General features: G+C 36.3%; 15 protein-coding genes and 3 non-coding genes across 26 annotated transcripts in view; 14 read left to right on the top strand and 4 right to left on the bottom strand.

Moving 5' to 3' along the window:
• The window catches only part of plscr3b (phospholipid scramblase 3b), a 22,125-nt gene extending 15,637 nt beyond the window's left edge, over window positions 1-6,488 (top strand). The window contains exons 7-9 of the mRNA XM_056461415.1: window positions 2,633-2,794; window positions 3,063-3,227; window positions 5,138-6,488. Coding sequence (XP_056317390.1) covers window positions 2,633-2,794; window positions 3,063-3,227; window positions 5,138-5,197 — 387 coding nt within the window. The 3' untranslated portion in view covers window positions 5,198-6,488. The remainder of the gene's footprint in view (window positions 1-2,632; window positions 2,795-3,062; window positions 3,228-5,137) is intronic.
• A 1,969-nt stretch (window positions 6,489-8,457) lies between these two features.
• On the top strand, window positions 8,458-19,008 carry si:dkey-62k3.6 (phospholipid scramblase 2). Of its 4 annotated transcripts, XM_056461410.1 has the most exons (13): window positions 8,459-8,641; window positions 9,451-9,570; window positions 9,721-9,804; window positions 10,080-10,205; window positions 10,647-10,751; window positions 10,845-11,003; window positions 12,208-12,372; window positions 14,447-14,511; window positions 14,595-14,637; window positions 14,770-14,969; window positions 16,502-16,663; window positions 18,013-18,174; window positions 18,377-19,008. In XM_056461410.1, the coding sequence occupies exons 2-13, from the start codon at window positions 9,483-9,485 to the stop codon at window positions 18,437-18,439; spliced, it is 1,422 nt and encodes a 473-aa protein (XP_056317385.1). In that variant the 5' UTR covers window positions 8,459-8,641; window positions 9,451-9,482; the 3' UTR covers window positions 18,440-19,008. The 4 variants fall into 4 exon arrangements, with proteins under 4 accessions (XP_056317386.1, XP_056317385.1, XP_056317389.1 ...); XM_056461411.1 differs by lacking the exon at window positions 9,451-9,570 and having other exon boundaries at window positions 8,458-8,641; XM_056461414.1 differs by lacking the exon at window positions 12,208-12,372 and having other exon boundaries at window positions 8,462-8,641.
• Window positions 19,009-20,901: 1,893 nt separating this feature from the next.
• Window positions 20,902-41,939, bottom strand: tnk1 (tyrosine kinase, non-receptor, 1). Its single transcript, XM_056461409.1, has 14 exons — window positions 41,696-41,939; window positions 37,482-37,664; window positions 37,010-37,080; window positions 36,728-36,910; window positions 36,483-36,626; window positions 34,871-35,145; window positions 32,566-32,692; window positions 32,322-32,468; window positions 30,086-30,180; window positions 28,795-29,004; window positions 28,625-28,689; window positions 25,653-26,125; window positions 22,975-23,070; window positions 20,902-21,799 (listed from the first exon to the last, which is right to left on the bottom strand). The coding sequence occupies exons 2-14, from the start codon at window positions 37,639-37,641 to the stop codon at window positions 21,644-21,646; spliced, it is 2,202 nt and encodes a 733-aa protein (XP_056317384.1). The 5' UTR covers window positions 37,642-37,664; window positions 41,696-41,939; the 3' UTR covers window positions 20,902-21,643.
• Window positions 41,940-48,019: 6,080 nt separating this feature from the next.
• senp3b (SUMO specific peptidase 3b) lies at window positions 48,020-59,218 on the top strand. Its single transcript, XM_056461408.1, has 11 exons — window positions 48,020-48,174; window positions 51,015-51,770; window positions 53,089-53,238; window positions 53,465-53,576; window positions 54,069-54,216; window positions 54,311-54,358; window positions 56,481-56,558; window positions 56,759-56,896; window positions 57,041-57,124; window positions 57,258-57,308; window positions 58,726-59,218. Exons 2-11 carry the CDS (start codon window positions 51,053-51,055, stop codon window positions 58,834-58,836), a joined length of 1,638 nt encoding a protein of 545 aa, XP_056317383.1. The 5' UTR covers window positions 48,020-48,174; window positions 51,015-51,052; the 3' UTR covers window positions 58,837-59,218.
• An 806-nt stretch (window positions 59,219-60,024) lies between these two features.
• Window positions 60,025-66,887, top strand: eif4a1a (eukaryotic translation initiation factor 4A1A). The gene is made up of 11 exons (XM_056461407.1): window positions 60,025-60,084; window positions 61,434-61,482; window positions 61,905-62,037; window positions 62,324-62,463; window positions 62,780-62,948; window positions 63,060-63,169; window positions 63,448-63,591; window positions 63,878-64,015; window positions 64,869-64,958; window positions 65,439-65,518; window positions 65,594-66,887. Exons 1-11 carry the CDS (start codon window positions 60,062-60,064, stop codon window positions 65,736-65,738), a joined length of 1,221 nt encoding a protein of 406 aa, XP_056317382.1. The 5' UTR covers window positions 60,025-60,061; the 3' UTR covers window positions 65,739-66,887.
• Window positions 63,658-63,797, top strand: LOC130233050 (small nucleolar RNA SNORD10). The gene has a single exon (XR_008838190.1). It is a non-coding gene; the product is annotated as a small nucleolar RNA SNORD10 (small nucleolar RNA).
• Window positions 66,888-79,809: 12,922 nt separating the features above from the next.
• sox19b (SRY-box transcription factor 19b) lies at window positions 79,810-83,194 on the top strand. The gene is made up of 2 exons (XM_056461406.1): window positions 79,810-80,711; window positions 81,516-83,194. The coding sequence occupies exons 1-2, from the start codon at window positions 80,077-80,079 to the stop codon at window positions 81,760-81,762; spliced, it is 882 nt and encodes a 293-aa protein (XP_056317381.1). The 5' UTR covers window positions 79,810-80,076; the 3' UTR covers window positions 81,763-83,194.
• Window positions 83,195-99,294: 16,100 nt separating this feature from the next.
• mpdu1b (mannose-P-dolichol utilization defect 1b) lies at window positions 99,295-105,945 on the bottom strand. The gene is made up of 7 exons (XM_056461400.1): window positions 105,789-105,945; window positions 104,781-104,846; window positions 104,565-104,697; window positions 104,325-104,410; window positions 102,888-103,006; window positions 102,683-102,793; window positions 99,295-100,669 (listed from the first exon to the last, which is right to left on the bottom strand). The coding sequence occupies exons 1-7, from the start codon at window positions 105,910-105,912 to the stop codon at window positions 100,538-100,540; spliced, it is 771 nt and encodes a 256-aa protein (XP_056317375.1). The 5' UTR covers window positions 105,913-105,945; the 3' UTR covers window positions 99,295-100,537.
• Window positions 105,946-111,351: 5,406 nt separating this feature from the next.
• mblac1 (metallo-beta-lactamase domain containing 1) lies at window positions 111,352-114,743 on the top strand. Its single transcript, XM_056461403.1, has 2 exons — window positions 111,352-111,856; window positions 114,247-114,743. Exons 1-2 carry the CDS (start codon window positions 111,452-111,454, stop codon window positions 114,484-114,486), a joined length of 645 nt encoding a protein of 214 aa, XP_056317378.1. The 5' UTR covers window positions 111,352-111,451; the 3' UTR covers window positions 114,487-114,743.
• Window positions 114,744-118,071: 3,328 nt separating this feature from the next.
• On the top strand, window positions 118,072-122,952 carry tm4sf21b (transmembrane 4 L six family member 21b). Its single transcript, XM_056461405.1, has 5 exons — window positions 118,072-118,512; window positions 118,681-118,746; window positions 121,145-121,281; window positions 122,256-122,442; window positions 122,590-122,952. Exons 1-5 carry the CDS (start codon window positions 118,321-118,323, stop codon window positions 122,596-122,598), a joined length of 591 nt encoding a protein of 196 aa, XP_056317380.1. The 5' UTR covers window positions 118,072-118,320; the 3' UTR covers window positions 122,599-122,952.
• Window positions 122,953-128,504: 5,552 nt separating this feature from the next.
• On the top strand, window positions 128,505-131,229 carry LOC130231906 (lysophosphatidic acid receptor 6). The gene has a single exon (XM_056461399.1). The coding sequence runs from the start codon at window positions 128,572-128,574 to the stop codon at window positions 129,562-129,564; it is 993 nt and encodes a 330-aa protein (XP_056317374.1). The 5' UTR covers window positions 128,505-128,571; the 3' UTR covers window positions 129,565-131,229.
• Window positions 131,230-138,297: 7,068 nt separating this feature from the next.
• On the top strand, window positions 138,298-143,660 carry her8a (hairy-related 8a). Of its 2 annotated transcripts, none has more exons than XM_056461402.1 (4): window positions 138,298-138,644; window positions 139,916-140,011; window positions 140,390-140,456; window positions 142,714-143,660. In XM_056461402.1, the coding sequence occupies exons 1-4, from the start codon at window positions 138,582-138,584 to the stop codon at window positions 143,139-143,141; spliced, it is 654 nt and encodes a 217-aa protein (XP_056317377.1). In that variant the 5' UTR covers window positions 138,298-138,581; the 3' UTR covers window positions 143,142-143,660. The 2 variants fall into 2 exon arrangements, with proteins under 2 accessions (XP_056317377.1, XP_056317376.1); XM_056461401.1 differs by having other exon boundaries at window positions 138,299-138,644; window positions 140,390-140,468.
• Window positions 143,661-150,925: 7,265 nt separating this feature from the next.
• gal3st4 (galactose-3-O-sulfotransferase 4) lies at window positions 150,926-179,445 on the top strand. 2 transcript variants are annotated; one of them, XM_056461398.1, is made up of 4 exons: window positions 150,926-151,216; window positions 168,509-168,619; window positions 170,701-171,010; window positions 174,181-179,445. In XM_056461398.1, the coding sequence occupies exons 2-4, from the start codon at window positions 168,513-168,515 to the stop codon at window positions 175,162-175,164; spliced, it is 1,401 nt and encodes a 466-aa protein (XP_056317373.1). In that variant the 5' UTR covers window positions 150,926-151,216; window positions 168,509-168,512; the 3' UTR covers window positions 175,165-179,445. The 2 variants fall into 2 exon arrangements, with proteins under 2 accessions (XP_056317373.1, XP_056317372.1); XM_056461397.1 differs by lacking the exon at window positions 150,926-151,216 and adding an exon at window positions 165,455-165,777.
• A 2,566-nt stretch (window positions 179,446-182,011) lies between these two features.
• On the top strand, window positions 182,012-211,830 carry trappc14 (trafficking protein particle complex subunit 14). The gene is made up of 10 exons (XM_056461395.1): window positions 182,012-182,719; window positions 187,072-187,167; window positions 190,235-190,364; window positions 190,653-190,739; window positions 192,978-193,098; window positions 195,140-195,287; window positions 195,434-195,668; window positions 199,029-199,165; window positions 200,864-201,063; window positions 208,596-211,830. Exons 1-10 carry the CDS (start codon window positions 182,240-182,242, stop codon window positions 208,747-208,749), a joined length of 1,788 nt encoding a protein of 595 aa, XP_056317370.1. The 5' UTR covers window positions 182,012-182,239; the 3' UTR covers window positions 208,750-211,830.
• Window positions 211,831-212,359: 529 nt separating this feature from the next.
• Window positions 212,360-253,592, bottom strand: zanl (zonadhesin, like). Of its 3 annotated transcripts, XM_056461392.1 has the most exons (85): window positions 253,499-253,592; window positions 252,823-252,848; window positions 251,307-251,450; window positions 250,885-251,150; window positions 250,590-250,674; window positions 250,348-250,500; window positions 250,087-250,251; window positions 249,899-249,999; window positions 249,686-249,764; window positions 248,869-249,591; window positions 248,593-248,786; window positions 248,360-248,504; window positions 248,023-248,267; window positions 247,767-247,915; window positions 247,554-247,682; window positions 247,335-247,473; window positions 247,109-247,250; window positions 246,819-247,015; window positions 246,562-246,700; window positions 246,349-246,465; window positions 246,068-246,192; window positions 245,770-245,915; window positions 245,453-245,596; window positions 245,246-245,353; window positions 244,918-245,087; window positions 244,490-244,692; window positions 244,214-244,355; window positions 243,774-243,967; window positions 243,541-243,685; window positions 242,923-243,167; window positions 242,634-242,782; window positions 242,421-242,549; window positions 242,202-242,340; window positions 241,976-242,117; window positions 241,654-241,850; window positions 241,398-241,536; window positions 241,105-241,221; window positions 240,784-240,908; window positions 240,335-240,480; window positions 240,002-240,145; window positions 239,795-239,902; window positions 239,467-239,636; window positions 238,844-239,046; window positions 238,567-238,708; window positions 238,143-238,336; window positions 237,911-238,055; window positions 237,574-237,818; window positions 237,324-237,472; window positions 237,111-237,239; window positions 236,892-237,030; window positions 236,666-236,807; window positions 236,326-236,522; window positions 236,085-236,223; window positions 235,844-235,960; window positions 235,509-235,633; window positions 235,054-235,199; window positions 234,720-234,863; window positions 234,513-234,620; window positions 234,188-234,357; window positions 233,591-233,793; window positions 232,053-232,194; window positions 231,679-231,926; window positions 231,407-231,584; window positions 231,192-231,300; window positions 231,003-231,097; window positions 229,571-229,747; window positions 229,074-229,276; window positions 228,761-228,905; window positions 227,655-227,896; window positions 227,017-227,181; window positions 226,665-226,792; window positions 224,565-224,836; window positions 224,101-224,309; window positions 222,008-222,152; window positions 221,546-221,793; window positions 220,924-221,053; window positions 220,641-220,842; window positions 218,856-219,017; window positions 218,577-218,707; window positions 216,399-216,601; window positions 216,170-216,305; window positions 213,118-213,261; window positions 212,929-213,019; window positions 212,777-212,829; window positions 212,360-212,687 (listed from the first exon to the last, which is right to left on the bottom strand). In XM_056461392.1, exons 1-85 carry the CDS (start codon window positions 253,570-253,572, stop codon window positions 212,608-212,610), a joined length of 13,614 nt encoding a protein of 4,537 aa, XP_056317367.1. In that variant the 5' UTR covers window positions 253,573-253,592; the 3' UTR covers window positions 212,360-212,607. The 3 variants fall into 3 exon arrangements, with proteins under 3 accessions (XP_056317367.1, XP_056317369.1, XP_056317368.1); XM_056461394.1 differs by lacking the exons at window positions 235,054-235,199; window positions 235,509-235,633; window positions 235,844-235,960; ... (12 more) ...; window positions 239,795-239,902; window positions 240,002-240,145; XM_056461393.1 differs by lacking the exons at window positions 238,844-239,046; window positions 239,467-239,636; window positions 239,795-239,902; ... (12 more) ...; window positions 243,774-243,967; window positions 244,214-244,355.
• Window positions 253,593-268,226: 14,634 nt separating this feature from the next.
• zgc:77439 (uncharacterized protein LOC378987 homolog) lies at window positions 268,227-275,876 on the top strand. 2 transcript variants are annotated; one of them, XM_056461391.1, is made up of 8 exons: window positions 268,227-268,311; window positions 269,957-270,210; window positions 271,102-271,240; window positions 271,491-271,633; window positions 271,879-271,931; window positions 272,417-272,541; window positions 274,867-275,181; window positions 275,278-275,876. In XM_056461391.1, exons 2-8 carry the CDS (start codon window positions 269,996-269,998, stop codon window positions 275,635-275,637), a joined length of 1,350 nt encoding a protein of 449 aa, XP_056317366.1. In that variant the 5' UTR covers window positions 268,227-268,311; window positions 269,957-269,995; the 3' UTR covers window positions 275,638-275,876. The 2 variants fall into 2 exon arrangements, with proteins under 2 accessions (XP_056317366.1, XP_056317365.1); XM_056461390.1 differs by lacking the exon at window positions 268,227-268,311 and adding an exon at window positions 269,770-269,877.
• trnas-uga (transfer RNA serine (anticodon UGA)) lies at window positions 268,569-268,650 on the top strand. Its single transcript has one exon. It is a non-coding gene; the product is annotated as a tRNA-Ser (tRNA).
• A 524-nt stretch (window positions 275,877-276,400) lies between the features above and the next one.
• On the bottom strand, window positions 276,401-276,474 carry trnat-agu (transfer RNA threonine (anticodon AGU)). Its single transcript has one exon. It is a non-coding gene; the product is annotated as a tRNA-Thr (tRNA).
• Window positions 276,475-287,500: the final 11,026 nt, after the last annotated feature.

The following is a 287,500-nucleotide window of genomic DNA, read 5'->3' as shown; positions in this document are numbered from 1 at the left end:
TTGTTTTTTTGCCCTTTTCTGTAAATATTGTAAATATTCTGTTAAAACATTTCTAATCATAATAGTTTTAATAACTCATTTCTAATAACTGATTTATTTTATCTTTGCCATGATGACAGTAAATAATATTTGACTAGATATTTTTCAAGACACTTCTATACAGCTTAAAGTGACATTTAAAGGCTTAACTAGGTTAATTAGTTTAACTAGGCAGGTTAGGGTAATTAGGAAAGTTATTGCATAACGATGGTTTGTTCTGTAGACTAATCGAAAAAAAAATAGCTTAACTGGACTAATAATTTTGACCTTAAAATATTTTTTAAAAAATTAATAACTGCTTTTATTCTAGCCGAAATAAAACGAATAAGCCAGAGAAAAAAGAAAAAATATTATCAGACATACTGTGAAAATTACCTTGCTCTGTTAAACACCATTTGGGAAATATTTAAAAAAAGAAAAATAAATTCAAAGGGGGGCTAATAATTCTGACTTCAACTGTATATTTTTTTTTAAACAGCTTAATAATGATTGTATTGTTTCTTATATGATGGGTAATGGGCGCTACCGTTGTTGCTGGAAGGGATACAGCCGAGATCGGAAGTTAACAAGAAGCATTTATTAAATTATTCATTCATTTATTAGCATCTACAGATACCTCAACCCTAAACCCAACCCTCAAGGTAATGTAAAAATATTATTGGTTATACAGTGCCACAAAAATCATGTTATATTGACGCGAGTATCCTCAGCTGTATCTCATCTAGACTTCTCCCTGCAGCGCTGTGAAGTCTAGATGGGAAAAGCAAAGTGAATAAAGTTCATAAAACTACTATTGAGCTATTAAATATGGGAGAAGGAGAATTTTGCAGCCACTCAAACAGTGAGTACCTTAGATTTTTTTCAAAATCTGAGGTCAATTTTCCATTGTTGTTATGATATTGACTATTAATCAAGCTATAACCATTTAATATCATCTTATTATTTGAACATATCTTATTAATATACAAGCACAACTGTGGCCTGTTTTTTCCAATCATTAGATGTCATGGAAATTCAGCTTTTTAAGTAAGGGAATTTTGTTATTTGGCTTGAAGTGGGAACCCTGACTAATATACAACTTTTAAATTGATCAAATATCATGCATTTTACCATGATTCACAAAAGACATGGTGTAAAACACAACTATTTAGTACACTTTTGGTGGAGAGTGCTGGTGCTGAGCTTACGCTACAAAACAAACAAACAAACAAAAAAAAAAAGACCTGACACCGAAAAAGCTTAACATGCAGGTGGAGGAGGTTGATGATATCGCTAGACATGTTGACAGAGGAAGTTTCAGTTAGTTAGAAAACAGCAGAAGATGATCTTTGGCCGACTGGAGGAAGTGAAAGCCATGAGGCTACAAAACATCAAAAAAGAAAAGCGGATTCTGTTACTAGAAAACCAAGGCGGATCTGAAGCCATTCAATTCAAATCTTGTCATGCAACAGTTAGAGCAAGAATGATTTGATGACCGACATCTTTATTTTAGTTTTGTGCCACTATCCTTCAAACCAACTTTTACAGGTTTGATAGCAAGGGGTTTCTGACCAATAAAATATTTAAGTTTAGTATGATCACTCATTCATTAATATAAGGTATGCAGGTCAGAATGAGTATGATTCTTCATTTACAAATGTATCTGTTATGCTGAATGATAATGGATTATTTCACCCTTATTTTTCATTTTCATGTTATTTGTAACATTAAAACAGATGCTTTACTTGCATTTAATACACTTTCTTAGTGTCTAAAATCACACACCAAAGTGAGATGTCTTTTATTTGACCCATTTGGTTATATTAGTTAAAGCAAAAATGTAAAAATCTGTTTAATACAGTTCTGATTTGACCATGTGTTGTTGACTTTTACCTTGTGACCGCATGCCTTAAGGAAGTGCTGACATGAATGTGTAACTTACGAGTTATAAATGGCACAAAGTCTTTAGGGACCTTCAAGAGTCAGTTAGTAGTCACTCGCTCTCTCTTTAGTTTACGTATGTAGTTCTGATGCACACCTTGCATCAGTTAGCCTTTTAAGAATGAAGTTAGGTTTAAATGATTTATTTTCTGCAACATTGCAATGATTGATTCAATCTTTCTATTAATCCAAATAATTCTGAAACAATATCTACAATGGTTTACAATATTAAATGCAACTATTTTGAATATTGATAATAAATGATAATTAGAATGATTTCTAGAGTAAATAATAATAAACGAAAGCAATTTTCCGCTCTTCGGTCTTTGAACTTTCAGCAGTGAGATTTAAACCACACTGAACTGAACTGAACTAAACTCTGAAAACTGGACTTTACTAGAACTTATGTTAAGCTGCTTTGACAATCTACATTGTAAAAGTGCTATAGAAATCAACAACAACACAAGCAAACATTGTATTTTAACTGTATTTTGGATTTAATAAATGTTGTCTCTCTGAGCATAAGATACATGTTTTTATTTGAAATACTTCTCTCTAAAATGTTTTTACCAACCCCAAAGCTTTGAACACAAGTATCATTTTGGCAATGGACACATTTATACTTATGCATATAAGCAGCAGCAGTGTCTTCCTTCTAAAACTTCTCCTTTAGATGGAGATTCAGGCCCCTCCGGGAACCACCATAGGCTATGTGAAGCAGGACTGGCACCCCTGTTACCCAAAATTCTCCATCCAGGGACCCAACAAGGAGACTGTGATGAAGCTTGAAGGGCCCTGCATGGCCTGCAACTGCTGTGGAGATGTAAACTTTGAGGTAAAGTTATTAAAATTAAAATTAAATGTTGTTTCTCTTGCCATATACAAAACTCAAAGGCAATATTATAACAAGACTTTCAGAACTGGCAGGCCTATGTTCTCTTTGTGGATTTGTATTATTATTATTAGTGTTGTCTGATGATTATTCATGATTAATTACGTCCAAAACAAAAGTGTATACTGTTCCAAGCATGTATAGTGTGTTTATGTAAAAACATACACAAACAATACATCATTAATGAATGATTAAATTGTATTTTTTTAAGCTTAAAGGCAAGGATGGCACTGGGAAGCCTATTGGTCGGATCTCTAAACAGTGGAGTGGCCTGTTGAAGGAAGTGTTTACCGACGCCGACAACTTTGGTATTCAGTTCCCTCTGGATATGGATGTTAAGATGAAGGCTGTACTCATGGGCACTTGCTTCCTTATTGTGAGTATTAAGCTAATGGCACAATTAATTATCCATACCATAGACCAGTGCTTCTCAATCCAGCTCTGAAGATTTTTTTTAAGTCTCCCTAATAAAACACAACTGACTTAATTCATCAGTTTGTTATTCAAATACTGTGAATTCAGATGCACTGCTCGGCTCACATACAGTTTTTCACATCCTACATAGAAGGGAAGTAATTTTAGATAAGGTCGGTTTCAGATTCTACTCTGTATTGTTGGGGTACTACAGGACCTGGTTTCGGATCCACTGGATTATATGATAATACTTGATAATGGCTTTGAGGGCATTACATTACACACGAGACTACATCTCATTGACCATTTTGAGGTCAACAAATCAAATTACTCCCTTTCCTGTATTGATAGCTGGATCTGAAACCAAATGGGTTTTTTAAGCATCAAAACAATAAATGTGTAGTACAGGTTTAAAACGCGTCCTGGTACATTACAAAATGATGATCAATTTATTTATCTTTGTTTGTTCATTCTTGAGCAAGAAATTGGGACTGTCATATATGTTACTATGATTTAACGTAGACAGCCATTAAATTGTAATTCAATAAAATGATAGTTAAAATGTTTATAAAAGTAAACCTTTAAAGACTATTAAAAGGTCACAATGCAACAAAATAATAATTTTAAATCTTTATACTTTGCCGCTTTCCTTCAAAAACGTACTAATTTGACAGTAAGTATAATAAAATGTTAGTATGATCACTTCTTTGCATATATGTATATTATAAATGTGTATATACACTCACCGGCTACTTGGGTACACCTGTCCAACTGCTCGTTAATGCATAATCAGCATAATCATTATAATCAGCTAATTACATGGCAGCAACTCAATGCATTTATGCATGTAGACATGGTCAAGATGATCTGCTGCAGTTCAAACCAAGCATCAGAATGAGGAAGAAAGCTAATTTAAGTGACTTTGAAAGTGGCATGGTTGTTGGTGCCAGACAGGGCTAGTCTGAGTATTTTAGAAACAGCTGATCTACTGGGATTTTCATGCACAACCATCTCTAGTGTTTACAGAGAATGGTCCGAAAAAGAGAAAATATCCAGTGAGTGGCAGTTCTGTGGGCGCAAATGCCTTGTTGATTGCAGAGGTCTGAGAATGGCCAGACTTGTTCAAGCTGATAGAAAGGCAACAGTAACTCAAATAATCCCTCATTACAACTGAGGTATGCAGAAGAGCATCTGTGAATGCACAACACATCCAAATTGCATCATAAAACGCAAATCATCTCAGACTGGTTTCTTGGACATGACAATGAGTTCACTGTACTCAAATGGCCTCCACAGTCACCAGACCTCAATCCAATAGAGCACCTTTTGGATGTGGTGGAACGGAAGATCATGGATGTCCAGCTGACAAATCTGTAGCAACTGTGTTATGCTATCATGTCAATATGAACCAAAATCTCTGAGGAATATTTCCAGTACCTTGTTGAATCTATGCCACGAAGGATTAAGACAGTTCTGAAGGCAAAAGTGGGTCCAACCCAGTACTAGTAAAGTAGGTGTACCTAATAAAGTGGCCAGTAAGTGTATGTATGCATTCTTATTACTATTATTATTTTTTTACACAAATAAATCTGTGACACTGAATAATGATGGAACATTGTTTCACCAATCTTTTCACATTTTATTCACTTTTTTATTTGAAAGCCATTTTATTAATTAAACACACATACAGTGCTTCTTTAAATTTAAAGTACTGATTATTAATTAAAACATGCATAAAATGAGGTTTGGTTTAAGTTACTACATGCAAGAATTATGCTTAGTTTACCGTTAACAATGCATGTATAATTCTAATGAGAACACTGTAAAATGGTCATTTCTGACTCTACAATTGTTGTTCTGTTTTTCTTTCAGGATTTCATGTTCTTTGAGAAAGTTGGAGACACAAACCAGCGCAACACTGTGTTCTCTTAAAGCTCCTGACACGTTACTCACAAATCAGCTTATTTTCTAACTAACCCATCATTCTGGAGAATTTTCAGGTTTGTTTTATAAACTGATAAAATTCCTACGTCCACCAGATTTTGTTAATTTTCTACATTGGCCCCCAAAGCCTATCATCAGCTACCACTGCACTGAAACCAGAGTGGTTTGAGGGCCATTTTATATGGTTTGAGGGTCACCTTGAGGGTCATTTTATAGTGTTCATGTGACCAGAAATGTTTGCGTTGACAAGCATGATGTCATCATGAATAACTGTCCACTGGTGCCTTTTACACACTCACTGCCTTCTCAGTACTTACAAACCACTGTTCCAGCAGTACAAGCAGATGCATTTGTACACCTTTGTTACTAAAACCGTCGTACACCGTAAGATGCAACCTTGTGGATGTTTTTTCTAAACCTCTTGCATAAAGTACATATATATATATTTTTGTCTTTATGGAAATTCTGTTTTATTGTGGTAAATGTATAGCCTTTCGTTACAACAGCCAAATATATGATGAAGAGGTCACATAACTAGTTACTGTATTAATTTACTGACTCCGGCAACAGCTGAGAGAAGGAAAATAGCAAGTAGATTTATGTTTTGTGTGTGTTTGTAGGCTTATTTTTGTATTAATAGTTTTCTCAGTGAGTGAAGAAAATAGTGTCCTACAGAGGGCGCTTGATACAGCACATATCTAAAAAATATCTAAACCTGAACTTCTATTGACAAACTATATAAAGAATATGCATATATGATCTATAATTTTCAAGAGTGAACTTGGGTGACCAGTAAGAGGTAAATCTAAGATGCTCCTAAATATATTTGCCTGCTATTTTATGCCACATTTTGACATTGTAGTCTTGGCTGGTTGTGTAGAAACTAGCATTGTACCAAAAGGGGAATATATGTAGCCATGTTTAAAAACATTTTTGTTTATTGTCTGTTTAGATGATCAATAGAGATGCATGCATATATGTTGTCTTGTTAATGTGACTGTATTTATTTCCATAATAGGCAAAACGAGTAGTAACTTTTTACATAATAAATGTGTAATCTTATGTCGGTGGTTTGCGAGATCTATATTATTACTGCATTTACACTCAGAAATACAACACATCTACTTTTCATTTGAAAGATTTTACACTCTGGATTTATAATAAAAGTCATGTCTGGAGTTGAGTTAAATTTTAAAGTTAAGAAAGTTATTTTTATTTAGTCATTAGAATGTTTGTAATTGCAAAACTCCAAAGTACATTAAAATTTTATCCAAACAAACCCAGTGTTGTGCTGAATTGTATGCTTTAACTGAAATAAACACGCTAACGATGTCTTGTTGCAATCTATTTAATAACATTACAGACGTAACGGAAAAAAAAATTTAAATACGTAACCAGACACCTCAACAATCAATGTTTTTATTATGAATGTGCTATTTTGAGTAAAAAATGAACTCCAGTGGTCACGAAACCAGCAGGTTACTATAATAGCAAAAGCAAGAACAAAACTAGGTAATTACAACTGGAGAACTGGTAATGGGGACACCAGTATCAAAAAATTGTGCCTGAATTACATAATTTTAACTTGATTTCCATTAAAATAACTAAGAATTTCAAGTAATATGAACTTAATTTCTACAAGTTTGTTTAAAAGGCACCTATGGTGAATATCATCTTTTGTAAGCTGTTTGGACAGGACTGTGTGTAAGTATAGTGTGTCCACTGTCATATTGGGGTGATAAAAAGACAATTACGTTAAAATAGGATCCAAATTCCTCCCATTTTGAGGCCCACCGCAACATGATGTAGAAGTGTGGTTTCCCCGCCCACCGAATTGATTGACAGCTGCGTATTAACACGTCTCAGTAGTAAGAGTATAATCATATCAACAAGACAGGACTTGCGCAAAGCAACTGGAGTTAAAAGATCTGTTCAGTTCGTTGTGATCATCAATAATCATCAAATGTGATCAAGAATGTGTTTTACAAGTTTAAAACGGTGCATTTTACCGTCTTTATCACCACAGCCACGTGTCAGTACAATTATGAAAGTCCATAGAGCTGTGTATATTAACGTGTATCCTGTCACAATTGCCCTGCAAAAACAGTGCAAAGTTAAACGCACGTGCTATGTGTGTATGTGAGTGAACTTTGTAACGACATTGTGTGTGACTCATCGTTGCAGAAAGGCTTGAATTAACATCACAACAAATACATCAAATAATCATTGGGTAAACTCTTACTGTAGTATTTCTCACAAATGTTACGTGAGATCTGCTTCCTTCATGTCTGCCACCATGCTGATTTTCTGACGTTGCCAAGGTGGAAATTGAAGCACACTCTGACAGGCACGTGGGAACGGTGGGCAGAGCGAACTAGCATTAAAGTCCCAGGCCGCAAAAACAAGAGCAGAGCAGAAGAGAGCAGTAAATTCAATACTCTGAACATAAAATAATAAATAAATAATCTTATGGGGGTTTTGGGCTGAAACTTTACAGACGCATTCTGGAGACACAAAAGACTTAAAAGGGGTTAAAATCGGTGCCCTTTAATACAAATTTGTTTACTGTAGTATTTACTGCATCACAGAATCATGTTTATTTTTGCACATATTGGTGTAAAACTCCTAATGAATAATCTGAAATGAAAGACTGCAAACCAAAACTAACACTGCTTGCATTCACAGTAATTTCAATAATAAACAATAGTTTTGCCACTCTCACAAGTGTTACACGAAAATGCACATTCCTTATGGTTTGCATCAATACACAAACACAAAGACCGGCATTCACAGGTTCAGCAGCCCTGACATTTTTCATTCAGTTTTATTATAAGTTTAACATAATAGACATTAATTATGCTCTAAAACTTGACAATAGCTGGCACCATTATGTCAACAAGATCCACTCACTGCTGTACAACCTGTTTGCCCACATTACAGCCACTTTTTCACATCTTCATCTTTAACAGAAATCTGGGTCTAGGTATCAAATTTGACCATCAGCTTAGATCACACTGACATTTTACAGCAGCACTTACACTGTATCATACTTTACAGTAGATGCTATTAATGTAGTGTTGCATTTTGTAGGTGTGAACATTTTGGTCTGGATCATATTTTATCTGCTAAGACTAGTAGGATGGGTAAGGGTAATGTAAAGAAAAAAAAAAGGACGAAAAAAAAGTATTCCTCTTTTCTTTGGTTGTTGATCTGAATGTGAAAGAAAGGGGGAGGGGAAACTCTTCGACTGAAACTATAAATACATGTTAAAGATAACAGCACAATCACAGATGCCAGCACTCATTCAATGCAAGCTTAATACTTTTTATTTCTGATTCCTGCAATCTATTCCAACGCAAAGGAACACTCCTTTAAAAAGGGCTCATTTGTGGAGCAGCTCAAGTGCTAAAACCTTCTTCAGAGTTTTAATAGGTAAGTGTAAAATAAAGTACTATAATTATTTGCTGCTTTCATTTTGGGGAGTCAAATTAAACCTTCAAATCATTTAAACTTGGATTTCATAAACCTGGCTTAAAGCATGCTAAATATATTATGAAAGGTTAAATATAAAAAGCATTACTATAATTTAAGTTAAATGATCAAACATGCTTTCATGGCTTACTGATCAACTAACTTTTACAGTAATGTGTTTGCCGCTTTGTTTTCGCATATTATTTAACTCAATCGCTATTGTGATTGTGCTGCATTTCTAAAAAAAACCTGTCATCGACTGTCAGTTTTATTTGATTAAATATTGTTACAGACAGTAATTTATTTAGTTTACAGTCATAGTTTTATTGTGTTATTTATTATATTTAAATTAGCAGGCAATATGCATCGGTTTTGTAGTGATCAGTTTGTCAGAGCAGATAATTTTTCATTGTAAAAAATAGATCACAAAAGAGACAGAAATGGAATGCATAGTAACATGTTTTACCACATTCTATGGAAAAGTTACAACATTGTAAAACCTTGCTTTATCTTTCATTGTCTCATGCTTAAGCCTTTCTTTTTTTTTACCCGTATAAATGCTTCACTGAACAGAAGTGAACAATGGGTTCTATGTTGAGAGAAAACGTAGGCCATGTGACCAAAATGTTCTCAAACACTTCGCAAACTCCTGCCGATTTAATCTTTGTAAAGACAGTGATATAAAACCTAGAAAATGATATTCAATGATCCAGAACACAAGATGATTAATACTAGAACAATATTGTTTATCAAATATTGTTTCAAATTAGGCCGTTCACCTGAAAACCAGCAAAAAAATCCCATGTCTCAGCCAGAAGAACCAGCACCGGCTTCTCCAGCCACAGAACTTGAGCCAGACAACCAACAACCTCCAATTCAGTCTGATTCAAGTAATCCAGCAACAGCAACACCAGTAAAAACAGTAGCTCGAACTAAAAAATACCATGTTACATACAGTTTTTCTCTCTTTATTTAATCATGTCTTAAAGTAGGTTGTCCACATCAAAATAACCTTCTAAATCTTTTGTCTCAATCTGAAGTCCCTGCTCCAGAGACTCAACCACCTCCAATGGAAATACAGTCTGAACCAATTTATGAAATTATTGAGGATCAGATCTATGATGGTAAGAGTATATTCAATGCATTTGATATATACAAAGACACGAAAAAAGTGTTGTGCAATATTTTTGTATATGCAAGGAGCGCAATGTATACGCAGTGTTATGTAATATTTTGATTTCCACAAGTCATAGGGAAATTAAGCTTTCATGATATTTAAGATAATGAAAATATTTTGCACACAGTAAAAGAAATGACTGATCATTCAGTTTCAACAGATACTCAATCAAGAGAAATGTCAGGTTACTAAACTAACTAGAATGTTTTTACTCTCCTTAAGAGCCTACACCAGATCTCCCATCTGCAGGAGCCCAAACTAAGGATCAAACACCTCGAGTTCAGACAGTCTTGAATCAGACAAGTCCAGTCAATGTAGTAGTGCCTTACCCGATTCAGCCATCTGGAGGTAAACAAATTTCCTAAATCAATGACTCAGAATACATACGCACAAAAAATCATACTACAGTTCTAACTAGGCAATTATAGCTATAGTTCACCCAAAACTTAAAATTCTGTTATCATTTACTCATCCATCAATTGTTACAAACCTGTTAAGACTTTCTTTATTCTGTTGAACACAAAGGAAGAAATTTTGAAGTTTGTTGGCGACCTGTAACCATTGATTTAAATAATATTTGTTTTTCCTACTATGGAAGTCAATGGTTACCTTTCAGCTTTTAGTTTCAGCTTTCTTCAAAATATCTTCTTTTGTGTATTTGTGAAACTTATAGAGTTTTGGAAACACTTGAGGGTCAGTAAACAGTGAGTAAATTTCACTTTTGGAAAAACTATTCCTTTCAATGCTCCAAGGGTTTCATGTTCTTTATTCATATTTACTTTAAATAAGGCTATCCAGTACAAAACAACTTTCAAACTGTAACGTCCCAGCCAGCAAGTCCTGCACCAACTCCTCTACCTGCAGGGCCTCAGCCACAGAATCAAACCTTTCCAGGTCAGAAAGCCTTGACTCAGTGTTCACAAAGTGATCGAGAACCATACCAATTTAGGCCAATTTTACTTGTTTTAATCTTTTGTTTGAAACTAGGTTACACGAGGGTTCAGCGCAACTATCCTGTTGGAGGAGTACCTGGAGGGGCTACTCTACCTGCAGGCCTCCAGTCAAATAATCAGCCACCAGTTCAACTAGTCCTAATTCAGGATGGTGCAAGTAATCCAGCAACTCAGCGGGTTCAGCCATATCCAGGTAAACACTGAATGAATCTTCACTCGACTTTTCATCTGCTTGTTAATGCGAATATCTAATTAGCCAATCATGTGGTCACAACTCAATGCATTAAGTTCATCTAGAAGTGGTCAAGAACTCCTACAGAAGTTCTTCTGAGCATCAGAATGGCGAGGAATGGTGATTTAGGATATTTCTGATGTAGTTAGATGGTCTGATTGAAGTATTTCAGAAGAAGCTGATCTACTGGGATGTTCATGTACAGTGATCTCTAGGGCTAACAACAGATGGTGTGAAAAGTATTAAGTGTGCTGCAATTCTGCAGGAACAAATGACTTGTTGATGGCAAAAGTTGGAGAATTAGGTTGATTAGTTTGCACTGACAGATCTACAACTTAAATTGCTACATGCATCAAACCTTGAAGTAGATCATTGGCGCCGATAGCCTTGTGGGTAGAGTGTCGACATGTTGTGCCATTGTGCTTTGGGTGGCCTGAGATTGAGTCCTCGCTCATGGAGCTTTCCTGGTCCCATCCCCCCTCTCACTCCTCAACCTCGTTTCCTGTTACCGTCCTGTCATAATAAAAAGCCAGAAACAAAAACAAAAAGACAAAAAAAAGACGTTAGGCTACAGTTCATATGCACTGGCAAAAATTGAATAATGGTATACTGGAGAAAGTTTGTCTCAAATTGATTTTTAATTTCTTCTGCAACTTTGAGATGGTTAGGGTGAGAATTTGCAAATGTGGATTGAAATCCTGCCTTTTAGGCTGTAGATGAGTATGTTTTCTTATTACACTTTGTGGCCCTTATTATACATTTAGTGACATTATTAAATGAGTATTCTTGTTGACCATGTCTATCACTTCATGAAATCAATTTAATCATCATGTGGGATGGTCACTAAATGTCCACAACTCATATCATCTCAAACTGGTTTCTTGAAAATGACAATGTGTTCTGGAATAGGACATATGTACTCAAATAGCCTCTACAGTCACAAGATCTTGGTTCAATAGAAGATCTTTATCATATGCTGGATTAAAATCTCTTAGTAAAGTTTCTAGCAACCTACTGAAATAAAGGCTCTGCTTTCTATAAACAGTAAAATTCAATATTTTCCAATCATTTTGTTTAATCGGTTGTCTGCTCATTTAGTAATCAGAACACAAGCACATCGATTTCAATTATTTCACAAACAAACATCAACTTTTTCTTTTACTAGGCTATCCCATTAAAAATAGTCTTTCAAATCCCTCGCTTCAACCAAATGGTCCTGCTTCAACTTCTCCAGATCCAACACTCCAGCGACAAAATCAGCCACCACCAGCTCAACTAATCATAAACCAGTGTGATCTAAATAATCCAACGCAAGTCCAAGCATATCCAGGTAAAGTTGGAAAAACAATTGGCTTCACAAGATTAACATTAAATCTAAACGTTATGAATCATGTTAAAAACTCAGATTTAACAAAAAATGTTCTTTCATAAATCAGACAATTAAGTGTATCATGACTTTTGAGCTAAGTTAAAGGTGAAGCATGTAGTTTAGATGCTATTAGTGACAGGGTTGGGCCTGGTCAATACCTATGGGAGACCTCCAGCGAGAAGGTTGATCCCAGAAGTAGAGTTTGTGAGATCAGCAGGGATGCTTATCCTGCAGTCTTGTCTCTGGGGATGCTAATCCCTGAAGTAAACTGAAGGACAACTTATACTGTAACAAACAACATCCTTCACATGAAATGATCAACAAAAGTTCTGACCCTATTTTGGTCATTAAAAATCAATCATGCCTTCGAATAATCCACATGCACTGAACTCATTTAAGTGTGTTTAATAGATGACAAGTAACCTGACCATTCATAGTGCCCAAAAGTTAGATTAATATGACAAAAGGGTTCCACCACAGTGTGCTTTTGTACCTTAATTTCTGGCTGTGAATGTAACATGTCAGCCATGGTCCCACAATGGCAACTCACAAAATATCTGCTACAGTATAGCCACACACCTATACTTGCTATTGGTTGAGCTGGAAAGTAATTAACATATAATCGATAAAGTGAGGGGGAAACGATAATGTAACGGCCAGTTCACACCACACAGATGAACTCCAACAAACAATTCTGTTGTAGTTTGTTGGGTCAAGGTTTTACCGGTTGACATCTGTTGCCATTGGTTTGAGTTTGTTTACACCCGACTGAACAAGTTCAATCAGTGTTTGTTGGATTGTGGAATGTTTTGATATGAACTTCCATCAAATGGCAACAAAGTCAGACATAATCTGACCAGGGACTAAATAAGATTCAGGTAAATGTCTTTTTAAACTTGAGAAGGATAACTTAATTAACTATTTATTTTTGTGTGTGGCAATTGTTGGGGCAATTGTTACATTACAGTAATTTTTACATTCACACCATTCTAAATACAATGGTCAACTTGTTTGTTTGTGTTTGTCTATGTATTGTGAATTGGTCTTTAGTAATTAAAAATCATTTATGCATCTAAATAATCCCCATGCATGGAGTAATTTTCAGGTAGCTTGATTGACAGGTGACCTAAGTTAACCAATCACAGTGCAGACTATGTTAGTTGATTAACATCTTACAATACAGTTGAAAAAATTGTGAAAAACTATATGATTTTTAATGCAAACACAAGGTACCCAGGCAAGCTGGGATTTGGGAATGCACAAAATCCATATACTTTTCTGAGACAGCAGAATATAAAATGCCTTATGAAAAATGCCAATGTTTATCCTTGTTTTAGCGCATAGTTTTTTCTGCATTTCTGGCATGTTTTCAAACTTTCAGGCATGGTTTGACACAGGTAAAACAATTCGGCTCAGACTGTCTGTAGCCATACCCCAATCTCACTCTATAGGTTAAACTAAAAAGTGATTGACAGATTAATGTTTTGATTGGTGCCAGGAGGCTTTGTGTTTATAGTAGTCAATGATTAAAACAAACTTAGTCGAGTGTATTATTACATTGTAACATTGAAAACTGAGGCAACACAGTGGCGTAGTGGGCAGCGCTGTCGCCTCACAGCAAGAAGGTTGCTGGTTCGAGCCTCAGCTGGGTCAGTTGGCATTTCTGTGTGGAGTTTGCATGTTGGTGTGGGTTTCCTCTGGATGCTCCGGTTTGTTCCACAGTCCGAAGACATATGCTGTAGGTGAATTGGGTAAGCTAAATTGTCCGTAGTGTATGCTTGTATGTCCTGGTCCTTGAGGTTGGGGGTTGAGCTTTGGGCTAACAACCCACCTTATAAACACTAGATGTTACGAAACACCAATATGGTGCGGCTAAACATCAACTTTGATATAAATGGCCCTGTAAGTTCGTAAGTAACATTGAAAACTTATCATACATCACCTTTAAGTACTGTGTTGAATAGTTTGGAGTTATTTAGAGTAATTGCTGTAAAGACAATGATGCTTTTGCCTTCCTCTTTATAAATGTGCCCAGCGCCTGCAGCTCCACCAGTGATTTTAACTTATGGAATACCACCTGGCCTTGAGTATCTCACTCAGGTGAGCATCTGTCTTTTTTCTTAATGCGTTTATTAGGATTAGTGTAATGACTGTTCATGATGTGTCATTTTTGTGCATTACAGGTTGACCAGGTCCTTGTTCGCCAAAAAATTCAGTGTATAAAAAGTAAGTCTTATTCTATTAGTTCTTTGACTGTTTTCTGGTTTCTTTCTTCACACCTTGGTCATTTATGATCTATAGCTTTACCTGTGTATCGTATATATCAAATCGACAACCTCTGATCATATTTGTCTGCAGTACTCACTTGCTATCAGCCTAGCAACCATTATGAGATCAAAAACAGCATTGGGCAAGACGTTTACCGTGTCAAAGAAGAGAGCGATTGCTTTGCACGCAGTGTCTTGGGTCCAATTCACAATTTTAAATTGCGAATTGAAAACAGTACGGGCCAAGAAGTCATCCGGATGGAAAAACCAATGCAATGCTTCTTACAAGAGGTAATATTAACATTCAAGATTAATTTAGCATTTATATAAAATGTCTGTACATAACTGCTTGATAAAGGTTTAGCATAAATATGTTTAGCTTTAATTTAGCATAATAGGGATAGTTTAATATCAGGTACTACAATGCACTGCAAGGAAGGGATGTGTTAGTACATAAACTATGATGAGAAATTTAATATTTATGGAGTCCCAGGTTTGTTTTGAAAAGGAAAAAGACAGTAAAAGGTTAAACTGCTATGAAACTATTCGAATACAAGTTAAAATAATGTAATAAAAATACCACTTTGCATAACCAGTTGTTTTGTATGGGTAAAAATCAATGTAGGTTAATGAGACAAGAAGGCTCAACACATTTAGGTTGCAATGGCCGCATCCTCTCATAGGTGAAAAATAAGATTCATACAATTCAAACAGCTTACGAGCACTTATTTTTCCCAGAACTGCATCTCACAGTTGCTCACAGAATTTATTTCTTTCAAATTTTGAATTTACTCTTTCATTCATTTTCCTTTAGCTTAGTCCCATTAAATCACAGCGGAATGAACCGCCAACTTATCCAGCATATGTTTTACACAGTGGAAACCCTTCCAGCTGCAACCAAGAACTGGGAAACATCCAAACACACTCATTCACACAGATACACTAAGGCCAATTTAGTTTATTAAATTCATCTATAGCATATGTCTTTGGACTGTGGGAGAAACCAGAGCACTCGGTGGAAACCCACGCCAACATAGGGAGAACATGCCAACTCCACACAAAAATGCCAACTGGCCCAGCCGAGACTCGAACCAGCAACCTTCTTGCTGTGAGGCAACAGTGCTAATCACTGAGCCACTTCTGAACTGTCACACCTTCTGAATTTATATCTTGTCTATATATTTTTTTATCTCAGAATTGCGATGTTATTGTAAGTCACAATTGTAATACACAGACCTGAGAATGCTAAAACTGACATCTGTGATATAAGGCCGGTTATTATTTGTTTATTCCACAGCCTTTCTCTTTTGAACAGTCAGAAGGTAAGAATAGTAATATTAGTTTTAGTTTTTAAATTGAAACTAATCCTGCTATAAAGAAAGGCATGCTAGGATTTAGTTGTTGGGTTATGAGTGCATGTTTGTTGCCAAAAATAACAGAGAAGCAGCTGTGCAGTGATATGAGCTAATTCTTTTTATGGGAGGGTGTTCAACTAAATTAGCATGGCGTTCTATTTTAAACTGTGTGATTAAAAGGTTCTCATGAGCAGACTGCTGTGTCCTTTTGAGTTCAATATGTTATAATATAGAATGAGATTTTTTGCAGAAACCAAAAAATGTGCTGTTATTTTAGATGTGCACCTTAATCAGTTAGAGTGGAGACTTGTTTTGGATTGTTACAGAGAAATTGGGAAACTGCCCTAAATGTGGATTTCCTCTCAGTGCTCATGAACTTGACACCCCACGGTGCCTAAAATAACCAATAGGTTGTCTGTCTACCTGTTGCACACATTTTTTCCCTTTATTTTTCATTTCCTTCCTCAGATTGCGATACAGGCTCCCCCTGGAATAACTATAGGCTATGTGAAACAAGAATGGTCCTTTTTGAACCCAAAATTCTCTGTCATAGGCCCCAATAATGAGGTACAGCTGGCAATCCATGGGCCCTTCCTTCCCTTTGACTGCTGTAGTGAAGTAATCTTTGAGGTAACTTTCATTTCAGACAAGATATTATTGGTATTAAAGTTTTAGTTCAATCAAAAAGGAAAATTATGTTACTAATTTCTCAGACTCTTGTTGTTGAAAACCTGAGACCTTCTTTCATCTTAGAAACACAAGAGCTCCTTCATCCTCTATAGACAGCAATGGATCAGACCAAAAACACTCTCAAAACATTCTATGTGCTTTAGTGGTTCAAAGTGAATAATATGAAGCTATCAGATGACTTTTGTGTGCAGAGCCTCAGAGTCATAAAGGATTATATATGTGCATTACACACTTTATTAGGTACACCTGTCCAACCGCTTGTTAATGCAAATTTCTATTCAGCCAAGAACATGGCAGCACCTCAATGCATTTAGGCATGTAGACAAGGTTAAGACAATCTGCTGCAGTTCACACCGAGAATCAGAATGGAGAAGAAAGGTGATTTAAGTGACTTTAAACATGGCATGGATAAATGTGCCAGACAAGCTGGTCTAAGTATTACAGAAACTGCTGATTTACTGGGATTTTCACGCACGACCATCTCTAGGGTTTACAGAGAGAATGGTCTGAAAAAAAGAAAATATATAGTGAGCAGCAGTTCTGTGGGCACAAATACCTTGTTGATGCCGAAGGTCAGAGGAGAACAGATTATAGAAAGGCAACAGTAACTCAAATAACCATAGTTCTTGGCACACTTTGGGCCTATTAGTACAAATTGAGCATCATGTCATAGCACAGCCTACCTGAGTATTGTTGCTGACCATGTCCATCCCTTTATAACCACAGTGTACCCATCTTTTGTTGGCTACTTTCAGCAGGATAACAGGCCATGTCATAAAGCCCGAATCATCTCAGACTGGTATCTTGAACATGACAATGAGTTCACTGTACTCAAATGTCCTCCACAGTCACCAGAGCTCAATCCAATAGAGCACCTTTGGGATGTGGTGGTACGAGAGATTAGCATCATGGATGTGCAGCCGACAAATCTGCAGCAACTGTTTAAGTTTATCATGTCAATATGGACTAAAATCTCTGAGGAATATTTCCAGTACCTTGTTGAATCTATGCCATGAAACATTAAGGCAGTTTCGAAGGCAAAAGTTGTGGCCGGTGGGTGTATATGTGTGCAGAAAAGTATTCTCGTAGCTTCATACCATTAGGAATATTGCTGTCTATGGAGGATGAGAGAGTTCTCAGATTTTATCTTAAATAACTTAATATGTATTCTTAAGATGAATAAAGGTCTCAGGAGATTTGAATAACATGAGAGTGAGTAATTAAAGACATAACATTTGAAGATTACACACCACTGTGTGTTTTGCAATACTAAACATGTCTTCTTTTAGGTAAAAAGCCTGTTGGATGGGCAGACGATTGGTCGAATCATAAAAGAGCAAAGTAATTTCATATCAACTTTCTTTGCTGATGACAGCAACTTTCGCATTGAGTTCCCACTGGACTTGGATGTTAAAATAAAGGCTGTACTTCTGGGTGCTTGCTTCCTTATTGTGAGTATGAGGCCAGTGTTTTTTGTGACTGTCAAGAATTCGAAGTGTAGAATATATGTATGTATGCTAGAAGTGTTCATTTAGTACTAATGTTTGTTTATTTTTGGAAATTAAATGCACTGTGTACTAAACATGAAAATTCATCAGTGAACTAACAGTAGTAATGAAGTGGTAATCTCTCTTTATTCTTTTCTTCTCATAGGACATCATATTCTACAACAAAAATGGAACTTTATTATTCAAATTATTGCGGGGACTTATATAAACCACAAGCTAAGTTTCAAAAATTAACTGCCCTTTGAGATACTACAAAAAACTTTATTTTTAAAGTTTTTTTCTATATACTTATTTTATTTTAGGTTTTTTTTTGACCTTTTAATGTATAGGACAGTAGAATGGATACTGGAGTGTGTGGGGAGCAAAGAGAAGGGAAGGATTGGTCAAGGACCTCGTGGCGGGAATCAAACTCAGGCGACGTGAGCGTCTCAGTGCTATATGTTGACACACTAACCACTACTGGCAAATATTTTTGTAAAATAATTAGTACAATAATACAAAAAAGTTGTGGTTCATGTTAGTATGAGCCTTAGTGGAGAGATCTGCAGAATAGACAGAAGAAATGTCTAACACATAAAGTTTCTGTCTGTATAACCTAAATAGCTTAATGTTGCAATAGTGCAAATATTGTTTACAATATGTATGTGTTGTGGCTTGAATAAAATGTGAATAATGTACTGTATGTAAAACATCATGAAATTTAGCATCTGAGTAAAAACATAAGAACTGTTCCATATGTATGTTGAATATATGGTTAAATATTGCTAGACTGAAGGATTGTTACTTATTACACCGTCCAATGAATTGTTTTACATTAAAGGAAAAATTCATCAAGAATAAACATTCTGTCATTATTTACTCATCCTCCACTTGTTTGTTTCTTCTGTTGAACACAAATATTTTGTTGTATTTGGTGTAAATATTTGGATTTAGGGAAGAATGTTGGTATTATTTTTTTCTAGTCAGAGTAAACATTGAGGAAATTTTCATTTTTGGGTGAACTATCTCTTTAATGGCTAACTTTAAGTTGTGTGTGTGAAAAGTCCCTTCTCTGTCATGATCCATTTTAAGTCTATGGAGCCAGGAATGCGTGGGATGTTCAGCCGTTTGAGATATTAAGGACTGAAACCCAAAGCTTCCATCTGCAGATGACTGATAAGGCAACTTTTATTGTAATAGAAAAACCCACAGATAAATGGGCCTCATTGCTCATGGGGCCTTCTGTCATTTCCCTTCCTGTCAATACAGTGAATATACATATGCGTTGTTACAGAAATATTAGACGTGTTTTCCATGGTGTTTTTGTTTACACAACACTATTTATCAAATACTGAGTATGTCATTTGGTTTCATGTGTCTCTTGAAAATGTCAGTTTCTGTTGCAGTATTTTAGAGTTAGTATTTAGCTCGCATGTTCATATTTACAGAAGCTCTTCGGACAGAACTGACAATAGTGCTGCTGCTTCATTTTAGACATACGAATAAACTAGTTTTGTGGGTTTATTTGAGTTGGTTTGTATCATTGGATTGCATTTTGTTGAACATTTTGTAAAGGTATAAAGAACTAACATTCGGGTGATTACTTGTTTAAAAATGTGACGTTAGGTTTGTTTTTGCACCATTCTTTTGGATTTGTCACTTGTTACACATCTTTATACTGAATAATAACGTTACAAAGTTCTAGGGCCTCAGTGTATATCATAAATTTTACTTTTATCACATTTTGTAAAATAAATACATGAAAAACAACAAAGATTGTAGGAAAACTGTAGAATATTAAATTATTATTAGGCCTACCTGTCGTAGAGATCCAAAATAGGCTCAACATCTCTGTGAAACTCCTCGATGTCGTCGAGTTTTGAAAAGAAAACTCCTTGGATTTTCCAACAGTAACGTTAGACTAACATACATATAAAAAGTAGACTTGAATTAAAACTACTTGAATGACTGTATTCTCTTTATCCTGTGTTACTGTGACACGTTGTGGTTGTTTTGGGTACAGCACACCTAATCTGTACTTCAGCAACTCTTCGGGCATTTTCAGTTTCGACCAGGTTTCGACACTTTTTACGTCGCAATCACGTAGCATAGTGAATATGTCGTAACGTTTGTCTTTTTTGTTGTTGTTGTTGTTGTTGTCCTAAATGAGCGAATCTAACTACCACGTACATTTGTCTTATCGCGAATCATTAGTGTGAGTGAGCACACAAAGAATTTACCTTGGTACTATTTTAAATCTGCTGGGTCGATACCTGCCGCGGAGTAGCCAAGTATCTATGTGATGCATCATATTCATAAACAGAGAAAAGTAGTCCGACAAGAATATTCCTCCGCAACTCTGGAGTTTATAACAGTGAGGCGCCAAAAGTTGCACAAAGCAGATTTATTAATAAATAAGGAATGTGATATTTAATGTCACTCCTTCTTACATGCATAGTTTAAACGTCCTTTGAAATCCTTTAAAATACTTTAGTGATGTATTTCTGAAGATGTTCTCATTTGAATGTAAATGTTTGTCACGTCTTAGGGACATTCTACCAGAAGCACATTATCTGTGCCTGAAACAGAAACATAAATACAGTGAATAAAAAGTATTTAATCCCCAAAAAAATCTAAAATGGACTGATGGTTGATTTCTATGAGTTGTTCTGTAAAGGAATATGTCATTCATTTGGTTTTCAGGGTTTTTTTTTCTTTATTAAAACACTTTACAAATATACAAACCCTGTCAGTGTCCTTGTCCTCAGCCCAACTGAACATACAGCTTAAATAGTTTTGTTATGCTAAAAACTGTTATTTAGAAGTAAGAAAAATCAGAAATAGCAAAGTTTAAGGTGTTATTCACATCAATTGATTAACAACATGAATTAAATAAATTCTACAAATAAATACTACAAATATATAATACAAATACATTTACAATTGTCCCCATGTTTAGTTGAAATCAAATCTTTATATTAAAGACGCATTTTAATATAAATAACCTAGAATGCTTTAAATTGTAATAACTGCAAAAAATATATATACAATATAAAAAGTCATATTTTATTTTATTGAACATGTTTCTAATACGCCACATATATTTACAAATTCATCATCATATACATTTCACTGATTTTACACAGATAAACATTTAAACAAACCTAGAAAAATTGTAAACTAACAATAAAGTCACAATGGCACCTGGAATGACGCTAAAACATTCTGGATTTAATACGAATGATTATGATGTCTTTCCAAACAGATTTAAAACAACAACTGATACCACAAATGCATTCATCAAGCACATAATACAGAGTCACATTGATAGCTTCACAGTGTATGTGAATGGGGGGGGTGACCTCTTGATAATTGTCCTCTTGATCAGTGATATGACAAAAACACTAAATCCTCAATAATTATGCACAAGGCTTTAAACTCTTTCTCCTCGTCTATCCAGGACCCTGTCTCTTTCTTTGGCCATTCGGATGACGTAGCGGCTTGCTATTTGCAGGTCCCAGTTGTATCGTGAGAGGACTTTCTGACATTCTTCACGAGTACACTGATTCATGTAATACAGCTGGTCTGTCTGATGATATCAGGAAAATATTTTTAAAATCACACCAAGTAATGCAATCTAAGACATTATTTATTTTGAATGAGCAAGCCGGCATTTTAAAAGTGAAAGTGAGGCTGTGGTGGGTAGAAACCCAGAATTATCTCCTGGAGTCACACAGGAAAAGTGTCCGCAATGGTGTATTGTTGTGTACCTGGCTGTATATCTTATCAGCAAAGAGAAAGTGACACATAATTATTGTTTCACTGCCTTCCGAGTGACCCGAAGGTCCGTTCTGAATGGCTAGTGAAAATAAAAAGGGATATCAGAGCTCATTTTCAGCTAAGTTAAGGGAAATGGCACTAGTTAGCTAACGTTTTCTTTCCCAAACACACGTTTTAGATGCCATTAATCAAACTCAAGTTAATGAACCAATTCTTTCACTATATTAGACTTGCCATGATACTGAATTTCAGTACTGAAATTAAAAAAAAACTTACATTTCCTGCTAACATTTAAGTGCTGTTAAGCTTGTTCTTAAACAGCTGATTTGCCATAGTATTCACCAGTGCTCAACAGAAATCACTGTGACTGGCCGATGATATTGCAATGTTTACAGTGCTGATCCTATAGACCAATTACCATGTTTGTAAACATTGAGGATGCACACGCAGGGAGGTGGCAGAAAGAAACCGGGAGCGCTAGCATTTACAGCGAGGGAATGACATCCGATGCGGTACAGAGTTTGTTGTTGTCTTCGAAATAAGATATATTGATTACATATTATGCGTATTATAACAGCTAGTTACCCAGTGATAATCACAGTGATTCGGCAAAATTAACGTTAACGTGAGTGGCGTGTTTGATTCGGCATAGCGTGAGCTTACCTGATATGACCTGAGAACTGCAGAGTCCAGCATTTCTAATTAGGTCTTCACTTCATTCAGCTCCCTTTTAGCCAAAGACGTCTGCAGTTAGCATTAAAGCAGTGTGGTGTATGGTAAAAGTTAAGTTTTCTATTTTTCGAATTTGGCATTCTACCGCACAACACGACATCTTTACTATTGCAACCTGTGTTTTATTTTGCAACCAGGGACCCGTGTGACGTAGGTTGGTAATTGGTCTATACTTCTGGGTTTGTTCCCACCGCAGCCTCGCTTTCGTTTTTCAAAATGGCAGCCGCGTGAAATAAGCATATCGTCTCTTACCTTGAGCTGCTGTTCCGCTTTTGCAGGATTCCAATCACAGCGATGCAGAGCTTTCTGAACCTCCTCATTGGTTACTCCATGTACCGCCGCCTGCACCTGACAACCAATCAGAATTAAAAATGTTAGTAACACTACTCAAGATAAACTCTATTCTTATTGTCTATTTTACTTATTTAATTCACCATCATTATTGGTTTATGCTTTAGTTTTATATGATCTGTCAGAAATCATTCTAATATGCTGACTTGCTACTCAAGGAACAGTTCTTCTTATTATTATCATCAGTGTTGAAAACAGTTGTGCTGCTTTGTGTTTGTGTACATTTTTATAATGTTAAATTCATTTAATGTGTCCTCGCTACAAAAAATATCAAGCTCTTAAAAAGATAGTTCACCCAAAAGTGAAAGTTACTCATCCGTTACTTGTTCCAAACCTGTTTAAGTTTCTTTCTTCTATTAGACACTAATGAAGATATTATCAAGAATGCTGAAGAACTGTAACCATTGACTTCCATAGTATTTGTTTTTTCATACTATGGAAGTCAATGGTTACAGGTTTTCAGCAATCTTCAAAATATCTTATTTCAAGAGTTGCCACTTAGATTTGCTTAGCATTTATAGCAGGTTTGGCATGCCGTCCCGTTAGAGAGCCCTGAGCTCGGAGATATTTGAGCCCAAGGCTCCCCCTCGGTCAAATAAGCATATCTGGAGATCCGAGATCAGGTAGGTCTCGAGAGCTCCCCCTTGGAAAAGGGAGGAAAAGGAGGAGATGGGGTGGAAGGGGGGATTCTTCCAAAACGAAGATAGAGCAGTAGGGAAAAACGATCCATTTATTGTAAACTAGGATCACTCTGGACGGATTATTACTGATTACAGATGAGCAGCCAGTCGTGCTCAATCATATCACATATTATATGCTCCTCTCGAAATTAGTTTATGAAACTTTACTTTGTGTTCAACAGTAGAATGAAACTCATAAAAGGTCTGCATCACTTAAGGGTGCATAAATAGTGAGTAAATATTATTTTTTGGGTGAACTATCCCTTTAAATTCAGAGCTAAAATGGTGGGATGACAGAAGGGTTATTTTAGTTATTTAAAAGAAAACATTTAAAATAAAATAACCATCAGCAATAAAAAAACAATTATAAACACTACAGACACTTTGAAAACCCAAAGCAAAAAAAAAAAAAAAAAAAAAAAAAAAAAATCACACAACAAAACTTTAAGTAAAATGTAAATATAATACATAAAAATAAAGCTAATTCAAACTATAAGTAAAAAAGTACAATAATTACTCTATAGTTACAAAAACAAACACTTTTTTTGGTAGTTTTTGTAAGTATATATTGTGTGTATCTGTCCTTTTATAAATATTATATTTACTAATACTAAAATAATTTTTTACAATATTGTCTTTTAAGAGATGCTTTAACATAGAATTTGTCTCATATTTAAAGTAGTTTGCATCACTCATCATCTTTAAAAGGTTAATACTGTAAAAAATATTTCAGCAAATAATCCAACTTTGCTAAATATTAAAAGTCCTGTGAAGTGTTTTGAAATGTGCATTGTTTTATTCATTAGCTATGTTTCCATCCAAATATGTGAATTAACTTAATATCTTAATATTGCAAAACTGGAATATTGCATAAGACGTGCGAATAAAGCAGCGTTTCCATCCAAGTATTCAAAGAGAACAAAATCGTCACTTCCTGATTAACTGGCGGCAAAAATCAACAGTAAAAACTGAATTTTCTGCAGTAGGAGAAGCTGCATGAATCTTTTCTTCATTTAATAATTGACTTGCGCCTCAGAAGACAAATGCAGACATGTTATGATCGTGTGGTGGCATTTGAAGGTGCAAAAAGCTGAGCACAGACACTCTTGACAGTTCTGGAGATAATTCATAATATAATAACACTTATACTGCAATGGTTAAGGCGTTTTAGAATGACCAAAACAACATTTCAGATATTTTATAATGTGCTCAGCCTGTTGGTTTGTCCATTCACACACATTTTTATCACCATAGGATCTCTTATAACAAAATCACATGACCCTTTTTAATGCGCATACTAGAATTTGTTCGACGTATCGAATAAAAAGTTTATCCTACTTATTAATTTTATGAGCATTTTCGAAATGTATGCACATCTTGGTGTTTCTATCAACCGTTTTTTATGTGCATGTCCAAAATGCGCATAAAAATAGGTGGATGAAAACGTAGCTAATGTTTGACGTAATCACAACTGAAACACAAAGAGAGGGCAGGACATAGAGTAGCTAGCAATTGCGTTTCGTTTTTATCACAGCTCTGCCAGTGAGAGTGCTTGAGCTCAAGCGCATCAAATGAAAAGCAAATGAGAAGTATCTTGAAGAAGGCGGGGCATGTCAGATTCTAGAGAACATTTGATTGGTCAAGATTTGATGAGAAACTGAAGTTTGAGGTGATCTGAAAAAACATTGATCCATTTAGGCAGTGGGAAGTGACAAACGGCAAGCTTTAGATGTTTATATCAGTTTTAAATCTTCTAAAAGAGAATTTTCACTTGCTAGCTGATACATATCCTTAGAACATTTTGATACTAACATCTAAAAAACGTTATTTTAATTTCACTGGCCCTTTAGTAATGGTAACAACAAAAAAAGCTGGACATCATAGGAAGAATCATCATACCTGCGCTATTACTGCCTCCTTGTCTACTAGCGGCGGGTATCTCTCCTTTCCCTTCTCCCGCTCTCTTTCTCTCTCTTGCTCTTTCTCTCTCTCCTTGTCTTTCTCAATGGCATCGTCCAACTGAGGGCTGGACTTGGCCAGATGGGTCATCCTGGTAAGGTTACTCGTCCCCAAACCCTGCTGTTGTGTCTGCAACTGTGGCTGTGGCTGAGTTTGAGGGCTCCAGCCAGAGGGGTTTGCAGCTCTCCGATCCAGGAACATCATCATCATCTGGGGTTTGAAACTCTTGATGCTTGGCGGTGGAGGACGTGGAGGAGGGATGACCACAGCGTCACTAAACCTGCGAGGGTCCTGGATTACGTTATTATTCTGCATGACCCTGCGCTGGTCGGGTCTCTGAGCGGCATTCACTCCAACACCTCGACCTTTATCCTGTGGACCCCCGAGGACAGACTCCAGACTCCTCGACATGCCTGAAGATTGACAGAATTACATTTATAAAAAGAAAGATTAAGTGAATCTAGGCTGGTGCTCGATCAAGCCAAACATAAGAGTAAACAGAAGTGGCACACTACCACTTTAGCTCTCATAAGACAACTTAATTGGACATTGTTTCAACCTACAATGTCTTCATCAGGACCTGAAATGTGAGCTAAAATGGCAGTGTGCTGATTCCGTTTACTTCTTCCTGAATTACATTTATGTCATAATCAAGTAAATAGAAAGTAGTCATTTCTTCTAGATGTGACCCTTCTGGAGTGTTTTTTCCTCTTTCTTTCAGCTCTTCCTTGTAAGAATTGTTTCCATTATTGCTCATTTTGATGCATGTGTTTAGTTATGATTAATAGAACTTTAGCAATATGTGTTTATCAAAAAAAAGTGAACGTCTTTAATGTCAGCAATGATCAGTTTAATCAATTGTTTATTTATTTATGAATTTATTTGATTGAAAATAATCTTGTTGACCGCTAACTATTACATGTCAAGGCAGTTCACACTGGGAACGATAATTATAGAACTATTAAAAAAATAACTATAAAAATAGATGCATCAATACTAAATCTCTGAGCCAATACCGATAGCTGACTATTCAGAGTTATATCTGCTAATACCTTAAAGGAGGGGTGTCAAACTCAGTTCAAGGAGGGTCTCAGCCCTGCACATTCTAGTTCCAACCCTGCGTCAACACACTTACCTGTAGGTTTCAAACAAGCCTGAAGGACTCAATTATTTTGATCAGGTGTGTTTAATTAGGGTTAAAACTAAACTGTGCAGAGCTGTGGCACTCTGAGTTTGGAACTGAAGAACCGAGTTTGACACCTGTGCCTTAAAGCCTCATGCACTCTGGGATGTTTATTGCTTAATATTCATGCCCAAGATATTTTTATGGAGATGAGCAGAGTGAACATGCAAAATAACTCCCTGACTTTAGATGGCGCTTATTGGAAAACAGAAATACAAGCACACCAATCTCAATGGTTGGCCAATTTTTAAAAGAGCGATAATAAAAAAAACATCCTGATGCGTTTTTTTTTTTATTATGCTTTTATGCCTGGCGATGATAATAATTGTGGAACCAACATCACTACTTGCTATACACTTTTATACACATATACACTTATTTAACAACACACTTCACATGCCAATTTGCACATAACAGCTGCACATATAATGTTGTATATAGTAATAAACACGTACATACACTTGTCAATTTGTATATTTGCATTCACCACTTACTTGTATTTTTTAAAATATATTTATTATCAGTTTTTTCTCCTGTCTCTGTTAACCTGTTGCACTGTAGAAGCTCTGTCACGAAAACAAATTCCTCGTATGTGTGAACATAGCTGGCAATTAAGCTCTTTCTGATTCTGATTCTGTTTTGTGTGTCAGTGTCCACACTCACTTTAGCTGTCCTTTGTTTAGTCATGAGTAGACCCACAGGGAATCTGCACACGCAGAAATCCATAGATTTCCGCAAATTTCTAGCCCATCATTGAATCTACTTATTTATTTGTGTAAATGTGTGTAAATGTATATTTATTCAGTTTTTTAAATAATTTCATTAATATTATTTTTTACAATACAGTATGTTTTATTTACAATACAGTTTGTAAAGTAATATTTTCTGTCTTTTAGTAGATAGATTATACGAGAGATTTGCTTCATTTACAAAATAAGTAGATCCAGTTGGAATTGCATTATAAACACTAAAGTTAAAAGGTATTATTTTTATTTAACTTTAATTTCATATTTCAAGTTTTTTGTTATGATACTCCCAAAATCATTTCGCATAAATCCGCAGATCTTTTACAAAATTCTCAGCAGAAATAGAAAAAAAGTCTGCAGATTCTGTCTGGCCCTACTGTAGTCATGAGGCAATAATAGCATGTGATAATTGACCCAGTATGCATGAGCCTCTAGTTTGGTGCCATTGGTGTTTAAATTATAATTACACATTTATGAAAACAACTCAATAACTAAAAAATTTTTGAATTGCTACTAATTTATATTAACATTTACTCTACTTAAGCCAATTATTCCATAACATGTCAGCTGTCCAATTTTTTTCGACATTGTTCTACATTGTGAAATTTTAACACTGTAGACTTTACATAATGCAGTTTCATCATCAAAGACACACAAATCAAAAATTATTTCACTTAAGAGACATTTTCTTTCCACACATCACAAATTTGATGCAATTTCAATTTAAACAAATTATTAGCCAGTAAATATGTCATCTCCAATAAAAATAACTATGAGTATTAGAGTTCACACCAGCTCACAGTACCAAAATAAGCACGAGTTGCTGTTTTTTTTTTACATGTTTCTGCTACTTTAAACAAGGCAGTGCTCTTTAGAATCAAATGGATTCTCATTTGATTAAAATGATACATTATATATTATTACTTCTTTAAATGATATGTAAATATTATGAAGTTCACTGCAGTAATAATGTATGCTCTTACCTGCCATTTTCTTCAAATTGGAGCCTTCCTTCTCTTTTGCTAATGGGACCCTCCAACGTCTGTTGCTGAAAAGTTCATACGAAACAGTTAATCAAACAGCCCACTCAGAGTGACATCCAATCATTTAGCAAATTTAGCCTATATAGTTCATAACTTAATCATCAACTTACTCATCTACTCGTTCAGGGGTGCCCCAGCTGCGTCCTGGGTCAGTGTCTCCATGTCCCGTGTGGTGTAGAGTCCCTCTAACAGGAGAGGAAATCAGTGTGGGACCAGACGCAGGAGCTACTGCTGTAAGAGCCGGGGCTGTTAATGCAGGGGGAAACCAGCCGACACTCAGAGTCCTCTGGTTCTGCCCCTTCCACTCGCACATATCCAGCCTACAAGAAAAACAGACAAGGTGAATACAGAAATCAAAGTACAGCCAAGTTGAAAATTATTTTGTAATCTACAAATACATTTAGAGGAATAATTCAAAGCACCTTTCCTTTTCTAGTAATTATGGAGTGCTTGTAGCATTCAAGCTACAACCACAAAACCCACAACAGATCTTTAGGCTACGTTTTATGCTATAGTTTTTTATTAGTTTAACTAAAATGACTTAAAATCCCAAGGGGGTCAAAACCTAAAAACAGCAAACCTCCCACAGCTTTTAAACCACACAGTTCACAACATCCAGACTTTAAACTATAGCCTATATATTAGTAGCGAGCTATAATCAGAAAAGCCATGCTACATGTTAAATTCTGATTGTTTTTAGCAACATGCTAATTCATGACAGAAACATTCAAGCCAAATTCAAGCTGGAAACATGCTAATTACTGGTAAAAAACATTTTAATAAATGCTATCAGTGTGCTAATATCATGCTAACATTAAAGTTTGTTACTCATCTATTTGTGATTGTATCAAATGTCCCTAATGTTTATCTAATAGTCATTTTTGTAAATATTAAAGGCTTGTTGACACCAAATGAAAAGTTCTTTTAAAAATTAAGTTAAAGAAATTGTCTAAAGGTTAAAGAACAGCAAAGAGCATACATAAATATAACAATAACAACATAAAAGAGTCCTTAAAGCAGTGCAGTAGGCCTAAGTGATAAAACTACTGCAGCTTGCTTATAAACAATGTATTATCTATTGGTGCAGATGCTAATACAGTTATCATTATTTATCTGTATAGTTACTGTATTTGGTGTGAGAAAATCTTTCATCTGTCACCCCGGGTGTTTGCATATGGTTGAATGTGGTTATATGAAGGTAAGGGCTGAACTATGAATGGAATGCAATTAAATCAAGGAGGGGAGGGAAGTTAAAAATTACCCACTGCTTTTACTGGAGTCGCAGTCAGCAAAGATTTATTGAAACAACTTATTAAGTACTGTTAACAACACTGCCAAAGAGTACAAGGAAATAAAGCATGTTTTTTTTTTATCTTGCTAGCCTTCCACCCCCACTCTTACCCGTGGTCTATTACAGTCACTAGATCATTTGCCTGTAGAGAGAGTCTCCTGGGCTCTGCAACTTCTTTCACTGAACGAACCTCCATAGGCTGTGCCTAGAAAATACATGATAAAAAAGACAAATCAGTGGAAAAATTCTGTTTTTATCATTCATAAACTACAGTACATATACACAAATACCACACTGCGCCAATACCCAATGCCAAGATCTTTTATTTTTAAGATCCGCTTTTTGCAGTATTTACAGTATAGCACATTAAGTACAGAAGTTTGGGGTCAGTAATTTTTTGTTTTTGGAAAAAGTTATTTACAATAACAAATACAATACACACATATATTATTGCAATGTAAAATATCTGTTTTAATTGTAATATATATTTTTAAAAGTGTAATTTCAAGAGTTCGCCCTTAACTGATGATTGACTATAAAGCGTCTTTTGCATGCTGTCCCGGGAGAGAGCCCTGAGCTCGTGAGATCCTCGAGCCCTGGGCTCCCTCCCGTTGCAGGGTGAGAGGGGAGTCTGAGCTCAGGTAGGTCTTGAGAACTCCCCTGCTTGATAATGGTGAATGTAGACTATGAATTAGCTATGGAGATTGAATTCAACGCTTGTCTATGATGTTGATTTAGATTTGTCAATGTACTTATGTTACATGTTTTTGGTCTGTGAGCCCGAGGAAAACCCACGCAAACACGGGGATAACATGCAAGCTCCAATGCTGCCTTGGCCAGGTATGATCTGAGCCAGTGACATTCTTGCTATGAGGCAATGATGCTAACCATTGGGCCTCCGTGCAGCCCTGACAAGGAAAGAGGGGGATTAGGGGTGGAAGGGGGGATTCTTCAAGACGAAGATGGCTAAGGTAAGATACTCTGGTTATTTATAGTGATTTAGGTATCGTCTGATTGGTGAATCGTGCGTTAGCTAATGAGGACCAGCTGATATCAATCATAAGCACGTGCTCCTCTCGAAATTTGTTTATAAATAAACTTCACTTATTCCTGTGTTGGACAAGCAAGATTTCCTCATCATTCAACTATGCTGTTAAAATATTCTGGTTGCTGATTATTAAAGGTCACACTTTATTTTGATGGTCCGTTTGTTAAATTTAAGTTACATTGCATCAACATGCCAACTAATTCTTATGAGATTATAAGTAGACTGTTAGGTTGGGGTTAGGGTTAGTGTAAGTTGACATGTACTTGCTAAGTTTCTTATAGTCAGTTAAATGTCTGTTGAAGGAGCAGTATCAACAGATATTAAGCAGACAGTCTACTAATACTCAAATAGACCATCAAAATAAAGTGTTACCAATATAAATACTGGAAACAGCTACACTGCTCATTATTTCTCTTTATTTCAGGATTTACTATACTAAACAACATCCAGAGGAAATAGATTATTGTGACAGAGCAGGCCTCAGCTCGATCTGGTGGGGAAAACTGGGTTTGGGGGAGAACAAAATGATGGCGTACTCAATAGCACTCCAGTGCAGTGCTTTATTTACAGCGCTGGCAGGTGAAAAACAGTCCACAGTGAAGAATATAAATACAAGTGTCCAAAAACAAAATTCCAAAGAAACAATCAAGCAGAAAAATAAAAATGAAAAAATATTTACACAAAATTAAACGAGTATCCACAATATACATATAAAGGAGTTTGATTAAGGTACCACTGTAACACTCTCGCTCACTTGATTAACAAGCTAATGTCTTGGGGTTAGGCCGCTGCTTTTATAAGCTTTAAAAACTTATTTTGAATAATTATCCACTTCACAACTACTAAAAAGTATATTCTATTAGTATGAATTGCAGATGCACCAATCTGGAAATTTTGGCCAATAAAAATAACTTGGAAATTTGAAAAATATACTAATATACAAAAATCTGATATTCCACACTGCTGCCACAAACTCTTGTAAAGTGCACATCTGTTGTGCAAGCCATGTCATGTGCTGTGAAAGAAACCGATGAAAACCCTCATGGCCAGCACCAAGCATCAAACTGATCAGTTATCAGTGGAATTTGTCTGTTTTATTGTGTAAATGTATGTCAGTGTATCCAGACATTAACCATGTATTCACAATTCTCCTTTTAGAGCACTATGAATTCCGCTTGTGAATCCTTTTGTCACATTCTATGCAGTAGGAAGGTGTGCACTTTCGGATGCGGCCCTTATTTAGTACAGTAGTGTATATTAATATATTTTTTAATAAGAGGCAGAGGGGTAACACTGACCTCTGATACCATGGTGGTGAGCTGCGAAAAGGTCGGTCGGTCAGTAGAATTGCAGGCCCAACATTTGCGCATCACAGCGTACAACTCCTGCGGGCAATCAGGAGGCCTTTCCAAACGCTCACCTTCCCGCTCGACACGAAACAAGATCTGCACAAAAACACACAGTCATCTATAGATATAGTGCTGATTAAAGTGCCAGTTCACTAATATCTTGTTATTAATATTGCATTAAACCAGCATCTACCTGTCTGCCAGAAAGCCCCAACCAGGGCTCCTCACAGTAAGTGAACATTTCCCACAATGTGACACCAAACATCCAGACGTCTGAAGCATGAGAGAAAGATCCCGTACGCAAACTCTCAGGAGCACACCTGTACAAGGAACAAAAATGCTGGAATTACTATCCTGAATATAAGTGGACTATAGTGGCTAGAAGTGTGAGAAAAATAATATCTCAAAATTTCTGGAGATTTAATAAACATGACACTAAAACTACAAGTAGATGTTAATAAGGCTCTGTTTTAATGAGTGATTTACTGAATCATTCATTGCAAAAAGCTGGTTCATAGGGTTGCACAATACTGGCAAAATATGCAATATTGTTGTTGAGGATTGCAATAATCTTCATTTCCCTAGAAAATGCTGTTTTTATTAGCCATGTTTTTAAATCATTTATTTATGCAATGATATTAAACTAAACATGTGAAAAAAAAATCTGATCTAATTCATTCTAATACAGATTAAAAGGGGTGTCTAGTCTTGTGTTGTAGTCTTTAAAACACTATCAATGAGTAAAAACCTCAGCAGATTCTGAATCTGGTTGGCTGTTGTCAATTTGCACTAGTCTTGGCTCCTGCCATTCATAATTTTCAGCTCTAGGTTCACCTTTGTGCCGTTCCAGCCAATAGCACAACAGCAACTATTGGGGAGGCGGGGAAAAAGAATGAATCTTTGAATCATTGAGTCACTAGATTCATTCAAAACTGCACAAGATGTATTTTGTTGTATAAATAAGTAAATGCTCAGAAATAAATACAACAATGTTGTCACCGTGGTGAAAGGTTTTTAAAAGGTACTGTTTGAAAAAGTCTGTGCTTATTCTGACATATAAGTACATATACAGTATGTATATCTTTATGGTACCAGTATTATCTCTTTAGGACAAAAGTGTACATTTCAAAAATGTGTAACCAGTATTCCTTTACTTCTAAGAGTTTATCATTTTTGTGATCAAGATAATATTCAATAAAACAATTCTTTTGTCATTGTTCTGTTGCTTAACAATATTTGATCTTTTTTGCTTTCAAAGCTTTCGAAGATTCATTACACTGTAAATGTTTTTCAACTGGTCATTTTGTTCCAGTCTAACTGACTAACTATTGTATCTCGATCTTATCATTGAATAATTGCTTATAGATATAATATTTGTGATTTTGTGTAGCTCTAAAAGGTTTAACACAATGTGAAAGTGCTTGTTTACGAACTATCTTGTTTACGCTCGTCTGTGTTTACACTCGTTAAACATCAGTGATGTGCAGTAAACTGATGACCTTCATGGCCAGTCACAGTCATTTCCCTTGGTGAACACTATGGCAAATCAGTGGTGTTTAAGAACGGGCTCAACAGCGGTTAAATGTTAGCGGGAAATTTACTTTTTTTAATGTCAATACTAAAATTCGTGACAAGTCTAATATAGTGAAAGAATTAGTTCATATACTTGAGTTTGATAAATGGCATCTAAAACGTGTGTTTGGGAAAGAAAACGTTAGCTAACTAGTGCCATTTCCCTGAACTTAGCTGAAAATGAGGTCGGATATCCATTTTTATTTTCACTAGCCATTCAGAACGAATTTTCGGGTCACTCGGAAGGTGGTGAAATTATACATTTTTGTTACTTTCTCTTTGCTAGTAAGATATACAGCCAGGTACACAACGTTCTTGTGTGACTCCAGGCGATACTTCCGGGTTTCCTCCCACCCCAGCCTCGATTTTGCTTTTAAAATGGCAGCAGTGAAATAACATAGTCTATAGAAAGACTTGTTTTGGTAAGCTGTACAGTTGTTAGGCTTCTTAAGTTGTTTTCTTGTATTATTTATTTAGGGCTGCACGGTGATGCAGTGAGTAGCACGTTCGCCTCACAGCAAAAAGGTCGCCGGTTCGAGCCTCGGCTGGGTCAGTTGGTATTTCTATGCTGGATAAGTTGGCGATTCATTCCACTGTGGTGACCCCAGATTAATAAAGGAACTAAGCTGAAAAGAAAATGAATGAATGAATAATTGTTCCTGAATTTTTTTTTTGTTGAAGTCATTATTTGGTGCTGAGAAAACTAAATATTTGTAGCATGATATAGTTAAGTGAATGATTTAGATTGTTTTGTTTGCTGCAGGTATATTAAAATGATTTTTAAATATAAACATATGATGCTAAGTTTACTTGATAATGTTCGCTTGCACATCTGTAAAATTAAAAGTATGATATTATCATAGACATTGCGCACCCCTAATAGTGACAGCATTTCTGCCATAAATGTACTATTTCTGTTTTCTCACCATGCGAAAGGGATTCGTCTGTGTGCCGTCATGATATAGTGGTCCCTGTCATCCAGACCTCTCATGAGTCCGAAGTCTCCTATCTTTACTTGCTCTCTAGCAGCCAAGAGCACATTTCGGGCAGCGAGGTCTCTGTGGATGAAGCGTCTGGACTCCAGGTACTCCATACCAGCAGCGATCTGTGTGCTGAAGAGCCAGAGTCGAGATAGAGGATATTCACCATGGCGCAGACGCAGAGTGTCGTATAAAGAACCGAGAGGAGCCAATTCCGTTACCTGAGAAATACGAAGAGCAACTGTCATCGCGTTGGTATCAAAAGCACACAACATCACTCAACAATGTTCCGTAGATTGATCTGATTTTTTTTTTTAAACGACCACACATTTATTTGGACACAAATGCAATATGTGTATGTTTGTGTGTATGTATACCTTAAATGTTGGTCTCAATTTCAGAAAAACTGACAGTGCTTAAGCAATTAGGTCAGAAACATTCATACACACTTGTCGCAGGCTAAGTGTCGCTACCAATACGTGCTACCATAGTAGCCTGTAAGCATGATTTAAAGTCTGAATGTTGATTGAAGTGGCGCAAAAACTTTACTTTGGACAGGCGGTTAGGGCTGTACGATAATATCATAAGTCTTGTTTTGTTTAGTTTTTAGTTGACTGCTTCAGTTTGAAATAATTGTTACACGGTTTTTCGATATATTGTTTTAAATAATCACTACTGTATTAACATTTTAGAAGAAAGATAAATAAAATATCAGAAATGTTTGAGTCAAAATATGGTTGTTATCAGCAGAATCCTAGAACATATTGAGGTATCTTTTTAAAATGTGAACAACCCTAGGAGTGGTTATAAAAATACAAAATAAATAAATGTATGACATGAAATGAAAACATTAGAGAACTACATTATTAGAAAATTAGAGAAAAACAAGACTTTCAGTGACTGGGGACAGGTGGGGCACGGAACAGTTCTCTACCTCCAAAGTGGGGAACGTCAGAAAAGGTTTTAAGAAACACTGAGCTAGAGGTCAAAACTCAATTGTAATTCCCATTTGCAGCAAAAGCCATGGCCTAGCTCAGCTGTCACCATATCTAGGCTTATAAACTGTACATTATTCTAACTGAAAAATCTAAATGCAAAACTCAAAAGGAGGATTTTTTTCAGGACATTTGGTCATTTCGATCAAATCCCAAGTCACTTCCATGTCTGGAAAACAACCCTTTTCATTTCAAGGTTTTCCAGGACGCATGGGTACCCTGATGTAAATAAAAAAATTTATTTCTTTTCTATATGCATACAAAATTTTATATTCTTATATCAGTAAAAAATAATATTACAGAGTAAAATTTCTTATTTATTTTTATTATAGTTATTTCTTTATGTATTTGTTTATCATTCGTTTGTATTTATTTATTTATTTGTTTGTTTTTCCCTCATATGTTGAATATTTTAGCTGAATTCCTCGCAATATGGTCCATGGATTGTTAAAAAGGCTAGGGTAGGGTGTAACGCTGGCTAGAAAATAATGTTTACTTGCGCATTGATTTGATTCTGCAAATTGCAGATGTGAATAGAATAGTATTTTACACAAAAAGATTACCATTTTAAGGGGATGAGTAAGTACAACACCGTAGAGGTGTATAATATTGGGGTGGTCCAGAGACTGCATTGACGTCACTTCCTGAAGGAAATCGCTCACCAAGTCCACCTGTCCACTCCTCAGGGTTTTCACTGCTACCGGCAACTTAAAAGATGGAAGCAAGACAAATAAAGTACTATTTATTCCTACATTTAAGCTCCTTAAAGTACACAAACAAGTACTGATATTTAGTGTAAAGTACTCACCACTCTTCCAGTCGGTGTGTGCCATTCTGCTTTCCTAACCACTCCGAAGGAACCAGAGCCTAATCTGTCTCCAAAGAGGAGTTCCCTGTCCTGGATCAGACAAGTAAGTGCGCGCACTGGCCCCTGGCCTGAGCCAGCAGCATTAAACTGCTCATTTCCCTCAGGAGCGCGACCATTGGTGGCCTGGCAGAAAACAGACATTAGCTATATCCATGTTTCCCGCGACCTTCACAAGTAGGCAAAGTGAATAAATAAACAGATAGCGTATGTAAAATACTATACCTTCACCATCCAGGACCGTGGTCGCATGTTGGTTTTGTATCGCTTCACAGCTTCCCATAACCGTCGCTGTCCTGTTGCCAAAAAATGTACCATGAAACCACAATAAATGCAAAGCTAAAATAAAACTGAAGTTGTGACAATGTTTTGTGCTCTTTTGTGACACACATCTAAGTAAAATAGCTTCTAAAATGATTTGTCCTAATGGATTTGATTGTTGTCTTTTTATTGGTCGATCTCATGTGAGTGACAGTTTGTCCCGCCCTCGCACCAGTGAACATATCATCAGAATTTTGAAAAGTTGCAATTTATGACAAATCAATTACAATAAACTGTGATATTCCCTAAAAATATAAGAATTTATATGATTTTGATGGTGACTTTAAAAGGACTAGTTATCAGAAACATTACACAGTCTACTTCCACAGAAAAGAAACACAGTTTTTTTATTTAAAGTACAAAACTGAACACAAACCTGGTTTGCTAATGCCAATCTGCTCAAGATCTGCTTCTTTAACATAGCTCAAGTGTTCCATGCGGGTAACGTTGAGTCCATCTCGCATCCGTAGGTAGAATCTCTCCAGCTGCACGTCAGCCAGGAGCTGGTACAGCCACTGAGTATCATGATCCATCATTATTAGATGCTCACGCAGCAACTCTGAGACGGAGCAAACACAGCAATCAGATGAAGAAAAAAAGATAACCTAAGATTGACCTAAAACTGTCATTTTTACTGGTAAGCAGTTTTGTACTAGATTTCTATATGCCTAGAGTACTGTATCTTCATGTCTCTTTGGAATAGACAATACATTGCTGTTCCTTACAAAGGCCTCACTGGGTTGCCATGGATGCCTGTTGGGAATTTGCTGCAAGCCAATCAGCAATCAAATAAACAAGAGAGCAAGAGGTGTGTAGACAAGGTCCTCTAAAAGTGCCTGGTACAACCTCTGACTGTGACACTGACTGAGCATTTTGTAAACATTTTGTCAGGCATACATGGAATAAAGATCATGTTGTAAAAGAAGCATCAACAAAATACCCCAAAATACTCATAATTTGCCCCAAAGTACTTAATTTTCATTTGAAATCTTTTAACTTTGAACGACTAGGTTTTAGGCTATTTATTTATTGATATAATAACTAATATTTTTATTTATATTTCACTAAGCACAGAACCATCAGTAGGTTATTTCATTTTAACATTAATATATATCTGCTATGCTGAATGGTGATATATTATTTCACACATATTTTATTACTGTAAAAGTTATTTGAAACATTTAACTAGACATTTTACTTGGGTTTCATATGCAGTTTATTAATATTGTTGTTGTTTTATTTTTATTGTTGTATGTATGTATGTATGTATGTATGTATGTATGTATTATTATTATTATTATTCATTCATTTTCCTTCGGCTTAGTCCCTTTATTAATCAGGGGTCACCACAGCAGAATGAACCGCCAACTTATCCAGCATATGTTTAACGCAGCGGATGCCCTTCCAGCCACAACCCAGCACTGGGAAATACCCATACACTCCCATTCACACACATACACTACGGACAATTTAACTTATTCAATTCACCTACAACACATGTTTTTGGACTTGTGAGGGAAACCAGAGTACCCAGAGGAAACCCACGCAAACACGATGAGAACATGCAAACTCCACACAAAAATGCCAACTGACCCAGTAGTGATCGTGCTACCCACTGCGCCACCATGATGTCATTATTATTATTATTATGTAAAAAAATTTTGATCCAGACAACAAAATGGATCTTTGTTGAAATAAATAATTCTTTACAATTCATTTTCATTGTTAGTTTCTGTTAACTATTGTAATCAGTAAATGTAAACCAGTGGTCGGGACCCCCTGGGTGAGTGGTGGTCTCCAAAATTAACCCAAGGATAGACTTGTGCTGAAAACATTGTGCCCAGCCGCCTCATTAGGTGAGGTTAAAATTAAATGTAACAAATTAATAAATGACTATGTACATTTAATATATAGCCTATGGTTGTTAGACTGTTGCACTTTTTTATGTTGTCAATATGTTCGTGTTTATATAGGCCTATTGTTGTGAGTGCAACATTTGTATAATTATAACCACCTCAGAGGAATGTGCGGATCACGAGTCATTGGCATTGTTATTTTGGGGGTCGCGGCCTGAAAAGTTTGGGAACCCCTGATGTAAACAGATGGAACCCTTGTATTAAAGTGTGAACCTATTTTTCAGCAATCATGGTTCATATGCCCTCCATGTTGCTGATTGAAATTATTCCCTTTTGAGAAGAGATTTTTTGAAAAGAGAGACCATTTTAGAGATAAAACAGAAAAAATAAATTATTCTTTTTATATTTATACATTAAAATGCAAGCCAATTTAATCAACAATTACAAAAACACTACACACAAAAAGCACACTCCAAAAAATCGAAACTGAAAGAATGAATAATTAAAATAGCATGCATGTTAACAGGCAGAGGAAGCAAAGGAGCTAATAAACCAATCAAACCACTGTTTTTCAGCAGAAGCCAGGACCGAGGAATTTGTATGAGGTTTCAGGTATGTGTGACTAAAGGAGAATGATTAACCCATTCAATACCATTAAACTCATAAAGCAATTATGCAATGAATGATCACTGAATACCTCTGTAAAGTATTACAACTTATTTGTATTGGCAAAGAGAACGGTTTCACACCATATGCATAAGTATGTAAAGCACTGTTCCTGCAGAATTGGACTGAACCTCAAAATAAATAAACGTTTGTTTGTTTTTGTCTGTCAAGCATTTGTCCATGAACCTTCTAGTTCACTCAACATGTGTATAAAGAGACAAGTAGAAACTCTCTGCACTTCTGTGTTTACCAAACCATGACAACATCCAGATCAACTCACAGACACATGACCTTTAGTGAATAATCAGCCACCGTGAAGAAACCGCTCTAGAACTGTGGGAGCTTGTCAGAGCAGGTAATCGGAGAAAAATCAAAATAACATTCCCGACTACACACCCAAAATCCACACCCCAAATGACATGAGAAAAAGTAGACTGTCTGACACTCCAGGGTTTAAATTTAGCCTACAAAATCTCCTAAATCAGATCCTTTCATGGGTGTACGGAGCGTGCAGAAAAAGGGGAGTCTTCAGAATTAAGTCTTCAGTTTCCAACATATTTTTTTTTTGTAATTTAGTTTTTTTTATTTTGAAAGTGAGAATATACAATTTTTTACAATCAGATAGAAACAATACTTTTAACAGATATTACCCCATATATATTCCCCATCCCCCCACCCCATTATACGCACATCAGGAAACACAGAATAACTATAGTTTAGACCAAGCTGTTAGATACTTTACATTAAGTTGACATCCGTAGCATCAGATGAGGGTTAAGTGTCCAAGATTTCTTTGACGTTGCATATATAGATTTTCCATGTCGTAAGAATGTCCACTTTGGCATGGTTGATCTGTGCTGATGACAGTTCCAGATACAGTATTTCCAATAATGAATGTAACCAGTGCTTCAGTTTCCAACATATTCGATAAAGCCTTGGTTGCTTCTGTTCACATTTAATACAGTGTCCTCTGAAACCGGGAGACTGATTTATCTGACAATTCTACAGTATTGTTGTCAGCAAATAATAACATCTTATAAGAAGAAAATAGTGTCTATCTACAAAGGAGTGTACATGCAGTCTGTGCCTTGAAACAACTGACAGCTTCTGTTTGTTTGTCATGTTTTGTCAAAAGGCGTGACTCTAATCCTTTACATACTGTATAATTAAGTATAGAAATATGTCAAACATATGCAGCTGACCTGTGACCCACAAAGTTCATCGTATTTTAATATGTGGGTCATTACTCTGCAGCACTAATTATTATATCACGGTGATCTGAGAGAGTTGTTGTACTTTTTAAAATTGCCTGACTTCTTTGTTTTGTCATACAGTAAGTGTAATGTCAAGAAATAAAGAAAATGCTTGCACTGAATCTGGAAGCATCCACAGATACTCTAAGTAGGGGCGAAATCAAAAGTTACAGCCTTACTAAAAACGAAATATAGGAACTGTATTCTTGACAAAAAAAAATTTAAATGATAGTTCACCAATAAATAAAAACTCTGTCATCATTTACTCACACTTCACTTGCTCCAAACCTGTTTGAGTTTCTTTCTTTTGTTGGACACAAAGGAAGATATTCTGAAGAATGTTGAAAAGCAGCAGCCATTGACTTCTAGTACTTTTTTCCAACACTATGAATGTCGACGGCTTCTTTCCCCTACAACATTCTTTAGAATATCTAGTTGTCACACTTCAAGTAAGATGGTTCATAGGTTTACTACCACCCGAGTGTGAGAAAATGGTGAGGAATTGTTCGTTTTTGAGGTGACCTATCCTTTTGATGCAGCTTTTTCGAAGTAAACGCAGGACAACATACCTATAAACAATAATGTTGGTTTCACCTTGTGTTATAAATCAACAGTGACAGGAGATAAGAACGACCTGTGTGCCCAGGTGAGCTTTTAAAACGTAACACCGAAGCGGAAATGACGATTTAAAAAATAATAATTGGCAAATCTTTAGTTTTGACAAACAACTACTTAGACTCTCGAACACTTTTTAAATGTAAGTCAAAACATAATTCTGCAGCACAATTATTTGCAGTAAACAAAAATATACTTACAAAGAAATCGCTTTTGTACGCAGTCGAAACTTTCTTCACTCCAGGTATAAGAGGTCCATTATCAGTCGTTCATTGTCGGTACATTTCGCGCAAATTCTCACTAATCCGCAGTTATAGATTATAGTCGGTTTAATGAATCTGACCACCATTAATTTGTAGGTTATAAGAGTGTTTTTAAAACAATGACAGGTGTTATTTAGACTGCGGTTGACGTCTGTCTGTGACTTGAGTGCTCTCGCTCTTCGCTCCGCCTCCTCTCTCGTCCTCCGCCCTTTACACCAAAACTTCCCCATTTACAATAACATGCTGGATTGATGCTTCTGTTACAACATATTTATGATGACTAATGGTGTTGTTTGTCTCCACAAATTAGATAGATTTGTAGATTTTTATGTTAATTTTCTTCCCTCCGCATTTTTTATCAGCTTGATGACAAAAAAGTTACAAACAGGCTACTAAAATGTCTTTAAACAAAGCATCATTATTATTATTATTATTATTATTATTATTATTATTATTATTATTATTTTGTATTTTCACAAATGTGAAACAGGTTTACTGTAGGCTATAGGTTATTTTCATTTGCAATTTGCCCAACACAGCATATTGCTTTGGTTATATTGTCAACATCAAGGTTTTCTAAATAATTATCTTTGTAAAAAGAGATACAACATTTTAAATCTGTTGTTTATGATTATATTGTGACAACAAGAAAAGAAATAATCCAAAGCAAGCATCCTTTAAGCTTTACAGGAAATATTGTCTAATTTTCTTGTCATACATCTTAAAGAAATGTTGTAATAAAGGATGTCAACAATTAACTAAATGAAAATAATGGGTGTACAAGGAAGCTTACAATTAGTACACCCATTATGAAGAAACTCTCATAAAGTCCTTCATCGTTACAGGCACTGGAAACAGACCTTTTTCCCCCTGAGTGGCCCTTTCGGTTATGTTTCTCTGATCCGGTCTTTCCGGTTTTACTGGAAGTCTATGGACTTTCATCTTGTCACAAAGCGACACACACGCATGTATGCAAATGTGCATGCGACATCATGTTTAAGATTACCCTTAGTCAACCTATTCAAATCACTCTTTAGGGTAAAAAAGATTTTTATGAACAGCTTGCCTACTGTTTTTGTACCATATTTACCACAAATCGTATTAAAGTAGGCCTACCATGGTATAGACATCCTAAAATTAGCAAACAATTGTTTTAGGCTATTCATGTTTATTTATTGTTCTGCTTTTTTTGCGACGTGTGTTTGAATGTGAGTGTGTCCATATGATCCTCTGTAATGTATAAAACATTAATTACCTTTTAAGGGTGGACAGATAAAAAGTGAAGAAACTTATCAAAATATAATCTGGACGACACAGTGGCTAAGTGGTTAACATAGTTGCCTCACAGCAAGAAGGTCACTGGTTCAAGTCTTGGATGTTTGTGTGGGTTTCTTCTGGGTTTTCTGGTTTCCCTCACAGTCCAAAGACATGCTATATAGGTGAAATGTATAAAGTAATTGGCCATTGCATGTTAAAAGAGCATCCGCTGTGTAAAACAATTGCCAGAGTTATTGGCGGTTCATTCTGTTGTGGCCACCCCTGGTAAAGCAGGAAATAAACTAAAGGAAAAGTAAGTTAAACATAATCTGAGGCAGTGGCAATATCTCTCTGTGTGCATTAAAAAACCTCACTGAAAAAAGTCAACTTATTTTAACAACATGGAAATCAAACTACTGCTACATGAGAATATATTAAGCACAGTATTTGCGATCAATGCCATCAACCAGAGTTTGTTAGTGAAACAAACTGAAATTATCATATAAAATAACAGATAAAACATACATAATAATAATCTTTGACAGCTACGGAAATCCCAGAATGGCTGTAAATATTTTTTGTCAACTGCTTGCTGCAATTGTAAGGTAATTTATGTAAATTATTGATGTAAATGTATGTAATTATATAAATTATGTAAAGCAGACTAGAGCAATTTTCGAAGTTCCTTCCTTCGCATCATATTGTGACTCAGGCCTAGAAATATTCAGCCTGTAGCAGTGCAGTTAGCCTACGTCAGGCCTGAAACATGATAATTGACATCCTAGAAGAAGATCACAAACAAAATTAATGAGCACAGGAAATACAGTTCTGATGAAGGAAAAAAGCTATAGATTCCCTTCTAAAACAAATATGTAATGTAAGTAATTATGCTACTTCTGTTATGTAAGTAATAGTTTTAATGGTTAGAATTGATTTTAATAGAAACTGGTAATTTGCTTTCAACTGTTGCCATGTTAAAACTAAATAAAAAATCCAGGGGAATGTGTCTTAAACTAGGAAACATTAGGAAACACTAAAATTTGAAAACTTGAACTTAAAGGTCATGCAATGGTGAACCATTAGAACTTCTCTTTCTTTTTCTTTTTTCCCCACATCATAACATAAATAGAAGATGTTTGATTCAGAAAATTTTAATTATTCATATTTATTAGTAAATACATTCTTGTTTTGACTGAGTTAGCACTTTAATTTTTGAGGCTCTGCGTTTTAAATATATTTCTAAAGGACAATTTATACACTTTTTTTAACATAATGGATACTTCAAACATTTATCACATTTAGTTAGGTGCATCAACCTAAAATATTAAAAATATATATTTTGGTAATCATGGTATGGTTATCATTTTCATTCAAAACATATTTAGCAAAAAATTTGGGACATTATTAACATGAATTACTTAAAAAATATTACTCTAGTATGCTGCATGGATGTTTGAGTTTAGTTTATTTATTTATTTTAATTGACTGTAGTAACAAACATACAAAATTCAAAAAAGACTGTGACAGTAACAATGATAATAACTTAACAGATCAAGTTAAATATTATTATAAACACATAAAACAGTAAAAAAAAGGGGGAAAATTTAAATAAACATACACAACACAAATACAGTAAGAGGAGAGAAGGACTTATGTGTTCGTGATATTTCCAAAAGAATTATCATAATAATCCAAGTATCTATCACTTTTCTTGTTTTTAACCAATCTAAGAGATTTAATAAATACATCAATTTCAATGAAATGTGTGAAAAAGAATTGGAGAATTTGCTGCGAAATAGAGAATGTTTGTTTGTGAATAAAATATTTCCCATACAAAATAAAGTTAATAGTTCTCTGGTAAATCGGTTTTACATTTATAGTAACAAATAATATTTTGTTAAAAGGGGCTGGAAGAAGCAATGTAATTGGGTATATGCACAAAGACTTTTAATTTCAGTCAGCCAGCCCCAGGGCTTCCGATTAATTGTCATCCCATACAAAATCGCCATGTTTAGGATCTGATTTCTGTAAAAAACAGTGATCCTCACTGCCTGGCTGGGATACGATGTAAAGTGGGTATCAGACCAAACAAGAAGCACTGCATTAAAATGACATGAATTTGAAGAACATTACAACATTGATGCTGTAAAAGGAACCTTATGAAATTGAAAATAGTCAATAAAGCTTTCACCTGAAGTTCATCATTGGCTGAAAAACACTAGCTGTGCATATAGCTCATTACCTATATGAAGAAAAAAGCTTTTTGTGTTTTCACACTGAAAGAATATGTGAATCACAGTTTCATCTTCAGTTTTACTAAATGAACTAAATCAACCTCCATATTCTTCGCCAAAGTACTATTCACTGGATATAATTTATAAAGAATTTTAAAATGAACCTCTTTTTGTTTTATTGGGAATGCATTACTTATGAGGTAATAACCAGACTTTTTTCCAGTCTATTAATTTGATGAAAATTTGCTGTTGTATTTGATGCCATACCATCTGGCGTTAATAGATTCTTTCAAGGCATTCCCTATCCTTCTGTCTCCTTTAGACCCTTATACTACAATAGGAAAATGTTGTTTCTCGCCAACTTCTTCAAACAAACCAATACGCTCTTTATTTCTCAATGGAATTGAATCAGTTCCAAATGTTGGAACTGATGGAACTTTTTGTACATGATATCCTTTGGAAAGGCAGCACAGTGGCACAGTGGGTAGCACATTCGCCTCACAGCAAGAACCTCGGGTCAGTTGGAACCTCAGGTCAGTTGGCATTTCTCTGTGGAGTTTGCATGTTCTGTGTTGGCGTGGGTTTTCTCCGGGTGCTCCGGTTTCCCCTACAGTCCAAAAACATGTACTATAGGTGAATTGGGTAAGCTAAATTGTCAGTAGTGTTTGTGTGTGAATAAGTGTGTATGGGTATTTCCCAGTGATTGGTTGCAGCTAGAAAGGCATCTGCTGCGTAAAACATATGCTGGATAAGTTGGCAGTGAATTCTGCTGTGGCGACCCCATTTTAATAAAGGGACTTAGCAGAAAAGAAAATGAGTGAATGAAAGAATTGTTTGGAAAAAAATATGGCTTATGCCAAATAGCTTCTTAATTACAAATAAAAAAAAGTTTCATTTAGAATTATTCATCGTATCCAGTGAAAGCTCTCTTAGTAAGATATAAAAAAGATATTGTTACTAATTGTTCCCAGAGTCCCTAGTTCACTTATTTTGGCAATGCAGTTATTCTAATTTGCTTTGGAAATATTTTTCCCTTTTTAAAATTGAGAATGTTGATACAGGTGGCGTGGTGGCGCTGTGGGTAGAGCTGTCACCTCACAGCAAGAAGGTTGCCGGTTCGAGCCTCGGCTGGGTCAGTTGCCATGTGTGGAGTTTGCATGTTTTCCCTGTGTTCGCATGGGTTTCCTCCGGGTGCTCCGGTTTCCCTCACAGTCCAAAGACATACGCTATAGGGGAATTGAGTAAGCTAAATTGTCCATAGTGTATATGTGTGAATGAGAGTGTGTGGGTGTTTCCCAGTGATGGGTTGCAACTGGAAGGGCATCCGCTGCATAAAACATATTAATCAGAAAAAGAATGAGAAAAAGCTTTACTGCCATGTATGTTTACACACACGAGGAATTTGTTTTCGTGACAGAGCTTTTACAGTGCAACAGAATTACAGAGACAGGACAAATAACAGATAATAAATATATTTTAAATTATATATATTTTACATTTAATAAAATATGCTGGATAAGTCGGCATTTCTTTCATTCATTTCTTTTCAGCTTAGTCCCTTTATTAATCCGGGGTCGCCACAGCGGAATGAATGGCCAACGTATCCAGCACATGTTTTACGCAGCGGATGCCCTTCCAGCTGCAACCCATCTCTGGGAAACATCCATACACACTCATTCACACTCATACACTACGGACAATTTAGCTTACTAAATTCACCTGTACTGGACTGTGGGGGAAACCGGAGCACCCGGAGGAAACCCACGCAAACGCATGGAGAACATGCAAACTCCACACAGAAACGCCAACTGACCCAGCCGAGGCTCGAACCAGCGACCTTATTGCTGTACATAAATTTTCATTTACAAACCAAAAAACTTTTTTATAGTTTGCTTAGTGAAAAGCAGTATTACTTTGAAACTATTTCTAACTCTTTTACAAAAAAGGCTTTAAAAACACCTGAAATTTGTAAATTATATAATCGTTTTCTTTACTGTGTGATGTATATACCTCTTCTGTTTGATTTACATTTTTTGTTTTTTTCTTTTTTCAAAATGTTTTTTTTTTTCGCTTTCTTTATAATGTACTGTGATTGTATTTTCTCACTTTTTGCATAATAAAAAAAACACACTGTAAAACCCACAAAGTTAAGTTAACTCAAACCATTTGAGGAAACCGATTGCACCAAACCATTTAGGTTCAAAAACTAATCCTATTGAGTACTGTGAACTTAATCCATTTGAGTAAACGAAGCAATTTGAGCACAGTAGAACCCAATAAATGAAGAAAACTCAAACCAACTGAGTACTGTAAAGCCCAATAAGTGAAGGCAACTCAAACCGTTTGAGAAAACCGATTGCTACAAATCAATGGAGTAAAAAAAAACTAATCTGTTTTTTTACTAGTACTGTGAACTTACTCCAATTATGTTGAAGTAATGAGGTATTTAATTAACTCATTACCTTCAACACTGAGTTCAAAACTCTTTTCAAATGAGTAGAATTAGCTTTCAGTAAATTTTGAGTTAACTACACTCATTTCATTTGATAAAGTTGAATGTTGGGTTTTACAGTGCAATAAAAAAATTCCCTTAGGAACATTATACTTTTAATTTTGGAAAATTTGGCGAATAAATTTAATATTACTTTTCTTTTTAAAATAAACTAATTACATTTAAGTTCTGAGTTTAGTTTTAATGTTTTATTTTGGCAGTATCTATAACGCCATTACATGAGGCTAGTGATGTCATCAGCTGCGCGCAGGGCTGCTGTTTATGTTTCGTGCAAAGATCGCGACTGTATTCATTGATTGAGGTGGAGATCCTCGTACTGCAAAATTCGGTTTATTTGCCCAAAAATCGTGAAAATTAAAGGCAAAGCTGCTGCGTGTGTTTTATTCATACTGGTGTAAAATTGCACATAAAAGGTGAGTGGAATATATGGGTATTGCTTAAGAGGCTCCCTGTAGCTGTTAGCTAGTAAGCTAATTAGCGAATTTGCACATGCCATAGCGCGACAAATACCAACACTTTCTTATCTTATAACGTCAATGTAGTCATCGGAAAACACGGTAAACGAGTGCTAGTCTTTATTTAAGAAATGGCTACTGAAATACTTTGATTGGGCATGCTAGATATGAAGCTAAACGAGACATGTTATCCGTTCATTTCGGCGTTTGCAGTGTTTTATTATTGCACATGAATATATTTGTACATTCAACAAATCAAATTTATTTTATTCATAGTAACAGTTAAATTATTTTGAGAATGCATGTTGTCTTTTAAGTTTAATACTCGGTTTTGTGTAAATAGTGATGTTTATTTAGAGGTAATGCTTTTGAGTTAAGAGTGAACGTTACAGTATACTATTGGTTTATAGATAATATCAAAGTAGATATATACCAGAATTCATATGTAACATACTTCATTTCCCAGTCATTGTACAATACTGTAAAAGTTTGAACAGTGACATTTGTAATACTTTTGAACATGGGTCTCAAACTCAATTCCTGGAGGGCCACAGCTCTGCACATTTTGCTCTAACTGTAATCAAACACACCTGATCCAAATAATCAAGGTGTTCAAGACTGCTAGAGACTATTAAGCAGGTGGGATTTGGAGGCAGTTGGAGCTAAAATCTGCAGAGCTGTAGCCCTCCAGGAATTAAGTTTGAGACCACTGCTTTTGAAAGTCTCTTGTAACTAGCAAAGCTGCATTTATTTGATTACAAATTACAGTAAAAACTACAATATAGAAAATAATTGTTATAATTAGAAGTGATCACGTTTCTATTTTAAATATTTACAAATTTAATACACTTTTATTTAAGGAAAAAGTTCAGAAGAAACGAAAAAAAAACGAAATTAAACATGAAAGCTCAGACAAGTGGGATAATGGAGTCTGCTGCTTCAGAAGCATTAATAAACAAATTAATATCAAAGAAAAATAGCATGTCGATAATATGGGAATATTTTGGTTCCGAAGTCACAGACACCGAACAAAAACAGGTCGTTTTTAAGAACAGTCACAGTATTGTTGCCATGGCTTACAGATTATTGAGCTGACGCTTGACTACAATATTAAATCGGAAATCTAATCTCTATCACAATATCTGTCAAAAAAATCGCAATTAGATATTTTCCCCAAATTGCACAACCCTAGAGGTAATGCTTTTGAGTAAAGACTGAACAAGAACATTGCAATATACGTTACTATTTGTTTATAGATAATGTCAAAGTAGATATATGCCAGTAGATATATGCCAGAATTCATGTGCATTATGTGCATCATACACATTGAGGTAAAGCTGGGTTTATATTCACACATTCTGACTTACTCCTTTGCTAATTCAAAATAGGGAAATCATATTAGCAGTTTGCCACTATCAAAGTACAACACTGTGTACAGTCAGCTAAAAGTGCTAATGATGTTTTGAAGTCATACTGGCATGCGATTTTACACCAAAAATTCAATATAAATATAGGGACCGTGTCACAAGATGTCACTGAACGAATGTGCAAATATTAAACCAACTTTACCTCAGTATCATACATGACAGTGTAAGAGTTTGAACAGTTTAAAATTGTTAATGCTTTTGAAAGTCTCTTGTGACCAGCAAAGCTGCATTTATTTCATGTAAAACTATGCCAAAAATTGTGACAAATATTAATGTAGTTAAAAGCTTGTGTTTTCTAGTGAAAGGGTTTTCTACTTTAAATATTTTAAAAAGTAATTTAAGTTTTTAGAGAAAAGTTGAATTTTTAGTATCCATTACTCCAGTTAATTGTTGTTTTTCTGATTAAAGTTTATGTAGAATATTTTTTTAGGATTTATAGATGAATTGGAAGTTTGTAATATAGCTGAGTATTGTAATTTAAATTTATTGCAATATAATATCAATTTCTTCACTGTTTTGTGTTAGGGTTGTCGCAATACCATTACGATACTATATCAGCTGAAGTATCGTGATACCAAGTATTATTGCGATACTGTAATTCATAAATCTATGAAATAAAGAAAATTGTCAGAAATACTATATTTTATGTTATAATAGGCATACTTGAATTGAATTCATATTATTGAAAATTATTGAAAAAAGTATTTGCACATCACTTCACCAAAAGTGCATTAGTTCTTTTTGTTTATTTTGTAAATAACAGACCAAAAAAAAATACATTAAAATTCTGTGTTTCAATGTTTGTTTCAATGTTTCCTGTTTTTCATCTATTGTTTGTTTTTTTGTCCTATCAAGTAAGAATCCACAGTAATTTAAAATTTCACTCAGTGTGTCGTTCTTTTACATAGATTGTTGCGGTTGTTGTAGCTACTAAATCATATTGACAGGAACAGAAATTAACCAATTTAGATGTGCGTTCGAACTGAAGCATTAGAAATAGCCAATAGGCTGCTATAAAAGCGTGAATTCTACAGTTTTGAAACCTTAAAGGGCTCCACAGATTATTCAAGCAAAATGGTCTATTTTTCACAAACGTGTGATCATTTTAGTGACTTTTCCACTTGCAACATTATCTATTGTAGATAGACCGTTAATGGCGATACTACCGTTTACAAACTTTGTAAACTTTGCAACCCTATTTTGTGTGTTTAAAAGTAACAGAACATTAACAGTTAACTTTTGTAACACTTTTATAAGTGACAAATAGCTAAGTTTGCATAATATAGCTTTACACATCTGCATATGCAAATGATCATCACAAAAGCAACCAGAACACTAAATACACTCAAATCTACGCTTTTGTTCTTGCAGGCGTCGAGCTGGCGCAGGTAGCGGGTGTCCAGTGGACGATGAGAGACAGCGGTGGCAGCCTGTCCCAGAACCGATGGCAGGGTGAGCTCTCCTTGACTGTGAGCCAGGAGGCCAGCAGTGTCGCGGGCATGGGAGGAGGCCTAATGGACCCAAACTCCCCTCCCAATGCCACCAGCCCCATTCACCTCAAACTCGGCCACACAGAGCGAGTCTGGAGTGGAGACTACATCGAACCAGTGGAGCTCGATGAAGAAGCTGGGTTTGATGAGAATGAAGATGATATAGAGGAAGATGAGGAGGAGGATGAAGAAGAGCGAGATGAAGAAGACATCGATTCTGAATGTGCTCCATGGGAGGAGAAGGATGATTTGGAAGACTGGCAGATGCCGTTTGAGTCCCAACCGCATGTTATGCTGGCTAATACTTATCAGCAACAGGTGACTTTGACTGAAGGAGAGGCCAAATCACAAGCCAGAGACTTTCCTGAGAATCTTTTCCAGATGCGGCTTCATGGTCTCCGGCAGCAGAGGCTGAAGCGATGGCGAAGGCTGCGGTCCAGTGCAAGGTTACGCAATCGGCTTGTGCAGAACTGGAAAACCTGGAGACAGAGAGCGCAGTGGGTCGGCACTTTGGGCTATCGGCGAGCGAGGAGGTGGCGCCAGTATAGCCTTTATGCCAGCAAGAGACGAGAGAAAGGATGTGGCGACAAAGGATCATCGCTAAGAGGTTTGGTGACGACGAGTGGAAGAGAAACAGGTGAGTTTTTTTTTTTTTTTTTTTTTACCCTCGTTGTTTAGAGCAGGGGTTCCCAAACTTCTCAGCCCTCGACCCCCATAATAACGATTCCAGTGACTCGCGACTCCCACTATCCTCTTAGGTGGTTATAAACATGCAAACATTCCACACAACAGTGCACACACTCCAGTAGGAACTATATCAACATTGACAATACAAAAAAGTGCAACAGTCTGACAACCACATAAATTTAAGTCATTATTCATTTGTTTAATTTAATATTAACTGGCTTTTTATTTGTACGTTGTTTTTTATGTAACTATTAAATAATATTTTTATCTTCTGCAGGTTATAGATAAAATATGGTAACTAGTTGTAATAGTTTAATAACATGCGTAAGATTTTTGGGAATCACCATGCGGCCCCCCAACACTGGTTTAGAGCAGGGGTTTTCTGAAAAGATTAGAGAAAAACACTGATGTAGACATTTTTAAAAATTATAAAATTAAAACTAGATCTATAAGAAATAAATCTACTTTTAAAATAATTTGATTGACAAAAACATGAGTATAAATATTATTTTGATTTAAGGATCAAATACAAAAAAGGTGTTTTCAAGCCTCAAACAATAAAAGAGAAGAAGAAAATGTTCTGTTTAATTGTATTTTTCTAAATAAAAATGAATGGCTATCATACTTTTTAAATATAATTTACAGCATAACAATAGTTTAAATACAAAATAGTCTTGTCATGCATGTTTAGAACAAGAATTATTTAGTGACATATGAAAAAGGATCACTGTGCAGCCCCAAAATACAGAATTATTGTCATTTTACATATTTATACTGTTTTAAAAAACTAGGTTATCTCCATCTGTAACAAAATGCTTTTAATTGAAAGTCTAATAAAAATAGTTTGAACACTTGCAGTATTTCATATATTTAAGTAGACACTTGCTCTTAATAGGTTTCTATTTACATAAAATCATTTTTAAAACTTATATTGGTACACTAAAACCAGATCTATTACCTTAATATATCAAAGGCAGTTAATAAAAATCATAATAATATAACAGTACAGTTCTATAGTGAGTATAAAATAATAATAATACATGATAGAAGCTCAATTTTTTTAGAAAACGTTTCATAATATCAGATTTTAATTTTGGATAAATTCAGCCTATACATAACCACATGAGGTTGCCTTTAAAAATTTAGGACGAATGGCCCTTAGCATAAGAATAATTATATGTGGCTCTATCTAAAAGATTGAAAACCTCTGATTTATGTGATTAAATTATAATCAAAGCTGCATTATATTATGTTGATTCTCTCCACAGAAAATCAGTTTTCTGCTTACAATGGTTATGGGGATTCTCAGTCAGTTTCATCGTTGAGTGGAGTTCGAGAATATCTTTCAATGCCCATGAAGCCCACCATTCAGAGGATTGAGATGACCCTAACAGAAGAGCACAAGGCTTATGTCCACGGTACAAATTCTGCTTTGGTATAGAATTGCATTGTGAAGTGTGTCCAGTCATAATAGATATAATAATGATAATAAAATAGTTCTTCACATTAAATTTGCAGTCAAAGCGGCGACAGTGAGTTTTTTGACAGAAACTGGCATTTAGTTTATTTAGTTTCTGAATATTGTTGTCTGCCTGTTTAAATAGTGGATGAATTTAATATTTCATGCATTTATTTATTTCCCAGGTCTTATTGAAGATGACCTTAGAAAGTATGGAAGTCTGATTCCTGTACATGCAGATGATATCGCTGAGCAGCTGCAAAGCATCTTCAATGAGGATTTCTCTCAAATACACAGGTCTGCACACATGCATAATCTCAAACATAATGAAAAAATGTACAAACGCATGCACATCAGCAAAAAGTGCTAAATATATATTCAAAAGGCAGCACCAAAGCTCCAAATATGGCAATTCATTAAATTAAAAAGGTTGACACAAAGCGTGTAACGTTTCGAGCACACTGCTCTTCATCAGACAGTATTCATCACAATAAGTTGCTTCTTTTTGTACACTTCGGGATCACATGATCTCCCATATTATCTCACAAATAGAAAGATTGAAAGAAGATATCATTTAAAGTTGTATAATTTATAAATGTGTATTTTATACGCTTTGTGTCAACCTTTTTAGTTTAATGAATTGCCATTTTTGGAGCTTTGGTGTTGCCTTTTGAATAGATGTTTTACAATCTCAAATATAACCTTGTCAGTCTTTATGTTTACTAAATACCACATACATCCTTACAAGAAGAGCTCAAATGTCTTGTTTCTCTTATCATGTGCCCACAGGAAAATGGCTGTGCAGCATTTAATTCAGTCATACCAGAGGTCATCAGGGACTGCCATGGTGAAAGGATTTCGGGTGAATTACAAGCGTCACGTTCTCACAATGGATGACCTTAGCACCCTCTATGGACAGAACTGGCTCAATGACCAGGTCTATTTGAGTTTTGCTTGAGCACTTGGCCATTATTTAGTTTTCTTCTGTTTTTCTCATTCCTGCTTATTGTTCTTTCGTCTGATCTGTGAAGGTCATGAACATGTATGGAGACCTTGTGATGGATTCAGTGCCTGAAAAGGTTGGAAATGTTGTTTTTTCCTTGTTCAACCTTTGTAATTGCCTGATTCTGACATTCAAGCATATGTATTCATATAAATACATCCATTCCTGTTGAATAATCAAAACGTATAATAAAGTGGCCATTAAGCATTAGCACAAACCCATAAAGGAGCCAATGGCCATCAGTAATAATCTGTGTGTAATCTACTAACAACACAGGCACAAAATGGGTTAAAGCTTTAGTTCACCCAAAAAATTTAAATGTTTAACCTCCTAAAGTCTGCGTACCCGGTACTGCATCCTTGATGTAATTTACTTCCGCATTCTTTCGATTTTAAAGGTCCGTATTGGCCCAATACCCCATAAGTGGATCCGTTTTTCTCATTAGTAGAAATAGAATAACTTTTTCATAGATTATGATAGACATTTTTCTTTTTTCATATGATTACTGACATGTGCAGGAACCAACAAAATTATTTACAGCAACCTAGACCACACAGAACCTAAAAGGTACACTTTCAAATTGGAGTTTGCAAAAAAAAGCACCTCTATTTTTGAGGGGTTTATTGTAACACAGACTACATATACAATTATTTTAATCACTTTCCACAGTGTTTTTTTTTTGGGGAGGCTTTTCTTCAAAATGATACCAAACTTTTGCATTTACACTTCTGCATGTTGATTAGAGAATGCTTTTGAATTTGAGTAGGCAAAATCCAGGTGGAAAGTCCAAAATAGCACTTGACATTAAGAGGTAAATTAATTACTCACCTTTATGATGTTCCAATCCCCTGAGACACTTGTTAATCACAAATTAAGATGTTTTAGATGAAATTCGAGAGCTCTCTCATCCTCTGTAGACAGCAATAGTCCGGAGACGTTCAAAGTCCAGAAAATGAATCAAACATTGTCAAAACACCCTGTGACTTCAGTGTTTCGATTGTAATTAAAGTTCCAAGAACACGTTTGCTTGCCAGAAAACATCTTAATTCATCAATGTCTTCCAGAACAGGGTGCATGTTTACTACGGGCAGTACAACGCTTTGGTTGATGCACTGCTGACTGTAAGGCTGCATTTACACTGCAGATCTTGATGGTCAATTCCGATTTTGTGACTGTATCTGATTTTTTTGTTGACTTGCTTACATTATCTTTTAAAAGTGACTTGTATCCAATTGTCTGCATTTACAAAGCAAATGGCAAAGGTGCAATGACCAGGAAAAAAAGAGCAGGCCATTTGGCCATCCTCTTTTAATCTAGGCATTTTTAAACCAGTAGGCATCTTAATGTCATGTCCATGGCGTGGTTTATGCACCTGACCTATGTTACAGTTTTATATTAGTTTATATCGGTTACCTTTCTCTCGCAGACTTGACATCATTCGCTATGTTTTTTAATGGTGTGCGACTCGCATTGGCAGGTAAAAAAAATCTGATCTACCTGCTTACACTGCAGACACAAATTTCCACATATAAACAAGGCCTGCTTACACGTACATTGGCCATATCAGATCTGTGCCACATGGGAGAGAAAAAAATTGAGTCACTTGAACCATGCAGTGTAAATGCAGACTAATACCAATATTCCCCATAGTAAACGTGCACCCTGACAACTTGATGTGGGGAGAAGAGTTTTTACAGTTGAACAAAAACATTCTTGGAGCTTTGTATGATTAAAATTGGAGCACATAAATCACATGGAATGTTTCCATAATGTTTTTGGTTCATTTTCTAGACTTGTCTCAGACCGTTATGAAGGATCAGAGCGATGTACCTATGAATGTGTCAGGGAATTTAAATGACAATGAGTAAGAATTAATGAAAGAATCTTCATTTTTGCCTGAACTAATTGATTAAAACCTCTATATATGACCATTGCAAATACATTTAAACACTCTCCTTCTATAAATTTAGCATCAAATACATTTGTAAGTGCTGGCCACAGAAATTACTGTCCATACCTTTTCATTGCTAGTGTTTCACTTTAAGTCTTTACAGTAGTTCTTTTTAATGCAAAAAAAGTTTGCTCTGACATAGGCTGTTAGCAGATCTGGCCCTTTATGTTTAAGGGTGATGAATCAGTTTTATGATTCTATATTATGTTATAGATTGATTTATCTAGTTATGTTTCTTTTGTTTTAGGTGCACTTCTTTAACAGTTTCTTTTATGACAAGTTGAGGACCAAAGGTTATGATGGAGTGAAACGGTGGACAAAGAATGTAAGAAAAGTCTTAAAAACCCTCTTTTTATTCAGTGAGTTCATAAATTTATGATAATAGCTTATTATGAGTTGGATTATGACATAACATAATCATGTACTATCTAATAATAATTTAGTATGGGTTCATTCCTTATGGCTAATCCTTATACCAAACAGCAGCTTCATATATAGATTTTTACTAGTTCAAATATGTTTCAGGTGGACATCTTCCAGAAGGATCTGTTGCTGATTCCCATTCATCTAGAAGTGCACTGGTCTCTGGTCTCGGTTGATATTAAACGGCGCTCCATCACATACTTTGATTCACAGCGGACGCTTAATCGCCGATGCCCCAAGGTACAAGTCGAGAAAAAAATATAGTATTTTGTACTAAATTACAAGCAAAAACTTCTAGCTATGATATTTCTTTGAATTTGTGCATGTTGCCTAAAATAATAAAGTGTTTAACTAACTGAATGACCTTTTTTTTAATCTCCACAGCATATTTTTAAGTACTTGCAGGCAGAAGCAATGATAAAAGAGAAGAGAGACTTTCTCACAGGGTGGAAGGGCTTTTTTAAAATGGTTAGTCCTGGTATTACAGAGACCACAAACAGCTACTCGTGTTGCCTAAATGTTATTTTCTAATGCTGTTTTTTAAGTGGTATACAAATGTTTGGATGAAAGTTAACAGAGTCTCTCTCTTTTTATGTTACAGAATGTTGGCAGACAGAATAATGACAGTGATTGTGGTGCATTTGTCCTGCAGGTTTGTAAACACACCAGCTTCATTTATGAAGCTGTCTGAGGTTTTACGAGTGGCTCATGTGATTCAGATTGACTGACACAGTAACTGTACATTTATTTATATTTTATATAGTAAAATCCATTAGGATATATTGGTTTGTGTTTAAAATCCTGCAATCTGTATTTCACAGAGCAATAAAATGCATTAGTGCACAAGTGTTTTAGCAGTGCCAGTTGCAAAAGTTAAATTCAAAATTGACTTTTTATGAAAAGAGTCTGAACTATTTTTGAAGCAAAAAAGTATACGAAAATTAGACCGACTGTAATTAAAGGGTTAGTTCACCCAGAAATTAAAATTGTCTATAAGTACTCATCCTCATGTTGTTCTGATTTTCTGAGACCTTTGTTCATCTTCAGAACACAAATTGAGATATTTTAGGGAAAAATCAAAGAGCTCCCTTATCCATAGAGAGAAATGGTGCTGACTTCTTTAAAGTTCAGACTAATACAAAGAAAATCCTCAAAACAGACCATATACCTTCAATGGTTCAATTAGAACATTACCAAGCTACAAGAATACTTTTTTTGTGCTCATAAAACAAAAATAATGACTTTATCCCACAGTTTTAACCCAAAAATGACGAGTCAGTCAGATGAGAAAGAGCTGGAGTCAGAGATTCAAATAAATAAAGTTTACTTAAGATAGTTTGCAGAAGCCAGCTTCAACACTCTTGTAGAGTTTGTAGGTCATTCTGCTTACAATCTCAAAACAACAATTAAGCTCTCACACAACTGCGTCATACATGTAGTTGTTTTAACCTGATTGGTTAAAAATACAGGTAGACTTAGAAAAATTATTTGTATATGTGCGTACAGTTCTGAATAATATCTCAATATAAATAAAAACTTAAATAAAAATTGTCATTTAAAAAAACCAGTTTTGGCATGTGTTTGGTATTTTTCCAAGTCTTGACCATTGCTGTCTATGGAGAATGAGGGAGCAATTAGAATTCACCTAAAACATCTTCATTTGGGTTCTGAAGATGAAGAAAGGTCTCTGGGGTTTGGACTGACATGAGGATGAGTAATTATTGATAAAAGTTACATTTTTGAGTGAACTAACCCTTTAAAGCACAGGCATCAAACTCAGTTTCTGGAGGGCCGCAGCTCTGCATAGTTTAGTTCCAACCCCAATTAAACACACCTGATCAAAATAATGGAGTGCTTCAGGCTTTTTTGAAACTAACAGGTAAGTGTGTTGGAGCAGGGCTGGAACATAACTGTGCAGAGCTGTGGCCCTCCAGAAACTGAGTTTGGCACCCCTGCTTTAAAGTCTTTGAAGAAAAGAACTACAGTGTTGTTTGAGACACCTTTCTTTCAGTTCTACATTGAAGATTCACCTTCTCTTTTTCTCTTTATTTTCTCCACCTTCTTTTTAGTATTGCAAGTGTCTTGCATTAGGCCAGCCCTTCAGCTTCAGTCAACAGGACATGCCCAAGCTGAGGAGAATGATGTACAAAGAACTGTGTCATTGCAAACTCTCACTGTGATATTCGTGTCAAGACTGCACAGCCAGTGAGGGGAAAAAAGATATATTTGTCCAAAAAGCCTGAGAGACTCCACACTGAGGATATTTCATCCTCAAGTCACTTGTATTTTTGTTTTGTATAACTTTTCTGTTTGGTTTCGTATTGGAGTCCAACGCCTTGACTGAGACACCGGAGGTAATTAACAGTTGACTGCCAGGCAGGCCCTTGTGTGTTACTGCCTAAGTCAAATATTCTGTGTTGGGTTTCATTTTTTGTTCTGCGCATAAAGTTGTTGCAAATCTCCTAATCAGAAATGTCGGCATGAGAGTAACTGTGCTATAATGCAAGTAACAAATCATGTCTGCCGTTTTGTTTTTAATAAATCATCATGTGAAAATAATAATTGGTGCATTCATCAGGAATTAAATTTCTGTTCTTTTGTCACATTGTGATTAATTATGATATGTGATGTTTTGAAATAGCCTTATTTGTTATGATGGGTTACTGAATCACCACACTTTTTACTTTGTACAGTGCTCATCCTTACTCAAACGAGAAGTAATACCAATAAGCTGTTTGAAGCCTTCTATTTGTATGAACTGTTAAATGGGAACAACAGCTGTGAATCATAAATGACTCACTTTCGACATTTATGCAGAGGAAGACAAGACATTGGGTAATAAGGGAGGGTTGTCCTTTACTTTCTGGAAGTCAGCAGCAAAGTATTTGACCCAGTAACATTTTACATTTGAATGCTGTCAGAAACATTTCAACAGCATGGGACATAAATAGTAAAGGTACTCAAATAATCATGGCCATTGAAACCCATCATAAAGACAAACAGGTCTTCGTATATTGTCATTTACTTACGTTAGCATATTCTATAAAGACATTGACTCAAAATATGTTTTCGACAAAAACGTGCACTTTGTGCTATTGTATTTATGAATGTAGTAGGTTGACATCATTAATAAAATAGCTCATTACCGTTTAGAACGTATCTTTCTATGCATCACATTTCCAATGAAATTTGTTTTAAGTTCCAGTTAGGATTTTTCCCCATTTTGTGACGTCTTTGAATAGGCGCTTATGATAGGGCGGTACCAATCGATAACTGACCAATGGGAATTGTTGCTGGGCGGGACTACAGGCTGACTGAACGGGAAGACGTCCAATCAATGGACTTTGAACATCGTCACGGTTTAAGTATTTGCGCGTTTCCGCCAGTCTACAGTCCTTTGTAATAATGTCGTCTGAACATGAAGATAGGTAAGATAACGTGTTCGATGAATGTTTGTTCTAGCTGTTAGAATATTGATTATTTACAGAAAACAATCAGTGTTTATTATCGATTTAAGATGCATTGTAGAACATGGTATTTCACTAGCAGTTTAAAAGCTAGCATTATCAGCCGATTTGGCATGTTCGTGCTCGCCCTGTTCCCGCCTCGTTGAAATCGTTTAGAAAAGTGTGCTTTTATACCGGTTTCGTACGATTTTGTCGTTTTATCTTAGGCCAGCGTGTTGATGTTATTTAAAAAGTGTTTTAAGATGTTTTAGTACCGTATTTTTGATGTTCCGTTAAAATGCCGGCTCTTGTGACGCAACGTGTCTCACGCGCTACTTCAGTACATCGTGTGACCGGCGCGTCCATGCGGCACATGGCCGCCTCATTTCACTCGTTTTAAAGCTATTGCGAACATTTTTAACATTCATTGTGATGTACTCTACTCGAGAACATAGTTTCGGATTCCATCTAATAGCAAAATGGACTTTGTTGGCAGATTTAAGCCCTCAATCGAGTGGATATGTATGGCACATGGCCTTTCATGGGCGAGACAATGGAGTGTGGTCTGGGAGTATATCGTTAGGCCTAACGTCAAGGCCTATTCTTAACCAAATCTCTTCTAGCATTAAAATGTTTATACATTATAAAATTATTTATGAATTTAAACAGAGACACTGCGTCTTTGGTTAAAATATTACTTCACGTACTGTAACTTATGTATTGTAATACATGAGTGTTAATTCAATGTTATAACGTTAACAATCGGCGTGGTCAAGCTATTTTGTGACGTTTTTTGTCAGATTAGGTGTTGTAGTAATGGATTAAGGTTGAATACGTGCGAAAGAATGTGTATCGGAGAAGCCACGTTGTTAATGGCGCTCAGCGAAAATGGCTGCCTCTCGGTAGCGTAGATTTCAGAGGTTACGATATCAGTGTCTTTAAGTTATGTCGCACTTTAACTAAACGTCAATGAACATCGCAAAACGACCCGGTCGGACCTATTTTTACCAAAAGTAGTGTTAGGTGGAGTGACAGTCTCCGTCACCGTTACTTTCAGTATGTGGGAAATGACGCAATGAAAGTGAATTGAGCCTGACAGTCGCTTTGCTTTACAGTCAGCACTTTATTTGTTGAGGTAAAATCTATTCGTCGTGAAACGTTTAAGAAAAAAAAAGATATATGTATAGGTCTGTGTAGAGATGGCCACTAGATGGATTGCAAAATCTATGCAGTAATGTGTCCTTTGGAGATTTTCAGATTTTGGCACTGAGGAATTAATTTTGTGAAATGAGTCATTCCAGTGTACTAATTATTACAACCTCTTATTGCAGACCCAGAGACAATGGCCCGGAGGGGATGGAGCCAGATGGAGTCATTGAGGTTGGTGTCACTTAAGAGCCATTTCACCTAAAGTATTTATAACCACATTATTTTATGTCTAACTGTATGTATGGATGAATCAATATAGACAGTAATTAAAAACCGATATTACATATAACTAAACGGTGTCATGAATGCCTTATTTTTGGTCTGTATGTAAAATGTGGAAATTGGAGCTTCATGTTATTTTGAGTAACTAAGAGGCGGTTATAGAATTTACAGAAGCTTCAGTGGTCTATATATACTCAAGTCTTGTACTTTGCAATGAGAATCATAGAATACTCATCAAAACATTATGCAACCCTAAAATAAAGTCATAGATATTGCCACCTTTTGTACGCTTTTTATTCGGGTGCCAAAATGGGTTGTGATCTTGTGTATGTATTAATAATAATCATCTATAAATTATATTTATTTTACAGAGCAACTGGAAGGAGATTGTTGATAGTTTTGATGATATGAACCTGCGAGAGGCTCTTCTCAGAGGAATCTATGCTTATGGTTTTGAGAAACCTTCCGCCATTCAGCAGAGGGCAATCCTCCCTTGTATCAAGGGTATGTCGAATTGTAACATCTATATTTGCTTAGCACATTTACTTGAATGAAAAAGTTTAGTCACGCCCTTATCATCTGGGCAAGGCTGTGTCTGTCAGTGACACTCTGACCTATATCTGGTAAGGGCAGAGGAAATAAAGCCCATATTCATCCCAGTCATCTCAATACAGTGAGGCATAGACTGTTTCATGGTATGGGCACAAACTCCCTCGACCTACTCGAAGGCTTTAGTGAGTAACAAGCTGTGTGCAACACCAAATAATGTTAACTAATATTCTGTCTATAGGTTATGATGTCATTGCACAGGCTCAGTCTGGCACAGGAAAGACTGCCACGTTTGCCATCTCCATCCTGCAGCAGATTGATGTGGAGCTGAAGGCCACACAAGCTATGGTTCTGGCTCCTACCAGAGAGCTGGCCCAACAGGTGAGAACGCTTTCATGTTTTATATGCCTGTCCCCTGGCATCTGGGCAAAGCTGTGTCTGTCAGTGGCACAAAGCTTATATCTGTTAGGGGCAGAGAAAATGAAGGCCATATTCATCCCAGTCGGCTCAACATAGTGAGAAAAAGACTGTTTCATGCTATGGGCACAGATACTTGTCTTATTACTTATGTATATTTGTCAGCCATTTTGGTTCTTCTGCAGTGACTTGTGAGTTCAGCTAGAGTTTCAGATGCATTCAATGTTAAATGGGATTGATCTCTTATAGCTGATGCAGAACTCTCTTCTGTCCTCTTCAGATTCAGAAGGTAGTCTTGGCTCTTGGAGACTACATGGGGGCAACTTGCCATGCCTGCATTGGAGGTACCAATGTTCGTAATGATGTTCAGAAGCTTCAAGCTGATGTGCCCCACATAGTGGTCGGGACTCCTGGTCGCGTGTTTGATATGCTCAACCGCAGATATCTGTGTAAGTACTTGATTTGGTGCATCTTGATTTAAGTCTAATCCTAGAATTAATGGAGTTCTGTTAGATTTTTATATCTTAACTGGCTTTTTTTTTCTCCCTCTTTACCTTCAGCTCCTAAATATATAAAGATGTTTGCCCTGGATGAGGCAGATGAAATGTTAAGCCGTGGTTTCAAGGACCAAATCTATGAAATATTTCAGAAGTTGGCCACAGACACTCAGGTAACAGGTCTAAATTGTTTTTGTGTGCGTCCACCAAAGTTCCCTCACCTGCCAGCGCTCTGTGCTGTGATGGGTATCAAGTTCTTTGGTAGAGTGAAGTAACTGCTCTCCACAATGATTGGGCTCTTCTGTCCCTCTTCATAACTAATTAAGCAGCTGACATTTCATTTAAAAATCTGACATGCTTTACATTTTTCTTAAGTTTGTAATCCTCATGGTCTCTTAATTTATTCTGAGGCCTGAACCTAATACAGGATTTTACCTTTTTTTTTTCACAGGTGATACTTCTGTCTGCCACCATGCCTCAGGAGGTGCTGGAGGTGACTACAAAGTTCATGAGAGATCCTGTTCGTATCCTAGTTAAGAAAGAAGAGCTGACCCTTGAGGGTATTCGGCAGTTCTACATCAATGTTGAGAAGGAGGTGAGTTGAGAGGAATTTGAGCTGTCATGTCTATGGTTTGTAGTGATTGGTGACCGTTATAATGCTGTTTTGTGATGATCCCCATGCGTGTCAACTGATCCCAGACTCCCTGCAGTGCTCAATGTCTGATGAGCGTTTTGCTCAACAGTGCATTTTGAGCCTGTAGGACTCTGGGAAATTGATCTTAACTTTTTAAATCTGAAAACAGCACCACCTAGTGTGAAATCTAAACTATATAATAATAAAAAAGGAAACCTTTTACTGAACGGTTTTCTCTGTATTACAGGAGTGGAAGTTAGACACATTGTGTGATCTTTATGAAACCCTGACCATCACCCAGGCTGTAATTTTCATCAACACTCGCCGGAAGGTCGACTGGCTAACTGAGAAAATGCATGCAAGGGACTTTACCGTTTCTGCTCTGGTAAGTAAGTCACATATGAGGTTTTCTAGAATGAGGATTTACAAAACCTGGTCAAAAACACTCAAGCAGACTCCTTCAGTCGGTTTTAAAATTGACTACCCGACTGCACCAAAGTTCCCTCACCTGCCAGCGCTCTGTGCTGTGATGGGTATCAAGTTCTTTGGTAGAGTAAAGAAACTGCTCTCCACAATGATTGGGCTCTTCAGTCCCTCTTCATAACTAATTAAGCAGATGACATTTTCATATCATGATTAGGCTTTTTACCTGATACAGATACTCTACACATTATTGGGTTGGGTCGTTAATAACTGGTGGTATTCGGTTTATTTGGATCATGGTTAGGTGGGAGACCTTTTCCTTTAGTGACTTAATCTGTCTTTTGACCACATTCCTGGTTTTTGAGGGTATGGTCTATGGATTGGTTAGTGTATGGGCTTTATCTTCAGCCAATATTGCGGGTTTTTTTTTTTTTTTTTTAAGCTTATCCATATAAATGTGTAAGGAGACAACGTGGAAAATCCAGTTTGTTTCTCTTCTGACAGCTTCAAATTACACTAGTGCTGTAAGCTTTATTTTGAGTTGGACTGGTAAGCAGTGTTTTTTTTTTTTTTTTAAATCTGCAATGGTTTCAAACCCTGTTGTCCAGTGTATTTAGTGGTGTTGCCTTGAAATAGGATTTCTAAATTAATCTTGATGGCTGTAATCTGGGACCTGTTTCAAAACTTAGCTGATAAGGTCTTACATCTGTTCACTGTGATCTGTTCAACTATTTGCGTCAATGACCATTTGCATGTCATTTATGAATTCCTTTGACTTTTTAATTAATTTCTTTTCCCTTTCTGTGACTTCCTAGCACGGTGACATGGAGCAGAAGGAGAGAGACGTCATCATGAAAGAGTTTCGTTCTGGCTCCAGCCGAGTGCTAATCACCACTGACCTGCTGGTAAGCAAATCTACATGCTAAACTTTTCCATCCAAAGATCCCTCTTCCACCAGTAATCAGTGCTGTGATGGAGATCATGTTCTTTGGGAGATTATTGAAACTGCACCCACAGTGTTGGGGGTCTCAAAATCCCTTAACGCTAATATAAGCAGTTAACATTCAGTTTTCAAACTCAATGGGTCCCTTTTTAATAATAATCCCATGGGTCATGTTTAAGAAACGTAGGCGTTCATTTATACACCTACATTATCTATCCAATGTTGGTGAGTTTAGAATGTTCTAAATCATTGGTCACTTGCATCTATTCAATTGCATTGAAACTACTCAAACAGAATCTTGTATACGGATGGTTTATCACTCTAATATGTGTTCACCAGGTCCTCAAGCAACAATATGTGGAAGTTGTTTAGAAAGCCCAAGCTATGAAAAGTAGCTTGCCAAAAGTGAACCTAAAATCTCTAAATTTGTGTTTTCTTTAAGGCAAGAGGCATTGATGTACAGCAGGTTTCCCTGGTCATAAACTATGACCTTCCAACCAACAGAGAGAACTATATCCATCGGTAAGTGCTCAGTTTTTCTTTGCTTCCCTTTTTGTGTGTGTATGAGTGTGCTAAGTGTTTTTTATATTTTTGTAGAATTGGTCGTGGTGGTCGTTTCGGCAGAAAAGGAGTCGCTATCAACATGATCACTGAGGATGACAAGCGCACGCTCCGGGACATCGAGACCTTCTACAACACCACTGTGGAGGAGATGCCCATGAACGTTGCTGATCTGATCTAAGACACCTGACTTTTTCCTCCTTCCCTTTATTTTTTTTGTTTTGTTTTTCTTCTCTCCTGTCTCCTTTCCTCCCCTTCCCTCTTTAGTCTCATTCCGACCCACATCCCTGTTCACGCAACCCCTCACAAATCAAGTACTGTCAGTTCTGAGGGTGCGAACCTTTCATAAGTCCAGTGTGTTGGTCACATCACTGAATACTCCATTATTCAGACATTCAGAATATCCATATTATAAGGCTCATTTAATCTTGCCCCTTTTGAGTGGTGCCATCTACTGATCAAGAGGAGGTGTCGCAGGGCTTCTTTGCATGCGTGGTGTAAATGTTAATGCACTGACTGATATATTGGATTGGACACATGCCCTGCTTGTCTTGATAGTGTTGGTTTAACCATTTTTTGAGATGTGACTGTTTACATAGGATTTGCTTTTTTGTAACACAGGGCAAAGGATGTAAAATACAGAATAATTAATGTGTAATATGGGGGACTTGGACTTTTTATTCCAAATTGCCATTCACTGCCATATTTCTTTTAACAGAAGCATCAGCAAAAAGAAAGATGCTTTGGGTCGAAAGGAAGTTGGTTTGTGGGAGTGAACCAGATTGTAAAATTACTAAATGTGGTCAAGTCATTTTCTCCAGCGGTCCAATTCTTCTGTTACATCTCTTGTGTTGTCCTGTGTGTGTGGCTGTAGCTCTTTGATTTTTGTAAATAGGCTTTACTCTGGCGGGGTGGGCGGCTGAAGGCATTAGAAATGGGTTTGTATGATTGGTGAATGACCCACCATTGTGTTGCCTCAGAATTTTTTCTCTGCATCAAAGTCCTATTGGGGAGTGTTGCTCCTGTAACCTACCTCACCAAACTGTGTTGGCGGGGTCTAAATATGTAAGGACCAAACTGCAGTAGTAGAGTATATAGAGATCATTATGTCTTCGTATTGTTCAAAAAATGCCTGTCTTTTGTTGGGTGGGTTTGGATGTGGGGTTTACATTGGTCAGTGCTATTTTTTTAAACAAATTTATTACAAATGTGATAATTATTAACCTTTTTGAGACAGAAGCCATGTATTAAATATTTTCTACATTGGACTCTGTATAGTATTTATTTTAATGGTCTGAAATAAAGGTATTTCCCATTTTTAACATGCTAAGCTGCCTCTCAATCGTTCATTATGGGCTTCATTTGCAATAAATCAACTGTTGGATCTTGTAAAACACAAACGTCAAAGGCCTTTTTTTGTTGCTGTTTTTTTGTTCTTGGGTGTGATGCGAGAGAGGATGAATCTAATAAAGCTGATCATTTCACAAGGACTGCATGAAAATGGTGGGTACTGTAATTTGAGATGCAGTAATGTTTTAAAACTAAATACAATATGAGAAAGATGATCTGTTTTAGTCTGTGCTATGCACAGTTACCATAAAGTGAACAGTATCTAAAAGCTGAATAAATAAGCTTTCCATAATGGATTTATTGTAGGACAATTTTGGGCATGGATGCAAATAATTGAAATATTGAAAACCGCATGTAAAGTTGTCCAAATTAAACTTAATGCATACAAGTAATAAGCTTTTAGGTAGTTTATAAAATGTCTTCATGAAATATAAAGCGAAATATTCTAGTAATTTTAGCATAAAATAAGTCTATTAATTTGATTTAATACTACACGGTATTTTTGTGTTTATAAAATATACCTATGCAACATCAGTCTGATTTTGTGGTACAAGGTCAAATCTATTGACTTTGGTAACAATGCCCATACAAAAGACCTGAACCGGATGTTTAACAGAAGCTAGACTGTTCCCCCATATGGCCAAACTCACAGTAAGTTGAACAGTTGATGTAAAACTGAAATGTTTGAGGATAAAATCATTATATAAGTCTAATTTAACTTTCGTATTATGGTTAAACTTTTAAGTGAATTCGACTGTTGATTGAATTTTCAACTTGGTGCTGCCCGGAACGTCCAGCCAAATCGCCTTTTCAACGCTGTGCACATTTATTTTACCGGACCTATTTTTGGCTCAAACTATAACAGGAGCAAAGAATTTAATTGGTTTAAAACCGAATGTCTAATGAATGTCAAACTAACTTTACCGCGGTTCAGAAGCGAGTTTATTAGACACAAAATGTATAATTCTGTCACCCTGCAGCCCAAGCTGAGCAAGGCTAGGCCTGGTTATTACCTGAGGGTAGACCAACTACTCTCACCGGCCACTTTATTAGGTATACCTTACTAGTACCATGTTTGACCCGCTTTTGCTTTCAGAACTGCCTTAATCCTTCGTGGCATAGATTCAACAAGGTACTGGAAATATCCATTAGATGTTTTGGTCCATATTGACATAATAGCCTCACACAGTTGCTGCAGAGATCGAGACTTGGTGACTGTAGAGGCCCGGTGTGTACTTCTACTGCTGTAGCCCATTTGCCTCAAGGTTTGACGTGTTGTGTGTTCAGAAATGCTCTTCTGCATACCTCAGGTGTAACAAGGGGTTATTTGAGTTACTGTTGCCTTTCTATCAGCTCAAACTACTCTGGCCATTCTGCTCTGACCACTGGCATCACATCAACAAGGCATTTGCGCCCACAGAACTGCCGCTCACTGGATTTTTTCTTATTTTCTGACCATTCTCTGTAAACCCTAGAGATAGATGTGCGTGAAAATTAGCAGTTTCTGAAATACTCAGACCAGCCCGTCTGGCACCAGCAACCATGCCACGTTCAAAGCCACTTAAATGACCTTTCTGCAGTTTGAGCTGCAGCAGATCATCTTGACCATGTCTTGCTGCCATGTGATGTTTGCGATGAGAAATGTGTGTTAACTAACCGTTAAGGAAACACTAGGTTGCTTTTGGAAGTGGTGTGGTGTTAGTGAGGCCAGCAGGGGGTGCTCAGTATTAATGCCCCAGTATAATGATGGGGACTCTATAGACGAATTACCATGTTTGTGAACATTCAGGATGCGTGCGCAGGGAGGTGGCAGAAAAAAAACGGAAGTGCTAGCATTTACAGCGAGGGAATGACATCCGATGTGGTACAAAGTTTGTTGTTGTCTTAGAAATAAGATATATTGATTACACATTATATATATTATTTACATTATGCTTTCAGCGTATTATAACAGCTCGTCATCCAGTGATAAGCACAGTGATTCTGCAAAATCAACGTAAAAGTGAGCGGCGTTCATCTGACAGGTCCATTTGCGACAGCACCCTCCCAATGGATATTAAATGAGACGAATTGGCCAAGCATCCAGCCCGAAATATACAATCTCATTGAAGCGCCAGGATTTTTGACAAGAGAGAAGTTAAAGGCCTACAAGTCTTTGGATGCCAACAATTTAGTTGTGTGATCTGTGTGACTTAAACTTTTTACAGTTAAATTAATTTAATTGTTGTAACCAAATATATTACAGTTTTTAGTTACTTATTTTATAATTATATTTTAAGTTAAGTTGATCCAGTGCAGCACGGTGGTGCAGTGGGTATCGCTGTCGCCTCATAGCAAGAAGATTGCTGGTTCAAGCTTCAGCTGGGTCGGTTGGAATTTCTGTGTGGAGTTTGCATGTTGGTGTGGGTTTCCTTTGGATTTTCCCACACAAGTCCAAAAAACATGCATGCGCTATAGGTGACTTGGGTGAGCTAAATTATCTGTAGCGTATGTGTGGATGTCCTGGTCCTCCAGGTTGGGGGGTTGAGCGTTGGGCTAATTTGATGTTACGAAATACAAATTTTGATTTAAATAGCCCTGGGAATAGGTAAGTTGATCCAATTTTTTTTAATTCTGTAAATAATTATTTATTATTAAAACTTTAGTGTGCTTTTTTAGGAATATTCACATTTTATTTTGGGGATCATAACAACATTGAATGCTTGGAGACTTCATTGGTTAGTTTAACTTTTACATTTTGACATTAATCAGGCCTGCTGCATGCTGGAATATTGACTCTGACTATTTATATGGCAATATTGTACAGTGACACTGTGGAATAAGGCTCCACTACAGTTAACAGTTATTTTAATTAACTTACAATCAAAATGCAAAAGTATTCATTACTCTAAGCCAGAGATGCCAAAAAGTAGGGCCCGCGGGACAAAGTTGGCCCATTGTAGTCTTTGATTTGGCCCACCATCCCATCTGAGAGGAGAGTGAGAATGACTGAGAGGGTTTTTGTGAAAGATTTTAAAAGAGATCATCATTTATAATTTGACGTAAGCTTTTTTTGTTTGTTTGTTTTATTGCTGAGCTACCAAAGAAGCATGTTTTAATTAAATGTTGTAAATGAATCAGATTTTTTAATATGTAAGTATTGTCTTGATGGATAGAGGACTATGCAGAACTCGTCACTGAGCAAATCAGGGCTAAAATAGTTCAGCCCCATTCTGTTATAAATGAAACTGTCTTTGTTTTTACTGTAATAAGTTCATTATAGAATGTAAAAAATATGTTTTAGTTAATGTAAAGCAATGTTTTCTAGATACTTTTCAATATTATTAAATTAATTAAGAAATTATCCATGGCAACTGTATATACAGTAGGCCTCCGTGCTACTAGCCTCAATCAAGTTTGGTTTTTGGCTTTTTATAAGAAAAAGTTTGGGCACCCCTGAACTAAGCTGTTGTTAATTTCTTAGAGAATGCCTAATAACATGTTAAGTTCTAATCATTTCATTAAATGAAGTTAATAACTGATAAACACGCGGTGGGGCAGTGGCTAGCACTCTTGCATCACAGCAAGAAGGTCGCTGGTTCCAGCCTCAGCTGGGTCTGCGTGGGTTTCTTCTGGGTGCTCCAGTTTCCCCCACCGTCCAAAGACTTGCGGTGCAGGTGAATTGGTTAGACTGAATTATGCAGGTGTATGAGTGTAAATGAGAATGTATGGGTGTTTCCCAGTGATAGGTTGCAGCTGGAAGGGCATCAGCTGCGTAAAACATATGCTGGATAAGTTGGTGGTTCATTCCACTGTGGCAACCCCTCATTAATAAAGGGACTAAGCCGAAAAGAAAATGAATAAATGAAAAACTGATAAACATTAATTTGTACTAATATTAACATAGCAGCTCTAATAAATGTCTTTTTCTCTCTGTCGATTTGAATCCATTAACTAACATTTACCAAAGAGACTTTATTTTGCAGTGTTACCTATTTTTCCTTATAATCTTTTTTTGAAATTTAATTTGGTTTGTTTACATTTGTTTTCTCTGAACATGTATAAGCAATTAGGGATGTCCCGATCAGGTTTTTTTGCCACCGAGTCAGTCAATTGATTTTAGGTGTCTACCGATACAGACACCCAATCCGATACTTTACGATACATAAAAAAATGAAAAAGAGCAAAGAAACAGATCCAAGATGTTCCTTGGAGCACTTCTGTGAGGTAGCTTGAACAATCAAGTAATAAAAAACATCAATGCTTCACTTTTGGACTTTAGTGCAACATTAAATATAAAAAAAACGAATATAAAAACACACAGCGCCTCAACTTAAAATACCTGGCAAGAAATCCCAAGTTTACATATCTCACAGTTTGCTGTGGCAATGCTGTCGTCATCAACTTTATAATACCTCCAGAACGCAGACATACTCGCGCTTTCTGCTTCCAGCTGCTTCCGTGTTCCACTTTGCCAACATTTAACCAATAGTGTCTCTGCAACAAAGTGATGCCATGCTGCACACATTGCTGTGTCAGTCAAGAAAGAGGTCTAACTCTGTGCCACCACAAACTACAGATGTGTTAAAAATAATCATATATACATATATATTGGAGTCCTGATCGGGAGGTAACATCCGATTCCAATCGAGTCTGAAACAGCGTGATCAGCCCCAGTTTCCGATCATGTGATCGGATCTGGACATCCTTAATATACAATATAGCAATACACAAAGTATTTTTGTTATTATACCTATTAAAATAGCCTTTTTGTGCAGCTTAGGTCAATACCGCGATAATACCGCATACCGTGATAAATGTTTCACGAATTAATTGCAACAAGAAAATTTGATCTTGTAATAACAGTTCCTGTAATAACAAGTCATGTCCACAGGAGGGCAGACACGCACCCCATCCCCTGCATCCACTGCACAGAAACAAACATTCAGCTGCGCCCCAGACTTAGCACGCATACCAATGGGACCTGCGCTGTCATTCCAGCACACGAGGACGGACGTATTAGCAAACGCTCCTCCGTTCACACACATGCAAAAAAAACCTCATAGCAATGCGCACTCTCAGAAGGCCTGTGTCATTTCGATTCCACGGCTGCAACTTTTGATCACTTCAGCGAGATGGGCTCCAGCGACGTCCCCCGAGGCCCTCATTCACCTGTCCATCACGCAAACACCATGTTAATTCCCGCATCATGTACCCCTGTCCCACGTCCCCCTCCATTCAATTGATCGCACCCCCCATCTTTCTCTCTTTTCCGGCATTCTTCCTCCTATCAACAACCTCTCGCCTCCATCTATACACCTTATTTGAGATGTTTTGATGATGTGCGCTCAGTGTAGGTGGCCGTCCGAACACTTTCACTGTCTGCATGGAAACCCCCCTGCCACTCGCCCCCTCTCCCCTGCTGGGCGCATGATTGTGGGCTCGGGGATTATGCGAGCAGGAGGCTCGTAAAGGGCCTGCCAGGGTCTTTCTGTGCAGTGACGGATGGCTAGGAGACTGAAGCCCGCATTTACATAAGAAGGGAGAGAATAGAGGCCCCATTCACTGGGTCTGTCAGGGAGGACTCGGGGACAAACCGCACTCTCTCCAAGTTGCCCTCTTCCCCTCGCAGTCTCTCTTTTCTCCTTTATCTCCGCCATTCTCCCTTCTCCTCAAGCTTTTCCTCATCCGTCCTCCTCCTTTCTTCGGGGCCCATTGTGATTTATTGTGAACTCGGTCTCTTCATTTTTTAGGGCCACTTCATTTTTTTTTTTCTTAAGTCTATTGGGCATGCTAGCTCAAATCAAAATGTCATATTTTGCCACACATTTATTGGTTAATACCACAACAGCTGCACAGAAAAGGCAATGATAAGCTATAATCTAGCTTAATATCACAATTTGAATGCTCATTCTCAAGAAGAGGAAAAAAATCTGATGAATTTTATATAAAATATTGATTTACGTTTTTGCAACTACACCATGTACACAATTGAGTGCTTTCGATTATTAATGTGTACATTTTTTCAGCATATATAAGTACACCTCTTACAAATCTATCTACATATTTTTAATAGGAAGTTATACAATATTATATTTGTGCATATACATTAGATTAGTCAGTACTGAAGCCAAATCTGGAGCTTATCTGACAAAATAACTTATGATAACGGCCCAAAAACTAGTACAGCCAAATGTATATGTTATAGAAAATATTAAATACAATTTTTAAAAAGAGGAAAGATCAAGAGAAGCAAAAACTGGAAATACTTAGTTGAAATTTTGTAGGTTGTCATTTTTTTTTCAATATTTTGCTTGAATTTAATTGTATTATCTTTCAATTTCTAAATATGTTTGGTGACTAATATTTTAATACATATATCTGTTTACAAAATCTGTTTTGCTTATTTGCACCAAAATACGTTGCCTATATTCACCGAGAAATGGATAAAAATATTAATTTACTCAATTATGCTGAGCACTGTACTTTTATGTCAGTAAAAGTTATGTATATCTATTGAAGAATGTATGTTTTAAATGTGTTCACTGTATTATTTTGTATGTCTTTATTTTTTAGGTGTAATTTACACAACATTTTTTATTTAATTTAGTGCTTTGAATTGTACAGTTTTGGATTTTTTGTTTAATTGAACAATTTTTATAATACATTTAATATCATTTATTTGATATTGTTCTTGTGTTGTTTTTATGCTGTAATAAAATACTTCTGTTCAAAAATATTTGATTATTTTGTGTTTCAATGTCATAATAAAAACTGTAAAAAATAACCTGACTTTTAACCCAATGCGTTGGGTAAAATTTATAACCCAATGCATTGGGTTAAAATAACCCATAAGGTGCTATAATTGGGAAGGTGCTATAATAACCTAAAATTGGGTTATATGTTGGGATAATTTTAACCCAACTATTATAACTAAGTATGACCTAAGTAGTTAGCTAAAACTATCTAATTTTTTCCCCAAGAGGTAAATAACACAATATCAAAATATATAATATATTTATAATAACTGAATTACTTTTATAATTAGCATTTACAAAGAACAGAGCTATTATAATGTACTAATAGTATAATGAGTCATGCAATAATAGAAATGCAAGAAACCTTTTTTCAGCTGGATATTCCTCATTTTTATTTTAACTTAAAACTAGAATATTTTCTTCGGCTTATTCATTCATTCATTTTCTTGTCGGCTTATTCCCTTTTTTAATCTGGGGTCGCCACAGCGGAATGAACCGCCAACTTATCCAGCACATGTTTTATGCAGCGGATGCCCTTCCAGCTGCAACCCATCTCTGGGAAACACCCATACACACTTATACACTACGGACAATTTGGCCTATCCAATTTACCTGTACCGCATGGCTTTGCACTGTGGGGGAAACCCGAGTACCCGGCGGAACCCATGCGAACGCAGGGAGAACATGCAAACTCCACACAGAAACAACAACTGACCCAGCCGAGGCTCGAATCAGCGACCTTCTTGCTGTGAGGCAGCACTACCTACGGCGCCACTGCGTTGCGCTCCTTCTGCTAATTCCATTATTTATCAGGGGTTGCCACAGCAGAATGGACCGCCAATTATTCCGGATTATGTTTTACGCAGCAGATGCCCTTCCAGCCTTCCAGTAACCCAGTACTGGGAAACACCAATACATTCTCACATTCACACATTCATACACTATGGCCAATTTAGTTTATTCAATTCACCTAAAGCGCAAGTCTTTGGACTGTGGGGGAAACCTGGAGGAAACCCACGCAAACACGGTGAGAACATGCAAACTCCACACAGACATGCTAACTGACTCAGCCGGGACTCAAACCAGTGACCTTCTAGCTGTGAGGCGACAGTGCTAACCACTGAGCCACTGTGCTGCCCAAAACTAGTGTAACTAAATCTAAATTGAAAGTTAAAAACAAACAAACAAAAAGAAAGAATTTAAACTATTTAGACAAAATATTTAAAATTGATACAAAAACATGTATCAATATTCTAAACAGATAATAAAAATTAATTCAAACTATTTAAAGTATTAATAAACAACAATAGTTACTCAAACTAAAATAACACTGATAAAGAAAACATTTTATTTGCACAAAAGTAGGATGATGAATTCTTTTTTTTTTTTAATTGAAAACTAAATTCTGGAATTAAATCTCATTTTAGACATCCAATTTTTTAAGTGATCATGACTGAATATTCGGTCAAAGTTCTTGTAAAATAAAGAAAGTGTAAAAATAAGATTTTTAAAAAAGTTTTGAAATAGCTTCCAAAGCACACATTTTTAATATTTGAATCCATTTAATTCATTCATTCATTTTCTTTTCAGATTAGTCCCTTTATTAATCTGGGGTCGCCACAGCAAAATGAACCGGCAACTTATCCAGCACGTTTTTACGCAGAGCATGCCCTTCCAGCCGCAACCCATCTCTGGGAAACATCCGCACACACTCATACACTACAGACAATTTAGCTTACCCAATTCACCTATACCACATGTCTTTGGACTGTGGGGGAAACTGGAGCACCCAGAGGAAACCCACGCGAATGCAGGGAGAACATGCAAACTCCACACAGAAACGCCAACCAGCGACCTTCTTGCTGTGAGGCGACAGCACTACCTACTGCGCCACTGCATCGCCCACATTTCAGACATGATTAAACAATTATGTTAAAGTTAAAACAAATCTGTTTAAAATAAATCTGTTTAGCACATCTGAATGAGCACTGTGCTACGTCCGACGGACAGATCGCACTATTATGTCTTTCTTTACTTTTTCATTCTTTTAAAACATGTTTGAACACATTTTAATATGTTATTCAGTTTTATTCTTTGTTTTTATTTTCTTATACTTGTTTGTTTTGCTTCGGTTTTTGTAAAGCATGTTGAATTACCATTGTCGATAAAATGTGCTATATAAATAAACTTGCCTTGCCCAAAGATTAGTTATTTATATAACTAATAATTTCTTAGACATTAGAAATCTTCCAATGTCTATAATTCAAAAACAACTGCATGAACACACACAAAATCAAGGGTTTGTTTAGTTCAGTGAAAGTAGTGTTGATTCTCTTTTACTGGTCATTTTACCACCGCATCTATGGAAAAAATATTGCTTGAGGAGGCTAATAATATTGACCTTTTATTTATGCTTTTATTCTAGCCAAAATAAAACAGATAAGACTTTCTCCAGAAGAACAAATATGATAGGAAATACTGTAAAAAAATCTTGCTCTGTTAAACATCATTTTGTGAAATATTTGGAAAAAAAAAATCACAGGAGGGTTAATAATTTTCATTTCAACGTTCAGCAGATTTGCAGTTATATGTATTAATATGTTCCTTACAGTAAATTAGACATTATTTAAATGTAACTGTTTGCATTAAAATGTACAATTTATAATGTAATTGTGATGTATTTTAATTATTAAAAGTGATTATTTATTGAAAATTCAATGTATTTTATCTATAAACACACAGTCAGATAAATAGATTTTGAAAGGGTGCCTAGAGGTCCTACAGAGGGTTTCGCTGGTATAGCACTGTGAAGAACCCCAAAAGATGCCTATAGACCATTTCAATGTGGTCATGTCATTGGCCCATGAACATTTCCTGCTTGTTATTAAATTATTTCATAACTTTAACAAGAGGCAATTCAATTATAACCTAATGTTAAAACAGCTATCATAACATTATTTATCAATATGTGGCTCTTTTTGGATTCTCAGTAGCTATAGAAATTAAAAATGTAAAACAGGAAATTCATTGGGACCATTGTTTTTGTTTACATCCCTCAAAATGGTCTATAGGAACCTTTTATTTATACAGTGCATAAACATCAGCGTTATATCAAATAATTCCTTATACATTAGAAACCTTTCAGATGAAGATAAATATTGATTTTAAAGTTTGCAATAAAAAAACTGCATCAAGGCAAATAAGCAAAAGGAGTCTAGACAGTTCAGTCAGAGAACCGGTGTTGATTCTCCTCTACAGGTTCATTCAGGTAGCCATGTTTGAGCAGCTTACAGCCCGGCTGAATGGGGTGGTTATCTTTTGTGTGCGCTTTGGAAAAACAACTGTGTTGTAACTTGTTTTGGACATACATATTCAAACCCGTGAAAACACTGGTTCAAAAAAGCAACACAATAGTCAGAGAGAGGCATGTGGTGCACATGTGTATGCAAACATGAGGTCTTTCAGCTTTCTGTGAGTATTTGCAGGAGCTACACTTAACATTTCAGAGAGGAACTTGCTCCTGTCACAAACCAAACTGTTTAAAGAAAGCAGATGGCAAAATAAGTTGGTCTCTCTTCATAAAGAGGATTACGATCTGTTTCAAAATGTTTATATACACTCAAAAACAACAACATTATTGTTTTTTTTTTTCATAATTGTTTTATGTTCAATCCACTTAAATTTGTAAAAATAATATGTTTACTTTATGTTGTCCCTAAACAAATCGATTGAATGGAACCCAGTGTATACTGTAAAAAATGCTGGGTTCCACGCAATTCCTTCATGTTGTCCCAACACAAATCAATTCAGTTAATAACTTTTTTTTGCTAATTTATGTGGATTGAACATAAAACAATTAAGTTGTCTCAAAAAAACCCTTAAGAATTATGTTGATTCAGCTCATTTTAAATAAGTAGTTTGAACATTCAGCAAAACTAATTTTGTGAGTGGATATGGAAGAATAAAGCCCCACAATTTGTGGTGCGATTGGCATAAAAGCGTAACTGTCAGTCACGAACAGAGGCCGCAAACATGGTTCACAAAGCACCTGCAAGCTCACAAGCACTCACACCTGTGTCTACAAAGAAAAGAAAAAGCATCATAAAGCTTTGCACCCACACCTTTTCTCAAGCAATTACAAACACTGAAAATCACACACCTATAGAATTTTCTGACAGTTGCGTGTCATAAATTGTCATCAAAAGGGAGTAATGGCATTTTGTTGGCTACTTAAGGACTTGAAAACAAGCACCTAATAATTATTGACTGGCTGTACCTCGCATGTTTGTTTTTATCTGTACTCAAAACATTCGGAAATATTACGATGATTTTAAAAGTCGGCTCACCAAGGCTGCATTTGTATTATCAGTGATGAAATAATCATATCGTCCAATATTAATTCTATTTTGAATAATTGTTGAGTAAATTTATTCAGAAAAGGATATTCAAATGTATCCATTTCAATCAAATGCTGCTGAGAACACAACTCTATCAACCTTGAAAACTGTTGTAGGGCTACTGAAATTCAGACGTTCCAATAAATATAATAAAAGTAAAAAAAAGAAGAGAAAAAAGAAGATAAACATTTTATCTTCAATGCTGATGTTTATTAAAGGAGGAATTCAGCTGCTCAAGTGACTAACACGTAATTTTACTGAAAGACTTATTTAAAATAAATGTTAACTTTCTATTCATCAAAGAATACTGAGAAGTAAAATATATCTACACCAAAATATGAAGGAGATTGCATTTCCAACATTGACAAAGAGAATCATTATTAGAGCAATTCCATGCAAATGTCAAACATGCCACGAAAAAAATTAAGTTTTCACCAAAATAGCGAAACCCTTTCTAGGTTTTTTGTGTAGGATTGTATTTGGCAGTACTGTAAAATATAAAAAATGTCTCTGTCAATGTGTTCAAACAATTATATTTGATTTACCAAAGTCAGACAAGTGGCAGTTTCACATCGGTCACATCCATAATAGTGAGGGGTCACATCCATAACCAAGATTTTTCCCTTCGTAAATGCAAAATAAAATCAATCATTTTTGTTTTATATAGAGAGTCAACTCTTATCTTTCAGATTAGCATTATTTCTTTTTGGTTGTGCAGTTAAATTCACAGAATTTCTACAAAGTATGTTGTATACTGTAAACTCTTAGACTTTTTTGGTCACATCCATAACACATGTTTATTTTCCTCATTTAAAAAATAAAAAATGTTTACAGATTGATATCTTTCTGCTCCCATAACTCTGTGGTTAGTTGTTCTGGAAAATATAAACAGATGTTTCAATATAATGTTATCATATACTTTATCAGTGTATTTATTTTTGACTTTTTACTGCAAATGTCTCATCCATAATGCTAGAATTGCTAAACTACTGAGCAGCAGCAAATGTGCATATTAAAATGGTTACTAAATTAACACGTGACATTAAAGATGGGAGAAATAACCCTGACAATTCATGCTCAATTCAATTGAAATTATTTTTACAATAATACAGTTGATGCTGCAAATTTGTAAAAAAAAAAACAAACTAATGTTTGCAAACTCTTGAGCCATGCTGTAAAAAACATCTAATTTTAAATCAGTAAAGCCAGGAAAACCAACTAATAAATAAATAAATTTCTTTGTAATTATAACAACATGCATGTGTGTTAAGCATCACAAGTCTTCACAGAAAATGTCTGAGCTCGGTCTTTTTCCCATGACCCCAGGATGGTCGGGTTCAGAACTAACAATAGAAGACACAGAAAGTGTAAAGGTGCAAAGTGAAACTAATTAAGTCATAGAAAGAGTTTCAAAGAAAGCCACAACAACACAGCATATGTGTGTACCTTTTAAATGCTTGCTTACGGGGTCCGTATTAAAGCATGGGCACGTCTACCACAATATTTTATTGCATATTCACTTACAACCGTTATACATATATATAATACGACTAGTTTTATTCTTTAAAAACAATAATATAAGCCTCGGTTTCGCTCTCTGCGTGCCTCTTACCTCTTGCAACAAGTGATCAGATCTGCTGCGTGAAACGCCACATCCCTAACAATTGTTATGCAAATTAGCAAAGGGTTGCGTTGAGCGCTCATTGGTCAGACGTGGAATACAATTATACAATTGGTTCAACGTGGACTGCAAACTATCGCTGCTCAACAAGTGGCTTGTGGAGAGTTCAACACAGAGACAAACAAGCTGTGATTCCTTTCGCGCTCTTTTCTACTTTATTTTGCTTTAGTAACTTTTCTAAATGCTTTGAGTTTTGCCTCTTTGCTGCTGCTTTTATTTTGTGGCGCTTTCTTCGTCCAGACAATCAAAAGTCTTCACCTGCGCCGGATTTGTTTGACTTGATTAGGCTCGCTCGGGCACTTTTAATTGGCTGCTTTACGCGTTGCGCTGTTGAAACTCAAAGCGAGAAGTGGCATGATGTACAGCATGATGGAGCACGAGCTGAAGACCGCGGGTCCACCCCACACCCACCAGCACAGCCCGGGCATGTCTCCTCCGGTCAGCGGGGTGGGAAACGCGCACCATGGCTCGAAAAGCGCTTGTCCGCCAGGCGTGGACCCGATGGACAAAGTGAAGCGGCCCATGAACGCGTTTATGGTCTGGTCTCGGGGTCAAAGGAGGAAGATGGCCCAGGAAAACCCTAAAATGCACAACTCCGAGATCAGTAAACGGCTCGGCGCGGAGTGGAAACTTTTAACGGACGTGGAGAAGCGGCCGTTCATCGACGAGGCCAAACGGCTGCGGGCGGTGCACATGAAGGAGTACCCCGACTACAAATACAAGCCCCGGCGCAAGACCAAAGCTCTCATGAAGAAGGACAATCCCGTCGGCAAATATCCCCTCGGAGCGGGCAACCTGTTGGCATCGGCTGTGGCGCAGGGACAAGGTGGCAGCCCGAGGATGGACGGCTACGGTTGGGGTCACGCCGGTGGGTACATGGGCATGCAGGGCGACGCGCTCGGATACCCGCAGCAACTTCACCGGTACGACCTGTCAGCTCTGCAGTACCCGGCGGCACAGCCCTATATGAACAGCGCCAGCTCTTACAGGTTTGTTTTGAGAAAAGGGCTCTCAAAAATATTGACAATCTATGAAAATTGGTAAACTAGTGCGCGAAGCGATAAACAGATTGATATTAATACATTAAACACGTTCAGTTTTAATAGGCGTAAGTTAATGTTTAAAGCGTTGAAAGTCAGAGGTTTTAGCTTAGAACTTTTATAAAATATTTTCATCAGGCGAAAATCCATCTTTTGGGCATCTAAAGGTAATTATATTTTGTTTATGAATGTTTGAAGTTAAAGGGATAGTTCACCCAAAACAAACAAATCTTTCACCATTTACTCACCCTTCAATTGTTTTAAAAGTGATTTACCTTTTTCTTCTGTTAAACATAAGAAATCTTTAAGAAAGCTTGAAACCTGTAACTTAACTTCCATTGTGTTAGTTTTTCCTACTATGGAAGTCAGTGGTTACATGTTTTAAGCTTTCTTCAAGATATCACCTTTATAAGAAAATAATGATCTCTTGTGAGTAAACGTTCATTTTTGGCTGAACTTTCTCTTTAAGGTCTCTGACTAATTTAATTTCCCAACACATGCATTTGTCTAGATTATCTCCTCACATCTACACACTTATCAGTTTGCCTGTTAATCATAACTGCACACTTATTTAGCATTTGTCTACAGATTTTCTCCCAGAGTCACCACAAGTAAGCTGGCTTAACCTGTATAGACCTGTTGTTTTGGAACAAACGCAGAGGCGTTTATGTGTGGAACGATACAGATTCTCTGTGCTGTTAATCCTGGATATTTTTTTTTTGACTCTTTTGCCCTTTTTTTTCTTCTCCACAGTCAGATGTCCTACAGCAGCAGTCCTCAGCAGCCCAGTCCAGTGATGTCCATGGTTAAACCAGAACCCCTGTCGCATTCGCCCACTGGAGTACCAAACCACCACCGTGGTGCTTTCCAAGGGGACCTGAGGGACATGATTAGCATGTACATTCCAGGCGGTGATACCAGCGAAAGCTCAAGCCAGAGGGCTTATCCTGGTGTCCAACAGCACTATCTTGGTGGAACTGTTCCCCTCACTCACATCTGATGTTTAGGGAAATTTTCCCTGAACTGCTATTAGTTGGATCCTTATTGGGACCGTAGTACCACTCGTATACCGTGTGGATTACTGAACACTTCTGATTGTTTACTACCTCCTCGCTTTGAATGATCTGAAGTTCTGTATAGAAAAATTTAACCATTTCAGTCTTTTGTTTTGCATCTGTCACATTTTGACCGGTCACCTTTCATTTTCTAACTTTTCCTGAAATTAGGATAGTGCAGTCAGCTTTTTTCCCCTCCATGTTCCAGCTCAGAGGTCCTCTTCCTCCTAAATGCATAGTTTTTATTATTATAATTATAAACAGTGTTCTTTTGTGCTTCATGCAATGTTTAGAACATGCGTTGTTCATGCAGCAGTGGGCAATCATGATCCAAAATCTAATTGGGGTACAAAACAGGGCGACTCTGAAAACAGGTCAACCAATAATAATCACAATGGCCAGTTATAGACATACCATGTGACCTCTAGTGTAAATTAGTTTTTGTGTTGTGAATCCTGCTATTATACCCAAACTGGCTAAGCGCACTGAATAACTGAGTGTTTGGTCAAGTTGACCTTTTGTTTCTTTAGGTTTGGGTATTGATGTATAGCTAAGTGTTTTGGACAATCTCAGGGCCTCCTTCAAATAAATAGTGAGAAGATGATGGTATAGATTGCCTTTATTGAATGGGTTCATAATAGTGAGAAAAAAAGTCATTATACTTTCCCTACTTTGAATAATATCTGATTTCATATGTATCATACATGTTTGTGAACTAATCTTTTTGTTTCTAGTCTCTACAAGGTAATTGCACTCCTGTAAATGGTCCGTGTTTGGCCATACAGATTGCTAAATGTTGAGTTTTTCTAGTTCCAGCATTTCCCTCTTAAGGGCTAAACTCGAATGCACTGATCTTCGCTGTCAGTCAATGCACTTCGTTAGACTAGGAGGGTTTCTACCTCATCTGGTCTTTCTCATTCTGCCACAGCATTAAGTCTGCTGCTACCATTACAGTATGGTTGACCAGTGAGTTCAGTGGACTTGACTGAAATGTTCTGTTGGGCACTGTTTTTGTTTAGTCTTTTTCCACAGTGTGACCTTTTGTCAACAAAATGCAAAGTCATGTCAAGGTTAGTTTTGAACTCCTGAACTGTGCAGGTGGCAATTTTGAGGCTGTCAGAAGTTAAATTTGACCTTTTTTTTATTTTTGCTGCCACAAAGTTTGTTCAGTTAGTTACTAATGTTTTTGTTAATTGAATGGTGATTTAAGCACAATGGAAAAAAAGTTTACATTACCATTGAAGTGAGTTTGCAGCTTACTGTTTAATTTTTTTTTTCTTTTAATGATTTTAATCTAGGTTGTAAATACCTTTTTGTACAGTGTATATTTCTTGGTTTTGTGGCTCTTATAAGGGCCGTTTTACAGAATAAAAAAGACAATGCAACATTTTGTGTCAAGTTTTGATTTTGTTTAAATCTGTATAGACCATTTCAATGTGGTCAGGTTATTGGTCCATGAAAACGTCCTGATTGTCAAATCATTTCATAACTGTAAGGCAGTTCAATGATAGCTTTACATTAAAACACATAGGATTATTTATCAATATTTGGACTTTCCGATTCTCAGAAGGTTTGGAAATTAAATGTAAAAACAGGAAATACTTTAGGGCCCTTGTTATTGTTTACATACCTCAAAATGGTCTATATTGTATGCAATTTCGAATTTATCATGCAAATCTAATTTAGTTCCAATTATGACCGTCTCCTTGGACCTTCTTGCTAGAGGCAAATTACTTTTCGTAATCTGCCAAAAACATTTTAATGCGAGTAAAAGTGATGGTTGAATAACAATTTTAGCCTTTGTGCTGTTATTCACCTCTTGGAGACTTTATGGTAAAACAAAATCACTACTACAAGGAATCGTTCACCCAAAATTAAAGTGTCATTTACTCTACTTGTTTTAAAACTTTTAAGAGTTTTTCTTCTGTTTAGTTTAAATAGTATTTGTCTTTTCTATTATGGAAGTCAGTGGTTATGGGTTTTCAGCTTTTTTCAAAATATCTTTAGTGTTAACCAAAATAAATAAACCTATAGAGGTTTTGAACCATTTGAGGGTGAGTAAATTGAATAAATTATCACTTTAAATATATAACGTGAATAAATGCAAATTCCTAAGAGGCCAAATGTTTAATCGGGTTAACTTAAGGAAAATTTATTAATTATAATTTAGAATTTATCAATATTATCTTTTATTTGTGATTAAGCACAAATAAGGGTATTTTCTTTTAAACCTTTTAATAAAAAGTATTAATCCATGCATCTTTAAGTAAGCCAGATAGGAAAAACGGTTGATTTAATTATACCTTAATTGATAAAAGGATTAAATGTGAAGAAAACGGGCAAAACAGAACGGTTTAAAGGCGACATCATCTCCTTTGCCCCCAGATTCACTGTCCACCTCAGCATAACCCTCTCTCTCCAGATTGAAAACTGGTTGTTGTCTCGGTCGTAATTGGCCGTTTCGAAGGCACATTGTCCTTTGCTTTTGAGTTCGCAGGTGTACGTAGTAAGCCACTGAATCCGGAGAGGCTCCCTTGGACCACTTTGTTCCCTTTTCTCGCCTCCCGCTGTGCGGAAAATTAGCGTTGCCGTCGTTTCTCCCCGTTTTCTCCTCGGGTTTAACCCCCTCACCTCCTAATGTCATTCTCATGAAAATGTAAGAGCTGCTGCGGCTAATCGGAGGGCGAAGGGAGGGGGGCTTTGAGAGCCTGTACTTTTATTTACCTTGATAACAGTTCAGGCGAGTTTCCAAGTTAGAAGTAAGTAAAACAATATCCAATAATACTTTTAAAATTGTTTTATAAGATAAAAATATCAAGGTTTCAAAAGAGCTCTGCTTACGACTTGACTATGCCGGGGGGTTGAGAGGGCGAATGTGGGTGTCGAGTTGGGATGGGGGTGCTGGATTTTCTGGTGAGAAACATAAAATCACTTAGCAACGACCAGTGAGGCTTCAACAAACTCCCGTGGGCTGCCAGTTTGTAGATTAAGGCCAAAACTCGATGTCAAGGAACTGACTGACTTTGTACGAGATATTTAAAGTGTTTTTTTCCCGTGCTTAGTTTCTTAACAAGCGTTTTTAAGTAAAAATAAAACGTTTAATATGAACTTGACAGCCTTTTACTATTTCGTCATAAATCCGGAAACGAGATTAATGGTTGCTCTAGTAACGGGGGGTGCGTATTATTTATTTACATGCATTCCGAGGGAGCCGCTCCCCTCCTGCACGCACAGACTTCACTGCTCGACAGGTGAAACAAGCAAAGAAAACTGGCGATTATGGGCATGAACTGACACTGTCAATTTTCAGATTTTTTTTCTTTAACTATATACTTCTGTACAGGATAAACTGTTTAAACATACATGAACATGTATCGGCCAACATGTTAGCTTTAAATCTTGTTTGAGTTTCTCCAGTTGAACACAAAAGAAGATATTTTGAAGGAAGCTGGCCACCTGTAACCATTGACCTCCATAGTATTTGTTTTTAATACTAAGTAAATGATTACAGTTTTCATCTTTATTCTTTTGGGTGAGTAAATAGTCAGTACATTTTCATTATTTGGTGAAATATCCATTTAATTCATTCATTCATTCATTTTCTTTTTGACTTAGTCCCTTTATTAATCTGGGTTTGCCACAGCAGAATGAACCACCAACTTATCCAGCATATGTTTTACGCAGCGGATGCCCTTCCAGCTGCAACCCATCTCTGGGAAACATCCATACACACTCATACACTACGGACAATTTAGCCTACCCAATTCACCTGTACCACATGTCTTTGGACTGTGGGAGAAACCGGAGCACCCGGAGAAAACCCACGCGAACGCAGGGAGACTCCACACAGCAACGCCAACTGACCCAGCCGAGGCTCGAACCAGCGACCTTCTTGCTGTGAGGCAACTGCACTACCTACTGCGCCTCCCCCATTTAATTCATGTTATTCTTAAAGTAAAAACCTTAAATAATTTGTAGCATCGATTCAACAAGGTCTTGGTAACATACTTCTGAGATTTTAGTCCATATTACTGAGAGCATCGCACAGTTGCTGCAGAATTGAATGAATGAAATGACTTATTATGTCACATCCTAAAGGTGCTCTTTTTTGGATTGAGATCTGTTGAATATATTAACCAGCTCAAGAAACCAGTCTGGGATGATTTAAGCTTTATAGCATGTTGTCCTGTTAAAAAAAGCATCCCACATAACAAAATTTCTCTGGCCCAGATTTGGCCCACACAATCAGGTTTTGCTTGGCCCACGTGCCGCAGTGAATTACGGTACATGACTGGACCAAGTCTGGCCTCCAGACAAGGGCCAAACATGGACCATATCTGGGTCAAGTCACAGCCAAGTAAAAAACTGGGCCTGAACTGGGCCAGATAGGTTGGTGTGTCACGATTGCAATGAAATTGATAAACCCATGAAGCATTGCGCTTTAGACACACTCTGGCCGTGCTTTTTCTCAATGCGACCTGATTGGTGGAATTTTTTTCTTTACTTAAAAATAATTTTAATGTATTTTAAATGTGGGTCAAGACAGACCAAACTTATGTGGCCCACGTATTATTTTTAACATCTGGGCCAAATACTACATTTTACATCTGGCCCAAATCTTGTGTGCCGCCTTAAAGACAGTGCCACCTCTGCCAAACCCGAGCCATGTTTGGTCCACAGCTTTATGCCAAATCTGGGCCAGAATTCTTTGCTACCTGGGAAAATCCACAAAATGGGTGAATCATGATCATAAAAAAGACCAGTTTTTATCAATGTGTGTCAAAAATATTCCTCACACTTTTACACTGGCGTTCTGAACCCTTGAAACAAGGCATAATAGATTTCATGTGATTTCATGTTTCATGTCACAATTTTGCCAATTTCTGACCCTATCATCTGAAGTTTGCAAAGGAAAAATGAGTTTTTTCAGACCTGGCAACCTTCTTGACATTTTTTATTATTAAATTCTGGTGAGTCTGTGTAAACTGTCACCTCAGTTTACTGTTTGTAGCTCACAGAATTACCACTGGTGTGATCTTCTGCTGCTGTAGCTCATCTGCTTCAAGGTTTAATGTCTTGTGTGTTACCCAGAGATGCTCTTCTGAATACCTTGCTTGTAACAAGGGATTATTTGACTATTTACTGTGGCTATTCTCTCAGATTGAATCGGGCTGGTAATTTTCTCTGACGGTTGGCATCAAGTTATTTTCTCTCAGACAATTCTCTGTAAATATTAGGTATGGTTATGAATTAAAACCTGATGCTTATATATTAAACTTCTGCAGATTATATTCACCATGTCTGAATGCAATGCGATTTGCTGATTAGATCTTTACGTTAACAAGTAGTTGAACAGGTGTACCTAATAAAGTGGCCATTGATATCAACCCCAGGCTGCATGTAACATTTTTAGTCAAGATAAAATTATGTGAACAAATATTTCCACTTTAATTTTAGATTGTTTCTCACACTGATGTTGTGTCATCCTTTTATTGTTCAGTATGTTTTGTTTATACTCATTAAAATGTCATTCACTCTGAGTTTGAATCATTCAGAACCATACTTCAGTGCTGCTTCTCTCTTTCACAGGAAAGTAATAGCTGGAACGAAATATTGAGGGTGAGGAAATGACATGATTTACATTTTTGACTGAGCTATTACTTAAACAGACTCTATTTTATTTTCAATCTGTCCACAGGTCTACATCAAAACATCTTTCATCGCTCACTCATCTGATGTCTTCTCAGTCATACCTCAGACGCTGTGTGTGCACAGGTGAGTGAGTGGGCGTAAATTTTCCTCTTTTTTTTTTTCTAACAGAGCCGTTTCGGTTGGCTGAAATGCCACCAGGGCTGGAAACATGCATGTGTTTGTGAGTCAGCCTAGACAAGAGCTGCCTGTCACGCAACATAAGGAGGGTGGACATCGGATAACAGTCTATGTTGTGTCTGCCACTTGCCAAATTTAATTTTATAGGCTAATAACATGAAACCTTCTTAAAGAGAAATCTAATTTGTGTGTGCCATTTACAACAGCTTGTGTGGACAAAACATGCATTCCTTACAGTAAAAGATGCAAGAACAAACAAGAAATAGCAACAAATGTGCACACAGCAGGCGGGATGTTTTTGCCAAATCTATCAACATCCTGTATCTTGATCTTTCTTTTTTTTAATCAAGATTTGGATGCTGTTCTTTAAGAGGGAGTAGGTGTGTACCTCATAACTTTATTCATTCAGAATGACATAAAATGAAACACACAATGATTCCGGCTTGTCAACAAAACATGTCTACATCAAAAGGCTGGCATGAGGCCAAAGCAGTAGCCTACCCGCCTAACTTAGCTCATAGTTGGCAACGTCAACGGTATAATGAGTTGTTTTGGATTATAGACAAGTTTTATACCACTCGAAGATTACTTTTATTTGTTATTTAAAAAGGTAAGGAGGAAGTTGAATATTGATTAGTGTACTGAGCTTGTAGTTCAACTTATTTTCTTCGATCCAATAAAAAATGATTAGTTATTAGTAGGGCCAGACAGAATCTGCGGACATTTTTTGTTATTTCTGTGCAGAAGTTTGTAAAAAAATAAATCTGCGCATTTATGCGGAATGATTTTGGGAGTATCATAACTCAAAACGTAATATATGAAATAAAACATAATAGCTTTTTAACTTTTATTGTATGTTTACAATGCAAATCCATCTAGATCCACTTGTTTGGTAAACAAAGCAAGTCTCTCATATAATATATGAACTAAAAGACAAAACTGTACTGCAAATAATTCAAATGAACACCTTCAGATTAGTCAATAATATTACTGAAATTAATTTAAAAACTGAATAAATATAAATTTACACACATTTACACAAGTAAATAAATAGACACAATGATGAGCTAAAAATCTGTGGATTTCTGCACTCGCAGATTCTGTGTGGGCCTAGTTATTAGTTATTACACTCAAAAAATTACATTTGCTGTTTGTTAAATGAGCTGAAACAAGACAATTCTTGTGTTATTTTGAGGGACAACTTAATTGCTTTATGTTCAATCCATTAACTTGTAAGAACTAATAAGTTAACTTAATTCCTTCATGTTGTCTCAACACAGATCAATTGTGTGGAAATCTAGCATTTTTTACAGTGTCTACAACATTAAATAAGACTAGGTTTTCATTTGTTGAATGTATTATTTAACATAAATTCACAATAAGCAATATATACCCCTATGGCATGGATTAATGGTAATTTCAGCATTTACTAATTCTATTTTACTGGTCAAATCTAATGATGAAGTCATTGAAAATACAAATAATGATCAGTTTGATCTTTACTAACTGATGTTAACAAAGATTAATAAATTGCATTAATTAAAGATGCACTGATGTATCAGCTAATACTTTTTAGAGCTATTAGTTATTAGCCAGTTGCGTCAAATTTGTACTGTTTGGGGAAAAAAGAACCCAACAATTGGGTTTGTCTATAATTGACCCAAATCTGTGATGAAACAACACAGCATTTTTAGAGTGTAATATTATTAATGCTGTATAAGTATTATGAACTATTAGTCTTTGCACTCTAAAAAGGTTGCTTCAATTCAAAATTGAGTGTAATACACTCAAAAAAGTTCAATCTACTAATATAAAATAGGCTAAAACAAGACAATTCTGGAGTTTATTGGGACAACTTAATTGTTTTATGTTCAATCCACTTAAATTTGTAAGAACTAATATGTTAACTTAATTCCTTCATGTTGTCCCAACACAAATCAATTGTGTGGAACCCAGAACTTTTTACAGTAAACACAACATTTAATAAGACTAGGTTTTCATTTGTTGACTGTATTATTTAACACGAACTCACAATAAGCAATGTATACTCCTATGGAATTTATTAAAGGTAATTTCTGCTTTTACTGTACTGTTTATTGTTAAATATCTTGATGAAGTTGCTGAAAAACACTAACAATGCTCAATTTGTAGTAATATTATATGCCAGGCACCTAGGGTCTGAGAGTAACGCTATTTCGATTCTCTGTATGTCCTGTACATGTGGTTGAATTGACAATAAAGCTGACTGACTTTTGACTTGGTTCTTACTAACTGATGTTATAAAGATTAATAAAATACATTAATTAAAGATGCACTGATGTATCAGCTAATGCTTTTTAGTGCTAATATTATTAGCCTGTTGCATCAAATTTATACTGTTTGTAAAAAAAAAGAACCCAAAAATTGTGTTTGTCTATAACTGACTTAAATTTGGGTTTAAACAACACAGCATTTTAAAGTATAATATTATTAATGTTGTAAAAGTGTTCATAATTATTAGTCTTTGCATTCTAAAAAGGTTATTTCAACTCAAAACTGAGTGTAATATGGACGAACTTAACCCAAATTTTAACCCATCAGTTGGGTTTGTACTGTATATATTATACCTGTAGCCTATGTTATACCTAAACTGTGAAAAAATGCTGGGTTCCACACAATTCCTTTATGTGGTCCCAACACAAATCGTTAAGTTAACCTAATCGTTTTTACAAATTTAAGTGGATTGAACATAAAACAATTAAGCTGTCCCCCAAAAGACTTAAGAATTGCGTTGGTTCAACTCATAATAAATAAATAGTTTGAACAAATAAGACATTATTGTTAAGCATTTAACCAAATATTTAGGACCAGTTTCGGATTAAATCAAAAATGTACTATGTTCTATAGAGACCTCAAACGTTAAAGGCCATCATTGGAGCAGCCGTGGCATTCTGTGATGGAGCACGTGTACATATGTGTCAGGTTAATGTGGTTAATAGAGGAAGCACTGAAAGAGTGATTGACAGTGAACACTAATGAGCACCACACCCTGGGCAAGACTGGTCTTGCAGCAAATCAAGCGAGAGCGAGGAGCAGTGAAACACAGGCAGACTCAAACAAGATACTCAGCATTACTAATTAAAAAAAAAAAAAGATCAACCCATCACCTGAGATCTCATGCAAGCAGAGTTAACATGCAATGTTAATAGGCGTACCTGTGATGTTACTACTGTCAGTATAGTTTGACAAGAAGCTGGGAGCTAAAAATGTTGCCAATCTGTCATTATAGACTTGTGTGGGCCTTCGCTTTGTCAAGCACAGAGATGAGGAGGTGCTGTTAAGAGCCACTGATTTAAAGATAGAGGTAGAGGAAACAGTCTCCTTCTCAGGTGAGCTGAGATAAGAGCGTGGGCTGAACTTCGAGGGATTCCCGACAGAAACGATGGTGGAAAAATAGATTGTGTAATCCAGCTAAATGCATTAGAGAGCAGGGTACAACCTAACACTTTTTGACTTTCTCAGTTTGTGATCTGAATCCACATGGAGATCAGAGTAAATTATTTTTCCCAATTAGACTTTTGTTTAGGCACTTGTTTCACAGTTGATTCATAATTACAGTTTACGCTTTTTACAATATAATTTTTAAATATTATTACAATAAAATATATATGGAATATATAAGGAATCTAAAGCGACACATGAAAACTTAAATGAGTTGATCTAGGGATTTATATATATATGTACAGTTGAAGTCAGAATTATTAGCCCTCCTGAATTATTAGCCCCCTTGTTTATTTTTTTCCCAATTTATGTTTAGCGGAGAGAAGATTTCTTCAACACGTTTCTAAACACATAATATTGTACATAATATTTTACTAGATATTTTTCAAGACACTTGAAAACTTAAAATGACATTTAAAGACATTTAAAGACTTAACTAGGTTAATTAGGTTAACTAGGCAGGTGAGGGTAATTAAGCAAGTAATTGTATAATGATGGTTTGTTCTGTAGACTATCAGAAAAAAAGTTAGCTTAAAGGGGCTAATAATGTTGACCTAAAAAAAAAAAATAAATAAATAAATAAATAAATATCTATATATATATATATATATATATATATATATATATATATGTGTGTGTGTGTGTGTGTGTGTGTGTGTGTGTGTGTGCGTGCGTGCGTGCGTGCGTGCGTGCGTGCGTGCGTGTGTGTGTGCGTGTGTGTGTGTGTGTATGTATATATACAGTGCATCTGGTAAGTATTCGCGCTTGACTTTTTGCTTTCATTTATTTCCTTATAATTCTACACACAATAGCCCATAATGGCAATGTGAAAAAATATTCTGTGAAATTGTTGCCAATTTATTAAAAATAAAAAACATGAAAAATCACATGTACATCAGTATTCACAGCCTTTGCTCAATACTTTGTTGATGCACCTTTGGCAGCAATTACAGCCTCAAGTCTTTTTGAATATGATGCCACAAGCTTGGCACACCTGTCTTGCCCATTCCTCTTTGCAGTACCTCTCAAGCCCTATCAGGTTGGCTGGGAAAGGATGGTGAACAGCCTTTTTTTTTTAGATCTCTCCAGAGATGTTCAATAGGATTTAGCTCTGGGCTCTGGCTGGGTCATTCAAGGACATTCACCAAGTTGTTGTGAAGCCACTCCATTGGTATTTTGGCGGTGTGCTTTGGGTCACTGTCCTGCTGGAAGATGAAACGTCGCCCCTGTCTGAGGTTTTCATTCAGGATGTCTCTGTACATTGCTGCATTCATCTTTCCCTCTCTCTTGACTAGTCTTCCAGTTCCTGCTGCTGAAAAACATCCCCACAGCATGATGCTGCCACCACCACGCTTCACCATGCTGACCGGTGCCTTGTTTTCTCCAAACGTAACGCCTGGCATTCACTCCAAAGAGTTAAATTTTAGTCTCATCAGACCAGAGAATTTTTTTTCTTATGGTCTGAGAGTCCTTCAGATGCCTTTTGACAAATTCCAGGCGGGGAGTGGGCTTCCGCCTGGCCACTCTACCATACAGGCCTGATTGGTGGATTGCTGCACAGATGGTTGTCCTTCTGTAAGGTTCTTCTCTCTCCAAAGAAGAACGCTGGAGCTCAGACAGAGTGACCATCGGGTTATTGATCACCTCCCTCCCTACAGAGACCCTTCTCCCCCGATCACTCCGGCCAGTCCTGGTGGTTCCAAACATCTTCCACTTACGGATGATGGAGGCTACTGTGCTCATTGGAACTTTCAGAGCAGCAGAAATTTATCTGTAACCTTCCCCAGCCTTGTGCCTTGAGACAATCCTGAGTTGAAGGTCTACAGACAATTCCTTTGTCTTTATGCTTTGACATGTACTGTCAACCCTGGGACATTATATAGACAGGTGTATGCCTTTTCAAATCATGTCCAATCAACTGAATTTACCACAGGTGAACTCCAATTAAGCTGCTGAAACATCTCAAGAATGATCAGTGGAAACAGAATGTACCTGAGCTCAATTTAGAGCTTCACGGCAAAGGCTGTGAATACTTATGTACATGTGATTTTTCAGGTGATTTATTTTTAATAAATTTGCAACAATTTCAAAATATCTTTTTTTACATTGTCATTATGGGGTTTTGTGTGTAGAATTTTGAGGAAATAAATAAATTTAATCTATTTTGGAATAAGGCTGTAACATAAAAAATGTAGAAATGTGCCATTGCATAAGCAGATTTTTCCTATAAGTTTGAGATCCCACCTTACCTAAGATAATAAATTAAGGATGTACATACATGTAATGGTCAGAAGCAGCTTTAGCAAAAAAATAATAGATAAAACATAGAAAAAAAGGTAAGAAAAACTCACGTGTTGTAGTGCAGTAGATGTATAACCCGGGTTGTAAACTTGGAAACAAACACTTGCGATCGGTTCATGAGATCGGCCATATCAGCAAGTACCAATCGAGTTGTGAAATGTAATTATTGACCGATACCGATTTTTGGCAGATCGTTCAGAGCATCCCTATATTTGAAGTCAGAATTATTAGCCCTCCTGAATTATAAGCCCCCATTTATTTTTTTCCCCAATTTCTGTTTAACAGAGAGAAGATTTTTTTCAACACTTTTCTAAACATAATAGTTTTAATAACTCATTTCTAAAAACTGATTTATTTTAATTAGTTATTAAAACTTGACAGTAAATAATATTTTATTAGATAATTTTCAAGACACTTCTATACAGCTTAAAGTGACATTTAAAGGCTTAACTAGGTTAATTAGGTTAACTAGGCAGGTTAGGGTAATTAGGCAAGTTATTGTATAACGATGGTTTGTTAGACACACACTAGCACGGGGAGAACATGTTAACTCCGCACAGTCAACTGGTCTGGTAAGGACTTGAACCTGTCACATTTTTGATGTGAGGTAACAGTGCTAACCACTGGGCCACTGTGCTGCCCTATTGAGGAAAAAAGGAGGAGGTGGAGGGAGGATTCTTCAAAATGAATATAACTGAGGTAAGATACTGTGGTTATTTATTGTGAATTAGGAATCATCTGATTGGTGAATCATGTGTTAGCTAAAGCGGGGCCAGCTGTGGTCAATCATAAGCACGTGATCCTCTCGGAATTTGTTTATAAATAAACTTCACAAGGCAGTGCGGTGGGGCAGTGGGTTGCACGATCTCCTCACAACAAGAAGGTTGCTGGTTCGAGCCCCGGCTGGGTCAGTTGGCATTTCTCTGTGGAGGTTGCATGTTCTCCCCGTGTTTGCATGGGTTTCCTGCAGGTGCACCAGTTTCCCCCAAAGTCCAAAGACATGCGCTAAAGGTGAATTGAATAAGTTAAATTGCGTGTGTATGTGTGAATGCAAGAGTGTATGGATGTTTCCCAGTGATGGATTGCAGCTGGAAGGGCATCCAATGTGTAAAAACATATGCTTGATAAGTTGGCGGTTCATTCCAATGTGGCGACCCCGGATTAATAAAGAGACTAAGCCGAAAAGAAAATGAATGAATGAAAAATAAACTTTACTAAATAACCAATGAGAGATTAAAATAGCAGCAGATTTATGTATTTTTAAATATACACCAAAAACCGATCAAAAATTATTTCAGTGTTTATTTGCTATAGTTATAGGTTCAATGATTGGTATCTTCAAAATTAGTTTTGTTATGGTAGCATATGTGGAAATATTTAAACCATGCGTGTTACACTGTCCAGTGGTGCCCCTCTCACACCTATTCAATTCTTTGTCATTTTACTTTTATTTTATTGAGTAACAGTAAAATTGTGAAAAATTATGAGAATACATTTTCATTTAAAAAAGTTTGTGATTATTAACATCATTATTCCAATCATCAATCATCAATGATCCTTTGGAAATCAGTCAAGCTGACAAGAAACAATTCTTAATATCATTCCATTAATTTCATGACTTTGATGAATCATTGACATTTATTTTTGAGTTTATTGTAATATACATGTATTTACTGCCATGTTTAATTCAGTGCATCATCTAAAAAATTATTGGTTATTAGAGAGTTTAGTTGAGATTTCCTATACTTAGAATTCCTCATGTGTAATTTTATCCAATGAATAAATGTATTCGAATAAAATGGTCTGTGATGAGCATTGACAGGAGTGTTTGACATATACTCTCCCGAGCCGATCGACAAGAATAGCCGGTTGTATTTGGGGGTGGAGTTGAAGAGCCATCAAGTCGGATGCTTTGTGCTTACGTAGACTCCACAAGATTAACACCTACATGAAAGCACACTGAATGACTCTGCAAATTTAAATAAAATATGCATCCTAAATTGCAATGCCAATAAATAACAAGCCAAAATAATGAAGGCAACCATAGAATGGGGATGTGAAATAACTGAGGAATCTAAGATATATAATGTCTTTTTGGTAAAATGACAGCTGTTCCCTGGGTTTATTGTGAGCTGTGAAGAATGCTTTTATTTTAATGCTCAAAAATATGGGATAAATTACAGAAAAAGATGTTTCATTCACTTATTATGGCAATAACTTTGTCTAATTCGTTTTTATGAAATTTTATTTGGAGATGCTGCAACTCTTTATAGAGAATAAGCATTTTGAAGGATTTACAGATTCTTTGGTTTTGCATTATACTTCTTATTTTGTGATACATTTTTTATTGAACAGTTGGAAATAACCTAGCATACATTGTTATTGACAAGAAGAGCAACCAATTGCATTTTCTATTAATACAACACCCCACCCAACCCTTGGCGAAAATGATAAATAATTAAACAAAAAAGGAAACAAATCGGAGCCAAAATTAAGAAAAGAGAGAGAAAAAAGTTACAATACATATAAATAAATAACTAGTAAATTAATTAATTAATTAACCTTTGCAAGTGTTTACAAGGACACTTTTAACAAAGGTAGATTCATTGCACTTGTATACATAAATTAAATAAAATGAAAAGAAAAAAATTCACAATAGCATACCTTTTATCTTAGGTATTATTCATTAGGTTATAGTTTTTGTAGAAGCGCCATGCATTCTTGCCACAGACAGTTCCATATTTGCAATGTCCAATAACATATACATCTAGTGTTGATAGAGTGTGGATTTGTATTATACTTCTTTAAAAAAATGTTAGTGCTTGGCAAAGATTAATCACATCCAAGATAAAAGTTTGTTTTGACATAATATGTGTGCGTGCTGTGTATATTATGTATATATAAATACATATGCATACATTTGAGAAATATTATTATTATAATTATTATATATCTATTAAAAAAAGCTTTGTATAGTTTTGCTTTTATGTATGTGTGTGTGTATTACATATACAAATATATACGACACACATATCTTATGTCAAAACAGACTTTTATTTTGGATGCGATTAATCTTTGCCCAGCACTAATTTATTTATAAGTGGATATTAAATTTTATAGTTTTGACATTTAAATACCATATAAATATTAGCTCAATTCTGCTTTCATATTAAAGGGACAAAAATTATGAATGAGAAAAAATATATATAGAATATATAATAGAATATATAATGCAATTAATTAATGCTAAATCATCTAAACTGGCATTGGAAATGAGGTGAAATTGTCAAGTATTTGGCAAAATACAGAATAATAATACAAAATAATCTGAACACAATGAAATCAATCATTTGCTCTTGCTGCTTTAACTTGATATTTCTTGATAAAATCTCCCATTAGATGCCATCGCTTATCTTTGCACATTTGCATTCACCCGTCCCGTCTGAGAGCATGAGGACTATTGTTCAACCAGTACTCTTCTCTGTTTATGTCTGCCTGTGCTCTGTAAATCTAGACTAACCAACCCATCTGGACCTACAGGAGACTCAGGGGTGCCACTTATAGTGAGAAATAATTGACACGTTAGAGAAAGTCACATTGAAACTAAACAGGTAATTGAGGAGTGTGTAATTTTAAAGTGAAAGATGAGTTCATCAAAAATTTTAATTCTGTTATTAATCACTCAGTCTCATGTCGTTTTAATCTCCTAAAAACATCCGTTGATCATCAGAACACAATTTAAGGTATTTTAGATGAAACCCTGGAGCTCTCTCGTTCTGCAAGGTCACAAGATCACCAAGTAGTTCAGAAAAAGGACCAAAAAATTGTCAAAACATGTGACTTCAGTGGTTCAACTAATCATGTTAAGCCCCATGAAACTGTAAAAAACTACTTTGTTCATCGGATCACGGTGTGCTTTTGCTGCATGCAATACAATACGTTCTATTGCAATACATTGTCTAACGGCTAGTAAACTGTAAGCTAAATGTAATAGTAACCTGTCTGACGTCATTTTTAGTGTTTTTTGTGCACAAAATTGTTCTTGGAGCTTCGTATAATTACAGCTGAATCATTGAAGTCACACAGACTGTTTTGACAATGATTTTTTGGTTCTTTTAAGGAGTTTGAATGTTTCAAGCTTGTTGTAGTTTATGGAGAATGAAAGTCTCAAATTTAATCTAAAGCAGTGTTTCCCAACCCTGTTCCTGGAGGCACACCAACAGTACATATTTTGGATGTCTCCCTTTTCTGACCCATTAACTTCAGGTGTTGGAGTCTCTTCTGATGTTCTGATAAGTTGATTCAGGTGTGTTTGATTAGGGAGAGGTTGAAAATGTGTACTGTTGGTGTGCCTTCAGGAACAGGGTTGGGAAACACTGATCTAAAGCATCTTAATGTGTGTTTCTAAAATGAAGAAAGCTTCAGGGGATTGAAATGACATGAGGGTTAGTAATCAATAAAAGTATTTTTGCTTTTTGCTGAACCTATCTTGTAAAGTAACATTAAAAAAACAGACTGGTTTGAAAGATCATCTACAAATAAAATAGAGCATCGGTCTAGATCAGGGGTGTCCAAACTCAGTCCTGAAGGGCCGGTGTCCTGCAGATTTTTGCTCCAACACACCTGCACGGATGTTTGAAGAAAGCCTAGTGAGAGCTTGATTAGCTAGCCCAGGTGTGTCTGATTGGGGTTGGAACTAAACTTTGCAGGACCGAATTTGGGCACCCCTGGTCCAGATAGATCATTTAACATTTGTTTAAAAAGCATGATTAAACCAATTGTAAGCTGGTAATAGGATTCATTTGCCAAGTTGAAAAAGTGTTCATTGTAGTGAGTTAAAACATTAGTTTTACTAGGCATCCACTAAATGAAATCGCCACAGAATTAGAGGCAGAACCAGTACTGCAGGTATGCCTTTCTATACCTTAATACGTTTATGCTGTAAACTGTAGGTTTCTTTAAAAAAAGTGATGACAGATGAAGACTAATTGCCTGACTCAAGTAAATAATGACACAGCTAGTGTGGTAAAGGGTACCAGTGGAGAAACCAGAATAGGAAAAACTCTTTGTCTCTCTCTAGTGGTGCAAAAATGTATCGCAGTCCATCAATATAAACCATCTCATTTCCAATGCCATTTTAGATGATTTAACAATAACTAATTGCGGTGGTTCATTCCGCTGTGGCGACCCCGGATTAATAAAGGGACTAAGTCGAAAAGAAAATGAATGAATGAATAATTGCATTATAATATTCTATTGATATACATGTTTTATTCATAATTTTTGTCCCTTTACTATGAAAACAGAATTGAGCTAATATTTGTGTGGTATTTAAGTGTCAAAAAAATGTATCCACTGTAAAACAAGTCAACGCTATCAAATGAAATGAGTGTAGTTAACTCAAAATTTACTGAAAGTTAATTCTACTCCTTTGAAAAGAGTTTTGAACTCAGTATTGAAGGTGAGGAGTTCATTAAATACCTCATTACTTTAACTTAAATGGAGTAAGTTCACAGTACTCATTTAGATTATTTTTTTAACACATTTTTAAAATGGTTTGTAGCAATCCGGTTCCTCAAACGGTTTGAGTTGCCTTAACTTATTGGGTTTTACAGTACTCAGTTAGTTTGAGTTCTCTGCATTTATTGGATTTTATTGTGCTCAAATTGCTTAATTTACTCAATGGATTACGTTCACAGTACTCAATAGGATTAGTTTTTGAACTTAAATGGTTTGTTGCAATCGGTTTCCTCAAACGGTTTGAGTTAACTTAACTTTTTGGGTTTTACAGTGGCAAATATTTAAAAAATTTAGCAAAAATATTTGGGCAAAGATTAATCGCATCTAAATAAATGCAAACACACAAGTTATATAAAGAATAAAACCGTTTATTTAAAGGGTTTAAACAGTTTGTCATTTTTCCAAAGCCTTTTAAACTAGAGAAAATGCTTTGCAAACAAAGAACATATGAATTATCTGATGGAAATTTTTGCTCAATGGTCAAAAAAACAAAACTAAAATTCAGATATGGAAAAACCGTAATCACAGCCATTTCTCATATCTCACTCCTGAAATACACCAATAGAGACCAATACATGAGCAAACAGGGAAAATAAATTTACAAACGTAATGTGTGCAAATATGCAATTTCCATCATTCAAATGAAACTTTCCTTTCAACTTCAGACAGCATGAGACAACTTGTAATTGATGGGTAATTCGCAAAATCGAGAAACACAAACTGGAAAAAGTGCCATGTAGAGTAGTAAATTTCGTAATTTAACCAATTCCCATTAGTCACGGTGATACTTAACAACATGGCTACATGTAAACTGCAAGATTGACAAGAAACAGTAATTAATTAACACTTTACATAACCTAAAGGGAAATCTTTAATATGTCAAAAACACAATGAAATGTGCTGTATACAGTCCGAAGCAACATGAGCATTTATATGTGCTGGAGGACGTGAATAGTGTCCATATGGTTGGACGTCTACACAAATCAGAACAAGACCCTTTTTGATGTTCCACTAGGACTGCCTTTAGCATATAATGACAACACATATTTTCATATGCGCAAGAGCATGGACTAAAATATTGTTTGGGACAATTTGGTCACCATTACAATTCTAGGTTATGTCTACAAAACCCAGCCTGGATGTTTTTTCCCTCACTGATTGGTTCAATTTAGAATAGCTAAGTTGGTTTTAGTGGCTATTGCAATTAAACTGAATGAAGATTGCAAAATCCAACGCAGGAATATTATGAACACCACTCCCTGAGCTTCAAAAAACATCTAATTAAACAACCCACTACAATAAATGGAATTAAAAGGGGGAAGAAAAGCCTGTATACCTACAGAACCTCACTGTGCTGGCTTTCTGGTCCACTTTAGGGCACCTGGAATACAATAAATGTGTACACTTTTACAGTATTCGTACCTGCCTCTCATGCGCTGATAGGTTAACAATAAATGCATGTGATTTCAGGGCAGATCTCAATTTCATAAGAACCGTTATTTTTGATTAGAACACTGAACTGATGCCCATTGGGCTGTTCTGTGCAGTGTGTTGGCTTAAGCGGTCAGCGAGTTTGCCTTTCGCTCTGATCTACTGAGTCTTCTTCTTCTTCTTCTTGAGTGCAGGGCTGCTGTTCCAGTAATAGAGGACCTGAGCGGCGATCACACCATTACAACAGGAGGAGATTATGTAGGTGACTGCCATGAGCGAATCTCCTGTTTCCTGCACACACAGACACAATAATATCACGTAAATATCAAAGCAAGTCAAGATAAGTTACAGATAAGGTAAAAAATAAGTTATACTATATAATAAGTATACCTAAATTAACCAGATAATATTTATTCATGCTAGTAATCTTTGACAATATTTAAATGTTTACATTCACAAAGTTTTGTATATACACATGTATAGAAACTATACATAATATATGTATATACACACACACACACAGTCAAAAGTTTGGGGTCAGTAGGATTTTTAAATGTTTTAAAACGAGCTTCTCCTGCTCACCAAGGCTGCATTTATTTAATCAAAAATACTATACAAATTGTGAAATGTTACTGCACATTATAAAAGAACTGTTCAAAAAGTAGTTTATCATTTAATTTAATGACTTAAATATATATAGACAGTACACACACAATTATTTACACTATTATCTTGTATGCCAGACATTGCATTTAGTGATTCCAATGCTAGTTTGGCATCAATAATGTATTTTGATAATAAAAAAAAGACTATTATGGTCCTATTATATGGTCCTTTGGAGATCCTAAAATTTGGAAGAATAAACTCAGATCAACAACCTCACATATCCTGTTAATATTTATTTAACAACACAAAAGCCAAGATACAAAAGCCATGGTTGACTGGCCTGTAGATCCACTTTTAGCAGTAATTAATTAAAGTAATACATTTTTATATGACCTTATCAGTCTCTCCAATCATTCTGGAGAAGATTTTTAGCAAAGCTCTTGTCAAAGCATTTCAGTCAGGATGAGGTTTGGACTTTGACTGGACTATTGGAACATTGATTTCTTTTTGTTGTTTTCTTGTTGTTCTGTTGTGATCTACTGATCTGTCGTTGCTTTTTTTTTTAACGGGAGTTGTTGCATGTCCCAATTTAGGCTAAGCTTTAGCTGTTGGACAGGCAATGTTTAAAACACACCTGAAGGCACCAGACCAACAACATGATTGTTTAAGGCATTTGATTAGCACTGTCTGGTTTATTGTTGTTAATGCTATATCTTGTTGTTCATCTGAGGTTTTATTATCCGAATTGTAAGACCTGCTAAAGATTAAATCATTTTTATGTCCTGATATGGAAATTGTTAGGACATCCTAACCTTTTCACATGACTGTAGGTAAATCTGACCTGTTGGCATTTATGGGTATAAATGCCCCATTTTTTAATCTGGTTTCATGTAAACCATATTAACAACAGGGGGTTGTAAATAACACAGGTTTAGTAGAATTCAATAGCTACGTTTTCATCAACCTATTTTTATGCGCATTTTGGAGATGTGCATAAAAGTAGGGTTGATGGAAACACCAAAATGTGCATACATTTTGAAAATGCACATATTAACAGTAGGATAAACTTTTTATACGATAAGAAAAGATGCGCAAAACTACGATGGAAACACTTTTACCAAACAAATTCCAGTATGTGCATTAAAAAAAGTTATGTGATTTTGTTATAAGAGATCATGTGATGAATAAAAATGTGTGTGAATGCAAGCTGAACACACTGTAAAACATCTGAAATTTTGTTTTGGTCATTCTAAAATGCCTTAACCATTTGAGTATTAGTGTTATTATGTTATTAATGACCTCCAGACCTGTCAAGAGCGTCTATGCTCTGCATCTCACGCCTTCAAACACCAGCACACATTCACTGCGTGTCAGGATTGTCTTCTGAGGCACAAGTCATTTATTAATTTATTTAATTTTGTTTGCTTCGACTCGTTGGATAGAAATCTTTTACGTGATCATCCAAAAATGCGAATTAACTTGCGCAAAACTGAATTAAAAATAGCTATTGACTTTTTAAATATTAAAAATTACTCAGTGGTGCTTTTGGTGTTAAACATATTAGTTCAGCGAGTTTAAAAATAAATTATTCAGTAAGTATACATTAATTTGATCAAAAGTGACTGGAAAAATGTGTACAGAGTTACAAAAAACAACTTTTCCATAACTATGTGTAATAGCTATTTGCCGGGGTTTTACCTGCACTGTAGTGAATATGCGTGCCAGAGAGCCTGCAAACAGCAGAAACACAGAAATAGCCGATAGCTGCCCAGTGTGACCATTTCTGTAGTTGGTACCGGCCTGAATTAACTAAAGACACAGGGAAAAATAATTTTAAAATGGCATAAATACATTTCTACTGAATCCGTTGCTTTGACATGTTTGTTTATTTAGTCCACTTTACCCGTCCAAAGATGATGGCTGGCATATTAGAGGCTTGCATGGTAGTGACAACCGACAAGGGTGTCACAGGAGAGAGAAGGACTGCCAACAGACCAAAATAAACCACTAGAAAGCCCAAACCTGCAAATAATAACAGTACAACCAGAAAGTAAAGCCTTAAAATAAATTAAGTTTAGGGTGTTGTCACATCTCATGTGTTTGGTTAGATAAAAATGAACTCGATATGTGCAAATGATCATAAAATACATCATAAAACGCAACCATAAAAGTTAAAAAGCATATAATTTTTCATCACAAGTTGCCCATTAAAATTCTGTATAGGTATCAGAAACATCTCCTCACAGCAGATCTTTATTTGTATGTGTGACTGAGGAACTATCACATGTTCTATCACATGTACACACACACGCTGAATGCATTTAGCCCAGCACGCTCTTTTGGATGTCCAAGTTCTGATGCAAAATATTCATATCTTTAGGTTTAAATTTCATATCTTTAGGTTTAGATGACCACAAAACAACCTCAAAACATTATGCAATTCTGAGTGTGCCTCATACAGGTGAGTGGGGATGACAAACCACCTGTAGAAAACATTTATTTCGCTGTCATTTAAACCGATACCTGCACTAGTTTTGCAGACGGGCACACTTACAATCACTCACTCATTCATTCATTCATTCATTCATTTTCTTGTCGGCTTAGTCCCTTTATTAATCCGGGGTCACCACAGCGGATTGAACCGCCAACTTATCCAGCATATGTTTTACGCAGCGGATGCCTTTCCAGCTGCAACCCATCTCTGGGAAACATCCATACACACTCATACACTACGGACAATTTTATCTTACCCAATTCACCTGTACCACATGTGTTTGGACTGTGGGGGAAACCAGAGCACCCGGAGGAAACCCACGCGAACGCAGGGAGAACATGCAAACTCCACACAGAAACGCCAACTGACCCAGCAGAGGCTCGAACCAGCAACATTCTTGCTGTGAGGCGACAGCACTACCTACTATGCCACTGCGTCACCCCTACAATCACTCAACATCTCATAAAACATATTGTGCATTTATGAAGTGAGCTTCACACAGGTGAGTGGCCAAAAAAACCACCCGTAGAAACACTCCCCTAAATCTAAATCTAGCACTTAATTCTCTGAGCACAAGCAGTTCCTTTGTAAAATTAGCACGACTTCTGTGTGTTGCCACTTCTTATTGATTCTCTGAATGCCTCCTCAATTGTAAGTTGATTTGGACAAGTGTCTGCTAAATGACTACATGTAAATGTAGTTATAAAATGACAATGTGAGCACAGAGCAAATCAGGACTAAATTTGTCATTTTCTTTTCCATTTTAATAGACCAAATGATGAACTGAAATCCAAATCAGTGTGAACACATCTGTAAAATTGTACTGTGAGATTGTCTCATTTTTACCTTTAATGGTTTTTCCTCCATAGTGCTGTATGAGGAAACCAATGGTCACAGTCTGAAACATAAGGAAAAGTGCCTCACCCCAGGAACTGTCCGAAAAAAAAAACACGGTTATATTATTATACTAGTTAAATTTCCAGTAAGCAGTTTTGTTTAATATTTATAAATGCAGTGTGTGGACGTGTAAAAATGCTAAAAGTGTTAAGCATCATTTTGACTATGAAAGCGTCATCATAGATGTACCTGAAAGGGAAGCTGTTGGCTAAACTGTAGGCCATGGTGCCTGTGATGGCAAACAGCTCCAGCAGCACAGAGTTAAAGCTCAGTCCCTCTGCACTTTTAGCACCAAGCAGCTTCAGAATCTGAGGTAGCTTCACTATGAAGAAACAAGCACAAAACATGTTAGAGGATACTAATTGTCTGTCTGAGTGTTGTAAAGATAGGTGAGACATTCCTTACCCAATACAGAACCAAGAATGATGCCAATGCCCAGGCCTTTGCTGATTACAATCTTCAGACAATCCACTGTAAAAATTCACAAAGAAGAAGCTAAATCACACTTTTAAATCATTTGTATGCCGTTAGACACAGCTGATCATGTTTTTATTACAAACTACACAGCAAATACGTTAAATTTATTTTATATTATAACATGCTACATGTATAATATAATGACTGAGGTAAAGTTGGTTTTATATTTGCACATTCGTTCAGTGACAACATGTGACACGCTCCCTATATTGTTTACCATGGTACTTTGAATATTCAGTCTAAAATCACATGTAAATATAACGTTACATACATTAACTACATTAATTAAATGCATATAAAAATAAATATACTACATTAGCATTGAACAATGTTGTACTTTGATAGTCACCGGCTGCTAATATGATTTTCAAGTAGAAAGTCTTAATGTGTGAATATAAAACGAACTTTAACATAATTAATATAATTTTGTAACAATGTATATGACGTTTACTTTAACTTAACATTTAGCTAATTAACAACTGGAAATCAAAACCATAAGAGTTCGAAGTTGTGTCAGCTTTTACGGAAATGCCCGATGATTGCCGAATACATGCTATGAGTATCCAGTAAGAAACGGACATGTATGAGCTTCCGCCTGTTCCAACAGCGCAAGGTAATGCATCTGACGAGGTTTATTAAAGTGTAAATTGAATGAATAGCACACATTTACAGTTCAGAGAACAGTTTAATGCCTACAAAACATTTTTGCGTGAAATATTTGTATTACTAAATAGTTTAAATTAATTCAACCTCTCTCATTTAAAGAGGCTAATGCAGTTATTAACAAAAAGTTGCAAAAACTAAAATAAAATAAAAGGTGTGCTGATATTTTGCAGAAGAGAAATCCTGTTTGTCATTGAATCGTTGTATGTATGCAAGGAAAATCCCTTACATTTCTCTATAAGATAAATACGAAACTAATCAGTGTGAACCTACCGTGCAGAAGATTGAACTGTAAAAAGAACTCGTCGTAACATTTTTCTGGCATTAAATAATTAACCAGAACATCTTTGAAAGGATCCATGAATGATTTTTCTACAACTGCTTCCGAAGCCGCCATGATTGCAAACGTCAAATCCAGTCACGTGATCTCGGGTGTTGCTGCATTTCAAATCCCTTTATTTATGGAAACACTGCAAACTTGTGGTCATGCTAAGCTAAGTGGTTTACGATTCAAGAGAGGGTTCACACACACAATTTTTATTATTACTATTATTATTATCGTTAAAAAAAAACTGTCTTTTCTGCCAACAAAAGGTGGCGCGATTGTTCCACACACGATATAAAATGCTCTTACTATGGCAGGCCGACTTAACATTTAATCTATACAACACACCGTGCACTGTAAAACCCAACAGCCAACTTTATCAAATGAAATGAGTGTAGTTAACTCAAAATTTACTGAAAGTTAATTCTACTCATGTGAAAAGAGTTTTGAACTCAGTGTTGAAGGTGATGAGTTAATTAAATACCTCATTACTTCAACTTAAATGGAGTAAGTTCACAGTACTCATTTAGATTAGTTTTTTTTTTTTTTAGCTCAAATGGTTTGTAGCAATCGGTTTTCGTCAAATGGTTTGGGTTGCCTTAACTTATTGGGTTTTCCAGTACTCAGTTGGCTTGAGTTGACTTCATTTATTGGGTTTTACTGTGCTCAAATTGCTTCATTTACTCAAATGGATTAAGTTTACAATACTCAATAGGATTAGTTTTTTAACTTAAATGGTTTGTTGCAATTGGTTTACTTAAACGGTTTCAGTTACCTCAACCTTTTGGGTTTTACAGTGTGGGCAAAATCTATACCTTTACTCACATAACACCCTGCTTTCAAAAGACCTTCAGGATAAAGTTGTAAAAGGCACAGTTTAGGAAAAGGCTACAAAACATTTCAAAGACTCAAAATGTGATTCGATTTCATACTGTATGACAAATAAATCAATTATTTCAAAGGGGTATGATGATTTTCTGTAGGCACTGTAGATCTTATTTTGTTTAGATGCTAGTATCTGTTTAACTACTTATCTATTAGATTGAGTTCATTTATTACTAATAGCCTTTCTAAATACACACTAATTCTTATTCATTAAATATCAGTAGATACCTCATTTTTTGATATTAGTATATTTGTCTTTAGATACTATAGTGCATATTTCATTAGCGACTAGTAGCAAATCTAACAAGTAATCTTTTCCCCCATTGATCTGAACATGTTACGTGATACAGACGAAGAGCTCAAATTAGGCACTAATTAAAAGTAAAGTACAGATACCTTAATAAAATCTTACTCCAGTATAAATACAGCATCCTCATTTTCAACATTACTTGAGTCAAAGTAGTATTTGATTTTTTAATTTACTTAAGAAATAAAAGTAAAAGCCCTTCATGTTTATTTTGCAGGAAGTTTGACGTCACACTCTGATAACCACACTGATAATTCATGATGATTGAAGTTAAAACCTTAAAAACCACATTCCCACGCTGAACCTCGTTTGTAAAATCAAGTGAATCGTTTACTGGAGACTGACTCTGAACAGATCATTTGAATCAGTGAATCGTTTGCTGGAAACTGTTAACTCGGTCACAGAAGTCATTCACAAATTAATTGTTGAGTGCAAATGCCACGATCAAAATAACTTTTTACTTTCATTTAAGAGATGTAAGTGGAGAAAAGAAGTGCAATATTTTGTTTTGGAATGTAGTAAAATAATAGCATAAGTTTCCTAAAATAAAAAAAACGATGCATATTTAAAATATGAACTTCGGTACAGTAGTGAAGTAAAAAAAAAACTTGGCTACTGTCCACCACTGCATGTTACTTACGAATTGTAAAGAGTTACTGATTACAAATTATGTGACAAAATTTGAGTAACTTAGGTTCCACATTTATAGTTATGTAATCTGAGTACTATTGGATTACATTTATATCACATAAGCCATCTTTACCAAAGTCCCTTTAAGGCAAGTCATTTCACTCTGCGGCCATATTTGAAACACCTCTTGGGCAGTATGCTCAGTTGTTGCTAGATCGGATATGGTTGTGGCCGGAAGTTGATGAGAATTATTTATATTATTTATAAAATTTCCCATTTATTGTATTTTATTAACGTCGTCTACCCTCACCCCTACCCTAAACCAAACCATCACAGTAATGTAAGAACTGTAGTTGTAACGTGTACTTTTTATGTAATCTATTGAATTACCCAATAAATTGTATTTTTTAACGTCTACCCCTACCCCTACCCTAAACCCAACCGTCAGAGTATACTCTAAAAATATTAATTGTTGTTATACAGTGTCAAAAAAATGCTGCTATATTGATATATGTGCTAGACTTTACCAGTATGCTCAGGCATTCTGTTTGAATGGGGAAACATCAAATTCTCCAAAATTGCTTGCCAAGCTATGATTAAATTTCATATTAGGAACCAACGCTTAAATTAAACAACAATTGTGTCTTTAGTTTCATTTCTAAATGTTCGAATCACACAAAATCGGTAGAAACTCACGTCTGTTCTGAGCCCCTCCCCCGGAGAATCCTCAGCCTATAGCGATAAATGATTGGCTCCAGTATGAGAAGGCGGAGCTTCATTCACCATATTGACCGTTAAAATTTCCCCCATACAAAACTATACAAGAGACATGCCTTGTGTATTCTCCAGTCTTTGTCTTTACACAGACGATTTAAGAAGGGTCTAAAACGTGTCTGCCCAGAATTCAGTGTAAAGATGCTATGATGCATTAAATGGTCTGTGTAAATTAATAATTTTTAGTTTAGGTTTGGTTTGGTGACACCACATTTTGAAAAATATATATTTCATTTTGCCATCACCGACCACCTCTTTTTAACCTGTAATGGACTGTTTATACTTCAAAAAACAACAGTAATATACCTTGCTGTTAGGGATTGCTGTATAAAACAATATCACATGTTTTGATTTTTAAAACATTTACTTAAAATTAAGTAAATAAAAAAAGTAGCATTACAAAAACCAGTAATATCACTGCTACATCAAATAATGATTTCAGTGGATAAATAAAGGGGCAGGTTTATTATGCATAAAATATATAAACACTAAACTAAAGACAAAACAAATCAAAAAGCAGATGTGATGGTTGAGCTATTGTTTAACAATTACAAAAGATAGCGTCTAACAAATAAGATGTAGTATCTAATAAATATCTAGTATCTATTAAATTGGATTTGGTATCCAGTGAATAATTACCAGTGTTTAATAAATAAGGTCTTGCAGCATATGAATAAGACTTTATGAAAACAAATATTTATATTATTATAATATTACATTATTGTTATGATCTGGGCGACGCAGTGGCGCAGTAGGTAGTGCTGTCGCCTCAGAGCAAGAAGGTCACTGGTTCGAGCCTCGGCTGGGTCAGTTGGTGTTTCTGTGTGGAGTTTGCATGTTCTCCCTGCGTTCGCGTAGTACAGGTGAATTGGGTAAGCTAAATTGTCTGTAGTGTATGTGTTTCCCAGTGATGGGTTGCCGCTGGAAGGGTATCCTCTGCATAAAACAAATGCTGAATAAGTTGGCGGTTCATTCCGCTGTGGCGACCCCAGATTAATGAAGGGACTAAGCCGTAAAGAAAATAAATGAATGTTATAATATTATTATTTCATTTATTCATTAATTTTCCTTCGGCTTAGTCCCTTTATTCAACAGCAGAATGAATCGTCAAGGCGCTAACTTATCCAGCATGTGTTACGCAGCTGTGGCCCTTCCACTCACAGCACAGTATTGGGAAACATCCATACACACTCATTTACACACATACAATTTATTTAGTTCACCTATACTGCACGTCTTTGGACTGCACTTCTTTGGCAACCGGAGCACTTGAATTAAACCCACGCAAACACGGGAAGAACATGCCAACTCCACACAGAAATGCCAACTGACCCAGCTGGGACTCAAACCAGCGACCTTTATGCTGTGAGGTGTCAGTGCTAACCACCGAGCACAATTTGTATATTATTATAATTTTGCTACTTGCAATATTTCTTTCATGGATAATACGGTTTTATTTGTTTTAATCAGGTTTGTTAAAGGTGCTATTTCATAATTTTAGCTAATTTCTGCAACATTTGCTATAATAATGAAAATATTAATGTACAATGAGGGAATCCTTTAAATCATAAGAGTGTAGCAGAATTTAATGGACAATTATCTTTTAAATTATTTTATATTTCAATATGAGAAAAGATATAAATATATTTATGTGACGGAGGAAAAAACAAGGTAACACCAGTAAGAAAGACAATGATCTTCAGGGGTGTTGCTATATAAAAAGTAACTAGTGACTGTAACACCAGTGATAATTTTCAATTTTACTAAATTTCTGCTGAAAGGAATCTAAACATATGTTGATAATCAATACAACACAATGTATTTGGTTGTATATTCTTAATTCATCCTTTTATATTCTAGTTTTGTACAATTCCTTAACACTAAAGGAAGTTAATGCTAACTAAACACTTCAGTTGAAATCATGAGATAAAAATGACAAATGTCTAATATCTGAAAACACACCCTTCATTTCCACAGTGATGCCTCAAAAGGCTGTAATTCTTCAAATAACATGTTTCATTTTAAAATATAAGGAAATTGTAAGTGTAATATCGCTTTTAATTCTATAGGGACAAAATAAAATATGCAGCTTTCTGTAGAATAAACCAGATGCTGGAATGGCATTATCAATGAACGATTAACATACTTTACATGCCAATTTGCACATAACAAATGCACATATAACATAACGTTGTATATATTAATATACCTGTACATAGGCACGGGATGATAACCGTTTTCAATGTATACCGCAGTTTGGTAAAGTCAAGGTTTTAAAACCATCAATTTTCTGATATACCATTTTTAAGGTATGTAAGATTTTTTTGTTTTTAGGACAACAGTATCTCCAGCAGAAAAGATCTCCAAGATATTTTACATTTTAAATAAAGAAATCTGGGTTTTTGAAACTAATGAAGACAGCAGAAGTCAATGATTTATTTTAATTATTTAGCTTGACATGTTTACTGCTCAAAAATAATATAAATGCTTCTCAAAATAAAAATATATTGTGTTCAAAAGGGAAAAAAGTTTTAATTTTTTACCCAGACATTTAAAAAATATTTATGATTTAGAGCAGTAATTACAATACCGTAAAACTGATATTTTTATCCAAGGCTATCATACTGTCAGAATCTTATACCGGCCCATGCATATACCTGTACTTGTAAATTTGTGTATTTGCATTCACTACTTCTATTTTTAAAATATATTTATTATCTGTTTTTTGTACTGTCTCTGTATTTCTGTTGCACTGTAGAAGCTCTGTCATGAAAACAAATTTCTTGTATCTGTGAACATACCTGGCAAAAAAATCGGTCTGTTTCTGAATGAATGAATGAATGAATGAATAAGATTATATGTTGAAACGGCTTGCCATACTCTTGATAGTTTGTCCTTAGTGACTTTCCGTAGAAGTTCATGGCGCGTTACTGAAAATGAAGTGTTTAAACCGCCTAAAGAAGAGCAAAGGTGTTTGTTTTGTTGAGCTCAGATTATCCCATACTACACAGTCAAATGGCCACGCATTGCTCAATAAGAAAAACTGAATCTGGCATCAATTCCGACATTTCTGGTCAGCCCTACAGCGTGTCAGTGCTGAAGGAGGGTTACTGTACGGCTGAAGATGACGGCGCGTTCAGGGCAGACGGCACTATTACTTTAATCACAGGACCAAACACTATTCTAGTGGACACCGGCGGTCCGTGGGACAGAGACATTCTCGTGGCTAAACTCGAGGAGAAAGGTTTGACACCAGACAGTGTTGATATAGTTGTCGGAACCCACGGTCACTCGGACCACGTGGGAAACTTAGGGTTGTTTCCTGAGGCCAAAATAATAGTAGGATGCGACATAAGCGTGAGAGATAAATATCTGCCAAACCAGCTGGCGGAAGGACAGCCTTACACTATAGACAACTTTGTAAGTTATTCATATCATATACGCACAAAATTAGACTTACAAGAGGGTATTAACATATTTTAACATATAGGAAAAAGCTTAAATACTAATCTTAGTTAACCCTAGTTGCAACATTAACACGTTTTTTTTATTTGATAATGTGTTGATCTAATGTAGGCTAACATTAAGTAAAGTTAACAAAAATGAACAAACACTGTATAAACACTGTGGGTAATCTGGAGTGGTTAATCTCTTAGGTAAAGTTAAAATGTAAAAACAGCCTAAACAACAAAGCATTGACAATAAATAACCTACATTAGTATCTGCTGTATACACTCACTGGCCACTTTATTAGGTACACCTTACTAGTACTGGGATGGACCCACTTTTGACTTCAAAACTGCCTTAATCCTTCATGGCATAGATTCAACAAGGTACTGGAAATATTCCTCAGAGATTTTGGTCCATATTGACATGATAGCATCACGCAGTTGCTGCAGATTTGTTGGCTGCACATTTATGATGCGAATCTCCCGTTTCACCACCTCCCAAAGGTGCTCTATTGGATTGAGATCTGGTGACTGTGGAGGCCATTTGAGTACAGTGAACTCATTGTCATGTTCAAGAAACCAGACCAGGCCATGTGTTTTTAATCTTCTACTGTCCCATTTTAGGTAAGCCTGTGCGAATTGTAGACTCAGTTTCCTGTTCTTAGCTGACAGGAGTGGCACCCTGGTCTTCTGCTGATGTAGCCCATCCGCCTTAAGTTTTGACGTGTTCTGCATTCAGAGATGCTCTTCTGCACACCTCAAGCGTAACAAGCGGTGATTTGAGTTACTGTTGCCTTTCTATCAGCTGGAACCAGTCTGGCCATTCTCCTCTGACCTCTGCCATCAACAAGGCATTTGTGCCCACAGAACTGCCACTCACTAAATATTTTCTCTTTTTCGAATCATTCTCTGTAAACCCTAGTGATGGTTGTGTGTGTGAAAATCCCAGTGGATCAGCTGTTTGTGAAACAACCAACATCCATGCCACGTTCAAAGTCACTTAAATCACATTTCTACCTCATTCTGATGCTCGGTTTGAACTGCAGCAGATCGTCTTGACCAGGGGTGATTTTAGGATTGTCATTTTAGGGGGGCTTGGCTCCTGAGGTTAAAATAAATAAATAATTAATTTATTATAAATATATAAATATAATTATTTTTAAAAAATTATTTATATATATATATATATATATATATATATATATATATATATATATATATATATATATATATATATATATATATATATATATATAAGCTTAATATTACATTTATAAGTAGTAATTTAATAGTAAGAAATTAATAAAAGTTAAAATGTTTAATATGGTAGGGTTGTATGCTAAACTAGCAGTATTCCACTGCACTGCAAAAACAGAGATAGCCATTTGAGTTCTGAATGAGCCAAATAGGCTCAACACACCTGTTTACAGAAGTAAAAAACACTTTCTATATTTAAGTAATTTTTTTGTTTCAATGTATTAAATAAATAAAACTGCCACTTTTCTTATTAAATGGCAAATTTAAATAAATATTTTTAAACCTACAGGCTAATTCACGTATTTCATGATCTGAAGCACAATAATAAATAAGTTTTTTTAAATGCAAAACAACACATGATGTTTCTATCTCTGTCAGTGACTCTGACAGTTAAAATGAGTACATTCTCTTAGTGGTTCTGTCACTGTTTTTAATCCTTTCTGTGCGAGACTGTAAGTTATAGTTAATGCCACATGCACTAACACAAAACGTGTTTTATATTGGTAGTTAATTTTGATATTAAAATAGCGAAATGTTCGATAAGAGCCACTTTTTCAAGAAAACTGCTGTGATTATGAGGTGAGCACCAATAAAACAGTAGATGGGAAACCCGATTGCTCCTCCATGACATTGGGGATACAAGTGGATCTATAGCAAAGAACTACAGCCCCCCTAAAATAGGCCTAGCAACGCCCATGGTCTTGACCATGTCTACATGTCTAAATGAATTGAGTTGCTGCCATGTGATTGACTGATTAGAAATTTGTGTTAACTAGCAGTTAGACAGGTGTACCTAATAAAGTGGCCGGTGAGTGTAGGTAAAACATTAGAATTTTTTGGAAGAACCTGTATGCATATGATTTAAAATTTGGGTTAAAATAAGTTTTTAAATAAATTGTTTTTAATGGTTTTCTGTCTGTTTTGAGCACTTGGGAAAGCTGTGGAATAATAATTTGACAGGACAAATAAATTAGATTTAAAAATAATAATCATATAACAGTTTGTGTATATTATTATGCATATCCTATCATAAACTATAATCTGTGTATGTGTGCATTAATTTACTAATTCTAATGCACCTATTTGATCCTGTTTATCCAAAAGGTATCTATCATTTCCACGCCTGGTCACATGGGCAGAGATGTCAGTGTCCTGGTAAAAGGCACATCAGAGGGTTCAGTGCTTGTTGCAGGAGACTTGTTTGAACGCTGTCATGATGAAGATTCTTGGAAAGAGCTGAGCGAGAATCCTCAGATTCAAGAGGCCAACCGGCAGATGGCGTTACAGATGGCTGACGTCATCATTCCTGGACACGGGCCATTATTTAGAGTTCACAGGGAGTAACAGCATTGACACAATCCAGGACCTGAAGTTGAGTAAACTGAACAATCTTGACCTTATTGAAGAACACGTTCATTTAGGTCACCAATCAGTGTGATTATGATTTAAAAATAGCTTTTTGTTGATGACTCTGAGCATTCACTTCACATATTACTCACAAGTATTTCACATCCGGCTGTCTGAAGTGACTTCAAAAAGCTAGTGTGCCTGGAAAATAAAGTGTGTTTCTCACTTTAAACCGATATAATAAGGCCATTGGAAACATACAGCGGAACATACAGCGGAAATCAGGTCGCAGTGCTTTTTGCTGTAAATGAAATAACTTAAATCATGAATGTTAATCGTGGCTTTATATCCTAAAGTAAGCTTTTACTTTAAGTTATATTTAGACTTTTTAGTTATATTTAGACTTTGAAGTTATATTTAGACCTTATCTTTTTCTTTCAATCATGTGACAGAAGATGAATGATTTAATTGACGTCAGATGAGGTAACTGAGTAGTAAATGAGGTCAAAGTTTTCATACTAAAACTGCTTTCGCAAAAAATAATCTATAGATGGATTATTTTAATGCTTGTCATTGGTGGCAAAATGATTTGCTGTTGTGAAGCACCTTAAGTTATCAAATGCTGAATTGAAAAATAAAGGTCTTTACATCTTAGGGCATGTCATTTTACGTGACCTAAATGTTGATACCTTACTTCATATTATAACCCTTTCAAATTATTTACATTTCTTCAGTTAGCAAACTCCCTTATCTGAATTGGTTAAAAATGACTACAATGGAAACGATTAAATAAAAAAGAGCAAAAATATGATACGTCTCAGTGAGTGTAACACATTGCAGGTTTTTAATAAATAAAGAAAAACGTAATTTGATGGAATAAAAATAACACCGTGTGCTAGTATTAAAGGGTCAGTGGATGCTTTTTTATATCTGAAGTACGAATTTAATTACATATTAGTTTTTATTTTTTGTCCCCTCACCCCCAGCCCCAGCCTTTTTCATACTAGCTTATGTTTCAGAAATGGATTCATATCCAGGTTTAGCATAGGATCATAATGCATTTACTCTATTTGACAACTGTCAAAAACAAAAGAACTAAAAAAAAAACACATATTTTAAGTAACATTCGGGTCAAATAGAGTTCATTAATCTTACAATCATTTGGCATCTCACATTGGTAAGCCAAAGCGTTTGTGTAAAGTCCCTGCACATGTTTTTTCTTTTACCATGCAGGTTTATGTAAATAGGTTGTGGTTAAGGAACCAAGATGAGAGTCAGCGTTGGCCCTTTTTTACATACACTGTTAAATATAAAGGTTCCAAAATGGGGTTGCCAAGTTGATCTACTTTTCAGTTTATTCTATTTCAGCCCATCTAAAAACTTAGATTCTTAAGATTCTCGCTAATATACACTCAACAGCCACTCTATTAGGTACCCCTTACTAGTACCGGGTTGGACCCCAATTTGCCTTCAGAACTGCCTTAATCCTTTGTGGCATAGATTCAACAAGGTACTGGAAATATTCCTTAATTTTGGTCCATATTGACATGATAGCATCACGCAGTTGCTGCAGATTTGTCGGCTGCACATCTATGATGCGAATCTTCCTTTACACCACATCCCAAAGGTGCTCTATTGGATTGAGATCTGATGACTGTTGATGCCATTTGAGTACAGTAAACTCATTGTCATGTTCAAGAAGCCAGTCTGAGATGATTCGCGCTTTATGACATGGTGCGTCATCTGGCTGGAGGTAGCCATCAGAAGATGGGTACACTGTGGTCATAAAGGGATGGACATGGTCAGCAACAATACTCAGGTAGGCTGTGGCATTGACACGATGCTAAATTGGTACTAATGGGCCCAAAGTGTGGCTAGAAAAAATCCCCCACATCATCACCACCAGCCTGAACCGTTGATACAAGGCATGATGGATCCATGCTTTCATGTTGTTGATGCCAAATTCTGACCCTACCATCCGAATATAGCAGCAGAAATAGAGACTCATCAGACCAGACAACGTTTTTCCAATCTACCATTGTTCAAGTTAAAATTCAATTTATTTAGCATGTTTCCAACTGCCACAAGGCCTCACAAAGTGCTTTACAGAGAAAATACAAACAAGCAGTATGGGCATAATAAACAAAACAGCAATAGTTCCATAATGTAAAATAAAGCATAAAAGATGTAAAATAAATGATACAAAAACAGTTTGGTTTCAATGCCTAAAACAAGAAAGTAATAGACCCTTTAAATAAAATTAGCAGTGACGAAGCCATTTTTAATTCTAGCGGCAGTGTGTTCCAAAGGCAAGGACCTTTGTCCAATTTTGGTAAGCCTGTGCGAATTGTAGACTCAATTTCTTGTTCTTGGCTGACAGGAGTGGCACCCGGTGTGGTCTTCTGCTGCTGTAGCCCATCCGCCTCATGGTTGGACGTGTTGTGCATTCAGAGACGCTCTTCTACATACCTCGGTTGTAACGAGTAGTTATTTCAGTTACTGTTGCCTTTCTATCAGCTGGAACCAGTCTGGCCATTCTCCTCTGACCTCTGCCATCAACAAGGCATTTGCACCCACAGAACTGCCACTCACTGGAAATTTTCTCTTTTTCTTACCATTCTCTGTAAACCCTAGAAATAGTTGTGTGTGAAAATGCCAGTAGATCAGCAGTTTCTGAAATACTCAGACCAGCCCTTCTGGTCAACCATGCCTCATTCACAGTCACTTAAATCACCTTTCTTCCTCATTCTTATTCTCAGCAGCAGATCGTCTTGAGCATGTCTACGTGTCTAAATGCATTGAGTTGCTGCCATGTGATTGGCTGATTAGAAATTTACGTTAACAAGCAGTTGGACAGGTGTACCTAATAAAGTGGCCAGTGAGTGTATATTATTGAGTATTTGAAATGTAAATGAATATTTTTTTCCCACACAAACTATAACACAAAATGTTAAAGACACAAAAATGTTAATTTACTCACTAGTCACCCTCAAGTTGTTCCAAACCTATATTCCTTCCGTTCAACGCTAAAGATATTTTGAAGAAAGAAGAAAACCTGTAAACATTGACTTCAATAGCATTTGTTTTTTCTCCTTTAGAGGTCAATGTTTACAGATTTTCATCTTTCTTCAAAATCTTTCTTACAAAATTTTTCAATATATCTTCTTTTGTGTTTAAAAGAAGGAACAATTCATAAAGATTTGATTAAATTATATCTATCCCTTTAACTCTTCTCCCATCACGGTTATTAAATAGAAATGTTCACGTATCTGTACCTTGACCCATTTCCCAACAGTTTTGACGTGCACTGTCATTACATAAAAATACATTTAAAAAAAAGAGGTCTACACCTTTCTGATTAAGCAGTGTGAATTTGGTCAGAGTTTCCGCTGAGGGTTTACAGGTTTTCAGATTAGAGAGTATGTGGGATCTGTTTAAGTGCACTGAAAAGTTTAAAGTTCAGCCAGAGCCACACACCTCCGACAGTAGATAACATTGACTGAGCTCTGGGATCAAAGGGTAATATTATATCTTTACCAGCAATGCACTTATTGATTTATTTGGGTTGGCAAAATCAATGTACTTAAAAGCACTAATTACTCCATCTAATAACAAGTCTTCATTGACAGGATGGCATTGGCTGTTCAAAGTACAGTCATTTTATGAGCACTAATGTGTGATAAAGGTGTGACATCAGTTGTGGTCTGACGTCGAAAAGGTGTGTTTGACTGGTCAAAAGCAGTATTTATAATCCACCTTCTCCTCGATTTAACACACTCCAGAAGAAAGGCTTAACATTTCTGATTCTCGGTTTAACAAAATACTTACATTATGTGTACCGGAAAGTGCGCCAAGTTTATTGGCATCAGTCTCTATCCATTGGCGCTAGTGTCCATCCTCAGCAACATCTTTCTGTTCTTCCCTGATTTTAAAACCAACTATGCTGCAGAGGATGCCGACGGAGAGTACCGTCTGACAACTGAGATCAAATACATGGGAGGTGTTGTTGGAGGCGGCATCTTGGTGAGACATTTCTACTTTTGAATTGACTTTTATTTTAGTGTTGTCTGCTCGGTTTCTTGGTTTCTATTTATGTGAAAACTAACAGAGCATCTGTTTTGGTTTCTGAAATGTAGACTACATCTCTTTGAATTATTTATGTTTGATATGTCTGCTCATTTTTAACCTTAGGTGCTGATTCCTGCGATTCACATTCATAGCACTGGGAGAGAAGGATGTTGTGCAAACCGTTGTGGGGTAAGATTGGCCATTTTCGAAGCTTCAGCTTTTTTCACTTTATTCTAAAAGTTCAGTGCAAGTCTATTAGCCTCATTAGAAAAATAAAGGTTTATTTTAAGGTGACGGGTTATCCCAAATTGTACATTCTATGATCTTTACATCATTTATCCCTAAATCAGTAATGAAAGAAAATTTTATGAGACTGTTATCACCATAATGGATTTAACTTAAAAAAGTAAGACTTTGAAAGATGAAACTGCATTGTATAAAGGTGTTTTTGTTCATATTTTAAGTAAAACTAGGTTTAAATACCACTATTATTTAAAAGTAAATACTTTTGAGTGTGTAACAGAAGTGTAGGCAGGCTTTGGCACTCTTCGTAATTGTTTCTTTACCAGATTGTTTAGTTTATTGTGAAAAAAATGTTTGCCATGGTAATCTTTCCAAACCGTATCAATCAAAAGTTACAGTGTTTATTTTGCTAGCCAACATTGTTAGTCTTGAGGTGAACAATTTATATATGCAGGCTAATCCACAGGGAGGGAAAACTTTCAGTAATTTCTAATTCAAATCTGACTGTTTGTCTCTGCTATGGAATGGCAGATCTTATTTGATTACATCAGTTTGACCGATTGGGCGAAATATGCTTAGCCATGCCCCTCTGACCGTTAGTTTGCTGTGAGTGAAAGATAGTAGGAGGACTGCAAAACTGAAACTCTGCCACCTACTCAGTATTCAAGTTGTTAATACATCATTAGACTGAAATAAAAGTCTGCAGCAACTTCCGTTTCACACAAATTTAAATGAAAGCCTAAAATTCTGCTTCCTCTCTGGAATGGACTTCCTTCTTTGATGATGTCAGATTGACAGCTTTAACAGAATATCCTAAACCACTCTCTCAAGAAATTGGTTTGTCAAAAGTAAGAGATTATGAGTTGTACCACATGTCTTTATACTTGTGGGGGAAACCGGAGCACCCGGAGGAAACCCACGCGAACACAGGGAGAACATGCAACCCACAGTGCTACCCACTGCGCCACCGCATCATCCTAGTTGGAAACATGTCACAATCAAACAGATCTGCACTTTACATTTCTACAGGAAATAGTAAAAGCATGTAGGTTTTGTATTAGGCAACTTGTTTTAACAAACTACGATCTGTTTCTAATAACAATTTTTGAATTTATATGCATTTTAAATTTCTGAGTTGGAAGTGCCCTCAACTTTATCATTAGAGAGAGTGCAACGACTGATTTAGATCATGTGAGCCTTTCTTAGACATCACATTACAGCTTTGACTTCTCAACAAAGCTAGAGCATTAACTTTATCCATTGCACTTTAATTGTTTGAAACCATTAACATTTACTGAATGAGCAAAAAACAGTTGCCGAAGTTTTTAAAACATAATTTTGTGCTTCATAAAAGAAAGTCATGCAGATTCAGTGTAACATACTGGTTAGTTTCTATCCAAACAAATACTTAAAGTCTTTGTGAAACCAAAATATATATTTTTAGATGCTAATATGCAAGTCTTAAGGATATCTATAATATAGTGTGCTCCAAAAAAGTGACGAAATTTGCATTTAGAAGACATAACAACCACAGCTTGCAGCTTGCCACTTTCGTCCCGATGGATCAATGATTTTTTTTGACGCCTCGTCAAATCTACTGACCAATCAAAGCTTTTAAAGAGGCTTCTCATTTGCATTTTATTTAATGCGCTTGAGCTCAACCACTCTCATCGGTAGAGCTGTTGTAAAACAAAATGCTATTTTTTTTTTTAAAAGGGGATAATATGTCCCATCCTGTCTTCATGTTTAAAGTCTGCATGAACTAGAAGCTGTGACTGTTTTTTTTTTTGTATGGTGGCGCAGTTCCTGGAGAAACTAAGTATTAAATGAGAAAACAGTGGTTGTGGCTTGTTTTTTCTACTGCGAGCTGATTGGATGTAGTAAAGTAGGCATTTCATTCAAAAAGATGGGGAAAAGGGTTTGTGGAGAGTTATTATAACCTAACAGACTCCTCATTCTCACCATTTCTATTTGTTGTCAAAACTGACAGTTGGAGGGGTGTGGTGTGTTAACAACGCTCAATACCTCAGACAGAAGTAATCTGAGAATTTAACTCAAGTGCATTTTCAGATTTCAGTGAAAGATTAGAAGGGCAAACTATTTTTTTTTTCTTAATGACATGCACAGATGACTTGTTCACCACAAAACTAGCAATGTCAGCTAACAAAATCAATATGGTTAGTTTTGACTTCATTTGTACTTTTAAGTTGAAATAACATCACAGATGGAACAAAAATGCATCTTTCAAAGCACTTCACTGGACCTTTACGTAATTATGATCGTTTCTTTTGTACATATTTTTGTGAGCCTTTAACTGACCTGTTGTTCTGTCTTTGTCCACTAGATGTTTCTGTCCATCATCTTTGCAGCAATTGGTGTGGTTGGTGCCTTCTATAGTGGTGCCGTAGCTGTGGTTGCATTGCTTAAAGGGCCAGTTTGCAAGATTGATAGTGGCGAATGGACCAGACCATTCCAAAACGGGTAAGAAGTTATTGGTGCATCCCATTTAAACCCTGTGCTTAGTACAAACTTGTTTGAGTTGCTTTTTTCTGTTAAATGCAAGAGAAGATATATTGAAGAATGTTGGAAGTGAGTAATCATTGACTTCCACAGTTTCTACTATAAATTAGTGTTGTCACGATACTGGAATTTCCTAACTTAAATACAATACCTTGAAAAATATCAATATTTGGTACTTTTAGTGTTGTCATGATACTGGAATTTCCAATTTCGATACGATACCTTAAAATATCAACATTTGGTACTGTTGTCAAGATACTGGAATTTCTAACTTCGATACGATACCTTGAAAAATATCACTACTCTGTACTGTTGTCATGATACTGGAATTTCTAACTTCCATACAATACCTTGAAAAATATTGATGTTCGGTATTGTTGTCACAATACTGGAATTTCCAACTTCGATACGATACCTTGAAAAATATCGATATTTGGTACTTTTAAAATTATTAAAACAACATAAAAAATTTAAAAATAAGTGAAAAAAGGGGAAAAAAGTCCAAAAGGCAATGAAATCTTAATGATATAATCAGTTAATAATCCCACTGCTGGTGAGAAGAGTTTGCAAGAGAGCAAAGACCGTATCGATACAAACCAAAAGCAAGATTATATGATTTTAAATATTTCAGTAGCGATATTTATCGATATTGCAATATTTTTGACAACACTGCTATGAATATTAATGGCTGTTGGTCTCCAACATTCTTCAAAATATCTTCTTTTGAGTTCAACAAAAATAAGAAACTCACTAAGGTTTGGAACCATTTGAAGTTGAGTAAAAATGAGTGGATTTAAATTTTTAGGTAAATTATTTGTAAAAATACTGAAAAAAAAGAAAAAAATTAGATAATAATATGACTGCATTAACTATGCACACATAATTGTTGCTTCTTCTATTGCATGTTCATGTGATTTTTTTTTTTTCTTTTGCAGTACTGAAAACTACCTGGGAAACTCTGACACCTGGACGATTTGCGATGAGCCAGAAAACATAGTGGAGTTTAACCTGGGCCTGTTTGCCATTCTGCTTGTGGCTGCTTGTTTAGAGCTGCTGCTCTGTGGCTTCCAGGTGTTCAACGGCCTGTTCGGCTGCATATGTGGTACATGCAATCGCAAAGAGGTACGTGCTGTAGAATCAAAGGTGACTTCATTTCTTAAGGTCACTAAGTTACTCATTAACTGCATTTATTACTGATACCATTGCAACAGTAAGATTGATTTGCCTTATTTTTTGATAGCGAGTCTAAATTATGCTTTATCATTTTAGACGGCTTAAGTTCAGGACGACACCAGATAACACAGCATCGGTGATACCGGTAATAAGTCAGAAAGGACCTGCAAAAGATACTCAATTTATCAACGTTATATGTTGTCCATATATTTTGCACATGTAATATTGAATAATAGATTGAGAAACACTTCATGTGGATAAAGGCGTCCTATTTTTGTATAAATGTAAATATGTTAAAGTTTTATTATGTTGTTGCTTATTTCATGTTGTGAATTAGGCAGATTTCATTACATATCTATTATAATGTTGTTCGAATGTATGTTTTTTTATGAACAGAAATTGTATACAGATGCAATGTGCATTAATTTTCTTAACTGTAAATAAACAACAACAAAACAGTTTTGAGTTTATTTTTGTTGCTAAATTACATCTATGCAAGGCTATCAAGATAACTCTTCAGATACCAGAAAGAGTCAGTTCTAGTTGCAATTTATGGTGGAGGAAGTATAGGATTTTATTTTAAAACAAAATCACATTAGAACGTTTTTGTCAGGCAGAGATCATTGTCAATGGTAAATGTACCACATATCCTGTTTTAGTGATAACACAGTAGAGATAAAATTTAGAGAACAACCTATTTCCTAAGTTTGAAGGTCACTGCTTCTAATAATACCAACAGGAATAGTTGAGTAAACCGATGAGTTAAGGAAAAAGAGTATATTAAGCATTTTTTATGATTCAAATATATTCTGCAACCCAGTGTAAAGACTTATATTTGAGAATGTATTAAAACTTAGTGTACACTTTCAGAAATTTCGCAGTAATTGGTGTTAATTTTGCACATGGTGGAAATATTCTTAATTATCATAGAAAACCAGGTTGTCTGGCAGCCAAACTTTTTAGTTTTCACTAGTTGTCCAGATGAAGGACGTAGAGGGTCATTTAACCAGAGCAAGAGAGACTGGTCATTCCAAACGTACGATTTCTAGAATGGCATCGTAATAAGGTCATTAATGCATTCAAGTCCTCTAAAAAGGCTGATTGTAAATGCACACACTACCTGACAAAAGTTTGGGCTCAGTTTTTTTAAAGAAAATTATTCTGTTCATCAAGGCGGCATTTATTAAATGTAAAAAATTTACAATTTTAAATAACTGCTTTCTTATTGTGTGTAGTTTCAAATGAAATGATTACTCCAGGTATTATTGCTTTTATTGCTATTAATAATAATAATATTAATATTAACAAAAATAATAATTCATATTAGAGTGATTTCTGATGGATCATGTGAAAACTGAAGTAATGAAGCTGAAAATTCATCATTAAAATAACTGGTATAAATTATTAAATTAAATGATAAGCTACTTTTGAACAGTTATTTTATAGTGCAATAACATTTCACAATTGTACTGTGGGTACTTTTTTATAAATCAAATGCAGTCTTGGTGAGCTTCTCTGTGTTTTTAATTCAACTAGACAAGGACAAGCAATTTTTAGCAGTACAGTATTTTGACACAAAAATATTTGAAAATCTGGAATCTGAGGCTTCAAGAACATTTAAGCAACGAGAAAATCTACTTTAAATCTGTCTAAGCGATGTTCTTCACAGTGGACATTACTAATTAACATTTTTTAACATATTTACAGGTATAAATGTACATAATGTCTTCATGATATTTACTTAATATTCTAATATTTTGGCATAAAAGAAAAATCTATCATTTTGACCCATACAGTGTATGTTTGGTTATTGATATAAATATACCCATGCAATAAGGGGCGGATTTAGTGATTAAATCCTAAGCAATTCCAGCCATAGAGCCCTACAGTCCTAAAATGCACCTTTTGTACTTTTAATTGTTTTAGTTTATTTCCTATATCACTTAATCTCCTTTTCTATGTTTTATCTTACTGCAATATCAACATTTTAAAGGATTTGTTTTCTTAAAATGAATTCACAACTAAAAATAGTAATTAAATAGTGATACTATTGTTATTTAAAACTAAATCTTGATTTGACTGCTGGATTGCTCTATGATTGTGAGGTTTAAGAGAATATTGTGTAGTTGTAATAATGATATTAACATTTTACTTAATAAACAACAATGTTATAGCTCTAATTTATTCTTGGGGGCCTAAAAATGTCCTGAGGCCCTGCTTACTTCACTTATTGGTTAAATCCGCCCCTGCATGCGACATAAGAGTGGTTTTGTGGTCCAGGGCCACATATATGAAAAGAGGGTCACACCACCAGCTCATCCAATAAGATCAATAGTATGAAATGTCCACCAATAGGAACAAGACATGTGAATCTAGGACTTTTTTTGAGGGGGCGGGGGTTGCTGACAGCTACAAACACCAGTACAGTAAGTGCTTAGGTGATGTTGTATGGGTTTCTTTGTAAGCTAATGGCCATAAACACAAAGAATAAGGAGTAGTAGGACGAAACGTCAACAAAACAGAAGAATGAGACAAGACTAGATTACAGAATAACAGACCATACAACAAGACACCCCAAAACCCACAGTTTTAATATTTTGTTCTTTAACATAGTCATACAGACCTTTATCATTACATTCAAACAACAGTAGTAATTAAATTCAGTCACAGTGTCACACAACACAGTAGATAAAGCAGATCCTTGAAGCTGAAAACACTAAAAAAATGAAATGTCCAAGCCAGAGTCCTGAACTAAACCTTAAAACCTTGCTAGCAGTTATAGCTAAGATACTTAGTAGTCAATGAACTGTGGAAGAGACTGAAGAAGAGCAGATTGAGATCACAGCTGAGCAGTGTGAGAGGCTGCACGTGTGTTGAAATCATTCATCTACAACGTCCCACTCATTTTTGACTGCTGCAATCCTCAGAAGTGTTACAGGTATCTTATTTTGTGCTACAATCAGTTCTGATAACTGCGCTTTTCACAAAATAAAAATGTTATAGTTATTATTTTATTTTTATATGTTTTAAAATATTTCTGAAAAACTGAAACGTCTTTTAAATTGTTTTATAATCTTCATTGTATATTAAATGCAACCTGTTAGCAAAGACACCAGTTTGGTTTTTATGTATGTACAGTATATGTTCATTCCTCATAGTTGTTCAAGAAGCACAAGAAAAGGGGCAGAAATGATTAGACTTATGCGCTTACCACAAAAGCATTTCCTGAAGCTTGAGATGAGACTGCGACATTCGTCTGTCTTGGTTCATCGTCATCAGTACCAACTTGGAGGAAACACAAACGGTGAGTTTAATTTTAAAATTAAACCCAAAAAAATCTTTTTTTAATTGGATATTATTGACAAATTACAGTTTTGTGTAACGTACAACTTACTTTAAGGAAACAGCTGCTCACTTAAAATCTAAGTCAGCGTCTGAATGAGAAATGATTATATAGGCTGCACATATGTAAAAAAAGTAAATGTCAGAGATGAACTGAACAATATTAAAGGCATTGACTTTTCTGACATATGTCTTATCTGTTAGTCCATTTAAAATGGCATGTTTCAGGGTTATCAGCAGCTATATCTGTACATTTAAGATGTGTTATGTGTGCAACTTTATATACTGTATGCTATAATATATTCTATACACTTGCATTATATACTTTAAATTTACTACTGAACTTTACAGTTTTGTTAACACATCCACAATTAAATGCTTAACTCATATAATATAATTTAAAAGGCAAACGGTGCACAGTCAAACAGTAAAAATGTATATATTTGTCTTTTTTCAAAGAATAATATACATAAACCTTAGTACTTTGCAATAAATTTAACAAAAACATGGGTGTCAGTCTGACACGTTGAAGATATAGTGTTTCCTTAATGAGGCTGTTTATCTCACTTGACATTTTAAAACACATGTGTTAACCCTAGGTTGGTTTTTGAGCCCCTTGAGTAGGAGGAAAGGTTTACTCGCACAGGCTCTTACTCAAACTCCTATCGGTACATTGCTGATATCTGTACACAATCATTAAGCAAATTTCAATTTGAGATTGCTAAACATGAAGATGACGCAACTTGATAAGTTGTTACAAAATTTCATTTCCATGGTTTACAAACTGACGTTTGACACCACTGGTTGTAGTCTTTGCTGTCTTTGTTTATTATGCCACAGGGTGGCGCAAACAGAAATTAAAGCGCTTATAAAATCACAATGATTAGTAATATAAAAAGAAACAAACATCTCATGCTGTTGCCGTTACATTGTGCATTACCAGTTTTATATCTTATTTTGCAATATAGCCCATAACTAGGCCCACATGGAATCTGCGCTCGCAGAAATCAGCAGATTTCCGCAGATTTTTTAGCCCATTATTGTAATCATTTATTTACTTGTGTAAATTTATATTTATTCAGTTTTTAAGTTAATTTCAGTAACATTATTGACTAATATGAAAATGTTCATATAAGTTATTTACAATTAAATTTTTAAAGTAATAATTTCTGTCTTTTAGTTCATATATTATATGAAAGACTTGCTTTGTTCACCAAAAAGTGGATCTAGATGGATTTGCATTGTAAACGTAAACAAAAGTTAAAAAGCTATTATTTTTTATTTCAAACATTACATTTTTAGTTACTATACACCCAAAATGATTCCGCATAAATCTGCAGATTTTTTTTTACAAATTTCCGCTGGGGGAGTGGGGGTACATAAGATGTACATATGCAGTTTTAACAACCAGGTGTATTTTAGACCTGTCCAGTTTAGCCTGCATCCCAGTCCGTCCCCTGAAGTGGTTTGCGATTGGATTTATATCCATCTCAAATGTATTTACACCTGTCCTTTTTATGATCCGATAGCTATCTGATTTTTAAAAAATGCGACTAGGTGTAAACAACCCTTAGGGTTTCTTTGAGTTGCTGACCACAGACTTATTTGACCACAGACTTATTTGGTTCCTGACAAAATAATAAGATGTGAACCAAACAGGACGCACATGGGAATTTTAGAAGAACATGCTGTGTTTGCTGGGTAGACACAAAGGTTTGGTCTACAGAACAAGACTCCTACATTAATTTATTATCTATAATTTACAATATAAACAGTCATTTATTAATTTGTACACTCTCAGAAATAAAGGGACAGGAGCTGTCACTGGGCCAGTACCTTTTTAAAAGATACATACCCAAATAGTCCATAGTGGTACCTCAAAGGTGCATATTAGTACCCAAATGTAACTAAGTACCTTTGAGGTACCATTATGGACCCTTCAAGTACAAATATGTACCTTTTGAAAAGGTACTGCCGCAGTGACAGCCCCTTTACCTTTATTTCTGAGAGTGTAGTGCACCTCTTCTTCTTTACAAGAAAAAAAAAACATGTTTGTTTAATCGCTGCTTCCCAGCTGTCCTAATATAAACTGATATTAAAATGTAGAACTAGAAGCTTAGATCAAGGTATTTGGCAGACCAAAAATCCCTGACCATTGGCTCTGAGAAAGCCTAGACGAAGCCCCAAAAGGGTTAGTGGAACTACAATTGACCGTAGCACACTCGTTTTATGCTACCGTAGAAACCTAGCTATTGGTGTTGTGACCCAGATGGGAGTGAGGTTAAGGGGTGAGTGTAATGAAGTCCAGCCAATGAGAATTTTGCAAATAAACTTTACTCCCCGGCGCACTAGTGACTGTTGCAAGACCCTGTGGTCTTTAGCGCCCCTATGAGAGCATCCACCTACAACCAGAATCAGAGGAATTGTTTTGGTGCCGTGACCCGGACAGGAGTGAGGTTAAGAGGGCAAGCTAGTAAGATCTTTGTGAGTAAACCTCAGTCCTTTTCCTCTAAAGGCACACAACAGTCTGTGGTCTTTAACTTTAATTGAAACTGTGCTACCTCACCACAATCATTGAGCACCATTCAAACATCTGAGCAGGTTTGAACTCTGCTCGGATTGGGTTGAATAGAACCAACCGGAGGGGTTAAACTAACGTTCATTACAAAACCTACTGTTTCTCTATCTTTACAGGCTATTAAGGACTAGTCAAGAAACTAAGTCCCACGGACAACAATGTCAAGTTCAACATGCTCGAATTCAACAGTCAAAAGCCATCAGAACTGGATTTTTGTTACCGTGTATTCGGTGGTCTTCCTAGTAGGACTTTCTCTCAACGTCACTGCGCTTGTGATTTTCCTACGCAACATGAAATCCCGATCGCATACAACCATGTACATGGTTAACCTAGCGTTTGCTGATGTTCTTCTGGTTTGCACGCTTCCAGTGCGGATCTATTACCATGCAGGTTTGGGGTGTCTGCACCAGAGGGTCTGCGATTTTGCCGGCGTCATACTGCTAAGTAACATGTATGGCAGCATCTTCCTCCTCACCTGCATTAGCTTTGATCGCTGCATAGCAGTCTGTTTTCCGCTGTCTTCTCTGGTCCGCGAGGGCCGCAAGAAAGCATGGTGCGTATGTTTGGGAATATGGATCCTAACTCTCGGAGCAAGTTTACCCATCTACTTAAAACCGAGAAATCGCAACAATTCCAGTACAGTGCACACAATGAACATGACAATGAATAAGACCAGTCAATGTTTTGGTGCTTTCCCTACTTATGCAACTCAAGCAGGTGTTCTTGCTTCCACAATAATATTTGGGTTTGGGATCCCACTAACCGTCATGGTTATCAGCTCATGGGGGCTCATTCAGGCTATAAATAAAAGCACAGCTGTTCAGACCAGCGAACTTGTAGACAGCAGACGAATTAAAAGGATGATAATAACTAACCTGGCGATCTTTCTGCTTTGTTTTCTGCCATATCATGTTATTCTTGTGCTGCTTCATTTGTTTAATAATTCAAATATGTCAGACTCAATATTGATGGTCTATCGGTACAGCCTCATGGTTGCTTGCCTGAACGCAATGCTGGACCCTCTGGCGTACTACTTCGCAACAGAGACATTCAGAAAAAAAATGGATGTTGAAGCTGTACGCAAAAAATGGCTGATAAACACTCACAGCTCGGATGGAAACAATCGCTCTCGAACCCCACTCACAACATAATTGTCACCTTTTTCTACCCGTGTTGCTTTCTGCATTATTAGCAAGCAAGCAAGTAGATCAGGAATAAGATTAATAACATTTGTGACTCATGTGTATTGCAACGGAGATAAAGGAAACCACAAAGATGTATGACTTTTCACTATTCTGGATTAGTTGTGAGTGTGTGCAAGAAAGTACAGTGTGTGCAAAAGCAAGTGTAATATAACCTCCAGTCAGAAGGCATTGAGCTTGCTCATATCTGAGAAAGTAAGCAGATGAATCATTCAGTCACTGATGTGCCCTTGCAAGTAATTTTAATTTTACAAAGAACTCTGACTGGAATGGGCTTGCAACATCAAACATGACACATATAACGTTTTTTTTGGGGGGATAAATATACGTAAAAGTATGTTGAAAGATGATGGTGATCTGAATTGGGTATGTCAAATTAGGAACATTTGTCAACATAGGCTCATTCTGAAAACGTACCCCTATATACATTTCTGGAGATCGCGAATTATGTAGCCAGAAGTATGAATGACTGCATTTCATATTTAAAATGGATGATGCGGGGTGGTATGGCGCCATTCCTTTTCGTGCTTACCAGCTGACCGCTTACCTCCATATGGACGGCTTTTCTGCTGTTACATATTTGTCAAGTGGCTCGCTACATATGTCAGCGGACTTGTGATGTGGATTGGAGTTGACCGTGCTGATGGGGTTTAAGCGAAGAACGGTTCCAGAAAGCGAGTAAGACAAAAACAAAAGCCAAAACGTAAAATAAACAAGTAAATAACTGGGTGAGAATGTGGTAAAATCTGAAAATGTGGTAAAAATCAGGCGAGTGCTTTTTTTTTGGATTGCTTTTGAAAACACTGTCAGTTGGGTTTAGGGAAAGAGAACGTTGGGTCAGTCAGTCAGTCGACAGTGGCCTCTGGTGGATTTACGCAAGAACAGCAGGTGTGAATGGCACTTGTGAGAGAAATTTGAGACCTGAAAAAGCATACACAGCGGCCTCTGGTGGATTCGTGAAAACAAAAACTGCAAAAAAACGTAGCTCCTGAGACATATTTGGTGCTTTCCAGAAATGTATTTAGGGGTTTGTAATCAGAATGAGCCTGGGTTGAAATTTGTAGAGTTAAGAGCTACTGGTTTCGCGTATTATATTAGAATGTGAAGAGTTCCGGTGCAAAAACCATGAAATTTCCTTCTGAAATGAAATTTTTTATTTACATTCAGTTTTTGCGCTTTAAAGGCAATGAAAATAACCAACTCTTAACTCTGAACGTCTTAACTCTTCATTTATATATTTGTAAAGTTATAAAATTTGTGTGTAAATAAATGAGCATGTATGGAGTTTTGATATGATCATATCAATTGATCTTATGTTACCTTATGGTATGATTGTTACCTTTACATAGAATAGTATTTGGACAAAGGCATGGGACGATAATCGCATTCAAGGTATACAGTGGTTTGGAAAGTCAAGGTTTTAAAATTGCCAACATTGTCTGCTATACTGTTTCTAAGGTTTGTAAGACTTTTATTTACATTTTTTTGTTTTTTAGGTCAACAGTATCTCCAGCAGAAAAGATATCCAAACATGGCGTTTTAAATTGTAAAGAAATCTGTGTTTTTGAAACTTATGGAGACAGCAGAAGTCAATGATTTATTTTAATTATTTAGTCTGACATGTTTACTGCTCCAAAATATTATAAATGTTTCTCAAAATAAAATATATAGTGTTCAAAGCAGAAAAAGTTTTAGTTTTTTACACGGACATTAAAAAAGAATACATTTCAGAGCAGTAATCACAATACCCTGAAACTGTGATCTTTTATCTAAGGTTTTTATACCGTCTGATTCTTATATCAGCCCATGTCTTGTTTCATTTAAGTGCTAGAAAGTTTGGTTAAAATGCTGCAGCTTTTCAATATTAGTCTAAAATTTAAACCACCTAACCCCCTTTTTCCTGTGTGTTTCCACACTCTTCCCCTATTTCACCACTTCCTTTTTGACCTAAATGCAACAGATACTGATCTTCTCATGCGTAAACCATAATACAAAAAAAAAGAAAGTTTCATTGATTAATACTAATTAATAATTTGATTAATACTGATTAAATATTTGTTTTCATTTTACAGTTAAAGTTATTGTTATCCATAAATGTGATTTTCTTCTTTTAGCTTAATTTGTTAAAGCAAAGTTGAAACATCCCTCTTATGATGCAGTTTCCAAACACACAGCTTTCTCTCTCTCTCGCGCTCTCTCTCTCTCTCTCTCTCTCTCTCTCTCTCTCTCTCTCTCTCTCTCTCTCTCTCTCTCTCTCTCGCGCTCTCTCTCTCTCTCTCTCTCTCTCTCTCTCTCTCTCTCTCTCTCTCTCTCTCTCTCTCTCTCTCTCTCTCTCTCTCTCTCTCTCTCTCTCTCTCTCTCTCTCTCTCTCACACACACACACACACACATATAAATGGGTTGTTCAGCAGTTCTTTGTGGTAGTTGAGGTGCCCTTTAGCACAGCTAAGTGGTTCTTTGACTCAAATTGGTTCCCATACGATTATAAGCACTATATAGCACCAGTATTGGTTCTTTAGTTGTGCTTTGGGGTGGTTAAAGGGCTAGTTAATGCAAAAAATGTAAATTTACTCATTATATACTCATCTTCAACTGGTTTCAAACTAAAAGTTTCATCTTCAACTGGTTTCTTTCTTATGTACAACACAAAATACGTTGTTTTGAAAAATGCTACAAACCTGTGACCATTGGCTTAAAAGAAAAAACTAATGCGATGAAAGTTAATGGTTACAGAATTTCAGCATTTTTCAAAATCTCTTCTTTTGTGTTCAACACAGAAAGAAAAGCATACAGGTTTGTGACAGTGAATGGTTTGAAAATGACAGAACTATGCTTCTAAAGTGATACATAGCATGCACCATCTTTAAAGATATAGGTGTCATGTAGCACTTAAAATCTTTCCCCTATGATTATAATTCAAATAGATCCACTTTTAGGGCTATTTAGTACCATTTTTTAGAGAGTAGTACATTTTTTGTCCGCAGACTTTTTCTTTACTAGCTTGAATGGTTCATTCATAAAGATATTTTGAGAGTGAGGAGACACTTGATTGAATTCATACGTTATATGACATCACTGAATTATGTCACACATAATGGTTGTTTATTTATTTGGGAATTATCTGCATCTTTACTTTGTTTGCATTTATACAAAAACATAAAAAAGCACATCCTCAAACATTTACAGTGCTCAATTTTAAGGTATCTCATTTTCATTTTTACTCCAGTCCTAAAGGCTATTCATGAAAGACTTAAGCCATGCACACTAGCAACAGGGAAATCTGATATGCAGATTTCTGATATATATAAAATATTTGACCATGTCTGTACATTAGAGATAATTATAGTTTTAACCCAAAGAATGACCAGTCTGTCAGATGAAGAAGAGCCGGAGTCAGAGATTCAAATAAATAAATTAAGTTTACTGAAGATAGTTTGCAGTTTCATCAGCAGAAGCCAGCTTCAACACTCGCTATGAGTTCCTAGGCCGCTCTGCTTACAATCACAAATCAACATCAATTACTGTATTCTCAAACATAACGTCATTAACTGCGTCATACACATAAATGTTCTAACCTGATTGGTTAAAACACAGATAGACAATGAAAATGTCCACGTGGGTGTGTGCGAACAATTCTGAACAATATCTCAAGCATATAAACAACAGACATCCACTAAACTGTTTAGAGCTGACTCCAGACCTGTGAAACGGATCCACAATCAAATAGAACACACACACACACTTAAAGTACAATCTGTTTCTTACCCAAGGTTGAGTGTACTCTGAGCCGTCTTTATCAAAACTGGTTAAAAACCGGTATAATCTACATTCAGGCAGTTATATCCTTACCACACAAAGTCTATCTTGAATAAAAAGTAAAATCACTTTAGACATAGTAACACATAGCAATACAAATAGGAAAACAGCTGTACAGTTGTTTTCAATCATCAAGCCCTTCAGTTCCACTCGAGGTCTCCATGACCTCTGACCTAGTTTGGTGGCTCCTGAAAATAGAGTTACAAAGCAACAGGAAAATGCACTGAACGTTCTTATATTAAGCAGTGTGTTAACTTTATTCATTATTCAGATTATCAAATTAATAAATTAATGAGAAAAAGGATAAATGTTGATCCATGCTCGGATGGATTGGAAAGCAGAAATCCGAATCCATCAGTATGTATTTGTAATTGTAATGGTTAAAAAATGATGCAATGACCATTTTGTTTCATATATGTACATGTATGACATATTGTTATTACAATCTATGATCATATTTTCAAAGAAAAAGAATAAGAAATGTAAAGAAGTTTGACATTAGTATGCTTTTGTAAAAACTTTAAATAATAAAGCACTACTTTCAGTAATCAGAAATGTGCTTATTGCCATGCAAGTTAAAAGGTTAGCCTATAGGCTATCAGAAATTTTGGGATGATTTGGTATGCATAAAACATGAAACAAGTATCTAACAAGTTTTTGTGCTTCTTATAGATATACTTTATTTAATTCTCAGTTCAAATGCAGTGCCAACAAAAAACACAGTAGCTAAGAGCTACTCAAAGGTTACAAAAACTGTTTCATTTCCAGTATGCTTAAAGGTTACATTTTTATAAACTAAAATGTAGATCAGTTTAGTCTGGAGTAGTAGGCTACTGAAATGGTACACTTCTTGTAGCCTACATGTGATGTTATGTGAGAAAGCATTTTCAGCTAATGCATCTGTATTGTGCAAGCTAATGTTATTAATATAAATTGGGCGCCCCCTGGTGGAACGCTTAATCATTTTGCTTTCAACTATTGAACAATTGAATTGACAATTTCACGAACGTAATTATTACTGATTAAACGTTTACGTGTCAGATACAGATAATATTTATGATAAAGATATATATTTTGTTGTTGGTTTATTCTTCTATAGGTCTGTGTTTATTAGCTAAGTAGTCTGTGTACAATTGTTTAGCATACCGTGATACCATTGTTTGCCTTAAATGATATTTGGTACATATAAATTTATTATAATATTAATGTTAATTGCGGCTGGAAGAGTATCCACAGCATAAAAAAAACATATGCCAATCAGGGACAAAGCCCGAAGGATAGTGAGTGATGAATTCATATCATTCATAATATTAATTCATAATTCATATTATTAATTTATTCACAATATTAATATTCCTGTAGTATTCTTTTTTAAATTGGTGTTTATACATAATTACGTACTGTTGTTGTTTGCAAATATTGTGTAGTGTTATATTTCGAAGCTAAATGAGCCAAATTTGTGGGCTTGACAAGTTGTAATTTCAGTACCTCAGTTAAATAGCAGTTTGATGCGTCAAATGTGTTGGAATGTCTGAAAAGCACATAGTAGCCTGTACAAAATTGTCTGGCCTAATACAAGCATGTTTAACACAAGCATTTCCAGCTGTAATAAATATTTGTCTAACAGTTGTTGATGGGTTTGATTAATTTTTACACAATGATATGTATGATTCTTCATTCCACTTTTTATAATAAATTTAATTAATTAATTATTTACACACCCTCCACTTGTTCCAAACCTGTTTGAGTTTCTTTCTTCTGTAAGCTGACTAACACTAAGGTAGATGTACTGAAGAATTGTTGGGGAAAAACATTTTACTTCCATAATATTTTTTTTATTTCTTCTAGATTTCTGCTTTTCCCCAACACTCTTCAGAATATCTTGTTTTTGTTCAACAGGAGGGGATTCCAAACCTTTAAAAAATAAGTGTTTGTTCATAAGTTCATAGTGATATCTTTAGCAATCAAACAGACTGTCTGTTTTTAAATAACTCCACATTTAATAAAAATCTATCAAAGAAAGGATTTTAATTTAGTTGAATTTGGATTACTTTTGAATTTCACTAGGTGAAAATGTGCTTCACCTGCTTTCCCAAAATATCTGAAAACAGGTGTTTTCACAGCTGTGTGAAAAAGAGGTTCCTATAATTTTAAAATATCTGTATGTTGTAATATCTGTATTTACACACTGGAGATAAAAAGATATTTGTGCATGCATTAAGTGTTTCCCAACCCTGTTCCTGAAGGCACACCAACAATACATATTTTGGATGTCTCCCTTATCTGAACCATTAACTTCATGTTTTAGAGTTTCTTGTTCTGGTGAGTTGAGTCAGGTGTGTTCGATTTGTAAGAGGTTGAAAATGCCTTCAGGAACAAGGTTGGGAAACACTGCTGTGTCATTTAACCCAAATTATTTCAATTAACAAACTCTGGGTTCAAACTGTCTTGTAAATTATTTTGATTTATTTATTCCTAATTTAATAAAGTAAGTGCTTATTTCTGGCATTGTCAGTTTCTGTTTCATAGAAGATTCTCTTTATCTTTAAGTAGTTTTAAAATAAACAAACAAACAAACAAATAAATAAATAAATATGAAAATAAATTAACAAACAAACAAATAAGTTAGAAAATAAATTAACAAACAAAATAACTAAATAAGAAAGCAAACAAACAATTTAGAAAATAAACAAACAAACAATTAAACAAATAAATGAATAAGAAAAACAAACAAACAAACAAACAAAACAAACAAACAAAAAACAAACAAGTAAAAATAAATAAATAAATAAATAAATTAATAAATCCCTGCAACGTTTTGGGATAGGTTAGTTTTTGAATGTAAAAAGTAAAATTTGGTCATTTAACATTATTTATTTACTGCTAGCCTGCTTAGTGACAGCACTGTCAATTAAGCAAAGCTCATCTCCTTCATGTGCCACTGTTTTAACGAGTCTCCCTGTGGACTTTAGAGCAGTGGATATTAGGGCTGTGTTTTTCTGCGCTGCTGAAGACTTTAGCACGGCCATTAGGGATTTGGCACCCTGTCTATTATTCGCTTGACTGTGGGTCATTATTGTCGGACAACAGCCGAAAGAGAGATCGTGGCGTGCTTCAGTGGAGTGTGCCCATCCCGTAGGTGAACAGAACAATGCAGAGGGCTGGAGAAAGGGGATGGTGTGGAGGAAGGGGAGGGACACTGGGAGATAATAGTAGTTCTCCCACTGTGAAAACACTTAAAAACTTAAGATTTCTTGGCTATTGTTGCACGTTACCATCCTCCAATTCCATCCTCCGTCTTTGTTGGGGTATAGTAGGGATATATCTTGTTTTTGTTTGCACCTGGGATTTAATGGCTAGTAAAAAAGTTTCAGTTTCTTTTTTTAAGTAATAGCTTACATTTAATTCCTTATTTTATCTACTTTACGTTTAAGCGCAGAATTAAACAGGATGCTCGTTTGAATGCTATCTACAGAAATATAATCAGTGTTGGGGGTAACGCATACAAGTAACGCAGGTTATGTAAGAATATTACTTTTCTTAGTAACGGGTAACGGATTAAGCTACTTTAAAAAAACAAGTAATAAGTAATAAAAAGAGTTACTTTTTTGAAAATGTAACGCGAGTTACTTTTTAGTTTAATTAGTTAGCTTTTAAAAATTGCTGAATTAAAATTAAAATAGTCACAATCAATCACGCTTTTAATGAATGAATGTGTTAATTTTTTTGAATGCATAGAAGAAAAGGAAAAGTGGGATTATAGTCTCAATGGACAGTGATTTTACTTAAGACAAATACGCAAAAATCCTGTTTGCCTTAAATTTTTAAGTTAAATCAAATTAACTTTATGAGTCTATTGAACTCATATTATGTTAAATTGATTTAAAACAGCTTGTGTAACTTCTAAAATAAAGTTAGAACATTATTAACCTAAGTTACAATGAACTAAAAACATATGTCTGACTAATTTTCACAGTGTAATAAAAAAGTAGCTAACACATTGCTTTAAACTTTCAATAATCTGTGTATGGCATATAAAACTCTGGGTTAGGAAGTTCTCAGATAACATTATCCTAAAATATATTTTTTTATGTGTTTTTTTAAAGCTAAATGTAAGTCTAGGTTATACAGTGCATTGGTAATTGCAGAACTCCTCTATAAAAAAGAAAGTAAGAAAAAAAACAAGTTCCTAAAGATATCAAGACTCAGCCAGGTAATAAAAAGTAACGCAAAAGTAACGTAATGTATTACTTACCATAAAATGTAATGCAACTAGTTACTATTTTATGGAGAAATTCAATAGTGTAAAGCATTATTTTCTAAAGGAACTTTCCCCAACACTGATTATAATAATATATTTTAAAGAAATGTAACCTGTTTTATTTTATTATATAACTTTCATGTGTCTAAAGTGAGGGCCGCTTTTTATTCTGTCACTAAAAAAATCATTGGATTTACTAAATTCATTGGATTTTCTCATTTTGTAAAGATGGTTGCAAACAATCTATGTGAGCTAAATTTAAACAAAGTTGAACATTACTAAATTGTGTTTAAATTTAGCCCATTTAAATGGTTTGCAACCACTTATCTTTAAAATTTTTGTTAATCCAATTTATGTATTTTTTTCAGTGTACCGCAGGTGTGCCACATATAAATAAATAAATAAATATATATATATATATATATATATATATATATATATATATATATATATATATATATATATATATATATATATATATATATATATATATATATTTAGTTTAAGGGTTAACAGGAAAGAAAATGTTCCTAAAAAGTTTTTCGGCTGAATTAAATGCGTGTAACAATTTGTGACAGCGAGTCACCAGTGAAGTGAAACTTTTGAACCCTGAGCCTCATCTCAGTGCACCAGCACTATGTGCGGAACGTGGGATCTGCGCTATTTAACAGGCCAAACCCGAGACTGTGGGAATTTGTGCTGCAGAAAGCACCCGTGTATTGTCATGGTAATTTGGGTGGGTGGAGGTTTGAGGGGGCGCATGGGTACATGTTAAACGAGGTTAAGTGAGCCTGTGTACTTTCTGCTTCCACCGAGACCACGCCACCACTACCCAAACGTGCACACTCGTGGGAAACTTTCTGAACTAGTTTCATACTAGTGGAGAATAATGACGGCCTCCAACATGGGCAACGGTCCGGAGAAGAGTTTCAACGCAAAAGAGGAGCGAAAGGTAATGTCACATTCGCCTCCTTTTGTGTGGTTTAGTGATGTCTGTGCGAACTACGGCGAAATATTCAACTTTATTTTAAGTATGATACAAAATCATTAAATATAATATGGCGATTTTACAACGTAGCTTTCACATGCAAATGTTCATTGCTGTGATAATGTGAAATGTGAATATCTTCTGTTTTATTTAGAAAAGTAAATGTCTGAAATATCAATACACTCTTCAAACTTATGGTTCCACGACAGAGTTTTTGCAGTAAAGCCAAAATTCGGGTTTCTTGAAGAACCTTTCAGTGAACAGTTATTTAAAGTTTCTTAGAGTGAATAACATCTTAATAAGTAAATAATACTTTTAAACTGCAAACAACTTTTTAGAAGCAACATTTTAGATTATGTGGATTAAAAGTTTGTTCATAACCATCAGTGCTCATAAAGAAACTTTGTAACACCAAACACATTTCATAAAACAACTCAATACAATTAGCCTAGCATGTTTTGTTTCCTCAACTAATCCCCTTAAAATGATCTGCTTTGATTTGATTTATAATTTTAAGGGATATTTTGTCCCCCCAAAATGCTAATTCGGTCATAATTTGTCATCACACTTGTTTTTTTAAATTATATATTGAAAGTTGTGGGTAACCAGTTTTTGGTCCCCATTGACTTCCATGATATTTTTCATATTGTGGAAGTCATATTGTGCTTGGGTTAGCCACAAGCTTAAAATATCAGTATGTCTTTATAAGTCTGGAACAATTTGATTTAATGATGATATAAATTATGACAGAATTGTAATTTCTGTGTGAACTATCCCTTTAAATAACTATTACACTGCCACCACTACTACTACTGACATAACAATGCACTCCTTAAAATGTGGGTTCTTTATTGGCATTGATGGTTCCATGAAAAACTTTTTACATCAAAATAACTTTTTCATTCCAGAAATGTTCCTTTAGATGATTAAAATCAAAATTTTCACAGAAACAATGGTGGAAACTTTTCATTGTCTGCATGTGGAACTGTTCTAGAAACCGTTGTTTTTAACAATGTCGAGTAACTGCAGTAAGCTTCAGGCAAGACTTTACATTAGTCGTTAAACAATGACATGAAAATGACCTCATTTGGGATGTCTAACGACTGTTTCACTCTTCAGATATATACATTACTGAACTGCCTTGTGTATTGTGAGTCTTGTATAGTCGAACCTGGGAGTAAATGAATCCCTTGAGGATATCTTCTGAATATTTCACACGCTTTCTATCATTTTAGCTGCGGAAACCATTGATAGAGAAGAAACGCAGAGAGAGGATAAACTCAAGCCTTGAGCAGCTAAAGGGAATAATGGTGGATGCCTACAATTTGGACGTAAGTGAACCTAAGTAAATAAATACATTAAATACATGCTGCCAAGCCCAAAATTATTAATACCCCTGGTAAATTCTGACTTAAAGTTACTTAAAAGAATATTTTTTTATTTAAGGAAATATTTTCTATTCACAAGTTACCTTTACTCAACCAGCCTTTTTTTTTTACTGGAAATGACACAGGCCACTACCAAAAGATAATAAGACGATGTACAAGAGTCATCATTGTCGGGAAAATATTTTTTATGTAGAGAAATATATATCAGAATTTGCCTGGGGTATTTTAATCATTTGTTTATGTCTTTGCACCAAAATGATTTATATTTCTTCAATATTTCAACAGTTTCATGAAAATAAATCATATTTTGAATTCCCACAGCAATCTAAACTGGAGAAAGCTGATGTTCTGGAGATCACAGTTCAGCACATGGAGAATCTTCAAAGAGGTCATGGACAGGGTTAGGCATTCTGCGCATCATATCTTTACTTTTCTCACACATACTAAGCTACGGTTATTTCATGTACACTACCGGTCAAAAGTTTGGGGTCAGTAGGATTTTTAAATGTTTTAATATAAGCTTCTCCAGCTCACCAAGGCTGCATTTATTTAATCAAAACTACAATTTATTCCAGTGATTTTAATGATGAATTGTCAGCTTCACTCATCCAGTCTTCAGAGTCACATGGTCCTTCAGAAATCAATCTAATATTAATTATTATATTATATTATATTATATTATATTATATTATATTATATTATATTATATTATATTATATTATATTATATTATATTATATTATATTATATTTTATTATATTTTATTATATTATATTATATTTTATTATAATATATTATATTATAGGTGACGCAGTGGCGCAGTAGGTAGTGCTGTCACCTCACAGCAAGAAGGTGGTTTGAGCCTCAACTGGGTCAGTTGGCATTTCTGTGTGGAGTTTGCATGTTCTCCTTGAGTTCGCGTCGGTTTCCTCCGGGTGCTCCGGTTTCCCCCACAGTCCAAAGACATGCAGCACAGGTGAATTCGGTATGCTAAATTGTCCATAGTGTATGAGTGTGAGTGAGTGTGTATGGATGTTTCCCAGAGATGGGTTGTGGCTGGAAGGGCATCTGCTGCGTAAAACATATGCTGGATAAGTTGGCGGTTCATTCCGTTGTGGCGACCCCGGATTAATAAAGGGACTAAGCCGAAAAGAAAATGAATGAATTATTATATTATATTATATTATATTATATTATATTATATTATATTATATTATATTATGTTATGTTATATTATATTATATTATATTATATTATATTATATTATATTATATTATATTATATTATTAATGTAATACCAATAAAAGCAATAATGACTGGAGTAATCATTTCATTTGAAACTACACACAATAAGAAGTTATTTAAATATTTTTTATAAATATTTAACAACTTAACAATTTCTTAACATTAAATAAACTTTAAAATAATAATAAAAATTAAAAACATAAAAAAATGACCCCAAACTTTTGACCTGTAGTGTGTATGTTTATGTATTTACATATCTTTAATGAGATTGAAGTATGTTTGTTTTTCAGTTAACTTTAATAAACATCTATTAGAAGCAGGTTTATAATAGTTAACTAAAATATAAAAAAAGTGTATTGAACTACTTTTAAACATGTGTATTTGCTATTTTTAATCAAGGACACACTAAACTGTTATTAAATAAGAATGAGGATAAAGACATTCAAATTTTTACGCAGGGTCTTAAAATTCAAAAATTTGAAAAACTCACTGAAATATTATGTTGTGGGTCTTAAATCATTTTAAACAGGTCCTAATTTTCCCATGTCTATGTAAAGCTACCCAATTGGACAAACACCTATACAATCACCAGCAATACAAAAGTATATTTACCAATATGGTTTAATTATCTTCCTTAAAATAACATTTGTTTTTAATGGTTTTTTAATGTTTAATCTTGGCCATTAGACAAAACCCTTAGCATTAAACCTTGTGTAAATCTGAAATTTGGTCTTAATGGTCTTAAAAATGTCTTAAAAAGTCTTAAATTTGACTTAATGAAACCCGTAGAAGCCCTGTAAAAGGTCAAATGTATCACAGTTTTCCACAAAACTAAATAAATAAGAAAATCTAAATTGATACTGATAAGAATTATTAATAATGATTGAGTACATTGTTGATCATAACATAACAGCAAATCAGCTCACATGACACTGAAAATGTAGGTTATGATGCTATTAAATTAAATCATTCACAAATAATTACATTCAATAAATATTTTTATTAACTCATTCATTCATTCATAGTCCCTTTATTAATCCGGGGTCGCCACAGCGGAATGAACCACCAACTTATCCAGCATATGTTTTACGCAGCGGATGCCCTTCCGGCTGCAACCCATCACTGGGAAACACCCATACACTCTCATTCACACACATACTCTACTGACAATTTAGCTTACCCAATTCACCTATAGCGTATGTCTTTGGACTGTGTGGGAAACCGGATCACCAGGAGGAAACACATGCGAACAAGGGGAGAACATGCAAACTCCACACAGAAATGCCAACTGACCCAGCCGAGGCTCGAACCAGCAAAATCAGAACAAGCTTCTTCTTCTTCAACAAAAAAATAAAAATGGTAGACTCCACACTTCATATTTATATTTTTATAACTTTTCAGGTGGAAGCCACAGTCCTGGCACTGGCTTCGAGTCTCGCCAGAGATACAGCAGCGGCTACATCCAGTGCATGCATGAGGTGCACAACCTCCTCCTGAGCTGCCCTGGGATGGACAAGACTTTAGGTGCCCGTCTTCTAAACCACCTGCTCAAATCTCTACCTCACATCAGCACCGAACCCAGCAACACAAGCTCCGCCGGGACATCCAGCCCTCTCCCTCTGTCCCCGACCCAGTCCCCAATAAATCTGCCTGGCTCCTTACAATCCCGTGCGCTCCACCTGTCTCCATCTCCACCCTCCAGCCCTACTCACTCCCTGGTCAGACCCCGCGACCAGTCTTCTCCACCCAGCTCTCCTTCTCCTCAGTCTCCGGCTTCCCTTCCCCCTTTTTTTCCCGGGGTCGATCCTTCCATGTGGAGGCCCTGGTGAATGAATGCAGCCCTGCCCTGCCCCCCTGTTCGGCCTCCTCTTGCCCTGCCTGGCCTGATAGGTTCCATTGCATTTGATCTCCTGGGAGGCTGGAGTGCTTTCCATTCAGTGGGGTGCATCGTATCGGGTTACACTGGGTCCCACCGGGTCGTGCGCTATCATTTAAAGCACTGCTTGGAAGCAAATGATGCTGTTTTGCATGAGGGCATGAACACATATGACACCAAAGCTGCCCTCTGTGACTGTGTAGTAGATGATCACTTGTTTAGATGCCTTACTTTTTGCTTTTTAACAATAGTTTTACTAGTTTTTTTTTTGGATTATGCATGTTTCTTTACACTAAATGCAAAACACTTATAGCGACTCAGAATTTGACACGATTGTTTGTGAAAAATACTCCATACTTGTATATTACAAGAAGAGTCTGACTAGTACCTCATATTGAAGCTGGTTTTCTTTATAAAAAAAATAATAAATCCAAGCTGGGTGTTGATTTGTACTCTCAAAATGTTTGAAAATGATGATGATGAATAAATAATAATAATAATAAAATAACTAATGAGTTTCTTGCTTCTATTTTGTTTTACAAAGCTGTAATTCACTTCTAAATTAACCTCCTAATCACTAGTTAATGCATAAAATCACACAAATATATATATATATATATATATATATATATATATATATATATATATATATATATATATATATATATATATATATATATATATAGTCTTGAAAAATATCTAGTAAAATATTATTTACTGTCATCAAAGATAAAATAAATCAGTTATTAGAAATAAGTTATTAAAACTATTAGGTTTAGAAATGTGCTGAAGAAATCTTCTCTCTGTTAAACAGAAATTGGGGAAAAAAATAAACAGGAGGGCTAATAATTCTTACTTCACTGTATATAATTGAGGATAGCCCATTTTGAAAATGAATATTTTTATCCATTTCTCTGTGAATATAGGCAATGCATTCTGGTGCATTTAAGCAAAACAGATTTATTAAACAGATATATTTATTAAAATATTTTATTTTATATTTATAAAATAAATATTTTAGTTACCAAACATATTTAGAAGTTGAAAGATAATGCAATTAAATTCAAGCAAAATATTGCTAAATAAATTACAACCTACAAAATTTCAACTAAATTCTTCAATTTTTTTGCTTCTCTTGATTTTTTCTCTTTAAAATTTGTATATAAAATTTTTCTATAACATCTAAATTTGGCTGTACACTTTTTTGGACCGTTATCATAAGCATCACCTAGATTTCAAATATTTTGTACATCTCATTATAGCTTTAGTTATTCTGCTCAAAAACATAAGTTGATCTAGATAACATACTTTACAATAACTAGCCTACATTCCATTTTGAATTCACTTGTGTTCGCACTTTTTTAGTTGCTAATTTATTAGTGGATATGTTAACATGCTAAAAAGCTGAGGATCAGTAATATATCAATTTTAAAAGATCTGTTAAAAAAATTAAGCGAATACGGCAAACAATGTGGTACCAAAATCCAAGAATTATGTTACGACTTGAAACAGCCACTAGATGTCATCAATTACACGCCAAGTCACACTGTAGCCACATGCTAAACTAATCATAATAACAGCCCCTAATGGATATAACATAGCTTGTGTTTTCTTCAAAAGAAAGATGTCTGTAAAAATAAATAAACCATATTTATTTAGTATAGTGGTGGTTAACTTCTTAGTTGTTTAAAGCTTAATATTCCATGTTTAATTCAGAATACTTTTCTTTTCATTCTTAGTATTTGAGAACTTTTATAGCAAGTTTAACTGAAACAACAAAGCAATTAGCCTACAAAGTGAGCCGTGCATGTGGCAAGCAAATACGCTGAGTCCCTTTTCCTTTTACAATAACAAGTCTCTTTTTCCTTGTACATTAACAAGTGCATGCTATAAATACAGATTTACAAATGGTTAAACATCCTCAGCGATATGAACGAGGGCCAAAAATACAAATATTATGACCAGTAAAGATTTCTTTACCAATAGTTTTAGATATATCACTGACTAACTCCTTCCAAAGGTTTGTTAGTGTTCACAGTTCCAAATACAATGAGATAATGTTCCTTTTGCCACATGGTATCTATAATATTTTGATTATGATCCAGTTATACTTGAAGTGTTAATTAAAAATGTATGTGCTCAAACACATTTTTTCAAGACACCATCTCAAGATCATAAATCCAAGCAAGTTTTTTTGTGATTTGAGTGTAGACAAAATACACACTGAAAAATAAGACTTTTGCTGCTTGTTTAAACTACTCCTTTGAAATGAGCTTAAACAACACAATTCTTAAAGTTTTTTTTTGGACAACTTAATTGTTTTATGTTCAAACTACTTAAATAAATAAATAAATGTAAAAAATTAAGTTAACTGCATTTTCCCAGCATTTTTTAAGTTAACTGCATTTCCCCAGCATTTTTTACAGTGCAGCAGAGAATTAAGTTTTTACAATATTTTTAAAAGTGCATGAATAGACCCTTTTCAAGGTGTACACAACATTGAAATTCAGCTAATGCAACACTTACATGTGTTATTTATGAAAAATGTATTTCCAACACTTTTTTTTTTTTTGCAAGAAATTAAAAAAAAGAAATGACAATCTGATGTTATTTCAGACTGTACAACCTTCAGAGTTGGACATATCTCTTAAAACCTCATCCTAAATTTTTTTTTTAGATTAGATTCAATTTATTGTCATCACAAGTACAAGGCAACGAAAATTTTGTCCTAAAATTTAATATAGGTGATGTCTACCCGAAGTAAGATTTGTTTAAAGGGATAGTTCACCCAAAAATGAACATTCTGGCATTATGTACACACTCTTCATATTTTTCAAAACCTTTTTGAGTTTCTTGCTTCTGTTGAACGTGAAAGAAGATATTTAGGAAAATACAGGCAACTGCACACATTGACGTCCATTTTTTTCTCCTTTGGAAGTCGATGGGTGCCAGCAAACCTTATTCTTCAAAATACAAAGTGACTTACAAGTAAGGATAAAAGAAGCACATTAAATCATTAGAGAGGAACAATATATCAATGCTATGATATGTCTGACTAAATATACAAGTCTAATTAGTTTTAGACAGAAAAAAGCAACATAGGCCCATTCTGAACATGTAGCCCTATATACATTTCTGGAGATCACGAATTATGTAGCCAGAGGTACGTATGGCTGCATTTTGGGTTTAAAACAAATGCTATGGGGTGGTTTGACGCTGTTCCTTACATCTGTATGGACGGCTTTTCCGTTGTGACCAGTTTGTCTGGTAGCTTGACACGTATGCTGGCAGACTTGAGATGCAGAGCCGATAAACAATTAAATAACAGGGTGTGAACTTGGTAAAATCTGAAAAATTGGTCAAAATCAGGCGAGGGCTTTTCTTTGGGCGGGTAAATCGGTCAGTCAATCTGTCAGTCAACAGTGGCCTCTGGTGGTTTTACATGAGAACAGTAGGCACTAATGGCACTTGCAAGAGAAATATGAGATCGGAAAAGCATACACAGCGGCCTCTGGTGCATTCGCGAAAGCAAAAACTGCAAAAAACATAGCTCCTGGGAAACATTTGGCACTCTCCAGAAATGTATATAGGGGTATGTAATCAAAAAGAGTCTGTGTTGGAAGAAAATGTGTCCTACAGGTGGTTTGTAAACCCCACCTACCTGCAGAGCACACCAAGAATTGCAAGATGTTTTCAGAAAAATGGAGCGTTATACTCTTTTGTGTTCAGAATAAGAAGTTTAAGATCTCATAAAGGTTTAAAACCACATAAGGAACATAGAAAAGTAAGTTTTGGGTGAACTATCCCATTAAGGCTCGTGGCCAGAGCAGACATCAATAACCACAAAGTGACCATATACTTTTAGAGTCAGGGTTCCAGCTGTTTCACCCAACATGTAATTAATCAAGGCAGTTGGTGTGTTGGGACTCTAACTTGACTGTTTAATAGTTCACCACATCCAGATGGCAATGGGTTGTTTGAACAAGACAGAACAAGTCTGTGATGGCTGACATATATCAACTAACTGGCCCCATAGTTCACACCACAGTGCTATGACTTTTCTCCCGTTTGCATTTTCCCCTTTAAGGTAGTGGATACATATGGAAAATGTTTTGTATATGGCTCTTTTAAGCATTATTCTTATAAAAATGACTGTGGGGAAAATGAGTTGAGACCATGCAGCGTGAGCCTCGTGATCCCCAGTTTCCCCTTGAGGTTCATTATTCAGTATCAGCTGGCAGAGCAAGAGCGCAGAGATGAATGGGGCTTTTGTCTGGCTTTGGATATTGTATGTGAGAGAAACAGATGGGGGTCGCATAGTTTGGGAGTACAGTGACACATCAAACCTTGGAATTGACAATTCTACAGTCTCATTGCAAAGCAGCAGATCTCATGGGCATTCATTTTAAGTGCCTAACAAGCAAGTAGTATATAGCACTAGAGTTAACTGAAGTATAGTATGTCACAGGCACACTTCAGGACACTTCATCTGAAATCACTTACAGTTTTTTTTACATTATTTGTGACCTCATAGTTAAATAAAATGTTACTTTTAGAAAATATTTCATCACATCATAGAGTAAATCAAAACGAACTCTAGGGTATAATGTCATTAAAAAATCAGGAATAACATTTTTGTCCTTAGTTTAGTCCTAAAATTAAATACAGGTGATGTCTACCCAAAGTAAGATTTGTTTAAAGGGATAGTTCACCCAAAAATGAACATTCTGCCATTATGTGCACACTCTTCATATTTTTCAAAACCCATTTGAGTTTCCTGCTTCTGTTGAACATAAAGAAGATATTAAAGGGATCATGTGACCACATTTTTCTCCTCTTCAATGAATGTGTTCAAAATTTAAGCTCATGTGATGCATGCATGATTCCTCTGTAAGAGAAGTTTTAGTTTGAAATTGAACATTTATATTAAAACATACAATTATCATATCAAAACAATAATAAACTCATTCATTTTCAGCTTAGTCCCTTTATTAATATGGGGTCGCCACAGTGGAATGAACTGCCAACTTATCCAGCATATGTTTGAAGCGGATGCCCTTTTAGCTGCAACCCATTACTGGGAACACCCATACGCTCTCATTCACACACATACACTACGGACAATTTAGCTTACCCAATTCACCTGTACCACACGTCACCTGTACCACACCTGTACCACACGACTTTCTTGCTGTGAGACGACAGCACTACCTACTGCGCCACCACCTTGCCACAATAATAAACTATTTAATAAAATTAACATTAAATTTTTCAGATGTCAGCCAATATGTCAGTATTAAAGTGGCAAATGATAAAACTGCAGTTTGCAATTAAATAACAGAACAAAATTGTCAAAATTGTTACAAATAATTATAGCAAAATAATTATTAATAATTATAGCCAATAACTTTATTAATGCAGTAATTATAAAAATACAGATGTTTTTTAAAAGTGTAAAAGCGGGACATTTTAGCCATAAATTAACATTTAGTCCTTGTCATGAACCAGTTTGTTTTTCTTTTATTTTCTGAGCACAAAAGAAGATATTTTGTAGCGTCTTGGTAACCAGACAGTTGTTGGAGACCATTTTATTTATTTATTTGACATGGACATGACAATTACAGTGGACAACCAAATGCATTTGTTTAAGTAGCAGACTTGCTAATTCTCAACACCTGTCCACAGCAGGCTTGAAAACTGAAAATAAAATAGATATAAAATAGATACACATACACAACATTATAATTCTTTACATAAAACTGCTAATAGGCAAAAGCAAAGGTGACGTGATCCAACAAACTACTAGTAGACTATTTGTGCAAACACTGCTGTTTTGTTTTAACCACTTTTTAAGTGCAATACTAAAAACATTCATTCATTCATTTTCTTTTCGGCGTAGTCCCTTTATTAATCTGGGGTCGCCACAGCAGAATGAACCACATACTCATCCAGCATATGTTCTACGCAGCGGATGCCCTTCGCATCACTGGGAAACACCCACACACTCTCATTCACACATACAATTTTAGCCTACCCAATTCACCTATACCGCATGTCTTTGGACTTGTGGGGGAAACCGGAGCACACCCATGTGAACACAGGCAAACTCCACACAGAAACGCCAACTGGCCTAGCTGAGGCTCAAACCAGCAACCTTCTTGCTGTGAGGCGACAGCACTACCTACTGCACCACCGTGTTACCCTAAAAACATTTATATTACTTTCTAATTTTAGGCTAACAGGTAAATCATTCCACAATTTGGTTCACGTAACAGAGAAAACAGATTGACCGAAAGTCCTACGGTTTGGTACAAGATTGTCAACATTAGCAGTTGCACGTGTGACACTGAGGTTTGATGCCTACTGACTAAATCTGAAAACAGCAATGGAACATGATCATTCATTCATTCATTCATTCATTTTATTTTCAGCTTAGTCCCTTTATTAATCCAGGGTCGCCACAGCGGAATGAACCGCCAACCTATCCAGCATATGTTTTACACAGCGGATGCCCTTCCAGCCGCAACCCATCACTGGGAAACCCATGCACACTCATTCATACACATACATACACTATGGACAATTTAGCCTACCCAGTTCACCTGTACCGCATGTCTTTGGACTGTGGGATAAACTGGAGCACCCGAAGGAAACCCACACGAACGCAGGGAGAACATGCAAACTCCACACAGAAACGCCAACTGACAAAGCCGAGGCTCGAACCAGCGACCTACTTGCTGTGAGGCGACAGCACTACCTACTGCGCCACTGCATCGCCCCAACATGATCATTTAAAAACCAATTTTAGATAATTAAATTTAACAAAACTATCAAAAGTAAAAAGGTTGTTTACATAAAACTTCACAATGATGCCATCGCATAGGCTTTAAGTCCATAATTTCAATGGCTTGTTTATATATTGAATCAATAGGCTTCAATGTGGTTAAAGAGGCTTGGACCATGATGTACTGCAATATGACAAGTGAGAGAATATCATTGTGTGCATGTATAATTTTGCAGTTTGATATGTTAAAAATCTTCTAATAAAACAAAAACAGTTTAGACATGGCTTAGCCTTTTTACATGTATTTTTAACATGACTATCAAATTTTGAATTCATGTCAAGAGTTATGCCAAGATACTTTAATTCTTTCACTTCTTCAATCATTTTTAATCAGCAAATTTGTCTTCCACAGTAGGAAAAGTGTATAATGTGAAAGTCAATGCTACCATCAACTGCCAAGAACTACTGGTTTGGAACAGAAATATATGAGTAAATTATTAAGTACACATTAATTATTGGGTGATCTATCCTTTTAAAAATTAAGGTTCCAAAAGTTGTTTTTTAATAACAGTTTTTGGAACTATTTTTCTAATTAAGAACATGTTAACATGTTATGAACATTTAAAAATCTCCATGATTTTTCATTATAAAGAATGCAAGGTTATCACAGATAGACTACACTTTGTGAAACCCTAGATGCCAATAAAAAGCTTTGTTTTTAAGGAGAGTACTCCCTGATGCTAAAAATAACTTCAGCGTAATAAAGAAATTATTGCCATATAACACAGATGTAACTTATTGCACCAGTGTTGCAACAATAGAACTAAATGTAATAAGGCATCAAGATGCTGCATGCAGCTGTGAAGTGGGGATAAAGTTACACTCTCCCTGCGGACTGCAGGGAGCGCGCGGCGCGGGCACGAGCGCGCTGACAGACGGGGATACAGTAATGAATGGGGGTTGGGGCAGATGGATTGTCTTTGAAGGCAGACGCGAAGAACTTCTTAAACGAGTTACAGCTCATGTACTGTAGTTTAAAGAACCTCCAGCTATTTCAGCCTCGTGGATGTTTCGTGTTAATGAACGCAGAACTTTGTTGCATACAGAGGCAGTTTGTGGATAAGGGGAGTCTCGTCCAGGCTTGACCCGCAGGGAATGCTGGAGCGCCGCGCGAAATAACATCACTGCTACTGGAGAAAAGGAGCAGCCATAATTTGTACAGACGCTTTGGAGACACATTCTAGGTGAGCTCAAACACACGATTAACGACTGTTTAGGGTTGTCCGTGTGACAGCCAACTTCTAACGAAGGATTAATTCAGATATCTTGACCACATACTCTGCGGTAAAGTTTTACACTTTAATCAGCCTCATGTTTGTTTGCTGTAGTAAATAAACTGTGTATTTGTATTGAATACGTGTCTGGTCAACATATGGTCTAATGACATCCACCCTAAAGCGCTTTTCCGTTGCTATAGTCATCCCGCGTAATTAGTACATAGATTATTCGGCTATGGGGTCGATTAGTGAGGGTAAGCTTGTTTAGCAGCTGCTAAGTTTTCAGACGAAGTGTTTGGGCTCATGTTTAACTGTGGAACAAGGCTGAACTGTTGTCCGTTTTGAGAAAAGATTGATGTCAAGTTTCCAGTTTTCCACAGAGATTTTGCAATGAACCAGCTGGTGATAAATAGATTTTCACTGAGGGGTTGTTTCACTAGCTTAAGGTGTAATGACACCCCCCAAAAAGTCAGTCGTTGTTTTTGTGTGAAAGGTCATATCTGGATGAACCTGAAAATAATGACCAATTAGTGAATGTTGAAGTATACCAACATGAAGAACAGCATCTACTTATCATAGTTCAATATCTACTAATTAAAAGTAGTGCTTTAGTTAATGCAATGTGGGTTAAAATGAACAAGAACAACTTTATTTTTACTTACGTTTACAAAGATTGACAAACACTGTAATAAATGTATTGCTTATTGTTTGATTATACATTAACTTTTAGTTTTTTAATTTTAATTGACCATTTGAACTCGATTACGATTAATGATCCATTATTTTATTTATTTATTAGATTTTTTTTGCCCTCATAGTTCACTGACAGGTTTTGTACAGTAAATATGCTCACATATTACAAGTGAGAGATTTCTGAATGAAGGGTGCATTACTTGATTTTAAAATAATTGAAGGAAACAAACTATCTACTATCTATGATTCTTTATTGAACATCAACGGAATTAAAGCACACACTGCCTAAACTAACAGTCACAAATAAATAACTTGCACCTTTGGAAACAAAATGAATTATTTTCAATGTTTTTCATATTAAAAGTAGAAAATAAGCAGCATCTCTTCTAAATAAAACAACTCTTGTATATCCTGTAAATAATGTTTTAAACAGTGCATTTATTGAATCTTCTGTAAACAAAGAATTTAATGTAAATGATAATTTTATTGTTATGGAAAATATGCCGCCTCAGGGCATGTCTGGTACAGCTTCCAATCATCTTCAATGAAGTGCAAACGTGCAATGTGTAGTTACATTTTTTGAGAGGACCACACCTGTGTGCCAGACCACACCTGTGTGTTTGACGCAAAAGTTCAAATCAGCCTTACCAGAGCGGGGTCATGTGACCCCACACGCAGTAGGGAAAGTAATTGTAATAATTGACCTGAAAAAATTTGATCGATTATAAGTTCTGAATTTCGATTTCGATTACTCTTCGATTAATCGCCCAGTCCTAGCTAGGAAAATGAAAGACAATGAACATTTAAAACCTTTTCGTATAAAAGGCTGAAAACCAAATATCATTGAGAGCCATGGGCCGAAGATAAATATACCAAACTAAATTACATTAAAGTTGCCATGGGTAATTTCCTAATTTATTAGAAACTGTTACTGTAAATAGTATTACCTAGTGCAGTATAACATTTAAAATGATAACTTATTGCAATAAAAGCATAAACAATCACATTTATTTTGCAACACAGTGGAGTTCAATGCTGAATACACTAGTCAAGCAGAATCTGCCTTTACCTTGATTTGTCGTCTATCTATCAGGTGACAGTATGTACATTTAAACTAAATCTGATTAATTTACACTAATTTTTATTATTATATTTTTATTTTTACCTTAAAGCAACACAGAGCAATGCAAAACGCAACAACAACTATAAATACAGAAAAGAAATGCAAACAAAACAACAACAAAAAGGACAAAAGACAGAAAAAAAAGATTTTAAAACCATAATTACATCAGTTCCTGCAGTTTTATACATAGGTTAACAATGTTACACATATATATATCTAGGCCAGTGGGCACAGGCAATATGGTGATCTTGCAGACGACGACAGGGTTATACCTTTAAACTTTTATCCTTGGCATTTGACAGATAATTAAAAAAGGTTTTCCAGGTGGCTTCGAAGCCAGCAATGTTATCAGAAAGATTGTTTCTAAGTCTCTCTAAATATAAAGTGCTAGAAGATTGTGAAAGCCAGGATTTAAAAAGTGGTTTTGATGCCTTTTTCCATGGACAAAGAATACTTTTTTTTAGCTGCCACCATTCTATATTGGACAGCTTATTTAATTTGATCACTGAACTTACGAAGTGAGTCAGACCAACCAGAAACAGCGATTGCTGGATCAGGGGCGTAATTTACACCATTTCATTGAATTTTTTTTTATTTCAGTTAGCTTTTAACTATAAAAGCGACAAACAAGATGGTCTCAGATGGCATGGCGGGCCAAATTAAAGGTTACCATGAGCCAATTTTGACCTGCAGGCCCTAGTTTCTCTGATTTCAAAGCATCATAAAAGACACCCATATGATTTATATGCAATATATTAAGACAACAAAGGTAATTGTTCACTGATAATTATGTAGCTCTTCCTTACTCATTTATAAAATAAGCATTTTGATGAATCTTTTAATTGAATTGTCCAATCCAGGTCACAAAATGGTCTTTTGCTGGACTGATCAGTGAAAGAAAGCAAATAAAGATGGTGATATTTTATAGTTGGCTTCATAGAAATTTTACACAGCCCAAATTAATTACATTTCATTTTGCATTGGCTTTATTCCACAGAATAAATGGCACATATTGCAATTGTTATGCAAGATAAACACAAGGCTTGTCCTGGCATTTGCATGGTAAAATTAGCTTCGTGTTTACTTGTTGAGTCTGTCTGTGAGCTAACGGTGACATGTCTCGCCGCAATGAAAAATTAATGCTGTGATTGGAGAAAGTGGAAAAGATATGTTTGCCTTGCAGCCTTTCAATAAGCAAGGAGGAATAGGCTCTGTTGTGTTTTTAATTGCATAAAAAACATTGGCTTTTTGGAGCTGTTTTCTTCCCTTTGTGATGATTAATATTAAACAGAAAAAGCAAAGATCAGGAGCATTATAAAAGGACAAAATCAAAAACAGAAGCATTTGTCAGAGTTTTTTGTTGAATGCAGATATTGTCTTTTGATAGTACTTGTTTGTTAGCATTTAGTTGACAGCTTGACCTCTTTTCTTCTGATCAGTGGTGCTGGGTTTGTAATGGCTCAGTTGTCCTGCTCTGAAAGACTGAGTTGTTGAATGCAGTGACATCACAGGTCTGCAACTGCTGTGAAAACAACAATAGTTTTCAGTCCACATCACATCTGAAGGACGTCATCTTTTAAGTGCTTCTGTTATTACATATAAAGGACCTTTATACATTTTGACTGTAGTAAAAAATAATAATTATTATCTACATTATAAAATAGATTGTTCTAGACTTGGATTGGGTAGAAAGAAGTGCATTAACAACTCCCAGATGATCTACACAGTTGATTTTTGTGATATTCCCTTTGTGTCTTAAAACAAAACTTGGATATTTATGCACGTGGAAGCATCATTTCCACCCTTTCATCTTCAGAAGATTGTTTTAACTGTTTGCCCAATCATCCCAATGATGCTAAGAGGGTCAGAGGTCCAGCAGAATTAAACGATTATAGGGTTTCTATGTCTATATATAGGCATGCTTGTAAAGGACTACCTGAAGTCAATGTAAGTCAATAAGCCAGCCTGTAAAACAGTTCAAATGGGCTGCAGCTGCACATCTGTTCTGACAGAATTCTCACTCACTCACCTTCTTTTGGCTTTTCAGGGGTCCCATTTTTTTATGCATCAGATGTAGGACTTGGGCGAAATGGCAAATATGTGATCTTGATAATTATTTTCTATATTGAACAATAACGATATACATTTTCGATATAAGCTGTTAATGCTTCCAGCGTTAAAAGAATATCCCAACAATGACCGAAGCTACAAAAATTAGAGGGTTCATTAAATAACATTTGAAAATATTGTTTATTAACAAAAACAGATTACACATTACTCAGATTTTTAATGATTTCTGCTGTGTGATTAGATCATTATTGAGTAAAAATGTTTAGAGCTTATCATCGTTATCGGCATCAACCTATATTGCGATTTGATATGATATCGGAAGTGCATGCCCTTCCAGCACTGCTGAAATGATATTGTGTTTCATATATCTTTTGTTGCCAATCAAAGTAGCCAATTTAGGTAAATGCTTCAGGTATCATGAAATCCTCTCATTCTCCAAAAGCCTATAAACAAAACTAAACAAAGGGTAAAACAACCCAGATTAAATTAGTATGGGTTCACTTTTAGCTATAGGATGATATGCATTGTGCCGAGTTGCCATCTTCAATGTGTTTTGTGCAGTGAAACTGGAAAATTTAATACAAGCAAAAGTGGAACCATTAAACTTTAATAGGCATTTCAGAAACCAAACACTCAGCAGCACGCCTGTTGAAATGGAATCTAAGCAAGTAATAAAAAGATTTGATAAATGCATTTCATGTTACCATTATTGATAATAAATGTTTAATTTTTAAAGGGATAGATCACCCAAAATGAAACTCTAAACTTTTATGAGTTTCTTTATTCTGTTGGACATAATATTGTGAAGAATGTTGAAACAAACAAACAAACATACAAACAAAACAGACATTTACATCTATAGTAGGAACAGAAATGTGATGAAGGTCAGGGGTTATTTTTTCTCCAACATTCTGCAGTATATTAACCTTTGTGTTAAACAGAAGAAGGAAACAAAATGTTTTCAACAAGTGGAAGAGGAGTAAACAATGACAGAACTTAGGGCGGGCGATTAATCGAAAAGAATCGAAATCTACATTCAGAACCTATAATCGATCACGTTTTTTCAGGACGATTTTTTCAATTACTTTCATGTGACCCCACTATCTTAAAGACTGTGGCTGATTTCTACTTCTGCTGCCACTTTGCAGCCACATCTGATTTCTGGTCAAGTAGGACGATGGACTCATTCTTGAGCCTTATTTTGCACTACATTGAATAATTGAAAGCTGTGCCAGAGATGCCGCTAGATGGCATATAAAACTGTGAACTGTGAGGGCAAAAAAATTAAAGAAAGAAATAAAATAATCGTTCAATAATCATAATCGAGTTAAAATGTTCAAAATTATCGAGATTTTGATTTTAGGACAAATCGCCCAGCCCTAACAGAGCTTTCATTTTTGGGTGAGCTATCTGTGAACTATCCCTTTAAGGATGCTTTGTCACATTTATGAAACAAATATTTTGGTTTAGTGTTATGTCACTTGTAAAATTTGGGCCTGGAAGCAAAACCACGTTTAATTGTACATTTAACGATTGGTTCAGGAACTTTGCAACATGAAATCTAAAAACATTGCATTGACATAATGCTCATGACAGGGTGTCATTTGACTCACTGCATTCTAAGCTGCTGTCTAACCTAAACTAAATACAAGTGACACAACACAGAGGAAGTGAATATGCAGGCTTTAGCAAACCACCAAATCATACTGAGAATGTGTGGTTTACAAAACTTCCATTTAGACTACTGATAAAAAAATAAAACATTGATAAAACTTAAAATTGTAAGGCAACTTGCTGCGCAGATTTGTTGAACTGACTCAACTTTAACCCAAGTAGTTGACTCAACAATTTTAAGTTGAATCCAGTGTTGGGTAGTCTATACTTTAAAAAGTAATTAATTGCTAATTGCATCATTACAACTATATTTAAATGACTTTTATAATTACTTTTAATTTATTTCTAATCCACATAAATCTCACATAAACTCTTAATTCTTTAAATATGAGTCAAATGGGACCTTTTAGTTTTGTTTTTAAAAAAAAATCAACCAATAAAATTTGAAAAATATATGTATCATAATCAAAAAGTTTCAAAGTAACGACACCATATTTAATACAAATGTATAGCGAATTGTGCACTCCTGCGTTTTTCCACAGGTTTAGTAAGGTTTATTTAATATGCAAAATTTGTAAATAACAATATACATTTATAAATTTATAAATAAATTTATTTATAAATAAATAAAACTGAAACACTGGTCAATTTGGAGATTTCATGGCTAATTGATTAATATAAGTAATACTTATTTTTTATTCCAAACGCACCATCATAACAGCACCATTGTGTTCCAGTGGTCAGTATGTTGCATTACGACGCTGTCGTACACACAGCAAGACTGGTGATAGAGTGCTTTGATGAACACGAAAGTGAAGTTTAACATCTCCCACGGCCTGCACAGTCACCAGATATAAATATTATTGAGCCACTTTGGAAGAGCGAGTCAAGAAACATTTTCCTCCACCAGCATCACTTAGTAACCTGCAAGAAGAATGGCTCAAAATTCCTTTGCCGCTGTACAGGACTTGTATCTGTCGTTCCCCTGTCATACCTTACATTGTCCTGAACTAATTCTCAATATCTTTAATTAAGCATATGCAGCTGTCTTAATAAATAATAAATGTTCTTTAATTGAAAAGTAGAATTATTCTGCTAAATATATATATTACCTTTCCTCTCTGAATTGATTCATACAGAACTGTTGAATTTATATACAAGTATGGGATAAGTGACTCTAATTACCTAAAAATGAACCGTGAATCCTTACTTTACTTTTTGGAAAAGTAATTTAATTACAATTCAATTCAATTCACCTTTATTTGTATAGCGCTTATACAATGTAGATTGTGTCAAAGCAGCTTCTCATAAAAGGTCACAGTAAATAGGAACAGTGTAGTTCAGTTTGTAGTGTTTAAGTTCAGTTCAGTTGAGCTCAGTTCAGTGTGGTTTAATAATCACTACTGAGAGTCCAAATATTGAAGAGCAAATCCAACGATGCGCAGCTCTATAGATCCTGAACCATGCAAGCCATGTGGCGACAGCGGAGGGGGAAAAAAACTTCACTAAAGGCGGAAGTGAAGAAAAAAAACCTTGAGAGAAACCAGGCTCAGTAGGGCACGACCATTTTAATTTCTCCGCTGGCCAAACGTCTTGTGCAGAGCTGCAGTCTCAGCGGCGGAGGCTGGAAGCTGGCCTCAGCGAAGACTCGTCTGTCTCTGGAGCGTCACAGGAATCAGTCTTATGTTCTCCACTCTTCCATGACCACCACAGTAGCTGCTCAGGATACAGCCTGGTCCAGGATATGGAAACCTTGGGATCATCTCGTCGTTGGTCTTGGATCGAATCAGTGACTCTGCATAGTCTGAGGGCCTCAGGAAGAGTATCCCCAGGTGGAAATGGAGAATAAAGAAAATAATTAGCGTAGCTGATGTTCACAGTGTATATCAACAAGATGCATAACCTGTGTGGGAGCCCCCTAAGTGGTGCACTAAGTGTATGCTTTACTGAACAGATAGGTCTTTAATCTAGTTTTGAATTGGGAGAGTGTGTCTGAGCCTCGGACGTTATCAGGAAGGCTATTCCAGAGTTTAGGAGCTATAAATGAGAAGGCTCGACCTCCTTTACTCGACTTTGCTATTCTAGGTACTACCAGAAGCCCTAAGTTTTGAGACCTTAAAGAGCGAGTTGGATTGTAGCGAGACAGAAGATTGGTTAGATAAACAGGAGCTAGATTATTTAAAGCTTTATATGTAAGAAGCAATATTTTAAATTCAATACGAAACTTAACAGGCAGCCAGTGTAAGGAGGATAAAATTGGGGTGATGTGATCAAATTTTCTAGACCTGGTAAGAACTCTGGCAGCTGCATTTTGTACTAATTGAAGTTTGTATTTATTACAGTAACTAGTTACTTTGAAAATAAATACATCCAACACTGTTTGAGTCAATGGTTTATTTTTACAGTTCAGCCTGCAACAGATTAATCTGAATACGGTTGTATCAACACTTGTGTTCTTCAGCAGCCTGACTCTCTAGTGGCACTGTTTGTTTCTGCAATTAGTTTACTGTATGCTGCTTTCAAAAAAAGTGCCTGCTAAATGGCTACTAATTGCAGCAGGCAGGTCTATTAAGAGACCCAGCAGTACAACATTTTTACACATACAGTTGAAGTCAGAATGATTTAACCCCCTTTGAGTTTTTTTTTCCCCTTTTTTAAATATTTCCCAAATGATGTTTAAACGATTCAGGAAATTTTCACAGTATGTCTGATAATATTTTTTCTTCTGGAGAAAGTCTTATTTGTTTTATTTTGGCTAGAATAAAAGCAGTTTTTAATTTAAAAAAATCATTTTAAGGTCAAAATTATTAGCCCCTTTAAGCTATTTTTTTCGACAGTCTACAGAACAGACCATCGTTATACAATAACTTGTCTAATTAGCCTAACCTGCCTTGTTAGCCTAATTAACCTAGTTAAGCCTTTAAATGTCACTTTAAGCTGTATAGAAGTGTCTTGAAAAATGTCTAGTAAAATATTATGTACTGTCATCATGGCAAAGATAAAATAAATCAGTTATTAGAGATGAGTTATTAAAACTATTATGTTTAGAAATTTGTTAAAAAATCTTCACTACGTTAAACAGAAATTTGTCAATTAGTTCACAACAAATCAACAAAATGTATTAAGAACATTGATATTCTCAGTGAGGTTGAAGAGGTAATAGCTATCTAATAAGTTCATCTAGTGCAGGAAACCAGATGCAGGAAATCTAAACCTGATGTCTGCCTTGCTGAAATGCACACAAATACTCACTCAGAAATGCATCATTGTATGATTCTTGGTAAAAACATCTTTGAACAATGCATTAGATTGTTTCTTATCTTACAATAATACAAAGTTGCTCAGATCACTCTGTTTGTCTGTCAAGTTAATGTTCAGGGTAAACAGTGTATCAGGTTATAAAGGTATTTTTGCCATGGATGGCAGATAGTTGAAGTTATGTGAGTCATCTTCTCCTTTGGCTTCAAGAAGCGCATATGAGGAAGAGTGTTTGTGTATTCGGTTGAGTCATGCAATTTGGCTTTCATATCACAAGATTTATGTAAACAGCTCACTGTGAACACTATTCTAATTCGCTTAACCCTTTCCTAAGTTTATCAATGATTATTCTTGGTTCAAGCAGTTTTCGTAAGGGATTACTACAGTTAAAAACTAAGCTCAGAATAGTTTAATGATGCTTTTTGAATATCTCAGAATCTATTTCTCGAACTATGATGTATAAAATGTGTAAATGTAAAATGTAACTATGATGCCTCTGTGTATGTGACGTAACGAATTAAGGCTGCACTATTAAAAATCTGACATAGCAATTTTTTGTTTTTCTGCAAAAAATATAACTATAAATACAATTTAACCAGATTGCTTTATTTGGAAAGAATTCCTTATTTTAGGTTGATTGGGATGATTCTAGAGGGCATTGAATAATTCTTATTTTAAAATAAAATATCAAATACATTGATTATTACATGTGCTGAACATTATTAATAATATTGAGGAGTAGAAATTGAATAAGCAAATGTAAAATAACATATAGTCTTCATCATATCAATAATTCTGTCAAATTAGCCTTTATTAAAGTTACATATTATACAGTTTCTTGTGCCTGTATAAATCTTGAAGCTCTTCTGAATTTCTCAAGCAGTCGCAGTCTTTAAAATTAGACGTTTTTACTGTATTATGGTTAGGGCTGCTCGATTATGGGAAAAAATCATAATCACAATTATTTTGGTCATAATTGTAATCACGATTATTTAAAACGATTATCAGTTGAAGTCAAAGTTATTTGCCCTTCTGTGAATTTTTTTATGTATAAATATTTCCCAAATGATGTTTAACAGAGGAATTTTTCACAGTATTTCCTATAATATTTTTTCTTCTGGAGAAAGGCTTATTTGTTTTATTTCGGCTAGAATAAAAGTAGGTTTAAATATTTTGAAACCTATTTTAATAGCTCATTATTATTAGCCCCCCCCTTTAAGAAATAGATATATTTTTGATTGTCTGCAGGAAAAACTACTGTTATACAATGACTTGCCTAATTACACTAATTAAGCCTTTGAATGTCACTTTAAGCTGAATGCTAGTATCTTGAACATTATCTAGTAAAATATAATGTACTGCCATCATAGCAAAGATAAAAGAAACCAGTTATTAGAAATGAGTTATTAAAACTATTATGTTTAAACTGTGCTTTAAGCATCTTCTCTGTAAGAAAAAAACTTTAGCTACAAAAGTCCTTCAGTCAAGAGCAGTGAGGGATTTTCTCCTTTTGTTGTTTGATCAATAATAAAACAGTCGGCATCAGGAATATTTCACGCTGTCACTTTAAGAACATTGCATGTACATTGGCGAGACAACGGGGTTTGAGTCTGGTGAAGAACGGTTCCACAAAGGGGGTTAGACAAAAATTGAAGCTAAAAAGAAAAATAAACAAGTAAATAGCACTGTGAGAATGTGGTAAAATCTGAAAACGTGGTAAATATCAGGGGGCTTTTTTTCTCGATTGCTTTTTAAAACAGTCAATTGGGTTAAGGCAAGGGGGTGGGCGGGTCAATTGGTGCTTTTTAAAATGCTATTGGTTGGGTTTAGGGAAGGGGGAGGGGTGTGGGGTGTGGTGATCAGTCAGTCAGTCGGTCAGTCAGTCAGTCAGTCAGTCGACAGCGGCCTCTGGTGGATTTACATGAGAAGAGCAAGAAAAATTTAAGATTGAAAAAGATCCTCCTGGGACATATTTTGCTCTCTTCAGAAATGTATGTAGGGATACGTAATCAGAATGAGCCTGGGTTGGTTACACTGTAAAAAATAAATCCGTAAAATTTACGGTAAAAAAAACGGCAGCTGTGGTTGCCAGTATTTTACCGTTAAAAACCGGTATAGACTGAAAAAGTAATTTCTCATTTTTACGGTAAACTACCGTATTTCATTTATTTATAGAGGTAATATGTCTGTTTGATTTACCAACATCTACACATCTTTTGTTACACAGTTACACACGTTAACACAGCCATATGCAGGTGGTAATGAGTAAGTTACATAATGAATCAATGCTCATCAAATCAACATCTCCCACAAGCAGAGAAGTGTATCAGTGTATAGAAGGTGCTCAGTGTCATTCACACAGCTACTAAACACCAGTATGGCAACACACATAAAATTAAAGTCATGAAATAAACATTGTTTATCAACATTAGATAACATAAATAACATAAATCTCTAATGTACATAACTGATGGGGAAACAACTAAAATGATCCATAGTAATGTCAACAAAAAGCATAAAAAGTGATGTGCCATGCAGGGAATTCTGGGAAAGTCAATGTACTGTTATTCGCCGTATATATTAAGGAAACATACTGTTAACCAGATTACGGATTTTTACTGTAGCATTTTTACAGTTTTTTATTGTTGAAATCACGGCCATTTTTTATAGTGTACTTGTATACTTCTATTCCTATTTACACTTTAAAGATACTGTTTATACACCTTATTTAGCACAACTAAAGGGTATCGAATATTGAACAGTTTATGAACTCAACTGAAACAGCTTTAATTATGTTGTGATTAGCGAAGGGGAAGTGGCTTCCAGACTCTTCCAAACATAATCTTACAAAGTTCATACACTAAAAGAATACATAGTGCAAACGGATATATATGCATAGAGTAAAATGCATCACACTTATGTGTACTGCCAGCAATTTGCTTGTTAAAAAAACATTGATATTCTATGAAATGCTGGAAATCAGAATTCTTTCACTTGAAAAAAAATACAATCACAAGTGGTACCGTAAATAACAGCTGATAGCACAACATCTGTCTCAGCTGACCACGTGTGATTGAATCACATGAATATGATTTTTAAAATTGGGTTATATTTTAAATATAACTATATAATTATATATTTATGAAATTACAAAAGCTTGTTTATTATGTTAGGTTTTTATAGTGTTTTTGATGTTTTTGATGTTTTTTGCTTGGTCCAGTGTAACAATTTTGTTCTGAATTACAATCTATTGTGATGTTTTGAATGACAAAAATAAAGGAAACCATACTGAAACTGGTGTAGTGTAAACAGGGCCTAAACCAAACTAATGGTTCATTTTTTAACATTAAGAGGCTTTTTGATATGGCCTACGTGGAGATGCTTATGCAGTAAGATTATTGAGTGAGCGTCATTTTTTGTTCTGTTTGTCATTTATTTGCCATCCCAAGAATCCCTAAAGCAGTTTTGCAGTTTTATTAGATTTCATCTGGTGAGGGGGTGTTAGTTAATTACATCTTTCGAGCACATGCCAATGTTTACTGCATGGCTATTCAGCAAATCTTTTGTGCATTGCCCTTGCTTCTGGCAACACAATCACAATGCAACTTGTGAATTCATGAGTTTATATGAACAGGTTTTTGATTAACTTACCAGTTATTGGTTTAAATTGATGCATACTACATTCTAGGCAAATTATTGGCATTGATTTTATTGTCTTAAAATCGACTGCCAGGTTGTATTAGGATATAATCCGTAACTTTGCATTTTAATTTTCAATAATTAACAAAATTTAAATAAACGATTTGTTGCTAATAAATAAACCCTAAATATTATATTTCAATTACCAACATTAACCTTGTTGTTTGTTTGTTGCTTACATAATATATTATATAATAATGAATACATAATAGGGCGACGCAGTGGCGCAGTGGGTAGTGCTGTTGCCTCACAGCAAGAAGGTCGCTGGTTCGAGCCTCGGCTGGGTCAGTTGGCATTTCTGTGTGGAGTTTGCATTTTCCCTGCGTTCGTGTGGGTTTCCTCTGAGTGCTCTGGTTACCCCCACAGTCCAAATACATGCGGTACAGGTGAATTGGGTAGGCTAAATTGTCCGTAGTGTATGAGTGTGTATAGATGTTTCCCAGTGATGGGTTGCGGCTGGAAGGGCATCCGCTGCATTAAAGCTGAGCTGGATAAGTTGGTGGTTTATTCTGCTGTGGCGACCCCGGATTAATAAAGGGACTAAGCCAAAAAGAAAATGAATGAATGAACAAATGTTTTAAATAATGGCTTACACACACAGCAATGTTGGTTTACAAAAAAATCAAACAAACATAATCCGGTTGCACAACTACAATTGATTTAGATTTTAATGTAAAAAAATAAGAAGAAAACATGCTAAATGAGAATCTGGAATATTTTATGGCAAACTTCAAAAAATAAAGATGATTTAGTATGAATTTTTTTAACTTTGATTATGTTTTTAAATAAATTGGTCTTACACTTCATATTTTCATATTATACGTATTAATGATACTTTTCTGGTACTTTTACCATAAACCAACAAATCAACCATTTGGTAGAGGTTGATATTTTAGAAATTATGGGATGTGTTCATTCATTCATTAAGTGTTTTCACTAGCGACATTAGGAGTTAAGAAATGCAATCCAAGTAACTGTTTTCTGGGTGGGGCAATTAAAGGGTTAATAATGCATTACTAAATGATGAACTGATTATTAATAAATGCTTTACATATATTGTTCATTCTTAGTTTATGTTAATAAATACATTACTAAAGTTAACTAATGAAACCTTAATTGTAAAGTGCGATTAATGATTTATGAACACCAACATTAACGGATCATAACAGAGCAGTAAATCATCAATGTGGTCATGTCCGAGAATTGTATAGTTGTGTAGCTAAAGTTAAAGCCATACAGAATTATTCATTATAAAGTCAAAACCAGCAACACTGCCATGACAAACGATTTCTAATTTGTATAGCGCCCTGGTGTTCATTATGTTAATATGTCTTTCTTTTTTCATTCTTTTAAAATCTGTTTTTTTATTTTGTTCTTTATTTATTTTATGTTTTTAATCATTTGTAATTACTTTAATCATTTTTATTTTCTTATTTCTTTTATTCTTGTTTCTGTAAAGCACTTTGAATTACCATTGTGTATGAAATGTGCTATATAAATTAACTTGCCTTGCCTAATTTCAGCCAGTAATAAAATATAACATATATTTAACGCCTTACCAAATAAATAAACAAACAAACAAGCTGTACATGTGCCTCTGATATAATTCTATTATAGGATGCCGTCTTACTCGTTGGTAACGTCCATAGATCTGATTTTTACTTTCCCCGCTGTAAGCAAAATCCGTGCTTATCTTTCCTGAGAATCGGGATTTAACGCTGGTAAGCAAAGTGCCAGTCTGACGTCAGTCCTCGCCTCGCACACCAGCAAGCAGCTCTATACCCGCCCACACTTGGCCAAAACACAAAGCGGTCTCTTTTCTTCACCCAATCCTGCTACCGCTGCCTCCGAGCGACTTCAGCAGGAGCACATGCCCGTCAAAGAGGCGAGGTCTGACCGCTCTTGACGGCTGCGCGGTCGGGCATTACACGGATGGAGCTCTTCTTGCATTATTACACGGGCGACGGGCGGATTTGAAAGGCATCGGCCGAGATGCACCGTGGCTGTTGCCAAGCGCCGATCTACAGTGATACGGGCCGGGTTTTACCATGGTTTTCAGACGGTCAGCTCGGTAAGTGTGTCAGGCTCAGCGCGACTGCTCGGCGCAATCTGTGATTTATGACAGCCACGGGCTGCCTTTGTCCGAAGCGATTCTGCAGGTTGCCTCTTTATTTAGCAGGTGTACAGAAACAAAGGCCATGTTTCCATCTTATCCTCTTCATCAAGCCTGTTTAGCTTTTATTCATACACGCAATAAAATGTCTCTTTGCAGTATTGGGGGAAAAGTGCTGTTTGCACTGGGAAAATAAATCCAGTGGTGCAGGGAATCCTGGGTGATTAATTTATAACAGACGTAAGGCATGGAAAAGAGTTTCTGACATCTTTTTGTGTGTGTGTTCATGTGTGAATTCAATACACCCGCACGCTTGTCTCCTCTGTATCGGATTTCTTCTGCATTTGCGGTCGCATAGTCTAATGTCAGCTTTGTGTTTCTAATCGCAGTCTTTCATTTCTTCACTTTCACATTTCCCTGTTGATAATCTTTAGTCATTTTTGCGCTCTATTGAACATTTCACCCTGTGGCAAGCCGTTTTATCATTTAGTTTATCATCACTATATATATATATATATATATATATATATATATATATATATATATATATATATATATATATATATATATTATATATATATATATATATATGAAGTAGTATCTAATTAATACACACTACTATGCAATAAAAATTGTATTAATAGGTAATAGTATTTCAACAAGAATAAGTACTAGTTCCACAAGAATAACATAGTATATAAAAAAATATAATAGTCACAAGTGGAATTAGTCAAAACCAAATAGCTGATATCTCAATAGCTCATTTCCATCCACATATTTATATGTGCATTATGGATATGTGCAAAAAAATGGTTGATGGAAATGCCAAGATGCTCAATCTTTAATAAGAAAAGATGTGCATAAACTATGATGGAAACACTTTTACCGAACAAATTCCAGTGTACGCATTAAAAAGGTCATGTGATTTTGTTATAAGAGATCATGTGATGATAAAAATGTGTGTGAATGGACAAACCAGCAGGCTGAGCACATTATAAAACATCTGAAATGTTGTTTTGGTCATTCTAAAACACCTTAACCATTGCAGTATTAGTGTTATTAAATTATTAATGACCTCCAGAACTGTCTAGAGCGTCTGTGCTCCGTGTCTGACGCCTCTAAATGCCAGCACGTGTTCATTGCATGTCTGCATTTGTCTTCTGAGGCGCAAGTCATTTATTAAATAAGTAAAAGATTTATGCAGCTTCTCCTACTGCAGCAAATTCAGTTTTATTGTTGATATTTTGCGCCAGTTAATCAGGAAGTGACAATTTTGTTCGCTTTGACTCATTGCATGGAAACACTGCTTTATTCACATGTCTTATATCCAATATTTCTTAAGCGTATTTGCGTATAAAGTTAGTTTGCATTTTTGGATGGAAACATAGCTAATGACAGATTCCCATTGAAGTCAATGGCAAAAACGTAAAAAATTGTTATAAGTGGCACGAGAGTATTTAGCTACTATTAAAATAAGTGTAACACTTTATAATGGTTGTATTAGTCAATGTTTATAAACTCTTCTTTTTTTAAAAAAAGGCAGCTAGCTCTCTGCAACTCTCTCATCTTTGCCCACTGAAGCTTAGCAGAGCTGTGCCAAGTCAGTACCTGGATGGGAGACCGCATGGGAAAGCTAGGTTGCTGCCGGAAGTGGTGTTAGTGAGACCAGCAGGGGGCGCTCAACCTGCAGTCTGTGGGTCCTAACACCCAAGTATATTGCTCAGTGAGCAGATGAAACGTTAAAACGAGGCCCTGACTTAAAAATACTTTGAAAAAGTGTACCCCGGCATCCTGGCCAAATTTGCCTACTGGCTTCTGTCCATCATGGACATTAAAGATTAGAGATTGAAGCCTAACCATCCCCATACCATAATTGGCTTCATCCCTCTGTCTCCTCTCCACCAATCATCTGGTGTGTAGTGTGCGGTCTGGCGCAATATGGCTGCCATTACATCATCTAGGTGGATGCTGCACACTGGTAGTGGATGAGAAGACCCCCCCCCCCCCCCCCCCCCAAAAAAAAAAAAAATAAATGTATACAGAGCTTTTTACACAAGCAAACAATGATCAATACATTTATTACAGTATTTATTGATCTTTGTTAATGTTATTTAATAGAAATAAAGTCGTTCATGTTTACTCACAGTGCAATGACTAAAATGAATTTGGATGTTAATAATGCATTAGTAAATGCTGATCTACGAATAATAAATGCTTTACAAGTATCGTTCATTATTAGTTCATAATAGTAGATACATTAACAAATTTAAAATGACCAAAAAAGTATTAGTCTCTATTTAATAGGTAGTATGAGTGAGTACTAGTATTTAATAAATTAGAATATTTAATCAGAGAGTATCTATTGGATATGTTAGTAGTATGTTTCAAAAAGGTAGTAGCACCTAAAGAATAAGCACTAGTAGACAAAAACATAAATACTTAACGGAATATACACAAGTCAACATTCGCGGTGAATTAAAAATGTTTTTCAAAATTGTCCTAGTACAAGAATGAGTGTTGTTCAATAGTCAAAGGACAACTTTGATGAACGGTGATGATTTACTTCAAATGTTGACTACTGTATACTATAAGATAATATGTATGGTTTACAGATGATAGGTTAAAACAGCATGTCACACTCTCCTGTACTTCACAACTGAGGCTAACCGTAATTTACTGTCGCTCATAGGAGAATGCGGTGGCTGGGATGTTATCGGCTGGGGCCCATATGGAAAGCACTCCTGGTATTTGTTGTCATCGCTTTTGCAGGGCAACTTCTGGGAGTCATTTTCAACAAGAGGTATGAAAAATGTTCCCATGGCTATCCTCATTCCTTCTCAAATAACTCCTTACCATTCTGTGTGTATTGTTTACACAGTACATAAAACAATTTATCTGAAATATGCTAATCATAATTTAATTTGCATTAGTCAGATAGTTAAAGCAAAAACAAAAAAACTTAATCAGCATTCAGACAAAACAAGATATGCTGGAGAATGTTAGAGAAAAGCATCTATTGACATCCATAGTACAAGCAAAAATACAATGGAAGTCAATGTGTGCTTTGTTCCAGCATTCTATAGAATATCTTTGTGTTTAACAGTTCAAACAGGTTTGGAACAAGTGGAAGATGAGTAAACAGAGTTTTCATTTTTGGGTGAGCTGCCCCTTTAAGATATAATGCTGCTTAAATAATTCTAGACTGTTTCTTGCTGTATTGCTGATAATGCTTTTTGATAAGGCTATTAACAAACTGTAGAAGTCATCAACGGCGTTGTGCCCAATTGACTCTTCTAAGTTTATTTGACACAGAAAGGTGGCTTTTGTATTGCAAAATATTTGTGCTGAACCATTTTTTCAGTGACTCACAATCATGTCGTTCCACACCTGTATGACTTTATTTCTGATTTTATTGTCCTCCTTAAAAAAAGTAAGACATAGAGGCTTGAAATTAGTGGTGTAACGGGTCACAAATCTCATGGTTCGGATCACACTTTGGTTTTTGAGTCACGGATTGGACCATTTTTCAGATCAGCAAAAAAGGGAGACAAATGTAATTTGCTTTCCATTTATACAAAAATATTACTGCAAAAATCATTGGTTTTAACAAACAGAACTTAGAACATGTAATTTCAATAAAAATTAAAATCAAGAAAGAACCAGCTGAAAAAAAGAAAATATAAAATACGAACAATGGTCTTTACTACTGTTGCTGATAATGCTAAATATAGAAATTCAACATCTTGTACAACATAACATATATTTATTTTTAATAAGTGATTCAACAATTCACGCATAAACCTTCATGTTTCATTGTAGGTGGATCATTTTTAAAAATCAATTCAATTACATAATTTTGATGGTTGTTTGTCGCCACCCATTGGTCACCTAATGTAATTGCTACAACATTCACCAACGTCACAGTGATTTTAATCTTTACCATAAACATCAGTGTTTATATCTGAACTATAAACTGTTATCCCAGTACTTCTGTATTATTTAATTGTTTGTAACTACCTGAAAATATGTAAAAACTGAATCTCTCTCGATCAAACGCAGATTTGAATGCAGCGCTTCGAAGGATTAATAAACATGCAAATCATTATCATTTATCATTCATGTTACACTGGTTTGAATTCAGATGTTTAATTGTGCAGCTTTACACTGAATGCATTAATGCAGGCTAAACATACAGTGACAGAAAACACCTTTAATTACCTAAGAAAGCATTTAGGTAGGTCCCACCACATTTTTCCATCATCATTATATTTTACAGGGAAGCCAAAATGCTTTCATAGACTTGATTTGGATGACGCGGGAGGTGATCGCTCTGCAGTTGTTATAAATGTTGGATTAACCCACAAGTTCAAAACAGTTTGGTCACTGCGGGTCACATGCGTTCCGAACTGTGGGTTGTAATTCGTATGGATCAACCGTGATCCGTTACACCTCTACTTGAAATGATGAAGTTTCTTTCCTGGATGCACCGCCCCTTCAAAAAGTATTTGTTGTTTATCTGTAATTTCATACAGTACTCTTGTTTTACTTATTAAAATGATATTTAACATGCCCCCTGGCTTAAATAAATGATTATGCACATCACATACTCAGAATATCACTGAATTCATTATTTGAGGCTAATCTGTTCTCACTCATTCTCTTTGAAACTGTTTATTCTCTTCCTTAATCACTTCATTCCAATTATCCCTCTTGTGTAATTATCTGTAGCCTGACAGGCCGTTCTGTCTTAATTTCCTCTGTTTCTTGTGCTTGCAGTGAATCTCTTTCTCTCTTCTTCATTCACTCTCCATTTTTTTTTTTTTGGTATATTGAGTGGAACGGGGGATTCATTTAGGTTATTTTGCTCTGTCTCTCCATTAGCTGGATGCAGCCGGAGAGGCCTCAGTCCCTCTACTCTCTTCCCTCTGATAACATCCAAGGCTCCTCTCTGGGCTCCTGTCAGCCCCACATCCACATTATGTTCCTGAAAACTCACAAGACGGCAAGCAGCACCGTTCTTAATTTACTCTATCGCTTTGGAGAGGAGCGGGACCTTAAATTTGCCCTGCCTTTGGGCTATCAGTTCGGCTACCCCCTGCCCTTTATTGCCCAGAGGGTGAAAGGATACAAAAGCCCTCATGTGGGAGAATTTGACATCATGGGAAATCACATGCGGTTCAACAAACCAGAGGTACAGAACATGGCGTTTTATTTTATGCTTATACAATTTAAACGTACATTTATCCTTTTTACTACTAATAAATACCAAATAATAGTGCAAAGAATTCCTTTTGCAGTTATTTTGGACATTGACTGTATTTGTTTGGTCAGTTTTAGGTTTATTCAGGCTGCATGCAAATCAATCAGTAGCAAATGTGACAACTCTATTTGCATGGTTTGCTTTGATAAGGACGTAGGCGCATCCACATATTTGATAGGGATTTTGAAAGTGGTGCAGGATGGTGCATCATTTTGAGATGCAAAAAAAAATCTGGTCATGTAAAATATTCTGATTTTTGCTGGCAGTTTAAATCCTACTAATTAACTCACTCATTGCATATTTTATAGCATCTTAATTTTCTTCTATTCCAGAATTTGGACTTATTTGCATAGACCGCTTTAAAATCTGACCACACTTTTATTTGGTCAGGCCCAAGAGAGAAAATGCTGGAAAATTTTAAGCAGCAGATCTAATGATACAGAACCTTTTGAAACATACACCAGGGGCCTGTTCCATAAACCAAGCTTAGAGAAAAATCCAGGCTTATTTTGGTAAGTCATGTTTATTAATGACGAATTCGGTTCCATAAATCAAATTTACGATAGTTCAAACTCAGTTACTCTGGCAACTTATGCTGGAAACTAGCCTGGTCTGGGGCAGGTTAACTCTCAGGCTAAGTTTTAAGTCTTAATCAAGGTAATGTTAACATTCACCTGCCTTAATTTGATGCCATTTTAATTCACTTAACCTTTTAATAATGATTAAAACTTTATAGTCACCTAATAGTAAATATATATACGCCAAACATCTTTAAGAATAGAACGATAATACATTTAAATTGAAATAAGTTATTGCAAACAAACAATACAAACTGCAACATTTCAACTAAACTTTAAATTTTTTTTCTCTTTCTGTTGATTTTTTTCCTGTTTTTTTTTTTTTTTTTTTTTTCTCAACATAATAAAAGATATTATTGTAAAGCATCCTGTTCAAAATAATAATTTAAAAGAGAGATCTGTGAGGGGTGTACTTAGCAATATATATATTAAAAATAAAGCCTGCAATGCATTAAAATGTTTTCTTTTAAGCATCAATTGGCAGTAAGTGCGCATTCTCTTTTTCTCTCTCGCGTGCCTGCGCAAAAACAATTTCAATGTATTGTGACAAATATTTAATTTAACGTTAATAGGCCTAAATAATGGCCTATATTTTAAAATCTGCAATTTCCTGTCAGTCTTTTTTCTTGCTTTGTTGCAACCATACTGTAGTTTTTGATTATTATGTTTAAATTATTATATGTTTGAACTCTAATAACCAACGCGGCTCACTCGCTGTGAACATAGCTGTATCTCATTTCAGAGCCCTCTCAGTTCTCGTAGTTGCCATAGTAGAACACAAAATAATCGATGCATTTATGCTCAACCTTCAGGGTTGCACGACAGTAATGTGCACGAGCAGTTAGTTAGATCAAATGATCTTCAACTTGCTGTTATAGAACCAATTGAAGCGCGGATGTTTAGTTCGGCTCATTGAAGTCAGGTTTTTGACCTTAATCCTCGCTTTTCTAAACGACTTTTTGAAACAGCCCCAGGTCTCCACACATGATCAATTTATAAACTTTGTGGTGTTACATCTTGTGACATCACATCCTATTTTAGATCAAATTACATGTTGTTGGTCTGTGTAATATTTCTGACTAGGCACACTAGAGTTTGTTTGGAAGCAGACGGAGCGCCAGCTTTTTAGTCGGTTTTGGTCTGCTTGTTTGTTTTGAATGGGGGTGGGGGTGGTTTAGTGATTTCAATATCCGATTCTTAAAGATCCGATTTTAAAATGATTCTTAACCTAAATATTTTACTCTTTGTTCTGTTGTGCAAAAAGATCTTTACATTTTACATTTGAACTAAAATGAGAGTTTCTATTCTTTTGTTTATATTTGGAATGAAGGTACGACTGTACTGCCATCTTAAAAAATTACTATTATATAATTTTATTATATAATTATATTTATGAACAAGCTCTTTCAGGATGAACAAGCATTTGCACAACACAAGCTGCAAGCTTCCACTTATCTTGCTGCAATGGTGACATACAATTTTGTCATAAGTGTCCATCAGTCACATTTATACCACCCTTTCCTCCTTCTTTGGTCACACACAGGACAAGAAGTGCAGCGTCTTGCTATGTCCTATCATGTCACACATTTTTAAAATCAAGCAAATTCGGAAGCATACATATATGCGCCTGTTGCCACTTTTTATTTTTATTTCTAGCTCACGCCCCACGCAGGCCCACATATAATGTAATTTGAATACAGGATCAATTCTGTATTTTTGAGAATCGATTTAGAATCATTCCAGAAAGAATCGCGATGCATCGATGGATCGTTTTTTTTCTCCCACCAAAGTAGGGCTGGGCGATTAATCAAAATGAGATTGCAAACGCAATTCAATCATAATGCGACTGTCATACACATCTCCTCAGGGAAGCACGATTGTGTGTTCAGTAGTGAATCTCCTTCAAAGGCCAAAGAGCGCTCTCCTGCAGAAACTACAGACTTGAAGTAACAAATGCCCATGACATTGAAATATAAACAAGATTTAACTGCTTTCATTGATTCAACGTGACTAATAATCACACAACTACTGATTCATATTACAGAACTATTTATTTCAAACACTTGATTAAAATTATGAAGTGAGTTATTAAATGTAGTATTTTCAGATGCAGCATTTACTACACACAGCCGAAGCTCAGTGAGAAGTGATGCAAACATCGGTCATTATCGCTGAATGATTTCCTTGATTTTATTATTGTCTGAATAAAATCTAAGTTGTTTGAAATCCAATTTTTTGTAGCTTGTCAGTGTTCTCCAACTCTGTGTAATAAACGCTGCTTCATCTGCACTTGCTGGAGATTTAATAGAACAAGCTTTTTTTTTCAAGACAAAATGCGAATGAAAATCGCCTTTGATTAATCGCCCAGGCCTAGTTCAGACTTAATCAAATGAACAGAGCAATAAGATTAATAGCATAAGAAGTTCCTTTCTGTCTAACCAAACCTGCCAAGTACCTTATAATCAGTTTTTGAGCTTGATTGAATATGTTCCTTTTATAATGTGATTTTCACTTTTGTTACAGGTTGAGAAGGTGATGCCACCTGACACTTTCTATTTCTCCATCCTTCGAGACCCTGTGGCTCTAGCTGAATCCTCTTATGCCTACTATAAAAACGTTGCCCCTGCCTTTAGGCGTGCCAAAGGACTGGGTGATTTTGCAGACAACCCCTACAAGTACTATGACCCAAGGCTCCGCAATAACCATTATGCCCGCAACCTGATGTGGTTTGATTTTGGTCTAGATCATACCGCCAACTTTAGCCTAGCATTGGCTAAGCGTGGTGTGGCTGCAGTTCGTCGCAACTTCAAGCTCATTCTTCTCTCCGAATACTTTGACCAGTCTATGGTGCTGCTCCGCCATGCTCTGTGCTGGCCGCTTGATGCTGTGGTTTCTTTCAGCTTGAATGCCAGGCAGCAGGTGCCCACTGGGAGGTCAGCATGGGTGGGGAAGCTTATAGCTCCTTTGGCTTTAACAGACAAGCAAAGAGTGAAATTACGTGAGTGGAACGCACTAGACTGGCACCTTTACCAAGCTTTCAACCTCACTTTCTGGCAGGAAGTGGAACGCTTCGGCCACTCTCGAATGGAGACCGAGGTGGCCTTGCTTCGAACCAAACGGGAAGTTCTCACTCGCATCTGCTTACGTGACGGCGGACGTCCCATAGAGGCCGGTCGTATCCGGGACAAGACAATCCGGCCCTTCCAGAGTGGATTAGTGAAGATCTTGGGTTATGAGTTACAGTCAGGACTGAACAACGCCACATGGGAAGCTTGTCTACGCATGATCAGGCCTGAGATTCAATACAAAGACTTGCTGGATCTTCGGCAGTTCCCAAGAGCCCAGCAACCCTCATTCGCTGGAGGGCCTCCGTTAAAGAAGGAGTCCTCAATTCTCAGGACTGACGACCATGGAGGAAAAAGGTTGGTGGAGAAAGACTGGGATGGGACTATTATGTTTAGGAATCAATCATTAGAGCAGGCTGATTCAAAAGTAAGACTTAGATAGATAGTGAGCTAGTTGCACCTTTTTGCCTCAAGGTCAATAATTCTGACCCATTTTGGCTCCACGGGCCTCTGTGCTGCACTACTAGAGGAGACGAGGGGAATCCAAGAGATAAATCACACCACTTTTGTCATTGACTCTTCCTCATCTCGCCCTTCTACACTCTTATTTTGTAGAACAAAGTTTCAGAGAGAAGAAGAGGTCTGTAAGTACAGCAGTGACTGGAGTGATATAAAGGTATGAATATGCCAGATGGTGGCGAAATGAATATAAGTGAGAAAATGCTGCTTTTCTGTCCACGATGAGCCAGGGTTGGTGCAAGAACGCAACCTAGCAGTGTATAGGTCATGGTAAGTGGTTGCATTGTTTTAAACAACGCCACTTTCAAGAGTAAATTTGGTACTACTACTGTTCAAAAGTTTGGGGTAAGTGTACTTTTTTATTCTGGAAGGATGCAATAAAAGATATTTGTAATGTTACTTCAGACTTTTTTCATATAATATGCCAATTTGTCAACAATAAGGAATTCGTCATGAGCATCATGATTTACGAAGGCTGGTGAGAAATGTCTGGTGAAAATTTGGCTTTGCCATCACAAAACAAATGTTTTTAAAAAGTATTTTAAAGGGCACCTATGATGAAGATCATCTTTTGTAAGCTGTTTGGACAGAACTGTGTCTAGGTAAAGTGTGTCCACAGTCATAGTGGAGTGATAGAAACACAATAAGTCTCTTTTTTTAAATTCATTCCCACCGCAACATGACATAGCAGTGCAGTTTCCCCGCTCACAGCTGCGTATTAACATGTTTCCGTAGTAACACGTATAGTCATATCAAGAAGACAGGATGTGGCTAAAGCAACTAAGATTAAAAGATCTGTTCAGCTCTCTGTGATCATCAATCATCATCAAATGTGATCAAAAATGAGTTTTACAAGTTTAAAACGTTTTTAAAACAGTGCATGTTTGTAATGAATTACAGAGATTTTAAACTGAACTTTGTAACACCGTTGTGTGGGACTCATCGTAATTCAAGGCTTGACTCAACTCCACAACAAATACATCAAATAATCATTGGGAAAGTTCTTACTGTAGTATTTCTCACAAACGTTACGTGAGATCTGCTTCCTTCATGTCTGTCACTGCGCTGTTCATCTGCCGCAGCTGAGGCGGAGATTGAGGCACACTCTGACAGGCAAGTGGGAACGGTGTGCTGGGAGAACTAGCATTAAAGGCACAGGCAACAAAAAACAGCTACATAGTGTTCAGAGCAAAGAATTCCAACATTCTGAACGCTAAAATAAATAATCTGATGGGTGTTTTGAGCTGAAACTTTACAGACACACTCTAGAGACACAAAGGACTTATCACAAATCTTGAAAAAGAGGTAAAATAGGTGCCCTTTAAATGGTGATATTGTTTCAAGACAGTTTTTGCTGTTTCCTGAGTCTTATTTCGTTTAAGTATATTAAACTTACCATCCTCACTTTTGAACAGTAGTGTTAGTGTACATCAAGTATCACTAACAAAAAAAGGTTGATTCTTTTGCATCTAATGAACTGGCAGTTGTGAATATGAACATACATTTGCTGCATGGAGAAATTCCACATATTGGAAACACAAACCCTTCATTGTCTGGAACATAAGATTCAAACAGTGGTACTGTTCACAGTGGCTGGAATTAAATTTTATCTCCATTTATTGGCTAATTGTCCAACAGAAATGCTGACACCGTTTTTATTTAAGGAATACAATGCAAACCTTTGGTTTCTTTGTAACATATTTGGTTTTAAATCCAGGAAGTGAGAGAAGACATGACAGCAGTCTTTCTATAGTTTGGTAGATTTTTCGTGACAGTGTAAACTATCCCATGGGTCTGCGAGAACAACTAACATCTCCACTTTTAACACTGTGAAATATGATTATCTTTTAAGAAATGGCAAAATAGAGATTGCATTAACCAAACCTATCAATTGGCCAGTGCACTTCCTATAACAATCTGTTTACCTCATGAGGTTGATAGTTTCATTTTCATGTTTTAATAAACATTCTGTTTTAAAAAGAGATGGTAAATGTTTATAGGCATGGTAAATGCTGTACTTCCGAGGTCTGCCATAGACATTTTAATGACCAGAAATTTCAAAAGTCAATGGTTGTTTTGCCTTACAATTAGTATCTTTGTGAAGCAGTGCTTTAATATCAAAGCTTGCTGTATATTTATTATGCTTTTGTATAAATTTCTGTGTATCTACTGCATTTATACTCTTAAAATAGATTTTTTTCCCTCTTATTGTGAGTATTGAACAAACGTAGAATAGAAATTTGACTGAAATGCACTGTGCTATTTGCCCTATATATACGAACAGCCAGCTTTTTGTATGCAGATTTCAATGCACAGAGCAAGACGACATCTTACAATGCAGACTAATTTATTTTAGGTGTTCCAAGTGAGGTGTTTTTGAGAAAAAAAATAACACTAAGTATGCTCACTGTTGTGTGCCTATTCATGTGCATCATTTATTGTATATTGTAGATTTAGAGCATGGCTGTACTTAGCAACCATTTTCCTTGTGTAACTGATAAACTACATATTTTGATGTGCATTTTAATACCCTATTCCATTTTAGCTTGCATTGTACAGTTGCCAGCTAATTAAATATCTTTATCATTCACTTTTTTCCATTCACATGTAGCTTTGTGTTTGCAGAACACATTCAGTAGTTCCGGATGGAGCTAAAATAAAAACATAAGTATTAACTTCAGTTCAAATATTCTTTAAAAAGAGAAAAAAACGTTTAATTATGGAGTAATAGAGAATGCATTGAATTGTTTTTATATTTATAAAAGAAAGGCTAATGTAGTTAGCCTAATTAAGGCTAATGCAATTTTATTCCTTTTAATTAATTAACAATTAACTTTGAACAAAATGCTATTTGTGTGAAGAAGTTCACCCTAAATTGAAATTAAGCATTTATTTCTTGTTCAGCTTGAGATGTACACTCACCGGCCACTTTTTAGGTACACCTGTTTAATTGCTCGTTAACTGAAATGTTCAATCAGCCAATCCCATGGCAGCAACTCAATACATTTAGACATGTAGACATGGTCAAGACTATCTGCTGCAGTTAAAACCGAGCATTAGAATGAGGAATAAAAGTGATTTAAGTGACTTTGAACGTTGGATGGTTGTTGATGCCAGACGGGTTGGTCTGAATATTTCAGAAACTGCTGATCTACTGGGATTTTCATGCACAATCATCTCTAGGGTTTACAGAGAATGGTCCTTGGCACACTTTGGGTTCTTTAGTACCAATTGAGTATTGTGTCAGCACCACCGCCTACCTGAGTATTGTTGCTGACCATGTCTATCCCTTTATGACCACAGTGTACCCATCTTCTGATGGCTACTTCCAGCATGTCGTAAAGCGTGAATCATCTCACGCTGGTTTCTTGAAAATGACAATTAGTTCACTGTACTTAAATGGCCTTCACAGTCACCAGATCTCAATCCAATAGAGCACTTTAGGATGTGGTGGAATAGGAGATTCACATCATGAATGTGTTGTGGAGCTGACAAATCTGCAGCAACTGTGTGATGCTATCATGTCAATATGGACGAAAATCTCTGAGGAATATTTCCAGTACCTTATTAAATCTATGCCATGAAGGAGCATTAAGGCAGTTCTGAAGGCAAAAGGGGTCCAAGTAAGGTGTACCTAATAAAGTAGCTGGTGAGCGTTTGATAGCTTGTACATTCATTTACCTAATTTACTGAAATATCTGAAAAAAAAAAGATATAAAGTCTGGCAATATTGTGTGTCATGCATTGCGAACCAGTAGATTCAGTGTCTTCACGTGTTTTTAGGTTACCCGTGGTACTGCATTTTAAAGATAAACCAAAGAAGTGGTGGTTTTTCTGTGCTTGGAATATGTCGAAAATTGGCAACATTTTATGTTTTATTATTTGATAAAAAATTAATTCAGATGGTGCTTAGTTGATCCATTTAACATAAATCTCATCATCTCAGAAGGGAATGAAAAAATGGACACTTAATGAATACAGTGTATAAATCAGTTTGAGTCATTTCATTCTAACAGAAAAAGTAAACTCGTCTGCACTTTTGTGATTTCACATGTTCAGTTTTCCCATTGATATTTTTCAAACCTGTTTACCATATTTATTTTTCTTTGTTACTTGAATATATGGGGAAACGTCTGTAAATATTTGACTGTGATGAACCTGATTTACTTGTATGTAGTAAAATAAAACTAAATTTTACATGTGATGCGTTTGTTTTAAATGTCTTCCAATAGCATGGTGGACTTATCAGGATCTCTGAATAAAGTACAGGATTCATATGTAATACACAGATTTAAACACCATGAAAAACGAGCTGGAACTGTTTGCATATGTTTTTATGAATGCTTTCCACAGCACACCTGTGACCTTTAAATCTGCAAATAAAACTCGATTAGCATGTGAAGAACAAATAATACTCTCAAAGACAACTGTGTTTAACTTTCTATTACATTATTCAAAGTAAACATGCATGCATTAAAATCAGTAAGTATACCTTTAATTAGTTGGCTCAAATCAAACAGGCTAAGTAAATATAATGGCTGAAGAATAAAGGAAATAAACTGCATAAAAATAAACAGTGGATTTATCTGATTAAAATTTTAAAGCTCGAAACATTATCCCATAATTAACTTTTTAATTTTTGCTGGTTGCTCATTATAATGTTTGGCAGCTTTATTTTGTTTTTCTGTTAAGTTTTATTGGACTTTTTTTTTTTTTTTTTTTACATTTGATTGACTATTTAATTTGGACTAAAACTGAGACTTGTCAAGATTCTTGGTAGAAATACAATTAAAAATGCTATTAAAAATACATCGGTACAATTTAAAGTAACTGCTTTGTAGTGTAAAATATATTTACAATGTACTCCTATGAAGGCAAATCTTGAATTTCCAGCTTCATTTGATATAATATTGGTTATCGGCCCAGCCCTAGTTTATTTCCAACCACCTTCAACTCACACCTATTTAATAGTCTCTAGTAGTCTTGAACACATTGATTAGTTGGATCGGCTGTGTTTGATTACAGTTGGAGCAAAACTGTGCTGAGCTGCAGCCCTCCAGGTATCAAGTTTGATTTTGTTTGACCTATGTTTTAAAACCTTGATAATACTATGAAATGCTTCTTAAAGAGCACATCTTTCAAAAGCACTAAATATATTATTGTTTCCAATCATTTTAATGGTACCTTAAAGGGATAGTTCAACCAAAAATGAAAATGTGTACACTATTCACTTCTGTTAAACACAAAAGGAGATATTTTGAAGAAAGCTGAAAACATAGGGGAGAGAGGGGCACGTGGGGTAAAGTTTAACACAGAGTTTTAAAGTATTTGCTCAGGGTTAACCATGACATGCTTCTGAGGTTTTCACCACTGTGTCGACAGACATCTTCCTGCCAATTATTGAAAAAGTTTGGTGAAATTTGGATGAGAAACACAGGAGAAACCATTTTTGCAGCATAAAAGTATTTTTTATTATACTCTATATTTTCTATTATTTAAAGATCTGTGAAAATATGTACGTAAAATCTTATATTGTTGTGATTACCATCTTCTAGGGCTAGGCTATAAGATGAAACCATTTTGAAAGATATGAAAAACACAGTGACTGCTAGTCAGTTTTGAGGAAAACACAGCTAGGTTAGTTGTAACAGGATGTTACACATTAACCACACACTGTTGGACACCAATTAAACTAACAAAATAATTGTTGAATTTTGAGTGTAATGTTGAGAACTTTTTAAATAAAAAATGTTTTTTAATAGAAAATATTTTTTAATAGAAAAGAAATATTGTATTGCTAATACTGCAAATAAATTCACTGTATAATGGATAATAATGCAAATACATCCAAATGTGTTTATCCAATAGATAAATAAATGAACACGCTGTGCTATGTAGAAAAAAAATGAGTTAAGTGCTGAGGAAATATACTATTAAAGTAAACTGAATTCAATTAATTGTGTGAAATCTGATTTTATAAGCACGTGTTACATCTAACCCTCTGTCTTACAACTTGCTGGGCAGCCGCAGGTGGGGTAAATCCTAGCATTTTCACTCCTGGTACTTTTGGCAATACTGTGCAGAAACCATAGGCCCGGTGTTGTGTCAATTTGTCATACCTTGTCAGATTGTCCTACTTCCCATTCAAAAAGTAGGTAGCACATTTTGATGACGCAATATGCTACTCATCAGATTTTGCTACCAGTGTAAATTTTAATGTGGAGTAGTGTGATATGAAGCTGTAATATCGCCCACACCTACCTAATCCCTAACCCCAACCTCAGAACCTTTCAAATGCAGTGTTGGTAGCATAATCTGAGGGGTAGGATAACATGTCAGGAGACCGGCGATCATACTTTCAGTGTTCATTAGTAGGAGAGGCTTGTGTGTTGTTGGTAAAAAAAAATGGTTTGTCTAACTTCCTTACTTGTTCATTATTTGGGCAAAATCAAAAAGTGTTACTTTGTGCCCTGCTCTTCCCTTACCATTGGCTTCTACAGTAGGAGAAACAAATACAACAGAAGTCGGTTGTTACAGGTTTCTAGCTTTCTTTTATATATATTTAATGTTGAACAGAAGAAACTCAAACAGGTTTGTGATAACAAATAAAGTAACCGAATAACTAAACTGATCTAAAACCATCCTTTACACCTAGACAATAAAGTTGACCTTCATCGACAGTCGACTAATCTCGTCTAGGCAAGCTATCATACCGCTCTACTCCATCTGAGCTCGATAAGAGCGCCTGTCATATAGCGCACTTTGAATGTATTGTATACGTCAACTGAGCTGGCAGAGGAGCGAAATGGGGCAAAATAAGACGAATGTAATTTTAATGAATACCGGTCAACCCCAATAATAACCGACCCGGAAGCTGACGCGCGTTTGATGAATTCAAAGCAACTCTTTATTGAATGGGAGCGTTGTTTACAGTCTGCTAACCGGATACCTCGGCTGTGCGTCTGCCTGCAGCGCGCGCGCTCGCTCTCTGATGGTCAATGGTGTTGATGATGGAATCGCAATGCGAGTACTTTATGTATTTCCCGGCGGTACCCATCTCAGACCTGTCGGACCCGGCTAAATACCGCACTCTTCCGCGCCGCAGTCACCTTTACCTCGGGGAAACCGTGCGATTTCTCCTGGTCCTGCGCTCCCAGTCCGCGTCCGGCTCGAGTGATGGCAGTGGCGGCTCGGAGCAGCACAGCAGCCGCTCGTGGAGGGAGCTGGCCGGCTCTCTGAGCGCCGTGGCCAGCGTGAGCCCCGGCGACAGCCGGCAGCGCACACAGCCTCTGTACCACGACTACCACAGCAGCGGGGACGAGTGCGTGGAGGACACAGACGAGGATGATGCTGCGGAGGCGGTGGGCTGTCCGGGGCGAGGGGGCCCGAGGTACCAGGGCTTCAGGGAGTGCAAACCGCTGCTCATTCACAACAACCCAGGCAACGGCGTGAGGGAGTTCCGCAGAGCTCCTGTGCAGGTGCCTAGTTAAACACACCGCATTGTATGATGGAGGGTAGCTGTTCCTGGTACAGCTGAGAGGTTGATATCTGATGTACATTCACATCCTGATCTTGATCTATGTCAACACGGAAGTAACGTTGACATTTCCTGTTGTAATGCTTTATGAATGGATGTGTGTGTGTGTGTGTGTGTGTGTGTTTGCCTTTTGTTATATTTGACATCCATGCAAGTCCTGTCCTAATTTGTAAGTGGAGTGGTTATAGAAAAGGGCTTGGTGTTTTAGACCAAAATGCTGCCATGTAAGCTTAATGCTGCTTGTTGCTACAGCAGTTTTGCCTTTAAAGGGATAGTTCACCAAAGTTGTTGTTGTTTTGTAACTTATGGAAGTCAATAGCTCTGGCACTTCAAAAGTACTAAAACATGTCAAAGTAAGATGAATACATGAGTTTATTCATTCATTTTCCGTCGACTTCGTCCCTTATTTATTAGGGGTCAACATAGTGAACCCCAGCTATTCCAGCATATGTTTTCAGCAGATTCCAGCCGCAACCCAGTACTGGGAAACACCCATACTCTCACATTCACACACTACAGCCAATTTAGTTTATCCAATTCACCTATAGCACATGCCTTTGGACTATGGGGGAAAACAGGGGCACACGGTGGAAACCCATGCCAACAGGGGAAGAACATGCAAACTCCACACAGAAACGTCAACTGCCCCAGCTGGGACTCAAACCAGCAACCTTTTTTCTGTGAGGCGACAGTGCTAACCACTGAGCCACTGTGCTGCCCCTACGTATGAGTTTTTATTGCTTAATAATGTTTATTAAATGTTTAAAATCGGTGAAAAAGAAAATCTTCCTAAATAACGTAGCAGAGGAAAAGACTAGTTTATATTAGTTTCAGCATACAGGATTAGCACAAGTACCATTTTAATAAACAATTCAACACATCCTGTTAAACAAAACAAACAGCATCAGCTCTGAGCGAGTCTACACATCATTATGAGACGAGGTATTCATGCTTAAATTACTGCAGAGGCTGGAGATTAAAGAAAATAATGTTCTTAATAATGATCAGTTTCTTGCACAGTTTATTTCACTTCATAAGACCTCGAGGTGTCATCAGGAGCCATGAGGATTTGTTTTATTTTGCCTTTATGTGTTTTTCTGAATCTCAGAGTGCCGGTAGCTGTTGAGTTTCATTGTTTGAATAGCCAAGGAAAACAGTTTCAGGTAAAAATCTTCTTTTCTACTGAAGAATGAAGTCACCTCTTAATTGAGATGAGGGTGAAGAGGAGAAGGTCGCTAGTTTAAGTCCCGGCTGGGTCAGTTGCCGTTTCTGTGTGGAATTTGCTTGTTCACGTGGGTTTCCTCCGGGTGCTCCAGTTTCCCTCACAGTGCAAACACTTGTGGTATGGGTAAATTGGATGAACTAAAATTGGCCGTAGTGTAAGAGTGCGAGAGTGTATGGGTGTTTCCCAGTACTGGGTTGCAATTGAAAGGACATCAGCTGTGTAAAACATATGCCGGATTAGTTGGTGGTTCATCCCGCTGTGGGGATCTCTGAAATAGAGACTAAGCCAAAGAAGAATGAATGTTCATTGTAGGTGAATTAAATCCCTGTAGGTGCATTTAATTATAGTTTATTCACTATGAAATTTATAGATGAATAGGAATGAACTCAATCTTCGAGAAATCAAATACTGATCAAGTATTTGGGGTTGTTTTCAAATTCAGTGATGAAGTATGCACTGCACTCTAGTGTTTTTTTTTTAATGTTGGTGCATTAATCTTGATAATAATATTAGTCAAATGGTTCATGATTCACACTTGTTAAATAATTACTTAGTTAGGAAGACATTGTGCCGAAACGTCTGTGTTTTGTATCCCCTAAGAATAAAAAATAAAGGTATGTAAAATAATTATTTAACCAATGTGAATCATGGCCTTTTGAGTGTTGTTTTCATGTTTGAGTGTTGTTTTCATATACAAATATCTGAAAATGCAAACTGAAGATATGAAATCCTCTTCTGAGAAGTTTATGCTTAAGACAATAACAATAATCTGTCAACTGGAATTAAATAGTGTTTTTCCACTTATATTATTCTGACCCCATTGGCAGATATTTGTTCTTAATTCAAGCATAAACTCATTTTATTTGAATACATTTCTTTAAAACGGGACCTCCCATTATGATATTTGCATTGAAAACAATGTAAAAAACACTGGAGGTGTTTGTAGTGCGATCAGAAAGTAACGCAAGTTATTTCCATATTCTAGTGTAGAGTTGAATTATTCAAGCCTTAAGCTATTTCTCACATTTTGAGTCCTGCTTGATGTGTTGCTGCATTTCATCTACTACTCAAATATTTTTATTTGGTATTAAAAAATACAGAATTTAGCATTAATAAAACCTGCAGAACCCTGAAAAGGTAATATAGCTTCATAGGAAAGGTTTACCCATGAGCTGATATATGTGATGTTAAAAACAAAAAGACAACATATGAAGAACTAGCTTCAGTTTAAACTGATTCAAGATTATTAAACACACTTCAAGTGTCCACACAATTAAACTAACATTTAAAACTCTAAATCACTGATACTTTTTAAACAAATAAGAATCAGCCATGAATATAAAACATATGAAATGTATGGTCTTTAGATGAGAAGTCGAACACACTCAAAAAATGTGGTATTTATCGCAGTTTTTTTTTGTCGACTTCAAGGCCTTTATTATCTCTGTGTTGCACTTTTCATCTAAAGTTTCATACCGATACCGATTCTGATGCTTCAAGTTTTATCATGCATTTTCCCTTTAATTATGATAAGATCTCACCTTACCTAAGAGAATAAATAAAGTATGTTGCATATAATCTCCTACACATGTCTCTTATAACCATTTAGTGAGGAAATGTCATGGTGAAAAGGAGCTTTACAGAAAAAAATAGATAAAACGACAAAAAAAAAGTTGGTAAAAAAAATGATTAACAATGCAATTTACAAACATTGCAAATGATGGAAGAAGAATTCAACATGTCTCACTAAAGTAAAGTTTGGAGTGCATTTTGATGCATAAGAAGTTAAAATGCACACTTATAAATGTATTGCTTCTTAACTAAAAGGAAACAGGCCTATAAACTACTGTTTATTGTATATTGCAAGTTATATAAATAAATATTCAAGTAAAAAAAAAAAGCGTTCCCGACAGGTTTAAGTGAACTTGCAACATTGTCAAAAACACATTTCAAAAACTTTCATTTCTTATATGTAAAAAGGCCTACATTCATGCAAGGCCATTCAATTATTCGACTATTGACAGCAGCAGAATGATCGCAGCTCCCCAGAACCACATCTTTATTTATTTTAGCTGCTGTGAGCGAGCGCAGTGATTGCTCTGCCCCCACGCATCAATTACCTCCTCACATGTTGTAGCGCTGCTGATGTTTAATATACAGATGTGCATGTGCCTCTTCCTCTGCATGTAAACTCGTAAACAAACGCCTGCAGTCGGTTCTTGAGATTGGCCAGATCATCGAGTACCGATCGAGTCATTAAATGTGATTATCGGCCGATACCGATCTCTGGCCGATCGATCGGAGCATCCCTAGAATCTACTTTTAGTTTGATCTGTAACTCTCTTAAAAATACGAATAATTGTGTTGCTTTTAAATTATTGCTTTAATACAGTTTTATAATTTGTATATCCACCATGAAATAGCATATAGAATATTAAATATTACATTTATTGTATGCATATTAAATGACATAACACCAAAAATATAAACGTTTATTTTAGGGTCAGCATTTGCTTTTTTTTTTTCTTTATTACATCCTGTTTTTATTTTTATATTTTGAAACCAGCACACTGTAGGTTTCATAGCAAGCCTGTGTTTTTGGCTTGCCACCAACCCTGGTGAAGCCTGTAAACCCCAAGCACACTGAAACCACATACAACCTAAATAACATCTGCAAACTTCCATCTTGAGAGTCAAATAGGTTCATTATAACTAGTTATTTCACACATAGCAGTAAACAGTTATTATTTCATAGGATGATGTGTTTTTTCACCTAACAAGCGTTTGATGCATTCGTGTTTTTCACTCCTATGGTTTTTCAAACAGACTGTGTGGGTTAGGGTGGTGCAAACCTACCTTGTGAAATGAGGGCTTAGTCTGTTATTTACTCTGCTTTCTTGCTAGTCACACCTCATAGTGCAAATCATTTTAAATTCACCAAAAGTCAGACTTTATAGGCCATTGCATAAAGCTTTTTAAGGCCAAGACTACATTATCATGGTACAATATAGCATAGTGTCTGATCTCCTTCAGTCTCTCACCCTAGATGTTTTATTTTGTTTTCTCAGTCTCCTGTGGATGAGCCTGTCGTTTTAAGCGATGAAGTAATCTTTCCTCTGACTGTGTCTTTGGATAAGCTCCCTGTCAACACTCTCAAAGTGAAGGTAGGATGACGTGTGTATATGTTTGAGTGTGTGTGTGTTCTTTCAAACATATGGTTGTGTACTTTGGTATAATTAGAACAGGAAGTAACTCATATCATCACTCTCACATTCTTTGACACATTTATGTTGCTCACACGTGGTGCATGTTTGTGCATAATTCTAACGCAAAGCAGTTTTAGTGTGTGTGTGTGTGCAAGAAATTTACTTGCGATCAAAATTATTCAACCCTCCAAAAACTGAAACAATTGACAAGTGTAAGCTTTTCTTGGAGATTTAGAGTTTTGCTTAAAAACAGTTATATCATTTAGTGGTGTATTAAAAGTGATCATGTTACAATGTAATGAAATATTTTTGAGATTACAGTAGGATTTTGTGCTATGCTGTAATTAAAGCGATAGTTCACCCAAAAATGAAAATTTACCCACCGTTTACTCGCATTTTGTTTTCGGCTTAGTCCCTTTATTAGTCAGGGGTCGCCACAGCGGAATGAACCGCCAACTCATCCAGCATATGTTATCTCCTTGAAAGTGACTGAATGTTTAATTCCTGCTGAGGACCTGAAACCCACAATTAATTTGTGTATAAACGAAACATGGCAAAAGGAATGGGACTGCATAACTGCATAAATAATAAATTACACAAAATTAACCCAGACATAAATGAAAGTTTCTTCACTTCCAGCACTTCAACTTCCACCAAGACCAGCTATGAACAAACTGAACGAATTGGACATTCTAGGTTGACTCATTTCTATGTACTGAATAATGAAGCACCACCTAAATGTAATTACTGCCAAGCTGCCCTTTTTTATAAGGAGAGTACTTTGATGGACATTTTTAAAAAGGTACCATCAGGAGGAATCTCAAATTATTTATCAAAAATTGAAATGAAAAATCATATTTAACTTTGAAAATATTTTTGTGTGAATTTTATTTATTTATTTCTATTCATGTATTTGTCTAAGTAACTTTTTATTGTAATACAAATTTGTTTTTATCATGTAATATTTTTATGTATATCTATTTTGCCATGAAATAGCCATAAGTTGCTGATGTGGCAATAAATAAATAAATAAATAAATAAATAAATCCAGCATATGTTATTACGCAGCGGATGCCCTTCCAGCTGCAACCCAGCACTGGGAAACACCCATACACTTTTACATTCACACACATACACTACGGCCAGTTTAGCTTATTCAATTCACCTGTACCGCATGTCTTTGGACTGTGGTGGAAACCGGAGCACCCAGAGGAAACCCACACAAACACGGGGAGAACATGCAAACTCCACACAGAAATGCCAACTGACCCAGCTGAGACTCGAACTAGCAACCTTCTTGCTGTGAGGTGACCGTGATACCCACTGTGCCACCGTGTCACCCTATTTTTTAACACAAAATGCAAGATATTATGAAGAATGTTGGAAACGAACAGCATTGACAACCATAAATACTAAAAATATTGTAACATTCTTTGGTGGTGGATGAGGAAATCCCCCCCAATGTGTAAAGCGCTTTGAGTGTCAGGAAAAGCACTAGATAAATGTTAGGAATTATTGTTATTATAATTAATAATAATTCCTTACATTTATGTAGCGCTTTTCTGGACACTCAAAGCTCTTTACACATTGGGGGGACTTCTTCATCCACCACCAGTGTGCAGCATCCACCTGGATGACATGACGGCCGCCAAATTGCGCCAAACTGAATACCACACATTAGCTGATTGGTGGAGAGGAGACCATTATGGTGAAGCCAATTATGGTATGGGGATGTTTAGGAGGCCATGATGGAGAGAGGCCAGTGGGCAAATTTGGCCAGGATTCAATTCAGTTCAATTTATGTTTATTTATAGATTTCAGAGTTGAAGTTCAGTTCAGTTAAGTGTAGTTTAAATTTCACTGCTGAAAGTTCAAAGACTAAAGAGCAAATCCATCAATGTGCAGCTCCACAAGGCCAATACCAAGCAAGCCAGTGGCAACAGTGGCGAGGGAAAAAACTTCACCAACTGACAAAGTGATGGGAAAAAAACCCATGAGAGAAACCAGGCTCTGTTGGGGATGACCATTTTTCTTCTGGCCAAAATTTCTGAGTGGAGCTGCAGTCTAGGCGCTGGAGGCTGGAGAACTCTGGACGTTGTGGAGAATTGCAGGTGGATGTACAGTAGGTCACCGGCGGGTGTTCAGGCTGGCCCACAGGAAGACACGTCAGTCACTGGGGTCTTTCATGCTCTCCACTCCTCCGTGACCACCAAAGCATCAGCTAAGGATACGGCCTGGTCCAGGATTATGGATACCTTGGCATCATTTCTTCACAGTTCTTGGATCGCATCAAAGTGCTGCATAATCTCTGGGTGCCTCGGGATGAGTATCCTCATGTGGAAATAGAGAATCCAGGTAGAAATAGAGAATGGATGCCGGGGTTGAACCTCTGTTTTTTTTTTTTTTTTTGAAGGACAGCCTGGGATTTTTAACGACCACAGAGAGTCAGGGCATCAGTTTAACAGCTCATCCGAAAGACAGAATATGTCGATCTTTGCATTTAACAGAAGAATGAAACTTGTTTGTAACAAGTTGAGGGTGAGAAAATATATACCTTACTATACCTTAAAGGAACTCCCATTCAAAAAGCTGTTCGTTCATTTGTTTAACTACTTTTAAGCCTTTGCAAACTTAATAAAGATGAGCTGTTGTTTGTATAAAAAAAAAGTGTTTCTAACAAAAGCCATGGATAACAGAATAAACAACATTTATTGGTTGTTATAAAGAATAAAAGATTTATTCTAAATGTAACTTTTGGGGTTGAATAATTTCACACACAAATGATTATTTATTATGTCCTCATAATCACACAGATTTCTATATTTTTGGTGTGATAGATTACCACTGGTTTTGCTGAAAATGTTATTAACGGCAGCAGAATGTCTTGCGAATCAAGGGAGTATAATTATTTAGTTTGCTACTGTAGATAAAGTTAAGTTACAGTGCTCACATTATATCGCATCAACATGCATGTGTTGCTGTTAACACTTCTGATTTTGAGTGTGTGTGTGTTACCTCGATGCAGATAATTGTCACTGTGTGGAAGCAAGAAGAAGAGAAAGCTGAGATCCAGGAACATGGCTACCTCAGCATCCTCCAACAAAAGAGCCCCTGCCAAACATTTCGTCAGGATCTGAACACCTTCAAAGCACAGGGTGAGCATTTGCTTCCTTCAGCACAACACTGCATAATGGCATTATTGATTCAGGACCTCGGGGATCTGCCTTTTCACTCGTCACTTCATAGGCGTCTCATTCTTTTCATTATTTCTCCTTTCTGTGCCACTTAATCTGCCCTTCTGTTGTATTCTTGATTGTGTCATTTGTTTTTCCTGCTGTGTAACACACACTTTTGAAATGCCATTAATTAAAAAGGCATTTTGAACTGCATAACTTTGCTTTAATTTGTGTTAACTGATGTAATTTTCTGTTGTTTTCCAACAGTCAGCACCACATTGAACGTCCTGCCGCCCCCAACAGTGAAGTGTCAGCAAATGACTGTTTCAGGGAGACATTTAACTGTTCTCAAAGGTAATGCTGGCTCTGTTTTCACTAGCTCACTTAAATTATGTTTTACACCATGATTAAAGTCAGTAGAGGGTTAGAAAGAATGTTTCAGCCTCGTTCCAAAATAGATCAAATTCAATATATTCCTCAGACATTCTACAATCAATACCCCATAATGACAATGGCTGTTTCCCAATATGCATTCTTAATTGATCTTGTGTTCTTGTGTAACATCATTATCAACTGCCAAAGATCAGCTCCAAAACTCAAGACTGCAAGAACAGAGGACGCATGAAAGAACCTGGATGTGTTTTTGATATCGAGGATGCATCTATGCAGACTTGAGTGCAGAACTCACTCTAGAAGTCTCAGAAGTCATTGCGACTGAATAAAGGAGGTGATAAGTTCCTCTAAATTCCCTCAGGAGTTTCCCTAAATTAGACGGTGAATGTAAACACTAACATGAAAGTCGTAATAAAAGCATAAACACATTAAGGGTGTTTATTTTCTGAAATTCATATTAAAATAGATTTTATTTGTGTTGTGCAAAGTATATTTATAAGGCTTTTTTTGCAGTTTATATTTATATATATTTTAAAAAAGGATGGTTGTAATAATGCTGTAATGTTTAAATAATTTTCCATCAAAAATGTGTGAAGGTCACGTGACCATATGGAAGAACGCAGCATCTCATTTCTCACAGTATGTGTTCTCTGTTCTCGAGGTCTCCCGAGTTCGTTTTTCCAAGGTAACTTGGCTAGATCGGTCTCCATGAGAATGAAAGTTTGTTTTCTGCATTCTTGGAGTTGACAAACAGCCAATGTAAAAGAAATTTCTGAAAAGCAAAAAATTTCAATATTTACCTGTACTTCAAGAGTTTACATTTAGCTGATGATTGATTATAAAGCTTGTCTGGCATGCTGTCCCGGGAGAGAGCCCTGAGCTCATAAGATCCTTGAGCCTGGGGCCCCCTCCCGTTTACAGGGTGAGAGGGGAGTTTGAGCTCAGGTTCATCTCAAGAACTCCCCTGCTAACTCCCCTGCTATGGCTAATGACAAATTAGGTATTGCTACAGAGAGATACTGCTGATTAAGAGCTCGTCTATGGTGCTAAATTGGTTTGGTCAATTCACCTATGTGACTGTGGGAGGAAACTGGAGAACCCGGTGGAAACCCATGTGAGCATGGGGAGAATGTATAAATTCCGCACAGAAATGCCGACTGGTCTGTTAGAAACTTGGACCTGTGACTTTCTTGCTGTGAGGTAACAGTGCTAAACACTGGGCTGCCGTGCCGCCCTATTGAAGAAAAGAAAGGAGGTGTAGGGGTGGAAGGGGGATTCTTCAAGCCGAAGATAACTAAAGTAATTAAGTTATTTATAGTGAGTTAGGAATCATCTGTGAATCATGCGTTAGCTAATGCGGGACCAGCAATGGCCAATCATAAGCACATAATCCTCTCGAAATTAGTTTATAAATAAACTTCACATACATTATTTTACAGCCTTTACTATGATGCTCAAAATTGAGCTCTGTTGCATCTGGTTTCCATCCTAATCATTCTTGAGTTTTTTTTGCAGGTAAATTGAAATCCATCTACAGCAAATTGATTTGATTGGTCATGTTTTGGAAAGACACACATCTGTCTATATTGACCTTATTCTTTAATGGCAGCGCAGTATGGGTGAAGCTACCAAAAATGGGTCTGCCAAGCTTGTGGTATCATATTCAAAAAGGCTTGAATCTTTCATTTGTGCCAAAAGTGCTTCAACAAAACATTGAGCAGCAGTGAATCTTTATGTACATTTATTATTTTGCAAATATTTTAAACAAACCTCTTTCACATTGTCTTTATGCAGTACTGTTTGTAGAAACGATGCATATAATTGTTAATTTGTTAAAATTAAATGTGGCTTTTATTAGCATAGCTAATTGTTGAAAAAGTGAAGAGCTGCGAATATTGTCAGGATGCACTCTTTGATTGTGCATTTTGAAATGCATGTATGGCTCTGTTATTTTGTTCTTTCTTTAAACCTGTCAAATATGTTTAAGTAGTTTACTTATGGAAAAATATAATACTTGTCTTGTTTCATTCAATGTCCTAAACAAAGTTTTAGCAAACATTACTATAGTGAATTTGCTGTCGAATGTTTCAACTGTCAGACAGTAGGTGTTCTGTATTAACACTTTGATCTTCATGGTTTCCTGTATCTTTATGTGACACACATCCTGTTTATGTAGATATGAACATCTGACTGTTTCAGTGTTAAACGGGAGCTCGCAAGAGGAAGTGTGTGTGCGTGATGTCAAGATCCTGCCCAACTTCAATGCGTCATACTTACCGATGATGCCAGATGGATCAGTGCTGCTGGTGGACAATGTTTGGTAAGAGAGAAATGTGGGACATCACACACTTTTTAAATCAATGATGAATTCCACTATTTTGAAAGAAGTGCACATAAAAACCATCCCCGCCACTTCATTAAGTTGTTGTCAGAGTAGCTGGTCTCAGTTATGAACAGAAAAAAATGTTTATTTTAAAGTGTCTTGCAAATTATAATTTCGAAACCAGGCATGATCAGACGGTCTATACCAGATGTCGAATTGGACATTCTAGGTTGACACATTCATATTTATTAAATAACGAAAAATCACCTAAATGTAATAACTGCCAGACTGCTCTTACCATCAAACATATTTTGATTTGAATGTAGAAGTTTAAATTCCATTAGACAAAATTTTTATAAGGAGAGTACTTTAATGGACATTTTTAAAAAGGTACCACCAGGAAGAGTTTTACATTTTTTATAAAAAATTTAACTGAAAAACCATATTTAACTTTGAATACATTTTTTTGTGAATTTTATCTATTTATATTTTATATATTTGTCTAAGATTTTTTTTTATATAATACGAATTTGTTTTTGTCATGTAATATTTTAACGTATAACCATTTGGCCACGAAATAGCCATAAGTTGCTGATGTGGCAATAAATATGTAATAAATAAAAAAAACAAATTTTAAAGTGTCTCAATTTTTGCAGGTTATTAATTCTCAAATTTAGCTTTGACAAACTCGCATTCTTTGCCAAGTTTGCCTTCGAGGTTTTTAGGCAGAATTTTTAAAAAATGTAATTATTATTATTATTTTTTTTTTTTGTTAGCTGAAGTTCTATCTCCTTTAATTTGAACTTTTTCAAACTGCAATATTGAAACAAAAATGACTTGTCTTTTTAATTTCATGGTGAATTTAACCATTTATTAGAGCTGTTTCATTTAGACAGAACCAAATTCTAAAAACAAACCTTTAGTACAATACTTATTGTGCATGTGAAAGGATTTCCCCCCTGTTTGATGTTAAAAAATATGCTTTTTTATTTTATTTTATTTTTTATTTTAATTCTTTATTTGACTGGGACCATGAGCAATCAAAGAACTGCTCTGAAATTAGCTACATAGCTAAATTTCATCTGCAGTCCCTGGGGGTGAAGTCTAGATAGGATACAGCTGCAGTTACGCACTTAGTAATATTTATTATTAATAAATAACCATAAATAATACTCGATACAACTACTGTTTTTACATTACTGTGACTGTTGGGTCTAGGGTTGGGGTAGCGGTAGACATTAATAAAGCACAATTAATGCGAAATTTAAAAATGAATATAAATAATTCTTGTGAACTTCCGGCTGCAACCATATCTGATCTAGCAACAACTGTCCCTGGGCTAGAAACACAATTACAAATCACATAAAGTAAACGCAATATCATAATAAAATTAACTGCATCAAGATTGAAATGATAATGGTTGCACACCTGATGCATTTATAACCAGCATTTCAACTGCAACTTGAATTGTGCTAAGGTGGGACTCTGTCTAATGTAAAGTGGTAGATTATTCCAATACAGAAAAAGCAGAACAACCAAAATCAGTGACTCCTAAAATTATTTACATTACTAAGCAATCTATTAGTTACTAGTTAATTAGTAAAGTTATTAGTCACTAATAAAGTTCTGGTAACTAATAGCCTTAATTTGATTGTAGTGCAATAATGTGGCCCATTTTAAAGCTGCTTTGAAACAATAATTTTTGTGAGAAGTGCTATACAAATAAACTTGAATTGAATTGAATTGAATACACAATCACCTCTTGATGAAGCTTTAGTTATTCTTATATTGTCAGTACAAAAAGAAACAACGTCCTTCAAAGGTAAAGATGTTAATGTTTGATTTAGAATATTTTGCAATTAGTTAATTTAGTTACCTAAGTTTAGTTTTAAGTTAGAACTAGTTTGAATTTAGTAAATGGTTAGATTTTAGTAAATTTTTGGTTCAGAATATATTTTGCTACTATAAGCATTATCCCAATGTCAGATGAGCCGAGAGAGTTTACATCCATGTCTATCTTATTGTTCATCTCCTACAGTCATCAGTCAGGAGAGGTTGCAATGGCATCATTTTATAGAATGGACAGTGAGTCCAGTCATCTTCCCAGCATGCTCAGCGCTCTAGAGGAGCAGAACTTCCTCTTCCAGCTGCAGCTCAATAATCAGCCACAGGATGATTCAAATGAGGTGAGCGGCACTTAGTATTTCAGCTTATATAGAAAATGTTTAGACAGATATTTAATTCATTTGGCATTTTTGATATCATTTACAACTTTTAATGTTATTAATATTTTTTTGATTGAAATCTGAAGTCATATATTTTACTGCTGCAGGGACTGGAGGTGCCATTAGTTGCAGTTTTACAGTGGTCCACGTCTAAACTGCCCTTCACCAACTCCATCTACACTCACTATAGTCTCCCGAGCATCAGACTGGACCGGCCGCGCTTCATCATGACCGCCAGCTGTCCCAGTGCAGTCAGGACCCGAGAGCACTTCCGGGTGCGATATACTCTACTCAACAACCTGCAGGACTTTCTGGCAGTCAGACTGGTCTGGACACCTGAAGGTGAGGAGAGGAAGATTGTTTTATGATGTACATGCAGCTGCCTGCTTTAATGTGTTGAATGGCAGGTATGTGCCTGAATGGTGGATATTAGGGCTGAACAATATTGGAAAAATTTGACATTGAGATTATTTTGTTTTGCTGCGATTATATATTGCAATATGAATATAATTTCACTAGATTATTTGAATAGCTGTATTTGGAAAGATTTCATTAATTTAAATTGCATTTAAAAAATATTATAAGCAAAAACAAATAAACAGTGCTTTATGTTTTTTTGGGGACTCCAACAGTGTTGAGCGGTCAAACATAAATAAACATGGTTGTCATTGTATAAATAAAAAAAAAAAAAATATATATATATATATATATATATATATATAATAGTGTCTTTATCTTTTAATCTTTAATAAATAATCTGAAATGTGACTATTGCATTTACACACATTGTTATATCGATGCTCAAACAATATATTATTCAGCCCTAGTGGATATGTTTGAAGCATGGTTTTTATAGGTAAACTTAAAGCATGAAGCTAAAATTTATTTTTGTTACTTGGAATAAACGTTACCTGAAATAGTTTTGTATATACAGGGTGTCCGTGGGGTCTTCAAATGTCTTAAATTTACTGAAATGTTGTTTTGTATGTTGTTTTAAATCATTTTAAACAGGTCTCCTAATTTCCTATGTCTATGTACATAAGGCCCTCCAGAGATGTTATTAGACCCCCCCCACTCTTCAGTTTGGTCTGCGATTCAAATGTCAGAGGGCCCATGGCAGCTAGCGGTGCCCCTGATCCAATCATTCCGACAAAAGTTTTTTATTTAACTCTATTTACCAACTCTATTTATATGTCTGTTTATAAAAATATGGTTTAGATATCTTTCTTACAATAACATATATTTTTAATGGTTTTTAAATGTTTTACCTTAAAAAATCCTTAGCCTTGAGCCTTGTGTAAGCATGAAATTTCATTCATAATGGTTTTAAAAAGTCTTAACTTTGACTTGATGAAACCTGTAGAAACCCCGTATATACATGCACACACACTCTGTCTCTGTTGCCAAAAAAAATCCTCCCATGGCTACATGTGTATAAAATAATCAATCATCTAGGATTGAAGACTGCTTCTACAAACATTTGTTAAAAAGAGTGGGTCGCTCTCAGGAGCTTAGTGGATTCAGATGTTGTATTGTGATAGGTTGCTGCCTGGACAGTAAGTTCATCCGTGAAATTCCCCTACCACTAAATATACCACAGTTAAATGTTAGTTGTATTATTATAAAGTAGAAGATTTATGGTAGACCATGTAAAATCACAGAGTAGGGTCCGAGTCATTAACTATAGATCTCCAAACTGTGATGGCCAAGCAATTGCATACTTTATCCTAGGGCTGGGTGATATGGCACAAATACAATCTTGATAATTATTTTCCATATTGAACAATAACGATATATATATTTTGATATACGTTGTTAATGCTTCCAGATTTAAAATTGTACCAAAACAACAAAGCCACAAAAATTAGAGGGCCCTTTAAATAGCATAACACATTTTCGGCCAATAAATTTTCGGTGGCCACAAATTCTGTACTCTAATATCAACACACTTTTAGATTCATATTGTTGCACATTTGCGATTTTGAACATGTTGAACATGTGCGATTGGCTCTTAGATCAATATTGAGTAAAAAATGTCCAGAGCTTACCATTGTTGCTGACATAAAGTTTATCACAATTTGATTTAATATCGTTTATTGGCCCAGCCTTACTTTATACCACTGCAAAAAAGTCCAATGCAAATTGTCAGATGCAGTGATGTTAATTAAGCTGCCACTGGACTCTAAAGCCAAAGACCAATCACACTTCAATATATCTGCAGTGGAATGGTACTTCTGTTGTGCTGCGCGGAAATTTTGGTGGAGGGGGATTATGGGGACTATTAATGCTTCATCAAACCAATACTTCTGGATAGTTTTATGCATAACTTAGTAGGAATTGTTTTAGAAGTGCTTCCTCTGATTATGAATCAGTGCACAAAGCAAAGTCCATAAAGAGGTGGAAGAGGAGTTTGGTGTGGAGGAACTTAACTGGCCTGCACAGAGTCCTGACCTCAACTCAATACAGCATTTTGATTTGAATTAAAGTGGAGAATGACCTCTCAAATGCACTTCTAGAAGAATGGTCAAAATTTCCCATAAAGACACTTCTAAACCTTGTGAAAAGGCTTCCCAGAAGAGTTAAAGCTGCAAACGGTGGCCAACTCCACATTAAACCCTACAGATTAAGACTGGGATGTCATTTAAGTCTGTGCGCATGTAAAGGCAGACGTCTTAAAACTTATGGCAATATAGTGTGTGTGTGTGTGTGCACTTGTGTGGATGGTTGTTTGTTTGTTTATTGAAACATAATACTTGTACATGATACACAGTTATATTCAGTTGATTTTTGAGTTTTGATTTTTTGATTTGATTTGGATTTGATTCAGTCTTTCATTTATTTATATATATGTGTGTGTATATATATATGTGTATATGTATATATGTGTATGTATGTGTGTTTTTCTTGCTATAAGTTATTTGTATTTCAGTTTTAGTTATTTAAAAAAAGTGTTAACTTAACAATAATAACACCAGCTTAAAGAAAGTGAAAAGAGATTTCTTAGATCATACTTAGAATAAATTAATAAAGGTGATAGAGGTGTCAGGAAATGCAAAACTGCCAATAAATCAAGTGTTGTTTGAAGTTAACGAAAAACAGTGATAAACGAAACAGTGTTGCAACGCTATCAGAGACAGGCCTGATAAAAGCAAAGTGGAGAGCAAAGGCAAAAGTTACTAAATGTTATTTGCTCATAAAGGGTGTGTTTCATGCTTGTCCATGTTGATAATCTTGAGTTTAAGGCTCCGGCTGCAAGTATTCAAGTATTTATGATGTAATGGGCTTTTGTCAGGCTTAGCACATTAAAGACATAAGACTACATTAATCCAAACATCATATTGACTGCATTACAGATCAGCAGTAACTTGGAATAAATAACATGAGGATATTTAGCTTTTCTTCTATCTTTTTGATAAGAAGGTTTAAGGATATTGGAAGTTTTTGTCATCTTGTCTATTGTAATTTTAGGACATTTTTGCCATTTTATTGATGATGAGTAATGATAATGATTGATAATAATAATGATTCTTCTTTAAAGAAATTAAAGAGATGTAAGGACAAGACTAGTGTAAAACCAGGGCCTGATTACAAACCGTTTCATCTGGTGCATGTGTACAGTATGTGCTTAGATCAGAGCCTCAAACTATTTTCTTTGCTTTCAATGGTATTTCCTTCATTTTTTGATCATGAATTTCCTCTCAGGTCGTGGCCAGAAAGAAGATCCTGCGGTGAATGCAGTGGTGTGTCATTCGCCTCTCAGTAATCTGGGATACTGTCGAAAAGGCAGCACTCTCTCCGTCAGTGTGGCCTTCCAGATTCTCCGAGCAGGACTTTTTGAGGTAAAGATTACTTGTAGGGCTGCTCCCAAATAAACAGTGTGTTGACTAATGGAAGCCTTGTAATTGACTACTCAAAGGCTTTTATTAAATACATGGAGAAAAGGGATTGAGCGCTGAGAAATGATATTATTTATTACATTGTAACACATTGCAGAGAAATATTAAAATCTATTAATAAATGTTTAAAATACATGTTTTGCATAAATGCGGACATATAAAACAAACTGCACCACACCATCAAAAGTTAATTATGAATGTTTAAAAATAAATATCTAGAGGACTTTGTGACCTTTTTAAATTTAAGTGGTTTGGACTTAGATGAACAGCAGGTAAACGTCTTTTGACAATTCTTACTTTTGAAGAATTTAACATTTACCTACAACCGGCTCCTGTTTACATCTCAGGCATTTTGTGATGTGATGTAATTGTGATGTAATTCTCGCTGCTCAATTTCTGATTGGCTGTCTCTTTTGTCAAGTGTCCAACAGCAACAAGTTAACACTGTTCCATTTTACATCAAACAAACAAGGTGCTATGTAACTTATTATAACTTAGCACAAATGTGGTGCTAACCCTTCTCCGAAGCGGGGGTTCATAACCCTGGGTAAAAGGCAGTTCTAACACTTCTTTAAATAGCAGGTGTTTACTCTGGGTTAAAACCCAGCAGGCACACAATATCATATGACGTTGATCTATAGTTCTTTTTTGGTTGTGATGTCAGGTGACCAAAATTTATGTCAATTTGCTGTCTAATACCAACGTCAGCTGACATCTATTACCAACGTCATCTGGCATTGATATTTGGTTGGTTTTAGGCTGTGGTGTTAACTAACTAAATTCCAACATATTTTTAATGTCATATGACATCCATGCTACGTTAAAGTCTAACATCAGTAGACGTTTATCTTTGGTTGATTTTATGTTGTGATTATGTAACTTAAATTCCACGTCACTTTCATGTCATAATTTGACAACCATACAAAGTCAAGAGCTAACATCATTAGCTGAAGTTCTTTAGTTGTGTAATGTGATGGGACGCTGACAACGGAGTGCTGCTCCAAATGCAGGGTTTATTAGGAGAATGGTCTAATATGGTCACAATAAAACAAAAGGAGGATCAAACACGACAAGACAATGGAAACGCGTCGTTATGTTCACCGTACAGTTTAACAAGACTCAGCCACTGGTGTGTGTGTCTGTGCTGCTTTTAAAGAACAAGTAATCAGTTCATAACGATCCTTCGGTTGTGTGTGTGTAATCAAGGTGAAACAGGAACAGTGTGTGAGTATGTGGTGCAGGACAGAATTTGTAGTTCTTTTGGTGGCGGATTTGTAGCTCTCAAGCGACCTGTATGGACTAGATCTCTGTTGATTGTGACAAGTTGATTTTATGTGGTGTTATAAACTAACTTAAATTCATCTTGGTGTTTTAGTGACGTCAGCACAATTTTTATATACAATCAAAATTCAAAGTTAGTCTGATGTTGGAGTCTAACATCAGTTTTACTTCTGTGTGACGTCCAGTGCTTGCTGGGAAGTGGTGTTTAGAATAACAGGGAGAAGCATAAATGTGTACTTAACAATTAGGGTTCAGTTAAGTCTCATGTGAGCAGTTGCTCACATGCTTTTTTCCTCTTATTTTTCAACTAGACTAATGAATTTTCCCCCATATCGGCTATTCTACCTTCTCTGTGTTTAGTTGAGTCAGCACATGAAGCTGAAGCTCCAGTTTACCGCGTCTGTGTCCAATCCTCCTCCTGATGCTCGTCCTCTGTCCCGCAAAAACAGCCCGTCAAGTCCAGCGGTCAGAGACATCTTGGACCGACATCAGGCCAGCCTCAGTCTGGGCCGCTCTCAGTCCTTTTCACACCAACAACCATCCAAGTTTCACCTCACAAGGTACAATAAAAAACATATACACGCATGCACGCACGCACGCGCGCACGCACGTGCGTATAAATAACAGGTGTATTTATAAATATGGTGCAATCTCCAAGTTTCTCTCTCACACACGCTGACCACTAAAGTAAACTTCTTCTGCTTGCCTTTGTGTTAGGGGGTGAGTGGGAATTTATTAAGGGAGATTACATTAATATATTTATGATTTGACAGTAGGACTTCACTTGACTATTTGAGCCAAATCATAAAAAAAAAAATTGCAAAAAAATATAATTAACAACGTTTTTCTTAAATGCAGTATTTTAAAATGCTACAGAGTACAGACAGAGAGTGTGTTTAAAGAAAAAAACTGTCAAACTAAAGATTTTTAATACATTTCAGTTAATAATATAATAATAATCATATTTTTGAAAAAGTTAACTGTATGCGACAAACAAAACATCATTTAATTTTTAACAATAATTTTATTTATTATGACACTGTAATATACTGTTTCTTTTCAGTGGGTTAAAGTAAAAAAGACTGTTGAAATAAAAGAAATCCACTATTTCTCTTACGTTTATTTTCAAAGCAAACTTGAATGTCAAAGCTTAATGGATTTGTATATAAAGTAGCCTATGCAATTTATTAACATCATCAAATTAATAAAAAAATCAGCAAAACAGAACTAAATGACAGAAAAGGGAATAAAAACAGACAATATCTTTAAAAATTATCATAATTACAAGATTAAAACTTGTAGATTATTCAAATAAGGCAAATGCATTGATTTACCATTACTAAGGTGTACATATGTCTTACAGCCAGTTTAGTCATTTCGTCCTCTGAGTATATTGTAAAGTTTTTTGTTTAGATCAAAAATTTTTTATCTATATACTTTTTTATATATTTTAATCTATATACATACTATTTATGTTTTCTCACGGTCTCACGGCTTTGCACGAAGCCAAGCGTAAAGTAGTCTTTAAAAAAAGAGTAATGCAAAAACGCATACGAGCTTTAGAAAGCAAAAGTAAAAGTTAAATCTCTGACATTTTAGGAGATTTAGAAACACGGGCCGGGTTTTTAAGTCCCAAAAATGCGCATCTCTGTGGGTCTGCAAAGCACGTCAGACTGTCTATGGTAGTGCTGACAGGTCTCACGCGCACAAAACGGCTAAATGAGAGAGGATCTTCCACTACTTAATCGATCGCAGATGTTTGGTTATATTGGGCAGATACAAAGTCAAGTTTATTAATAAACTAATTTCGAGACGATCACGTGCTTCTGATTGCTTGCAGCTGGCCCCGCATTATCCAATTCATCATTCACCAATCAGATGACACCTAAGCCACTATAAATGCCATAGGTTTCATATCACAGTCATCTTGTTTTGAAGAATCCCCCCTTCCACCCCTACTCCTCCTCCTTTCCTAGAGGGGTGGCACAGTGGCCCAGTGGTTAGCACTGTTGCCTTACAGCAAGAATGTCTTTGGTTCTGGTCATTAACAAAACCAGCAGACATTTCTGTGCGGAGTATACACGTTCTCCCCGTGCTCGCCTGGGTTTCCCCGGGTCCCCCGGTTTCTTCCCACTGTCCAAAAACATGCAACTTAAGTTAATTGACTGATCCAAATCACCACCATAGACATGCATTTAGCAAGTAGCTACCTCTTAAGAGCAATCACTATCTGTTCATTAGCTGCTAAAGCAGGGGAGTTCTCAAGACCTACCTGAGCTTAAACTGCCCTCTCGCCTTGCAACGGGAGGGAGCCCCTGGCTCAAGGATCTTTTGGGCTCAGGGCTCTCTCCCGGGACAGCATGCCAAACAAGCTTTATAATCAATCATCAGCTAAGTGTGAACTCTTGAATAAAGTGTAAAAAGATGTTAATAATATAAAAAAAGTGTCACTAAATATACTTGGGTGGCTGTTAATATACCTGGGCGGCCCGCCCAAGTAAAGTCTGTGTGTGGGAAGCACTGATATTTTTGTTATCTGACAGTATAACTATCATGTGGGATCAGTGAGATTTTATTTATTTAAGGAATAATTTTTAAAATTGTTCTCAAGTAAAAGTAAATACTCTACCATTATTACAAAAATAAATAAACAAGCCGTTGCATTTTCTTTTTCTATTTATTCATAGAAGAAATAAAATGATGACAGGTTTTTTTAACAAACAATAATAAATGTGTTATGAAGCGGACAGGAGACAGAGGTAAGGAAACGTTAGGGTGTTTATTAAATGACAACAAGGAGCACATGAAGGATAGCCAGGAGGATCAGGAATGATGTTGGGGTCTTTTCCTCCGTGGCTGGGTAACAGGAATACACGAGGATGGACAGCACACACCAGATACAGCTGACAGAGGATGACACAGACTTGGAAGGACTGGAAGACAGGACGATTCGGGAGGACCAGGAAGACTAGGAGGAATACAAAGAGAACAGGTAAGTAAATCGTTTGTTTTAGCTGAGGATGACTACGCTGAGTGGTCGCTCAGTTGTCCGCTTTCGTCGAGACGAGCCCGGACAATGAGCGACTGGAGTGCTGTGCTTTTATCTGGTGCTCGTGAATGTGATGCAGCTGTGTGCTCATTAGAAGTCAGGTGATGGTGATCTTCGTGAGTGGGGGTCGTGAGAGCCTGACCAATCCATGACAGTACCCCCCTCCCCAGGGCCCGCTCCTGAGGGCCGACACCTCCGACGCCGTGGTGGTCTCCCTCTGCCTCTAGGCGCTGGGAACTCAGGGTGGCTCTCATGAAACTCCACCATGAGACTAGGATCGAGAATATCAGCTCTGGGAACCCATGTCCTTTCTTCGGGGCCGTACCCTTCCCAGTCCACCAGGTACTCCAACTGGCCACCACGACGTCGGGAACGCAAGATCTCCTTCACTGCGTAGACGGCTCCTTCTTCTAGGAGCAGTGGAGGAGGGGGTTCCTCTTCGTGGTCAGGCTCTGTGGAGGGAAGAACAGGATCGTGATAGGGTTTCAGGAGTGATACGTGGAATGTAGGGTGAATACGGTAGTGAGAGGGTAATTGTAGTTTGTAGGTGACGGGGTTAACCTGTTCCACGATGGTGAAGGGACCAACAAATCGGGGACTTAACTTGCGAGAGGGCAGTCGCATGCGTATGTCCCGGGTGGATAGCCACACCTTTTGTCCGGGTGTGTATCTGGGTTCTTCAGACCTTCTCCTATCGGCGGTTACCTTGCTTCGACGGACTGCCCTCTGCAGATGTTGATGAGCCTCGTCCCAGACTCTCTCGCTCTCCCGGAACCAGTGATCCACTGCGGGGACATCAGATGGTTCGCCATCCCAGGGAAAGAGCGGTGGTTGGAAGCCCAGGACGCACTGGAATGGCGTGAGTCCGGTGGAGGGTTGCCGCAGTGAATTTTGGGCATATTCTGCCCAGCCCAAATACTGGCTCCAGGAGTTCTGGTGACCACTGCAGAAGGTCCTCAGGAACCGTCCCACCTCCTGAATCTTCCTCTCTGTCTGCCCGTTGGTTTGGGGATGATATCCAGAAGAGAGGCTGACGGCCACACCTAGGAGCTTGAAGAAGGCTTTCCATAGACGTGAGATGAACTGTGGACCTCTGTCCGACACAATATCTTCTGGAATACCAAATGACCTGAAGACTTGATTAAAGATATTGTCGGCAGTTTCAAAGGCTGTGGGAAGACCTTTCAGAGGGATTAGTTTGACAAACTTTGAGAATCTATCTACTATGACTAGAATACAGGTATTACCTTCTGACGAAGGGAGGTCAGTGATAAAGTCCACTCCTAGGTGTGACCAGGGACGGTTCGGAATCGGCAAGGGATGGAGCTTTCCAGCGGGTAGATGACGTGGGCTCTTGGATTGGGCACAGTCCTTACAGCCCTGAACATATTGCCTCACATCCCTTGCCATGTTTGGCCACCAGAAGCGTTGGGATACTAGCGAGAGAGTATTGTTGATCCCTGGATGTCCAGTGCCTAGCGAGGTATGTAAGGAGTGGATCAGATCTACCCGGTGTTCAGGTGGTATGAACTGCCGATGAGGAGGGCATCCCGGCGGAGCAGGGGCTTCCGGAGTGGCAACGACTGGAGGAGCGTTCCAGGTGATCGGACAAATGGAGATGTGTTCGGGAAGAATCTTCGTTGGGAGTTCTTCATGATCGTGATGCTCGTGTAAACGAGAGAGAGCGTCTGCTCTTAGATTCTTGGGTCCTGGACGATAGGAAATGGAGAAATCAAAACGTGAGAAGAAAAGTGACCATCTGGCTTGACGTGGACATAGTCTCTTGGCCTCTTTGATGTATTGGAGGTTTTTGTGATCTGTGATCACCTGGAACGGATGTTTGGCTCCCTCCAACCAGTGACGCCACTCCTCCAAGGCTAGCTTGATTGCTAGAAGCTCCCTGTCTCCTATGCTGTAATTCTGCTCCGCCGGGCTCAACTTCCGAGAGAAATAGGCACAGGGATGCAGTCGGGGCGGTGTATCATGATGTTGAGATAATACTGCCCCGACGCCGGTGGTGGATGCGTCCACTTCCACCACGAAAGGAAGATTTGGGTCAGGATGAGTCAGGAGTGGGGCCCTTGTGAACTCCTTCTTAAGAAGGCGGAAGGCTGCGGCTGCTTCTTTGGTCCACTCCAGTCCTTTGGGTTTACCCTTGAGGAGATTAGTGAGAGGTGATGTAATCCTGCTGTAGTCCTTGATAAACCGTCTATAAAAGTTAGCAAACCCAAGAAACCTCTGGAGCTCCTTAATGGAAGTGGGTTCTGACCAGGATAGAACAGCCTCAATTTTCTTCCCATCCATACGTATACCGGTTTGGTCAATGATGTATCCCAAGAAATGAATCGACTTCTGGTGGAATGAGCATTTCTCCGCTTTGAGGTAGAGGTGATGTTCTCTCAATGTGTGTAGGACCTCCGCAACGTGTTGGCGATGTTCGGCCTCACTCCGGGAGTAAATGAGGATGTCATCTATGTACACTATTACACAGTGGTGAAGAAACTCCCGGAGGACTTCATGAATGAAGTTTTGGAATACGGAGGGGGCGTTGACCAGACCGTAAGGCATGACCTCATATTCATAGTGGCCAGTAGGGGTCACGAATGCTGTCTTCCATTGGTCCCCCTCACGTATTCTTATCAGATTATACGCGCTGCGGAGGTCCAATTTAGTGAAGACTTTAGCTTCTCGGAGCTGTTCCAAAGCGGCTGGTACCAGAGGAAGGGGATATCGGTATTTTACTGTACCGTTATTTAGGACCCTGTAGTCGATGCATGGACGCAGCCCTCCGTCCTTCTTGGCCACAAAGAAGAAGCTTGAGGCGGCTGGTGATTTTGAGTGACGTATGTACCCCTGACTCAGAGCCTCCCTTATGTAATCTTCCATTGCCTGATTCTCTGGAAGCGAGAGCGGGTAGATCCTACCTCTTGGCAACTGGGCATCTGGAACTAGGTCGATCGCGCAGTCCCATGGCCGATGCGGCGGTAGCTGGGAAGCTCTCTTGGGGCAGAAGACATCATGAAAGGAGCTGTACTCCTTAGGAATGTGGATAGACTGCTTCTCAGGAGGGCTCTCGACCGATGTTGCAAACAAAGAAATGGGGTTCCGACCTTGAAGAGGGAGATTTGGAAAACAGGCAGGTGTACATCCAGATCCCCATTTCTTTATCTCTCCTGTGCCCCAAGAGATGATGGGATCGTGCTTCACCAGCCACGGGCGCCCTAGAATGATGTCCATATTTGCACCCTCCAGAACCAGAAATTGAATCCTCTCTTGATGTAACAACCCCACTTGAAGAAGGATGTCTTCGCATTGTCGATGGATACGGGTCGAAGATCGAGTGCACTGGGTTATCGGTTGTATCTGGTATATATGCGAGGACGCCTCAGTACGGAGGTGGAGTTGACGACAGAGGGATTGGGAGATGAAGTTCCCTGCTGACCCGGAGTCGATGAGGGCTGTGACAAGGAGAGAAATAGAGGCAGTAGTTATTTGTACGGTGGTAGTAAGTGGTTTACATTGTTCAATATTCGTACTGAATACACTCACTGAAGTCCGAATGGGACGAAGGGGACACTCCATACGGGTGTGTCCACTGACACCGCAGTATAGACACAGACCCCGGGTCAGCCTCCTCTGTCGTTCCGCTGATGTCAGTCTTCCAGACTCTATTATCATGGGTTCTGGTTCTGGAGAGGCTGTTGACTCAGGCGATTGGAGGAGTGCAGACGAGGGGGTGATGGTGTCCTGTTGATAGGAACGGAGACGATCGGAACATCGGAGAGAATGTTGGATGAATCTCTCCAGACCCATTGTATCATCTAATGTGGCCAGTTGGATTCGGAGCGTGGGTTCCAAGCCGAGCCGGTACGTGGTCAACAACGATCTCTCATTCCATCCACTTGCAGCTGCTAGAGTGCGAAACCGGAGAGCATATTCCTGTGTAGATAGAGTACCTTGCTTTAGATGATACAGCTGCTCTCCAGCGGCTACTTCCCCATCAGAACGTCCAAACACCTCTTTGAAATACTCCGTGAAGGTAGTGATGGAATTCATGACCGGCCCGGCTTGGTTCCAGATCGTCTCAGCCCATTTAAGTGCAGGTCCAGAGAGTAGAGATACGATGTAGGCGATCTTCGACTTATCTGTGGGATATAGAGAAGGTTGCATTTCGAATATGAGGGAACATTGTAACAGAAAACCATTGCACTCCCCCGCTCCGCCTGAGTAGGGCGCTGGTCGGGCCATGGGACTGGAAGGAAGGGCCGAAGAAGAAACTGTGGAGGCGGAAGTGCTCGGTGCTGGTGGTGCGTTGGAAAGTGGAGCTGGTGGCTGTAGAATCCGCTTCAACTGGTCCACCAGCTCTTGAAGGTGATCGGGGGTGCTCATGTTGTCGTCGTTAATGGTCCGGGCTTCTGTTATGAAGCGGACAGGAGACAGAGGTAAGGAAACGTTAGGGTGTTTATTAAATGACAACAAGGAGCACATGAAGGATAGCCAGGAGGATCAGGAATGATGTTGGGGTCTTTTCCTCCGTGGCTGGGTAACAGGAATACACGAGGATGGACAGCACACACCAGATACAGCTGACAGAGGATGACACAGACTTGGAAGGACTGGAAGACAGGACGATTCGGGAGGACCAGGAAGACTAGGAGGAATACAAAGAGAACAGGTAAGTAAATCGTTTGTTTTAGCTGAGGATGACTACGCTGAGTGGTCGCTCAGTTGTCCGCTTTCGTCGAGACGAGCCCGGACAATGAGCGACTGGAGTGCTGTGCTTTTATCTGGTGCTCGTGAATGTGATGCAGCTGTGTGCTCATTAGAAGTCAGGTGATGGTGATCTTCGTGAGTGGGGGTCGTGAGAGCCTGACCAATCCATGACAAAATGCTGTTAAACTGTTAATGTTAAAATACAGCTTTTCCATGCCAGACAGAATATTTAGTCCTTTTAGAACTTTTAGAGTTTCTCAGTGTAGTTTGTTAGGTCATGCTAATGTCATGTATGCAGCACTGATGAGTGTGTGTGTGTGTCTATCTCAGGACAGGCAGTGTTATGGAGCGCAGGGCCATCACTCCTCCAGTGGGCTCTCCTGTTGGTCGACCGCTGTATCTTCCTCCAGACAGAAACATCTTATCACTCGACAAGATTGCCAAGCGTGAATGCAAGGTGCTGGTACTCGATTCACACAACTAAATGCACACACAAACACACACACATGGTAAAACCATGTTATGGATTAATGTAAAACGAAAAGTGGTTCAACGTCCGTTGTCTTTCAGTTTAAATTTATGATTTATTTATTTAGCTCTTTTTACCATCATTTATTGTTTACATGCTGATTATTTTAAACAATTTGGATGCAGCTACTGTTTTTGACAATTCTGACTGAAAGAATGATAAAAGAAGCAAGCACACACACACACACGCACACACACACACACACACACGCACACGCACACACACACACTCACTCACACACACACACACACACACACACACTTAGGTTTTTCTAATTTATTCATAGGACATTTCACTGGAGTCATGAAGTTTTGAAACTTGTGTTATACACGTTAAAGAGTCTACTGATTGCTGTTTAAGGAGAGAATGGATGTTATGGTTTGTCCACATGGAATCTGTGCACAAATCTCAATTGTTTTTGTTTTAGAAATCTCTGATTTGAAGATTTCTGTCATTATTTCTAGGTTGTTGTGCAGCACCCACAGGAATGTCTGATCAATATTTTGACTAATTTGGTAATGGTTTGATGCACTAGTTGAAGTAAAGAACTCCATTTAGCACATTTCACCATATTTGAATCCATTTTATAGATTAGATTCTCCCTAATCTAGTTTAAAAACTGAATAGTAAGTAGGTTCCACCTGAGCCTTGTCATATCCATGCAAATGCACTTTTCCAGACCATATGTCTTTACATTTCTTTTCTCAAACCTGCCAACACTCTCTGCCCATATTTAATTCCTCTTTGCATTCCACTTCGTTAAAGTGCTTTTATTGTTGTTGTTTTTTTTATTACTTGAAAGATGGTTTGCAATGTTGTGCCTGTGAACAACCAGGAGGCTCATTTAAAGAGACGGTTCACCCAAAGATGAAAATGTACCCACTCAAAATTTGTCCATACCTATATGAGTTTCTTTCATCTGTTGAACACAAAATAAGGTATTTAGTAGATTACTTGCTGACAAATAAACAGTAATACAAAGCGAAAAGGTACAATTTGAGTACATGGTGAGTACTTTTTTGTTTGGGCTGAACTGTACCTTTATTTTTCAGTCCTGTACACTGGAATGTTTTTGGCCTGGCCTTTTTTACAATGTCGCGAGTGCAGAAAGTCACCAATATTCCTTACTCATTAGTAATGTGTATATGTTGTTAAAATGATATTTATTTCATGTCGACACTCCAGTTCATCAAGCTTGTACGGGTTTAATCACACACAACCACAACGTCTAATGCCTGAGATGCAGGCAAATCAACATGAAGATGGAGCTCGTATTATTGGCAGAAGCCATTTTATTTCCGCTCCTCCATTTGAACTATTCTTTCTGACACATTCCTGCTGAAGCGTGCGCTCTCTGAGATCTGCTCTTTTTGTTTGCCTCTCTTTTTCCTGCTAGAACAAATGTATGGTTGGCGTCTGTTAGGCTGTACAGTCATATTTATGATAATCGTGAAGCGTCACTCCATTGTGTGCCATTTAATGATGGATTTCTTTTTCCCAATGTTTACATGTGATGACTACTGACTAATCCTGAGGACTGAAAAACTATATTTTCCTATGTTGTGCAATATTGCACATAGTTTTATGTTGTGAACCTATATACATTAATACAAAAAAATGAAGAGACCACCTGAAAATGTTTTACTTTGAATTTATAAGGTGTATGGGTAAAATGTTAATATTTGTTTTATTCTATTATGGTCTGATAACACTTTAGTTAAGTGTTTCACATTAAACTATTACAGTTAATTGATCAAAATCAGGGTTATTCCAACAAATATTGATTTCTAAACATGTCTGGCACTTTTTTGTTATTTTGACTAATTATTATTTAATGCTCTAAGTCAGTGTTTCCCAACCCTGTTCCTGAAGGCACAACAACAGTACACATTTTCAACCTCTCCCTAATCAAACACGCCTAAATTAACTCATCAGAACCCAAGAAGCGACACCAAAACCTGAAGTTAATGGGTCAGAAAAGTGAGACATCCAAAATATGTACTGTTTTGTGTCTCCAGGAACAGGGTTGGGAAACACTGCTCTAAATAAAATAAATTATTTCATTTTAAATATGAAGGAAATGTCATCAGTACTTTGCAGACAAAACAAAACAAAAAAAAAACACACATTATTCTTTATACAAAACCACCAACTGTAAATTCCCATGTGGTCCTTTATTTTTTCCCGTACCCGTGGAATCTTAAATGTTTGAAATTTTCAGACACAAATGTTTGAACAGAATATCATTCTGTAGAAATATAAACCCCAGATCCTAATCCATATTTTGGATGTCGATGTTTTAATATAAACACTGTGATGTGTTTTCATTTCCAAATTCACCACCCATATTTCTCTTGTAATTTCAGTCTGGGCCAGTTTCTTTCTGTTCTTTCCTATTTAATTTTTATTTAATATGTGATACTTGTGATGAAAGATGGCTTGGCAAAATTAGACCATTTACCGCAGGAGGAGATGTTCTGAAAATGTTTATTACATTAGCTAAGCTTTCTAAGGCAAGGCGTTAAACGAGTACATTTCACTGGAACAAAAGTAGGACTATCATGTTTATTTTTGTTAAAGCACTTTAATTTTTTTTTTGAGGGAAAGGGACTACTTGATAACTTTGGACTTTAAAAAAACTTTGGCTTTTACCTCTTGACAAGGCAAATCACAGAACAGCTGTTAACTGACAGGAATGAGAAGTGCAACTCTAACTGCTGAACTCTTGCTCTGTATAAATGTCTTGAGGTTAGAAGTTGAGTATTGCGCTTGTATTGTGTGTTTTGCATTTGTTGAATTGCCAAGACCTGCCAAGAAGCCCTTCTGGAGGAAAGTCCTTGTGGCGCTCAATCATATAGACGGCTGTTGAAGCAAACTATTTTTACTCTTCTATGAACTGCTGCTTTGCGCCTGTTTTTTTTTTTGTTTTTTTTACACCTTCAATTGCATTACTGTTTAAAGTGTTAACAAAAGTGTTGGAAATGTATGTTGTTGGAAACTGGATTGTTACACTTGAACAAGACGAATAAAAGCTGTCAGGGCATAAATCGTCTCGTTGACTTCTTTAAAAACCTCTTAAACTCTGCTTACGTGGTACCGGGTCTGTCGTTTACTTCTGCGTTCTTTAAATTTTAAAGGTCCGACATGGCCCAATACCCCAAGTGTTTTTGTTCTCTCATCAGTTGGATTAGAATAACTTTTTCATAGATTATGACAGAGACATTTTTCTGTTTTCCTATGATTACTGACATGTGCAGGAACCAACAACCTTAATTACAGCAACTTAGACCACACTGAACCTAAAAAGGTACACTTTCAAATTTCAGTTTACAAAAAAAAAGCACTGCTTTTTTTGGAGGGGTTTATACAACATGATACAATTATTCTAATCACTTTCAACAATGTTTTGGGAAAATTCAAAGGGTTTTCTTTAAAATGATACCACACTTTTTCATTTACACCTCTGCATGTGGATTTGGGAACTTTTGAATTTGGTTAGGCAAAATCCAGGGGGAAACCCCAAAATATCACTTGATTTTAGGGGTTAAAAAAACGATACAGTTGATATTTTCCAAAATAAAATATATTTTATTTCACTTCACGTCAGATCCTCTCGGACATTTGATCATTGCACTCAATCCCCCAATCATAACACACACAAAACAAAATCACAATGAAGTTTACAAATAAGTTACAAGCTGAAAAAACAATATGTTAACAAAGGTTTGTCAGTTACGTCACATTGAAAATGAATAAATATAAATGAAATCTTTGCATGTTAGCATATCAACGTCAAAACACAGAAGTTTCTCTTCAGAACGTAGTAGCTTTCAGCGCACTGTTATCCGCTGGTGGCTTCTTCTTCTCATTATCCATACTTTCATAAGGATGCGCTGTGGACACATTTACAAATGCTCAGATTACACGAGTCATCATTTTTCTGTGCGTGTTTGAGAATGAAAAAGATAACATGATGCAATACCTGTCTTTTTGCTCAGCTCAAATTTACTGGAATCATAAGTCTTTTTCTTGCGGCTGTGTAAAGAAAAAAGAATGCAAATATTAGTTTACCCAATAAAAAATGAACTTGAAGTCTTTTTCAAGTGCGTGTTTGGCAATTTATTCTTAAAATACCTGCACTTTTTGTAAATGCACACAGTTGCTGTAAGTATGAGGATGACGCCAAGTGGCACAAGGACGCCAATCAAGATAATTGATGTTTTATCTATAAAAGAGGAAGCAATAAATAAAATATTAGACATCACTTGAAAATATGGTCACATTTTAATCATGAAAACGCTACTCTGTTAGATGTCTACTTACCCAGGCCTTCCTTAGGAGGGATCTCAAAGAGCTCACAGTTTGTGCCCTCAAACCCTTCAGCACAAATGCAGGTGTAGCCAGAACCATCTTCTTTATCATTACAGGTGCCATCGTTCTGACAGGGCGAACTCAAACATGGACTCACTGAGACAAACAAAATAAATCAGCCCATTACTTTTCTGAAGCATCTCGAAGATCATAATCGGTCAACATAATATCAATCCAGTATCATTTGTAGGCTAAGGACATTTATTTGTTCATCTATTTAAATTGTGATATATTTATACACATTTTAATGCTTCAATTATTAAATAGATAATTTGATTCTTCATTTTATTTCTAACCGGCACTCCTGGTCCTCCATAAAGTAAAGCCCAGATATGTTTTTGAAATTCTTGGTCTGCTCTGCTGGACTCTGCTGATTATGTGGTGACAAAACCATCCTATAAATTACATTTACACATTCAGCCTGTTATGGCTTGTCAGTTTTAGACAGATTGAGATGGCCATTCAGATTGAAGGTGGAGTTCAGATTTAACAGGGTATGCGAAGCACTGTCAACAGGGATGCAAACTAGTCATCTTTGACTTTTTCTGTTATTCATGCAGATTGTATGTGTTTTTTAAAGTTTTATTACTTCATAGTTCAGTACAAACTAAACTTAAGGGCTTCTTAAATGGATTCATAATGGCGAATTATAATTCCAAACGCAAAATGTGAAAAGAACTGCTTCGAATCGGAAATGACAAATTAGCAAATGAATGATCCATTCTGGTATCTGTTAGTCTTTTATCATGTCAATTTCTTTGTGAATTTTAGGCATTTTCCCAGTAAATTGCAAAATTCTGCTACTTAAGCATGGCACGCTTATCCATGAATCAAATAAAATATACAAATCTTAACATTTCAGAGGGTTAGTTCACCCCAAAAATGGAAATTTTCCCTCCGTTTACTCATCCTCAAATGGTTCTAAACTTTTATGAATTTCTTTTTTTTTGTACAAGATATTCTGAAGATTGTTAAACAAAAGCAGCCATTGACGTCCATAGTATGACACAAAAAGTGTATTATGGAAGTCAATGCCTGCTGCTTTATGACATTCTTCAATATATTTTCTTTGGTGTTCAGCAGAAGAAAGAAACTCAAACAGGTTTGGAACAAGTGGAGGGTGAGTAAATTATGACTACTTTCATTTTTGGGTGAACTATCCCTTCGATATTAGTTTTAAGACAGCACAACACCAAGAGGAGTTAAGAAAGCAATATGTAGTATTATCTAGTAAATCCAGTATATTCAGAGAAACTGAGAAATTTTATGCATACAGTATAAATATATATGGCTATATATGTGTGTATATAATTCTACAAATCTCTTAAATAAAAGTTTGTATTGTCTGGAGTCAACAAGCAATCCAGGGTTAAGCCTTGTGTGTGTATATATATCAAAATACATATTTTGAGCAGAATAAACTTTGTGGCCAACAGTGGCGGTTCTAGGGAGGTGCCCCCGTGTCAACAAGCTTGCCCCCCCCTGGCCCCCTGAAATTTGGACGCGTATTTTTTTTTGTGTCACAACTAAAACACCATGAAAAAAGCGAGATCAGCCATCGGTAGCAGACTGTAGAGATCTAACTGAGGCCTTTCTCATGCGCTCTCTGTGTCGCGCGCACTCGCTCTCTGCTTTCCCTTGACTTCTGTCAGTCACTGTGCTGCGTGCATCAGTTTCCCCACATCCATCAGAAATTCAGCCCCAAATTGACACAGGTAATAAAAGTTCTGTCATGTTCATGTTGTGAAAAACATGTGAAGACTTTTGTGTTCAATAGCAATTTTGTGAAACTTATAATATAGGAAGTCCTCGTCTTTGAAAAGGCTATAATTAATCAGAACTACTTTTTTGTCTTTCCCATGGTGACAGTTGGTGCATAACATTCATTCATTCATTCATTTGTTTTCTTTTTGGCTTAGTCCCTTTATTAATCTGGGGTCGCCACAGCGGAATGAACCAACAACTTATCCAGCACATGTTTTACGCAGCGGATGCCCTTCCAGCTGCAACCCATCACTGGGAAATGGTGCACAACATTTTACTAGTTATTTTGCAAGATAGTAGTATTCAGAATAAAGTGTAATTTAAAGACTTAACTAGATATGCTAACTAGGAAGGTTAAAATGATTAGTTAAGTTATTGTATAACTGGTTTGTTGTGTAGACAATCAAAATATAAAGTAAATATTTCTTAAGGAGGATAATAACACTGACCTTAAAATAGTTAAAAAAAATGAAAAACTGCTTTTATTCAAGACAAACTATAAGAAGTAAGACTTCTTATGACTCCAGAAGAATTATTTTTGTTTTATAGGAACTACTGTGAAAATGTCCTTGGTTTGGTAAAGATCACTTGGGAAACATTATTTTAAATTAACAGGAAGGCAAAATAAATTGACGTCAACTGTATCTGTTAAAGTTTACAGGTGTAAAAATGTGCCTTGATGTACTTAAAATGTGTTATCCTACTACAATACAGTGGTTAATTGTCAAATAAATTAACATGGAGGGTTATTTTGAGTTTAAGTTATTTAATTAGCTTGTTTATGAAGACTGCAGAGTGATGCATGATAAAAAAATGACTGAAATGACTTTGAAATGTGCCCCCTAAAAGTACAAGTGGCCCATGCCCGGCTCCCCCAGTTACTCTGGTCTAGAATCGCCACTGGTGCTCAACGGAGCCTGGTTTCTCTCAAGGTTTTTTCCTTTCACTTTCGTCAATTGGTGAAGTTTGTTCCTCACCACTATCAGCACTGGCTTGCTTGGTTTTGGACTTGTGGAGCTGTGCATTGATGGATTTGCTCTTCAGTGTTTGGACTTTCAGCAGTGAAAATTAAACCACATTGAACTGACCTAAACTGAACTTCAACTCTGAAAACTGGACTGGCACAGTTTCAATTTACTAGAGCTTCTATGTTAATCTGCTTTGACACAATCTACATTGTAAAAGTCCTATAGAAATAAAGATGAATTAAATTAAAGTGTGTTAATCTCAGTCAGCTCACCTCTATAACAGTCCAGTTTGGTTTCGAACACAGTGCAGATCTCGTTCTCTTTGCAGCCCTTGGCTTGACACACAGCGCCAGTCTTTGTACATTCGCAACTCTGTGCGCAATCTTCAGTCACAAACGTCTCCCCGAGCTGTGTGTAGAGTAACAAAGTCTTGTTTTAACTTTCTGTGCAATTCATTTTACATCACCGCCTGCAGTCTTATACATGCATCAATAGACTCACCACGTGGTAGCGATTGAGATAAGTGCATCCACACTGGCTGTAAGGCACACAGTCCTGGTCGCTCAGGACGAAGCCGGCGTTACACTGACAACCCTCCACCAACTGCGTTTGCTCGCATTCGGATGGAGCTGCCAGATCTCCGCAGGACGCCGGGCAGGGAGTCATACTGGCGAAGTAGGTGCTGTTGGCTCCACACTGCAGACCTACAGGTGATCACAAAAATACACATTCAATCAGGACAGTACAGGTGATTGAGTTGACTAGTTGTGCTTGTAAATGATGTAAATGTAAATTATTCACTTATGTATAGAATGTCCAAGCCTCTACTTGTTGAATTCTCTCAATAATCAATCCATTGTTTAATCTGCAGTGGCTGAGAGAGCTTAAACACACATAAATTCTCAAAACACATTCAAATGCTGAAACGCGCATGAAATTATTCACTGGATCTAAACAGGAAGTAGTCACTTTTTGTGGTCCCAGATACATTATTTGGCGCTATTTGCAGCACGAATTTGTGTGTGCCTGTGTTTCATCAAAGTGATGAAGATATTTTCTCAGTTAGTTATGTTTTCCCTTTTGCATGTGTTTATTTTTTGTTACGTGCAGTGGGTTTGAGCTCTCTTGGCCACAGTGTGTTCAGTGGTGTTCACTACCATTTCTAGACTTGCTGTATCCCAGGTACCAATATTTGAATTATTTATAAAACATGAATCTCTGTCTGACCATTTAATACTAAGCATGGATTATCATCTTGATTTTCAATAGTATTACAGTATACTGTGGGCGTACAGTGTATTAATACCAAACTGTGTGTAATGCATAACCAGCTGTAGAAATGTATGATGGGTTGTGCGGGAGTGGAATATAATGAGCTTTGGTATGTGGATAGGATCATTGGAATGGTTTTGTTACAGAGATCTAGTTACCCTGACATAGATACAGGGTATCAGCAAGGCATTAAAGTCTTAAAATGTCTTAAATTTTTAAAACAAAATTTTAGACTTAAATGCACTGAAATAGGTCTTAAATCATTTTAATCAGGTATTACTTTTCCAATCAGGGCTCCGTTCTTTGTACCTCGCTTAAATGATCTAAGATGATTTGGCAGATCCTGCAGGATCTTTCGATATTGATAACTGATCCCTGGCTGATTTTGTTTGGCTGATCAAGTTTAGGAATCAGATTAAAATGAGATCACTGCATGCAGATCTATCAATCCACAAAATCATAATCAGCAATGCAGCGTCTAGCTGACAACATAACAGCTTAATGACTTCAGTTGTTTACTGTATAAAAATATAACATTTTGAACTATTGATATTATCAGCTATAGTATATCGACTATCAACCTCCAAATCTTAAGAGTTATCGGTTATCGATATCTGTGCATCCCTAATTCCTTTAAAAAAAAGTTGAATATACACAAATTGTACGCGTTTCTGTCTAAAAATCAACAACTCTCAGATGAGTTTTGAAAATCGAAGTGATCCTGAATCATGTAAAATCAACAATAACCATATCCAGCTAATTGAGTAATCAAAAATCAGCAACAATACATCTCAATAAAACCTTTAACAAAAGTCAAATTTCATTTTTTTTAAGTCTATATATACAACCAGAGTTTACTTGTTTCGACACATTATTTAAATATGTGGCTAAGAGATAACAAAATTAGATTTTTTGGAGAGGACCATTGAAAATCTTTTCTACTGGCCAATATAAAAATGCTTAATGTTTAACACTGTATATGTCTGAAGTTTTATTTATAAGAGTCTTGAAAAGGTCTTAAATCTGACTTTGTGAAACCTGCAGAAAACCTGAGATATATTTTAGTCATACAAACTCTTTAAAGATCACCAGTTCTACAAAAAAATGCCCATACAGTAATATTACCAAATATTACTTTCATAAGTTTATATAAAGCTCTGAGGAAAAAATTGAGAGAGAAATTTTGAAACATTTTTTTGAAAGCTGTGTTGTTAAATTTATCTTATGATTGCAAATTTTTAACTGGAACTACCTCACTCTTATTTTGCATAATCTTTCAGAAATCATTCTTAAGTACTCATTTGGTATTCAAAAGGATGAATGAGTTTTTTAGGATTATTTGATGAAGAGAAAGTATTATGCGTGTGTAAATCACTCTAGACTGGAAGAATAATGTTTTGCTCATACCGCACTTGAGATCTTGTCTCCACTTCCCCAGTGTAACACCTTGGTCTTGACAGGCCCGAGCATAGACAGCATAGTTTTCACAGCGGAGCACTTCACTGCCCTGCTCAGCACACAGGTCAAACACACAATCCCTGCATTGCAAACACACACACACGATCATTAACGACTGTGTATTGGTACCATAAGCAGAGTTTATCAAAATCTGACACAATGCAAATACACACTGATACCCAGTACTGAACTCACAAACACACACAGACACACACACACATTACTTACTCCTGGTAGATTTCTGGATCGATCACAGCATGACAGGCAGAGAAAGGACCCGCAGGGTCACTAAGAGCCCCACATTGTTTGTTTCCGTTCAGATCCTCCAGCTGAGTGTTTGTACAGCCTGTCGTCTCGAACCCTGAGTCTGGATCCTCCTCCACTTCACGCCTAACGGTACAGAAGACAAGAGTTTCAAGTTTAGGATTATACCAGACCATTTCTGATGATTCATTATAGGTTACTTTTATGACTAGAGAATTAGTTCAAGGCACATTTATATTCATGTACTATTCTCATTTACATATCTCATTTCTTCAGAATAAGTAGTTTATTTTGTGATTATTGTGATTACATTCATGTTCAATTTGTAACTAAACACATCCATAAATGTTCATAATTCACAACCATATTTTCTACACTGTTAACAATTTCCTGTAGTATCTACTGTAACTTACTGGCTGCAGTTTGCCAGCAACTTACTGCAAATTAATGACAGCAAAGATACTGTATTTACATTTACAGCACCATTTATCTCACTGTATATGTATTTTCATTACTGTGCTTTTACTGTAACATACACAGTAATTTTCACAATGCAAATTTTTAAATACAGCAACATATCACATAACTGCCCTACAGTAAATTACAGTTCATATTACAGTACAATACTGTGTCATTTTCAAAAATCGTTAACAGTGCAGTTGTCTGTCACCTACTCAGAGCCACCTCGGCTGTAATATGGCAAGCCATTTTAACCTTTAAAGCACACTAGTATCTTTAATAACAGTATCAAATTCATTAAGGACTGTTATTTTTGCTTGCTATCAGTGCTTAGTTATTAGCTACTAGTGTTTATTATTTAGGTAGTAGTACCTTTGTAAAAAAAAATCATCCTTCATTTGAAACTAGCCACAACTAGAAAACTTACTAGTCAAAACTGAATAGCCTACATGACAGAACCACAAGAAACCAGTTACTAGTAACATAAAAACAGCTACTAGTCACTACTGAAATAAGTACTATTATCTATTAATAACCAATAAATTGTAATGATTATGTACTTGTAATTAATAAAAGAATACTTGTAGTATGGATGTAGTACAGTTTAAATAGTACTAGCTCCCTCTTTAAATTGAGTTAATGTTACTCAAGTTAATGAGACAATGAAGATTAATTAGGTGATGATTGAGGACTGATGATGAACACCTGTTGCTATTAAGCAGAAACACAGAAGAAAAACACAAAACAACAACTGAAAATCAGCTGAAATATAATACATTGAATCTCTCAAAATCTCAGCAGAGGATCTCGATCAATAAGCAACTCCACAAACAGCCTCTTTACTTATTACTAACCTGTTTGCCTTATAAAGAGGGATCAAATACTCTCTGAACACAATTCCTTTATGTTGCCCCAACACAAATCGATAAAGTTAACTCAATCGTTTTTACAAATTTATGTGGATTGAACATAAAACATTTACGTTGTCCCCCCCAAAAATTGAGACTTGTGTTGTTTCAACTCAATTTAAATCAGCAAAAGTCATTTTGAGTGTATATAAGAACTAATGTCTAATGAATAAGTTAAGGATTCAAGTTTTAATTTGAAACTAGTATTGAATGACTAAGCACAAATACGTAAAAAAAGTACAAGTACGTAATAGGGAAAGATACAAGTGTATGTAAAAAATAGGTAGGCACTACAGACATGAACGTGTGATTTATAGATTAAATGGTCAAATGCATGCGCAGTGTTTAGTGTATAGCATGTAATTTTGGACAAAACTCATACTTGTGTAGGTGCACCATCTTTGGCAGGGATGTGGTACGAAGAGCCGCTGCACTTCTGTCAGTTACTCTCCAGCTGTCTCCGAACACATTGAGGTCACGGGTGACTGTGCCGTCTGGTTTGGTGTACTCATTATTGGTGCGTCCGTCATAATTACCACACAGACCGAGCACTCGAGTTCTGTATACACTTGGCAGAGTCACCACTATAGGGCAGAGAAAGAGTTTGTGTGATGATCTATTTTAAAAAAATACTTGATAAATTTTGAGATTTTTTGGTCTTGTACCTCCTTGGGAACTGCCATCGAAACGCACAGTAAGGCCAAAGTCAGTTGTAAGCATCACGTAGCGAGATTTAGTTTTGATGCTAACTCCCTGTACAGGACTGTATGGTAGACCAACCTTCTCTTCATTGACCTGATGAAGGAAAACAGTATTTTAATAGCACTAGTAATATACTATTGTGTACCACAGAGATGGTAATGGTGTTTTGGGTCCCTGGACCACACATTTAATATAAAAACTGAATAAATAAGCTTCCCATTGATATGTGGTTTGTTATGACAGGACAATATTTGGCTGAGAAACAACTATTTGAAAGGCTGAGAGTTCAAAAAATCAAAATATTGAGAAAATCACCTTTAAATTAGTCAAATTAAGTACATAGGAAAACATATTACTAACCAAATATTAAGTTTTATTATATTTACATTATGAAATTTACTAAATATGTTAATAAAACATTATCTTTACTTAATATCCTAATGATTTTTAGCACACAATTAAAAATCTGTAATTTTGACCCATCCAATGTATTTTTAGCCATTGCCAAAAATATGCCTGTGCAATATGTGGTCTAGGGTCACATATATAGATTGTATGTAATTACATGTCTGTTGACTCTCTTACCAGCACTTTCTTATTCTGTTGCATGCGAACAGTAATGCCATACACGTCCACAAAGACTTCGCGCAAGAGGGACACCCGACTGATGCCTCCCTGCCTCTGGTTTTTGCCGCGGACCATGAAAGGAGTGAGATGGCTGGGTAGATTGTTGTCTTGGCTCAGCACATAGGTATATGCTCCCTGGTAGTGGTGATTGTATTTGTCAAATGTACGATAGTGAGGGTCTCCAGCAATTGTGCAGTCATCGAATTCTATGAGAAGTAAGAGAAGTTTGCGTTAGTTAGGTCTGTATATGCAGATATATTAATCAACTATATAGTTTTAGTTTATAATTCATGCATGCAAATATAGATATATTTGACAGATATATAGATTTTTCTCATTTGTGTATGGTAAATGCATATATTTATTGATCTGATGGTTTGAGGTAAATACATTTTTAAGTGATTTAATTCTTAAACTCACTCTCAGGTTTGCAGTAACGGTCTCCATTGCTGTCAAGATCACAGATTGAGTTTTCATTGCATTCAAAGGCATTGCAGGTCAACAGTCCTCCCAGGCTGCAGGTGCATTTCTGTGTGCAGCGGTCTGTTATCCAGGAATCTCCCACCTGAAACATGTATCCCCTATTATTATTATATATTGTGACGTATATTATGAAAGCACTGTCAGCATTCCTTACAACATTCAAGGATCATATGTTTGTACACTACTCATTTACAAAAATAAAATATAACTGGAAGACTTAGGAAGTGTAGAGTCTTCAAACATTTTTAAAGTACATATATGACTGGTAAGATTTGTTTTGTCACGCTAGAAAAGATTTACTAAGGATGATTTGTAAAAAAATAAAAATTATTATGTGAAATATTATTACAAATTAAAATAACTCATCTTTTCAAATGGACAATTTTACCATTCCAGTTTTAATAATTTGATTTTGATCATGTACGTGACTTTATAGTGTCAATTTTCATCGTATCTGATACATGTTTGTATTGACTTTTTTTTCTTGGTTAGCATTTGTATAAAATTGATTACAGATTGTATACAAAAATAGTTTTGTGATTTTATGTATGTATGTATGTATATATATATATATATATATATATATATATATATATATATATATATATATATATATATATATATATATATATATATATATATATATATATATATATACACACACACACACACACACAACAGTTCTATCTGGTTTTTAAATCTCCGCCCACATTCAGCGACAAGCAGAGGACACTCTACAGTTAGACAAATATTGCTGCTGTTGGGCAACATAATGTACATTTTAGGCTTTTTCAGTGTACTTGTTTAGATTGCAACTATGCAGATTATTTATAAGGATAGTGCCTCTTTTAAAATATTTTTAATTTCGGTGCATTGGATTCAGTGCATTGACCGCCATCAGCCAGTCTGAGCAGACCAAAGAAAGTGACAGTTGACGTTCAGCACAAGATGGCGACAGAGACCGCATAATAATTCCTTAGGGGAGAAAAACAGCATTTTCTCAGCTTAAATTTCAAACTACAGCTGAACAAATCATTATAAATCAGCTAAGTGACATTCTAAGTCGATCTCTCTTTTGTATTTTGTAGTACTATATTTATTTATGCCACAGAAACTGGTAGTGTTTGGTTTGCTTTGACGTTTTTTGGGGTTAATTATTGTGAAATCCCGATTGCAACAGAGAAAAACTGGGAAATCTCTGTGGACTGTTGCCATTTCATGCTGTTCAGCCTTATAATCTTAAAATGTGAGCAAATATCACCTGTTTTGTCATCACTTTAGACATTACGCTAGAGAATCATTCAAATCCAAGCTTTAAAATGATGTTTGTGAACTGGCAATGGTTTCTGCTGTTCTGACATCAGCAGTTCCTCGCACAAAAGGGTTTTTTGAGACAATCTGTGTTTGATTTTCGTTTTTATACACACGATTATGACGTCGAACTGTTGTATAAACGCAATATCACACGTAGCAGTGCAATATGGCTGTATATCGGCACTGGTGGGGGCACTAAGGCACTCGGCTTGTGGCCTCCAGCCAATGCACGTCTCCCACCAGTGTCGATATACAGCCATATCGCACTGCTACTCATGTGATATTGCTCATGTATGTATATATATGTATGTATATATATATGTATGTATGTATATATATATATAGTGCAAATAGAAAATCATCACACCTCTTTGAAATAAATACTTTGTTATACAGCCTGAAATCAAATCACATTCCAAATAATTTTTTCAGCCTTTTAAATGTTATTGTAGCCTTCTCCTAACCTCTGCCTTTCTACAACTTTATCCTAAAGTTGTTTTTGAAAGCAGAGTGTAATCTGAGGAATAAGGTATGATGATTTTCTATAAACACTGTATTCATATCTGTATATATAGGGTTAGGAGATCCTTTTGTTTTTGTAATTTGAATTCTAATATGATGATTTGGTGCTTATGAAACATTAAAAATGATCATTGTTCAGCTAAAATTGAGAAAAGCTGAGTTTTGCTTGGTTCTTAGGTGCAAACTGTACTCACGTCGTGATACTCTCCATTGCTGTCAACGCATCCACAGCTTGAAAGGGGTATGCACTTGCCATCGCTTAGCACAAAACCTGCATTACACTGACAGCCTTCTACACAGCTATTGGGTGGTAATGGGCAGAAAATGGGGAAGAGATCAGCACAAGTAGGAGGACAAGGAGGAGTGCACTCAGAGTAGTGACTGTTGGGTGGGCACGGGAGAGCTGGAAACAAAAACAAAAGACATTTAAAACACTGGATCCGAATAGAAATGATTTTCTGACACATTCAGACACATTTAAAATGTGCAGAAAAATCCATTAATATTTATATAATGCCTGGAGGTTCTCAACTGAGAATCTCATAAATGCTTAATTTCATCTGCATCAAAGTTTGGCCCCGTTTCATTTTCACAAATGATTCTTCCTCCTGTCAGCTAGCTCAGCATTACTTTACTTCTCTTTTTCTCTTCCACTTACGGCAGAAGGTGCTGTTCCTCCAGCTGATAGTGACTCCAGCGCTGTGACAGGCCTGAGCGTAAGCCTCCACATTATCGCAGAGTGTCGACTGCATGCCATTATATTCGCACATATCATAGACGCAGTTCCCCAGGAAGGCCTCAGGAGGAATGAGAGAGTGACAGGGCTTGAAGCGATCAGACAGGATAGTCGAAGCGCACTGCGCCTTGTAGATTTCTTCTTCAATCTCGTCGCAGTTTGGTTTGTCATCAGGTCGTGGATCAGGTTGGCAGCTGCGGATGATGAAGGAAACATGGGTGAATACCAGTGCTGGGCAAATTACTTCAAAAAAGTCATTAGAATCAAAGAAATTATTTACATTACTAACTATATTATTTATAAACTTTATATTGAATTACTTTGCATTTAATTATATATTTAAAATACTTTTAATTACTTTGTCTGAAAGGTAACTTAATTACTCAAGTAATTTAATTACTACTTATAACTACTACTTAACTAAATACTACTTGAAATGCATATTAATCTCAACGCATAGACAATAGGCATTATACTAGGGCTGGGCTGATAGACGATATTATGTTGAATCGCGAGAAAATTTATGTCAATAACAATGATAAGCTCTGGACGTTTTTACTCTATATTGATCTAAGAGCCAATCACACAGCAGAAATGTGCAACAATGGGAATCTAAAGGTGTGTTGATATTGCCCTACTTTAAGAACAGTCTGGGGGGGAGGGGGCTTTTTCCCCCCAATGTATCTAATTTCCTATTTTTCTATGCAACATGTACCTCTCAACTGACCTGCTTTCCCCTGAAATGTGTGATGTTTGTGTATGGTTGGAGGCAGTGGTGTAGTCGGGGCTATACGCACGTATACTCAGTATGCCTACTTTTTTCCACTAGCTGTTTGGGTATTACGACTTCTGAGGATCAATAATTGCGTATACCCTTGGTATACTCATTTGTTTTGCTGATTAGACTTCCCCTTTAACTGTATACCAATTTTTTTTTACTCTCATCCTAATTTGTTGCAATTGGTGCATTTTTGTTTACATTTTGCGCCATTCCCTGCCCCCTGACGACCACAGAAGCTGTGAGAAAATTTTGTGGGTTTTTCGAAGTTAACTGAATGATGTCTCGCTGAAACGTTCAGGTAAAATTATAAAACAGCATGGGTGGGTTGGGTGGGTAATAGTACATCACCTTTTATTTTAGGACTACACCACTGGTTTGAGGGGTCCAGTTTCAGTGCATGTAACAGTGTTGTGACAAATAAGGGCTCATTATCATATTAGAGATGTATCGAATTTTCTGCCACCGAAAATTTATCAGCCGAAAATATGTTATGCCATTTAATGGACCCTCTCGTTTTTGTGGCTTCAGTCATTGTTGGGGTAAATTTTTTAAACTGGAAGCATTAACCACTGATATCAAAATATATATTTTTATATAGATTGTTATTGTTCAAAATGGAAAATAATTATCGAGATTGCATTTTTGCCATATCACCCAGCCCTACATTTAACTCATTAATTCTTTAAATTTGAGTAAAACAGGAACTTTAAATTTTATTTAAATAAAAAAAAAAAATTCATACATAATATCATATATTGACAATTTATTTATTTTGTTTTTAGGCATGTGCAATTGTTGAACAAATCTATTTTCTTTAGATATTATGCAACACATATCAATATCAATATATTTTTTTAGTTTGAAGTATGTGCAATCATTTTGATGAATTAAACCTTTTTAAGATAAAATAGAACTATTTGGCAAAATATATCTGGATGACAAAAAATACTCTGATTTATATTGTACTGTCTTTCAGGCAAGTACAATATAAGTAACTGTAATTAATTTACCTAAAAATGAAAAGTAATCCTTTTTAACAGAAAAGTAATTTAATTACAGTAGCTAGTTACTAATTACACACAACACTGTTAATGCAACAGGTCAATGGCAAATAAACCATAAGTAATTATTCTCAAATTCAAACTCAATTCAATACATTTAGAATTTTGCTATCTATATAGGTTTGTTTATTACTGCATTATAGAAGGGGGCTAATAGGAACCAAATGAACTAACACTTACCCAGGATCACTGTCGCCCTCTGCCTTCCAGCTGTCACCAAATTCAATAGAGTTATTCGCTGGTTTGCCGTTTGGCTTCAAGTTATCATCGGAGGAATCTCCGTTGTAGTTACCGCACATCCCACACACCTATAACAGAACGAACAGAAAAATCAAATCAAAGCTTGTGGAATACTTTTAAATTATTAATAAATGTATTAATTATTATTAATTACACATCATGACAATAATATAGACCAGATTTACTAATATGCTGTGCCAAAGTTAACATTCTTTGGTGTTAAAAAAAACTATATCAGGATTTACTGAAGGCAAGCAGTGAAAAATCAGCAGTGAAAAGGAATGAACATAACCTTGTTGAAATAATCTCCAGGCACTGTGATCTCAACATGGTGCACTCCATCAAACTTCACAATCAGGCCGAAGTCTGTGTCTAGTATGGTGTTTACTCCACTGGTGAACACTCGTGATTTGGCTACGTTGATGTCATATGGAGTTTTTACCCTGCGTTCATCCAACTAGTCGAATAGATAAGAATACAAGTAAGAAATTTAGCACAATGATCAATGAATTCATGCTGTTTGAAATATTATCTATCATATTTGTGCGATCCTCGACCACAAAATCAGGCATAAGTGTCTATTTTTTGATAAACTGAGATCTGTGCATCATCTGAAAGCTTAATAAATAATTTGACACTGACGAATAGGGTGTCAGGATTGGAAAATATTTGGCAGAGTAACAACTATTTGAAAATCTGGAAGATAAGAGTTCAATGAAATAGAGGTATTAAGAAAATTGTCATTTAAGTTATAAAAATTTGTTTTTTAGAAATATTTTGATGTATTTACAATATATATATTACAGTATATATATACCCAGGCAAAATAAGACTGGGAATAAGACTTTTTGTTGTCCAGGGTCACATATGAGAATTGTATTCCAAAGTCTAATCAGACAAATGACAAAATCTTTTTTCTGCGACTCTCACCAGAACTCTTCCACTCTTGCTGATAGTGATGTTGGCAGTGGGCAGGTAGACAGTCACAGAGCGAACATAGGAAGCTTCTGGTTGGCCGCGCTCTTCGTTTTTGGCTACAATGGTGAAGGGAGTCACCATTGAGGTGTTGCACACCTCCACCAGTGTGTAAGTACAGGTGCCCATGTAGGTGTGCATGATGCCATCGAAGGTGTAATAGTGAGGATCCCCAGCAATGTGGCAAATGCCCACTCCTGCAAAGAAGATCAGTTAGCATGTATGCATTATAAATATTTGAACACAGCTAATGTAAAGAGAGAGATAAAGACATATTAGTAATACAAAATGGCCACCATATCGATATCTGCTGATAAATGTTTATTTTTTTAAGTTTAATACATAGTTTTAATGTTAAGGGGGCTATAAATTATGGATTATTTCTGCTGCATGATCCGCTTAGATGTGTGTGCTGCTGGCCATTACTGGTGCCTTCATGACATGTTGCACACAGCAGGCGCACAGTTTAGTAGAGTTTATGCTAGAGGGAAGATTAGAAGTTGGCACTGTGGGAGTTTAACTATTGATAAAAAAAGATCTGGCTGCTTCTTCGCAATTTTGGGGCGCAGTGGGTAGCGATGTTGCCTCACAGCAAGAAGGCTGCTGGTTCGAGCCCCAACTGGGTCAGTTGACATTTCTGTCTGGAGTTTGCATGTTCTCGCCATATTTGCAAGGGTTTCCTCAGGGTGCTCCGGTTTCCTCAACAGTCTAAAGACATGCACGATAGGTGAATTGGGTAAAGAAAATTGTCTGTAGTGTATGTGTGTTTGTCCTGGCCCTCCAGGTTCGGGGTTGATCGTTGGGCTTACGACCCACCTCGTAAAAATGAGATTTTACGAAACACCAACATGGTGCGGCTAAATACCAACTTCGATATAAACAGCTCTGGAAGTAAACAAGTAAGTTTTGCATTTGCCTATACGCCAGATATTAGATTACAATTATAGTGTAATCGGTTATTTGTATAACATTTCAGTGCATCCCTAATACATATAGATAGACAGACAAACAGATGCATGAACAGATACTGTAGATGGATTTATTATTAGTGCAATATGTACCTGTGTTCACACAGCCTAGTTCACCCTCATTGACTTTACATTCCTGAGCAGGACCACATTGCCATGCCTCGCATGTCACAGTATTGAAAGGTGAACATGTGCAGCGCTCTGTGCAGTCATCTTTTGTGAACCAGCTGTCTCCAACCTGACAAAAACAACAAAATATGGATATGAATTATTATTTTAACTGCACAGGGGTGTGTAGCTTCAACTAGAAGTAAGAAACTGTTCTGATGTCCTGTAACAATGCTGTTTTTCTAATTATTTAAAACTGAACTGAAAGCTCCATTCAGTTCCTCAAAGATCAACTCACAGGTCTGTAGTTATTGTTTTTGTCAGTGCATCCGCACTCTCTGAAGGGCACACACTCATCTCCACTGAGGACAAAGCCAGGGTCACACACACATCCCTCAACGCAGGGCTCAGTACAGGTGCTTTCGGATCCAGGGTCCTGACAGCTGGCTGGACATGCTGAACCACAGTGCTCATAGTGACTGCCAACCGGACACTTGATTGCTGGAAGAAATGAAAACAGTAGAGTGGTGTTATATAAACCATTGCAATGAGGGAAATGAAAGGATCAAAATGGAGGGAAAATAAAGAACGAAGCATGAGAAACTATGGGCGGAGATGGAGAGACACATAACTGCAACTGTTTTAGCACGGCCAATTTAGGAACAAAGGAAAGAAACAGCACTCATTGATGGCTCCCTAATTGAAGGGTGCACACTAAAAAGGCTGAGTCTTTAAAAGGTAACCAGGATACAGTTAATGGCAGGTTTTAAGGGCCTGTAGGTCTGGAACACTTACGACAGAAGGTGTTATTCCTCCAGTTAATTGGCACCCCAGCTTGAGCGCACAGGTCAGCGTAGCTTTGAATAGCTTGGCACAGTGCCACAGCGGCACCACCGGTGCCACACTGATCAAACACACAGTTCTCAAAGTAAGGATCGGGAGGCACCACTGCATGACAAGGCTTGAAGATTCCTGGGAAAAGAATGATGAATAGGCTTTTAATGGTGCACAAAACAGATGTCATGTGTCATAAGAGCTGCTCTGTAAAACAGCACAATGCAATGAACAGATGTGCTGAAATACAGGCGTTTAACAGAGCAGAATGGGGATTTTTGGTGAATTTAACCTTAAAGGGGACCTATGATGCTTCTATTTACAAAATGTAAAATAAGTATCTGATTTCCCTAGAGCAGGGGTGTCCAAACTCGGTCCTAGAGGGCCAATGTCCTGCAAAGTTTAGTTCCAACCCCAATTAGACATGCCTGAACCAGCAAATCAAGCTCTTTCTAGGTATACTAGAAGACGGGTTGATGGAAGTTGGAACTAAATTATGGAGGACACCGGCCCTCCAGGAGTATGGACACCCCTGCCCTAGAGTATGTGAATTTTCAGCTCAAATACCCCACAAATATTTTTTGAAACTGCCCCATTTGGATCCAAATTTAAATTCAGATTGTGCTCTTTTCAAAAGAGGGCAGAGCTACAAAAGCTTATGCATCAGCATAGTGGCAGATTTCAAACCGGACAAACGTTATTTTTGTGAAAAACTGAAAATGTCAAAAAAATGGCTCAGAAGAAGGCAGTCTATGGAGAATATGGTGTTTATTTGTGCATCCTAAAACTCCATATTCATAATCTTCTTAGTCGCTGACATTATCTTCAGCAGGTATGGTGTGTAATGTCTAAATGGCAGATGACTGCTTCTCACTAAGGACTATCTATGTTAATGAGGGAGAGCTCGTTACTGATGACATTCCCCCTCTGTTGACATGTACAAAGGGAGAATTTCAGTCAGTGTTTCTGCAGTGTTTCTGCCTCTATGAAGTGTGATTAATATAATTAATTAATTTGTACCATTAGAGGCTGGCTATTTTCACACACCGTTGTCTCAAAACAGTTTAAAACAAGTGATTTTTAAAATGTAGATCACCTTTAAGTCAGTTGGCAATATTCAGTCTGAAAAATGTTACAATTGTTGTAAAAAGTCTAAAATAGATATTTTAATTTATGTATAATAAATATATGCCCCCTCCTTCCCAACACCACGTCTACATCTGCTACAGGTGGTTCTTCCTAAATTTCTTTGCTGTAGCATTTATCCATATCCACTCATGCTAGATGAAAATATTCTCATTATGATAAAGCTCCTGATATATTTAATTTTTTGTTCAGTGAGGTCATCATTAAGTGTTATGAACGGTAACCTTCACACTATGTTGTGTCTCACCATTGGGGTCGGTGATCATGCCACAGCTGGTAGGTTTCTGAGCTTCACTTTGGATCTTATCGTCACATTCAATGTCTCCTCCACCATGTGTACAACTGTGCCAGACAGGAAGAGACATTAATTATTAAAGCTTCGATGACAGAAAGTGCATGGATTTTTAGCTGAAAAAAAGCAAGTCCTTTCACTTACTCTGGTCTGTCATCTGGCACCTGCCAACTCTCTCCAAGCTCATTGGTGCTGTCTGTGGGCTTCCCATCTAACTTGATGTTGTCATCATTAGGATTACCATTGAAGTTTCCTGTAATATAGTAATTTGGATTAAACACACCAAACTATTTAGATTAAGTTGATACATCATCTTTATAATTTTCAGCTAGTGGGATAACTGAATTTGCTATCTTTACCACAAAGTCCACATAACAGTCCGTTGTAAGAGGAAGGAAGGGTGACATCTGCATGATGATTTCCATCAAAGCGGACACGCAGTCCAAAGCTGGTCTCGAGCACCACAAATTTGCCACTCATGAAGATCTTAATACCATTTGGAAGTGTGACAGGCACAGTGACCTGAACTCCATTCACCTGCAGGGCGAAGGTAAGCAAATAAATGCACTGCTCTTCTAATCCCCTCTAATCTGTTAATCAGGCTTCACAAATCCACGGAAATGTCGCTCACCTGTACTTTGCGGCCCTTGCCCAAAATGACAGTGGTGTTGTGGACTTTGACGATGACAGATCTTACATAAGACACTTTTTTATTGTTGTCTCTGTGCTCGTTTTGTGTCTCCACAGAGAAGTATGGCATGTCGGAGGTCTCATTACAGGGCTTGGTGAGAGTGTAGGAGCAGGCACCCATGAAGTGATGCACTTTATCATCAAAGGTGGTATAATGAGGGTCACCAGAAACGGAGCAAATGCCTGAACCTACAAATGAAAGTGTTTAAAAATGAGAGATAAGATATCTTGACATATTTGTACAGAGCTGCATTGGTGTATTTGGAAATAAATGTGTATGTTACACCAACTGTACATGTCAATCAGTATTTTTACCAAGTGGTTTGCAGATGTAGTCTCCATCTTGGAGTTGGCAGCTCTCAGTAGGAAGACAGCTGGTGTCATAACACTTAATCGATCCTCCTCCCTCACAAGTGCACTTCTGCTTACAGCCCTCCAGATACCAGCTCTCGTCCACCTAAATATGACCACAATTATATTAATGTTAAAAATGCATTTTATTTGTACTATTTTTATAATAACTTAAAAATAATCTGCACTGAGCTCCACAGAGTTTGATTTATGCCAAAGATTCGATTCATTTGAATCAGTTCAACAAATTCATCATTACGCCAATGGGAGGCGACAAGTGTCTTTAGTTTAATGGTAAAAGCGATGATTAATTAATCTGAAATGTATTCGAAGTTATTATTTATTTTAATTGTCTTGCCCTATGCAAATTTAAACCTGCTTATTTGGTTCTGGTTATGTTTTCATCTCAGGTGTTCGTTGGAGCCTACACTCTGAATTACCATGAGACAACCGTGACTAACCCAAGAAATATAAGAAAAATAGCATGAATGTCAGAAGCTAAGTATTACGATCAACTTAAAAACATGTTTTTAAACTGATTCACCCAGCGGTGGATGAGGAGAATTGCTGACTGTCTTTTTCAAAGGCAGAATATTGAATAGACGTGTGTTCACCTTCGACGGAAATGCATAAGGTAACAGAAACGTGTATTTTTTTATTTTTTGTATTGGTTTAGCTTAAAAAGTTATTCCAGATTATATATGAAGTTTGTAACAGCAGTTTGATACTTATCCCTTAGGCATGGGACGATAACTGGTTTTAAGGTTTACCACGGTCTGGAAAAGTCAAGGTAGTAAAACAGCAAAATAATTATGATATACCATTCCTAAGGTATATGTAAAGTTTTTTAAGTGTTTTTTTTTTCATGTATTGTAATGAAATCTTTGTATTTGAAACTAATGAAGACAGAAGAAGTCAATGATTTATTTAAATTATTTAGCCTGACATGTTTACTGTGCCAAAATATTATAAATGTTTCCTAAAATGAAATACATTTTGTTCATAGGTAAAATTTTTTTGATGTTTTGACATTTAAAAAGCAGTAATCACAAAAACGTGAAACCATGATATTTTTATCCAAGGTTATCATACTGTCAGAAACTTATACCGGCCCATGCCTATATATCCCAGTATTGGGTTGCAGCTAAAAGGGCATCCGCTGCGTAAAACATATGTTGGAATGGCTGGAATAGTTGGCTGAAATAGAGACTAAGCCGAAGGAAAATGATTGAGTGTGATACTTTTTTCTCAAAAATCAGGTCAAAAAAGTCACAGTATGGAAATATTAGTAGGCCTCGTTACTATATTAACTTTACATTTAGTATTTAAGAGGTCTGCGTATGTGGCTAATTTTTAATCCATTTATTTGTATGTATTTATCAAAGTTCTATTAATCATCCTGCGTTTTGTGATTTTATGGAAGTTTTACATTTTAAAAATCATTTTATAAATCTCTTCTACAGTGCAAGAGCCCAATGGGTCGTCCCCAGTGTTTAACTCACTGGATGGTAGGAGCCCGAAGAGTCCACACAGCCACAGTCTTTAACAGGAACACATTTATTATCACTGAGGATGAAGCCGGGGTCACATTCACATCCCTCTACACACTTTTCACTGCAGCCCGGTGGTCCATTGATACCCAGACAGGTCTCTGGGCAGGAGCTCACACATATGGAGTAGTGACTATTTGGAGGACATACCAGAGCTGTAGGAAAAAATGAGAGGAAATGCCATTAAATGATGGTAGAACTAAAATCAAATTAGGGATGCATTATCGAGAGTGTTTCCCAATCCCATGTCCCCATCCCTCTATGACAGCGTTCCTGTCTCCAGCACCTAAAAGCCTCATAAATAATAAAACCGATATAGCTAAGTTAAGGTAAGTGTTCAGCTCTGGATTTCCTATTCTAACCTCTTGAACTCTATTCATTTGAATAATTCATATGGTGCATTAGAGAGCGCTAAAAGCAGGCTTGTCACTAGGAATTGAAATGTTATTCTTGCATGGCTGTAAGTTGCCAGATGTTAGTGCTTTATTAGATGCTTAAAGCATTCTACATGTTATTCTGTGTTACTTAATATAGGCAGGTTTGACTCACGGCAGAAGTCTGGCTCCCTCCACTGATGGACAGGTGCACCTGCGCTCAGGCAGGCGTCAGTGTAGGCCTGAAGCTGATCACAAAGAACCTGCTGCAATCCCTGATAACGGCACATATCAAACACACAGCTCTGGAAGAAAGGCAACGGGTTCACCACCTTGATACAGTCTCTGTGAGGAGCAAATATAAGAGAAAGAGTTCAGTGAATAAGCAACTGTAAGTAATTCTATGTTAGAAACAACACTTCAAAACCAAGCTTATACGTTTTAGAAGGAGGAATTCAACATTATATATAATAAGTATTTGGAAATTTGGTATATCTAACCTAAATGGTCCATTTGTGTCGGTTATTTTCCCACAGTTCTCTGGTTTTGACACCTCTCCCTCCAGCACAGGATCACAGGGTGGTTGAGGTCCAGGGTCAGGCTTGCACCTAAAAGCACAACATTGTCATCAAACATATGAAGCCAACCTAATCCTCAATCCTCAGTCTCTACTGTTGATGAAATGAAGAAGAGTAAAAGATACTGACGTTGCGTCCTCATCTTCCTTAGTTTGCCAGCTGTCACCAAACAGTTTTGAGCTGTCGACTTGGGTGCCATCTGGCTTAGTAAAGTCATTATTGGGGTTTCCATCATAGTCTCCACACAGTCCACACATCTGGTCATAGTAGGAGCTGAAAAAATAAATAAGAAAGAAATGAAAAGAAAGAGATTAATGTAAAGAGATTCAATTCACCTGAGATGCCTTTTGAAGGATTTACTCAAGATATATAACCCTTAAAAATCATTGTGTCAGTCTTGTGTTTTTCTGCTAAATGCTTTAGTTAATAGTGATTCATTATAGTGATTTCAAAGTTTCAGTACCTGGGAACGGAGATCTTGGCATAATGGTTGCCATCCCACTGCACTTTTAGGCCGAAAGGAGTTGAAAGGATTACATATTGTCCAGCAAGAGACAGAGAAATGAGCGGAGATGGTGAGTGAGGCAGAGTCACCCTGAGTCCATTCACCTGTATGTGTGGAAAAGAGAAGTTGATTAAAGACTAATACTACTTCTCAAAAGAAGAACTGAGAGATTTTGCTCTTTGGCTTTATTAGTAAGGCTGTTCTATTATTTTAAAAACTAAAAAACAAAATGAAAGGATTAAGCACAATTTACAGAATACATTTCAAGAAATGATCAGTGTCTCAATACTGTTATATAATCCAAGAGATTAATGCAAGACCAAAATGTATTTTATCTGTTGATTTAATCTCAATTCTCTATCCAAGATTATTGAATGATTGGTTTAAGGAAGACTGCTGCTGTGAATACTGACCAGAGTTCTCTTGTTTTTCATCATTGTCACAGTGATACCATCAACAGTCACGTACAGTTTCCTCAGGTAAGAAACACCAGAAACTCCTCTTTCTTCATTCTTACCCTCTATGGAAAACCAGGGGCCTGTGGACCAGAGAGGGAAGTAATTCAGGCTTTTGTTAGGACTTAAATTCTTATTTAATGTCTATATTTCTGGTATTATCTGTGGTAAGTGTTTGAGTACTTTGAATAATTTTTAAGAATTCTAGAATTATTTTTGGTGACTCCATAAAATCACTGATGACCAAAGCAATAATGTCATTGCAGAATAGTTGCACTTTGGCAATGTCTTACCAGTGTTGTTTTTGCAGGTGCGAGCCAGTGTGTAGGTACATGTGCCCATGTAGCTGTAGAATTTGCCATCAAATGTGTTGTAATGAGGATCACCAGAGACTACACAGTCTTGAGATCCTGAGGGATTGTAAAAAGAGAAGAATTTTTAAATGTATTCTGTAAATGTAAATCTATTTTTAAATGATGAAGAATATGTAAAGTCCATGACCATGCTATTCACTTGCCTAAATATGGTTCTTACCTTGTGGGTAACACCCAGTTATTCCATCCTGAACTCCACATTGTTCCATTGGTGGGCAGTCAGCAGCATTACAGGTAACAAATGGAGGATCACACTTACACAGCAGATCACAGTCTTTAGTGTAGAACTCTTCACCTGGCTAAATCCATGTAGAGAGGAAACACAATGTTAGTTTGATGACAAATATTAGTTTACTGACTAATAAACCATTGTTTGATATAAAAACACATATTTTCTTTACCTTATAATAATGATCATTAAAGGTGCAACCACATGTGTTTTCTTTCACGCACTGGCCAGCACTAAGGATGTATCCCGGGTCACAAACACATCCTTCAGAACAAGGTCCAGTGCACTGACTTGGTGGAATTGGCGTACAGGAAGGCTGGCAAACCGGTGCGCATGAATCATAGTGACTGTTGGGTGGGCATTTCAGAGCTGAAGAAGAAGTGCATGTGAGTGGTAATCACAATTTTTAATTTTACTTTTAAATTTTTATTTTAAGAGTACGGGGGAAAAAGTCTATTCATCTTAATGGTTTTGATTGAGTTTATAGTTGAATATGTACTTATTAGACTTACGACAGAAGGTGCTGTTTCTCCAGGGTCCAATTGTGACGCCGCGGTCCTGACATTCATTGACGTACGACTCTATTGCTTCACACAATGCTGAATGAGCTCCATCCAGTTCACACACGTCAAACAAACAGTTTTGGAAGTAACCCTGTACACACATGGGATTATGATCTGTATGTATCTGCTGTACAGTTAAAGTCATGAATTAAAACAAATGAACTTCTTGTCTTACATTAGGGTTGACTTTTGGATGGCAAACAGCAAATGGTCCTTTGTTGTCCAATATGATGCCACAGTAAGCAGGACCTTCGTACAACTCCTGTTCAGCATCTGTACATCCTGGATTTGGGCCGACCTCTGGCTTGTTACAGCTGAAAGACAGAATTAAAGGTAAGTCATCTAGGAATAATAATTTTAGATGTAAATTTTATTTAGTTGAAGAGTGCCTTACTCAGGGTCTGTGTTCCAGCTGTGACCAAAGTCACTGGGACTTTGGACAAGTTCCCCAGTTGGGGTCTGGAAGTCATCCTGAGGGTCTCCATTATAGTCTCCACACAGTCCACAGAGTTTGTCCTCATAACTGTAGAATGATCACAAGCATAGAGACATTTAAAAGTGAATCAGTTCAGAAAAGTTCTAAGACATGTCTAAGAATCCTACTCACTCCTTGATAACTTTAATGTCCATATGGTGATTTCCATCGTAACGAACAGTTACTCCAAAGTTCAAGGCCACAGTGTAGTGCTTGCCAGACATAAAAATATCTACACCAGCAACAGGACTCAGAGGAATGTTGACATTGGTACCATTAACCTGAGAAAAGCAAACATAATTGTTTGTTTGAATGTGCCACTAAATCAGGTGCACAATTTATATCTATAATAAGACCATTGTCTACATGATAATATATTTACCTGCACCGTTCCTCCTTTCAGAATAGACACTTTCACTCCCAGTGCATGAACATGAACTGCTTTTACATAGCTGATATGAAGATTGTTGTAGCGATTCTCATTGTCTGTGTATACGGCGAAGTAAGGCACATCTGTGCTGTTACAGGGCTCAGCCATCAGGTAAGAACAATTTCCCATAAAGTCGTAGTTTCGCTTGTCAAAAGTGGTGTAATGGGGGTCACCAGAGGCGATGCAGGTAGAGGTTCCTATGAATGAAAAATACCTTTGTGTCAAATAATACATTTAAACTTGACTGTTAATATACTTTGTATTAAGAGTTAAAGGTTTTGTACAATACCTTTAGGATAGCAGCCGTGCACTCCACCAACCTCCCGACATTCTTCAGTCACAGGGTCACAGGTATTGTCCACACAGTCGAAAGTGTAGTTGCCGGCACAGCGACACAACTTTGAACAGCCGTTTCCAAATATGATCTCTCCAGGCTGAGAGTAAATCAAAGTAAAGTTTAGAAGTCTGAGTTCACAGAACTGGATTAAAGTGCGGCATCAAAAGAATGAGAACTCTTGTACCTCAAAGTAATTGTTGTCATCATCCAGACATCCACACTGCTCAATAGGAACACAACGCCGGCCACGGAAAACAAAGCCTGGTTTACAGAAGCAGCCGCTGATGCAGGAACCAGAGCAGTTGGTGGAAGGTTCTGCACAGCTAGGAATACAGGCTGGGCCGCACTCAATGTACTCTGAGTCTGGAGGGCAGTTCACTGTTGGAAGACATTAAATGTTGTTTATCTAAAAAAACACATTGGAACAGATGTCCAATTAATGTACTATGTTGATCAAGATAATGAGGGTCACCAAAGACATATATTTCAAATATCTGAAGAGAATGGTAAAAAATTAAATAATAAATTCCAGAAAGATTGTGCCACGACTGCTCAAAACTGTATCATGTATAAACTAATACACAACCAATACAAAATAAAATTGTTACCAATAGGTTTGCAGATATAGTCTCCATCTTGAAGTTGGCAGCTTTCATCAGGAAGACAGCTGGTGTCATAACACTTAATAGATCCTCCTTTCTCACAAGTGCACTTCTGCTTACAGCCCTCCAGTTGCCAGCTCTCGTTCACCTACACATCACCACATTGAAATGAATGTAGTTCATCATGGTTTCATTGTTTAAATCAAAGTTTGATCTCTTTCCATTTTAATCATTTCTTCTACAGGGCAAGAGGCTCAAGGGTCTGCCCCAGTGTTAAACTCACTGGATGGTAGGAGCCCGAAGAGTCCACACAGCCACAGTCTTTAACAGGAACACATTTGTTGCCACTGAGGATGAAGCCGGGGTCACATTCACATCCCTCTACACACTTTTCACTGCAGCCCGGTGGTCCATTGATACCCAGACAGGTCTCTGGGCAGGAGCTCACACACATGGAGTAGTGGCTATTTGGAGGACATACCAGAGCTGTAGGAAAAAATAATAAATATCATTATTTATACCAGAGCTGTAGAAAAAGTAATAAATAACATTAATGGGTGGTGAAACTAAGAATAAAGTGGGGACGCATTACGGAGCATATAGTTTTCAAGTCCCATGATCCCATCCCTTTGTGAAGACATTCCTGTCTTACCAACCCTGACCATTAAAGCCATAAAAGCCCCATGAATAATACAAATAATGACGTTAATCCTCACACAAATATAACTTTGTTAATTTAACCTCTCTGTTCCTTTCAATAATTTATATTGTACATTGGAGAGAGCTGAAAATGGTTTTGTCATTGGGAATGTGATTCCTGCTTGGATGCAGGTTGCCAGATTGTCCTGCTTTATTTATAAATGTTATACTTTGCTATGCAACGTTACACAGAAGAATTTGACTCACGGCAGAAGTCTGGCTCCCTCCACTGATGGACAGGTGCACCTGCGCTCAGGCAGGCGTCAGTGTAGGCCTGAAGCTGATCACAAAGAACCTGCTGCAACCCCTGATAACGGCACATATCAAACACACAGCTCTGGAAGAAAGGCAACGGGTTCACCACCTTGATACAGTCTCTGTGAGGAGCAAATGTAAGGGAAAGAGTTCAGTGATTAAGCAACTGTAAGTAGTTCTATAATGTTAGAATCAAACCTTGAAAACCAAGCTTATACGTTTTAGAAGGAGGAATTCAACATTATATATAATAAGTATTTGGAGATTTGGTATATCTAACCTAAATGGTCCATTTGTGTCGGTTATTTTCCCACAGTTCTCTGGTTTTGACACCTCACCCTCCAGCACAGGATCACAGGGTGGTTGAGGTCCAGGGTCAGGCTTGCACCTAAAAGCACAACACTGTCATCAAACATATGAAGCCAACCTAATCCTCAATCCTCAGTCTCTACTGTTGATGAAATTAAGAAAAGTAAAAGATACTGACGTTGCATCCTCATCGTCATCAGTTTGCCAGCTGTCACCAAACTGATTTGAGCTGTCAGTTTGGTTTCCATCTGGCTTAGTAAAGTCATTATTGGGATTTCCATCATAGTCACCACACAGTCCACACATCTGGTCGTAGTAGGAGCTGAAAAAAATCAATACGAATAGATCGTTGAGAAAGAGATTAATGTAAAGATTTTTTTCCAGCAATGATATTGGATTTTTTTAAAGACGCATAACCCTTAAAAGATATTGGTTTTGGAGTTTGCTGCCAAATACCTAAAAACAAAATCATGTCTATGTTTGGTGGAGGCCTTTTTCTGAGCTTCAATACCTGGGAACGGAGATCTTGGCATAATGGTTGCCATCCCACTGCACTTTTAGGCCGAAGGGAGTTGTAAGGATTACATATTGTCCAGCAAGAGACAGAGAAATGAGCGGAGATGGTGAGTGAGGCAGAGTCACCCTGAGTCCATTCACCTGTATGTGTGGAAAAGAGAAGTGATTAAAGGCTAATACAACCTCTGAAAAGAAGGAATGACTGTGCAATTTTGTTCTTTTGCTTAAAGGGGAACATTATTACTGGAAAACTGAAAATTATATAGGCAAAATGGGATTATGGGAATATTAAGAACAATCTGAAGAAATTATTTTTGAGAACATTTATACCTATTTCATGAGTCTTGGACATTAAAGTATATTTGATTGTTGGCTTTAAGTCTTAATTCTTTATCTCAAAATTACAGAATTAATTTAATGATTATAACTTCTGTGGATACTGACCAGTGTTGTTCTGTCTTTCATCAATGTCACAGTGATACCGTCAACAGTCACGTACAGTTTCCTCAGGTAAGAAACCCCAGAAGCTCCTCTCTCTTCATTCTTTCCCTCTATAGAAAACCAGGGGCCTGTAGACACAAAAGAGAGGCAAAAGTGCTGTTATTTTAAAGATCTGTAATTCTTTAAACTCTGTTTTAAGTGATGGTCTGATGTAGAGTGAATCAAGTAGAGTTTTTGTGTGACTCCTAACAACAGCCAATAACAAAGCACTGTAAACTCATTGTTAATTGCAGATCTTTCTATTTTTTCTGGGCATGTACTTACGGGTGTTGTTTTTGCAGGTGCGGGCAAGTGTGTAGGTGCAGGTGCCCATGTAACTGTAGTATTTGCCATCAAATGTGGTGTAATGAGGATCACCAGAGATGACACAGTCTTCAGATCCTGAAGGATTGAGAAATTACATTTTATAACATTTGTTATAGTATTTTCCCCAATAGTATATTGCGTAATAAATAATGAATTCTGTGTATAGTTAAAGTGTTTCTAAATCAAAATAAGTGTATGTGATGCTAAGACCTATTTGCAAGTAATTTTACTAAATGAAATAGAGCGCTTACCTAATGGGTAACAGCCAATTATGCCACCCTGTACATCACATTGTTCCATTGGTGAGCAGCTAGAAGTGTTACAAGTAAGGCCGGGGGGATCACACTTACAGTGTAGCTCACAGTCTTTAGTGTAGAACTCTTCACCTGGCTAAATCCATGCAGAGAGAAAACGCCATGTTAGTTTGATGACAAATACTTGTTCTGAGTGTAACAAACCATAGTTCAATACTATAACAAATTTGTTGTTTTATAAGTTTTTTTTCACCTTGTAATATTGTCCATTATAGCTGCAACCACATGTGTCTTCTTTTACACACTGGCCAGCACTGAGGATGTATCCCGGGTCACAAACACATCCTTCAGAACAAGGTCCAGTGCACTGACTTGGTGGAATTGGCGTACAGGAAGGCTGGCAAACAGGGGCACATGAATCATAGTGGCTGTTGGGTGGGCACTTCAGAGCTGAAGAAGAAGAATGTTTTTTAGTGGCACATAATTTTTAAAATGGTATGAGAGACAAAACAAGCTGTTTATTTCATTACTTTAAGTTTAAAGTTTACGGTTAAGACATCTTATTTCAGACTTACGACAGAAGGTGCTGTTTCTCCAGGGTCCAATTGTGACGCCGCGGTCCTGACATTCATTGACGTACGACTCTATTGCTTCACACAATGCTGAATGAGCTCCATCCAGTTCACACACGTCAAACAAACAATCTTGGAAGTAACCCTATATACACATGGGGTTATGATCTGTAAGTATCTGCTGTACAGTTAAAATTATGAACTAAAACAAATGAACTTCTTGTCTTACATTAGGGTTGACTTTTGGATGGCAAACAGCAAATGGTCCTTTGTTGTCCAATATGATGCCACAGTAAGCAGGACCTTCGTACAACTCCTGTTCAGCATCTGTACATCCTGGATTTGGGCCGACCTCTGGCTTGTTACAGCTGAAAAACAGAATTAAAGGCAAGTCATCTAGGAATAATAATTTTAGATGTAAATTTTATTTAGTTGAAGAGTGCCTTACTCAGGGTCTGTGTTCCAGCTGTGACCAAAGTCATTGGGGCTTTGGACCAGTTCCCCAGTTGGGGTCTGGAAGTCATCCTGAGGGTCTCCATTATAGTCTCCACACAGTCCACAGAGTTTGTCCTCATAACTGTAGAATGATCACAAGCATAGAGACATTTAAAAGTGAATCAGTTCATAAAAGTTCTAAGACATGTCTAAGAATCATACTCACTCCTTGATAACTTTAATGTCCATATGGTGATTTCCATCGTAACGAACAGTTACTCCAAAGTTCAAGGCCACAGTGTAGTGCTTGCCAGACATAAAAATATCTACACCTGTGACAGGACTCAGAGGAATGTTGACATTGGTACCATTAACCTGAGAAAAAATAGACAGTTACTCATTTGAATGTGCTACTAAATATGATGAGTACTCTACATGCATTGATATAACACTTCATATATAAAGAAGTTAATAATTCCCTAATAGTAACTACAAATTTTGTTGAATTCCTTTACCTGCACAGTTCCTCCTTTCAGAATAGACACTTTCACTCCCAGTGCATGAACATGAACTGCTTTTACATAGCTGATATGAAGATTGTTGTAGCGATTCTCATTGTCTGTGTATACGGCGAAGTAAGGCACATCTGTGCTGTTACAGGGCTCAGACATCAGGTAAGAACAATTTCCCATGAAGTCATAGTGCCGTTTGTCAAAAGTGGTGTAATGGGGGTCACCAGAGGCGATGCAGGTAGAGGTTCCTATGAATGAAAACATATTTTTGTGTAAATAATTTAAATTCCAACTAAAATATTGAATATAGATAATATAAAAATGCTTGTGTTTGCATATATATGGGCTACGATACAACTATAACAAATTTATTTGAAATATTCATATTTAATATTGAACCGACATTAATTCCATGTAGCTCAATGTTTGTCATAGCTTCTATATTACTGGTTTTGCCAGTGGACCAATATAGTTATAGGGTTATTTTCTGGCAAAAGCGAACTTGTGTAGCAGATGCACCAATGCTCTTGATTCTTATGCAGACATGCTAAATTTTGAGTATTGCTACCCTCACCTCTGTCAGATATAGTATTTGTAGATCATGGGAGTTTTGTACAATACCTTTAGGATAGCAGCCGTGCACTCCACCAACCTCCCGACATTCTTCAGTCACAGGGTCACAGGTATTGTCCACACAGTCGAAAGTGTAGTTGCCGGCACAGCGACACAACTTTGAACAGCCGTTTCCAAATATGATCTCTCCAGGCTGAGAGTAAATACAAAGTAAAGTTTAGAAGTCTGAGTTCACAGAACTGGATTAAAGTGCGGCATCAAAAGAATGAGAACTCTTGTACCTCAAAGTAATTGTTGTCATCATCCAGACATCCACACTGCTCAATAGGAACACAACGCCGGCCACGGAAAACAAAGCCTGGTTTACAGAAGCAGCCGCTGATGCAGGAACCAGAGCAGTTGGTGTAAGGTTCTGCACAGCTAGGAATACAGGCTGGGCCGCACTCAATGTACTCTGAGTCTGGAGGGCAGTTCACTGTTGGAAGACATGAATGCCTATGAATTTGTGTAATATATAATCAAACAAAATTCTGAGGCACAAAGATAGATAAATTCACATATCTGAAAGAAAATGTGGAATAGTTAAGTAATTTTACACACTCTGGAGTTGGTTTTGAATTAGTATTGTGTACTCTGTATGTCTATGATATGACAAGTAAACTATTTTCAAACTACTACACTGCATGGTCTCAAAACATGCATAACTAGTACTATAACCTACCACTTGGTTTGCAGATATAGTCTCCATCTTGAAGTTGGCAGCTTTCATCAGGAAGACAGCTGGTGTCATAACACTTAATCGATCCTCCTCCCTCACAAGTGCACTTCTGCTTACAGCCCTCCAGATACCAGCTCTCGTTCACCTACACATCACCACATTGAAATGAATGTAGTTCATCATGGTTTCATTGTTTAAACAAAAGTTTGACCTATACCATTTTAAAAATGTCTTCTACAGTGCAAGAGGCTCAAGGGTCTGCCCCAGTGTTAAACTCACTGGATGGTAGGATCCCGAAGAGTCCACACAGCCACAGTCTTTAACAGGAACACATTTGTTGCCACTGAGGATGAAGCCGGGGTCACATTCACATCCCTCTACACACTTTTCACTGCAGCCTGGTGGTCCATTGATACCCAGACAGGTCTCGGGGCAGGAGCTCACACATATGGAGTAGTGGCTATTTGGAGGACATACTAGAGCTGTAGGAAAAATGAGAGGAAATGCCATTAAATGATGGTGGAACTAAAATTAAGTTTAGCTTTGCTATTCTAACCTGTTCACTTCAGTTATTTACATTCCTAGCTTATGAAAGTTGAAAAGTGTTTTGTCATAAAGTAGACTTGCCACACATTACTAGTTTGTCATCTGTTTAAAACATTAAGCTCCATATGCAGTGTGACTCAATATAGGCAGGTTTGACTCACGGCAGAAGTCTGGCTCCCTCCACTGATGGACAGGTGCACCTGCGCTCAGGCAGGCGTCAGTGTAGGCCTGAAGCTGATCACAAAGAACCTGCTGCAATCCCTGATAACGGCACATATCAAAAACACAGCTCTGGAAGAAAGGCAACGGGTTCACCACCTTGATACAGTCTCTGTGAGGAGCAAATATAAGAGAAAGAGTTCAGTGAATAAGCATCTGTAAGTAATTCTATAATGTTAGACTCAAACCTTGAAAACCAAGCTTATACGTTTTAGAAGGAGGAATTCAACATTATATATAATAAGTATTTGGAGATTTGGTATATCTAACCTAAATGGTCCATTTGTGTCGGTTATTTTCCCACAGTTCTCTGGTTTTGACACCTCACCCTCCAGCACAGGATCACAGGGTGGTTGAGGTCCAGGGTCAGGCTTGCACCTAAAAGCACAACATTGCCAGATTATGAAGTCAACCTAATCTTCAATCAGTGCTCTGTCTTTACTGTTGATGAAATGAAGAAGAGTAAAAGATACTGACGTTGCGTCCTCATCTTCCTTAGTTTGCCAGCTGTCACCAAACAGTTTTGAGCTGTCGACTTGGGTGCCATCTGGCTTGGTAAAGTCATTATTGGGATTTCCATCATAGTCTCCACACAGTCCACACATCTGGTCATAGTAGGAGCTGAAAAGAAAAGAAAGAGATTAATGTAAAGAGATTCAATTCACCAGAGATGCTTTTTGAAGGATTTACTCAAGACATATAAATCTTAAAAATAATTGTGGGTCTTGGGTTTTTTGGCAAATGCTTCAGGTTATAGTGATGCATATAAGGGACTGTTTTCAAAGTTTCAGTACCTGGGAACGGAGATCTTGGCATAATGGTTGCCATCCCACTGCACTTTTAGGCCGAACGGAGTTGTAAGGATTACATATTGTCCAGCAAGAGACAGAGAAATGAGCGGAGATGGTGAGTGAGGCAGAGTCACCCTGAGTCCATTCACCTGTATGTGTGGAAAAGAGAAGTGATTAAAGACTAATACTACTTCTGATATGAAGGAAGGTCTGTGCAATTTTTATTTTTTATTTTTTTTTGCTTTAAAATTAGGATTTTATTGGTGACAATTGGTTAATAAGAGCTGCTGTGGATACTGACCAGAGTTCTCTGGTTTTTCATCATTGTCACAGTGATACCGTCAACAGTCACATACAGTTTCCTCAGGTAAGAAACCCCAGAGACTCCTCGCTCTTCATTTTTGCCCTCTATGGAGAACCATGGGCCTGTAGACCAGAGAGAGTTGTTTTTTTTAAAGGGAGATAATTATCTAATCTCTTAATCTTTAGAAGTTTATTTAAGTGAACAAACAACATAATAACCAAACTGCTTTAATTAGAAATTGTGATTTGTTTTATTTCTTTGTTTTGGCCATCACTTACCAGTGTTGTTTTTACAGGTGCGAGCCAGTGTGTATGTGCAAGTGCCCATGTAGCTGTAGAATTTGCCATCAAATGTGTTGTAATGAGGATCACCAGAGATGATACAGTCTTGAGATCCTGGTTAGAGAATAAGAGATAAAGATAAGAGTTAAAGTTGAAAATGGGCAATGTAATATTTTATATAATTTGTACCAAAAATATAAAAGTTCTCACCTAATGGGTAGCACCCAGTTATGCCACCCTGTACATCGCATTGTTCCATTGGTGGGCAGTCAGCAGCATTACAGGTAACAAATGGAGGATCACACTTACACAGCAGATCACAGTCTTTAGTGTAGAACTCTTCACCTGGCTAAATCCATGTAGAGAGGAAACACAATGTTAGTTTGATGACAAATATTAGTTCACTGACTAACAAACCATGTGACTAACCACACAACAAACCACTGACTAACATATGTTTTCTTTACCTTATAATAATGTCCATTATAGCTGCAACCACATGTGTTTTCTTTCACGCACTGGCCAGCACTGAGGATGTATCCCGGGTCACAAACACATCCTTCAGAACAAGGTCCAGTGCACTGACTTGGTGGAATTGGCTTACAGGAAGGCTGGCAAACTGGGGCGCATGATTCAAAATGGCTGTTGGGTGGGCATTTCAGAGCTGAAGAAGAAGAATACGTGATGATTTAGTGATTTCATTTTATGTAAACAATTTGTGAAATTAGAATATGTATGTTTATTATTTCAGACTTACGACAGAAGGTGCTGTTTCTCCAGGGTCCAATTGTGACGCCGCGGTCCTGACATTCATTGACGTACGACTCTATTGCTTCACACAATGCTGAATGAGCTCCATCCAGTTCACACACGTCAAACAAACAGTTTTGGAAGTAACCCTGTACACATATGGGATTATGATCTGTAAGAATCTGTTGCGTAGGTAAAGTCATGAACTAAAACAAATGAACTTCTTGTCTTACATTAGGGTTGACTTTTGGATGGCAAACAGCAAATGGTCCTTTGTTGTCCAATATGATGCCACAGTAAGCAGGACCTTCGTACAACTCCTGTTCAGCATCTGTACATCCTGGATTTGGGCCAACCTCTGGCTTGTTACAGCTGAAAGACAGAATTAAAGGCAAGTCATCTAGGAATAATAATTTTAGATGTAAATTTTATTTAGTTGAAGAGTGCCTTACTCAGGGTCTGTGTTCCAGCTGTGACCAAAGTCACTGGGGCTTTGGACCAGTTCCCCAGTTGGGGTCTGGAAGTCATCCTGAGGGTCTCCGTTGTAGTCTCCACACAGTCCACAGAGTTTGTCCTCATAACTGTAGAATGATCACAAGCATAGAGACATTTAAAAGTGAATCAGTTCAGAAAAGTTCAAAGACTTGTCTAAGAATCATACTCACTCCTTGATAACTTTAATGTCCATATGGTGATTTCCATCGTAACGAACAGTTACTCCAAAGTTCAAGGCCACAGTGTAGTGCTTACCAGACATAAAAATATCTACACCTGTGACAGGACTCAGAGGAATGTTGACATTGGTACCATTAACCTGAGAAAAAATAGACAGTTGCTCATTTGAATGTTCCACGCTTAATTGCTTATATTAAGTGAATAATTACTTAATAATAACACCACAAATTTGTTTTTTTCTTTTACCTGCACAGTTCCTCCTTTCAGAATAGACACTTTCACTCCCAGTGCATGAACATGAACTGCTTTTACATAGCTGATATGAAGATTGTTGTAGCGATTCTCATTGTCTGTGTATACGGCGAAGTAAGGCACATCTGTGCTGTTACAACGTTCAGACATCAGGTAAGAACAATTTCCCATAAAGTCGTAGTTTCGCTTGTCAAAAGTGGTGTAATGGGGGTCACCAGAGGCAATGCAGGTAGAGGTTCCTATGAATGAAAAATACCTTTGTGTCAAATAATACATTTAAACTTGACTGTTAATATACTTTATATTAAGAGTTAAAGGTTTTGTACAATACCTTTAGGATAGCAGCCGTGCACTCCACCAACCTCCCGACATTCTTCAGTCACAGGGTCACAGGTATTGTCCACACAGTCGAAAGTGTAGTTGCCGGCACAGCGACACAACTTTGAACAGCCGTTTCCAAATATGATCTCTCCAGGCTGAGAGTAAATACAAAGTAAAGTTTAGAAGTCTGAGTTCCCCGAACTGGATTAAAGTGCGGCATCAAAAGAATGAGAACTCTTGTACCTCAAAGTAATTGTTGTCATCATCCAGACATCCACACTGCTCAATAGGAACACAACGCCGGCCACGGAAAACAAAGCCTGGTTTACAGAAGCAGCCACTGATGCAAGAACCAGAGCAGTTGGTGGAAGGTTCTGCACAGCTAGGAATACAGGCTGGGCCGCACTCAATGTACTCTGAGTCTGGAGGGCAGTTCACTGTTGGAAGACATCAAGGACTGTTTATCTATACATGATATTATTTGAGAAACTTTTTCATGCAAAATAGTAACAAACTTACCTGGTGGTGTTGGCTTTGGAGTAGTTGGTTTAGGCGTGGTAGGTTTTGGAGTTGATGGACTCTGTGTTGTTGGTTTCGGTGTAGTTGGCTGGGGTGTAGATGGTTTTGGAGTTGATGGACTCTGTGTTGTTGGTTTAGGTGTAGTAGGCTGAGGTGTAGATGGTTTTGGAGTTGATGGACTCTGTGTTGTTGGTTTTGGTGTAGTTGGCTGGGGTGTAGATGGTTTCGGAGTTGATGGACTCTGTGTTGTTGGTTTCGGTGTAGTGGGCTGAGGTGTAGATGGTTTCGGAGTTGATGGACTCTGTGTTGTTGGTTTTGGTGTAGTGGGCTGGGGTGTAGATGGTTTTGGAGTTGATGGACTCTGTGTTGTTGGTTTCGGTGTAGTGGGCTGGGGTGTAGATGGTTTTGGAGTTGATGGACTTTGTGTTGTTGGTTTTGGTGTAGTGGCCTGGGGTGTAGATGGTTTTGGAGTTGATGGACTCTGTGTTGTTGGTTTCGGTGTAGTGGGCTGGGGTGTAGATGGTTTTGGAGTTGATGGACTTTGTGTTGTTGGTTTCGGTGTAGTGGGCTGGGGTGTAGATGGTTTTGGAGTTGATGGACTTTGTGTTGTTGGTTTTGGTGTAGTGGGCTGGGGGGTAGATGGCTTAGGAGTTGATGGACTCTGTGTTGTTGGTTTAGGTGTAGTGGGTTGTGGTGGGGATGGCTTAGGTGTTGTTGGGGTTACTAAAATAAAACATAAAACCAATCAATAAACCACTGCTTTCTTTTTGAATGATGTATTATATGACAACCAGTGCATCTAGATTTTGTGACTTACCTATACAAGTGGTTATGCAGACGCTATCAATTGCAATATCTGTCTGGTCTGTTTCACCATAAATGCCTACAATTACGAACTGAAATGAAACATGAATTACAGTGTGAACATGCAACTTGTTTACAACATTTATGAAAAATGTAAGTGCTTTATTATCTTTTTGGCCATTGTCAAAGCTCAAACATCATTTGCAAATAATAGAATATAACTGACCTGCACTGTACCAGGTGTACCAGTGTAGCGAACACTCGCGAGTTTCCAGCTTTGACCTTGGTTTCCTTTGAGGCTGAAAATTGGGACTCCAAGTGCCCCACCTAAAACATGAGATTGTCCTTTGAACTTACAGACTTTTAACCTCAACACCAAAGAACAACTATAAATCCAAGACCTGTGAATCTTACCAGCTGTAACTGCATGGACATTAAGCTCCATGTTGGCAGCACTGCCGTACATGTAATAATGGAAGTCCAACTGTAGGCAACTAGAGATTGATGTGGAAGGGCTCCAGAGCTGGGCAGATTCCCCTTCAATACTAAAGCTGGAGTCCATTAACAGGTACGACCCCACTGAAAACAGTTTGATAATATAGTGACTGTTAAGAATACTAAAAGCAGTACTAAAATCATTATCTAGATCAAAGGACGGTGATATGCTGGACTCACATCCTGGTTTGGAGAAGTCATCATCAGGACCAGTGCCCGGTGTATCAGTCGGTCCATTCCAGTGCTCCCAACCAAAGATTGCCTCATTAGGTACCTCATTTGTCCAGCCACAGAAGGAGTTACCCTCATCAAAATCACACCCAGCAGTACAGCCTGTATAAAAACAACTGCAACATTATATACAAAATCATTCTAATATGAATTGTGTATCTTTGTAATGCATTAAAGGTAGAATAAAGTACCAGCACAGGCTCCCTCGCTGATCACAATGTTATCCAGTGCAGTATCACAAGATGCAGACATCCCACGCATTGCTTGAAACACAATCTAGAAGCCAAAAAGGACATTAAAGCTGACTGCTGGAGTCACTAAGTTTTTTATGATCATGATCACAAACTTTTGAATCTGTGTCTGTCTGGGGTTTCAGGAACATTAAACATGATACTTTAACAGCTTTGAAGGCAGTGTACTCAAACATGAGTCATGACAGTATACAGTATGTATTCAATTTTTAAAAAGTTAAAGGTCTGCACTTACCTGAGCAGTCTGTCCAGCTGGTATGGGCATTGTGATGGAAGCACTAAGCCATGACGGGCTCTGTATACCAATTTTTTGCCACAGTGGTTCCTCAGAGCCAGGACGTTTGGCCAGCACAGTCAGAGTGTTAGTATGATCAGCACCATACATGAAGTAGACGAATTGTACACAGATCTCTGCAGGTCCATTTGTTATGGTTGGGCCGAGAAGGCGTACTTTCTGTCCATTTATAGTGTTGTCAGCCTCATGGTATATGTAAAACCCAGCTATGGGAGATAATTGTTTGGTTTACCAATCAATGAGAGAATGGAAAAGTAGAAAAAAACTTTCACATAGGTTACCTGAAACACATTATTCTGCGTGTCTTTGGACAGTGAATGAACATTTTGCATGTGATTTGTTGGATTGGCACTCATACTCACTTCCATCCGGATAGTCTCCATTAGGTCCAGTGCCTTGGGTTGGAGTTGGTCCAAAATGTCTTGTCCAGTCACCATTATCTGTTGCGTCTTGCTGGAAGTTGCAGAAAGGGTCGCCATTATCGTTGAAGTCGCAGGAGGCCAGCACTGTTTGAAAGACAGTTATTTCATGAGACATTTATGTTTTAGTTGTCTAACATTGATTATACTAAGAATTCTGATTTTACATTACATGATGATTGATTATAAAGCGTGTTTGGCATGCTGTCCTGGGAGAGAGCCCTGAACTCATAAGATCCTCGAGCCCGGGGCTCCCATTGTAAGAGGGGAGTTTGAGCTCAGGTAGGTCTCAAGAACTCCCCTGCTTATTATTTGGCTAATGGCAATTAGGAATTGCTGATTAAGAGCTCATCAATAGTGCCAATTTGGTTTGGTCAATTTACCTATTACACATGTTTTTGGACTGTGGGATGGGACCGGAGAACCTGCGAGAAACCCAGATGAGCACGGGGAGAACATGTAAACTCCTCACAGAAATGTCTACTGGCCAAGTAAGAATTTGAACTGATGACATTCTTGCTGTGAGGCAACAGTGCTAACCACTGGGCCATCATGCTGCCATGTCAAGGAAAGGAGGGAGGGGTAGGGTTGTAAGGGGGGATTCTTTAAGATGAAGATAACTAAGAAAAGAAACTCTGATTATTTATAATGAGTTAGGAATCATCCGTTTGGTGAATCCTGCATTGCTAATGCAGGACCAGCTGTGGTTTATCATAAGTAAATGATCCTCTCGAAATTAATTTATGAATAAACTTAAAAAGCAGTCTTAAAATGAATCAGAGTCAGAATGAGCTTTATTGGCTGTTATGTTCACATATACGAGGAATTTGTATTCGTGACAGAGTTTCTACAGTGCAACAGAATTAAAAATAGAAGTAGGTAGTGAATGCAAATGTATGTACAGGTATATTACTATATACAATGTAATATGTGCAGCTGTTATGTGCAAATTGGCATGTAAAATATGTTAAATAAGTGTATATGTTTTTTAAAAAAGAGGAACAAGTGGAGGAACAAAAGCTTCAAGTGGTATAATTATCCTGTGTTACATGCCATAATTGTTCTTTATGTTTATAATGTGTTAGTAATGGACATGGACCTTAGATATGCTTTATAGGGGCCTACTGTACTCCACCCATTTACAATCAGTTTCTATGTAATTTGGTAATCATATGTGTCCTTGCTTGATTGCATGCATGTGTGAACATTTTGTGCTGCACAAAGCTTTTTTTTTGCAACAGTTCAAAGTCTCTGCACAATATTCTTTAGTATAAATGGACTTTTTGGGCAGTTTTTAGGATAAGATAATAAGATAAATACAAGAATTATATTGTAGTCATTTATTTATATAAAAAAATTCTTGAATATTAAAAAAAGAACAACAAAAAATCAGAAAAATTTGCAATAATTTGAATTCCCTACATAGTCATTGTGCTTATAATATATTTTATTTACTTACCAGCATTTCTCTCTGTCACGTCATGTCTATAAAAACACACAAAAATACAAATTTAAAAACTTTTATTTGCTTGTAAAAGATTTGAATAGCTTCAAAATCATTCAAGAATTTCTTATCTCCAAAGACATAAAAGTGGAGTAATTCAATTACATGATAGCAGTCATCGCTGTGGCATTTATCGGCTGTTTCCATCATAATGATCAAATTATCATAGTGTAAGATCAAAGTTGCTTTTTTAAATTAGATGTTAAATGTTTAATTACATTTAAATAAAACGTGTACAGAAGGAACTACTATGCTTTGGCGAATTGTTAGAGTTGTGAATAGAATCGAGAAACGGCTAAACTGTTTTAACCTAAAATTTCCAAAATTTTCTAATGTAAGTCATTTTTAGAAACATACGGCTCTTCTTAAATTACACAAATTATTATTGTATTCAGTACTGGAAGAACCATATACTTGGTATAGATAGATTCATATTTATATTATGAATGCGTTTGCATATAATAGGAATTTGCATATTATAGAAGTAGAATGGAATAGAATATGTACATTCTTCAGCTAGTACATACAGTACATCAGATAATTGGCTGAGTTTGATTCTTAGTAGAAGATTGAAATCCACATTACTGTTCAACACAATGCCAAATTACTGATTAAATTATAAGCATCTCACCTGTTTTTGTTGTCTTCAATGGTAAAGCAACCTGTTATCCATATTAAAACTAATATTAACTCCAGACGTCCCATGTCTGGATTAATGGATGATGTTAGGTTGACTAAGACATAGGTGAGAACGCTTCATGAGTTTATAAAGGGTCGGTTGCGTGGTCAGTTAGGCTGGGCATGTGGAGGTGTGTATCAGTTTTTATCACTTTCATGAATATTATTTTACATGGCTTATTGCAAAACCAGTTTTAGTGAATCAGTAACTGTTTGTGATAGGACCAGGGTGTGTTCCCCGTGTTAGAACTTATGGGCGGGAACATTTATCAGAAGATGCAGTGGAGTTCAGCACATACAGTGCATAGACCTTTGATTTCAACTCTCAGAACAGGAATCCCCCATGTGTTTTATCACCGTTTTGTACAGTCAGTATTTAAATATTCTTGACAACACTAGTAGTTCATTGCTGACATCATTAAGCATCATTCATGAAATAGTAATTGGAGTAATGTATAGATCTAAAATATTAACATGTGTAACAGGGGCCAGCTAGTGAAGTGTTGTGCAGGTAAACCTCGCTCCTCTGAACCTGTAAAGGTGCTCTAGCAACATATGCTGGAGGCCATGGTCTTTAGATTCCTTGTTAAAGCAAACGACTCCCATGCAGAAAGTCGTCGATTCAATCCCAGCTAGGAGCGGGCTGTGTGGTGTAGGAGCAGCGGAATTACATTAGTGCTGTGACCCTGATGGGAGAGTGTTTTAGGGGGTGAGTGTAACAGAGGCCAGCTAGTGAAGTGCTGTGCAGTTAAACCTCACTCCTCTAAATCAGAAAAGGTGCTCTAGCGACAGATGCTAGAGGCCATGGTCTTTAGCCTCCTGGTTAGAGCAACTGACTCCCTTGCGGAGAATCACCGGATCGATCCCAGCTCTGACTTTTTCCACATTTTTTTATGTTACAGACTTATTCCATGATGGATTAAATTAATTTATTTCCTCAAAATTCTACACACAATAGCCCATAATGACAATGTGAAAAAAGATTTTTTAAAATTATTTCAAATTTATTAAAAATAAAAAAACTGAAAAATCACATGTACATCAGTATTCACAGCCTTTGTTCAATACTTTGTTGATGCACCTTTGGCAGCAATTACAGCCTCAAGTCTTTTTGAATATGATGCCACAAGCTTGGCACACCTGTCTTTGGGAATTTTTGGCCATTCCTCTTTGCAGTACCTCTCAAGCTCTATCAGGTCGGATGGGAAGTGACATTTTCGGATCTCTCCAGAGATGTTCAATAGGATTTAGCTCTGGGCTCTGGCTGGGCCACTCAAGGACATTCACTGATATTTTGATGGTGTGCTTTGGGTCATTGTCCTGCTTGGGTCATTGTCGCCCCAGTCTGAGGTTTTGATTCAGGATGTCTCTGTACATTGCTGCATTCATCTTTCCCTCTATCCTGACTTGTCTTCCAGTTCCTGTTGCTGAAAAACATGCACAGGTAGTCCTTCTGTAAAGTTCTCCTCTCTCCACAGAAAAAATGTGGAGCACTATGAGTACATTCCGGATACACTGTGTGTGTGTGTGTGTGTGTGTATATATATATATATATATATATATATATATATATATATATATATATATATATATATACTACAACTTGATTTTCTTTCTCTGAAATTATTTGAAAGTTTGTTTCCTTGTCTGTGTTTTGGATCATTGTCCTACTGAAATGTCCACCCTAGATTCATTTTAATCATCCTGATAATGTAGATGTTGGACAGAAGCAGCTAATATTCATTTACAATGAAGATGAGCAGAGGGTTGCTAAAGAACTTCTAAGAGATTTCAGCTGCTGTCTGGGCGTTCACTGCGATTCTAGGTGTAGAAAGTCTCTTAGTAGTTCTGAAATCTCTTAGTAGTTCTTCAGCAATCCTCTGCCCTTTGTCATTGTAAATGAATATTAGCTGCTTCAGTCCAACATCTACATTATCAGGATGATAAAGATGAAACCAGGGTGGACATTTCAGCAGGACAATGATCCAAAACACAGACAAGGAAACTCTCAAATGGTTTCAGAAAATGTAAAGCAAGCTGTAGAATGGCCCAGCCAATTACCTGACTTAAATCCAATAGAAAATACAAAATAAAGATCAGATTTGAAAGATGAGACCCACAGAACCTTCAACAATTTTACACTCTGTGAAAAAAATGACACTTGAACAATGGATGTGACTTCATTCTCTATATGAGAGGCATCTTTACGCTGCCATTACAAAAAAGCCTAAAGTATTAAATACATTTCAGTGGTTCAGAACTTTCTTCTTGTGTCGTTTCATTAGTTTTCACATAACTAATTTTGTTTTGTTTTTGTTTTATGTTTGTATTGTTTGGGTTTTTACCACAATCTGGTTTAATTCCATGTCAACAGCTTCTTTACAAATATTATTCCCAGAAAAAAATGATGTGTTCAATACTTATTTTCCCCACTGTAAGTAGTAGCATTTTATAAGTACTACGGTATTAGAATAAGTAGCTAATAAGTAAGTTCTTGTATTAGTATCTCAAAAATAAGTACTAACAAACAAAATGAAAATTGATGCTGGTATGTTTTATAATAAATGTTAGAATCAAAATCAGATCCATTCAGTTTCAGGTATTCAGATTTATTCAGGCATTTATTTATTCAGATTTATTATATCAACTAACAAAAGCTACATTTTCAACTTAGATAATGACTCTTATCTTGGGCATTACTCCTGGTGCTAAATTAATGTTAATCTGTGGGAATCACACTTATGTTGCTGAGATTCCACCCTGTTCTCTGATAACATGTGTATGTTTATGATGCCTGTAAAAAGAGGCGCCCTGAAAACAATGATCTGGATCAGGTCCAGCTGATCAATGTGAGCCACTAAGTATGAAGAAAGAGGAAAATTAAGTTAAATTTACCATAAAAGATCACCCTTTTCTTCACATACTTCATTATCGCAATCCATTTGTTGGAATGGCTCACCCAGATATCAGATACTAAAGAACTGTTGTGATTAGTACGCCATGAACAAACATCATAATGATTTGTATAATGTTTAACAAATCTGACTGTGCATACTGATCCGCATTACATAATGTGTCTTAATGACTTTATTGTAAAGTTTACTGAATCGCCCGTACATACTGGAGCCTTCAGTTAAAAAGTATAGTTCGTCTTTTTCAACAGTTAAATATAGAAATGCGTGCTTGAAGAAACTGGAATTAATAAGGGGATTTAGTTTGGCTTAAGGATGTTTGTTCTTCCCAAGTTTCATAATGGAAAATATTTTGCAATTGAAACCTTTGCATCTGTTTGCTTAGCGATGCATCATTTTAACCCAAATGTCTTAGAAATTAACGCATTTACAGTCATACAAGGAAGGGTATTTGGAAAAAAACATTTATTACGTTGTGATTTGACTGACATTGTGTAACATTTACCATGAAACAGTTTTTACAGCATTTTTAAAGCGATAGTTCACTCGAAAAATTTAATTTGTCATTATTTACTCACCCTTTACTGATTTTCTTTCTTATATTATTATATATTTCATGAATATAAATATGAAATATCTAATAATAATTGCTGTTCATATAAGACTGTACTGAATTTCAATTTCATTATGACATGTTTATATTCAAAGCTTCTGTTAAGATTTTTGAATAAAGCTTAAGTCGTCATATTTTTATGGTTTTATAATTCATTATCCTAAAAATATGATTTTTTTTGTTTATAATATAGTCTATAGAGTTACTAGACTGTCCCTGAATGTGTGAACCTCAATTTATCTGGCAACCGGGAGAGTTAAAAAAATGTCAAATGTAAAATTTTAATTAAATATTCAGCAGTTCACTTCTAGATTAAGTATATTTTTATTTCCCAGCATAGAAGTCAATAATGCGTGAAGGACCAAATAAACAAATAATAATAATAATTTTATATATATATCTCTTCTTATACAAGATACTTTGAAAAATAGTTGTAGCTGACACCCATTGACTTCCATAGTAATTTTTCTCCTACTTTCCTACCTGTCAGCAACCAACATTCTTCAAAAAATCTTCTTTTGTGTTCAACAGAAGAAGAAAATTCATAAAGTTTTTAAACCACCTGAGCAAGATAATGAGGTTATTTTCATTGTTGGGTGAACTATAGCTTTAATCTTCTGGATTATTGTTAATTTATAAATTGGAAATTGATGGTTATTGTGCACTGTCTGCAGTAAATGTAATGGCTGCTGAACAATCGGATTTGTGTTTTTATAACAGATTATTGCAGCCTTAATGGGCATTGCAAACATTTAATATCACTTTTAAGTTCCTGTTGGCCTGTGTATGTAAAAGCTAACATTAATCAAGATATTACATGCTTAAAAAGAGCGTAACGCTATTTAATAACTGCAATTCCCACTATTAACTACTGGCTTATTACCTGCTTGCTATTAAAATATTGTCGGTTTTTAAAGTATGATCTTGTTCTACATCCCTAATCTTACCCAGTATCTAAACACAACTACTGCTTTACTAACTATTAATAAGCAGTGAATTAGTAGTTTATTGAGCTAAAAGTCTTAATTAGTTAATAGTTAATGATTTGTTAATACCAAGAATTGTACCTTAAAATAAAGTGTGACCGAAAAGGGTTGTAATATGAAGGATTTGGGTTTATAATATTACTGTAGATAATTCACATTTTGAAACCATCCCTCAGATTCTTTGACCATGCAGATAGACATCTTTACCTGTTACTTTATATTGATACATTCGATCCTTACATGTGCAGTGTGTGCTGTAAAGAACATTTTATTTTTATTGCCTATAACATAAGTTGCTTGATCCTAGGAAACTACAGCGATAAGCGAGTTTAAACCTTTGTCCCATGGTACAGTATATTGTGGTAGATTGTCGTCTTCTGAGTCATGACTGCACCAAAGCCTTTTCACTGTTGCTATTGATCAACACATGATTTAATCATGACCTTTACACACAATACGTCTTCATATTCCGACTCATACTGTATAAACACAGACACAACCTACACGTTAATCTGCTTTCTCAAGGAGATCCTCCTTTTGTTTCTTTTCATATGTATGTCCATGTGCTTTCTGGTATTTAAAAATAAATTATTGCGTATATTGTAATAGCTAAGTAATCCTCAGCAAAACTGCCTCCCACGTGGAAAATTTCAGCCTATTACTAATGTGTGTTTTGACCATATCTGACATCAAAAAGTATTGTTGCAACATTTTAATTAAATCGAAATTGTATGTATAATATTATTTTATATTTTTTAAAAAAAGTATTATAAGACTAAGTGAGGTGTAATGGCTTAATTTTCTCCCCTAAATATGTATTTCCCTATATAAACATTAGCGCGCCGTGTGCAATGATGGAAAACTCTTGTACAGCAATTTAAACAACACTTACTGTTAAGGTGAAACAGACCATAGCAAAAAATATGATACTTGTAATGATTTGGGCAGCAACAGATTGAAGATTCAAATGCAGATTTATTTTGAGAACATCAGGCAGGCACGTTAAATACAGGGGTAAAATTTAGCATGAGGGTAAACCAAAAGAGTAGTCGAAGTCACAGGTGAAGAGGTCGAAGCAGGCAGCAAAACAACATAAACCGTAAACTAGTGATGTGAAGTTGTGCACTGAGGCTTCGAAGCATGTATCAAAAAGATGATACTCACGTGACTGCTTCGAATTTTTATTCAAAGGTGTAAACACCCTTGTGGGTTAGTAAAGTATATATAGCAAGAGATTAGGTGTTGATTACAAACATTTCCACTGTTTCAAAACACTGCACCGGCCCCATGCACCAGTAATTCAACTAAAATACAAAAGTAATTTATAGTAAAAAGCTTTTGAAACATACTAAAGCTTACTAGCATATTTTCTACAACTATTTTAAAAGAATGCCACAGTATATTGTTGTATAGTGTATAACAGAGGCCAGCTGGTGAGTGCACTGCAAAAGCCTCATTCTATAGCCTCTGCTTAGAGCATTCGCCTCTCATGCAGGAATCACTGGTTCGATCCCGCTTGAATCAAGTTGGATTATGATAATTGTAAATATATTTGATTACTTTGGATTTTACTACAGTCATCAGTGGTATATAACATTCCTTAAATGTAAAAAGAACTACAGTAATTGATTCATTTGTTTATGTTACTATTGTTGTATTACTACATGATTGAGTTGGTCAGTTGTGAACATGTGACATTCTTGCAACATGCTTCAACCAGCAGGGGTCTTCATCAAGCTCTGATTTGGAAAGCTTCGAGTAACGAACCTTTTTTTTATCTAATTCAGTTGAAAGATTCACTGGTTCAGAAAGCTTCATTTCACCATCACTACCGTAAACAAACAATGGGTCAGAAAACATGGCAAGACAACACAAGAAAATGCTTAGTAATGCTCACTATGGATTCAGCACTGGATACGTGTGTATAGTGTATATAGTCCCAGTAATCATTTATGAGAAGCTTCAGCTAAGTGTGTAATCAAGGGGATATCTGGAACTGGTGTGTGAGTGCAGTTCATGATGGGATATGTAGTTCAATTCAGTGGCAGATGTGATGTGTAGAGTGCCCTCTAGCATGTCGGGTTGGCACTCAACCGGGTGACTGTGACAATACTTGCTATAGAAAGGAAATAAGTTTAAATTTAAACTGCTTTGCTTGCTTTTTTTCTTGCGTTTTCGCCATCTTAGTTACTCACTAGCTTGTTTAACCTGTGTATATATACCCATATGTTTCAGTTGTTTACAGAGTTGCCAGGTTCAGATATAATATGCGACTTTGGGCTTTTTTTATCGAGCTGTAATAAAATAATAGGCTGGATTTTTGGTAGCATTGTTTTGTTGAAAATTAATGCGCAACTTTGTTTCTTTATGTTTATGATTACTGTTTTCTTCTATGTTTAGCACGGCATGGTCTGTTTACAGCTAATAGTCAATCAGTGCAATAAAATGATCACCTTGAAGATAGGTGTGCAAGTGTACATGAGGGAAGAGTGTACAACAACAGAAGCATGAACAACAACAATAATGGCAACAACAAAAATGTATGTGTCAGGACATTGCAAGTAAGCATGACAGTTTGGTTACTAATAAACTTTATCTTTATTTGCTGTTGTTTGTTGTGCAGTGGATGAGAGTTAAAGTCTTTTTTTCATTATTGTGGTCAGTGCCACCTCGCATGTGGACAAGAATTTCTTTCATGTTGAGTTTGAAAAACAGTTTATCAAAGATTTGCCTCAGCTATTGCATCACGCTCACTGTGAAAGGGCCTTAATAATGAAACCCACCTATGCTGATGTAGACAGGTGGTGCTGGGGAAGGAGGGAGGCTAAATTCTTAATGCTTACACTATATAGAAGTCAGGTCGTAACGGAAAGAAATAAGGATATGTATTGTACAGTAAGCTGATCAGACGAATTTCACGTCTGAATTTTGTATTTAAACATCAAGCAGTAAATTTCAGTATATTCAGATGACATTGTTTTCTAAAGTATGCTTTATTTTCTCAAATTCAAATGAGTCAATCTTTACTGCTTTGCTTGAGTTTATTAATTCCTACAATGTGCATAACTTTTAAGGTCTGGTGATTGCATCAGAACTGTACTGGGAACTGTTTTAAATTCTGAGCTTTTTTCCTGTTTGTTTATTATTACAGTGGAACGGCGGATTATGTAATTTTTCAAAAGAGCCTTATAAATCCAGATTTATATAAGCAGGTATGTTTGTTGAGTTTTCTCAGCATTCTTAAGACACACCTAAATATCTTTGGTCAGAAGTCTTCATAAATTTCAGCATTTACTATTCAGAGCATTTTATTGTTTACTTAATACTGCAATCATATAGGAGACACGACACTGATGGCAGTAAGGATGCATTTTGCTCCCATGTTTGAAATTTTGCCTTTGAAAAATAAAGGTGATGTTGGATGTTATCAATGTTAAACATCTGTATGTGATAATAACATTGTGATGACTGTGAAGATACAATGATATATGCTGATAATGGCATTCAAATATGACTGAACTGCTTAATGCTGATGGTGGACAGATTTTTATCTTCTAGAATTACACAGACATGCAAAAAAATAAAAGATTTTAGACATATGAAAGTGCACGCACAGTAGAATGCATTAAAATATAGAACTTCCTTTTCAACCTTGCTTATTCCATGAAGCAATCATGAAATCTTTCCTGTTCACAAAACGTTCATTACAACAGAGTTGTTTTTCAAATTACTGGTAATATAGATGATAAAACCTTTAGTTTCAAGTCCTTGATGTTGATTGCTCAATAGCTGTGTTTCATCTGAGATAACGCAGGGCTGTAACGGAGCATATCTGTGTTTCACTGCACAACGCTCTTGGCAACATAAACAATCAATATGCTGTCAAAATTATTGGATTGAACCATCTATGTATGCAGAGGAAATATAATTGAGAGTTTTAGATAATATTGCATGTTCATCAAGTTGTATTGTTTAGTGAAGCTTCTCATTGATGAATTCCAGCCGCCTTTTCTAGTTTAAACAAATCAGTTAAAGTTATTAACATTAAACACTCTATAATATCAAGTAATATAATAATAATAATCTATAATAAATAATATAATAACTTTATTTTCCATGATGTCTTAAATCAATAATGTAGTCAATTAAAAAAAAACTGTAATGAGGCTCAAGAAGGAAACATGATGTTATTTAAAATGGATGAACAGTTAATTGTACTTATTGAGTTCTTAATAAAAAAATATAAATTAAAAAAGCGAAAAATAGACACATCATCGTGTTCGAAAGTTTACATCCCCTGTTCTAAATGCGTTGTGTTTCCTACTCGGGGAACAGTAAATGTTTTCTACATTTGTAATATGTTTGGGTCCCTCGGTTGCTTTTAGTGTATATAAAATATCATTTAGCCATTGTTATAATATTCAGAAAATGTTGGAAAATGGAAGAATATGTTGGATTTTGTATGAAGAACGGTCCAACTGCTCAGACAAACAACTTATATCACCATAAATTATTAAAACAATCGTGTGTTTTCCACGTAATAGTTAAGATTTAAGGGTGTGTACTTTTATGGATTCAGTGGAAGACGGTACATATTTATACCTTAAAAGTACAAATATGTACCTCATAGTACCCTAAAGGTACAAAAGTATAAGTATACAAAAATGTTCCTTTAAGGTGTTAATGTGAACCTGTAAGGTACAAAAGTGTACCTTTTGAAATGGTATCGCCCCGTGACAGCATTTGTACCTTTATTTCTAACTGTGTAAAACCATTTTTCTCTCTTTCCCTCCGTTTTCTATGTCTTTGCTAGCTGGTCTGCAGATGTCATAGCTGAAGAATCACCAGTTTACACTAGTTGCCAAAGACTGTTTAATTTAATGTTGAAATGAAGTAAATGTCATTCAAATTATAAGGAATCACTTTTGTCATCTAAACACTTTTCAGATGTAACTGTAATTTGATTATCAGTCATTGAAAGTGTAACTGTAATGAAACAAAATTACCCATATACTGCATTTTGTATACTATCCATTCTATGTTCTGCATAAAACATTTGCCAGAGTAATTGGCAGTTCATTTCACTGTGGTGACCAACTGATAAATCAGGGACTAAGCTGAAGGATATTGAGCGAGTGAGTGTATTTTATATGGAAGATATTCAATAAATACACATATTATAGATATCAGAGCAGGTCATGAGAAGTAAAGAATGATATATTAGGAGACTTCTAACGTGACAGGTTGTTAAACAAACATGAATTATATAGCGCCGGTATTAATAAGATTACTTTGAGAGGTGTTTGTTAAAAAAACTGGACAACTGTTGGAAATAGACGGTTCTTTATTCAAGATGTTTTTCTTGATGTCTGTGATCTCAGGATTCTAATCCTCTTATCCCTTGTGGTGGTTTGATGGATTTATGGATTATGCTGTATACAGTGGGAGCTCTCGACCTGTGATTTATGATCTGACAAAAGGATTTTGTCTTATTTTGATCTCTCCATTGTCATATTGTACATTAATGAGTGATTCCAGAATGATTTGGCTTTGAAAAAACAGAAGCGGTGCTAACTACAGCTCTGGATCAAAACTCGATAACAACTTTGAAGTAGACTCCTTATTTATACAGACCTTTAATAATGTCATTATACTTATCTAAACCTACATTATTTGTGTTACTTGAAAGAAAATAAATATTAAGAATTTTTTAAATAAAAAATCTATGGATTTACAAAGAAATCTTTGCCATTTCTATTCAGTTTAACTAATTACTAAAATAATTACAAACAAGATAACATTTAATAAATCTACATTACCTTAAATGAGAAGTAAATGAAATCAGAAAGGTTAATGTGTATAAAATCTGTAATAGTATCTCGATGCCAAAAAGATCTGCTGTGAACTTTCTCAGTTTGAGAAAGAATAATGTTTTATTTCATACTCTTATTGAATTTACTTGTATTTGATTGTGTTTAACTAAATGTCGTTGCAGGCACACTTCAATGTGATAATGTGTCTCATCGTTTATAGGGAAAGAAAATAGGTTTATTACAGGACCTCAAATCAAAATGGAAATAAGCAGCTTTTAATGACCCACGCAGCGCTGACTGAAAACCTGAATTTCTCTTTTGTTGTTTTAAATCAGCATTTCAGTGGTACTTCTATGGTATTGTTAAAGATCCTTCATTTACAGAAGCTGATCTGATTCTTCCTTTTTACGGCTGTAGCGTGTATAAAATGCTGTAAAGGTTTAATTGGCATTGCGTTTGGTTATTATGCCGTATGTGGTTGCCAGCAACAGAACTAAACAATGCACTTGTGAAATGTGGATAGAGTTCATTGATCTTTGCACAAAAAGGTCCACTTGGCTGATCTGAGTGTGTGTGACTCTGGGTGTGGTTCACACTCGTTCAAACTCGTTCACATTTATTGAACAGTTGAATCACAATTTGAATTGGCATATTACTTTTGACCACTGTCATTACAGTCCATCAGGGTCACATTCTGACTCACCCTATGCTTTATTAGTCTGTTATAGCTACTGCGACATAACATCACATAACAGGCATGTATTCTATCTATTTTAGGTCTAGATTGATCAATTGTATAGTGGCTGGTTATATATGTAGACTGTAGTGCAAATGCTATAGGGCTTCGCTTTGTTCCCAATGTTATATCATATTATGATATGTTTGTTGACATGGTGTTACCTTGCTGTTTACAGCAAACAACTGTAGCAAAGACAGTTTATATGGAAGACTTATTGAATTATATATATATATATATATATATATATATATATATATATATATATATATATATATATATATATATATATATATATATATATATATATATATATAAATTATATATTTTGTCGCCTTACAGCAAGAAGGTCGCTGGTTCGAGTCCCGGCTGGGTCAGTTTTCATGTTCTCCCCATGTTGGGTTTCCTCCGGGTGCTCCTGTTTCCCCCACAGTCCACAGACATGGGCTATATCTGAATTGAATTAGCTAAATTGGCCGTAGTGTATGTGTGTGAATGTGTATGGGTGTTTCCCGGTACTGGGTTATGGCTGGAAGGGCATCCACTGTGTAAAACATATGCTGGATAAGTTGACGGTTCATTCTGCTGTGGCGATCCCTGAAGAATATAGGGACTAAGCCGAAGGAAAATAATAAATGAATATATATACATATAAATAAATATACTGTAAGTTTCTATGGTATATTATACTATAGTACACCACAGTTTATTGCAGTAAAAACTAAAGTATACTATGTATTACAGTTTAGTAGTTCACAAATAAAGTGCTGTAAATATATACAGTATACTGAAAAAAATTATTCAAAGATGATTCCTTGGATTTACTCATTTTTTTTACGTTAAGTGGTTGTAAACAATTTATTTGGGCTGAATTTAAACAAACAAATTAAGTTGAACATTGCTCAATTTTATTTGTTTGTTTAAATTCAACACAAATAAATTGTTTGCAACAGTTTTGCATGCAACACTTTTTTCAGTTCACTTTACTAGTATGGTTCAAATGTACTATAGTTCAAATAGTACTATAGTATTTCCATGAAGGTTGTAAGGTTAGTCTTTCTTAAAGGGTTTTCTTCTTTTTTCCTAGTTATATATTGACTTTTATATTTGTAATTGGCATTGCATCTGCATAAACTAGGAAAAAATTAGAAAACTAAACTTGGCTTATATAATATCAAAGACGTTAACTTATGAGAGACCAGTTTGTTAGTTTCTGATTAATTTAATTTTGAAAAAATATTAGTGTAAATGATGTAAAAACAGTTTTACTTACTAAAGTTATCTGAAACATTAAAGTAGAACATTTAATAGCACTAAATGTGCTTTCTGTGGTGGGTAGCGCTGTCACCTTACAGCAAGAAGGTTGCTGGTACAAGCCTCGGCTGGGTCATATGGAATTTTTGTGTGGAGTTTGCATGTTCTCCCCGTGTTTGCGTGGGTTTCCTCCAGGTGCTCTGATTTCCCCTACAAGTCCAAAGACATGTGCTATAGGTGAATTGGGTAAGCTAAAATGTCCATAGTGTATGTGTGTGAATGAGAGTGTGTGGGTGTCTCCCAGTGATGGGTTGCAGCTGGACCTCAGATTAATAAAGGGACTAAGCCAAAAATATAATGGATTAATGCATTCTGTGTATATAAAATCTCTTTCTAAATTTTACATGATGCTGACATCTGACACCCAGGCACTATGGATCCTTATGTCTGTGAAATACCTCCACCTACTGGATGATGACTGACATGCATGCATAAAACTTTTTAAGCATAGCTTACCATTGTAATTCAAAAGTATTTTTTATATGTGTAAATGAGTGTAATATACACTCATCTGCCACGTTGTTAGGTACACCTTACTTGTACTGCATTGGACACCCTTTTGCCTTCAGAACTGCCTTAATCCTTCAAGGAATAGATTCAACAAGTTACTGGAAATATTCCTCAGAGATTTTGGTTCATATTGACATGATAGCATCATGCAGTTGCTGCAGATTTGTCAGCTGCACATCAATGATACGAATCTCTCTTTCCACCACATCCCAAAGGTGCTCTATTGGATTGAGATCTGGTGACTGTGGAGGCCATTTGAGTACAGTGAACTCATTGTGATGTTCAAGAAAACAGTCTGAGATGATTCACGCTTTATGACATGGCGCCTTGTCCTGCTGGAAGTAGCAGTCAGAAGATGGGTGCACTGTGGTCATACAGGGATGGACATGGTCAGCAACAATACCCACACCATTACACCACCACCAGCAGCCTGAACCGTTGATACAAGGACAGATGGATCCATGCTTTCATGTTGTTGATGCCAAATTCTGACCCTACCATCCGAATGTTGCAGCAGAAATTGAGATTCATCAGACCAGACAACATTTTTCGAATCTTCCAATTTTGGTGAACCTGTGCGAATTGTAGCCTCAGTTTCCTGTGGCACCTGCTGTGGGCTTCTTATGCTGTAGCCAATCCACCTCAAGGTTTGACGTGTTGTGGATTCAGAGATGCTCTTGCTGTTGCCTTTCTATCAGCTCTAACCAGTCTGTCCATTTTCTGACCTCTGGCATCAACAAGGCATTTGTGCCCACAGAACTGCCACTCACAGGATATTTTCTTTTTTTTGGACCATTCTTTGTGGACCCTAGAGATGGTTGTGCGTAAAAATTCCAGTAGATCAGCAGTTTCTGAATTACACAGACCAGCCTGTTTGGCACCAACAACCATGCCACATTTAAAGTCACTTAAATCACCTTTCTTCCCCATTCTGATGGTGTTTGAACTGCAGCAGATCGTCCTTATCATGTTGACATGCCTAAATGCACTGAGTTGCTGCCATGTAATTGGCTAATTAGAAATTTGTGTTAAGGAGCGGTTCGACATGTGTACCTAATAAAGTACCTAATAAAGTGGCCGGTGAGTGTAAGTGTGTGCACAAGCATTGTTGTGTATGACAATTATGCTGTGTCTGTAAATAATTTCACTCAGTTATTATGAATAATGTTTTTACTTGTTTTACTTGTTTTAAAAAAGAATAAGAAAACAACAATAAAGCAAAAAATTAAATAACTAAAAAATAATTTAAAAATTAAATAAAAATTAAATGTACAAAACAGATGTATGTTACATTCAGATCTCAAAATATGTACTTCTATGATTGTATAAACTTTAAATAGACAAATATTTGTCATTAGTTTTTTAAGTTACAAAAAGACACAATTGAATTAAATTTGAGTTTAGATGGGCTTATAGGGGCTGGTGAAGAAGAAATTTGGTAGATTTTGCGAGTAGACTCAAAAGGTGATGATGTGGATAAAAACAAAAATAGTCTTCTAGTTCCCAGCACAACAATAAGAAGGGTTGAAATAAAGTAGATGTCTTTGGGGTCAGTGCGAAACCCCTGAACTCACAAAGTTTCCATGATGCGAGCTCGTAACTTTAAATGTCACTCTGAGAAATCTTAATTATTTACAAGAAACCGTTTGTATATTGAGGAGTAGCGAATAATTTAATTATTTTTTTAAATAGTATAGAAACAAACTACAGTATTGATTTAATAATTTCACCGTGTGTAATTTACGGTGCAAAATTATAATTGGGGAGGGCATTTGGCAACCAAAGGCGTCACGTGACGCACTCGAAAAAACGGCTAAGTAGGCCAGCGTCTGTTTGCTGGAGGTCCACAGAAGCAACCTTTATCTTTCAGCCTCATTTTACGGTACGATTAATTCTACATTTATCTCCGAAAACACATTAACTTTTTTAATGATTTGAAAATACTTTATTTCAAAATAACTTTTTACATAATCATAGAATCGGTGTTCATTTTGGGTAGCAAAGGCTGACTAATGTTACGTCAATTTTACACCGGACCGTTTGCGCGTTATTATGTTATGTTCAGCTTTATAAACAATTGGTACGTCTTCTTTGGTCTTCACAACAACAAAACAGGAAGTTGCAGCGATATTTTCCGGTGCTGCGATGGCCGAGTGGTTAAGGCGTTGGACTTGAAATCCAATGGGGTCTCCCCGCGCAGGTTCGAACCCTGCTCGCAGCGAAAATCTATTGTTTTGAAGAAGTGAAAATTGCAGCCATACGCTCCACAAGATGGCTAGTATTTGCAAAAAATGCTCATTCCAACAAGAAAAGATAGGAAGGTGGTAATTTCATACAAGCACGTTTGTGAGTTAGTGAAGGCTCGCCAAGTTTGCAAAAAACTGAAAGAGATTTTTCATCCAGGTATTAAAAAACCCACTAAAACATCTTAAACTTTTGCATTAGAGTATGCTAAAGAATAGTTTAAGTTAGTTGACATATTGAGCAAAATAATCAAAGTGAAAACTTTTTGAAAACTTGTGACTGATTTATGGATAAATAACTGGCAACGGGCACACATAAGTTGATCAGATGTATTTGTTATGAATTGGCTGTTATGAATTGGCTGAACATTTTAACCTATGTTCAGATAAATGCACCACTAAAGTAGTTCTATACGCAAAAGCAGTTTGACCAAGCATGGTAAAAATGTAAAGTTGCCTTTAATATTGCCTTATTATTCATAATATATTAAAATACGGTATATGCAGATGCATATGCACTCGTGTAAGCACCACGTGGAACACTGACACCTATTGAGTATAGCCGGTAACAGCATAATTTATGTGTAAAAGGCAGTTCACCTTCTTCACAAAGCTCATGATTCAGCGCAGCGTTATCATTGATAGAATGTAGGCTAAAATTAGTAAAAAAAAATTTTACATTTTAATCAAAGTTATGCAATATTTCATATGCCAGAAGGGGGATAATCTCAAGAAAATGTGGCAATAGTTTAAAAGCAACCAAATTACCGCGGACTTGGCAACCCTAGCACAAGTTTTCAACTTTTGAGATATTTAAAAAAGGTGGTCTCATGTTGAGAGAACACTGTCAAAATTGTTCCAAAACTTATTTCCTACGTAGCCATATGGTCTTCCAGAAATTCATCACATGTAACTTTTCTCTCTAAATAGTTATAATAAAACAAACCAAATATGCACGTGTTGCTATTCTAAATTCGTATTTAGGTCTTAATTTATTGTTTTCTCGGGCAGTTTGCTATGAAAAAAGAAGTGCCACCAAAGCACAAAGGGTTAACACGATTGAGCTGCCGGTGAGCTGGACAGATTCCAGCGCGCACTCGATAAAATTAGCGAAGTATTGAGTCTCGTCCGCTTTGACAGACTGACGGATCCCGGTGCTGCTGGTCGTCCGAGGACAGCTGTAGAGACCAACTTCATATCCTACAGTATGCGGGATATAAAATCACTGTGATCTGACTCCACACAGTCTCGTTTTACCAATGTGTTTTTCGTCTGTTTTGACAGGTGTCAACTTTCTGGTTCATACCCGCAGTGTGCAGTACAATGCCCGGCATAAGGAAGCTGCGCGTGGCTGTTATCGGCGCCGGTGCTGCGGGACTCTGCGCTGCCCGTCACCTGCTCTCCCGCCCGGACACCTTCGCGGCGCCGGTGGTCTACGAGCTCACTAAGAACATCGGAGGAACCTGGGTCTATGAGGAAAAAGTGGGACACTATGAAGATGGCTCACCGATTCACAGCAGCATGTACAGAGACCTCAGGTGAAATGTTCAGGGCCAGGGTTCATCCCTTTATATGGGGGTAGTAGTATAAGTGAAATAGTTAGTTTTATTGCACAGTAATACACACTGCATGATATATGGATATGAAAACTTTAAGTTATGAATAAAACATTAAGTAGTAATCTATGTGTAAATGATTGTGGTTTCATATTGAAATGTATAGTCAATGTTTATATATTGGAAACTGTATATATCTACAGTTAAAGTCAGAATTATTAGCCCCCTTTGAACTATTTCTTTTTTAAAAGATTTCCTAAATTATGTTTAACAGAGCAAGGAAATTTTCACAGTATGTCTGATAATATTTTTTCTTCTGGAGAAAGTCTTATTTGTTTTATTTCGGCTAGAAGAAAAGCAGTTTTTATTTTTATTTTTTAAAACATTTTATGGTCAACCTTATTAGCCCCTTTAAGCTATTTATTTTTTTCGATAGTTTACAGAACAAACCATCAACAAACCCTAACCTGCCTAATTAACCTAGTTAAGCCTTTAAATGTCACTTTAAGCTGTATAGAAGTGTCTTGAAAAATAATAGTCAAATATTATTTACTGTCATCATGACAAAGATAAAATAAATCAGTTATTAGAAATGAGTTATTAAAACTATTATGTTTAGAAATGTGCTGAAAAAATCTTCTCTCCGCTAAACAGAAATTGAGGGAAAAAATAAACTGGGCTAATAATTCTGACTTCAACTGTATATATGTATTGTTTTTGCTACATTTTCTTTCATTCTGTACTAAAGGTGAAATGTTTTATAATAATCATAATATTTCTAACTTGTTGAAATGGCTAAAATTGCATTATATTTTCTACTAAGTGGTACTGTAGTTTTATAGTGTGTTGTCATATGTTTGTCTCGCATTACAGAACCAATATTCCCAAGGAGGTGATGTCTTTCCCTGACTTTCCTTTTGCAAAACACCTCTCTTCTTTTGTTCACCACACCGAGGTACGAAAGTACCTTGAGCAGTACTGTGATCATTTTCGCCTTCGGGACTACATACAGGTAAAAAACAACACATTTCTCTTTTTTTTAAACATACTTTCACCTGGTTGTTCATGTTCATGCTTTTTCCACAGTTTTGACAGATAATCATTAATTGTGCTGTTTATGACCAGTCAGAAATCACACACCTTATCTTTATGGTATATTTATGGATGGTCTACAGGGATTGTGGAAAATAACTAGAGAGTTAGTGGATGCTTGTGTACAATGACAAAAAGTATTGATTTGTGTATTTCTTTCTCCTACCAAGTTTGGGACCTCAGTGGCCTCAGTGAACCCAGTCTCTGTGAAGGATGGGTGGAATGGTTTGGCATGGAACGTCACCTCCAATAATGGTTTAGACCACAACAAATCCACTACAGAGCGCTTTGATGCTGTCATGGTGTGTAACGGGTAGGTGCTCAGCAAAACGCTTCAAAACCTTCCTACGTTGCACTATAGTTAAAATGTACATGCCTGGATCAATAAGGACATCGGGTACAGGAGATTAAACAGTAACTAATGATGCAATGAAACTATACTGCACTTTCACTCATATACTGTGCCAGCTGTCCTGGCTATAATTCCATTATATTATTAAAAGGAGATCGTTTTTTACAAATTGAGTCTTACAAATGATTTTTGTGTGTTCATTGCAGACATTTCTATGACCCCTACATCCCTGCAATACCTGGACTGGACAAATTCAAAGGTTTTCTCTTTCATGTATTGCGTAATAGGCTTTTGCTGTTCCAGAGTCAATCAAAAGAATCTGATGTCTTGCGAACCAAGTATCTGTGTGCTTAGCGGCAAAACAACTTTGATATGTGCTGAGACTTGCAGATTCCTGAAGCTGTAATACTGTTACTGTTGCAACATGTTATCAGTCTATCAGATCGGTGGTCTACTGAGAAATGCTTTAGAAAGAATCTCAGCCCCTGTTGAGAGTAGACCCAATTTTGGTTAATCATTATTATATTACTTTAAGTTAAACGTTGAGTTAATTGTATATAGTATCCAGAATTCAATAGGTTTGAAGTTCTAGTAGCTGACAATAATGGAATGAAACTTAATTTATATGATATTATTGCAAATTATTAAGCAATGTTGGTTTGAGGAGTGTGATTTATATGTTTTCTAGTTTGTACATCTTGTAATTTGAATAGCTTGTACATGTCCAATTGTCTGTTTATTTAGGGGAGCTGATACACAGTCATGATTACCGTAGTGCTGAACCTTTGGCAGGAAAGTCAGTGGTGCTGCTGGGAGCTGGTCTCTCGGGATTGGATATTGCCATGGAGCTCTCCAACGTTAATGCCAAGGTGTTATACAGTGCTTTTAATGTTCATCTATTCATAATAATGATAATAATGATGATAATCATTCATTCATAGATTTTTGACTTAAGGTTAGAATGCAGCGCATGACCTTTGCACAGATTTTTCCCCCGATTTACTGTCTGAACATGTTGACACTAGTTGCCTCTCTGTAGGTTTTGTGCATTGGGAGTTGCCTGATGCATGATGGGGACAGAGTTGAGAAGGCATTGAGAGTGCCATTATTTGCTTTTTCATTAACCTTCATATTGTTTACAGCAGTTTGCAGAACTTCTATTTATTGAATTTCATGATGTGTTTTTTAGGCAATTCAGAAATGGTCAATTTCACAAATCTGCAATAGAAACACTTCTTTTCCCACACATTTACAGGTCACATGGCATACGAGAATTTTTTTTTTTTTTTTTTTTTTTGAGGCCTTGGAAAACACACCATTGATTAAACATTTGGCTGTGATACAGTATTTTAAAAAATCTATCAACAACCGTCATCAAGACTTTTGTCACTTTTATAAGAGAAAAGATTACAAATGATTAAAAAGAAAAAAGATTACAAATTTCGTTTGCATAAAATCAGTTAATGGAAATGATATCTTTTTGCAGTAGTTTTGTCATTTATATTTACACAAATTTTGTGCAAATCTTTAATGGAGATTTATCATAGTAATGACTGCACAAACACAGCATGCAACCTGTTTACATAAAGGCTCTGAGCATCAGATCATTGATTGCCAACTGCTATCAAGTTTTTCTTCAATAGACTTCTCAAACTATAATGAAACACTCTCTTTTAGTCCAGATAACATAATTTGACATCTATTGCATGCAGGCGCACTTTTGACTGTTGGTTGGTTGTTGTAACCATTCAACAACATATTGTTTCACACTTTAGTTTTGAGTCCATAATGCAGCAGGTTAACAGCACAAAATTATAAGTGTGAATTGTGTCTTTACCAAATTTGAAAGATTTCCTTTCCTTTATTAAATATAACCCAGAGTTAGGCACAATGTGAAAAGCCCTTTATTGTAGTAATTTATCAATTGTCTCCTGAAAATTAGGTGCATGTTGCCTGTCTTTAAAAAAAGATTTGCATTCTAGCCATTAATGTTTATTCATGTTCAAATTCGTGACAAAAGACACCATGTTATGTTGTTTAGTTCATATATATATATCTACAGTTGAAGGCTAAATTATTAGCCCCACTTTGAATATTTACTTCTTTTTTTAAATATTTCCCAAATGATGTTCAACAGAGCAAGAAAATGTTCACAGTATGTTTGATAATATTTTTTCTTCTGGAGAAAGTGTTATTTGTTTCATTTTGGCTAGAATAAAAGCAGTTTTTAATTTTTTTAAAAAACATTTTACGGTCAAAATTATTAGCCCATTAAAGCTAATTTTTTTCAATAGTCTACAGAACAAACCATCGTTATACAATGACTTGCCTCATTACCCTAACTTGCCTGGTTAACCTATCTAACCTAGGTAAGTCTTTAAATGTCTCTTTAAGCTGTATAGAAGTGTCTTGAAAAATATCTAGTCAAATATTATTTACTGTCATCATGGCAAAGATAAAATAAATCAGTTATTAGGAATTATTTATTAAAACTATTATATTTTGAAATGTGTTGAAGAAATCTCTCCGTTAAACAGAAATTGGGGAAAAAATAAACAGGGCGGCTAATAATTCAGGGTGGCTAATAATTTTGACTTCAACTGTATATTTTATATACCACCATATGCTTATATGGAATAATATATAATATTATAGTATACTATATAAGAGTTTCTCAACCACTTTCCTGGAGGACCACCAGCACTGCATGTTTTGGATGTCTCCTTTGTCTGTCAGACTCATTACAGGTCTTTCAGTCTCTGCTAATGAGCTGATGATCTAAATCAGGTGTGCTTGGTTAAGGAGACATTGAAAATGTGCAGATCTGGTGGTCCTTCAGTAACGTGGTTGAGAAACACTGTACTATATATTATATAGTATTATACTGTATATATATATATATATATATATATATATATATATATATATATATATATATATATATATATATATATATATATATATATATATATATATATTATAGCAGTGTTTTTCAACCACGTTCCTGGAGGACCACCAGCTCTGCATGTTTTGGATGTCTCCTTTGTCAGTCACACCCATTACAGATCTTTCAGTCTCTGCTAATGAGATGATGATCTGAATCCCGTGCAGAGCTGGTGGTCCTCCAGAAACGTGGTTGAGAAGCACTGTATTATAGTATATTTTAATAGAGATTAATCATTATTGGTCTCCAGGTGATTCTGAGTCATGGACAGAAGCCTTTGACGTGTCCTCTTCCTCCTGGAGTCCAGCAGGCTCCTCCGGTCACTTCTGTGCTGGATGACGGCACTCTGGAGTTCAAAGATGGCAAGAAGGCCAATCCGGAAGTGTTCATGTTCTGCACTGGCTACAACTTCACCTTCCCATTCCTTGATGAGAAAGTGGGTGTAAAAGTGCAGGAGCACCTTGTCTCGCCCCTCTATAAGTTCCTAATTCCTCCAGCCTACCCGTCCCTCTTCATAGTGGGCATCTGCAGAGCCATATGCCCCTTCCCACATTTCCACATTCAGGTTAGTTCACTGTGTCACTGAGTTTTAACAATATATTATTCTTCTTTTGCTTTAAGTTGCTTTAAATAAAACAAAAACCTGATTTTTTCCCCCCAGTCTCAGTTTGTTGTGTCAGTGTTGGATGGTTCTTTCCGTCTGCCATCACGTGAGGATATGGAGAAGGATATCGAGCTGGATATTGCTGCCCGTCGTGCCCGTGGAATCGCCACTCGTCATATTCTTAAACTGGATTCAGAGCAGTGGGACTACAATGACGAGCTCGCCCATCTCGGGGGGTTCAAGCCCTTGCCCCGCTACTGGAGCAACTTGTATGAATCCAACAAGGTGTTTCGCGCCCGAGACATGCTCAATTACAAGACCCACAACTTCACCGTCCTCGATAACATGGAGTGGAAGGTGCATGATGTGAAGGGCCAGCAGCTGCAGAAGCCTCTGGCTGTTAATAAACAAATATAAGCTATGATTGAAACAATAACATGACCATTTAGGTGCTACCACACATACAGCAGCGTACTTGGTATATACACGAGTAAAATTAGGATTTAAAAAATGTGTTTAATACTTTGACTAATATGTTTTGCACCTATTTTTTATAAAATATCTTATCGAAACATTATTTTAAGAGTCCCCCTGGATAACTGATCTTATTGGTTGTCATAAGCTGCTTTTTAAATAATAAACTATAAATGAATTTACTTACAGTGTGTTAAAACAACAAGTTTTGTTGTCATCTAACAAGACCAATAATAATTTATATGGATAGCTTAACAAACATTCTCACACTCACATCATTCCAAACCTGACCTGCTTTTTTCATTCATTCATTGTTTTTTCCGCTTAGGCCCCTTATTTATCATGGGTCACCACCGCAGAATGAACCGCCAACTTATCCAGCTTATGTTTTATGCAGTGGATGCCCTTCCACCCACAACCCAGTACTGGGAAACATCCATACACATGCTCGAACCAGCGTCCTTCTTGCTGTGAGACAACAGTGCTACCCACTGACCGGCTTTTGATCAGATTTTGAGAATGCTTTTGTACATACGATGGAACATACAATTCCTGATAGCACAACCTAGTAAGTCATATTTTTAAACATATTACTTTTTTTTAAATCGCCACAAAGGCACTGCTTATTCTAGTGCATAATCAAAATGATCTAGAAGAGCACAGTAGTCAATGGATATCCTGAAATTTAAAACAAGGACACACCAAAAGGCACCGCTGGGATTCGAACCCAGGATCTCCTGTTTACTAGACAGGCGCTTTAACCAACTAAGCCACGGCGCCTTGTGACGGCGAGTTGAAATGTTGGTCTCAAGAACGTCATATCTGTTCAAGATAAATTCTTAACCCTGTCGAATTTGTTCTGCAGACTCGATGTTTCAACTCTGGAATCACACTATTAATACAGAAACCTCGGAACTTTCCCGCAATCCGTAATATTCATGAATATATATATTTATTTATGCGATATAGCTAACGTTAAGCTTCGTTTAAGTGGTTCACAAGCTTTAAAAAAATATCCTCAATCAAGTTTGAAGCCATTTTAATAAGATACATTGCTCAGAAATTCGATGAAAGAACAAATTCAGCGCATCCTAGTGAAAGAAAACGCATTATTTCTCTTATTTCGGTTGTTTGTAACGCTCCATCCACGCGATGGCAGTACGCGCTACAATGACCACCAGCAGGCTTACAGTAGTAGCAATCAACTTTAGAGCAACTTGGTGTTTAGTAAGATGTTGTGAATCCATATCTCAATCTGACGCACTAAAACGTGAACCTGTTGAAATCACGATTAACCAACGCGTTTTGCGTGAACACACACACGATTAACTTACTAAGAGGAACAATACAGACACAATCCAAGCGCATTTCTGAGTCACCGTGGTTTTTCCATAAGTAACTTTCACTGATGTCGCCATCCCAGAAGTAGAGTCTATGGGAGATAAAGAGCTACCACCAATTATTCATTCATCCCCTTCATCAGGCGCATCGCTCAGGAATTTTAAAGTCGTTTTCTCATCCCAATAGATTTCACACTCAGTTTATTCACCGGTGCTCTGCTTTTTTGTAAGCTTGAATCATCACAGAAGTGAAGATTCAGATCTACCACATGGACAAAAAGTAAAAGGTAAGGATACACTAGACTAGATTAGTCATCAGACTAAGCCAATCCAAATGTGTCACACTACACAACTATGATACTATGAAGAGAAAGAAGTAACATGTCCATAATTAGGTATCATCTTGGTTATATCGGCTTTAGTCATGCTCACATAGCAAACAATCAGATCTACTTGGCCCACATGCCGCAGTGAATTACGGACCAGATCTGGGCAATGTCTCAGCCAAGTTAATAACCCATAACTGGGCCTGAACTGGGCCAGATATGTTGGTGTGTCACGACTGCAATGAATTTGATAAACTCGTGAAGCATTTCGCTTTATTGCTGCATTTTTAGATTTTTTTTCTTTACTCAAAAATAATTAAAATGCATTTTAAAAGTGGGTCAAGATACACAAATACATTTTTAACATCTGGGCCAAATACTACATTAGGTATCTGGCCGAAGTCTTGTGTGTCACCTTAAAGACAGTGCCACCTCTGCCAAACCCAGGCCTTGTTTGGCCCACATGCTGTATTCCAGTGCCGCATGAATGCCTGCTGTGCCAGCTTTATGCCAAATCTGGGCCAAAAATCTTTGCTAGCTACTGTAGGTGTTTAATAGTTCAATTATGACAATGTCTGAATTTTAGAGCTGTGATATTAAAATTCTCAGGCATAATTCCTTTATAGAGATAGTTCTGTCATCATTTACTCGCCACTTGTTCAAAAGCTATTTGAGTTTCACACAAAAAACACATGAGAAAATATTTGAAACATTGCTTGCTGACTGAGACCCATTGACTTCTATAGTATTTTCTTCCCCAACTATGAATGAACGACAGGTCCCAGTAACCAGCATTCTTCAAAATATCTTCTTTTGTGTTCAGCACTTATATAGGTTTAAACCCACAGAAGGGAGATTGAATGAGGTCATTTTCATTTTGAGTGAACTATCTCTTCAAGCTTGATCCCCATATGTTTAACTGCTTCCAGATGTTTCCCTCCTCTCTCCTCTTTTCCGTATTATTCCACTCTACATTTTTTTCTCTACACATTTTTCTAATTTCTCCCAGAGCCACTGGCCTTCCAAGTGATGTAATATCCTGTGCACCACAATGTCCCAGGGGTGCAGTGTAAAGTCATGACTTAAAAGTTCTATGCATCATTCTGGAATATGTTTGACATTCCTGCTTGACTATTTTTAGCTGCAGTATTTTTTTTCCAGTTCATTATTTGTAATGCGCTACAAATTCATAGCATGAAATCACAGACAAGTGTGCCTTTTTTCATGAAGCATAATAAATAACAATTGATTATTAGATTAGATTCAACTTTGTCATTACACATGTACAAGGCAACGAAACGCAGTTTAGGTCTAACCAGGAGTGCAGCAAATGCAGGATAAAGGTATAAGTTATAAAGTGCTATTATGGAAAAACTATGGGGATATTTACAGACAGATGTACTATGAACATTATATACAGGTTGTATTAACTATTAACAGAGATTAGCAATAGATGAATATATATATATATATATATATATATATATATATATATATATATATATATATATATATATATATATATATATATATATATACAGGTTGCTATTAATATGATGTGCAATGTAGTGAGATGAATATGTGCAATTTTTTAAATGTGCAAGTATTAAATAGTGCAGTGATTATGTGTAGTGTAAGTTAAGTGGAGTGTGTGGCGGAAAAAGAGTCAGTGAGGGTCAGAGTTTAAAAGGGAGACACTTCTGGGAAAAAAGCTGTTCCTCAGTCTGCTGGTTTTTGTCTGGGAAAGCCTGAAGCGCAGGTTAGAAAACTGTCTGTGAGCAGGGTGAGAGGAGTCCCTAAGAATACTGCGTGCTCGGCGCAGACAGTGTTTCTCCTGGATGTCCTCAATGGCTGGGAGTGGAGTTCCTGTGATGCGTTGGGCAGTTTTCACTACCTTCTGCAGTGCCTTACACCAAAGACTATAGAATACACAAGACATGTCACTCGTATCTTTTTGAATGGGAAAAAGTGTAACGGTCAATATGGTTAATAAAGCCTACTAAAAACTAGTACAGGAGCCAATCATCGGTCGCTATAGACCAGGGATCACCAAACTTGTTCCTGGAGATCCGGTGTTCTGCAGATTTTAGCTCCAACCCTAATCAAACACACCTGAACAAGCTAATCAAGATAGGTATACTTAAAACATCCAGGCAGGTGTGTTGAGGAAAGTTGGAGCTAAACCATGCAGGGCACCGGACCTCTAGGAACGAGATTGGTGACCCCTGCTATAGACTAACGGTACTCTGAGGAAGGGGCTCAGATCAGACGTGAGTTTCTGCAGATTTTGTGTGATTTGAATCTTTAAAAATGAAACTAAAGAGACAGCTGTTGTTTAATTTCATTGGTTATTCCTAATATGAAATTCAATGGTAAGCTTAGCAAGCAGTTTTGGAGAATTTGATGTTTCCCCATTCAGACAGAATGCCTGAGCATACTGCCCGAGAAGTGTTTCAAAGATTGCCATCAAGTGCAATGACTTGCCTTAAAGGGACTTTGCTTACGCTCAGCAACAGAACAGCTTCCATACCAGATTGTGATGCAGTTGGTCAAGATGCTATCTATTGCGCAGCGATAGTAGTTCACCAAGACGGCTGATGACAGCTGGTTCTTCTTGAGTTGCCTTAATAAAAAGCGGTGCTGCTGAGCTTTCTTGACCAGGCTGGAGTTGTTGGTGGTCCTGGAAAGGTCCTTTGAGATGTGGGTCCCCTGGAACTTGAAGGATGAGACAGGCTCAACAGCCACCCCATTGATGTCAAGGGGATAACGTGAGCCTGTTTGTCCCTTCCTGAAGTCCACAATGAGCTCCTTGGTCTTTGTGGTGTTAAGGAGCAAATTATTGTCTGTTAACCAAGTGACCAGATGCTGTATCTCTCGGCTGGGTCAGTTGGCATTTCTGTGTGGAGTTTGCATGTTCTCCCTGTGTTTGTGTGGACTTTCTCCGGGTGGTCCGGTTTCACCCACATTCAAAGACATGCGCTATAGGTGAACTGGGTCAGCTAAATTGTCCATAGTGTATGTGTGTGAATAAGAGTATATGGGTGTTTTGCAACTGGAAGGGCATCCACTGTGTAAAACCTATGCTGGATAAGTTGGCGGTTCATTCTGCTGTGGTGACCCCTGATAAATAAAGGGACTAAGCTGAAAAGAAAATGAATGAATGAATATAATAATAAAGCAGTATTGTAGGAAATTAAGTCTGCCTCTACCCAACTTCCTCATTTCCCAAAAGGGTTGAATTATGAGAGAAAAGAGAGGTCAACAGTTTGTTGTCTCTGCATTGTTTGAAGTGACTACATTTTGGGCAAATGCTAACAATTGTAGAATGGGGATGGGTATGTGGCACAGGGAGTCCTCTTATCAATGGTGTAGAAACTGCATTGACACAGAGAGATAGAGAGAACCGCTGTGTCAACAGCCAAAGAGCAACTTCATTCACATCAAAAGGCAAGTCAAAAGGCAACATCTAAAACAGGATAAATTATTTGAGTTTAAGAACGTTCAGGGTTCATTCCAACTCTGCTGAGTCTGAAGTGCTGTCTCCACTTTCTTACTACTATTTCTGGAATAAAACTTTTTTTTTCTCCGGTAAGACGTCCTTATCTTTTTTCTTACAGTATATACACGCTTAAGACCAAATGTTTGATTAAACTATGAGGAGCATAATAAAGCATGAGGAATGTAGTATTGGACGAGGAACACAATAAACTTTGACAGAAACTACAGCTTATCTCAAAATATGGGATTTAGTCCTACTTTATGCAGAGAAAAAGAAGGTAAAACGAAACAGTATACACAGTGACCACATGATCCTTTATGAATATTTCATTATATATTGACTAGCAATTATTTAAAATCTATCAAGCACACAATTTGCTTACAAAGTCAACATTAAAAAAGCATCAATATGTTTGGATAAAGGGCTCACTTTTGGCAGCTTAAGGAACATTTAACAGTATTGCTTTATGGATATTTGTGTTCTGAGCAAACTTTTGTATGAATTAAAGCTGAAAAGACATTGTTGTGGCCAGCTGTTTTTTTTTTTTTTTTTGCATTTGTGTTGCTTATTCTGAAATTGGTAGACATTGGAAGGTTACCAAGCGCAAATGTTACTAGCTGACTTGGTGGCGTCAAACACAGAGTACAGTTTTACTATTGCAAAATCCTTCTTTTCATCTAGAATGCATATAAAAACCCACAAATTTCCCCATAAGGCTGTATGATGCAATATAAATGGCAATAAGAAAAAAAACTGAAACAAAAAACAAAGCTTTTACAGTGAGTCAAATATAAACTGGACTTTTGAAATCAGACTCAGACTGCATGTCATTTTGCGTGTGGAAAATGTTGAAATTGAGAAAATGACAAACACAGTATTTATGGGGTATTTATGTTATGAGTAGGGCCAGACGGAATCTGCGGACGGTTTTTTGCTATTTCTGCGGAGAATTTTGGTAAAAATCTGTGGATTTCTGCGGAATTATTTTGGGAGTATCGTAACTAAAACTTTAATATGTGAAATAAAAAATAATTTCTTTTAAACTTTTATTTAATGTTTAAAATGCAAATCCAATTAGATTCACTTTATTTGGTAAACAAAGTAAATCTCTCATATAATATATCTGCTAAAAGACAGAAAATACTACTGTACAAACTGCACTGTACATAAATCAGATGAACATTTTCATATTAGTCAATAATATTACTGAAATTAATTTAAAAAGTGAATAAATATAGATTTACACACATTTACTCAAGTAAATAAACAGAATTAATGATGGGCTGAAAATCTGCAGAATTCTGTGGAAATCTGCGGGAAATCTGCGGAAAATCTGCGTAATTCTGCGCGCGCAGATTCTGTGTGGGCCTAGTTATGAGATTTAATAATGCACTGCTAAAAAATGGGGAGGACAAAAAGATTAATCTAGATTTCTAAATGATTACAATCAGGTATCATGCTTTAGTTCAAATTTTTATAAACCTGTCTGTTAAAATGCCATTTATAATCAGTCAAAAAGTAATTATAGTAGATAAACATATGTAAATGAGTAAGGAACAGTGGTGGAATCATTTTGAATGTGTGCCTTTTGAATATGAATTTTCTTTCAAAGCGAGTGACGAGCTCAGTATATACATCTTTAAAGGTCCCATGAAATTAAAATAAAAACTATTAGATGTTAGTTTCAATCTGTTTATTTTAAGGATATGTATTAAGCTAGTGTGCTCCAAATTCAATTCAATTCAATTCATCTTTATTTCTATAGCGCTTTTACAATGTAGATTGTGTCAAAGCAGCTTAACATAGAAGTTCTAGTAAATTGAAACTGTGCCTGTCCAGTTTTCAGAGTTGAAGTTCAGTTTAGTTTAGTTCAGTTCAGTGTGGTTTAGTTTTCACTGCTGAAAGTCCAAACATTGAAGAGCAAATCTCTCGATGTGCAGCTCCACAATTCCAAAACCAAGCAAGCCAGTGACGAAAGTGAAAGAAAAAACCTCGGGAGAAAGCAGGCTCAGTTTGGCATGACCATTTCTCTTCTGGCCGGTGAACGTCCATCGTGGAGAATTGCAGGTGTGAGTAGGTCACCGGCAGTTCAAAATAGTAGTTATAGAAGCAAACATAGAAACAAACATGTAAGAGTTTCTAACACAATGCCTGGTGTATTAAGTGTGTCCTGCAAGTGGTTGTCAAGCCCGCTCACCTGTGTGGAGCACAATCATGCATCATACTGTTATGTGATGCATTGTGTGTATGATTTACTAAAAAGATAGGCCTTTAATCTAGTTTTGAACTGAGAGAGTGTATCTGAGCCTCAGACATTATCAGGAAGGCTATTCCAGCGTTTAGGAGCCATAAATGAGAAGGCTCGACCTCCTTTACTTGACTTTGCTATTCTAGGTACTACCAGAAGCCCTGAGTTTTGATATCTTAAGAGCGAGTTGGATTGTAGCAAGACAGAAGGTTGGTTAGATAAACAGGAGCTAGATTATATAAAGCTTTATAGATAAGCAATAATTTGTAATCAATACGAAAATACGGAACTTAACAGGCAGCCAGTGTAAGAAGGATAAAATTGGAATAAAATCCAGAACAGTGACAAAATTCGCGTTTAGAAGATATAAAACTGAATCTATAAATAAAAAAACATATATGTAATATATTAAAACTGCCTAAATCGATCAACAGTTTTTCATGTCATCACATACTTCCGTTTCTCATCAAATCTTGGCCAATCAAATGCTCTCTAGTATATGACATGCCCCGCCCCCTTCAAGACTTCTTTTTATTTGATACGCTTGAGCTCATCCACTCTCACTGGCAGAGCTGTGATAAAAACTAAACGATATTGGCTGTTTGTTAAAAGGGGAGGAGCTACTCTATGTCCCGCCCTCTATTCATCTTTCAGTTGAGATCACAACATCGCAATAAAAATTACACATTTCAAAGCACTTCACGGGACCTTTAAAGGGGTAACAACGTGTTTATTTTGTACTCTTCTTGTCATTTTATTTTTACATTAAAAACATTTCTTAAAGTAATAGGTTATTTTCTTCCTCATGTTGACCCTTTTATTAGAGCATACTAATCGAACAGGCATGGTGAGTTGTAGGTTTAGAAGTAAACGTCACTGGTATGATTGGATTGGCTTAAAGTTTAAAAGTATGCACATATAGTTTGACAGTGGATAGACATTTCTGTGATTTAGGTGTAAAAAATGCATAAATTCTGAGAACAAATCAAATGATTACAGACAAAATAATAACTGTGTACAAATCAGTGAAATTATTGTCAAATTCAATATAGTTGGCACAGCTTTAGCTTCATTGTAGGCTGTAAATATCACTTCACGCAGAATTGACCTTGCTCAGCAGAAGGTCTGGATTCCCAAAACAGAGCTCCTCTCAGGCTTGTTTGGATTGACTTCATTTCGATCTGTTCCATGGGTTGTTGTCTTTTCGCACAAGTATTTTCATATGTCTCTGATTAATATGGCAGAGGCAGCTGCATGTGTTGTGTACTGTTTGTTTGGCAGTGACCTTCTGTTTGTGTGAGTGTGTTGGCAAAGCAGCTCAACATTTTTACTTTCCCCAGGTTGTCCTTGGTAGAACAGTATGTCTTCTGTGGTGTTTCTGGCATCTCAAGGATCCATCTTTTTCCACTCTGCCTTGAGTACACAGCAGAGACCATGTGAATCATCATGGTTTTGTAGAGTCACCTCTTTGAGCACTGGGAAAATATGAGCAAGCATTTTAATGGATTAAATAAGGTCTTATGCAAGGCTGCTCTCCATTAATTACATATTTAACAAGCAATTATGCACTGCCAAGCACAGTAATGCTTCTGTAATTTACAACACTGGTATAAGGGCATGAGTTTTGGTTTCTGGTGAATTCTGAAAGCAAGTTTTATAAGTTTTGATAAGTTACATCAGTGTTTCTAAACCATGTTCCTGGAGGACCACCAGCTCTGCATACTTTCCATGTCTCCTTAACCAAACACACCTGATTCAGATCATCAGCTCATTAGCAAAGACTGAAAGATCTGTATTGGTGTGACAGAGAAAGGAGACATCCAAAACATGCAGTGCTGGTGGTCCTCCAGGAACGTGGTTGAGAAACACTGAGTTATATAATTTGTTCCACGTAAAATAGTTCAATTCACTGTTAATGAAAAAATAAACTCGCACAATAAAAACAGTTAACAACAGTGTGTACATTCACCAATATGTAGATTATTTGTAGATGCATTTTATGAGGTGACTGCAGCATAATTAATTTAGTTATTTATATATACATATTCATCTTTTTGTCAACACCTTCTATCTGAAGAAGTCTACTAACACTTTATAAAACTTTGTGTATTAAACTAACTGAATTGTTTTCATATAATTTACAAGCTGTCATTGTCATTTACATTACTTACGTTGCTTTGATTTCTTCTATTGTCCACATTTGAAGTCATTTTTGGATGAAGGCGATTACATGTAAAAATGATCATTTTTTACTTAATGATGAAATGTAAATAAATATACATTTAAATGTAAACTTACGTTATTCAATTGTTTGGTTCTGATAGATTTTCTAAACAAAATCCTTTTTTGGATAATAAAAAGAAATAATTTTTGAAATAATAAAAAGGAAACTTGAAAACTAGAAAATTTGTTTAAAATGTGCTTTAAAATATTGTAATAAAGCCTATTATTGCCATGATTTTCACAAGCTTATAGATACATTGATAGTGTTCTTTGGAATTATTTGATTAAAAGTTCAAAAGCAGCATTTATTAGGAAAACAAATGAATAAAACATTGACTCGAATACAAAAGTTATACTGAAAAATGTTGGCAACCCCACAGTCCAAAGACATGTGGTCAACTGAATATGTTAAATTGGCCGTAGGGTACGTGTGTGAATGAGCATGTACTGTATGGGTGTTTCCAAGTGTTGGGTTGTGTCTGGAAGGGCATCTGCTGCGTAAAACATACAGTATGCTGGATAAGTTGGCGGTTCATTCCGCTGTGGCGACCCCTGATTAATAAAGGGACATTTGCTACAATCCAATTGAGTTAAAAAAAACTAATCTACAGTATATGAGTACTGTGATCTTACTACATTTAAGTTGAAGTAATGAGGTATTTAATTTACCTCATTACCTCATTACCTAAAGTTGACTGTTGGGTTTTACAGTGTAGTATTTGTTTTTCCAACCATGGATGTCAGTACTTACCAGTTTCCAACATTCTTTAAAATGTCTTTTGGTGTGTGTGTGTGTGTGTGTGTGTGTGTGTGTGTGTGTTTGTCAGAACAAAAAACTCTAATTTGAATCGAAGGTCAAAAAAGGGGGAAATGGTACCAGAAACCTTTGGGTGAATTATTCCTTTAAATAATAAGTGTTTTTATTTTAGAAACCTCTGTGCAGCGCAGCATAAAATCAACGTTTAACATTGAATCAACGTCCAGTTTATTGTTGGAGCAATGTTGAATTACCTTTCGATTTTGCAAATTGGATCAACGTTGATATGGTGACGTTTCACTGTCAGACGACCACCAGGGATTCACCGTTGAAATGACGACGTTGTTTTATGCTCTTACCTCCTTCATGGGTGAATTATGGTCATTTTGTAGATGTTGAATGAAGGTTAAATTACCTTTCGATTTTGCAAATCGGATCAACGTTGATACCTTGACGTTGTTTCATCGTCATACATTTCAACGTACGTTAAATAGAAATGACATATAATACACCTAAGTCCATAAACATAGAAATAAACTACATTTTACTGTAGTTTAACATTTTACTGTAGTTATGTATTTGCATGATGTTGCATCATGCAAATACATATCTTAGCCTGTGTATCAATTTATTGAATACACACCGCATTATTTTACTTATTCAAAATATACAACAACATTTATATGGAGCCAGATCAGTCTCAAAAATAATAAATTTACAAAATATAATTCATACACCCACAACACAATTCACATTCACAAAATCCGATTCAAAAATTCAAAACGCAGTTCATAAATACACAAATCCAATTCATAAATTCAAAATGCGATTCATAATTACACATCCAATTCATAAATTCAAAACGCGATTCATCAATACACAAATCCAATTCTGAAATTCAAAACACGATTCATAAATACACAAATTCAATTCATAAATTAAAAACGCGATTCATCAATACAAAAATCCAATTCATAAATTCAAAACACGATTCATAAATACACAAATCCAATTCATAAATTCAAAACACGATTCATAAATACACAAATCCAATTCATAAATTCAAAACATGATTCATAAATACACAAATCCAATTCATAAATTCAGAATACGATTCATAAATACAAAAATCCAATTCAAAAATTCAAAACGTGATTCATAAATACAAAAATCTAGTTCATAAATTCAAAACACGATTCATAAATACACAAATACAATTCATAAATTCAAAACTCGATTCATAAATACACAAATTCAATTCTGAAATTCAAAACACGATTCATAAATACACAAATTCAATTCATAAATTAAAAACGCGATTCATCAATACAAAAATCCAATTCATAAATTCAAAACACGATTCATAAATACACAAATCCAATTCATAAATTCAAAACACGATTCATAAATACA

The sequence above is a fragment of the Danio aesculapii genome, chromosome 7 (assembly GCF_903798145.1).
Source record: "Danio aesculapii chromosome 7, fDanAes4.1, whole genome shotgun sequence".
NCBI classification, from domain to species: domain Eukaryota; kingdom Metazoa; phylum Chordata; class Actinopteri; order Cypriniformes; family Danionidae; genus Danio; species Danio aesculapii.
The sequence above is the reverse complement of the archived record's forward strand: the minus strand, read 5'-3'. Positions and strand labels throughout refer to the sequence as shown.

What these genes read in the sequence shown, in the direction of transcription:
- LOC130231906 (XM_056461399.1), top strand. Translation starts at nt 128,572, where the DNA reads ATGTCAAGTTCAACATGCTCGAATTCAACAGTCAAAAGCCATCAGAAC.
- senp3b (XM_056461408.1), top strand. Translation starts at nt 51,053, where the DNA reads ATGAGAGACAGCGGTGGCAGCCTGTCCCAGAACCGATGGCAGGGTGAG. An exon ending in GATTTCTCTCAAATACACAG is followed by an intron (nt 53,577 to 54,068) that starts GTCTGCACACAT and finishes ATGTGCCCACAG; the next exon opens with GAAAATGGCTGTGCAGCATT. An exon ending in AGAACTGGCTCAATGACCAG is followed by an intron (nt 54,217 to 54,310) that starts GTCTATTTGAGT and finishes TGATCTGTGAAG; the next exon opens with GTCATGAACATGTATGGAGA.
- si:dkey-62k3.6 (XM_056461410.1), top strand. Translation starts at nt 9,483, where the DNA reads ATGTCTCAGCCAGAAGAACCAGCACCGGCTTCTCCAGCCACAGAACTT. An exon ending in CCCGATTCAGCCATCTGGAG is followed by an intron (nt 10,206 to 10,646) that starts GTAAACAAATTT and finishes ACTTTAAATAAG; the next exon opens with GCTATCCAGTACAAAACAAC. An exon ending in TGCAATGCTTCTTACAAGAG is followed by an intron (nt 14,970 to 16,501) that starts GTAATATTAACA and finishes TTCCTTCCTCAG; the next exon opens with ATTGCGATACAGGCTCCCCC.
- mblac1 (XM_056461403.1), top strand. Translation starts at nt 111,452, where the DNA reads ATGGCCACGCATTGCTCAATAAGAAAAACTGAATCTGGCATCAATTCC. An exon ending in CTTACACTATAGACAACTTT is followed by an intron (nt 111,857 to 114,246) that starts GTAAGTTATTCA and finishes TTTATCCAAAAG; the next exon opens with GTATCTATCATTTCCACGCC.
- sox19b (XM_056461406.1), top strand. Translation starts at nt 80,077, where the DNA reads ATGATGTACAGCATGATGGAGCACGAGCTGAAGACCGCGGGTCCACCC. An exon ending in AACAGCGCCAGCTCTTACAG is followed by an intron (nt 80,712 to 81,515) that starts GTTTGTTTTGAG and finishes TCTTCTCCACAG; the next exon opens with TCAGATGTCCTACAGCAGCA.
- gal3st4 (XM_056461397.1), top strand. Translation starts at nt 165,755, where the DNA reads ATGGTTTTCAGACGGTCAGCTCG. An exon ending in GTTTTCAGACGGTCAGCTCG is followed by an intron (nt 165,778 to 168,508) that starts GTAAGTGTGTCA and finishes TGTCGCTCATAG; the next exon opens with GAGAATGCGGTGGCTGGGAT. An exon ending in TGCGGTTCAACAAACCAGAG is followed by an intron (nt 171,011 to 174,180) that starts GTACAGAACATG and finishes CTTTTGTTACAG; the next exon opens with GTTGAGAAGGTGATGCCACC.
- tnk1 (XM_056461409.1), bottom strand. Translation starts at nt 37,641, where the DNA reads ATGATGGATCATGATACTCAGTGGCTGTACCAGCTCCTGGCTGACGTG. An exon ending in TCACCACCATGGTATCAGAG is followed by an intron (nt 30,181 to 32,321) that starts GTCAGTGTTACC and finishes TGTATTTTCTAG; the next exon opens with GCACAGCCTATGGAGGTTCG. An exon ending in AGGAGGCAGTAATAGCGCAG is followed by an intron (nt 23,071 to 25,652) that starts GTATGATGATTC and finishes ATTGGTTGTCAG; the next exon opens with GTGCAGGCGGCGGTACATGG.
- mpdu1b (XM_056461400.1), bottom strand. Translation starts at nt 105,912, where the DNA reads ATGGCGGCTTCGGAAGCAGTTGTAGAAAAATCATTCATGGATCCTTTC. An exon ending in CATTCTTGGTTCTGTATTGG is followed by an intron (nt 104,698 to 104,780) that starts GTAAGGAATGTC and finishes GTTTCTTCATAG; the next exon opens with TGAAGCTACCTCAGATTCTG. An exon ending in TGGAGGAAAAACCATTAAAG is followed by an intron (nt 103,007 to 104,324) that starts GTAAAAATGAGA and finishes TATTATTTGCAG; the next exon opens with GTTTGGGCTTTCTAGTGGTT.
- zanl (XM_056461392.1), bottom strand. Translation starts at nt 253,572, where the DNA reads ATGGGACGTCTGGAGTTAATATTAGTTTTAATATGGATAACAGGTTGC. An exon ending in GACACAAATGGACCATTTAG is followed by an intron (nt 245,088 to 245,245) that starts GTTAGATATACC and finishes TGCTCCTCACAG; the next exon opens with AGACTGTATCAAGGTGGTGA. An exon ending in CTTCGGGCTCCTACCATCCA is followed by an intron (nt 232,195 to 233,590) that starts GTGAGTTAAACA and finishes GGTCATATTTAG; the next exon opens with GTGGACGAGAGCTGGTATCT.
- eif4a1a (XM_056461407.1), top strand. Translation starts at nt 60,062, where the DNA reads ATGTCGTCTGAACATGAAGATAG. An exon ending in AATCCTCCCTTGTATCAAGG is followed by an intron (nt 62,038 to 62,323) that starts GTATGTCGAATT and finishes TTCTGTCTATAG; the next exon opens with GTTATGATGTCATTGCACAG. An exon ending in AGTTGGCCACAGACACTCAG is followed by an intron (nt 63,170 to 63,447) that starts GTAACAGGTCTA and finishes TTTTTTTCACAG; the next exon opens with GTGATACTTCTGTCTGCCAC.
- trappc14 (XM_056461395.1), top strand. Translation starts at nt 182,240, where the DNA reads ATGGTGTTGATGATGGAATCGCAATGCGAGTACTTTATGTATTTCCCG. An exon ending in TCAACACTCTCAAAGTGAAG is followed by an intron (nt 187,168 to 190,234) that starts GTAGGATGACGT and finishes ACCTCGATGCAG; the next exon opens with ATAATTGTCACTGTGTGGAA. An exon ending in ACATTTAACTGTTCTCAAAG is followed by an intron (nt 190,740 to 192,977) that starts GTAATGCTGGCT and finishes TGACTGTTTCAG; the next exon opens with TGTTAAACGGGAGCTCGCAA.
- zgc:77439 (XM_056461391.1), top strand. Translation starts at nt 269,996, where the DNA reads ATGCCCGGCATAAGGAAGCTGCGCGTGGCTGTTATCGGCGCCGGTGCT. An exon ending in TGGACTGGACAAATTCAAAG is followed by an intron (nt 271,932 to 272,416) that starts GTTTTCTCTTTC and finishes CTGTTTATTTAG; the next exon opens with GGGAGCTGATACACAGTCAT. An exon ending in TCTCCAACGTTAATGCCAAG is followed by an intron (nt 272,542 to 274,866) that starts GTGTTATACAGT and finishes ATTGGTCTCCAG; the next exon opens with GTGATTCTGAGTCATGGACA.
- her8a (XM_056461401.1), top strand. Translation starts at nt 138,582, where the DNA reads ATGACGGCCTCCAACATGGGCAACGGTCCGGAGAAGAGTTTCAACGCA. An exon ending in ACGCAAAAGAGGAGCGAAAG is followed by an intron (nt 138,645 to 139,915) that starts GTAATGTCACAT and finishes CTATCATTTTAG; the next exon opens with CTGCGGAAACCATTGATAGA. An exon ending in TCAAAGAGGTCATGGACAGG is followed by an intron (nt 140,469 to 142,713) that starts GTTAGGCATTCT and finishes ATAACTTTTCAG; the next exon opens with GTGGAAGCCACAGTCCTGGC.
- tm4sf21b (XM_056461405.1), top strand. Translation starts at nt 118,321, where the DNA reads ATGTGTACCGGAAAGTGCGCCAAGTTTATTGGCATCAGTCTCTATCCA. An exon ending in TTGTTGGAGGCGGCATCTTG is followed by an intron (nt 118,513 to 118,680) that starts GTGAGACATTTC and finishes TTTTAACCTTAG; the next exon opens with GTGCTGATTCCTGCGATTCA. An exon ending in ACCAGACCATTCCAAAACGG is followed by an intron (nt 121,282 to 122,255) that starts GTAAGAAGTTAT and finishes TTTCTTTTGCAG; the next exon opens with TACTGAAAACTACCTGGGAA.